Below are 247,684 nucleotides of genomic sequence, written 5' to 3'. Positions count from 1 at the left end.
AGCCCAGCATATACCTTACTCAGGCTATAGTTCTGCTTACTCATCCTCATGCCCCAAATGTGAGCTGACTCCAGCTTGGAAGACACAGGCAATACTGGGTTTTTTTTGTCATTTAGGCCCAGTTCATTTCTACCTAACTTTAAACATGGTTAAGTGTTCTATTTATAAATCCCCTTTTTGGCTGAAAGCAAAGCCAAAAATCCAGCCTGAGCACTGATCCTGCCTCTGGGATATCTCACGTCCTGCCCCAAGGGAGGGCTGCACGAAGGACCTGCCTGGCGCCTGCGAGGGGCTGCAGCAGGGAGACCCGTGGCCCTGCAATGGCTTCAGCAAGCCCCGACAGTGCTGCTGCCCCTCACGCACACGTTTCCCTCTCATTGGCAGTCTGCCAGGGTTGTGCTATAGATATGTTGAGGTTTTCCCATTCTTTCAGCTGCTTATGGAATATGAATCTTAATTTAAACCGAGCGATCACTAGGTTTTATTCTCCCACTCCCATGACATTCAGTAGGAAGATGTTTACAACCTTCTCTAGCTTCACTGCAGTGAAGTATTGAATTTATAGCAATGCTTTGAAACAGCTTAATGAGGAGGGGGAGGGTTTTATTTAAAAGGATTAATGTTGAGTAACAACTGTTCTTGTATGCACAAATGTTAGCAGAAGGAGTTTTTTATGGTTCTGCTACCTATGCAAATTTCCATACAGCAGTCAAATATTGACTGGCATCACATAAACTGAGGCTGGAAGTTAGAAAGTTGTTTGTAATCACCAGAGGAGTGAGGTTTTGAAAAAGCCTCGTGGCATCTAAGGAAAATTCCACTTTTAGATTCCTGTTTGTATGGCTTAGAGGGAGTAATATGGTATGAGTCTAAAACAGCAGGACATTAGGACTCATGACCCATGCACTTATACTTCCTACACTCCCATAAGACTCTGGGATCTTAACTGCATTAATATCTGCAAAGTTTGGGGAAGAAATAGGAGAAGTTAGAAAAAAATTATAAACTTTTCCAAATCTGAGAGTTTAAACATAAATGAATCACAAAAAATCATTAGGTTTTGATCCTTTGTCAATTGCTATCATAAAACTCTATTAATGCTATTTCAGTCGCTTGTTTCAGCTGTAGATTCAGTCTGACATGGCTCCTTTGTTCCTGGATGAACAGAAACTGCTGTTGACGTAGATACTTTGGAAGAATGTGAGTACTATAAAGAGATTTTTAGTCTAAGTTCATCTTCTCCCTCTATTGTGCTCTGCATTCATCCCTAGCCTAGAAAAGTTCATCCAATTACCTATTCATATACTGATCCATGAATAGTACCACTGTACTTCTATATATGTTCTCCAAATGTCTGGGCTGAATAGTTTATTTCCTCTGACTTGTAATCATTCATCTCAGCATTTGGCAACGTTTTTGAGTGGTTTTAACTTTCCTCATTGTTTTGGGTTTGTGTGGCGGGATTTTGTAGTGGGGGAGGGGCCGCAGGGGTGGCTCCTGTGAGAAGCTGCTGGAACCTTCCCCGGCTCCAAGTCAGACCTGCCTTGGCCAAGGCCAAGCCCATCAGCAACAGTGGTAGCACCTCTGGGAGAACAGAGTTAAGAAGGGGAACCTGCAGCAGGGGAGGAGATTGGGATGTGAGAGAAACCCCTGTGCAGATACCGAGGTCAGTGAAGGAGGAAGGGGAGGAGGAGCAGGAGGAGAAGGGGATGCCCCCGCAGCCCGTGGTGAGGCGGCAGGCTGTCCCCCCCAGCCCAGGGAGGGGAGCAGGGCAGCAGATGCCCACCTGCAGCCCGGGGAGAGAGGAGCCCACGCCGGAGCAGGGGGATGCCCCCAAGATGGCCGCCGCTCCATGGGAAAGCCCGCGCTGGAGCAGGCTGTGCCTGAAGGACTGCACACTGTGGAAGGGACCCACGCTGGAGCAGTTCGTGAACTGCAGCCCACGGGAAGGGCTCACGTTGGAGAAGTTCGTGGAGAACTGTCTCCCGTGGGAGGGACCCCACGCCGGAGCAGGGGACGAGTGAGGAGTCCTGCCCCTGAGGAGGAAGGAGCGGCAGAGACAAGGTGTGAGGAACTGACCACAACCCCCATTCCCCATCTGCCTGCGTCACTGCAGGGGGGTAGGTAGAGAATTCAGGAATGGAGTTGAGCCTGGGAAGGAGGAGGGGTGGGGGGAAGGTGTTTTAAGATTTGGGTTTACTTCCCATTATCCTTTTTTTGATTTGACTGGTAGTAAATTAAATTGATATTGTTTTCTCCCCAAGTTGAGTCTGTTTTTTGCCCATGACCATAAGCGGTGAGTGATCCCTCCCAGTCCTTGTCTCAACCCACAAGCTTTTCTTTCATGGTGCTTTGTTGCTGGCTGGGCTTAAATCATGACACTCATGCAATGTGTCATCAGGTTTAAAAAATACTGGTTTCTTTGGACAATCAGGGTACTGAAGTATTTGGTTGGCTCATAGGGTGGAAAGTGGCTTCTGACCTTCACAACTAACTTGCAGTCGACTGCTTTAGTACATGTTAAAAATTCAGATTAACTCAAAATGATAAATTAAAAGAAAAACATACAGAAGAATGATGTGAAGTTGAGGAATAAAATGGGGTCAAAGCTAGATCTTACTTTGAGGAAATAAGATTATACTCTAGGAAGATGGAAGAGCAAAGGGAAGTTTGGTTTGGAGGGGGTGCATGTAGTACAAGGTGGGTGGAAAAAGGGTTGTGATAGAAGTCAGGAGCTGTGCTGAAGATCCCATTTGAGTCAATCACTCCCTGGGGACCATTTTCATGGGGAACTGTGAATGGTCTTCCAAAAAACTTTCAATGGTATGTGCATGAAGCTAAACTAGAAGGTAAATTTTCAGAAACATGCACTGCATATTAAACATGAGCAGTTTTGCTCCAGATTGCAGCTGTTATATAGGCTGAAAAGTTGAGGTATTCAGGTACAATCCACCTATCAGCTGATGATCTATATTTTTTGTCCTCTTAAATAGGAATTTTACATATTTTAGGTGACATGAAGGCCATTTTTTGGCTGTCTACATATGGCAAAATTAAAACTTTTCTGTGTAAAGAATAGTTAGGGTTGTTCAGCCTGGAGAAGAGAAGGCTCCAGGGACACCTTATTGTATAAGAAAGATGGGGAAAGACTTTTTAGCAGGGCCTGATGCAGTAGGACAAAGGGTAATGGTTTTAAACTAAAAGAGGGGAGATTTAGACTAGTGTTGTGGTCTAACCACAGCCAGCAACCAAGCACCACGCAGCCACTTGCTCACCCACCAGTGGGATGGGGGAGAGAATCAGGAAAAAAAAGTTAAACTCATGGGTTGAGATAAAGACAGTTTAGTAGGACAGAAAGGAAGAAAATAATAATGATAATTGCTCACCACTCACTGACTGATGCCCAGTTAGTCCCCAAGCTGGCCAACTCCCCCTACTTTATATACTGGGCATGACGTCACATGGTGTGGAATGTTCCTTTGGCCAGTTTGGGTTGGCTGCCCTGGCTGTGTCCCCTCCCAACTTCTTGTGCCCCTCCAGCCTTCTTGCTGGCTGGGCATGAGAAGCTGAAAAATCTTTGACTCCGTATAAGCACTACTTAGCAACAACTGAAAACATCAGTGTGTTATCAACAATCTTCTCATACTGAATCCAAGACATAACACTATACCAGCTACTAGAAGGAAAATTAACTCTATCCCAGCCAAAACCAGGACAACTAGATATAAGGAAGAAATTTTTTACAATGAGGGTGTGTGAGAGACTGAAAGAGTTAATGTCTCAAACATGGCGTGGTGGTGGGGCAAGTTCTGCTTAAAGAGAGACCCTGCACAGCCAGGAGCCAAGGTGAAAAGCCCATCAGCTCAGACATCAGCAACAGGAGCGGGAGGGCGTGCTGGAAGGTCCAGCTCCCTGTTCTGATCAGCTGTTCTGGTACAAAGATCAAACAATGGCCACGTCTGCAGGGAAGGAAAAGTTACTCCACAAACGACCCCCAAGCCCAAAGGCTCACAAACTGCTCATTAGCCTGCTAAGTTCGAGTGCCCGCCCGAAGGAGGGGCAAGGATAATAAAAGGACACAAACTGAAGCCCCAGGCGTGCAAGCCCACCGGGACTGGACCCCTCGGCTGACTGAACCAACGCTGGACCCAGGACCGGTGAAGTCTTTCTCTCTTCCTTTTTATCTCTCTGTCTTCTTCTCTCTTTCCTTTTCCTTTTCCACAATCCCTACACCTCATCCCTTTAAGACATAAACCGTTGACCAAGGAGTCAGAAAGCAAGGGGGTCTGCTCTGAACCTCCTGACTCAGCAGATGGGATCTCCTTATTCCCTGAATTGATGTATATGGTTACCCCAGGTTACACGGTTTACAGAAGTAGTCTTATGCCAGTTCCTATTGTGAGAAACCCTGCCACCTACTACCATGCCTCCCCAGTTCAGTTTGCTTCTGTCATGAATAAAATCTTTAACTGATCATTTGGTGTCATTTCACCTTAATTTAGCCCGAGGGAATTTTGAATTAAACACTACTCCCTAGTCTGTCCAGTCTGGGTTGTGACAGGGTGGTGTAACAGGTTGCCCTGAGAGGCTGTAGATGCCCCATCCCTGGCAACATTCAAGGGTAGGTTGGAGAGGGATCTGAGTAACCTGATCTAGTTGAAGATGTCACTGCTCACTGCGGGGGGGGGGGGGGGGGGGGTTGGACTAGATGACCTTTAAAGGTCCCTTCCAACCTGAACTATTCTATGATTCTAACACTGATTCATCTACTATGACAGAAAAGGCAAAAGCCTTTCACACCACCAGACCAAGAAAGCATTTTTACAACAATAGGCAAATAAGGTAATACATTTGGGAGGCATTTAACATAAATCATGATTCTTGGTCTCATCACCAAATTTAAACACTGTGGTATTAACTATGTCAGCTGAATGATTATGTTTGCTGTGATTTGCAAACTAAAATCAGTAATGGAAAAATAAAATTCTCTAGGCTTTCACATGGCTTGAAGTATTTCCACTGTATCTGAGATTTTTTTTCTAGACCAAGCATGGCTTTATTATTCCATTCTCCCAAACCAACACACAATAATTTTGGCTTTCACTCTTTCACTAGTGTCCAGGTTGTACCTGTTTAGTTGCAAATGATTCACTAATGGTACAATCCCAGTAGCCAGCAAGCTGCTAACCATCAAAGTATAGCTCAAAACCAGCTAAGCAGAATGTGAGTTATTGATGATGACTCATTAAGCTGCCCTTTAGTTTTCTACTTGAAAATAGTTAACATTTTGTTTCTTTATTAATACAATTTAAAGTTTGCCATCTGCCATTGTAAAGCCATAAATGTCAGACACGCAGAGTCAAATTCCTGCAAGGTGACCTATTGTCTATCCCAACATCAACTATGTCTCTGCTATTCCTGACATATTTATTTAATCTGTTCTTCATGTCCCTCAGCAAGAGGGACTAAACAACCTTCCCAGGGCAGAAATCCCATCAGGGAAGGTTTTTGTCACAAGCTGTGGCTGGTGAAAGACCTATGCTTTGTGCAGAGCCTTTGGTCAAGTGCTTGTTCTTCCCCTGCTTATGCTTCATGTTTTCAATTAAGTGAATTATATATGATCTTGAGAATCCTTTACCAATACTTACTCATCTTATAGCATCTGTTCGTAACTCATATTTTGCATTTCCTCAGGATGCAGTTTATTCTTTTGCAATACTGTGAATACTTTATGATGATGTACATATTTCCCTTCAATTTATATGTACATTACTTGTTTGCTGGCATTGGCCTGCACGTTATTATTGTGTCAGAATTGTTATGGCAGGAGTGTAGTCATATGTTTGAGTTACAGCCTCGACATGATGATACTGCTCGATTCAGGGTTAAACACGGTACATTGTCCTTTAAGGAGGACCATTACTCAATAGCTTCACTATGCAAGCCTGATTACTTTGTATAAACTATACATGCTTTGCTAACAACTATGCCCTTGAAGAGGGAACTAAAGACTGATAAAAGGACGTCGTTGAAGGCCAGATGATTGCCAAAGAAGCATGAACTAAGGGAAAGCTAAAGGTGGAAGGGGGAGATCATGACCACCGACTCAATTCAAGGCTGGAAGAACTTGCCCCCCCCCCCGCCCCGGAGCATGCATGCTAATTTACATCGCAAATGAGGCTAATTAAAATATAACTGGCCAATACTAGATGAGGTGGTGACTATTAACCAATGAATGTAAATTTAGACAGGTTTTTACTAAGCATGTAACAGAATAAATACATTGGTTTTCTTTGGTGTGTTGTGCCAGCTTTGTGGAGTTACCACCTGGCACCCATCTCTGCGCAGATAATGAAATAAATATCTCGGCTTTATGTGGAAGATTGGCTTATTGCACACCAGGTACCGAACCCCACTTGTGGGACAACAGGATGAGAACAAGATCATAGCTACAGCTGAGGTGAGACCCCTCAGAGCAGGAAGCTGAGACTGGAACATTAAGCCAAGGGGCCATTGGACAGCAGTGCAGACAGCTCCAAACTTGCAGCATGACCTCCCATTTGTGAGTTCCAGTGGGATCCTGGCTCATACATCAAAAAGTGTCACTATCATTGCTCAAGATTTCTGTTTATTATTTCAGATATCTTCTTGCAAATGTTTGTTTTAACTCCTGACATGGTGTTTCAAGTACTGAGGTGACTATTAGTTACGGATCTGACATATGGCTTGAGAATATGATGGGAGTTACTTAAATCAAGATGGCTCTTGTCATAGTTAATTACTAAGAACTTGAGAGATTTGATGTAGCACTACTTGGAATAGATTTTGCCAGGCCTATAACTATGTTACAGTGGAAGGAGAGAGCTTGAGTATATTAAAAACAGTTTCAGATTTTGAAGATATAGGACACACTGTGCTGTTCATGAGACATAAGCATGACCAGCCAAGATGCAGAGGGCCAGTAGGCCAGATTTTGTTTCTTCTTTTCTTGGTGAATAATAACTCGGAGCTAGCTTCTAACTGAATTTCGACTGACATTAAACAAGTAAACACTCATGCAAGTCCATCTAGGTCCCACTATCACTTAAAAATCAGCCATTGTCATGTAGGTAAGGAATTCAGACAGGTGGAGACATGAGCCCAGTAGATTTTCCTTCAAACCTCCAGTGCAATCCTATTTTTAAAACTGTTGTATGTTCTGAATGGATAATAAGAATAGTAATCTATATGACTACTTGTACAGCTGAGTAATTCTGAATGACATTTACAGTAATTCCTGCTTCTTCCTACAGCCTTGTTTCTCATACATGGTTTCTTTCATCTCTTCTCCCCCCCACAGCAATATTGTTTGTGATTTATCACATGCTGTTTTAATACCAAATTAACAAACCCCAGAGGTGATGACTGGACACTGAAAAAAATAGAATGTAAATCACGGACATAGGACACTGAATTAGTGCAGAAGTTTCTGTGCAATTAATGATTGTACTTGAGAATGATACAGTGTATTTAAAGTACTTAAGGATCTGCAGTAAGTCTCACACCATCCAAATGAGATAATTGTTGTTAAAGTCATGTCTTTGATGGGGAAAAGTAAGAAAGCCAGAACTTGTGACATTTTCCAGGTCAACATCAATATCAGTGACTGAAAAACAGAGGTTTGCCTACAGATAAAACTATTGTTCCAGGAACAAACAACTATGTGGACTTACAAATGACGGCTGACTTTCTATTTGTGTGTATACTGTCAGATTCTTATAAATTTACTTCAAATACCATTTTACTCCACAAATCATTCAACTGGATTCTATGAGATGTCCCTGCACAGGGAAATAGTTGGTGTAAAACAATGATAAAGACAGCAACTATCTGCTATAAACTGAGTATTGTCTATATGTTTACTAGTTTTTAAGGGGGGGGGGGGGTGTCTGTTTACCTATTTACAAAGATTTCTGAATGCATTGCTATATCATAGATTGTATAGCGGGGCATACTAGATCAAATCAATGATCTTACAGTCACCTATACCAAATGCTTCAGGAAAAAAAACATCTAAACATTGTTAGTGAACAACCTCTGCTTGGTTTCTTCCTAACCCAAAGTGTTCATGATCTATACCCAGACACATGCAACACCCAGCTCCCTGTGTTGCGTTTTAACTATTCCATAACACTCCCCCAGGACTTATATTTTTTTCCACTGCCACCCCACTGTAGACCATCCTTTCTAAAGGGTAACTTTCTTTTCAGCTATGGCTGTTGAGCTGACCCATGCATTTTCTAAGTGAGTACAATGTTTCCATGCCATATAATACAAGACTTCCAGTAGTCTAAAGTTTCCAAACTAAGACATTGCATTTTCATATTGGCTTCTAGCCTCTGGGCTCAAGCATTTCTCTGTGTTGTTACATGCTGCTTAGCTGCACACCAAGAGATTTTCTTGCTATTGCTGATCACTGGAAGATGTTCCTTCCCCTTCCCCAGCCCTTAAGATAGCAATTTCCAGGCTGCTTATGCAGGTGAAAGCACTGTGATGTACTAATGCTTTTTTTCATGATTTCCACTCCCAGAGGAATGGAAAGCTTCATCACACGTTAAATTTCTCGGACTCTACTGTTTCAAAAACCTTACAAATTTGCAAGAACAGATAAAATTGCAAAATTGTATTTAATAGTAAAAACCTTCCTTGCTCTCATCCTCATTTCAACAAAGGTGGAATTAACTCTGTGATGTTAAGATGAAGTTTTAAGATTGGCTAAAGCAGCAACTTCTTCCTGCCCTCCCTTGCTTTTCTCACTCTGTAAGGACAGGAGCCAAAAGCCATAATTTTCATGCGCTCACGCAAGCTAGAAAGTCTTGTTGTGCCCATTTGTCTGTTATAAACTTTGCTTCGTTTCTTGCTGTTGCAAGGGAACACCTATGATACTCCTTTTTCCAATAAGGAAAATTTTGTCCTTGAAATTGTGTAATATTGCCCATTTTATACTTTTATTCACATTTTTCTGCTTTCATCTGTCATGTCCTTTTGAAAATGCTCTAGTAAAACCTTTTGCATCATCATATGAATAATTTTCAAAGCATATTTTTTGCCAGATTCAAAGCTATTTTCTCCCTGTGGGCTGTAAAAAGATCTAAAGATGATATCACAGGTGGTGAAACTGGAACAAAGCTACTTAATTTGACTAATATCCCTTTCCCTAATACATAGTGTTTAGGACCCCATTCCATTCATATCCTATTCCATTCATGAATAAATCATGGGTATCTTGGCAGTTTTTGTGGTTTCAGCTCACAGTATTTATTTCTGAGGGTGACATCCAGAATTTAAATAATGCAGCATACCCTGTGTATTGCCAGCTCTGAGTGATTTCGTGTAAGGAAGTGCAGCTTACTTCTATATGGAGCTGGAAAGAGCAATTGAACTGGTTTTGTTGGAAAGGAGCAAGGCTGTGATCAGGCAGTTAATTAAGCAATCAATGTGTTTTGTTTGTGATACTGCAGGGGCTGTCAATTCACATTATTTGTTAGATTAGTTTCACTAGAGTGGAGCTGAGAGCAAAGGGGTTGGTTTCTGTCTCTTTCTTGGAAACCAGCAGCGATAGCTGGTGCAGAGCAATCTTCAAGTTCCTGGTCCAGCAGGCAAGGGAAGAGAATCGCAGTATTTTAGCATAGACGTGATGTGTGCTGCTAATCGATCTGACCTCTCTCTGATAACTTGGCAAAGACATGATTCTGTCTCTATCATATCTATCCCCAAAAGAAAATCACCCTGCGAAATATGGTTATTTTTTAGCTTAGAGCAGTTCCGAGCTCTGTTTCACCATGCTGCCTGGCAAATGGTTCATTTGGTACACTGAGAGTTGGTGCAGGCAAAGGAATGGGGGTGGGAAAAGGGGGTCAGAGGCTGCTTAAACCAGAAAGAAAGACTTGCCATGCTGTGCCCATGTGTGGGGATAGTATAAGATCAAACCTGTGGCCTTTCAGAGGAGCTACAGGTTGAGTTTTCTTAGAGCAGGAGCAATTGGTAAAGTATGAATGCAGAGAAATTTTAGTAGCTTGAACATAAGGGACTGAAGAATGAAAGATGAAGAGACAAATCAAAGAAAGTTAACTTATCAAGTGAAAGATAAGATTATGCCAATATTTCATGTTTAAAATCTGCAGTGCATGAATAGACTCCTACAAACAGAATAAGTTCCAGGTGTAGACACCCTGTAATGCACAGTGATGAAATATAATTTATATTAATCTTTTGCAGCTCTACACTGACTCAAACAAGTGTGTCAAAGTGCTTGAAAAATATCAGCTAAAAAATTCTCCGAGTTTATTAACCTGATAGAACTAACCGCTTTTTTTCTAGGAGGAAAACTGAATATTTCAGATATGCTTAGTTCATGCAGGAAGTGTGTGGCAATCCAGGATATAGTCCAGACCTTCTGAATCCCAGCCCTGCTATCTAGCTATGAATTCAGCTTTCCTTAGACTTGACTTGTTTTGAGTCACATCTTGTACTCTGAAATAGTCTCCTCCCCTGCCAAACTTTTAATTCAAAAAGGATTAAGACTACGATTTGGGGGTTGATTTAGGAACTTTTGGTGAAAAAATGCATGGAGACAAGTCTCAAATTTACCAGCAGACAGGCTGGCTTGACACAGATAAGGAAGAGAGCACACAGAAACTTCACGAATAGATGTTTTTGAAAGTTTTAAATTGACATGTTGCAGGGTTGCATGTAAAGTGTACTAAGAAGAAGCATGCTGTCCTTAACACCATCTACTCTTTTTCTGGATGCTGACAAAGTCAAATCAGCCATTTGATTGCCAATTTTCTCCTTTTCGAGAAATGTGCAAGCTTACTAAAGCTTTTGTAGACTGCCTTGGGCTATTGTGAAATCATTCTGGAGGAGATAGATTGTGCAATGTGATTTTCTTGAGAGCTGAAAATTCTTAGTCTCTGTTCCCTCCTTACCTATGATTAGAGTATCAGCATGATGGAGTCTCTCAAATACTATGTTCTTCAGAGCTTTGGAAAACAAGTAAGACTATAACATTGCAATGTATCCTGCAGTCCAGACTGCAGCCACCCCAGAATCCCCTCTATATTAGGTTCCTTGATCTTTTACTTCTCTTCTTACTCATTTTTTCAAATGTTAATTGATCTAGATTATTTTCCACTAAAGCTTGATTTTGTGTTTACAAACCCCACAGATGTTTTGAGTTTTATGACACACTTCTTAGAATTAAAAGGTCTAGGCAGATGCATCCCAAATCCTGGCTGACGCATAGTCCTATCCTGCTCTTTTAGCACCATTTTAAGTTAAAATTAATCTTTCCTGAGCACAGGTCACTACAGCTGTATAAAGCTTTCCATTTGGAAACCTGCATTTTTCCAAATAGTTTCTTATTTCTACAGGAAATACCTTACCAAATGCCTTCTGGGACTGCAAGTTCTTCCTCAGAGTAGCAATGACAGTTCATAGTCAATGATGTGACTAATACACCAGTCTTTCATTCTCTCATTCATTCTCATAGAAACATAGAAATGTGGTTGGAAAAGATCTCTGGATCCTCTGTCAAGTCCTCTCAGAGGGAAACTGTTGCCACCTTGGATGATGACGGCTTTAGCTTTGCCTAGCCAAGCCTTGGAACCTCCAAGGATGGCACGTTGTTTCATAGCCAAAGTTTATGATAGCAGCCCTTTGCTCAATGGGCTTCCATCTCATGTTATGCTTAATCTCATTTCTAACATTTTGATCCTCAAGTACCATGTAACTATATTTTCTTTATACAACAAATCCCTCTACAAAGATGATTTTTCTTGACTTTGTGTCATCAGCAGGTTTCATTAGTAAATTCCTACATTTCTGGACCAAGGCCTTATGAATTTAATTCATGATTACTGTTAAATAAGACTAGTCTCAAGACTGATTCCTGAGGAATTCCTCTGATATCTCCCTCCACCCTAAATAGGATTGCCTGTTATTACAGTTTTTTTCCTACACTGCTTATACTAATCCCCTTCTTCTCTGCCTAACTCACATTTTTAAACAGTCACATGCCAAATGTTTTGCACTAATTCAAGTACATATAGCACTCTCTTTGCCTAAGAGATCAGCTGTTATCAGACAAGGATATTGGATTTTCCAGCACAGTTAGCTGTAGCAAACTCATATTTGATTTCCTCCCATTTTCTATTTATTCCATTCCTTAGGTTAATTTTTCCTTTAAAAAGGCACTTTACATCCCATTCAAGTCACACTACTCTTGTAGCTGTCTGTGTGATGTCCTTTCCTTCCATATATATATAGTTACAATGCCGGCTATGGTCTAGACATGTGATACAAATTTGGTGCTTTGGACTATAGACTTCTTGCTAGTTTTGTGTGCCAGTTAGTGATATGAATTTGTAGTTGGTAGTGTTAATGGCAAGTGATACTCTGACTATGGGCTGACTCCCATGGTGCTGATGAATGAATTCAATTGATTTAATGCAGTTATTCAAATCTGTTTCTCAGAAACATGTATGGCTACATGCCGGTAACTATTTAAATGACTAGAAATACATTTGTGTTTCTTTTGTGGCCAGAAAGGGGCCATTTTTTAAGTCTCTAGCTCCAAATTCTTGTTTCTAGAAACCAGTGGAGATGTGCCTGAAATGTGTACTATTGTAAATGAGGGCAGAGCTGGTTTACCAGTTCCCATGCAGCTATGAAAATGGGAGCATTTTGCTGGAATACTTGAAGTGTGGCAATGCTTCTGACCCTCTGAGCTGCACACCAGGTATTTCATGGCATCAAGAGCCACGAGTAATATTCCACATATGCTATATAACTAAAAAGAACAGGATCTAAAAAATTATGTGAATGGATGAGATGATAACAGCTTCCATGGCTTCCCCTACTTCCATCCAGTTTGAGGTTTTTCAGGGTCCTGTGACAACATTATAGCTAGTCTCACTGGCTGTGGCTGGCTCATTTCTATCCAAAAGCCACTCAGTTTACCTACCAGGCCTCCTGGCAGTCCCATGGGGCTGTGCTGGCATGCAAACACACTCAAAGAAGTGAAGCTTGAGAACAGTCATAATTTTTGAAAGTTCAGGTTATCATTTTAAAAGTTAATTGAAATAATATTTGAATGTCAACTTGTCCTCCTTTTCTGCTTGCTTCAACTGGAAAATATACAGAGCTTTACCTGTCCCCAAAGGAGCAAAGTCAAAGGCGCATATGACTGAAAGTATACCTGGAAGTATGTACCTAGCATGATTCTCCATGACAGTGCAGCCTTGCAAGGTAGAATGGGAGAAATTGCAAGGCAACACAACATCAGCTAGTGTCTGAGCTCATCAAGGTACCCTTCATGCATCTCACAGAACCTCCTTTGCCTTTCTGGTCTCAGTGCCTTTTCTCTGCTGGTCATAGCTGACCTTGCCAGTTGTGCTGGACTGGTAGCACAGTGCAGAGGACTTGGCAAGCTGTCTCTGAAAGGGACACGTTCCAGCCTGAGGAAAGCAGGAGTTCATCATTGAAGACTTGGTTAATAATGACCTGCTCATAAAGAACAAAAATGGAAGTAGAATAGCTTGGAAACTCATGAGCATTTTGAAATGGCAGGAGCCATGTTACCCGGCATCTGAAATACATTTAAATTACTATAAATGTTGTGGATCAATGATCACTAAACTGCGTACTGGAAGGAAACTGGTGATATAAAAAGTAATGACAAAAGTCAGAACTGAACATTAGTAATTTTCTTCATAAAAAGCAAGTTTCCATGACTCACTCATATACTATCAATTACATGTGTTTAGAGGCTGAATTTTAAGATTAAAATAGTCAACTAAATTTAACTGTGCCATTATCTTTATGTTCTTGCAGAAATGTTTTGCCCTGGCAATTGCTGAGAACAGCAAAGTGATTGTGAGAATAGGTTATGATAACATCCACCCATAAACTGCATTTACTACTTATATAAATGTGTGGATAACGTTGAGGGTTTTTTCCATTCTTCTAAAGATTTGCTTGCCAAGGTGACACTGTTTAATTCACATCTCCAAAGAGCTTTATTTTTACAGATGCATTTTTAGTCTTTTCATAAAGATGTTATTTATGTGCAATGTGAACTGAACTTCCTAATGTCCTGGACTGTGATGTTTAGAGATTACTACAGCCATACCAGCTCACATTAGGCATGATGATTTTCACTTCCTCAGTCTTGGTTTGTGTTCACCTGTTAATAACTTCTTTGAGAATAAGAACATAAATGCCATACTATATCAATCCAGGGATAAGCCCAGGTGATTAGTTTGTCTCTGGCAGGAATTTGTGGTGGATGCAGGGGGAAAAGTGATGGGAAGAGAACTATGGTTAAAATTATTCTTTTCTGCGTGTGTTCTCCCAGTTTGCAGCTTACAGTAGTCTGGAAATATCTTGAGTCAAAGTTGCATCCACCAACTGCTTACTACTTAATATTCACTGTTAGGTTTGTCCTCCCTGAATTGGACTGAACACGATTATATCTTTTTGACTGACACAGTATCTTCAAAGTCTGACTACTACAGTTTCATTATGCATTGTCTGAAAAAGCAATAATTTTTATTTTAACACTGTGACCTAATAATTTAGTTGTGTGTCCCTTAAGTTTTATATTATGAGAAGCTGTGAATAATGCTTCCCTTGTTGCCCCAGTCATGAGTTGACTCTAGGATACCTCTGCAGTCATCACTCTTCTCAGGATAGTGCTAGGATATTGTCCTGGTTTTGGCTGGGATAGAGTTAATATTCTTCATAGCAGCCCATAGTGTGCTGTTTTGGATTTGTGACCAAAACAGTGTTGATGATAACACACTGATGTTGTAGCTATTGCTGAGAGGTGCTCACACAGAGCCAAGGCCTTTTCTGCTTCTCACCCCACCCCACCAGCGAGGAGACTGGGGGGGCACAAGGAGTTGGGAGGGGACACAGCTGGGACAGCTGACCCCACTGACCAAAGGGATACCCCAGACCATATGGCGTCATGCTCAGTATATAAACCTGGGGGAAGAAGGAGGAAGTGGGGGGGACGTTGGGAGTGATGGCGTTTTTCTTCCCAAGTCCCCGTTAGGCGTGCTGGAGCCCTGCTGTCCTGGAGATGGCTGAACCTGCCTGCCATGGGAAGTGGGGAATGAATTCCTTGGTTTGCTTTGCTTGTGTGTGCAGCTTTTGCTTTACCTAGTAAACTGCCTGTATCTGAAACCAGGAGTTTTCTCACTTTTACCCTTCTGTTTCTCTCACCCTTCTCACTTTGGGAGAGTGAGTGAGTGGCTGTGTGGGGCTGAGCTGCCTGTCAGAGTTAACCCACAACAGCCATTTAATCTGTCCCGATATGGTAGATGCTCTGTCCCTCTGATCATGTTCTTCTTCTCTCTTTGTATCATCTCTAGCTTTGCTACATCCCTTTTCCAATAGGAATCAGAGCTGCACGCAGCGATAAAGAAGTGGGTACACCATTGATTTCTATGACAACTTAGTGATGATTTCTGTTTGTTAAGGAATACATATTAAAGGATCTTAATTAAAGGTCCTTACTTCATATTCTCTTTGACTTTTGACCACCACTGAACACCAAGACAGCATTTTCATGAAATTAGCTAAAGGCACCTTTGTGAGTGGCTATGGCTCATGTATATGTGGCTATAGCCCTATATACATACAGCTAGGGGTTTTATTCCCCATCTGCAGTCTTTTGTCAGGAGCAGCTTCCAGAATAAAACTGACTTAAAGCAAAATGAACCTTAGAAAATAATACATCAGAAATTTCTGAACCCCATCCATAATGTATTCAATTTCTTCTTTTCAGAACGCCCTACCTTGAAAGCATTACAGCATAGAAGTCCTATGGATTTACATGAAATATTTGAGAAAAAAAGAATTATTGAACATGAATCTGAATCCTTCTATCAGCAGAATATTCTTTTCTGTAACATTTGGTCTCTCTTTTCATTATATGGGATAGCAGGAGTATTTTGAGTTGATTGAAAAGTAATTTATAATCAGTGGAAAACATAAAAAGCTGAATTTAAAATCAATTTCTTTTCACATCCATCTCCCGATGAGCCTCGCTTTTTTTCTTACATTTTTGCCCTGTCTTAGGAAATACTGCAATTGCAGTCAAGTAAAATCAATGCAGCCCTTAATTAGAATAATTTGATTCCAAAGGCGGGGGGGGGGGGGGGGGGGGGGAAGTAACCCAATAACTAAAACCAGTTACTTCAGCTACAGACTTTTGGTATGGCTGGATTTGGAGAGCTTGTAACAGAATGCCTCTTCCTTCGATAGAAATGGTTTTATCTAAATAAATAAATAAAAATAAAGAATTTCTAATTCTCAAATTTTAGTCATAAGTCCTTTTCACTAACTGTCATGATCAGAAATGGTTGAGAGGTGGTGATAAGAATTTCAGTTAAAAGCAAGTCATCCTTATGAGTTTATCATGGATTACCAGAACAGCTTATAAAATGGGAAAACATGAACAGGTGAATAATCTCATGGAATTTATGTTAATTAAATTGGGTGAATAAAAATAATCTAAGGACTTTTCTAGAGAGACACAGATTAACTGGTTGTTAGGTGTTCTAAACCTAACAGAAATCCTGCTATTTTTCTCTTTACAAATATGTAGTTATTAATAATGGGTAATAAGATATGGCTATGTCTTATCTTCAGGAACATCTGACAGCCTAAAGCAAGGCTTCCCAAACTCAGTTTAACTGAATGACGTGATCAGTCTGAAAAATATTATGGTACATATGTGTCTGTGGTTGCTTCACCTCTCTGCCAAGTCCTGATGTGTCTTGAGCAACAGCTACCTTTGGAGCCACTAAACTGCGAGAGACAGCACTGATGTGGGTGAGGAGATACTTCTTTAATCACTGCTGTTTTGACTAGCCAGTGTCCATCTTGCCAAATCCTCCCAAAGTCTGGTTTAATAATGAAAATAATGTTTTTTCTATTCTTTTTCTGTCTTCACCTTTTCTTTCATGTTACAGATTCTTTCCTTGCTCTTTGTTTTTTTCTCTGTTTAATACTGATTTGACAGTCATTCCAACACAGGCTTCCTATAGCTACTCTGACTTTGCCTTTTTCATAATTGCAGTGCACATATACAATTATAATACTCCATAATTTCAGAACTTGTGAAAACAAACCTGCAATGATGGAAAGGTCATTTTTCTGCAGGAGCACTGTGGGGGAGGAATACAGAGTTTAATTTCACCTTTTTATATAGTTGGCATAACAGTTAATAGAATTTCATTTGAGGACACTTCAGTCATTTGTTGCTGTCATTTAAGTGTTGTGTATTTTGCCATTGCACTTACAACAATTCAACTTTTAACAAGATGAGATTTTAATACCGTACACTCAAATGACTTTAAATTCTCTGACACAAAACATTCTATTTCTTCTTTTGTGCTTTCGCAATTAATATTTCTTTTAAAAGCCAAATTTTAAGGAGGTAATGGGTTATTTTCCTCTAGATTATTCCCCAGTCCAGGGATAAGAAGCATGGCACTCAGATCAGCGTTTCTCAGGGGAACCGTGTCTTCCTTGCAGTCCCTGAAGGACCTAACTTCAACCACACTATGGCCATGGAAGTGTTTTGTCCTCGAGTTCATCTCAGGCATAAATGATTTGCTGATGTCAGTGAAGCAGGGTTGTGATTTTCCCCGCACTAGATGATTTTATAATGTCTCTACCAGTGTGATGAAAACCCTCAAAGCAACCTTAAACTGGCAGTTTTAATTTGTCTTTTAGTCACTTGACTCTCTGAGGTAGTTCTTTCGTTTCTGTGGGGTTTAGCAGTGGTTGAGCTATTTGTGAAACAAATAGGAATGCTATAGTGATGTCTTAAAACGTGGTTATCTGGGATTCCTCTGGTGCTCTTAGTCTTTTTCACATCTAATTCTTCAAGTCTTTAAATCTTGAAAAATATCACCGAAAAACACTGTTTCTTCCCACCTGCCCCTGCAGGCCTGGTATCCAGGCAGAGGGTCGGGGCCCTGCAGTCTGGCAGCTCCCTCTGGAGGGGATTTGGGGGCCACAGGGGCCTCTGGGCAGGCAGAATCCATCCCACCCCCAGCCAGGAAAGCTGGGGGGACAGCAGGGGCAGCCCCAGCCCTGGACACCCTCCCTGGGGACGGGGACAGCCAGGAGCTGCTCCCCCCAGCCCAGGGACAGGGACACCCACAGCCCCGGGCAGCAGCAGCAAAACCCTGACACAGGGCCACTCGCAGAGACTTGACAGCCTGGTTTTTCTGGATTTAGTAAGGATTACTCTTGAACAATGCCAGATAATAAATTTCCCTTTTAATATAAAGTATTTGTAGCGTTGTTCATTAAGAACCACTCACAACGTTCAAGGCCCATTCTCAGTTGCCCATTAATCTTGTATTATGCACATAGCAAGAGTTCCCATGTGTGGGTTTGCCTGATGAAGTTTTCCATCAAAATGCAACGTGTTTGTGAATGTATTCTCAGCAGACGTTTATCTATGAATATTAGCACATGGTTACTCCAAAAAAATCTATGAAATTCCTCATCTGCTGAGCACTTCGGTGAACAAAGTCAAGGCATAAATTGTCAAAGTAAATAAATCCATTCAGATAAATCCAAATCTGCCTGCTCTGACAGTTTTAAAGCAAAGCCTGTATTTGTGCAGTGTCTTGTGGTCTGCAGTTGTGTTTGTTGTGTGCCATTTGTAAGGTAGGTAATTAAGCTGCTTCATGGATAGTCTCAAAATTTGCCCAATGTATTTAAAACAAAGCTTGGTTTTATGATCATTTCATATCTCAGCATTAATAAGATTACTGTGAGATCATCAAGGGAAGAAAACCCATAATTAATTTTTTGAAATTATTTCATTAGCTGCCCAAAGAAAACAAGCGGAATATATGGACTGTTAATCTCACACTCAGTAGCTCATATATAAACTCATGCATCCCAGCAATAAAAGTCCCAGTAAAACACATCAGTTTGTAGGGACACCAGGGATAACTGATGATGAAGATCTATGCAACACCAACTGAGTTGCTGCCAGGTTGCTACAGAGCTATTTAAGTTAATTTAATGGCACAATATCCCTGGCTCAGTGTATTCAGTGAATTAGTATTGAATTAGTTCAAGTTACAAGGAAGTGCCTCAGAAGCCAAGCAGCATAAGATAATTACCATTATGTGCTGACAGGATAATCTCATTTTTTTCATAGACCTTGACTAAGCAAATCACTCATGTGCCTGCTTCCCTGGCAAAACATCTATATTTGATTAAGAATCCCATACACATGAAGCGTGTGCCTGAGATATAGAGTATGACCAGTCATCACCTGTTTTTCAAGAGATTTAAATAGACTTTGGATCAAGTCCCAGACTGCAGTGGTCTAGTTCCTTACAACACTCTCTTAACTGATAAGAACCTGAAAAGGTCCTGAAATTTTGTAAGAGCTACATAACTCAACAGAGTGAAGAAAGGACATACAACACTCCGTAAGGTTAAGTATTAGTGTGCTACTTTCTGCTCCTGCAATATATTATTATATATTGTTAAAAATATTATCTTCCATTGGTTCAATTTTCCATTTCTTTGTGCTCATGGTTTGGTACTAAAAGTAACACTCAAGAAGAGGCTGAAGTGTTCTTTGAGCACAAATGTTCAGTGTACATGCCACTCAGACTGCGATTTTTTCAAGCAGACTAGAGAAGTCATCTCATAGTTATAATACATGCTTTTGGGTGTGCTAGTGCACAGTTTACATATGCAAATAGCCACTTGCATAGTTTACATGACTCAAGGTTGAAGGCCTTTGAAAATGTTGCTTTCATAGAGCCTAAAATGAAGGAAGAATCAGAGAGAGTTGCAGAATGACATCAAGAGCTTTTCACTAATAGTAATTGTGGTATTGTTATTTCTACCACAGTCAAATAACAAATGCAAAAGTTATTTCTTTTGTTATTCTTTGTATTAGATATACTGCTAATACAATACTGAGTGTATGTGTGAAACAAATCATTTCACACATAGCAGTCATTTAAGTGCCCATTTATTTAATCTTAGTAAGAAGTACAACCCACATCTTCAAGCTGTTGAATTAAGTTGATTTCATTTGTCTGTTCATCTTGCTGCTTTTATGTTTGAGGTTTTTGACATCCAGAGACGGATGTCTTTAGGCAAGATGCACTGTTTAGTGTTCTATAGTGAAATAGCACAGACCTACATATATGTCAGCAATGGCAGAAGGAGCACTATACAAAGAATATCAGAAGTTAATTTCCTCCAAATTTTGTTTAATGAGTTATTTGAAAATGTTTGATATATTGTTGGTCAAGGCTTATATGTATGTGAAATGCTTCTTTACTCAGTTCTGGTCTTTTTTGTGTACCCTATGAGGCTGTCTGTCAGCTCTTATTAACATCTACACTAAAGGTTTTGTATGTCTTAGTTTTGAAGTTTTATAATTTACAGGGAAAACTGACCTTTGACATTTGTTTCTGCAGAATGGACTATAACCAAATAAGAGGGGCAGTATAGTTTAATGCAATGTAGTTATACTCAGTATTAAATGCCTTTTGGCTAATATGCTAACAAGCACTCCATGCAGTCTTAGAACAGTGACAGAGATAAGAAACTTGTATCCATAGCAGCTATTCACAGTAACCAGTCTCTGTTTCTGCTTACTGTCTTTTGTAAGGAAACCACATAAAATGTTCTTCTCAGCAGGGAGGAAGGAAACTAGTATCCCACTTGCTGCTTTTGTTAATAGGAAAGTGGAGTGATTAATCATTAAAGAACAAAATGTAATGTATTTTGTGGGAACAATGATGCTATCAGTAAGAGCAACACAAAGGGCACCTACACAAGTAACAAACCCATGTTAAGCAATGTTGGGGATTATGACATTTGGGATAAAAATCAAAACTGAATTCCTAACAGTTTTCAAATCTGTTAAAGTTTTTCAGTTTTCTAACTTGTCTGTAAGTGTCTTGAGGTACAAAGAACATCTTCTACCACCTCTGAAACCAAAGTCTCAAACACTTTCAGCAGTATTTATTCCCTCTTTAAAAGAGTGGGTTTACCCTACAAAGTCACAACATTCCAATGATCTTATTCAACTTGCCACTTTGCTGCTCAGTCCTAGAAGCATATTTCAATACCATACTGTTAATGTGTCTTTTGGCTTTGTCTTTTCATTATTTCTTTCAATCAGACAGAGTGTTCTATGACTGTTTCTACAATGGCAGACCAAACACACAAAAACCACAGGCACTTAGAGAAGAAGCAGAAGATATGCCAGGACAGTAATTTTCAGTGCAAGAACCTAGGTTGTTAATTTAGTTCTTTAGGTTGGAATCATGAAGATAAGCCAATGCTCCCTTGTTCTTTAACCTAAACTGCAGACTGAGATGTGAATCACCTTCTGAAAAGCTGCTTTCAAATAGCCATCTAGACAGAGGGAGAGGACTCTTCTCATTCTGTGCAAGAGAATTTTTTCATTTGCTTTTGCAAGGCACAAAGTCTAATAGAGAAAGTAAGATGGAGACTGATGTTTTAGAAGTTATCAGGGCTCTAGTCCTGACTCCCACTGCTGCTCATGTTTTTCATGCTAAAGACCATTGACTAAAATACATAGGCGATTGGGTGTTCCCATACCCCAAGCCCCTTCTCCCAGAAAGACTACTCATCAACAAGCATCACTTCGGTGTCTGTTTTGTGACTCTTCCTTGCCATTTCAGTCTAATGGCTTAGCTTCACTAGCTGGGATGAAGGGCTGCCACATTTTATAATCTGCTGTTAGTCGTTAAGCAAGAGAAAGATAGCACTTACGTATGTGACTGAATTGTCTAAATAATAGTTTAACTAAAATCGAGTCAGTGCTGTACAAAATAGGTTCCCAGCATTACTGTTACAGCTTCTTCTATAGTTGACCAGGGACAGGAATGACAGAACGACTGTGACTCTAGGACCCTGTCCTTTCTGTTGTCCTCATGAAAACAGGAACCCCTTGACCCATCTTTTTCTTCATGGGCATTATAGGTCTTCAAAAAATTCTGTGCTTATCAATATGCATTGGACTCATTTCCATCCTCCAATTTTACTAGTTTCTTTTACACTCAGGACCACCATGTCCTTGAGCAATAATATCTGCAGCTGGATAGAACAAGTCACAGGGTTTACAGCAGTTACTAGCTTAACACGTTTTCTTCCTTTCCTAGAAACCGTTGGCTTTGGAGTCTCCAAAGCGTGGAAAGACATCAGACATACCTATTCACTATACTGATCTGAGAATGCTTAAGAGACTGGTTTAAATTCTAGCAGCCTGGGAAATGGTTGTGTTATCTATCTGAAAAGATAGAATAGTTTCAGTAAGTTTACAATGGAACAGACATATCTTTTGGTTGTAATATTCTGTGGGAAAGCACTTCAAAGAGCTAATTCCTGGAAGAATATCATGAAGTCACAGGCGATAAATCCATCCAATGTTTATAAAATATGTAAAGTTTTGAAAGTACTGAATAAAATATACTCACAGAAAATCAGACAGAAAGAAAACCTTCTGTTCTCGGCCTCACAGTTTGGCAGTCCAAATGAAATGCGGGGTGAGGGACACTCCCACTGTACCAAGGGCAGGAGGCAAACATTTCACTAGTGTAGGAGTGGGCTGCCCAGAGTCATGTCTAGGGTATAGAGCAAGGAGAAGATGAGGGAGTGAATAATTGTCCAAAATAGTCCAATACTGGATGTATGAGACCAAAATACACTGTGGCCATAACTGTAAGGTACTAGCCATTGGAATGCTTTTCATTACAGATTCTCATAGGAATCTTCTTTCTGAAGATCTTTTCTTCTGTTGCTGACTCTGAGGCTGTCTAGGCAGCAGTCAGCTTTCAAAATCACTGTTTCAGCATGTTGTTTTGGTAGTTTTTTGTTGGTTTTTTTAACTGTAAAAATCTTTATGCTTCTTAATAACATGACAATAACAATTGAGTTTGGTCACTACCAGGCAAGTCATGTCTCCTGGTGAGAAGCTACAGCTTCTCAGCAACTTTGTTGATCAAGCCATTTAGCAAGGAGTCTGGCGGTGTGACCCTGGAGAGACATAAATATGTTATCAGATGCTAGTGGATGACTGGGACCACAGAGAAAAGACTCATCCTTCCAGATACATAGGTTCCACTGAGGACAGGAAGACACTTTAGAGAAGACAGTAGCTGAGAAGATGTGTACTAAATCACAAAAAATTCTGACGGAGTGTTAAACTTGCAACATATCGTCAATGACTGCATTGCAGTGGACTCCGACCTGCACCACTCCAAACTGTGGCACTTCTTTTTCACAGAACACCCAACAGCCAGCTCATGTGCTCTTCCTGAATCAGGATACCCCACACTTAGCAAGGAGGTTGTAGCACATACCCCATAGTGATGGGATAAAATCTGTTATCCATCAAGGCCATGCAAATTTCTGTGCATTGGGGTAAAGTATCAATATCTCAAATACAATTTCCATAAACAGCTACAGAAATACCAGCCTTTAAGCTTCTGATGCTGAGTACTGTTCTACTTTTATTTATATAAATGTATATATAACTGTATATTCACAATATACACACATACGCTCCCTTTAACAATGGAAAAACACCACCTACATGCAACAGATGGTTTCTTAATTCGTTTATGTTTAGTAAAATATCTATTTAAATAAATAGTAAAGCCTATTGAGTCATAATTTCTTCAAGATAAAAAAACCAGGTTGCAGCATAATCTCTATTAATTAATGGAAATATTAATAAAATAACACAGAATCTTTAATAGCAGAAAAATAATTGAACCTAGTAATCAGTTGCAATTAAGTGAAGAGCCACATAAAAGATTTCATCTTGGAAATAACTTTTACATAGAAAACAGATAAAAGTAAAAAAATCAAAAGAAAGAGAAACTCAGTACACAGCTCACAATTCAAGAATGTTTTCTGCAGTGATCAGTGATAAATGTTTCTTCAGAGTTATCTATCTCTGCAGGAGGGAAAAACATCTAATGAACTATATGCTGTTGTACAGAAAATTAAGGAGTGAGTGAATTCACTGAGTAGAGAACATGCCACATATAAAAATGAATCAGCATACAGATACATCAACACCATGATATTGGCATTAGCATATATACAAGAAAAGAAAGATAATTTCTTTAGTGATATCCACACTGAACTTCAAAAAAAAAAAAAAATCCCAGAAAGAAGATTAGGAAATTTGTTCTAGTTTGAGAGAGTTCTGCCTTGTCATTTTTTGGTCTTAATTTGACTGGTTTGGTAAACAGATCATAGTATCATGCAACCTTCAACCTTCTGTAAGAAACCTCACGACATCAACTGACTTGCAATCTCTGTCCTCAAGGATCAGCCGAATCTAAACCATTACTTCAGCATTGCAGTGACATGAAGACTGAAGGACCTCTCCTGATAAACGTTGCTAAAAAATTTCTGAAGCATATTGCCTCATCTGTACTAAAAATCTTCCATTAATGGCAATTCATAGAGTCACTGGACAACACACTTTTAGCAGCCTTTTTCTTTTTATTCTGAAATGTTCAATAACTTTCAGGCTATTAGTCCCCTGATAAACTATTTTCTGCTATAATGAAGATAGCAGTTTACACTCAGAAATGACTGCCATTAAATCACATTTAGGGAGTCCAGTGTACAGTTCATGTATACTTCATTGTCAATTTTTATATAAATACCATGTGGCAACTGCAATAGAGGAGATGGAAGCCCTTTCTTAGATTATGCCACATTTTCATCTCATAATATTTCCCAGGACATCATACTTCTGCTTGCTTTTTAAAATCTCAATAGAAGAGGGAAAAAGGGAACAAGTGATATAATCTTAAATTTCTCACTGCTTAATTACTTTCACTGACATTTACATGGCAATACTTCTCATACATTTCAGTTTCCTAAATACAGGACTGTTTGAGAAAATCACTTAAATAATCATTAGATCATTATTGCCATTCAAAGAGAAAGCATTTAAAATGTCATCGCACCGCTTATGCCATAAATAAAGCACTCAGAACTCAGTACAGTTTTATGAGGGCTGAGCAGTATTTTGCAGTTAGTGTGCTTTTCTGGCAATGAAATGTAAGAGGACAGCCCCATTATAGTCAGAGGTAACTTCACGTTTTATGTTCTGTGTCACTGTCCTAGCTTGACTATTTTCTAATTTAAACTAAACTAGTCAGTGCCTTTTTAATGACTGTTCTCTATTTGTTATACTTTACAGTTAGCTCTTGGATGTAACAGGCATATCATATATATCTCCCACAGCACTTGAAGAAATACTACGCTTCCTGTGCAGTCTTCCAGAGTACACAGCTCTGTAGCCACAAGCTGAGGACACATTTTGTCTTTTTGCTTGCTTCGCTGAGCTTTGAGGATTTCTCTTCAGAGTTACAGCTTGGCTAGTCAGTACCACCAACTCACCCACTGGCTTCTCCTCTGCACCGAAGATGCTTCATGCATTTTTTCTCTCATGCTCGTGTAGAGATTATGTTTGCATTTCACATTGATTATCAAGTCAGCAGGTTATGCTGTGAAAAAGTGCTCCATTGGGTAGCATTTACTGTCATTTCAAGTAATATTAAATACTAATTTCTGCATTGTGCTCTTCCTCTGTTTTTCTCTCATGTACTTGTTTAAAGAGATGATACAAGAAATAATACTCATTTGGCAAGGTGACAGCTTCCAACATTTCTCATGGCTGATGGTAGAAAGCAAAGCGAAATTTCCATTTGTGTATTTTCCCCAGAAAGATGCGCCTGCATTCCTGGTGAGAGCAGAGTTGATTTCCGTTGACTCTATCTCCAGCCACTGACTGCCTGTGCTGCTGGCTGTTCCCTCTGACACAGCGTCCAGGCTGGGGTTATCATGCTCCCTGCTTGGGTTCACTCTCCGTGGTCAGGATAAACTCAGCTGTGAGTATTTCCTCCCAATGTGTGCAAAAGCCCAGGCCCAACCTGCCAAATTTAGCTCGTATCTTGCAAGTGCCCTGGGTTTCAGAGTAAATCTGAACCTGAGTGTGTTTGCATGCTTAATGGTGTGAATGTTAAATGAGGCTGGGCTTTAGACCAGGTCTAGTCATACATTTAACCAATGTTGTAAGTATATGGGAGAGGAAGAGGAGCAGAGAGTCTGGGCTGAGTAAGTTTGAATGTGATGTCAACGAGATTAGTTCAGTCTGGAATGATAAAGAAATCTTTTCCAGAGATGGAGTTATCCTCATTTCTCTCATAAGTTTTAAATTTTGTTTCCCCTTCACCTACTGAGGTGATAATTACTTGGGATGGCTATCAGAAGTTGAGCACTGATTTTTTTATATAGTGCTCCTTTCTCAGGAATGTAGCTGCATCCATCCTAACAGCACACTCCAGTGTCATTAAGGACAACTGGCTCAGCGAGAAATGACCGTTCTGCCTAGTAGCAAATCTTCCATTTCCTTTGTTATCCAGACAGCTTGTTTCCACCGTGGCCAAGGACTGTGTGTTCAGCCATGAACGCACAGTGCAGGCCTGGAGGAAAGGGGAGATGCATAATTTATGCTGCAAGCCAGCACAGTGTCTCCACACTTTTAAAACAAGCACTTCCTATTTCATGTCTTTGGCCAATTTCACAGCTGGAGAGGGCTTCTGTCCCATTGCACATAAGCCTCCGTTGCATATTTCAAAGTCTTAGTCCTACAGCAGAATTTCCTTACTTAAAGGGAAATGAAAATTTCCTTCATGCTATCAGCAATCACAAGCTAAATGTCTTTTCTTTGTCAGGCAGCTGCAGACAATAAGTGCTAGCCCAGAAAAGGAAGGATATACCTCTTGTTCCAGGTACAAATTCTTATAATCAGAGAGATTCTGCCCTCATCTTCAACAGCAATTAATCTTTGGGAGGACATAAGCATTTGATTTTCTTCATTGCTCTGTTATACCAGGTGTCACTTCAGCGCCCAGCTGTGGTACTTGTAACCCTTCTTTGCTGCCCAGTGAAGCTAGTACAGGTGTGACCCTGATCACCCAGTGGAAGACATTCAGATATTAAAATGCAGACACATTGCATTTCAATCTGTCTTTGCAAGGCTATGGTGCCTGAAAGATGCTGTCAGTACTTTGGGCAGAAAATAAATCAGGATTAAATGGTAGCCAGCATAACTGAAAGACTGGTCCTTTTTCCTCAGCAGAAGCCAAATAACATCACCCAAACTGATGCCATGGAAATTTCTTGCTGGATGGGAACAGTAAGAAGACAGAGAAAAAATAGGATAATTATTTTATGAATTGTCTTTTAAATAATATTAAGTGGTGCTGTATTACTGGCAGTGGGTCAGTGCATGACAGATTTGTTTTGCTCTGTACTCAGTGAGAATTGAGATAGGAATAGTTAATGGCATTTTGAAATAATTTTATTTTCAATTCAAGTCATTCTACATTTTCATTCCCTTTACACAGCTTAATTTATTTAATGGAGAGTTGTTGCTGTAGTACAGCATGTTGCTCTGGACATTTCACTTAATGTTCTAGACAAATGAGAAACTTTAGAGGAGAGAAATAAATTAACAAAAACTTTAAAACCTCTCAGCCTCTTAGAAAAAGTTGGAAAATTCTCTCTATTCATTCTAGAATAGAGAAGTGTCAAAGAAACATGATAATAGTCTTCATATACGTGCAAGGATTGTTACAGGGTAGGATAATCCATGTGTTTCCATTTTCACCAATGTAAAACAAGATGGAATCAACTTCATTTGCAGTCAGAGGAGTCTGGGTTAGGAAAGCATGTGTGCTGTAGGAACTGATAAATCCTACAGCAGATCACCAAGGGACATGACAGAATCTCCAACATGTAAATATACATTAAGATTTATGTCTTGGATTACACACTATGTGTGCATGTCTTAGACACATATGTGCTAAAGACATGCTGGTCTTACAGATGCAGAATGGGGTAATGAAACGGCAGGCCTTTCCCAGTCCTTTCTATAATTTATTTGAACTTGTAACAGGAAATCTCAAAACAGAATCCAGCCCACTCAGCAGTTAGAAAGGCACATAAATCATAATAAATCTTCTAGAAAAGTTTTCTAGCTTTCACTCCCTAACAGTATCAATGTCTAGACAGATGCTGAGTGACCAAGAAATCATCATGCTGGTTTTTTAAGCAACATAAAGGCGTGAAAAGGTTGTCTGTGCTGCACCTCCCATAACATTAATCTAATTATTCTAATTAAGGGTGACAGAAAGGTCAAGAAGGGCAGGCTGCTTTTCCTAAACTGAAAGGACTGACTCACCATTGAATTTGATGGGAGTTTTTCCACTAGCTTCAGCAGAATCAAGGTTTTCCTCTCATATCTGGGTTGAATACCACCCGGAATGGGACATGTTTAGCTGCAGACTGTCTGTAATAATTCCATCACTTTCAGCTGGTGGAACACAATGTTGCTTTAAACTAAATGAATAATCTGGATCTCTGGAGTCTGTAAAAGCTCATCTGACCAGACATGACAGCTGTAAAGTACTTTCACTGCTTGAGACAGGGAATACCAGGCCCATACGCTGTACCATCAAGTTCCTCTTTTGAATGTACCCAAGCTGCCAACTTCTGTAGGCAGTGGTTGCATTTGGAATAACTTCAGAAAGTCAGCAGGAGCTAAAAAGCCCTGGAGATCCACCTTAGCTCCCTTACTGGTCCCTAACACAACCATTAAAATTACACAGCAGCTCCGTGCAGGGTTACATACTTCTCTCATCCCCTTTCATTTCCTAGTACTGGCAGCTCTCCACTGTGCGACTGCCCCTGCCAAATGACTCCGCTGGGGTCTCATCCACCCCATATACAGCAGAGATGCATCCACTAAAATAGTAATGCGATGTACCACACCGACCACCACCACACGCCTATCTTCTTTATATATGTGAACTAATGATTTATGCATGAGACAAAGGTAGTTTCCTTCATTGGATATAAATTTGTTTCATTGAGGCTCAATGTAAAATATGCTGCCTGGCACTAAGTATGCCACTGGCCTTTAATTCTTTTACCTGGCAGTCTTTTCGGGATTTCACCCAGCATTTTCTTTTCTTACCAATTCCAGACATCCCAGAGCTTGGAAACAAGTGTGATTTCCAAAATGTGCAGCTTAATCAAACTGCTTTTGAGACTAGAGAAATACCATGGTATTCACCTCACTGACTTTCTGACTTTCTTAAATCTTCCTAAGGATCTGGCATCAGAAGACATGTATTCCCTTCAGTTGCATTCGGCCAGTCAGTAATTGCTGTCAGATCCACTAAGAACCTACGAACTTTTCTTCTATAGTCCTCCCCAGCATGGTATAAAAGGCAATATTTAAAAAGATTATTTCTTACTCTAAGAATCCCCAAGATGGTCTGAGGTGCTCAGAAGGCAGACCAACATTGTATTTTGCTTCCAACATTCTCAGGACTATTTGACTGACTCATTTTCACATTTAAGATTCCTATGGTCTATACCTATCCTAACCATAATCTGTTCTATGCTGTTTGAGCTCTTGACTTCTACCTAAACTGGTATGCCTGCATGCAGTGATGTAAACCTTAATCACTCTAACTTTCCTTTTCCATTACTTACTGTTGTGTATTAAGATGTCTATAGCCAGTGCGTTATTCTCTTGAACAGCCCTCCTTAAAGTCTACCTCCATTATGATTACTACAGACAATTTAACAAGAGTTATATAGATGGAGTCGCCATACATTACTTATAAATTGCTGTTCTAATAATTCAAGGTACAAACATTGTTTATGAGGTATGAGATGCTATTTTTATAATTAAATATAATAAATCTCCAAAGGTCAGCTTGGCAAAATAGTGTCTCAATGGAAATTACTAAAAACAAATACATGAAATCAAGCAAAGCACGTTAAGATAAAACTGTAAAGAGCAATTTGATGGATAAAAATAAACCTCCAGGGCTCTAATAGATATGCCAATGGTAGAACAAAGTAGGACGAGCAGAAACTGAGCCAAGTTAATAGGCAAGTATTGCCACTGATGCTGTTTAGCAACAATAGATGTAAGAAACATTGATAAAGGCATTTTGAAAATAGCCGGACACAATAGAATACTATAGAAAGGATTTTTTATTTTAAAATTTCATTTTTCATTTAAAAGTGGTTACTGCACTTTTGAATTATAGAAGAATGAAAGAAAGGTCCTAAAGAAATATCTTGCAGAACACATATGAGTTATGAGGTCACCTGGTTCTTAATCAAAAACTGAGAAGCCCAGAAAAGATGCAAACCCACAAAACAAAATTTAAGCTTGCCTTCACACCCCTTTGCTGTAACAAGAAAAAAATAATTGAATCATGAAGAGGGTACATTATTGAATTTGCACACCCCACTGTTTCATATTTCTCTGCTTGACCTTACTGCATTTCCTTCTGAGATGTCGGAAACTGAGCTACTACTGCTTGATGCTGCTCCATCTCCACAGAGCTGCTGAGCCAGCACTTGATTTCTGCTTACCTTTTAACTGCGAAGTGAAATGAGTTAGTTTAAACCATCTGACTTGTCTCAGCACCTTTGGGACAGTCCAAAAGTCAGTAAGCAATCAGTTACAGAAGCTGAAATTTGCTTTTATGCTTGCAGCTGATGATGTAATGTGAATAGCTTCTCTGATGCAAGGACTGTCCACATGCTCAGAATTTATGACTTCCCATACTTGTTTGAGAAGAGGCGTATGCTTAGACTATTTTTCATATGTGAGCTGCTTTGTTTTTAACCCAGAGTATGGCCCATCTATGAGAGTTGAGCAGTATTGTTTCTTCTGGGAACAGCCCACACAAACTACCACCATGGCTACCGAGCAGTAACATAATGAGAGGAAGCTTATCAGAAGAGTTTAGCATGGGCAAATTTATACATAGTTAACTGGTCTGTTTTGTCATGTCGAACCACAACCAGTTTTGCACCAAGACTATGTTGTCCTTACTGTCCGTGCACAGTATATGCTGGTTCATATTCAGGCTCCTGTCTGGCACAGGTCAGATAGCTTGAGGCAGGGAAATGCAGCTGGAATTGGAGGCCAGAGCTTTTAGGGATTTCTCCGTTATATGTAGGATGGGTAAGACCAGTGACCAATGTACAAGAGCAGCTATACCCTCTTGAGCAGAAAGATGCACCAAAGCCACTGACAGAGAATTAGAGAGCAGTTCTTAAATAGTGGAGAACAAGCAATCATTCAACCATGTACTGCAGCACATACTTGCTTTCAACTGAATGCTTAAATCCATGCTTAGCCAACAAAGCTTATATTTACTAAGGGTTTGGTGAATCCTTACCTGAATTAAAGCCAAAGAGAGCCAACTTGCTTCTGAGGTTTCAGAAAGAGTTGGAGAAAAACATGTTCTCCCTTCCTTCTACCCAAACCAATTTTTGTGCACAATAATGCACTGCACTTTTTTAAAAGTGATTGAAGTGTTGCACAAAGCAATCCTAGCCAGATATTGATTGTGACAACCTACCACTAATGTGAAGACATTCAGGATTCAGCTATTTTTCAAATTGTAACAATGATCAATGATTGTTACCAACCACAAAAAGCCCCACACCTGAGATGGTATTTATGCCCAGCTTGGCACTTGCACGGTGTGTATCATTGTGTATATGTTCGTGTGTGTTGTGTGCAAACTGTACACAGAACTGACAGCCAAAGCAAATGGGGCTTAACTTCATTCCCTGACTCTGTGATGATTTAATCCTTAATAGCTTGTCTTGAGCTTCCTCAGTTTTAACTTCTCCTATAGTATCACAATCCTCCAAAGGCAACTGATGGGATGATGAACTTTGCTTGTGTATTTGGGCTCTCTCTGTTCTGCCACAGGAGCACACAGCATCGCGTGCCACTTACCCTCTCCTGGGAGTCTGTGAGCTGGAGGAAGAAGATGGACAGGAGTTCAGACACCAGCAGGAAGCAGGAGCACCATGCTGTGCTCTTCAGAACAAGTATCAAAAGACATTTAAAAGAATACTTCATTCCAGCTTGTACTGCTGGGTGGTGAAAAGCACTGAGCTGAAAAGGAGTGGGCTGACCTATGCGTTATTTTTTGCAGAGGGAAGAATTTCAGCACTCAGCAGCGTATCATGCAGCAGTTCTGCATGATAGGTGGGTGCAGCACAACCATGGCCAAGAGGGACAGTGATGACATGAGCAAAATAATTTCATCTACGACTTCAGTCTATCAGCAAGTACTGTTCCCAGAGAGACAAGCAAACAGCACGCTCGCTGGCAGCAAATTGTGTACATGCAAGCAGAAGTTACTCATGCCACTTAACCCCACTTCCCCAAAGGAAAAAACATTTCTGAGTTTCAATGGACCTGAATTCAGGGCCACACAAGCAGCCTAGATGACCAGGATTTGAATGTGAGAAGTGAGATTAGCTGAGTTTAGCCACCACTCTGTGGTGGCACTGTTTAGCACCACACTTTCCTGTGCTCCAGAGTTGTTCCCCCATGACCAGTCACAAGTCAGGTCCTGCCTCTCACCATCCTCTGTCCCTCGAGCAGAAGTTTCAGAGAAATAAATCAAATCACAATCTCACTGACGGAAATCTCGCATGATGCTGATGGAAAACTCTGGATTTGACTTCAAATTGTACCTATGGATTTCAGAGGTCTTTCCAACACTACTAACCATCATTGTGCCCAAATTGGTCTGAATTTGAGGTGACTCCTACTTGCTGGGAGCTTTGTGAAATAGAGGGTACATTAACCTCAGTGCAGCAACCATATGTTAGTCCTAACCTTTAGTTTCTCTCCATGTTGATGTTCACTTAGTGAGACTATTATCAGTTCCATTTTCCAGCTTGTCCAAGGCTGTTAAGTAGCATTCTGGCAATTTAGGGCCATATCCTTATTCTTCTTTGTGATATCCTGGCATTTTTGTTTCCATGAAGGTGTTGAAAAAATGAAATAAATGTAATTTGTTATTAAGAGGTTGCCCATACTTATTAGAGCTTCACAAATGCAACCTGGCCTCTGGAACTCTGATTTTACCTGAGACAGAAGGCAAGTGAGCTTTTGGTAGTCAGCAGGGAGATGTGAGAGGACAGTTTGTCCTGTCTTAAAAGAGGTGTTGAAAATATCTCCTCCTTTCCTCACCCCATTTAATAGGATTGGTATTTGTCTGCTGTAAAGGTCTTTTTTGCAGTGCTCTGTTCCACCTGACAGTGGAGTTTCTCCAAATGGCATGGTTCCACCTACGACCAAGTGAGAGAAACCAAGGAAATTGTGTTATGTGACTGTAATATTACCAAAAAAGAGGTTATCTGCTGACAGATGAGGTTAGATGACAGCAGTTGTCTTCTCTGTAGCTGTATGTTTCAAAGGGAGAGATCTATAGAACTAATAATACAACACTTTAAATTTTATTGTGTATAGATGAATTTACTTCGCTGTTTTGCAAAATTTAGGAAAACTGTGAGCTGATTTTAGCCTTGCAGGTGGCCAAGGTGAAAGAATAGCAGTATAGCCTTCTCCTGTGTGCACAAAGATGAGCTGCAGCCTCAGCACACTGCCATACCTTGGGGGCCAGGGGCCTTGGGCTGCTCTCCTGATTGCTCACCCTAAAATGAGCCCTTCACCTCCCAAACCCAGCAGACACACCAGACACTTTGCAAGGATCATGAGCTAAAAAGGACTATTTTAGACAATCTGAGCATAACTGCTACTGCCTTTCACCCTCCAGACCCACCTAGAAATCTGCACGTAGCTGTAAATAATGCCTTTGCTGCTGGAAAGAGCCAGGGCTGGAGGAGTCACCCTGGCTTAGGCACAGGGTATGGTAGCCTGGCAGCAGTCCAGAACCCTCATCTGGGACTCACACCTTACATGGACTGAGAGCAAGGCAGTCCTCAAGCTTACACCTGGCAGTGTTTGCATGAACACATTTATTTTTAGAAACAGCCATAAAGACACTAGCTTGTTATTCAAAATAAAATAAATAAATAAGAAATAGCTAGAGCACTTCATTTTCAAAAAAACATTTGAAATAGCATTTTCCAAACAGCTAAAATTCTCCTAAGTCCTGAACCCGTCCTGTTCTATCCTAGATGGCAGACAAATGGTACTTAGTTTGCTCTATTTAGTTATCTGGAGGAGCAGTGCATTTCAAAGTGCATGTATTATAAAGTGAACAGTAATTTTTTACTTATCAAAATATCACTAACATATATTTTAGAATATTACCATTTATTTGAGAATATTACCACTTATGCATGCATTTTTCCCCTTATTTATAGCGGTATCTTTAGACACAGCCCATATAATAGGCATTAATCTCTGGGACTGGGTTCACACTGGCATACAACCTCTCTCCTCTGGTCATGATGCTCAGAGGAAAGTCCTGTACACCTCAGTCTTTGACATGTACAAGGTCAAAAGGCTGGCGTAGGGATAATGTGGGTAAAAGAGAGAAGATCTCAGGATTCAGCTGTCCTAACTGATACCATGAATCAAATACTATTTTTTCATATTTTAGCACTGCTTGGGTTTGCAGGAGGGTGAGGAATGCGTGGTGTCCCCCCACCAAGCTTTGGGCCAAAGTAACTGCAGCCACTGGCGTTGAGCTGATGCCTGTGGACACCATGATCACTGCAATTCCTTCTCTTAGCAAACCTACAGCTATAAACTCCTTGTTTGAAATGCCAGACAGCTTTCACCATGAGACAAGTGCAGCCAAGACATGACACAGCAGTATTTTAGGTGCAAAAGTAAGTTTAATTAAAAGCTTTGAAAGTGACACTGGAAGAGAAACCAGAGGAAGTGAGCTGCATCGGTCCGGTAGAAAATAGTTAGGTGACTCTTGATATCTTGACAGGTCTGCACACCTCTAGTGATCTTCTAAGCACTGGTGACACTCTCAAAATGGCACAAAACTCACTGAAATGATTTTGAAACCTCTACCTGCTTTTACCTGCCCACTTCTTGTGCTTACCCATGCTCAAAGTAAATGCTTTCTATGCCCCTATCCAATTTATCACAAATCTTTTCAGTCCCAAGGTCATTAAATGGAAGATAGTTGTCCGAAATATTGAATTGTAAACCTGTTCTGCTGGCTCTGTTGTCAGCTGCTGCTCCAGAGTGGCACTCAGCCCTCTTGCTAAAACAAGAATAGATGGCAATAATCCAAGAAAACTCACTGCAGGAGGCACCGCAGGAGCTGGCACCCATCCGCTCCCAGAGCACAGCTCCTCTGCCAGCAGGCACCATGGTGGCCCCAGTGCCCTCCACCCCTTCGAAACACCTCCATTCTCAAGCATTTGAAAAATATATAATAAACATTCATCTGCAGGTACTGTCAACCAGCTTCCTTCTGCCTCAAGATCAGCTTGCATAGTATTGAAAATATTTTGAAGTAATTTCACCATAACAACACGTTTAATTAGTTCAGCCATTTTGGTGTATCAGTTTCAGCACAATTAATTGCTCTCCATTATTCCATTTATTCATGACGGTGACACGATTTTTGCAGATAAAAGGTTCTCAATCACAGCTTATTAGGTAGGCAAGTGCAATCAAAGAGCAGCTGTCATCAGAAAAAATGAGGCACAAAGACTGCCTGGCTGGGAATGCAAATGAAGCAAGCCACACGTATGAAATACGGGCACTGTCATATCAGACCATGAAATAGCCCCTCTCCAGCTGCGTGTGCTGCTTCTCCCGCAGCGCTTAACCCGCAGAGCCTGGGAGGAGGAAGACACCCGTCCGAGGGGAGTTTTCCTGCACGTGGCTCTTTCCCCATGTGTTCTCTTATGATTGAACCATTGCCGGCCCCAGAAGCTAAGGACAGGTTTGCTGTGAGAGCAGATAAGGGATAAAAGCATTTTTTTAGCAATCTTGAAGTTAAAAGGAGGTCACAAGAGTGCCAGGATAAGCCGGACCTGATGCATTGAATAGATGATGTCCATTTCTTTGCCAAACTCTCCCTCCTGACACCGCCAGGTATGTGCAGGGAAGCACTGCTCTTCAGCTTCCTCTGAACTGCCTCCCCGTGTCCCTTCTTGTCTCCTTTCCAGGCACTCGCTGGGCACAGACTCTGTCTCTTACACCTTTGCAATAGCTGAGCCTGAGAAACTGCCCTCCACCCAAAAGGACAGGCTTTACACCACGGCTTGCACGCTTTTCCCATAACTCCAGCTTTCTTCACACTGCATACTTACAATTCATCTTTCCAGGAACCTTAATTACTGGGACATACAAGCACAAACTCTTTTTATGCAGAATTGTTAATTGGGCTTTCTTTACTCCTGATAACACAAGAAATGAATTGGATCCAAGCATACACCCATGTGCCAGTTTTGATTTTAATTTCTTTAGTGCCTGTCAGGACTCAAGTTTTCCTGTGAAGTTTCATGTTCCCCCCGCTCGGAACTTGTTTCTTATGTTTTTCACTGGAATATTTATCTTCCTCAACTCATGTCCCCTTTCTTTGACTGCTCCTCTCATCAGTAAGTGTCCATCTCCTCATAAAAACTATGCATTTGCTCTTTGATTATGTTTTTTGCTCTCCCTCATAGATAGAAAGCTGAAGCGATTACCTCACTTTGCCCACTCTCTTTGCCCAAATAAACCTGGTCAATGAAAATGAAATGAAAATGCCCAGGACTGTCCCTTGTCCCTGAAAATCCTGCAGGGATACAGAAGAAAGTGTGGCAAGGGAATTGGGGTCTAGTTAATACAGAAGGTATTTTCCCCCCCCTCCTCAGAAAGGGCACTACCCTGGAAAGCCTCGCATCCTTTCCAGCAGCTCAGACATGCAGGCAGAGCTAGCACGGTCCATCATCCGAGGATGCCCAGCTGGGTAATGTAATACCAGAGGGTGTTTCTATGCAGATTGAGTGGAAAAAGGTCAGGAAGATCTGCAGCACTGATAAGCCATTGGATTGTGGCACTTCGTTACATTTTTACAGCTATCCCAATGCTTTTGATCTTTTATTAGCATTTTAATAAATGGAAATGATGCAAACACAGCCAAATTCACAGGTGTTAGGCAGGACGTTTTTATCTGCACTCTTTATAGAACTAGCCCTTAATCCTGATGATATCTACGTGATATCCATAATGTATGTATCATCTCCTGAGGCTGTAAGACTGAGCTGACAACAGCCAGACTTTTGCATGAGGTACCTATTGCTTACTATTGCCATTCGAGCTTGAAGTATCACAGCAGGAGCCTTCCTGTGAAGGAGCAGCAGCCCATGCCAGCCTTTATGCAGTGCTGCTGGGCATTATTTAGGAGAAAATGAGTATATTGTGAACTGCAAATAAAAGTCATGTTCAAGCTTTGTTCAATGGCCCAGGTGCAAAGGGCTACCAGCATCGCTAGCCCAAAGCTAAAGTTTCAGGCATGAGGCACAACTAAATCACAGCAGATCTGAGGTGGGACGTAGCTCTCGCTCCAGAACCACGTGCTTGTGAGCTTGTGTGGGTGCCTAAAAGTGAGATACCTGTAACCTCAGGGCAAAGCAAAAAGGGTACTTAGGGCCCTAAAAGGTCAGCAAAGACTATTTGATATCAAACCCAGGGAAGATGAAGGTGGGACTCAGATTCCAAATCTTTTTCCTCCTAACATTTAGTAGAACTGGCTCTGTCTCTGGTTCTCAATTCATTGCAAAGTAAATCAGTGTCACAGCTAAAACTCGGAGAAATGAAACATCGTGTGTGCTTTGCACAGAAAAAAAGCTCCTGCTTTCTGCCCGAACCTGCCTGCTTTCCATGCCAACCCATTACATGACGATTGCACCCCGTCATTCATCCTTCTATCCTCAGCACTTATTTCAAGATAAACAAGTGTCATTTTGGTGAACAGCACATACCTTATCTTCATCACTTTTCTAACCACTGCCAGCTGAATGTATCAGACTGTTACAATGCTATAATTTATGGTACGATTATTCTTCTCTTAAGCTTTTTTTCAGCACTTTCAGCATAGATCTTTGTAGCCAATGCTTTTAGACAGAGCTCTAATAAAATGCTGGAGATCTCAAGGTTTTGCAAATGCTGTCTCTGCCAGTGTTTTGGGTTTTTTTTTAGGAACTGACTCGCTTTCAAAGTAAAAATTTATTTTATCATCTAATTTCAGGCAGATGTGTGCATCCTCCACCCGCTTCTTACTGGAATAAAGGGTGTTGCATTAGAGTGTGTCTTGTAGTAATGGCTAGTGTCTCTGTGGCTGGCATGTATTATTAGTTACATTATATCAGTGCTAAGAAGATTGTGAGATACTGTGTTTGGGGATAAGAAAGTGGCAGAAAACTGAAATTCAATCTCAAAAAATGATTGGGCAATGGCACTCTAATGTTTATAAAATTCTGGGTTTGCTGGTGATTCATAGTGAGACATGGATGTGGTATCTTTACAGTTGGGCATTGAAAAATACTGATTGCCTGTTATGAAATTCAACAGAAGGCCAAAAGCATCAGCTTTTGATAAGGGTGAAAAAAACCCTGAAACTGTCCACTTGCAAATCAGAACGGCAAGTTCAGAGAGGGATTGCTTTATTTCTCCCTTTCCATATTGTCAAAAAGTATTTACCTCACAAATGTGGCATCATCCAAATTCTCAGGAACACTTCTACCTCTTTTTGGATAACTTAATTTATCCATGTATTTATTTTTATAGAGGTCAAAGTAATGGGCATTGAAATAACCAGGATACAAAATAGTGAGGGGATAGATTCCTGTCACTGTAGCTGTATGGAATAAGAGGACAGACCATATCTTAGAGGGTTGTTGGCCCCATTTAGACAGACTGATTGTGAGGATGCTTGGAAGATGCTGCAGGAAGACAACTGCCAGGTTTGGGGCAGCCTGCCAGGCGGGACGGAGGTACACAAGGTGCTGGTGCAAGGAGGTGGCTGAGGGAGGGACAGGCAGGAGGAAGCCAAAAAAGGAGGCAAAACTATGAGTGTGCACAAAGAAAACTGCTGTCCAGTTGAGACAATAATAGATAGCAGCCCATAATGATATGCTGAGGAATTAGGCAGAAGAGCTGAATCCTGCTAAGCCCAGCACCCAGCTCCTCTCAGAGTTTGTGTCTTTCAAGGCCACCAACAGTAACAGGTCCCGATCTGTCAATGCCTCACACCTTGTCTCGTCCCTGGCAGAACTAGAGGAAGAGAGACTGGTAGAATTTTATACTTGTTTTCTACTTATTTGTAAGTATTTTATACATATTTTCCACAGGTGCAGTACTTACACCTTTGGTGTACATCATTGCAGCAGCATAGCAGTATTGTTCTAACACCTGTACTTAATTACTTTCACAGGCTCACAACTGGATGGTCATCATGGAAACCAGATTCAATCAGCAGGGATGACTGTGCTGTTCCATATAAAGTCTTTTAAGGCAGCTGTTTCCATGGTGTTTAAGCATTAAATACAGTAAGTGAGATTCCAGCAGCTCCTTGCAAGGCTGCTGGGCAGTCACTGCAGTTAGGGGTTGAAACCAATAGTTTCATTCAGATGATGCTCAAAACTTCATAAGGCAAATGGAAAACAAATGCTAGTAAATCCATGATGTTTTTATGCATGATCCAGCACTACAGTCTGTTTAGTGTATGTATATGACAAGACACATTTCACTAAACTCCAAAACTCTCTGTGGGCAACTTTTTACATTTGGATATATCTGTCTATCCTTTAAGCAACCCGCATAAAGTATTTCCCCTTTCTTTCCTTCCTTCTGTTGATGATTTTATTCTATGTTCGAAGCATTTTTTAACAAATTAAGTGATGTTATTGCTACTATTGCAAATTGATATGTGCTATAATGCAAACAGCCTGTGGAACAATCACTGTGCTTTTGACTACATTTCAAAGGCATCACTGTGATTGTTAAGTAGGTCATTATGGATGTTCAAGTTTTTAAAATGTATCAATTTAAATTATGTATGTTAATGCATCTATCAACATTACAAATGTAGTTTGGAGCAAACTACTTATAATATATGAATGATAAGCCATAAATAATAACTATGGCTGTAAATTAAATTACTTGATTATGCTGCAAAGATGCACTCTAATTTGGAACAGAAAATTACTTTGAAGTGATTTCAGCAGCTGATAATGCTTTTAGAGTAGCAAAGCTTTATGAGCCATAGTCTTCTTTAAGTCGAGCATCAAACTTTCTGACAGATTTTGCCCACTAACCTGGTTTGTTGAGTATTGCTATGCCCTGAATGCAATGGATGTGACAGACTTACAAAATAATGAGCGAAGATATTTGTTAACCAAAATATGGAAGTGCTTTAAATCAAAGACTTGAATGCATTTCTGATAGAAAGGGAACAACCTTGGGTTGGGTATCAGCAAGAGCTAAGCTCTTATAATGGTCTTAATTTTGAGAGATGATGGAGACCCATTGTCTCCAAAGGAGTTACAGATACTTTGGAATTTTTGAATATGCACAAAGAAATAATGGTATTTTAAAAAACAACAACAAAACCTATAGCAGAATTTAATATGAGGCTCTGAAACGCAAGCTGAGCAGAAATGCAATGCTTAAGCACTATTGCCATCATGTCTTACATTGCTGATATGGTAGATTAGATTCTGGATGAATTTCAACAAGTAGAATAACCAACAATAACTTACCCAACATGGACTTCTGTACCCAAAAGCTGCTTTGATAGTTTGCATGTACCTAAATGGAAAGGTATGAGGCTGTGGGAAAGCACTGAAGAGCTTGTGTTCAAGGAGCAGTGAGCCTTTTCAGTATATCCCAAATGAAGTACTGCATCTGCCTTAAAATCAGAGGGTAAAACCCCGGGTTTGTTAAGGCACATGGCAACTGCTCAAGACTTACCTGGAGCTCAGGGCAGTGGTAGCACTGCTGTATACCCATAAGGAGACTCCTTCTCAAACCTTCTTGGCCTCAAGGACTCCCTAGATACTTGCTGGGGCACAGAAATCCCTTGAGGATTGTTACACAATGTGATAGCGTTTTTTGTGATTTGTGAGCTTCTCCTTTAGAGTTACCATTAAAACACACTAGGCAGGGGCAAAACAGCAATGATTCATCTGGGCTGGATGAGCAATCAGACTTCTGTTACAAAGTGACAACAAAGAGACACTAATAAACAAAATATAAAAACAATTCCACTTTAAGTCTAAGAACTGTGGGTCCCTCTAGTTGTTCAGTGCATGTATTTTTTTTCTGATCCAGTACCTCTAAATGTCCCTGCTATTACAACTGGGGTTTGGGTCCACCTCTTCCTTCTGAATTCTGCCACTAGATCTGAACTTGTACATTTGTTGCTCTGAAGCAAATTACTAGGCACTTTGGGTGTGGGTTGGTTCCCCCCCTGCTTTACTCTAGTAAATGCAAATGCTGGAAGATCGTGTGATCATGCATCACAAGTTGTTGAAGCATTCAATAGTGTTTCAAGTAAATGGGACTTGTTTGTTTGATCTCTCAGCCTGATATTATAAGTCATTCAAGAGCAAGATTTGTTTTTTTAATTATATTTTGATTTCTCTTCTGCAGGATCTGGTTGGGCAACATTCATTCTACAAAGGAACAAATCAGAAATTTGGAAAACTTCATCAGTTAACCATTTGTGGGTTCTAGTTTGGGCAGTTAAGAGCATATGGACAAGATGCAGAAATGTCTGGTGTGAGAGGAGTGAATGTGCAGCATGAACATATCCTCTCCATGTAGCACTGGCTTGACGTCCTGCTCCTTCCTCCTCACCAGCGCGTGGGTGACCTCCCCAGCCTCACACCCTTTCTCCTTCAGTGGCAGCTCTCCAGGGTTCTTCTATCCCATGACGAGGCTGAGGAGGAGAAAGTCCCTACAGTCCTGATCCCCTTCTAAAGCAACATGGGCACCTTTCCTCTCGCTACCTCCTGCCATGCCATATGGAAGCTCTGGTCTTCACCTTTACCATGGGATGAAAGAGATTAAAGAGGCAGAACAGACGCCTTAGGATATAACCTGTAGGCGTATCCCTGTTATACCATTAGGGTCTTCATCTGCTTTCTCAGCAGCCATTGCAATTACATCACAGACACTGGTGGTCCCAGCAGCCAACCTGGTATCCTGAGATTCCCCTCAAAAAAGTAGCGGTATTTCGGGTATTGCTTTCAGAGAGCTTTGCCAGATGTCTGAACAGAGGTGGTCAGTCTCAACACTCCCAAGGTGCAGTCCACGGGTCACTGGTTGAAGTGTTTTCCAGTGCATTTCTAATGCAAACATCCCAAATCTGTGCTCATTTTTTATTCTGCTTCTGGGACATAGTGACACCACTTCCCTCCCAAGTTATGCCCTGCAAAAATCCATGTTTTTTAATGCAGTCTGTCAGACTAGTGATACGGGTGAGGAAAATAAAGATTTCAAATCCACGTACACATAAAGGAAGAAATTTATGAAATATATGTACCTACTAATTTTGCCTCGCTGTTTCATTTCCTTTGAATCATGTCACTTCTACTAGAAACTTTTCATGACTATTCTTGGAGATCAGACATTGTGAGATCCCCTGGGAGAGTGTGTTCTAAACCTCACTCAGCTGCTGAATGATGCAAGTTATAGAAATATTGCAAACGACTCTAATACCAACAGCCAGACCTGCATAAGCCTGACATTGCAGGTTTTCCTTATGTCAGCTGTCAGCCTTTTAGAAGCCCTATGGCCCATTTACTATACACCCCTACAGTGCCTGCCCATGGGGATGGTATCGGCTTCAGGGCAAGCTGGCTGAAAGGCAGAGCAGTGAACAGTTGTGTAGCCCTTTCTGGGGCAGTGCCAATTGCTCTACTCTGCAATATTACATATCTTATCTCTAAGAACTGTGTTGCAGAGAAACTACTAAAACAAGGTTTCAGAAACTTCGGTTTCAGCAGCTTTCTGCGATGAAATTTTTATTGTGGAACGGGTGTCTTGCCTCTGTTGTTTGAGATCCAGAGATAAATTATATTGTTATAATGAAACCTCTAGTCTGTCAGACTAATGATGGGTTGGGGAGAGTAGATTTCAGATCCGCATTGACATAGATGAAGACATTTATGGGATTTACAGTGACTAATATTGTCTCAGTCTCTCTTCATTTCATTTGAATGTCAATCATACTGTGCCACAAAAAGCTCCACAAAATGTCATGGAGGAACATTTTTCTCCCTCTTTGAAATACATCACCCTGATCTTGTCCTGCCCTAGTTGCAATGCTCCTTCCTTTCTACTCTGCTTTGGAAATCTTCAATCTCTAAATGAAGCTACATTTCTCATTTCACTGGGGGTATCAAACTGGTTGACCTACCACATCACTAACCTTATTCTATGCCAAAATATGGATTCCTATTTTTAAAAGTGATCACTTTAAGAGTAATGATGCGTTCCATTACTGGTCTTTACTGGAGTAAATAGGCTACATCTACATTGCACAAGGGCTGAAGCTCCCAGGCTCTGCTGGAGGCTAATTTCAACACACATATACTTTCCTTATCTAAACAAGTGTCCTTGGAGCAGGGTCTGATGGAATTTACTGGTGTTCCCAGGTGTGACTATTACAGAAAACACCTTTGTAGTTGAAAGTGAGACAGCATTTGCACCTAAATCATGCTCTAAATGCAACTCACCTCAACATAGAGATGAATGATGAATATTTGGAAGAGTTTCCCTATGAGGACACATTAATAGACAGAGATAGTATGGGAAATAATAATTTCCCTATTTATTTCCCAGCTAACGTTTCCCTTTTCAGATAATACAAGATCTACGGCCTAGAATCATAGAACGGTGTGGGTTGGAAGGGACCTTAAAGATCACCTAGTTCCAACCCCCCTGCCATGGGCAGGGACACCTTCCACTAGACCAGGTTGCTCAAAGCCCCATCCAACCTGGCCTTGAACACTGCCAGGGATGGGGCAGCCACAACCTCTCTGGGCAACCTCTTCCAGTGCCTCACCACCCTCACAGTGAAGAACTTCTTCCTTATAGCTAACCTAAATCTACCCTCTTTCAGTTTAAAGCCATTACCCCTTGTCCTATCACTACGTGCCCTTGGAAAAAGTCCCTCTCCAGCTTTCTTGTAGGCCCCTTTAGGTACTGGAAGGCTGCTATAAGATCTCCCCAGAGCCTTCTCTTCTCCAGGATGAACAACCCCAACTGTCTCAGCATGTCTTCACAGGAGAGGTGCTCCAGCCCTCTGATCATCTTGCTCCAACAGGTCCACATCCTTCTTATGCTGGGGGCCCCAGAGCTGAACACAGTACTCCAGGTGGGGTCTCATGAGAGCGGAGCAGAGGGCGAGGATCACCTCCCTAGACCTCCATAGTTAATGAACTGGTCAGCCAGTAGGCTTAAAACAGAAGTATTTATTTACACAGTCTAATTATTCGGTGGAATATATTGCCACAAAATTTTTGGAGGCCAAAATAGAAATAGCTTTTAAAAGCTATTGGATGAATTAATGGGGAAAAATGCCTCTCTTTTTCTCTTAAACACTGTGATCTGCTACCATCTGAGTCAGAAAATTCCTATGCCACAGATTGCCAGAACCTTGGAAGACATACCATACTTGGAAGAAAAGGATCATTGCATGTTTCCTGTGTTATTCTCTATTTCTTTCTTCAGCATTTGCTGTTGGTCCACGTGGATGGGATAAGATCGACCTGTTGTCTGAATAAAGCTATCCTCATGTACAGATAGATTTTTTCAGAAAGACATTAAACTTCAGCGATTAGTAAAGACACTAAAGAAGTGAATTTTTTTATTTTAAAGAAATGGATGCAAGGATATGAAATGTAGTATGTTGTGAAATCCTTATCTATGTAAAATATGAAAAGAATGCAAATTGAAGCTTAAAGAAATGTAAACTACTCTTAATGTCTTTGAAGATTGTGGATAGGTAGTTTTCAGTTGTATCTCTACAGCATGCACCCCATGCAGCCACCACATAATAAACAATGTATTTGCTTAATGGTTGACCTTGCTGAACTGCCAAAATGCTAAATACTGAACAAGCAGACTGAAAGCCTAAGGAAACTTAGGGAATCTACAGTAATGCACTGTCTTTCTGTAACCTAGGTCCTGTGTTCCAACCCCAGCAACCCCAGTGAAGGAATTTCATTATACTCAATCTGAATTTCATAATTTTGGATGAATTAATCTTTAAATGAGGCCCTTTGCCTTATAATGTGAAAAATAGTTGGATATTTAAAGTAACCTCCATAATCATTAATTTTCTAAATGAAGGTTAGAAGGGCAGTTTCAGATCCATTTTTTTCTTTATCCTACTTTTCTGGTATTAATCAGTCTTTTCTTTGGCTCAACTGCACAGGCATTAAAAGTATCATGTTACCATTGCAAATAAATGCAGCAATCAAACAAAATATTTTCCACATACATCATATAAGCTCTGTGAGATAAAGAATGTTTTCTTGGTTACTTATTTCAACAGCGCAGTCGAACTTCACTCCCAACTGGTTGTCAAAGATTATTCTAGATGAGGAAAGTTTATTAAATTTTTCTTTTCTTTGCCCTTAAGATACGGCATTTGAAATCTGCAGTACCAAGTGCAGTCACAGTAATTCAAATCTTTATGTAACTCATTGTAAGGGTTCACTGTTTGACTCTGCTATTTAAATATCACAGCAAATATCTGATTATGGACTATCCATTCTCTAAGCTTCTGGAAGAGTTTCTCCATGTCTCTAAACACCATGGGTATTTTACCCAGCTCTCTGTTCATTTGTCTCCAAGAAGAACCAAGTGGATTAAAAATGTGGCTTTTAAAATATGTGTCTAACTAGCTGCCGTGTTATGTCTTTTTTTCTATAACAGAGAGAAAAAACATTGCAGTTAGAGGCAAGTTATGAAATCCCTGATGTGCAACAACTGTGGTCTAGACGAGTAGAATGGTTTTGCCCAGTCACAAGACAAGCATAAAAGAGGAATAGCAGTGAAATTATGAGCTGGTGAAGCAGAGCTTTTGGCTAAGAGGGAAGACCTCTTAAAGAAAACTGTAGCCACCTCAAGGCTTGACTAAAAAGACTAATATTATATTCTAACTGCTTTTAACTTATTGTATTAAACCTATTCAGCAGCAGCACATTGTCTGACCTGTGCATGGGATTAGCTTCCAATGAAGCTGTTGTATTTCAGACTCCTAAAAGCAAAAATTATTTGACATCTGGTAGAAAAGGGCAACTAATATATTACAAAATGTAATGAATCCAACAGAAGTAAGGGTTCAACTGAAGGTGAAAAATAATCATGTTATAAATGTCAATGGGTAGTATAGGCTATTACAATATTGCTTTATTTCAGCTTTTAATAGGGGATCATCATTTTTTTGAATTGGGTTGCACCAGTGTAAAACTGGAAAACAGAGTGCTTAGGCTACTTTAATTTGTAATAGGATATAAATTATTTGGAGCTGAAATTCCATCAGTTTAATGGCACAGTGTCCAAAAGTTTAAGCTACGTCCATGAAAAATATAGATTTTTCTAACTATGTACAAGTGTTAGTGCTTTTATTTAAGTCTGTATTTGACACTATGCCAACAACCTCTATGAAGAAAAAAGCACAGATTTCCTCGCACTCAAAATCAAGCCCATCAATGCTACCAAACAATCAGACTCTAGCCTGCCTCTGTAAGTCTGGTCTGATGCCCTCATGCCAGTGACAGGTCAGTTTAACTTAGGACCACATTGCACTAAGCCACTGAGATTGATGAACCATATTTTGTGAAGAAAATGCGTTTCTGATTACAAATGGAAAGCGCGTTTTAACAGCTTAAAGAATGGCAAATGCTGTGAACTACACTGCAGTTGCTGAAGCATCAGACACTGACAATGTAGTTTTCTTCCCCTTTGTAAAGAGTACATTGTTGGTAACTGGAAGGCCTGGGTGACACTGTAAGGATGTCTTCAGTCTCTCTCCACAGCAGCAGGCAAATATCTTATTTATTCAACTTCAGTACAGTCTGAATAATGTCGAGCTTTCAGCGCTGGGCAGCCCATATCTCTTCTCCACCATTCACACTAATGATTATCACATCAGAGGTGAGTGGGAAAATTCTGTCGTCATGCTAAGAGGCTCTGAGTAAAAAACCAGTCTGAAACATAATCCGTATTTAAATAGCTGCAGTGGGGTATTTCATGTAGCATTAAAAAAAGAAAAGGATAAATAATTCCACATGCTACTCAGTTTTCACACAGTGGCACCTAAATCACCACTTCCTATGTTGTAACATCAAGACATAGGCCCTCCTATAGCTGTTTGAATAATGAAGAAGAGGTCTACATCAGGAATTAGGGTAAGATTTCCTATTGATACACTTTCTGAAACCTTCAGGGACTGCTAGTAAAAGAAAAAAAATTAGCTGATTTTTTTAAGGGGAGCCGTAAATGGAATTGCCATCTTCCTTCTCACAGCTGAGGAGGTTCAGAAACACGTGGACAAACGAGCATTTGCCTATAAACAGAATCCTGGTTAAGCCTGACTGGAAATTAAGCTAGCAATGAAAATATAGCTCATTAGCCATTTTCCTGTCCCAGTATAACTTTTCATAACTTTTCCTGGTTTGCATGCCACCAAGCATGCCGCTGATGGCCAAGTTCTGGTTACTTCCTAAGTGAATTTTACATAGCCCTATTCCAACAGTCTGTGTAATTCAATGACACTTTAGTATTTGCTTTAGTCCAGCCAATTTCTACACCTAGAACACAACTAGATAAACTTTTCAACTCCTCAGGAAAAACTCTGCCTTTAAAAAGAATAATTATTTTCATGATTTAAATCGTGTTCTGCTAAAAATATTCCAGCTAGGAGAATATTCCCTCATTGCTATGGGAACTACAATGCTCCTGTATCCTTCAACACGTCTTAACTAAATGACAGCTACGGTTAATTAATTAAGGCAAAATTGCATTGGGTAGGACGGTCACCTTCAGAACAATTAAAAAGAAATGTTCTGGTACAAAACAAGAGTCATGCCATTCCTGTTCTCCCAAGCTCTACGGCAAATATAGGCTGACAGGTTAATAAAAGCATTTCTAAACAGTTGTAAGAAATCAGCCATCTGATTCAAGAATTCTGTTCCTCAGTTAATTTATTATTCAGCTACTGAAAACTTCATTTTCCCATCTGTGAGATGACAAAATCCAATGAAAACAATATTAATATTTATGTTCTAAATAGAAAAGGATTTCAAAGCACGTTCATAAAGTGGAAAATAAAAGCAGAAGTTTATCCAAAACTTTCTGGCATTCTGCATATTTAAAATTTTTCAGCCTTGCTGCCAGGATTTGTTGGCTTAAAAGCAAGAGGTTATATTTTATAAAAGTTATTAATATGGGTGCATAGTGATTTAACTTTTACCATTCAAATGATTTAAGACTCCATTATATGGGTCAGTTAATTTTAACTATATTTCGTACTGTTAAGAATACATATTCCAAAATTGCCTACAGGTGGGAAAAAATATATTTGTTGGGGCTATTTTAAATGTTTCATGATGGCAGCGTTCACATCCTATCTAAAGATCATTCAATAGAATGTGTGTGCATATGCACACATATCAGAGCTACGAGTAAAAATGATATGGATATGAAAATACTTTGGAATTAACAGTGAATTTTTTTCTTTCATATACAGGGTCTCATTTTTAATTAATCATGTTATTACTTTCTTATGAAACATGTAAAATCCAGTATCTTATATTAACAATATAAACTTGACGATCATTAGAAGTAGCTAATGGAAAATTAAATATTTTATTTGAAACAATATTGTAAGTCCTTATGCATGGAAAGCTTCTCTTGTATTGCAGCCTACCAATACTTCCCACTTTTCTGATCAAATATATGCTCAAAAATGATTACACCAATACGTCCAACTGCTAAGGTTACATGGAGTGGTCTGCACTTACCCAATGAGAGAACACGCAAAAGAGCAGCAACTTCTACCCATCTTTTCCTCAGATTTTCATAACAGCAACTGTCAGCACAGGATACATTTATATTATTACATTAGTTTGCAGTTCAAGAGAGAAAACTTATCTTTTAGGCAAGAAACACAGGCCCAGTGCAGGAACTGACACACTGAGCTCTCCAGGCAGTACAAGCATAACTAGTCTAAAATATTTGGATCTTTGAATTCAAGCATACCTATCAACAGCAGCTCAAAAGCAGCAACAGGTACTTCTGTGTGCAGGTTAACACTATTTTCCCCTTTTTGCATATTGGAAAAAAACCCCACCACCACCACACACAGCACAAGGCAGAAACAAACCAACCCTTTGCTTACAGTTTCCATGTACAGAAGTGGGTGCAGTAACAAAATTCAGGATGGTAAGTCCTGAAAGTGATGAAACGATAATAAGAAAGAGATTTCTTTCAGAAGACTGCTATAACTTTAAAGCTTAATTTTGATCTTAAATTGGGTGGAGGGAGTGGTAGAGTGTGTGTCTCTCTGAGAAGGAAAGAGTGAGAGATTTGGGTTTGGTTTTTTACTATGGGTCTCAGTAGTGATGCTCTGCTACCTTACTGCAAAAAATACCTGCCATTTCTTCTTTATCTGGATTACTAAAGCTATGCTAATTTAACTTGTAGTGTATATTATTACCACATAAACCCAACAATGTAGATGAAGAGAGTCATATGCACATTAAAAAAAAAAAAATCTATGGCTGACCAGGGAACCAGGATAGTGAAAATGGTCCCTGAAACATGCCTCTCTCCGACAGTTCATCGGGCTCTCTGGATTGCAGCTGCTGCTTTTGAGGAAAAATGAACGTGCAATGGACTACAACAGAGTCACTCCTGATGTGGTGTATATTGTTTATATAAGGCACTCATTTTTTACTGCTGTGACTTGGCACCATCATGTGGCCACTTTGAGTTTGTTCATTTTACATAGCAATTTACATAGAAAAACGTTTGCAATGAATTAATTAAAATTTACAGATTACTTCAGTCCATTGTGGAAGGAGACGGCACATATCTTAAATATATGTTCACTAAATTCTGAACACATTGTCTTCCAATTGTCCTCTTTTCCACGAATCTGTGCTCATTTAATCATGGTTTTCCTCATGATATTTAAATCAGAAGTTGTTAGGCTACAAAAGTTAAAGACATTCTCAGTGCTTGGTCTTGGTACAAACTTTACCAATAGTGTACAAAAATTAGTATCGTATTATAGACTGCTATCCGCTTCCTCACTACAAGAGCTTCGGAAATTATTTGCAGGATTAAACAGCTCATTATTTTCTGGTTTACATCGGAAATCCAAAAGGATTTAGAATTTTGGTTAACCTCACAAGCATACTGTTTACATAGTTTGATCCAAACAGGTAGTGTACAATCAGGACAACTGTAGTTATTCAGGTATTCCTTTTGCAAAGTTTCAGGGTCAAAATCAGAAGTAAGATATCATGTGATGTAAATTTGTATTCTGATATGTTTGCATCATTTTTTTAGGTAGATATACGAAAATTTTACCAAGTGTTAGTGTGTAAAAGGCCCAGAGGTAGAAATCTCCATAAATCCGGGTTGCTTATACAGAGGGACAACTTTATGCTCACCAGACAAAGGACTGCTTTCATTTACTTTAGAGCGGAATAATGAGAAACAGCAGTGTAATTTATAGGAATATATTTTCAGTATTTTTTAAAAAATATATACATCTAGAGTACTTTCAATAATGAAATACCCTTCATCTTTTTAAGTACAATAATGCTAAATTTCGTTCTGTCATTTTTATGATAAAATATATCATTTCAGCTGAAATATTGAATTGATATTCTTTAAAATATATACAAATTATATAGAAATACAAAACCACATTACAAATCTTTTAATTGCAGTAAAAAATAATCTAAATATTTTGCAATAATTTGTACACCCAGATAGGTGTACTGTTTCTAAAAAGACTGCAATAAAATTAAATGTAGTTTTTCAGATTCCTCAGGCTGACGTAATGCCCACTTCTTCTTTACATATTGAATGTCTATCTGTCCAGATTCTTTGGCCAGTGCAATGCCTAACAATCCATTTGTTTTTTCTGGTTCTCCCAGTAGAGCCATAGTTACAACACTGAAATAAAAAGAATAGGGGAGTGTTTTTTAATTGAGGCAAAATTAATAGAAATAGGTGTTTTCAAACATGTTTTTAGCAGGTTACTTAGAGTTAACTAAATGATTCCTTTTTGCTGCTCACCAGTGTAATATTCCTCACTATGTCAAGTCCCAGCACGTTGTTTAGCTTTTCACCAGTTGCAATCATTTAATATAAATATAACAGGCAATTCTTCCCCTGTTCACGGATTCCATCATCAATTTCTAATCATGACTTAAAAATATTTCAAGCTTGTAAAAATGAACTATGTTTTATGGCATTTTTCCAGTACAGTGTAACAACTTTAAAATTTATATTATTTTCTCCCAAAACTAGCAGTACTTTGCTATAGTTTACAAGGCTACAAGGAAAACTTTTAGTTAGAGGGATATTCCAAGACTAACTTAAGCCTAGGGAAGACAGAGTCTCCCAAGTAGGGCTCCCATCGGAGAGGAAAGAGAATTCTCAAGATTATAATTCAGAAAGGCTAAATTAAACTGCTTTTCTGCATCAATCCACAGGATACCCAGGTCTCTACACTGACTAGAGAACAGTATGGTGAGACTACTCTGATGTTAGTCTTGGTGAATACGTGCCAGCCAAAACTATCCTTGTTTACTTTGTGACAATGAACACAATGTATTTCTTTGTATTGGTAACCATACTATATATAGGGATTTTAAAATGTTGTCCAACATCTTGCCTATTTTAAGGGTTGATCCTGATCCAGCAAAACTATCTTTGAACTTAAACAGTCCAGTGATTTTAGTGGGAACAAAATTTTTCTCTTCCTATGAACAGCAACTGCTCCATGTACAGACATCTGTTCCAACTGATAACACTACACCTGATTTTGATTTATACTAACATTATTTCTCCTTTATCAGACTATATAAAATAATAAGTAAATAAGGATAAACTAAAATATAGCTCGCTATAGTCTCTTTCAACACCTCCAACAGCTTAACAAATACAGTCAGAAAAGCAAATTCTAATGAACATCTTATGTCAAGCAAAAAACCCATCCAAACTCTAATCAAAATGTAGATGATAATAATATTAACATTTTGCTAAAAAGAGATTAATGTAATGTACTTACTTCTCTGATGGAATAGTCTGCTTTGCCACAGGAAACAGATCATTTTCCAGAAGGTCCCAAATGTAAATATTAGATGATGCATCCAGGACAAAAAACACAGAGGGTCTTGTTAAAGCCCACTGCAGGGCAATAATTGGCTGGCCATTTGTGCTGTCATTCCACTGCATGAGGGGATACTCTGATGTCATTTGGTGTAATCTAATACTTCCATCTGAACAGCCAGCCTGTATCATAGTCAAAAAGAAAATAATTCCTGGGAACAAAACAAACTAAGCAAGATAAAAACTGCAATTCAATTCTCGAGACTATAAAGCATATAAATAAAATCAGTTATCTAACTCAAGTGGCATATCTCTCTCATATGTCACTCTATGGACTATCTGGATTTCAACTTCTAATGTAATTTTGAGTTCAAAAGCAGTAATTCTGTACTGAGCATACTAGAGTAATCTATTCCACTAATCCTGGGTTGAAGTCCTAATTTCCTGTTTTAACAAAAGTTCTCAAACTATCAACTTCACTAATACTATGATCCAGCACAACTTGACAGTAGTCTGAATTGGGGCAAGGTCAGATGGCTACTTAATGACACTGTAACCTGTAAAACCAAGAATAACTTTCAGTAGGACAGGCTGTGCTTAACAATATAATGATATTAAACTGATTCATAATGAACAACTAAATCCAGAGACAGGCAGATATCACTGCTTCCAGGTATTTTCTTATAACATTTGTCTTGCATAGTATAACATTTACAAGTTTGCTCTAATCCAGGTACAAAAGAAACTATTCCATGAAAACAGAAAATAACTTATTCTTGCTTTGCTGGGCCACCTCTACATCAGGAAGACTTCCTAGAATTTTCAAATTATGATGACTTTTTACAGCGACTCTGCAAATTGTGCTTACATTTAAAAGGACTCTGCAGATATAAACTTGTAGAAGTCAGTATCACTCTAAACAAATGCATTTGGGAAAAAGGTAAGAACATCCACACTGGTAAAAGAAAGTTCTGACTGCGCAGAGGTGACACAAAATACGTACACTGTAGCCAAACAAATTCATTTTACACCTTGGGCAATCCCAATGAAGTCATGTAAATCATGGCAAATTTAGAAAGTAAGCATTTTTAACAGAGGATCAAGTACAAATATATGCAAAGATAAGCAGATGGAAAATCCTACCAAAGTTAGATTCAATTTGCGTTGAATAAACTTTCGCAAGGGAGACAAATAAAACCAGTGGGTGTGACAATATGAACTGCTGAGGGCAGATTTGAACACACCTGACCACAAGGTACACTGCCAGGCACACCCCAAGGGTACACCTGATGTGGAGTGGAAAGGAAAGCAGGGAATGCCCACAGCTGCTTCACAGACCTTAATTTCACAGCAATACAGATTATTTTGTCTCCAAAATGATTATGTCACTTAGAGATGTGTGATAAAAGTGAGAAACAGCTAAGGCTTCATTAACAGCAGAAGATCTGCTTGCAGTGCTGAATTTCAGTAGAAACAAAGAATAAGTTATAAGGCTGAAGCAAGATTGCCATTTCTGTCTGTGAACCAGATGGTCCACCTTTTACATAAGCAAAGTTCGAACACCAGGACACAAGATTTGTTGTCACCCTTCATGGCAGATTGGAACTAGTGAGGTAAATCAAATATCACGTCTAGTTAAATACGTCAAATAAGAAATCCTCCCTCAGCTAACAATTAAAAAATGAAACTTGTATTATGTTAAAATGTTTTCATACCAAAAATAGTGGCTTTCCAAAAGGGAAGAAATCAATTGCATTGATGCTTATTGATCTCAGCCCACTCTCCTGGGGTCTGAATAGCCTTGGAAAAACTTTTAAACCATGTCTTGTACCATGGCCTACCAGCCCCTATGAACAATATAAAGAAAATTAATTAAACAAAACAAAACAAAATTTGCACTCTCAGTATTACAAGACAAAGTTAAATAATTCACAGAACTGCTACCTTAAAAGATCCTTAATACCTAACAAATTTTAATAATAGTCTCAAATTAAAAATTTTACATACAGTCTACTGGTAAAATTCCAAGTAAATGAGGCAGCTTGCAAAACAAAAAATAACAATGAGATGAATGTCAGCATATTACTCACAATGTTTGTTCCAACAACGAAATGATTAGGATTAGAAGACAGAAATTTAATACTCAGTGTCTGGGGCATTCTCTGGCGCACATCCTTTGGAAAAAGGCTAGGAGAAACATAATGGTAAAAGATGACATAAATACAGGAAGTTGTCTCCTAAAGCTATGCAAGTACATACAGAAACTCTTGATCTAAAATGTCTATGACTAGCTCTAGGAAGAAGTGTATATTAAAGAAAACCCCAAACTACAAATGATAAAACATATATTTATATCTATATAGTATAATATATATATTAAATATATCTTATATAACAGCAAATTAATAAAATATAGGAAAAACTAGCTTTGTGAGATACACATACAAAATCTAAATGCCCCTGTTTTCTTACCTGTTATTCAATTCCATAGTAGAGCTATGTACTAACTTCACTTTCCCTCCAGGAATTAAACCTAAAATTATATAAAATAATTATTTAAACTGATTTAAGCACTTTGCATTAAATAAGTGCTATCATCAAATTAAAACCTAAGCTAATAAGTAAAAGGATATTTCATAATTAAATTGTTTATTGTAGGTATAGCTTTTGATGTGTAAGAATCTTACATCATTTAGGACTATTTACTTCAGAATTCAAATCTGAAGAGTTGTAATCTTTGACAGAAATCAAAGAAAGAGGACAGACGGAAACATGATTATATGTTTGTTTTAGTTTTACAGTATGCATATAACATCCTGTAATATCACTCTATAAAACCCAATTCTATCAATTGTGAAAATGCACACTTATGACACTTAGATTTTTGACAATGAATTATAGTAATGAGAGACTCTAATAATGTTGGTCTACGTTACTTATTATTAGAGAATAACATAAATAATTCAAATCCTTCAAACAAAAGAACTTTTTGAAGAGGAAAAAAATGAATGCTGGTGGCACTAAAACTGTGTCAACACACAACCGTAGCTTAAGAACATACCTCTCCAGAGACATAATACCCAGCTTTAGCAGCTTAATATAGCCAGACATTGTACACGAGCTTATAAATTAGAAAACTGATCAAAAATTCTAGTTTGGTAGCTTTACTTCATTGTTTATATATGTATTTTAAAATGTATCAGGATTTTAATCACAGCCTTTTCCAGTTAGGTTAAGTGTGTAAGTCTAAATTTATTCAAAGAACAAAAAATGTAATTTTCTTCATTCACATAACTCAAAAAGGGCTGAATGGACTTTGTTCTTTACTTTTTTCATGGAAACTTTTTTCTCACACTAAATTAAGTATCGTACCCAAAAAAGAAATTGCAGGAAAATTAGCAAAATGGAGATATGGGCAACAACAAAAGCATTGTAACAGTTCTGGTTAAAACTAAACAAAGAACAGGAGGTCCAAGAAGGACATAAAATCTCATGTTCTTTGGGAAAAAAAGCTGTTGAGAACACAGAAATCTGCTTTGACATTATAAGAAATGTGGTTGTCTGGTGGCAATTACCAATACAGAATTAGCAGATGAGTTTCAGATAGCAGTGAAAATAACTCTCATGATACCTAACCAATACCCCCAAATATCAGATATTTTTCCTATTCAGAATGAATCTTTTCCTCAGTGATTTTGCTTTCTTCTAAACATTTTTTTGTCATCACTGAGTCTTCCTCTCTCTTCTAACTTCATAATCTCAAAACTCAAGCACTTTATTCTACCTCTAATGTACAGTACTCACCTAAATCAGTTTGTGAACCAGCTAAATCCACTTTTTGTAATTCAACAACTACCTGAAAAGTCAATATTTAACATTAATAAGCAATAAATATTTACCAGACTAGTTGTAATAATGTATGACATAACTCTAAAGGAATGTTTAGATAAGTAGGTCTAACATTCCAATGATTACAGGTAGATTCCCTATCTGCTGTCAATGCCTACAATGCTAAAAAAATAGCTTCACATGCCTGCTGGATGTTCCCTGCTGGAAAGCAGAACATGGGAAGTTACATTCTACACTTCATCGCTAGTTGGCATCTTGTTGGTTTGGTTGGTCACAAAAAAACCCCACTCTAACCCCCCCCAATAAGAAATTGTAACACATTTCCTGTGCTTTTCACTGTTCATGAAATAGAAAGGGTAGATCATTTGGCCTGAATCTATTGCTACTATAGTTACTTAGAGCTTTAAGGGACTTAACTAGTGATACAGAAGGGAAATACTTTTATTCCCTTATTATTCACTGAGCCATTCAGTTCCTCAAGCAAGATCAATTCAGATGCAAACAACAGGTTCAGCAGCAGGGCCAAAGCTGCATCAGAAAAAGACTGAAAACATCCAATAGGAAGAACAGTTGTCAGAACAGTAATTAAGAGCAACAGACCTGGTGCTCACCTGCCTGTCATATTTTAGGCAGGGTAATCTTATCCACAGATTTTCACATTTTGCCTCATGAACATTTGTTCTATATAAATTATGAATGTCATTTCTCACATTTCTCAGTACAGTCTCTGACACCACTGTGATTCAAATAAAATCAAGTAGGTGGGTGAAAGAGGACTGACATCTATTATTCAATTAATAGAAATATGTGAACGTATTCCTATGAAGCAGAACTACTGGTTGCCTGTTTTCATGAATTCATGTACCTGTTAATAGTTTTGCATCATGGCATTAGGAAGTCAGGTCAAACATATCGAGGAGAATTCCAACAGAATGGCTAGTGTTGCTGTATTTTTCAAGGAGGAAATTCTCAACAGAAATCCTGGATTAGGGTTGCTATATTTGAAGAAGCATTTTATTATTCTAACGCATGATACTCTCTGTTTTCATACATATATTACTCACCCACATATTGAGGATTCCATTTTCATCCATTGAAGCTATCTGAAATGGAGGGCCTGACATTTCTATGGAAGGAATAGTTACAATTTATATTCATACGCTGACCTTCATCCTGAACAATATCAAAGGATTTGAAACATTTCCAGGTTAATACATTCTCTGAAACTTTTATGATCCTCTCAGCTGCACAAAAAAGGAAAGTGCCCTAATTCTACCAAAGAAGAAAAAAGCATGAAACTAGTATGTTCAGTTTGTTCTACCAGATAGGCAGCTGTTCTCTGTCTGCATCTTTTAAAATGTCTGGATTCTGCATGGACTTTGGAACAGAACACAAAGTACAATAGATGAGATCTTGTAAAACCTGCAATATGCAGCACATTTCTTTGGACTACTATGGATTTCAAAGTGAAAATCTGCAATGACAGTAATAATGTCTCCTTTAGGACACTGTCTGAGAATTTGGGGCATGAGGATTAAAGTTTCTTTGCAAAGGTTGGTCATAAAAAAATTAGGCAACAGGCAGAGGAAGAACCACCAAGTACAGTCACATATTTTAAATGCTTTCAGATATAAGCAAGTAGCTCCACTTCTTTGATAAAGGTTTTTTGGACATTGTAGGAACACTAAGACTTCTCTAAAGGCAGTTTTTGAGTGATAACTTGTTTTATCATGGAAGAACAAAATATTGCCTTGAAAATAGACATCATAACAAGCATGCACACACATCTGATGTGAAACTGCACTGAATGAACATTACATAAAAATGAGAGCAGAAAATAAACATGAATGTTGTATGCAACTGATACTGCAGACAACTTTAAAGGCAGAACAGAATAATAAACTGGATTTTGGCTATGACATATTTGTTTCACTAGATACCTAAAGAAAGACTCAGACATATTGATGCCTTGAAGAGCAGCTTACATACCCTCCTGATAAGAGAGGCTTGAGAACCCATAATTCTGATCAGTGTAGAGAGAGGTTGAGACAGGTTCCACTCCTAGTATAGGAGATGTGTGGTTTACTGAGTTTAGAATACCGTCTATAATTAAGGATAATGAAAAGTAAACACTATATTATTTTCAACACAAACAACAAAAAAACCCTAATCACTTTTCAGTTTATGGAAGAATGATGATTAAAAAGAAAGAATGGCAAATAATAACTTCATAAAGAATTACTTTGTAAAAGTTTCAAATACAATACTGCAAACTGTTTCCTAAATTAACAAAATACTACTAGATAAATCAATGTTTCACCATTTGTATTTTCTTCTCATTTTCCCAATGTCTGCTGCACCATTTATGCCACTATACCAGACATTTCATTAAAATCTGCCGTTTCAGGGTTATCACGAAAAGAATTATGTTAATTTCAAGCTCCATAAATAATAGAGGTAGAAATAAATCACTGCTTACTATAGAAAAGACAAAATTGAAGAAAAATTACTCCTACAGAATATTATTTAATAGAAAGTAACTATGCTGACTGAAACAAACAATTCACCACAGAAAACATGTATATAACCTTTAATAACATGTTAAAATAAATGTATATTTAGAGCAATTTCCATATGCATTCTTTGTCAGATACTCTTGATTTCTGGACTTGCTCTGTGCACTGAACTTAATCTCATTTAAGACTAAAGGCATAAAGCTTCCTAAGTATACAGCATTAAAAAATCCTTATATAAGCAACTACATGAAACTGTATACATACATTTGACTACCAGCACATTGTGCAACACAAGACCAAGCATCTTTGATCTACTAAACAAAATTACAGGTCTATCAACAACCAACTAATATTTACTGTAACATGGCTACTGCAATTAGCTGCATTTGTGAACAAGAAGACTTTGTGCATGTGTGGTGGTTTTTTTAGAAAAATAATAATAACTCAGTGTAAGTTAAATGGTAGCACCTGCCTGCACACAAAAAATAGGAAAAACACATACAGATGGACTTTGCAATAATAAAATTATTAAAAAATATTGCTATGTGTTATTTTTTACTCTAGGGTACAATAGAATGCCAAGAAAAATGGCACCAATTCATAATTAAGATTGAGACAAATCACAGGTCAAACTGCTGGTAGGTAAACCTCATTCCCAATCTCTCAACATACAACTATATACATTGAAAACTTCGGTAAGATTAATGACTTGCTCTCCTCTATTTAAATTTGCAACGACAAACATTGGTAATAGGCATAAAGATCCATTTATTTCCATCAGAATCACAAAACTGTAAGGATCCCATACACTAATTCAAATGCAGAGTGAAGTACTTTGGATTGTGTCTTCCAGTATGTCCGTTATATGCCCTAAATAAACTCCTGTAACTTTTGAATTTGTCATCCATGGATTATAAGAAAATTTACAAAAGCCTATGTTATTTTGATCATATACTAAGGGATCAGAAGTGTAGGAAAAAAGAGAAATGCAATGACAAGAAAATGTTGAAGGATGAAAGGCGGTCATCCACTACCACTGTTGAAAAGTAAACTTTCTTCTAGCTTCCCAATACGTATGCAAGACTAATTTAGGCTGTAGCTGTGCTTCTCTGCCATTAAGAACCTGGAAAGAGCAAGCTATAGCTCTCCACTGGCCCCAGTGCTAGAGATTTTGCTCATGTGACAAGCTGGATGACAGAAAAATGCATGTCCAGGTTTTGCTCCAACATGCAATTGATACATTTCTAGGGATATCAAACCAGAGAGCTTTTGGGCCCCAAAGTTTAGTCACAGCTTCAGAATCCCTTCAACAAAAGACTAAAAGTAATTTGACTGCTGACTATGGAAGTTAGAATTCAACTTACTCCATTATATAGATCACCTCTGACATTTAGCCTTAACACACTTGTTTCCAATGATGTGATCCCCATATATGCTGAACCAATAGTATCAAAAAAAGACAGTTGTATATGTAATGAAAATATGAAATTCCTAGATCTTACATTGCTACAATAATTGATAATTTGGCAATAAAAAACCACAATCCTGACTCAACTTTTAGTGTATCTAGATAGAATTCAGAAGTGATAAAGTTACATAAGTGGAATTTTAGAAATGTGTAAGGGTGAGATTCAGACCAAAGATTAAGACACTTAAAATGGTATCTACATATAGGACAGCTGTATAGTATCTGTAAGTGAACTAAATCTAATCAATACAATCAAAGCAGCTAACCATATACAGATATCTACATTAGGATGAGATGAATAGCTCTCTAGATGCCCCAGAGTAGCACTGCACTGATTCTAACAGAGCTTATGCATGTATACACTTGGGTATGTATCTTGCATGCAACCTTATAGAAACATCAAGACTTAGGTGACAATTTGTACAGATTCCGACCTTTAAATGACATTTGAAAAACTGTGTTTTACAGTCTTAAACGACTTTCATGGTTTTTTTTAAATACATCTTAATATGTGTGTTTAGATGTAGATAAAAAAAGAAATGTAGGTTATATTGAGACAATGATGAAAATTGACTAAGCTAATGATTTCAGATGGAGTAGTAGTTCAGTAGTCCATTTTAATGTTACAATGCCCCTTAGGTTCTACATCTGGTCCACCTCTATTCTCACAGCCTGATGCATATTGAGCTGGCTTACATTTCTTTACAGCTATTACTGATTGGCAGTTTTTACTAGACTAAATATAATCTCTGAACTGGCTAAACTAGGCTATTGACAAAATGTGTTCTTAGAAAAACTAGTAGTAGAATTGTTTCACTGCCCACAAATGACTAACTAGAATGCATAGATACTAACCAGTAGAAAATGTTGGAACTCTAAATGTCCAGTCAGTTTCACTGATCACCATATGAGGGTGCATTCTTGAGTCTTCTCGAAGATCCCACACCAGCAATGAACCATCTATTGTTCCAGCAAAAACTAATGTTGTTTTACTGGGACTAAAGCAGCAACATATCACCTGTTAAGCAGTAAAAATATGCATGTTGATATTATGATAAAGGCCAATGATGTAATAAGCCTGAGTATTTTTGTTCTTCCTAAGCATGTAAATCCAGAAAAGACAGATTACAAGTGTTTTCAGCAGAAGGACAATTTATTGAAAAGGGAAGTAGGATACAAGACTTTCAGTAGGCTTTCCCTTTTCAAGACAATTGTGTAATCTGCACCAACTGCCACAAAGCTGAAGGAGGTGATTAAACTGTATGATAGTGATGGGTAGGGAGAAGTCCTGACAACATCTGAACCAGGTGTTGCACATTGTTCACTCTTCAACCATGAAATGGAGTAAAAATTAAAAAAAAAAAACCCAAAACCAAAAAAACAACAAACCAAACCACCATGACCATCACTACATTCTAGTACTGGAGCACAAAATGGAGTGAGAAGAGTGTTTTGCTCACTAGGCTCAAATGTGTTTCTTGAACAATAACATATCTTGCAGCAAGACAAGAAAACAAAATACACGTAATAAAGCCTTCTATTCAATGGGCAAATATATAATGTTATGAAAACATACCTCTGAGTCACATATTAAAACTTTCTGAGGACTGGAGGGCTGCCAGATGTTCCAAACGCATATGATGCTCTTTCTGTTCAGTAAACCAACACCTGCCTTTTCAGGTAATCCATGAACAGAAAGTAGTGTCTGCCTCTGAACTTGAGAGACATATAGGCAGGATATTTTTCGGTCTAAACCATTAAAAAAAAATCAAGAAAAAAAAGCAATAAATAAAAAAGTAAACTCCCTGCAGATGAAAAAGCATATTTAGCTGCTATAGCAACAACCAAAGAAGCTAAGGCGTAATTATGAAGAACATTTCTATTAACAGTGGGTTGCTTTTGACACTATACAAGAAAAAAGGCGGGACTAGAGAAGGAATGTAAAAAATTAGAAGTACAAGCAAAAAGGAATAGAACCAGGAAGTTAATAGAATAATTATACTGGGCATAAGCAAGTCAATCTGATCTGACATCAGTATGTATACTGAAAATTAAGCTAAGTCTCAAACAGGAAACAGCACAGGCCAGGCTTTTTCTCATTCATCTCATGTGTTCATATTAGAATATGTATGGTTTTCTGTTATAATAGGTCTTCCAAACACAATTACAGATGCTTTATTTTTCATTTTTCTTTTCATCTGAACATCTACTGTTTATATGGGGAAGATATAACTGCAGTTCAAATATACCAGGCTATATTCTCCCTGTTCAATAACCTTGCTTTATTTGCAACTTGGGCCCTACTGTCAGCATAAAGAGCCTAAATGAAATTACACCCGGGATGCTCCTTCAACAACAGGGGCAAGAAATTACATCCAGATCACCCCTTTATCATGCTACTCGCTGGCTATATTTCTGGTTTAACAGCAGCTAGGGTCCTCTGATGTTCCCTATGTGAAACCAATCTGCACAGAGTTACAGCAAGATCAGCGTAATTAAAAGAAAATTGGGCTTTACATCATCCATATATCCTGACATGTGCTGTTTGTACTTCAGTCATGACAAAGAGCATGGTATTTTGCATAAGGAAGAAGAGTTCACACTGTATACTACAAGGTGTAGAATAAAGTTCCCTTACCATGAAGGAATGGCTGGTTAGTATTTAACTGGAAACAGCTATCACTAATAGACAGACTGGTTTGTCGAGATCTTAGTTTCCACCTGGGTTGTGCTGCAACTTGATCTTCCTCTAGCAAAACAGCAATCACCTTTCAAACACAATTACATTTATAGAAATAAAAGGGTTGTCTTATCTTTCAGCTTTGCTATTTGTAGCTTTCTAAAGTACGGGGATTAATTTAATAAATCTTTATCAACTCTCTTAATTTTATATCTTTGCAAATACAGCTTTACAGACATGAAAGTTGCAGAGCTGTGGTTCCATTCCTTTGCAGAGAGATGAATCTCACTGATAATGAGTATTATTTAAGTAATTTATTTAAATTAGTCAGAACAAGTACTGTAAGTGACCTATCACACTGTATACTTATGCATACAACTCGTAAGGGATAATAAGTCCAGAAGTATACCTGGCAAGCAGACCGGAGGAAATTTGCTAATTTTTGTGAATCAATTTTAGGTGTTAGAGCTCCATTCATTGACACATTCTGGCTGTTTATGGGACCTAAGAAAAAACCAAAACCAAACTTGAAGCTTCAAAAGGGAATCAATTAAGAAAAACATAAGAACGATGTAATTTTTAAGCAAGAGGACAGTGGCAGCAATCAACTTCTCTTCAGCAGAAATAACAGTAGTGAACAACAAGATCTTTTGGGGAATCATACCTGCTGCCAACAGAAACAGCAATCCAGAAGGAAGAAGCTATTTTCTGCCACTTAAACTCCACCCCCTCCACAAGGGGATTCAGAGTGCCTACAGCAGTTTGCTATCAATGTAGCCTGCCACATTACAAATTCTGACAATTAATGGGTACAAAAGAGAATGTTTACATGCATACATCCATAAATGAATACGAGTAAAATGTTCTTCACCTCCAGATACAAGGGCACTTTCTCCTGGATGCTGTGTCCATTTCTCCAATGTCTCAACTTCCTCAGTCTGAATGTCTCTCTCCAGATTGTCCTCGTTACACTGAACATATGCCTAAAGTAGAGAGCTAAAGTGATCAATATATGGGTGGCACAGCTAAGAATGACAGCACGTAACCGAATAGAACTTACATAGTCGTTTTAAATCTGATGCGCCCAACCTCTTCTGTTTGTAAATTCAGATCTAAACATACTGACACAATGTCACTATTTTGTGCATGCACATTTTACCACATTTCACACAAGAGTGCTAGACCTACTGCAAAAATACAGAAGGTCTTACATGATGCACAAACACTAAACCCAGCATACTTGGGACAGTGAGCCACAGACATACAGAAAGTCCTTTAGAAAACAGGAAAGGAACATGAGAGAGTCCCCTTCTAACACAGAAAGGAAATGGCCTGTCTGGCCAAAAGTTTTGATATCATTGCTTTATGGTAATTAAGGTTTAGAGAGGAAAATTATTATTTTATTACTTTACTGTCCTATTAGCTTTAGTAACTTTCTTTTGTAAAAAAAATTATTTTCCACAACAAGAATCAGCACTTTCAGGATTTAAGTATGACTACATATTTCTTACCCACCTGCTTAGTGTTCATTTTACCAAAATTCCTGATATACATGTCGTACTCATTTACAGGAGGCAAATCCAATAAAGAAAAACTAACTGAGAAGTCCAGATCAATTAGTGGGAGAAGTTCTGAACTCCGTTTTCTTTGGAATGAATCACAAGAGAGAAACACAAAAATGGTTAAGACCAAGTATTTGGTATTCCAAAAGAAAAACAACCTGATTTTGTACAGTTCCAGAGATCTAACAATCCATTGACCTATGTGAATTAAAGCTGTACCAAAATTAATTGGCAGACAAAAATATATGTCAATAGAAACACATATAATATTGTTATGAGTTCTCATTTAATGTTATGCTGAGACAATTATCACATTTGAAAATGCAATACTGAGTATAAATGGCAAACTTATGTGGTTTATTATTAAACCCAAACGTCAAAGCCTAGCATGACCATCTTGCCTAATTATTCAAAAGCTGTTCTGTGAGGTAACAGGTGAATGTCTTTTTCTTCCTATAGTTAGGATGGTGGCTAATTCTCCTAAACTCATTTTATTAACTTACATCACCTATATGTGTACAAGCTTTATAAAGATCACCTATAATGTCCTGGTTTTGTTAGACTTATGCAAATGTATTTTGAATCACCTCCATTGGTAACAGACTGCCTGAATTTGTACCTCTTTACATCACTAGGGAAACAAATAACAATAGCAGCAATCCTAAAATATATTTTAAATATATATATGAAATTAATTTATTGCTGATTCATAACCTGTGGACATGAATACTGATGTCTTGCCCCAAAAGTAGGCCTCCAAAACCAATCAGTTACTGGACTATTGGACTTGATCTAAATTGTATGAAAATGAGTACTTGAGATTGAGGTAGACTATGTATTTTTCCACTTGGATTTTTTGTTTTGAATAAGATTAGCACAATGTACAGTATTTGAGATACCCGAATCCCTTTGTCCTATAAAATGCCAAACCTTTCTATCTTCCTAAATGCCCTTGCTGGAATTTTAAAGAAAACCCTTAACTGCCTTATCCAGCTTCCCTCAATCCTTTTACCTTCTGCCTACCTCAATTCTTACTTTTTTCATCTTTGCTCACAAATAAAACTATATTTTTATTCTTAATTGGAAAACAAGTCTACCTTCATATACTGTACCTTACTCTGACAAGTAAAAAACATTTGTGTGATATTAAAACATTTGTGTGATATTACTTATTATCATCAACTACAAAGAGACTCCTACCACTCCACGTGTATGGATGTGTGGATAATGAAAAGACAGTCAATCTTTGCCACAATTCACATAACTATCTATCTATTAAATGTCACAAAACTGTTAAGGTATTTTAAGTGTTAACTGCTTGAATTACATACAGATGTCTGTTTACAGATTAATTTCATGCTCTTGCTATAGTACAGATTCCTTGACAATGAGAAAATTTTTGTAGTCTCCCTTTCTCTCTCTTGCACTTTCAGGGGTTTTTTTGTATACTTAATATAAATACAACCCAGATACAATTATGGGTCTGTAGCAGATCCATATCTAAACAGTCTTACAGATGCATATTCTAGTTGCAGTTTCTTCTCAGTAAGATAGTCTTTGAAAAGGGAAAAGACTAGAGCAACATTAGGTGGAATCTCTCCTCCAATATTTTAGGCTGGATTTTTCTTTATGCGTAAGGACAATTTTCACATCTCCTTTTTGCTACTTGATGACATCTATTGCATTTTCTTACCCACATTTTATTTTTACTTCTACTTCCACTTCCTAATACGTCACCTCTTCACAAACACTGGGCACAGATTGCTGAGATCTAATTCAAACGTATCAAAGTTGCTTCCTAGTTATGAATCTTAATGATACATGCAGACAAATCCTTAAAATAAACTAATAAGCCTCGTATTAATACACACGAATCCAAAGTGTCACAGCTCATTTATGGGATCCTTTCAGTCTATTTAATGGTAACAATGTATTATCACAGCATGAAATTCCACAAACCCTTTCTCTTTCCGTGAAAATCTAATTATCTTCACAGGCTATATACGTTGCTAGCATGTACACAAAGTTATGTAAATAGTCATAATCAGTCATAGTACACAATCAGTAGAGGCTGACAAACATTTCAGAAGGCAAATCTTCACAAAGATGCCTTCCTGAATTTCCTAATTTGTCTCCACTGTCTAGAGAGGAAGCCTAGACAATAAACTCACGTAAAATTTGGGCATGTAAATTTAGGTAAGGTGAGTTAGACAGCCTAGACAATAAAATCTCCCTTACGTGAAGATTATCCACTGATATGCAGCCACAAAGCAGTGGAATCTAGTGTTATCAATAAAATTTAATATTCTTGCTTTATGTGTCCAATTGCTGTAACAGAAAATTGGAGATATATACAGCGCTTCAAGATAAATTTGGAGCTCCTGGCAAGTTCTACAAGAAACAGGCATCAATTTGTTTCTTTAATACAGAGCCGTCTTATAAGTCTCAAATCTAGATCAATTTTAGATCAGTAATAACATGTTTTTACACCAACTGCTGTTATCCCTGAAAGCGAACATGCTATTTTGGCAACACTGTGTACCATAGATTCTTGATTATTTCAAGAAATTACAGTTCTGCAGAGCCCTAAGACCAGCTAAAAGGCTTGCTCTTTAGTACCGCAAGTCAATATCTAATTAAGTGGCTGAAGAATCGTACAACGAAATGACAATCCTGGCAACTCATTCTGTAATAAAATTATACCCATAAACTGATATGTAGATAAATTTGTTATAAATGACATGTAGCAAAGCCTGTAAATTATTTACTTAAGAACTAATTACTGTTAGCTAACAAAATAATATTTGACTCTAAAAGCCTGAAGTTTATAAACTTCACATATTTCAAATATAATGAAAAAAATTACACCTCTCAGTGAGTTGCCATTTTGTGTGGATTATTTAAAATACACTTACTTCTGCTTACTAGCCATACTTCGGCTACTCTGTCGTTGGTTTGCCATTTGAAAATCCATGAATATTCCACAAAAAGAGCTTCTGACAGAAGGGTATTGCCTTTCTGTGATATTATAAAACATTGTTAGTGTTATAATTCACACTGTACAGTGCATTAAAATGTAAAGCAGTAAGACTAAAAAGCAACAGATTTATTACGATGCAGCTACTAAAAGTTACTAGTTTGCACATTACACAGTGTGCTCTAGCACAGTTAGTACAATAAGCTTCTTAACTTCAGTAATAGGCCAGCATTTTTCCCTTATTATGGTCCTTTACCAATCAACTTAAAATGACTGACCATTGTAATTTTTATTTTAGAAGACTATAATGCAGAAAGTGCCTCTTTCTTTCTCCTGCCATTAGCAGGTCCCTTGTTCCCCTGTGTACAGCAAAACACTCTACGACCAATTCCAAAAATCATATCAAATTCATGGAGACTATACCATGTGCATGCTACACTTCTAAATAAGAATCCATCATTGCAGCCACTGAGGTGGAGAACCTCATCAACACAACCTTAACTGATGCCCTTAGTTGAATAAGCAAAACATGGAAAACTGTTGCTTTAAAAGCCATAGTTAATGGGGCAACTACAGTATCTGATGTCATGTCGATTTTACTCCCTTTTCTGGCTAGGTGGTAGCTAATTGACCTTAATATCCAACTTCCAGTCAGGACCAGTGGTGTTTCACTTCCACAGACGAAGACTGCCTTTTTAGATACTACTTGTAAAACGCTTTTAAACTTCTAAAAGTCATTACCAAAATGATCAACAACCATTTTAACTAAACAAGATCAAAACTTCATCAAAAAGAATGTTGTGCAATTTACAATAAAGTGCTACAATTCAGAACTGAAAAATCTAATTCTGTATTAGAATTCCATCCTGTTCATTAGATCTATAGTATTAATGGAATTCTTTTATTGATTCCATATTGTTTATCAGAAAAATAATAATAATTGCATAAATCTTCTGGAAGAAGAAATTCATATTACAGTATACTGGTTCTGACTTGCAATGACTACTTAACAGACTGATACTGTAAAGACTTACAGAAACTCCATGCTCCTCTTCTGTGACTATACTAACTTTATATGAACAAGAATAAAAAGCTGTTTAAGATTCTTTTGCACAATGATTCTATACTGCCATTCACATGAGTGGAGCGTGCTAAGAGGAACCACAGCTGTAGATAGTTAAATAAGTAGATCTGGCACTCACAGGTATCAGATCAACTGAATACAAGACAACAATTCCATAGTCACATTTCAGAAAAAGTGCATTTCAAAAGTGATATAGAACTATATTTTTAAGTAGTATCTGTATTTGTCTTGCTTTCCCATCCAGAGTAGTCGCTTCACCTCTGCTTAAAAGAAAAAGGTAAACTAATGTCACCGGAAGCCCCAAACTGTTCTAGCACTCCTCCAGTTTTCAAAATCCAGACTCTCATATCCTCCTCTTACCCAAAATAAGATATATTAAATGTCAGTCTGTAAATTTTTATACTTCACATTTTAAATGATTAGTAATGCCTCTGAATCATTCTTTAGCAATATGAAAGTTACAGTACTTACCAACAAACCTAGAGTGACTCATCCAGAGGACCAGATTTCTGCCTCTAGGCAGACTTCTAGAGAAAGTGGCCTGTTTACTCATAAGTTGTATGTGTTATTCATACATTTAATAAAAAAAGACTGGTATCTAGTCACATACCCATGATTGGTTCCTTTTTTTCATTTTCAATTTTCTTTGGCAGTGAAGTACAAATTCTATCATTTTCTGCACTAATTGCTCTTTGAATTTCTTCAATTTCTGACATTCTGGAAAATGGAATCTCTGTTAGGTTTTCTTCTGCATCTCTTTCTTCACCACTTTTGTCTTCATCATCATCAAAATCATCTTCATAATCCTTTAAAAGTAACAGGACTTTCAATAACTAATAAACATGGATTATAGATTTATTTTTCAAGATCTTTTTAAGAAATTACAAAATGCTGTCAAAATAAAAACAAAATTCTCATACAGATGGCTATAAATCCTCTGACTGAAAGGCAATTTAAAATAACTGTTTGACAGAAAGAAAATGGCATGTCTTGATTGTGCAGTAATTCTAATCAAGAGAAGACAATCCCATGGTGTTGTTCTTCAGTGCCCCAAATAGATTATTTTTTTTTTTTTTTAAATATCCTAAAGTAGGAATTATATGTTTAGGTGAATTATGTATTGTTTAAAGAAATAAAATGTCAGTGTTCAGTGGCGTAAATGCTTCATAGATGTATAAAGTTGTTTATTTGATAATTTTAATTCAGGCTGCCATTCAATTTACTAGACTACCACACTATGTGTTTGCAAGTCCATTCATAAGGCTCATACTTTCATAATTCTTTTAACTAAGACGATTTGTCTCATGCTAAAATAATCACCTAACACAAATGATATTAACAAGTCTTAAACGTGCTCTTTTCTCTCCACTGAATGGTAAAGGGCTACTATAGTGAACAGCTCAACAGTGGACATCACTCCTAATATAAGTGGAGATGAATTCTAGCTTCGCTGAACAAAGATATAGCTGGTTCTACTAGCAATGAAAGCGCATTCAACACACTCTCCTATCTTAATAACTTTAAAGTAAACAAGAGAGCTTAAAGATTTCAATTAAACAAATTAGCGAAGGGACTGCTGTGTGTCGATATTTTTTTCTACGATATTTTTGCAATGAAAATCAATGAGGCTTTTTTTTCCCTCCTGAAATTGATTATTTCCTCTCATTATTTAAAGAAATTCAGCATTTTTTTCACAGAAAACCATTTAAATAATTGAAATCCAAGAAGACAGAAAGAGGATCTTGTGAAGACTTCAACTCAAAAGCAGAAGTTGGTTCCCAACCCCTGATGAAAACTAAGTAAATATACAGCAGAGAGTTTCTACATAACATTTTAGTTACTTGTTACCTACTGTTAGCCAAGTTAAGGTCACTGTCACGAAAAAAAAGTAAGTAAAAACCATGTACTGTAATTTTTATTTCTGTGAATTAAGTAAATCACTATTTTGATACATGAGAATTACTTCAAAAGGACAATTGTATGCTTCTACTTACTTCAAAATCATCTTCATAATTTGCTGAAAAGTTATCAAAACCCATATCTGAATTATAGGTGCGTGTATCTTTCATTTCCTAAATGAGGAAAATAAATGAAATTGTTAAATAATCTTACAAAAAAATTAAATCTTTATCTGCCAAATCTTAGCATAAAGATAAAATGAATAGTTGTTCTTCTCAGATATTTCTCCATTTTCAAGCAAACATACAACAAATTCAGTTTAGAAATATAAATAGAAGTATATTGACAAGTGATAATTACTGACTTAAAATAATAATACAGGAAGACAAAACAGAATTCAACCCCATCTTGGAAAGACCAACTGTTTTCCTACCAGTATTTTTACTGGGAAAGATGCAAAAACTGCTGTGTTGCCTATAATTTCAGTAGTATACAGTAGCTGTTATGATGGAGTAACAACAAGACAAGACTGTTCTACTTTTTCAAGGATTAGACAAAATTATCCCTATACCTAAGTTACACTGGGGGACTCTATCCGTTAATTAAATAGTGCAGATGTTGGAATCGGGAAAACAGAGACATGGATACAACAGGAAAATAAGATATTTTTATATAAAAATGATTCTGTTAACATTGAATCCTCTACTGTATTTACATGGAATAAGATTTATGGCATCCCTGAAATAAATTCAAAGAAATTGCCTTTCTCTGGTTTACTGAACTTGATTAAAATAATGACATTTAATTACCCCAACATATACCCCAAACAAACATAAAGCTTAAAACGACACACACTGATCTATCCAATCTTTAGTCAGCCTTTTCCCTCAATAGCCTCTTCAAAGTCAGGCTAAATTATCCACATGTAAGGGATTTCAACAGATTTCAAAAAAGAAATAAATGTGAGGTTTTATGAAAATTTTCCAGCGTAACAGCATACCTATTACCTGCTTCTACAGTTACAACTAAAGGATACCAGCTGTTTGTCAATCACCAAGTTAGGCATGCTTTTGATCCCTTCACAACTCTTCAAGAGCTAGAGTTACCTAGTCTTCACAGAATGTAGTACTTTCAAAAGTATTAAGGACATTATATAGCAGTAAACAGCTTCTATAGATATCTTACTTTTCAGTCATCAGACTTCTAAAACTAGGACTACAGTACTTCAGTCTTTCTGGTTGCTGCTTTTTGTCATTTCTCAGATCAATCTTTGGATCAAGAATAAATTATATTAGTCAGGTTGTCCATCCAGGCAAAACTGGCCAAAGCTGGGCAAAATTTCCCCACTTTGTTCTGCCTGCAAGGTTGCAGGTACCCAGCAGTAACTAATTCATATAGAATCTTTTTTTAATTTCTTATTCTGTTTAGTCAAAGACACATGTAGCAATATAGCCATAAAGATGGTCATAGTCTTTATTACCTTACTATAATCATCTCTGAACATGCCTACAGAGCTGTCATTTTTATTAATAACACATAGATGTTTATAACATTGCATCTGTTACACACGTAGTTTTTACACACTAAAAACTTCTACCTGTCCAGTAGTTGTGAAAATCTTACTGTCCTCATAAGAACCTCCTACATTCTCATAGGAAATCAGAATCATCCTATCACAGCTAGGTTCCTACTTTAACGAATATATGGAGAATATATTGTCAATACAAAGCAGGATTAGGAAGTCATGGTGGAATACCTGGATGACTGTGGTATTTGGAGTACCAAATATATATGAAGAAAATCAACAGTATAAAGTGCAAACCCATAGAATTTGATTTAATTATCCCTGTTGAATCAGTTCTTCAGTAGGGAACTCACCCTCCTAGGTTGCCTCCTATTGCCAATGAAGACAGAGAAGATAGTGAAAAAGGAGACCAAATACAAAAGGACTGTACTGCCTATTTCTCTTCACAAACTACAAAGGAAATTTAGGGAAATTTAGGTCCTCGCCACAAACAATTCACACCTAAAGGTAAGCTGAATCTGAGCCTTAAAGATTAGCATCAATGCCAGCTGCTACTTGGAACCTCAGCTGTTGGAAACAACAGAGGAAGAAAACAGTTTGAACATATTAGTTGATCCAGGATGACTGTTGGCCATAGCGGTAAGAGCTGTGCAGACTAAATTTAAGAATATGTCAGAAAGCTACTTCTTTCTGGAACAAATAAGTATTTATGTCATGTACAGTATTACAGAAGGCACTGATGAACATTCACATTCAGTACTGTGTTCAACTCTGGTCACCCATATTAGAGAAAAATTAATGCAAATTGAAACAGACAAAGAGACAGCTGCTAGAATGATGAGAGGAATGAAGAATTTGGTTTGCACACATCAGCAAAATTAAGTCAGAGAAGACACAAACATGCTTTCTATAAGCTCATTAGGGGAAGAAAACCCTAAAAAAGTATTGGAGCTAAATGCTAGCATTAAAGGAACAATAATGGAAACGTACTGGAAATTAGAAGGAAAGAATAACAGAGGTCTTAGAACTTCCTTGAAAGAGAAGTATTTCTGGCATGAAAACAGCCAGGTTTTATAGAAGTTAGTATGGTTTTGAAAGATACATGGCTGGAAGGTATATGAAAGATACATGGCTGCCCATAACATGAGAATATGGAAAAGAATGTCTTCATTAGGTACTACTACATTTTCCTAGATCAGGACCATAATCCTACAACATTCCTAAACAGAATTTGGATTTTGGGGGATGGTTACAAATGGTTGAAAAATACGACAAAATATTTTAAAGCTTTTAATGGTAAAGTTAGGCTGTATCTGCAAAGACTGGCCCAAATAAACTCAAGTCTACACAGCTTGCACTTCACACTTGCTGAAAACTTGGTTCTTTCTACACCTGTCCATTTAAACATATAAAAATACTTCTTTCTTATGGCAACTGTTTTAAGAGACATATATGAATTATATTGCTAGCTGCATTTCAGTTGGCTTACACTACATATTATTTGCCTATGTCAGCTGTTTATGGAAAGAAATAATATACTTTTATTCATTTTATTCATTCAGGTACATGTAGGTGATTTGTATTACACATCTAAACTCTTCCCACATCCACTTACTGAGAATTATTTTTTCAAGCATAGAAGATACTGAAATACAGTTGAATAGAAAGCTACCTTCAATGCTTAGCAAATTTATACATAACAAATCAATTTTCTAATGCTGTATCCAGAAAGAGAGGTTAGGAGATACCTGAGGACCAATACACATAAATCTTATCTTATAATGGCATTATATTGAAATACATATTGTAATTGTTATTAATTCCAAGAAAAATACAACATTCTAAGTTTCAAAACCAAACAGTTTTACCTCTTGTTTTGTGTCTCCTTCCTCTTTTTCAATGAGTTTTCCTTTACCTTTTACAGTCCTATTGAAAAAGAGAACATCAATTTTATTGGTTAACTCAGAAGAAAGCACTAGTTTTGTCTTGGTTTTGGTTTTGGGGGGGGGGAGAGGAGAGGTGTTGTTTATTTTACAAAAAACAGGTCTTTTTTCCTGGAAAGTAAAAAATAGTTGAAATTTTCCAGTAAACTGAAATATTTCTACAAATGCTTTTATAGATCTCTATTTATGATACAAAATGATAATGAAACAGCCAAGTGATTAATCAGCTAAAAAATGCAAAAACATTGTCCAAATTTATTGCCTATAATGGCATCAAAACAGAAGAAAAAGTAAGGAGGAAAAAGCCTGTTAAACCCACATATCTATTAGTTGCATTAATATCTGCAGCAAACTGGAGATCAAGATCAGGTTGGTGTAATGTGCTATAAAGCTATAAATCATAGACTGACATTCAAACCTGGTCTTTCATTCAGAGGTTTTATTTATGAGGACAATACAACGAAGGGCAGAGAGCAGGAGAAAATCAACAACCAGCTCTGCTCCTTAACAATCTATTAAGATTATTTTACAAGTATCAGATTTCAAGAGGAGAATGTTCTGACTTCTTAAGTAAGAGGGTATTCATATACACTGCTGTTGGGACTGACGAACATAAGAAAAGGCAATAATAAAAAAAATTTGGCTGGATCCTCTCATAACAAATCAGAATCATTCAATGTGAAGTGCTCGAGGCTGACCCAGGGTTTTGGGACATCCCAATAAACCATATTGCCTTCCTTGCCATTCAGAAATGGCTAAGTCCTTTTTCCCAGTTATGCACAAGCAATGACTCCCCCACAATACCCCATCACCAACAGCTTCAAAATATAACCTGTATATTCTGCACTGCTTGACACAGTTGAGTGCTGCTGTTAGGAAGCAACCCAACATAGGTGTTCTGAAATATTTCATTTTTTTCCTTTTGTACAGGAATACATTTCCACAATGAGAAATTCACTACAACTGAAGTCATCTGTCCCATGCTTAAGAAACAGTAATAATACTTAGCCAATATTGGTAGTGATTTCACTATCTCTGTCAGCGTCCCTGGAAGCCAGCATGTCAGTCTTCTATTTAGCTAGGAAGCTAAACGAGGGTTTAAGAATGAGAACTGTGACTGACAACATACCCAGAGAGTTATACTTCAGAAAGTTGTATAGGAATTTCACATGGCTGAAGCATTAAAGAATGCAAAGAAAAATAGAATACATAGAGAACTTCTGGAAGATTTTATATTTGCTAGTAATAAAACTTAGAAATATCATCCCCAAATTTTTCTGATCCTATTGAGGATGACCTGGACCTCTCCCTTTCACATGCAACAGTAAACTTGCTATATGTATCTAATGTTTTAGATACCATCCAGAGTAGGCACTAAGATATATTCAAATTAAAATAAACAATGTAAGAGAGTCCTATGTAGTTCATCATGAACAATACATGTGTCCACGTGACTGCATAGTGAATTTCCAGGTGGTATAATACAGCATATCTGTCTCCCAAACTAAGTGCCCAGATTAATATATATCTAGTTTGCAAGGACTGCAAAATATCTCTTGCTATCCTGGGGTAGAAAAAAAAAAATAAATGGAATACAATCACATACATTTTTATATGAATCCTCTTAGAGGCAAAACACCGATTTTTTTTAATTTTTTTTTTAATTGCTATAGTATTGTACAAAGGGCCTATGAAAAAAATTATATTCACCCTAGGTATCTGAGATGAAGAATTCATGCTTATTGTTTTGGTGGTGACTGAATCTTAATAGATACCATACAGTATATACTTATTTTAAATCTCTGAATTTACCTTACACAATGATGGCTCATTTCTTCTTGAATCCTTTCCTCTTTTTTATTCTGCAAAAGAAGTTGCAATATTCATGTGTCAGAAATGCTCAGAGGAAATATGTATATGAACCTGTATTAGTAGTAGTGATACTAAACAGTAAGAAAGGTTTTTAATGAATTATTTAAACAACACATATTATTTTTTTATCACTCATTGCTTATGAGAAGTGCTGTGTATGAACTAACATCAGAATAATCTCCTTACAAATATGGTAAGCAAAGAAAATAAACACCCATAAAAGATATGCTATACACATAATATGACCTTCTCCTGAAAATATTAAATATTTGGGAGTGAAGTTTGGCTACAATGCAATGCATTTCAGAAAGGAAACAAGAAGGGATCTTGAGTCTTCTTTGCTTAACAAAACCTTATAATGCTTTACCAGAGTAAATTCCAGCTTTTTTGTAGGATACCTTCACATTAGTACATTAGTAACAATGGTTAAAAAATGTTCTGGGCCCAGTGTATACTGCTTAAATTGTGAGCCCAGAGCACTTTCCTAAATACCCCTAGGTGTAGCTGAAAAACTGATAGGGACTAAAGGCTGACCTCAGTAGGCTGTGGCCAACCTGTTTCAAAGAATGAGATTTTTAACAGCATAGACTGCAACAATTCACACCAGTTGGACCCAGGGCCAGAGAACAGTCTCAGGCACTTTTAATCCCCAGTATAGGGACTTGACTCTTTAATTCTGTATTAGGAAGGTTTGTCTAAGTCTGGAAATGTATTCAATAGGTTGTTGAAGATAAAGGGGCTTTTCTCTATCCATGAACATCAGAAAAAGAAACATAACTGAGACAGAAGCATCAGCATCAGTGCATATATTCTGTAACAGCTACTTGAGTACATTTCCAAGGAAGTCAAACCTTGAGCAAGCCCCTGACAGACTTTTGAATTCTGCTGCAGAACGTCAGTCACAGGAATCACTTGTGGGTTAGGATACTTAAATGCAGATGTAATATTTTAATCTACCACCTTAGCCTGAAATTTCAGAAAATGTTGACTTACAATCCTGGTGTGTTTATTATTCACCTTATCAATGATGATATATCAACAATTAAAGTTATAAGGTAATGTTTCAAAGTCTTAACAAAACTAACCCTTAGATCACACTTCTTTCTTTCACCTTCTCTACTTTTTACTCTCTCATTAGCTTCTGCTGGTTGCCCTTCTGTGTCTCCATAGGAAGATCCCTCTTTAGATCTCTTTGATTTATGTTTTTCTTCCTCTTGCTTTTCATAACTTTTATGACTTCTCTCTTTTGAAAGTCTCTCTTTTCCCGACCTAACAGAACGTTCTTTTTTTTCTCTGTGCCTTCTTTCTCCCTCTTTATCCAATTCTTGATCTTTCTGTAACTTGTGTACACGTTCAGCTTCTTCAACTTTGTAGGCTAAAAATTTGTCAATGCTCTTTTTGGTATCATTATCCTGGAAAGAGAAAAATAACATTAAAGAGTTAGAAAGTTCTCCAAGACTGTTTTATCTTCAAAAATCTATCCATTTTTGACCATTAGAATGATGGATTTGTAAGTACCTAATCTCTTTCTGCCACACGGATCTTCCAGCCATTTTTTTAAAATCTCCTACAATGGCAAGTTTCAAATTATCATATCACTTAAGATTCTGATATTTCTTCTCGGATATCACGTACTTTGCTACAGAAAATTCTTTGGATTATGTACTCCTCACACAAAAATTTAATCCTTTGTTTATGAGGTGGTCTACCATAAAATAGGATGTATAGTTACTAATATCCTTGTAATAAAGGCATAAATAGCAGATGGAAAATTTTGATGTAGCTGTACAAAAATAAAGCACTTTGCTATGCAAATTTTATTTTACTTTTACTTTAAAAAAAGAATCAAGTATGTCCTTAAAACAGAATGGCTCAGATATATTTTGTTGTTGTGTGTTTTGTACACTTGTGAGGACCTTACTATCTATGCATCTCTTGGATTTCTTGGGAACTGGAGTCTGATACAGTTTCTTCATTATTCTACAGTTTAATCTTATTCCATTATGAAACACTTCATTCCTTTTCCTTCCTTTACCTTCTTTTCTGTATGTCTTCTTTCTCGCTCTTTACTTCTTGTTTTCTCCTCCTCTAGAAAATATATGTATAAATTAATGAACAAATTTTATTATATTCAAACTCTGTACATAATTAACTCTAGCATGTAGAAAATAGTATTTTAGTGACATGGGTTTTCTAAAACATAAAAGCTTTCTAAAAATAACTTAATATTCTGTTGAAATTCTCCCTCCAAAGTTGGTTACTCTTTTTTCTTTCGTAATGAATCCCCCTGTTCTCAACTGTCTTGTGTAACAGTAGAAGTAATGACACATGCTACTAACTTCAGCAATCACCCTGCAACTTGGGGATTCAAATGGATCACTCAGTAGAGAATGTCTAGGCAGGAAGGTACTTTTTCTCTTCAAGTCAACTGATCAACAAAAACAGTGACATTCACCCTCTCTTCAAAGGGAGGGAAATGAGCATCAAAATTTTTAAAAGCAAAATAAAACTGGGTTACCACAAGATTCTGTAAAGATATACATTCTAGTAGGTACTCACGCATGCCTGCCTTTATTGTCTCTGTACAGATAGGGTATGGTTTCAGAGTATTTCTATCTAAATATCAAATATTTCAAAGTACAACAGCAACCCAAAGCAACTTACCCAAATGATGCCTGCTTTCTCTTCTTCTGTGATGTTCTTTATCCCCTCCTTCAAATGATTTCAGATTATTTTGTGTATCTATTTGCTTTATCTCATGTCTTTTATGCTTTTTGTCTCGTTCTCTACCACTCTCCCTGTCTTTATCTTTTGGTACACTGTATCTTTCCTTCTCCAAACTTGACTCCTGAAGTTTAGCTTTGTATCTCTCTCGGTCTCCTTCCCTCTGGTGCTCTTTCCCCCGTTCTCTCTCTCTCATTTTATCCCAGTCCCTTTCACCAGATTTAAACCTCTCTCTCTCTCTCGTTCTTTCCTTGCTCTTCCCTCTGTCTTTGTGTTCATGTTTATGAGTGTCTGTGTCATAAACAGACTTCTCTTTCTGCAGTTTCTTTTCTCTGTGCTTTTGGTCTTCATTTTGACTATCTGGTTGTGATGCCTGAAATAAATAAGAAATTTAAACAAATCCATTATTATAATTCAGCAAACTATTTTGATATAGTATATTCATGTGAAAGAAAAAAATTAGTGGATTGCTAACTGTGAATTTAATTTCCCCAACTGTATTAAAATGCTGACATATTTCTAGGCTTACTTTGTAAAATCACTAACACTATTTCTGTACTTATTGTAAAAAGAACTAATAAATTAAATAAATAATAAGCTGCATTTTCAATGTATTTGAAAAGAATTGCGTAAAAAAAAGAAAATTTACTGTGCAGCTGTGCATTCTGTTTAGAGCCAGGTTGAAAAATTAACTAAACATCTTAAAGCGGTTAGCTCATATAGACAGAAACTGTGCCATCTTGTAAAATATGTTACAGATATAAACGGCAATGATAGATAACTGGGCATCCTGCAGCTGACTTTAGAACAGAAGATTAGCTTTTACTTGAACAGAAAGCAGCATGTAAGAACTATGAAAGAAAGTTTTTGGCCTAGATCCCTTGAGGATGCAACTATTCTTACATTTTTCTAAAGTCATAAGAGATTATATCTTAACCTTCCTGAAGCAAGTAGCGTAACTCCCACTGATTTCACCACATCCACAATTACAGCTATTTACTCAATGCAGAACAAACAGAACTTGCTTTGATTATAGTCAATGAGTAAAGTAAATTAAACTTTATCCATCTGTTTCACAGAAATGAAAGTTCAACCACACCACTTCTGTTGGAACTAAAGCACTTCAACTCAAATTTGTCTGCTTTAGCCCACATGGAAGTAGTAGTAATGTTACTGAATGTCTAAAAAATACCAAGTACTTATACTGTAGCACTGGCACTGAAATAATGGAGAGCTTTGAAATGTTGTTGATAGAAAGCTAGGTAATAGATTAACAAGTAAGATGCTTTTGTTTATCAAAGGACTAATGCAGATCTGGACACACCATAGAAAAGAAGATACATATTAGAAAACAGTTTTTAAAAAAATATAGCACAAAACTAATATGAACATCAGTGGTGTAACTGACTGGAGCCTGAATGCCTATCTGACCAGCAGATAAAGTCATTAATCAGTTTAAAAGTGCATGACAAACAGGATAGAGGATGAAAACAAATACAATACATAATATCCATGTAGGAAAGTGAATAACTATATATAAAGCAGAGCTGTAACTTGGATTTGGGTGGTCAGCAAATCAGACCCCATTGTGTGCTGTGTGATTACCGTAACAATGGTATTTTTTCCATTTACCTAATTAAGAAATCTGTAGAGTAATCTTATATGACTTGTGTAGCTAGAAACAGTTGAGTGTGCCAGCCTCTGGACACACTTGGACTAGACACATTCCAGAACAGTCAGTTGTGGCAAGGAAGTTAGCAACCACACATGAAAGATCTGTACTTTTTATATTCAATGATGCAGATTTAGTGTCTGGTGTAGCAAAAAGCCTTAAAGAGCTATTATAGATACCAGATGGCAGAACGTCTAGTAGAACAGTCAACCCTCTATGTTTAGACTATGAATAAATTCCACTGCTGTAAGGTAACTTAACATCAAAACTAGTAGAAATAAAATAAAATCACCCTAAGATGTTTCCTAAGTTCTTCTGATTTCCAAGTATCTTCTTTGGTTCTTCTCTAGAACAGAAAAGACAGCAAAGGACTGAGTAATACATTTGCAGAGAGAAGTAAATCATTTAACATTTAATAGTTTTTCAAAGGAAAGGATCAAGGTATATATGGTAAGTCCACGGAATTTTGTAATGTAAACATTAATTTGATTTAACCCTAATATGTATACTTACAGCATACCTGATCTGACTGGACCTGGAAGAGGCTTGAAGGTCAGACTTCTGCTGGGTTATCCAGCTCTGTACACACATCGTAACCAATTTTGAGGTCAATACCTATGGTGGATAACAGTGCAGCCCTTCAAGAAAGACTTAAAATTGGTCTTCCAATTATAGACCAAATGGGTACACACAGTCAGGCCACTTTTGGAAATCAGTCAATTATCAATGTCGTTAGGTTCAACCTGCTGCTCTATTAGATTTAACTTCAAAGTCCTGGTGAGGGAATTATTTAGGTGAAGTTTTAACATCTCAGGTTGAAGTTTTTTTGGGCAACCTGGTTCTTGGGTTTGACCACTCTCAATTAAAAATGTTTTCCCTATAGAGAGTCATAATTTCCCTTGCTGATAGTTAGGGCCACTACCTTCTGTCCTCTCGCTGTACATCTCAGAGAAGAATTTGGCTCCACCTTTTACACAGATCCTCTTTAGATACTTGAAGAGAGCAGTTAGATCCCCTCTTAGTTTTCTCTAGCCTGAACAGCTCCTTAGCCTCCCTCCCACACACACCAGGGCTCCAGCTCCATAACCATCTCAGTGCCTCACTCTAGAACCTTTTTAGTACCAGGGGCCTTAAAACCAGACATAGTACTGCAGACAGGGCCTCACAAGTGCTGAGTAGAGGAGAATAGTCTTCCCTACGACTGCTAGCTATGGTCTTCATGACACACATAACCAGGATGCAGTTAACTGTGACCACCTGAAGAGCACCCTGATGACTTACATTCAAGTTTCTGCCCACCACGACCCCCAGATCCTTTTTCTGCAGAACGACTCACAGAACCCATTCACATGGCAAACAGTAAACACGGTATCTTCCCCTTAGACATATCATTTGAGTCACCCCAACCCCAGCTGTAAGAGCATTTCAGGGATTAAATAACATGGGCAAGCAGTGCAAGTAAAAATACCTTGACAAATGTAATCCTTTTTTTCTTTTTTTTTCATCAAAAGGGATCTGACATTACATTACATCAAAAGGGATAGCCACAGCACATTTTTGTTACACTTTTAAACACCAAAAGTTAAAACCAGTTAGATTACTATGCATTTCAAGCGAACCAAGGAAGCCTCTGGTTTAGTAATTACATACATCTCAAATTTCAATCAACTGTCACTTAGTATTTTAAAATGGTTCAGGCTACATGTGTAAGTTCACTGATATATGAAATATTTGTATGTAGCACTGAAGAAAAAAGATAATGAAAATAATCAGAGTATACATGGAGATTCTTTCACTACACTTCTCCCCATTTAAATAGGTTCTATTTCTTCTATCCTCATTTGCAGAGTTACTGCCCTTAACTGCTTGGCTGCTGCTAAATAGATTGAACTAAAAAAATCATACTGTTTGAGATGACTAAAGCAAATGAAGAATTCTAATCTATTGAATATTTTTAACTATGTCACTGAAGAATGATGACTATATTCAAAGTGACATGACCAGGCTACACTTATTCTCAAATTTAGATTTGGTAAAAGTTACTAAAAATTAACAAAGTAATCGCTGATTAAATACTTGAGTGATGACCTTAACTGTGGAAGACAATAAACTTATGGTGCCCATTTTTTTGCTAATTCATTATATGGAAGCAGAATTTTAGCAGTATATTTTAATTTTTTAATTATTCTACATGAAAAAATTCTTGTCTTTCCAAACTTAGATTTTACAGAAGATTGTAGTGGACTCATAAACTTAATCTAAAGTTGATCAGAAGTACCAAGAAGGCAGCCTTTGTAACAAAAAGAAAGTGCCCTTTAAGTTTTATTTTCTTCTGATCCTTAAAAAACAGGCAAAAAAGTACAAATATTTACTACTGCAGAAAGTCAGATGAGAAAGTACACCCAAAGATGATAATGTTCTTGAGTGAAGCTTTAACAAAGCCTAAGAAACACAACAGAACTTGTGTGAGGGTAAGCTGGAAGGAAGGATATGGATGGGAAGAGAACAGAATGCTCTATTATAGTCTCAGAGAGTAATCTATTTAAAATCCCTAATATATATGATTATGTTTTGGTTTTAGACAGTATTTAGGTACATATCAGCAAAGAAAGAAAGAATGCTAATGATGTTAATAGCCTAAAACCAGCATAACCAATAGACAATATCAGATAAGGTAGTTTATTTCACAGCTGAGGCAAAAAGCACGCAGCAAACATTTAGAGATGATTCTCTGGTGCCCCAAAAGGTGCACCTGCCAGTTTTCTGGGGTCTCCAGTTTTCATCTCACTACCACCACTATAATCCATTGCTTTTCTATATGATGATTTTCCACTTAATTCTCTACTTTTGCAGACTAACAAACAAACAAATAGAAAAAGAGAGATCTTTTATAAAGCTTAAAGAAAGTTAATACCTTTGAGACCACTGTCCCTCTGTAAGTAGAGGAATAATTGTACACACAAAAAGAAATGTTTAAAACAAACTTTAAAAGGATTTATTGAAATTTCTCACCTTACATACTCACTTAAATCCAGATTAAGATTAGTTATTTAAACCACACTGGGGCTTAATTTAATTCATCCACCTGAAAGCATGGGGACCTCATCAGCTAACGTAATATGCCACAGATTTACTGAACTCAAGATGTGGTACAAAAATTTTTAACATTTAAGAATCTGTCCTTTAAGCTAAACAATACGTATGTTGCCTTATGAAGTCAGCGGAACAAGAAACCTTGCTACTTTAGATAAACTCTTTAAGAAAGATCAAGAGGGATTTCTTCACTCACAACCCAGAAAGATTGGAGGTTTTCAGAACTTAATGTTAAGTTTTCAACTAAGTTTAGTACTCAGTTAACTATGACTCAAAAGAAAAACAGTAAAATGTCTGCAGTTTTTAAGCCAGAGAAAAGTATTTTTTACCCATAAATATTTGTCTGTCTTATTTCCAATATGAGTTGCCTATTTGAGAGCCCTCAAATAGGTCAACAGCACGAGTGATAGGCTTGATTTGATAGAATAGAAACAGCAAAAGGAGGCCTTCTCATTCAGTGTGGCTGTTAGTACGACTGCCTCTGGGTCTTCAGCAGTCTTATACCAACAGACCTGAAAAATTTTAGCTCAAAGTTTAACTTTTCATCACAATTCACTAACTCACCTTTCAGCAAAGATGTTATTGATGTACCACAGTTACTGAAATGATATCTGAATTAAAGTTTTTAGAGCGGTCCTAACATACTACTTCACATACCCTGCCCAGCCACTCTATCTCCTGCTCCATTTTCTATTCAGCATGACCACAAATTAATTAGCTGTTAAATCCAGATTCACACAACAGTAATAAAAGTGATTTGATACTTCTGCTTTTTCAAGTGAATATATAACACAGTAATTGATGTTAGCATGTCCATGTGGTTTTGTTTCCTTTATTTTGGAGCTCTCCAAACTATTCAAAATTTAACACCAGCATGCAAGAATTACGTGGGCTCCTAAAGAACTAAGCCCCAACAATTAGCAGTTACAGGAGCATCAATAATTAAATATACTTTGTCTACAGTCGGAAACATGAACAGCTTTGGATATTTTCATAAACGACCCCATCCTCTTCTGCAGAAAGGTCCGTGGCTGATACAGCCTCATCCTTCTGCTAGAGGAGCATGGACTTCCCTACTACCGCTACTCGGGTGAGAGTTTCACCGTCTCGCTCACAAAACAAGGAGACTCGAACTGTCCAAGGAGTGCCACGGGGGTTCTCAGGGCCAGCGGGACGAACGCCAGGGCCGTTTCTTGCCTTTGCCCCCCCCCGATGCCCTGGCTTATTCGGCACCCCGGGACACGAGAGGCGGCAGCGAGACGCGGCCAGGTGAAGGGACGGCTTTGCCAAGGCATAAAGGCCCCGGAGCAGGGGGAGGCCGAGCGGAAGAACAAGCCGTGCCGGGCGGCGGCCGTGCCACGCTGCCACCGGCGCCTCCTCAGGGCCCTCCCGGAGCGGGGGGGGAAGGAAGGGGCGAGGCGGGGCGGCCCCTCGCGCGGTATCCACAGGAGCCGGGCCTGGACGGCGCCGGCAGGCTCGCCCGGCTCCCCGGCCGGTCCGCAGCGGCCCCTCACCTTGTCGCCCTCCATGGCGAGGGGTGGGGGGCGGGCGGGGGGGGGGCGCCGCGTCCCGCCGCCACCGGCCGCCTCCGAGCGGGCAGGAAACGGCGGCAGCTGCGTCCGGGCCTGCCTAGCAACAGGCGGCCAGGGGGAAGCAGCCGATCGGCCGAGCGATGGATGAGGGCCGGGGCCCGCCTGCGAGAAGGGGGCGGCTGGTGCCGCCGCAGAGGATTGTGGGAAAGGGAGAGGGCGGCCGGCGGTGGGCTGAGGGGGCGTCCGCTGCGCGGCGGGATGGCGCCTGCCCGTCTCCAGCCCCGTCCGAGCGAGGAGCGGCAGTTTGGGACGCCTGCGGGGCTGCAGGCCGCTTTTCCTCCTGGAGCCGGTGCCCGGCTGGGTTTCCTCAGGTGGAGGGGCCCTGCGGAGGGCTGGGACCCGCGGAGCGCCATCCTGTGAGGCGGGGACGGGGCGCTCCCCCGGGCGGCCTTTAAAGCACCGTTGTTCTGTTCGCTGCTGACCTTTCATAGGTTAAGTATACCATTAAACCGGTCCTAATCGTAGCCCATTCACTTTTCGTAAAGTCACGCACGATTACCGTGGGAAAAAAAAAAAAGTTCAGGTGATATGCTTTGCTTAATCTGCCATTTACCCAGATGTTAGGTAGAGGCAGGTACGAAGAATACCTGTAGAAATAAAAATGTTAACAGTATTCCTACAGTCATAAATACCGGAGCTGTTCTCTGCAACAAAGAGCAAGTGGCAACTTACCAAACACACGTGAAACAAATTTGACGTAAACGATGATTGCCTGCAGGAAAGGTGTGTGCTATTCTCACAGCAGATATTTACAACCTATTAACGTGTGATTTAAAAGACCCGGTGAGAATTCCTCTAGGCACTTTTAACTTTGTTGTCTATCTTTTTCTTTTTAAGAGTAAAAAAAAAAAAAAAGTTAATATGTAGCTGTTACTGCTGATACTAATTATTGTTTGTAGAAAACTGATTACTGGGAAAAAAAAATGAAGAGGCTTTTTTGCTTTTGAGAAGCATTCTTGCCATAGTTCAACAGTTTTGTCACACTGACTTCAGAGATAAAATTTAACCCCTTATACTTGGCCTTAATAGTCAGTTGACAAATACATACAAAGCCTTGATACAGTTGCCTCCTCTTCGTGTTTCCAGAATAAATTCAAAATCTTGTAAAAGTTGCCTCATGTAACAGACAAGCAAAGGCAAATTAAGCAAGCAACTAGGAAGAAAAAAAAACCCAACAACCAACCAATGCTTGATATTTTATTAAAAAAAACCCAAAGCAACAAACTACCATTAAGTGTAAGTATGACCTTTAAGGGCTAAATTACATTCACTAAATATAAGCATCTGTGGATACTAAGCTATTCATAAACATTCTGATGAATTATTTAGCTGTCTTTGGCAGAGCAATAATAATCTATAAGCATTTTGTGTCTTCTTCCTTGAACAAATAAAAATGCACTTACAAGCCATCTTGGATTAACGTGGAGAGCTTTTTAGCCAAAGTGGTGATGACAGTGTTACAAAACACATGGAACTAGGCATCTGCTCAGTAAAGGATACTCTACAGAAATACTGTCCTACATACAGAGACTGAAGGACAAAAACTGTCTTCAAGTACTCTAATTGAATTTTAACAACAATATAACAAATACATATAACTAAAACTAGCAAATGTGACAGTGATACCAAAGACTGGACAGAATAAAAAGCTTTTTTTCAAGTTACGGTCCTACCATCTACTCTTTAGAATATACGTATGTATTTGTTACCAAAAAAAAAAAAAATCAGTTTTGGCTGCCAACAGCTTTTTCTTACTCAGAGTATACTAGTCAGGCAGCTTTATGGCATGAGAAAAATTACAGATGTGGGAAGGCAGCACTAGAGGGTTTGGAAAGAACTTTTCAAACCTTAAAGCCAGGGATCAAGCTGAAGTTTAACTGCTGCATGAGAACACAAGCTAGAATAACACCTTTGGAATAACTGAACTAAAATTTGTGCATCTTTAAGTGTTTCTACCATGTATTAAAATTAACTAGTTTCTCACCAATGCAGTGGAAAAAATGAACATATCGGTAGTTTCACTGTTTTTATAAAAATGGGTGCTGGAGTCATGTGAATACAGGCAATAAAATGGCACATACCTGTTGTATTACTAGAGAGCATAAAATGACGCCCTAGCTTTTCCTGGAAAGAAAAGTGTTGTAAACAAGGTTTTTGGTAGGGAATTTTAATACAATTTTAGCTTCTACATGCTTTTCTCTTGTCTGGCTTGGTACACATATCTTCTTCTTCAACTGCACTGTTATCTGACAACCAGGAATATAAAACAACTCAGCTTTTTACATTCTGTAGTAATAAGCTATTTTGTCTTTGGATGTTCCTCTAATCCTGTGGAGCAATATTGCATTTTTCTTCATCTCTGTATGGAATGACACACCACAGCATTACACCAAAAAATTACTGGAAATATCAACCCTCATAGGGACAACATGGCAACCCTCCACCATGCTTAAAGATGATGATTCTTTTATTATTAAAAAAAAAAGAAAATAATGCTTTTTTTGTATGAAGGAAGAGACTTGTTAGGATCTAGGCTTTATAGCTATATTTTTTTCCCTTTTTTTAACCAATGTCTGCTGAGGCCTTATGTAGATGAGAAGTGCATGAATGACCTCTTGCAAAGTGTTCAAAATGTTAACATTGGTCAGTCCTCCAGGTTCATAAATAGAAACAGTGAAAATGTGGATCTCTGAAGTAAACTTTGTGCCTTTAGTTTTGAAATGTAACTTGTAAGAATGCCATTAGGGAAAAAAAAGGAGACAATGATTATTGTGAAAACTTATAAGAAACACATTTTAGTGGAAAGTATGTCTGTCTTCAGGAACAACAAATTTGAGGATCTTACAATGAGAGTACAATTTATGCATTCAGTGAAACTGAAGCCAGATCGGGTGATACCAGGGATCAGACATGTATGGTTTTGTTCCAAACAACAGAAGCTCTGTACACTGAACAGGTATGGTAGCTTCTTCTGACTCTTCTTTGTGGTATATATTAGATAATTTGAAGCAGGCAGAAAATATTTGTGTTATATTCTAGATAATCTGAAGCAGGTTGAGACAGCTGGATAAAATCAAACACAGAAGTAGCGAGTATTCCATCACGAGAATTTACCAAGATGAAACTTCATGTAAACTGTGTTTCCATTAATAATTCCGAAGTGCTTAGGAAAAAACTCCTGAGTGAACATTCTCAGATTTCTATTCAGTACAGATGTCTATTGAATAGTTAAACACCTGTAGAGAGAAGCATCATACTGAAATAGTGCTGCTGGGTAAAATAAGCTATAGTATCAAATAATGTTATTCAGGAGGATTAACTGTTACTGAACATGGTCAAGAAGCAACAATTAAAATTGCTTTCAAAACATGTTTTCTTGTGTGAAATCCAAAGAAGTCAGGGATACTTACATTTTCTTTTTCACTATATAAACTGAATTTTGCCAATTTTTCTCATCCTCAAAACCCCAGATGTATAAATAAGATCTTTCAGGAAGTTATTCTGAAGCATAGTGCCGGTACTTACTGGAAAAAAAGCATCGTGGCAAACTGATGTGATGCAAGGTAAAGATAAACATAGGATGACACTACTTTGACTCCAGTGGAAGCTATTGAGTTTGATAAAGCAAAAAAGGAATCCAGTAAAAAGGAGGAACAAACACATATGGCTAAGAACGCGTATAAAGGAATACTGCAAGCAAAAAATTAAAATTCTAAGAAGGCAACAGAACTACAAAGCAGGATATGAAAAGAATAAATATTATCTCAATGAGATAATCAGCTCTGTAGATGATACAATTCACTATTGGATACTTAAGGAAAAGCCAGAGTAATCTCCGTGCCATAAGCGAGTATCTGCAAGAGTTCCTGATGCATTGAAGACTGCTATCGTAAGTATTAAAACCAGGAAATACATGAATTGACAATTTGAAGATTCTCGAGCAAATTTATCAGCACCAAAAAGATTAGAATAAACAAATAACTTGTGTTTATCCAGAACATTTTATGAAAAAACTTTATAATAGACTAACTGACCCTAATTTATCCCCTAGCAGCAGAGTTTATATCTTGATTTTAATTTAACAGCTCTTTTGTCCCTATTATAATAATGGGTATGCTAATTTCATACTACCCAGTTTCTTCATCAAAATACTGTGTGGGGCCAAGTCAGTTATCTGCAGAAGTTCAGTAGAAGTCAGCAGTAACCTCTGTAACAGAACTTTCTATTGATGTTACAGGTAGATGCTGTCAAATTAGTGCTACAAGATCTTGCTTCTGTTTTCCTGTTTGATTGGCACAGTATCACCCACCTTTAGTTCTGATTAATCAAACTTCTGTATCAACTATTGAATTACCTGCCCAGGATCAATGCTGGGCTGTCAGGCCTACAGTTATGTGTTTGTCATCCTAAATGCTACTACAAGATCAATTTTTTTTCTGATGTGCTTCTCCAGTGTATTAATACTGACTGTACAGGGTACTCCTCTACAAATTCTGTATCCAGCTCATTTGCAGAACACACACCGAGACATAAAGGAGAGCAGAATAAGATGCAGCATATGGGAAAGTGTCGTTGGCAAACGTCAAGTTAATTCCATCACTTTTTTTTTTTCTCATTTTGAATTTTCATTTTGGTTTGTTGTATTCTGCTTCAGATACTGTGAAGCCAGATAGGGAAGTAAAATGGAGCAATGGAGTCCAAGACTGAGAAAAAAGGGCTTGAAAAAATGAGAAAATATTAATAGTAATAGAGGAGCCAACATACAATATGGCCATTTGTACTAGGTGTTGCTGAAACTCGGGAGTGAGGAGTTCACAAGAAAGTCTATGTAAGCAAACTAATTAGAAGAGGAATACAATAAATGCAAAGAATCACCCCCACTTAATGGTGTTTGATACTACTGGTATCCAAAGGGGTCACAGAGTCATACTTGATACCCCCAGTTTAAGGTGACAAGTTTTTATAGGGTCTTATGCTGCCCTTCAGCCCCCTCACTGTTACAGCCTGTAGGTGTTTTGAGTTCTCTAGAAGTAAAGACCCAAAGTAAGTAAACTGTCATTTCAAAGCTTGGATTACCATATAGTTGTAAATTGTTGATTTTGTTACTCCTTTTTGTATCATTTGGTAGTTCTGAATTTTCATCCGGACTAACTGGTGGAGAACATACAGTGTCAATGGTAAGGAGGGAGTAAAGAAGAGCAACATGAGTCTATGGCCAGAAATTGTTTTTGCTTAGAGTGGCACATTGTATCTGATTGCAGGCATGGAGGGAATTTGGAAAGACGATAGGACAGAACACCACATTCAGTTGTCAAGATATGGATTCTTTTTCCAATTCTGCCCTGCAGCACTGAGCAAGCAACTTTCTCTTTTGTACTGTTGCCTTTCTGACTTTGCATTTCTCTGGATATTGAGGTAAGGCTGCTTTCCCTTCTTAAGGAAATGAAGCTTATGCATCTTTCCTTTTGTCCATTTGTATGTGTTCTCATAATTTTTCAGCCTATTGGCTAAATTCATTCTCCCCTCTTCCCTGCCTGCAAATACTAGCCTTATAAAGTCCTACAAATTTAGTGAAAACTGGCAGCTGAAGAGAGAAGAACCCTCCTTCCCACCAAGTGAAAGGTTAGCTATTTAAAGCCAAAAGGAAAAAAAAAACTGGTAAATGCTGAGTTTAATCAGCGACTGCATACTAGCAAACTGATTAGCACGCAGCTAAGGACAAGCAACAGCCACCCCTTATGAAACTGGTGGTTACATTAAAATTATTTTAAAGATAAAGGAATGGGAAGAGGAATGATGAGGGAACCAGGTGCTACTGTGACAAAGGGATACAGGACACAAGCCTGTAGAAAATCAGCTTTTCTCGTTGCATGGATCAGGGCTTGTGTAATCCCAAGATCGTGGGTGCCACCCGAGGTACTCCTGTGTATTAACCAGCTGACAGCAGAGCCCGCTTTATCCGAGGTTGTGCGAGCAAAGCTTCGTGAAACACCTGTTGTGACCAAGGAGTGGAGCGATGGGCCTCTGGTTCCTCTGAGCCATTGATCAGTCGGCCCTTTAATAATGTCCCTCAACAAAGAAAAATACGAAGCTTGTTACTAGCGGGTGCAACAGGTAGAAGCCATTCAACCGCACGCACGACGGCAGAGAACGGGGAGATGGTGCGGTTTGCCCCCGAGGGAGCACACACACACGATCGCCTTCGCGGTCCCTAGTGCCTCGGAAAGCGGGTTCCGCTTCGTGCCACCCACCCAGCGCCCGTTTCCTTCTTACGGCCCCCTGTTGCCCCCCTCGTTCCTGCGAGGCCAAGCAGCGGTGGCCGATACGGGCCACCGTTGGGCTGGCTGCCCCCAGGCGAACCGGGGGGGGGGGGGGGGGGAGTGTCCGAGGCGACGGGTGTCCCGGCGGCAGCGAGGAGAGCTCGGGCGAGAGGCGGCGGCGACGATCTCCTCCCGGCCCGGCTCCCCTCGTGCTGGGCGAAGCCGCGCTTCCTGGGGCAGGCCTGGAAGGGAAGGGAAGGGTGAGAGGGGAGGGGGGCGGCGGGACGGCCGGCTGCCCGCCCGGGGCGGCGGGAGGGCGTTGGTGCGCGGCGCCGGGCGCCAGCAGCGGCGGCTGGGGGCCGAGGCGCCTCCTCGCGGTGGCAGAACCCACCCCCTCACCCCCCGCTCCCCTCCCCTCCGCCCACCGCCGGCGCGGCCGGCACCCTCCCCGCGGCGGCCGTTTGGGCCGGGCCGCCCCGAACCCGGAAGCGGGCGGCGGTTGGTGTCGGTGCGCGGTGAGCGGGGCCGGGCGCGGGATGCGAGGCGCTGCCCTGCCCCCCTGCCCGCTCGCAGCCAGCGCCCGAGGAGGAGGAGGAGCAGCAGCAGCAGCACCAGCGGGAGGAGCGGCAGCAGTAGTAGGAACCGCCGCTGCGATAGCATGAGCGGGGCCGCGGCTAAGCAGTCCCCCGGCGCGGGGTCCGCCACGGATCCCGCCGCCGCGGAGAAGGCGGCGGCGGCGGCTGGGGACTCGGTGCCGGAGCCGCCGCCGCCGCTGCTGAGCGTGGACGTGACGGGTTTGGTGTCGCAGTTTGCGAGGAGCTTCGTGCTGATCTTCCCCGTGTATGTGCTGGGCTACCTGGGGCTGAGCTTCAGCTGGGTCCTCATCGCCCTGTGCGGGCTCTTCTGGATCCGCAGGCACCGCGGCGGCAAGACCTCCCGCCTGGGCCGGGCGCTCGCCTTCCTGGAGGACGAGGAGGAGGCGGTGCGGCTCAGCGTCTCCTCCGCGGATCTGCCTGCGTGGGTGAGTGGCCAACACCCTTCGGCGCTTCCGAGGGAGCAACCCGCGCCCGGCGGGCAGCGCAGCCGCCGGGCGGGCCGGGGCCTGTCACCTCGCCGGGAGCTGCGTGACGCCCACCCCCGCGGCGGCCCTCTCCTCCCCGGGCCGGCGGGGGGAAGAGCCTCGCTGCAGGCCGGAGCTCCTGAGCCGGCCTGGAGCGAGGGAGCGGGTGAGGAGACGGCATCTCCCGCGCCCCTAAGCTGCCGGTCCCGGCTTGCCAGCCCCCTTCGAGACGCGGCGTCGCCGGACGCGGGCAGGCGGAGGGACCGTCCCTCCGCCGGACCGGCCTGTCCCCGCGGCCCGCCCGCCCCGGCGCGGCCACCTGGTCCGTTAGCACTCGCGGCGGCCGTGCGGTGACAGCCCCGCGGCGGTGAACCTGTCGTGGCCGGGGTGTCCCTCGCAGAAATAAAGTTTACCTCAGGGCTTGGGGTTTTTTTCCCCTCAGACGCCTGTGGCGCCCACGACTTGGATGTAGCGAGGTCTCTGTGGCGCACGGCAGGAACCTTCTCTTAAAAAGTTGATATCGGAGGCAGGCAAAATCGGGATCCTAACGGTTTTACAGTTTTCAGTAAAGCGTTACTTAATAGGGAGTGACATAAAAACGCGGCGGTGTATCCGGCTGCGCTCAGGGTCGTGACGCGAGCACTAAGGTGAAGAGGCTGTCGTGGCCTTACTTGTGCATTGCTGTGAGTGGTTTTAAAAGGCTTTCTTCGAAAGTGGAGTCTTCCTTTGTAAGTTTCAGGCTTTCTAATAAGTCTTTAAAACTATCATTATTAATTTTTTTAGCTGAAGCTCAGCTTCAAAGTTGAATACTTTTCCTTTGCAATTTTTTCCTTTGGAGGATTAACAGTTTTTTACATGTGGCTGGCAGCCAGCCACCCGACAGTGTCAGTGCTCACCCAGGCCTCCCTGTATGTCCTGGTCTGCCCTGGTGATATGCTGTGCAGAGCTTGCTGCTCTCTTAAGTCTTCATACCTGAAGTTTGGAGGGTTTCTGCTAAATGTTTCTGTGTGATTTCTTTGTTGACTACTCTGCTCAGTAATAGCCATCCACATCTCTGCTAGGTACTCTTTGCAGTGACTGTGCATCGAGCAGTATTGCAATGATAAGTATCCAAATAGCTGTTTTCATGTGATGAAATTGCTGTACCTGATATGACCAGTCCTAGCTCTACTGAGGAAGTTACAGGAGTTCCAGACATCTGCAGAGAATGTAGTGTGTAGGTGTTAGATGGGAGTCTTTTTTACTCCTGTTTCTAAACGTCTTTTACCCAGGTTCTAGTGGAAGATCATAGTAAAAGCAAGGACAGTGTTTAAGGGAGATGAAGTGGTTTTACTGCTTGAAGCTGAGGCATGAGTCTTAAATAATGTGGTTAGTAGCTCTTATGTTAGGTCTATGTTCTTTGGTTTTGGTTGTTTTTTTTTTGCCTGTAATCATGCAGCATATAATGGAAGTGTTCTTATTTGATGCATTTACAGTTAATTAATTGAAGCTAGATTTGTTGTGGAGGGTTGTATATAGTAACTGTCTGCTGGTAGTTAAGCAGTAGATAGTCAAGCTTAGTGCTGTGTGTAAATTTTACTTTAAGTCACAATTTGTTACCTTTGATGAAATGGCAATTAATTCCTGTGTGGAGTTGTCCAAATAACTAAAGATATAGAAAGGGGCCTCTTGACTGAAGTCAGAGGCGAAAAATCACAGAGAGGAATGAGTGCTGGCTGCAAATGCCTGCATATCCTATGGTATTACGAGAAAGCAACTGATCAATATGCAGGGTTTCCCCCAAAAGTGTGACCTTCAGATAACACCAGTTGGCAGCGTATTGTAAACCACTGTTGTTTTTTTTTTGTGGGGTTTGTTTGTTTGTTTTTCCCACTTTAATCATGTTCTTAAATTTTAAAGGTCTTGGTTCTTTTCTTTCTGCTGACACATATGCTATATTCTGGAAGTATCACGTTTCCAAATAAATGTAGCTTCCAGATGAAAGGCAGTCTGGAAAATAGAAGTCTTTGGAGAACTGAAGGCGCACTTAAATCAAAAGTGGTCTTCAATGTCCGCTGTCATAGTCATTAAGCTTTATATGAGTCTTTTTGCTGCCTCCATAATGTGTCTTGGAAAACTGCTGTTCTCCTTACTTCTGCTTTATGTGTGTTGTCTTGGAGATTCATGGATTTCAATCATATTTCAAATAAGAGCTACTGGATGGTATATGGAGCCTGGCATCTCTTTAATAGGTATCGAGTTTATCCTTCTCAATGTGAATTCCAAACTGGAGTATGTTCCCTTAGTTTCTGGTCAGGGAAATAAACTTTAAATTACTTGAGTAAGATAGTGCTAATTTATTTAATAGTAAATTTATTTATTAGGAATAGGAAATTAATTTATTTAATAGGAGATTTAATAGGAAATTGTTTACTCTTCTGGCACTGAAACTGAGATGTAATAAGCCATTTTTCAACTAAAATTTTGTAACATCCCAAACATTTATCTGATGTGGTATCTTTCTGGGCTCTCGATTGGAAATGAACTTTAGGTGAGCAGCAGTGTATGTAAGGTTCCTCCCCTCACCCCCACCTGCCTTGGCATTGATTGCTGCTTTAGTGATTCATGTTAAGTATTCAGTAATACTGCATTGAGTTAATAATTTTTAAGAAAGTGGTTATTGCAGGAGTAATGAATTAAGATTTTTCTGCTAGCAATATGCTCAGCTACTATTTGAAAGTGATACTGTTGTGCTATCATACTAGAGTTCATAATGTTAATTATTAGTTTCCTAAATTAGATTTACTTCTTTTATAAGCAGGTGGTTATACAGTAGGAATATTCTGCACTGTGCATGTAAGATGAATTAATTCAACATGAATACATGTTATTTAAAATGTCAACACTGAATTATTTAAAATAAATATGTATATGCTAAAAAATATTTCGTTTACTGTCTTAAAAGAATAAGATCTGTACTCATAGACTTGCTAACATGTAGTTGTAGCTCTGCTGTGTGTTTGGAAGATGTCACTGATTATATGGGGTGGGAGGGAGCAGAGGTGGGTGCTTTTCCAAGTCATTTAAAACTAGGCAGTAGAATTTACAATGAGAGGATTTAAGATCAAAATGGTCTTCATTTAAAGTCGGCATTTCCCCTTTCTTAGCAACATTTTTATACACTAGATGTATTTTATACTGGAATTAATGTCATTAAGATGCAAACATATATAAGGAAAGTGGCAATTTAAGTATTACTGCTTAGAAGGTAGGAAACCAGGACTCTCAGTTTTTAAAGGCCAGGTATCATGTTGCCTTTTATTTTTAAAACAGTAATGGAATTTCATGATGTGAGTGGTATAACAAATTTACTTTGTTCTTTCTCAGAACAACCAAGAAAGTTCATCTAATTTTGCCATTGTAGGGGCTTTTGGTTGCTTAATGTGATACGTATAACGTGCCAACATATCATGTTCAACATCTTTTTGGATAACTGAAACTTCGACTCGTGTTTTCTTCAACATACAGATAAAAAGCCATGCTGATTATTTTTTCCTCAGATTAATTGTAAATTTGGCCTGGTACCAGGAGCTGTATCTGTGTGCAGTCTGTCAGCAATCAGCAGGAGACCAAAATAGGAACAAATTTTAGCATTTTTAAATAATTGATCCTGAAAACAGATTTAGACAATTTTCTTTGTATCCCTAACCATGTATTATACAGAAACTGAAACACTGTACATCACTGTAGTGAAAGTAATGCCATGTTAAAACATTATTTACAAGTCTGCAGTAGCATTTTGGGTCCTACAGAGTCGACTGAGTTTCTACTCTAGTTTGGAGTGACTTACAGTTTTGTTTCTGTTGTTTTGTTTTCTAATCTACTTAAGGTAAAAGGAAAAATCTGCTTGAACCTAAATAGGTGTCTAGTCACTTTTTTAACTAAACTGTTTTACAAGTTCTGTTGTAAAGAAAAGTGGCAGATCCTTTCCCTTGAGAAGCTGTATGAAATTCTTGCAGACTGTGAGTATTCTGAATTGCCATTGAACTGCTATACCACTGCTACACCTATAGGGAGGAGATAATGTCAGCATGTACCCTTTTTACTAGATGCTGATGTATAGGTACAATAATCAGTAAAATAATTATCAACCCATGTTTTGTTGAGTGTTTTTGCAATGGTGGTGTTCAGTAAAGCATAACTTCAGTGGTAGTTGAATGTTGTGTAAATGTTGAAAAAACTGCTAATGTTTAAGGGATGAAAAACCATTCTGAGTAAAAGCAGACTTCAGAACACATGTCTGAAAAAGGAAATTGTGATTTATAACTATGAAATTATTTGTATTTAGCCTTGTGTTATAATAAAAGATGCATACATACTTTTTTTCCCCCTAAGCCCTTCCATGACCTGCTTGACAAATACTCCAATTATATGGTTAGAGCAACAAAGACTTTGGTTTTTACTGATATTGGGAAGGCAGTGTTTGTAGAAGAAAAATGTTTGGGTAGCTCTTAACTGCAGGATCATGTCCTGTACTGTGTGACGTCTGCGGAGAAGGTTGAGGTGGTTGCTCTTTTATGTGTATTTCATATGAAGTTTTCTTAATGATGTAGAATCAAACTTGCTAAGTGGATCTTTGATAGTTCAGGACAGGAATCTCCAAAGAATCTCTGCTGAAAGGTGTTAAGTATGTACTCAGTAAACCTGATAAACAAGCAGACTTCTGCAAGACTGTGTGTTTTTAATTGCCATAGAACAAAAAGATCTTCCTCTTAACTTCTAATTATACCTTTGGTTAATGCTGTTATTACTGTAGCTGTAGGTGGGGTTTTATACAACATACTAAAATATGAAAAGGAAGACTGTGAGGCGTTGTGACACATTCTTCTGATCCTTTCTCCAAATGTTAGTTGAGCACGTTAGATTGAATTTACTGAGGAGTGATTTTATAAGAAAAATTACTTCCGTGTACAGCTACTTAATGCTAAGCTGGATCTAATCAGTTTATATGGTTAATACTGCAGATGGCTATATACTCTAGGCTGCCAGCCTGCATCTGGAAAGTATGAAAGAGTGTGAGTAAGAATAGAGTAATAACTTGTGAGTACTTAAAAACTGAAGTCCACGTACTTCTTCTGCCTGATTATTTTCTTTCAAAACTGCCTTATGTTCTAGGTGCCTCATAGTGTATGTATACATACATATGTGTATTGTGTGATTTTTTTTTTTTTTTGTGGTTAGGGTTTTTTTGTTGTTGTTTGTTTTTTAAAGAAGTTTAATTTGATTCAGTATTACTTCTTGTAGTCAAGAAGGTAACCTGGGTGACTTTCTAAGAGTACCCCATAGTTAAGCGGTGTGAATGATGGTTTTAGGAATGGAGAACCAGAGGAAAAAAAAAAGGCATCTGTGTTGGACAGTTGATCATATCTTCCTGTCTCTCAAATAAAGTTTTCAAATTTATTGTGTTAAAACTATGCTGAGATGATGTCTGTCACATAACACATTCTTTCACGTAGTGATGTGGTAAGCATCACTATTGATTCATATGTAAAGATCCTTTTCCAGAATATTTATGGTAGAAAGCCACGTGATGAACTGACATTTATGAACATGATATGAAACTACTGAAGAAAAATATTATCCTGAAAGTATTAGTATGCTTCTTGAACTGTTTTTAGGTGCCACAGGCCTTCTAAGTATGTATGTATAATACATTCTTTTTTCGTATAGCAAATGGATATTACATAACAGTTACTACTGACTTTCGGGACTACTGCTAATGTGTTCTTTAAATGTGCTGGTTTTCTAAATAGCTAAGGAAGATGTGTACAAGTCTCTTTAGTTTTGGTTTTCTTCTAATTTGCATTTTAGTCTGCTAGTGTTGTTTCCATGCCTAAATAGTTCTGCATATAAGGGCTGGCCCAGCTTTAGCCAGATTTGAAAACATGGGAGTCATAAAGATCTTGTCAGTAAAGGCTGAGGTTTTATGGAAGAAAAAAAAAGTCTAGAGTAGCAGTCGACCTTTTCTGCCTCTTCTACAAGATTCTTTTCATTTTAAATTACTCCTGCTTTTTGAGATTGTTGGCACATCACATCACAGACTGTGGTTGGATATGCATTCTAAGATTTCCCCCCCCCCCCCCCAATACACATGAGAGCCTGCTGGGAAATAGGAAGATGAATCAGGGTTATTGTCAAAACATTTTCATTGTAGCTTTTAGTAATAAAAGCCTGTTCTAGAAATTTTAAGTATTCTAAACAGTTCTTTGGTGTCCTGTTCTTTTATTTTGTTTCTGGTAAGATAAAAATCTTTGACTTAAATAATTTGATTTATATTGCAGTTTATCTCCTATTCATAAAATCATCAAAGGTTCTCTAATTGGTGAAATTGCCTTTAGCATAACTTCTTTTGAGCTTTGCAACAGTTTTGTGCTGACCATATGCCTTGTACTGAATCTGAGGTGTGGCTTTGTGGAAGTTGTTTTTAAAACTTATTTCAAAATATGAAGTTTGAAAACAATGCTATTTTTTAAATATCCTCTGTAGTGTCTGAAACCAGTTTGTCAGAGCCTTACAGTAGTATATCAGCTTCTGAAAGCAGCAGTTAATGATTATAAATTAACCTATGCCATTGATTTGGTGTGCTTCAACATGTAGGTACAAGGGAATCAAAGTTTATGATCCTTCTGGAAGGATTACAGGAATAAGAGATTTTGTATGAGACACTGGCAGTTCTGATACAAGAGTTTTTTGATCTTTGAAGTCTCATCTTTCTCTTTGTTTTTCCTTATTGTTGGATAATATAAATTAAATCTGATACTACCCTTTCCTAGGGAAGTTTAGAATGGACACTCCACCAGCAGCTTTGGAGCTTTTCTGTGGCCTAGCAGGGGCCAGCTTCTGAGTTAAATGTACCAAGCTTGACAGGCCAGCAGAATTTCAAATGTCATATATGTGGAGCTGCTTTTGTGTGTTCAAGGGAAATACTCCACCACTTCAAAGAATTACATCCTTATCTTTGACTGGTGTTTGTGAACACTTAATGAAAATAAAGGATATACAGAGATGGAGTAGTCAACATAGAATCAAATGTGAATAAGAACAGTGGGGAAACAGTATTTTTGAAAAGAAGAGTGGAGAGTGTTTTTATTTTAAACAGCTGTTTGAATTAAGTAAATTATGAAACGGAACTATTTAGGGAGGTCTGGCATTTTATCATTTGTATAACTTTTGGATCATATGGCACTTTGATATTTCTGGGTAAGATTTGTTTCAGTTGAATGAGGAGAGAGTTCTGTAAAGTTTAGAAAGAAAATGTTGGATGGGGAATAAGAGGGAAGAATCAATCAAGAATTTGCTAAAAGTGACTGCATGTGAAACGGTAGAAGGCAGTTGCCAGCTTGATGTGTTTGACAGAGTTTGTAGTTGTCCAAGATGGCATGAACTGACCCAGGACCCTTCTTCAGTCCCATTTGCCATGCACAAAATGCTTTTCTCATTTTGCAGCAAAAGAAAGAGAGGATCTGGACAGCACTTGCATTTCTTAGACAGTCTTAATACCTTTTTTGAGGAAGCCTTGGCTGCTTAGGGGGTGAGACTAGTTCTGTTGGGGCAAGTAGGGAAAGATGATAGTGTAGTTAAAGATGTGTGTGTATTTTTTGAAAATAAAGAGCCAACTTAAATTTATTTTCTTTCTGGCACTTGCCACCTTCTCTGTGTTTTGGTTTCACAGATGTTGTTCCTTTTATTATGTTTTTAATGTAAATGTTGTGACTTTTCTTAGCTGGCAATCAAAGTATACCTCATAAAATGGATCATCGTCAGGCCTGGAAAGTGAGGTTATACAAACTTGCCACATCAGCTAATGGAGTAACTGATAGCAATAGTAAGTTTCTTCTCCATTGGCTAGAATTAGTCCAGATTAAACGTGTTTTATAAGGAAGTTTCATTACAAAAGTGAGGTTCAAGAATCCTGAATCCTTTCCTGACTTTGGAGGCATGTGTTCAAAAAGTATGCTGGCCTTGCTAAATGCATTCCATTTACCTCAGCTTCTCAAGATACTTTGTTCTGATCCCTTGTTCCTTAACATAGCTCTGTATTTCCTTTGAGTCTTTGTCCTTATGGCAGGGTTCAGGTGAGGAGCAGTTTCCCATGTCCTCTTGAATCCCATTGATGTGGTGCCTGGGAGGGGGAGGAAGAGAGGCGCTCCTCAGCCTTCTTGCAGAGGCATTTGATCCCCATCCCCAACCTACTTCTAGTTTTTATGCCCAATAGCTTCTACCAAGCTTTGTGTACCAGTCTTTGTTAGACTGGTGGAGTTCTTATTTTCTTTGCCATTTAAATGGTGCAGCCTTTTGTTTTGTTCTGTTTTGTTCTATGTGCTTCCTGTGATACTGTTAAAAGTTAGAGGAGCAGTGAGAATTTTAAAGCTTCTTCCTACTAACAGTTACTTATTCATGAGAATATGTGTAAACAGCATCCCTAAATTTTATTTGTAGGCTTTTCTCTGCATTCACATATGCTTGTTGCAGCATTTAATAGTTAAAGAGAACGATTCTGCAGTTTCAAAACAAAGTAAATATGTGCTCCTGACAAAAAGGGTTTTCTGCATACAGTTGCATTTTCCCACTGCCTTCTTGTGCCAGCATTAGAATTTACTTGGCCACCTAATTGTAAGTTTTTTGCCAGGTTTAGTGTTCAGCTGGATCAGTTCCTTGAGTTCGTTTACTGTGCAACCACACAAGTGCTAGAGCCTACAAAAAGAAGGTTATGGAAGCCCATGGTCAGGTTTAAAGTGAAACAGAACAATAGCCTGCATGAAGAGGACCTTAGAAAGAAGTGGCAAGTAACACTGCTGAGGTGTCTTTGTGGGGAATCAAAGTTTGAACTTGAGCAGTTTATAAGATCAAGTTGCACGTCCAAGTTCTCTTATAACATTTCAACAGACCTATTAACATACTTAATCATTCAAACATACACACTCAATACTTTGATCCAACTTAAATTTGGCCTTGTTTTTTGTGCATGGTTGGATCAGATGAGCTCCAGAGGTCCCTTCTTCCAACTGAATTATGCTATGATTTTTGTTTTTGTTTTAAGCTGTAATTTAAATTAGCTTTCAGTCTCCAGTTGTGGCTTACAAATGGTAAGAAACCTTTTCTGCATAAAATACCAGTATTTGCTTAACTATTAAGTGTACTAGCAGGAAAAAAAAAAAGATGGCTATATTGAGAGAGGTGTTTTGTGGGAGGTAGTGAGACTTTGTAAGTCATTCAGATGCCTGTCAACTAAATAGCTAGTATTAAAATTCCGTGCAGCAAATTGCTAAAACATACAATTTTTTTAAATGGAACTCCTGTTATATAAATAACCTTTAGAAGATGGGTGTTCCTGTATGATGAGTCATTGCACAAAGTTTTGTCTGCTACAGCCTGATAGGACTACAAAATTCTCCTTAGGAGTTGAAAATTTGAGACAGGGCTAATGGTTTTCAGCTGAAGCAGTCTAGAATTATGTTCCATGAAGTTGTTACTAGAAATAGGAAACTAGTTTTACTTGGCTGAAAATAACTGTCATATGACAGACAAGCATTACATTGTCATTTGGCTGTCCTTATCATATAGCAGCATGGGTCAAGTTTACATTAGTTCAATTGCAAGCACTTTCACCTGAGATATTTATATTTGTTATGTAAATGGCATACCTTTTTGCATCTGTTTTAATGAAGACTTTAATTGAGAGGGTCTAGTACAGACTCTGGCACTGTTGTTTTCATAACCTTTGTTTTCATTCCTTTGGTTAGATACTGGCTCAAGTGAATAATGCAAACCGACTGAAATAGTTTCCTTCGGGAAGATTTTGAAACATGTTAACACCGAATGCGAAATTAAATGTATTGACAATCCATTGCCTTGTATCCCATCACTGTCTACCTTAAAAGGAAGGTGGGAAAAAAGTGGGTGAATCTCTAGATATGCAGTATCTTCCTGTTTCATTTTTAAAAGTAATCACAAGATATGTTGAAGCATGAAGGTAGCTATAAAACCTTAATTGTTCCGATTTGAATTAATTGTGCAGTATTATGATCTGCACTTCTGCTCTTAAAGTTTGTGAGTGTTCATTTTTAAAATAGCTTACTGGAAAAAATGGATTGTTGAGAGGAAAACACTGTGGGGCGGGACTCAAATAGAACGTACCAGCTCAGGAAGCTCATAGTTTAGTTTGCTTTATATTTAAGCATTATTACTGCTTCTTTGTAATACATGGTTCTTCATGCCTTACTTCAGCTCTGCATAGCTTTATATAAAAAACTGTATCTGTGCTTTCTCAGATGCCCTTCTTCACATAGCATATTCTGTAGACTGTTAACTTGATCAGCTTTGAAAAACAATAGTGAATAAGTTTACAACTTTATATCCAAAAACTCAGCAAAAACTCTTGTGGCATTCTTCTGCAGGGAAGACTATTACAAGACATGCTCTGAGCTTTTGTGCGGGCTTATCGAGCAAACTTTCAGGACTTGTTGGTAGAAAATTTGATCTGTCTGCGTGTTTCAAGCAGACTGTTAATGTAATGAACTTATGATACTTCAAATGAGGAAATGTCTTTTCTTAATCTGTTAATATTTCCTAGTCAGTAAGCTTGCTGGTCCAGAATTTTGAAAATTTGTAATTTCTGTTGACGCAAGTCTCTTCCCTCCTCCCCCAGTCTATTGATTCATCTTGTTAATTGTTGAAACTAGAATGCTAAATTCTCTTGTATGTGTGGCTAGGAAGTTGTCTTAGTCTAGTAATCAATTTTATGATGTAGACTAAATTTATATTTTCAAATGCTCTGTTCCTCACCCAAAGACTTCCTCCTAAAATACTTGAACTAGAAAAAAGAACACTTTCCACCCACCCACCCTCTGCCAGTTAAATGTCAAATAGCAGCCAGGAAATGATAAGAGTGTGTTTCAGGGGGGAACAAAAAAACCCAGTGTTAAGTCATCTGACTTGTATGTGTTATAAGAATATTCAACAGTGATTAATATATTAGTTTGGGCTTTTGCAAGTGGTGGGTTTTTGTTGTTGTTGGTTGTTTTTTTTTTTTTTTTCTTTTTAGGGTGTATTAGGTACAAGTACTGTGTTGATGTGAGTGTGCCTAAACTGTCCATGTTCCTTTGATAAAACGTTTTCTTACTTCTGTCTTGTTCGTGTAAGTCTTTATAATGAGAATTTTCTACTAAGTTTGGCTATTTATAAAGCTTTTTAACAACTTGCATATAACATGTGCTTGTCTTGTTTTCAGGTCTTAGCCTAGATGTATGATAATAGAAAACGTATTTGCCAGAAATTGGTTTTTTTCAGTTCCTTTGTGTTTTGAAAGTTTTGGAATAATAGTCTGAAGTTTCTTTCCTGTATGTGTCCTATCTTTCATGAGTTCTCTAAAGTGAATAACAAAAATGTTACCAATCTGTTCACTTTGTTACTTTGATTTATCAAAAAAAAACCAGAATGAAGTTAGGGTTTTTTGGTGTTTTTTTGTTTTTTTGGGTTTTTTTCCTTTTTGGTTCATTAGAGTAATCCCTTACACACAGAGCTGTAGTGACAACTTGAAAATAGATTTGATTTGTAAATCCTTTTTTTTTACAAATCAATTTCTCATATAAGAATACAAACTGTAATTTTACTATGTGAAAGATGAGGAACTACAAAAGTGTTCTTTTAAAACAGTAATTCAGGGTTAAGTGATTTGCTTTCAGCACACACATGTTGTTATTGGTATATGCACTTCCTTTATACTGAATTTTTTGGTTTTCAGGCACTACTAGGAAGAAAGTCTGTTGTACTAGTAACACCATAACAATACTTCTGACAAAGCTGTCAATGGAAGTAAAAGTGTATATACCTTAAATTAGGTATTTTTCCTCTTTTTTTAAAATTATTGGGTTGGTTTTTTTTGCTAGTGCTTAAACCTCCGTTGGATTTGGGGAGAGGGTCTGCACCATGTTGTTCTGGATATTACAGAGGAGTGGGAGGGAATTGTAGTGGGCAGTTCTTGTTTGGGAATAAGTGTACACGGGACCATTAAGGCCTAATGGACAATTTTTGAAGATGTTCAAACATTTACCTGGGAAATGGGTAATAGGAAAACTCGATGAGATACCACGGGACAGTCTGTGTTGTTTCTGGCTGAAGACATCCAAATTTACACCTTCGCTTCAAGTGAGTTTGGTATTTGGGATGTAGAACATTTGGCAGATATTTTGTAAAACTTCTTTTAGAGTAAAAAGTGGAGGCATTTGTGCTTGAAGTGGAACTCTGCTAAAGGGATGGAAGTGATTGTAGCTTTTACTTGTAGTTGCTTTAAAGCATTTATCCTTGACTGTAATAACATTGATTCACATCTGTGTCCTCAGGGTGCAAGCTGAAAAACTGTAGAATATCATTTAAGCTTCAATTTATTGGAAAGCAACAGAAATGTATCCAGTTGCCAGAGTGAGGAGATTAGTTCATCAGTGTTCCTAAAATTAATGGGTTTTAAGCTTTGACAAATCACTTTGGAATTTCCTCTCCTGCAAAGTTATGATTCTTGATTCCCATGTAACACATAAGCTTCTAGTTTAGATGTAACCTGTAAGAATTTACAAGGTCATTTGCTTTCTTGCTTGAGACTTGCAGTGCTTGGGGAAATGGTTTTTCTTTTTGTCAACCTCAGTCATCTTGCGGGTTTTCATTTGTTCTAGTTTCTTGTTCCAACAATCAAAGTGATGAACGCCAGCTCTGCTTTCTGCTGCGGTGATTGTTTGCATTGCCAGGCACATGGAAATAACATTGCTGTCTGTCATACTCTAGCGAAGAATGCAATGTATAAGTAAAGCTGTTACATTGCAATCTCCCACTGAGTAAGTGAAATGGAAAAAATTTCTGATTTGGAGCAGCTCAGATTAGTCAGTGACGTGGGATTTGAGATGTCACTGTTTTAACAGAAAGTAACTATATGAGCTCCTGTATATAAGAGAGAACATTGAGAATGAGGCATTGAAATACATATCCTAAAGACTGTTTAAATTTTATCCAACATAGTTTAAAAATTACTTTTAATTGCAGACATTTCCATAGACAATTAGATCTTCAACTGTTTAGTTAAAACAAAAGTCTTCAATTTATTTAGTTTAAAACAAAAAAAGAAGTGTCATAGGTGAATGTTAAGCTTGCTTACTATTTGATGTCCTAATAATGTTTCAAATACATTGAGCAGTCAGGCCTGTATCAGATGCAGCAAATCATATAAGGCAACAAGAGTGGTGGATTTGATTTCATCATCCCTTTGATACTGAAAAGAAATAAAATCCTTGCTTTTTTCCTCAGAGGCTAGTTGTACATGGAAAGGCCGTTATCAAATTCTTGAAAATACTTTTTTCAGCTGGAATGATATAGTTGCAAATTAACTGCTATTTATGCAGATCTCTGAAAATAACTGTGGCATTTTACTCAGGGGTTTGGTTTCGTTTTAACTGTCATCACTGCATTCTTCTGAAGTCAAGTGATAACTTTTCAAGAAAGCTATTACATGTGATTAAGAGCTGCGTACAGATCTTAGACTGCTGAAAATATCTGTTAGTTGTACTGGGCTGGGATTCAGGCCTAAACCAACACAATCAACTGTAAAAGCCATTAAAAAAAAAATCTATTGCCAATTAGCACACACAATGAAGTTCTCTGTAGCAAACTGAAATGTAGATTCAGCCTACTGAACTTGGGCACCTCATTGCAGAGATCTAAGTCTCTTTCTGCCAGCTGTCTTTAGTCAGTGAGAAAGGATGAGCTGAATTTTTTGCAGGAGATCCCTTTTCTCTGTATAATAAGAACCTAGAGTAATGAGGTCACAACTTCACTGCTACTTTTTACGTGCCTAAATTTAGCAAGGAATAATGTGGGCCACAGCTGTTAGATTTTAATTAATACATGTAGTAAATATTCTGTTGTAGAGCTCCTAAAAAATTATTAGCGCTGTGCAGCAGCATCTGTTGCAAAATCTGCTGACAGTTTAGGAGCTAACAGTGACTTGGCTGCATATATTACTCCCTGCATGTGCACAGCCATTAACCTCTCCTTCAAGAGAAGTGCAGGCTAAGGAAGGTTCTGCTTAGGAGCAGTCAAATAAAGTGGCATAGTTATTCTGGCATTGCCATGGGCAAGATTTCTTGAAGCTAGATTTTAGGGAACTGATCGACTAGGTGGTTGATTATTCGCAGTTCAGGCAGTTGTCTTTAATTGACAGAAATTTCTTTCAACTTGTAGAATTAATATTCAGTTTATTTCTAGGCACAAGGTGTTTGGTTTCCACTTAGAGCTAGAATTTGCTGAACCTAAATTTAGACATATAAGTCCAAATTAATTTGAGATTTTCTTTAATACAGGCATCTCCAGAGGACTCTATCTGACCATGGGAGAAATGTTTCAGGATGTCAGATGAATCTCTCTCCAGAGGCCCTTATACCTGTCTACTAATAATATAGCAGGTGTAGAGTGACTAGATTATTCTTGGACATGTAACAGATAGAATTTTGAAAATCAGAGAAGAATAATTCAGCAATTGCCTACTGATGACCAATATTTGAATCTTTAAAAAGGAAATCTTTGAAATTACTGTGAAGCCATATATAGGTAAAAGGGGTTGCTGAGATGTAAAAAGAGTTTTCCTGTTGTGAACTGCAACCAGGATCTAGTGGGTATGATCTGATTATCTCTGTTCTGGCTATACACTGTGCAAATATCCAAAGTGGGACGGTAGGTGTGGATTAAAATGAAGATATGGTGAGCTTAAGTATCAGTTGTAAGCAACTCGGTCTTTAAAGACTCTGTTGTGTGCTTAATGTTATGAGTCAATTGTAGGCTGTATGTTTATAAAGTGACTTACTACTGCTGTCATTAATTAAAGTAGTATTGATTTATGATGGCTATTTTTACTGCTAAATTGGGAAGTGGAAGAACATAGCCTGTTTGTAATGGTTGAGACGAGGTGGCAGCTCTGTGCTGCGTTTATAAAAGGAAAAACGTATCCAACTCTTTTTTTCTTTGCTCTTGCTACCTCTCCATCCTGTCAAACACCCAACAGTTCCAGCAGTCTAATGCTGGAACGTTCCTCCTCTGCATCCAAGAGAATACCGAATCTTAATCACTCAGCTACTTGCTACCCATCATGTGTTTGAAGGGCAGTAGCTGCCTTTATACAAGGGCTAGTTTCACTTGTGGGTAAACATCTCCATGCAGACACTTGCTGAGCATAAGCAATGGCTGTGTGTATAGAAACAAGTTTTTGTTGTTCAGGTCAGCAACTGTGCACACTTGATTGGGCATGCTACCTGGAAGTAAATTGATGGTATTATTGAAAATCTTTGGTATATACTCAAGATAGTAGTTCTTCCACAGTTCACAGTGTTCTACAGAAGGGCTGGTTTTGTAACTGCTTGTGTAAAAACTAGAGTATATTCTTTCAGAAACTATAGGAATTACTCTCTAAACGTATGCAAATAAAATAAGTTAATTTGCATTAAAAGCAGAGAAATTTAAAATAGAGTATCATTTAAGACGTATATGGCCAAACGTTAAACTTCCCAAACAACTGGGGAAAGTACATTCTTTAGTTTCCAGTATTGTTTTAAAAAATAGCTTAGCTTAGAAAGAGGATTTATATTTTTTAAGGGTTTATGATCACTTTCTTTCCCTGTTTTTTTGAGATGGAAAACCTCTTTAATAGAGGCTGGAGAATGTTTTGATGTAGAGCATTGTAAGACAACTATTTTGAAAGACAGTATCAGTGATGGTTTGCAGTCATAACATGAGAGAAAGTGCCTGTGTCTGCAGGAAGCTGGAATCTCAGGGGATGTTTCCTGGAACCAGGGCCTGAGGAGTTTTGGTAGGGTGAAGGGGAGCATTGCAAGCTGATGACTGGGCTTTTTATTTAGTCATTTGTATTTTTGTATTTACTTTGTATTTTGTGATCTCTTAAAAGATGTCATCTTCTTGAAACTGTCAATAATTAAAAAAAAAAAAGGTCAAATGTTGGTTCTAAACTCCAGATTTCCTACTTTCAACAGTATTTTTTTTCCCTTGGCTTTGCTGATTTGTAAAGACTGGCATGGAAGGATGAGTGACTGAAGTCAAAGGATCAACAGGACTGTCAAATATCTAGGCATGTTTTAACTGAAATATTCCAACAAGTAGTAGTGCATTGGAGAAAAGGTACTGCATGCCCGTTGGTACCCATTTACTCATTTGCTTCAATTCTACTTGAAGGGCTTTATCTTCCTTTTTGTAAGCGTGGACTTCATTATGTTGCAAACTCAGAGGTGCCTGCCAGGCAGTATTCATCTGTTTGCGGATGATCATAAATCTTGTAGTGCTGTGGGTGGTGTATTTTGGTATTGAATTCACTTTGTGATGAAGATTATTGTACAGCTCTAGAGAGACACTGCAAGCGTACTTTGTCCTCCTACTTGTTCTGTGTGTAGTCCTGAGCAGCAACTTCTGTAAGCGTGAAATTCTGTTTATTTCAATTTTTTTACTATTTTTAATGAAAATTGAGTTCATCAGTGTCAATGTTAAGTCTCAATGCTGGGCTGTCAATCTGTTTTTAATGTTGTATTTGTCTTAGGCACTGTATCCACATTCCAGGGCAAAATTGTGTATGTTGTGTCCACTTGCTGAAGGATTCTTCCTCTGAGCCTGCTGAATTCATAGGAGTTTTGCAGCTGAGTTTACTTGGACCAGCATTTTACCTACTTTTCTAATTCCAGAATAAAAAAATAAAACTTTGCATTTATATATGAAAACCTTCTTCTGACCTTCATACAATATTTTTCTGTTGGTGACTGTGTGGCTGACAGAAAGCATTTGTCTTGCGGGAGATTTGCAACTTGCTGGATGTTACACTGTACAGATGCCATATGTGTCAATCTAGTAGCATAAGCATGCATGTTTTCCTCAGAGGATGTGGTTTCAGCAGCGTCCTTTCCTTCTGCAGGTTTGATTTAAGTACACTTACTCTGCTTTTTCTAAAATGGCTTTTTGGGTAAGAGGTGCTAAGCTCAGTCATGGGACAGATATTCCAGCTGAAAGATTGGCTATTGAAACAGATCCACGATTTGTATGAATACAGGAATTACAAGCTGTGGGCACAGATTGAAAACATGCTTGTAAAACCTTTTCAGTATATGATGAAAATACCTTTTCTACTTCAAAACCAAGTGATATTGCTGGGTGCGGATTTGGTGGGGATTTTTATTTTGAACATTATCTTCTGTCAGTCGAAGATTTTTTTTCCTCTAAAGTATCTTTTATTGATAACACATAGAATCAAAATAGTAAGACTGATATTTAAGGATGAGGATAATACTTAATTTAGTTGGGAGGCAGTCTGGGTTTTGGTTCCACCTTGTAACTCAAACATACGATGTAGCATACCTAAGTTTAGAAACTTGTTTTAGCAGGGAGTGCTTCAGTGTCTTTCCTTAGCAACCCAGCCTACCAAAAACACACTGGAGTTGCCCTTCCTGGTCTGTATTGAGGAGTGGTAGCAAACTCTGGTTTTAAGGTGGAGTTTATAAACAGCAGTGTGATAATGATGCCTGTAATTGCAGGGGATTGGAATTCAGTGGTCAGAGTGTTTTCCAGTTATGTATTTCATTGGTCTCGTATTTTCAGCGTGATCCTGCGTGAGGACAAGGGCTGCCCTAAAAATCTAGAGCATCAGTTTTGCCTTAAGTAAACTTATCTGATGCAAGGGAATTCATAAAATGGATTTTTTTTTTTTTTCCCCAAGGGTCTGAGCATTTTTGAGGTAGAAGGGGTGAAGGAGGATGACAACAGATGCTGAGGGTTACAGCCAGGCTTCGCAGAAGCTGAGAGGATATTCAGGGAAGGATGACTCTGTAGTACTACTTTGTTTCCTCTTTTTCCTTAGACATCACTTCTGGTTACTGTGTTAGCCGGACCTTTGATCTTGCCTAGTGCAGAAGTTCCTATGCTATGTGTTGCCAATGAAATGTGTGATATATTTTGTCTATCTTTTTCTAACAGATAACACCATACTGTATTCTGTGCTGAAACACAATCCATTGAGGGGGACAAAATTGTTTTAGAGAGGATAGAGAACAAATGTCATAAATCTTAGAAATTTTAGTGTGCACCTGATTATTAGAAATATTGAGATTTGTAGAAGAACCTGGTATAAGAATCTGGTTAAATGCTTGAATTGAAGAACCAGAAAGAGTTACACATGTAAGCTGTTTGTAATCTGATACCTGATGCTATCCGGTTAACTAGGGCTTTCCTCCCCACCATTTGTTGTCACTATGTTAACTGAGACCCAGATTAAACATTAGGACTCTTTTTGGTTTCACATTATTAGAATGTTCTGCTTTCTGTTACTTTCTCAGCAGAGTTTTATAGTTTCAGAGAGAGTTTATCACTGAATTTTTACAGGTTCAACAAAACTGCCAGACAGTCTGTCTGTACCCTTTATACTTTCTGGATTTTATATAGTAGGTTTCCAGTGTTTCAGCTAGAAATGATACAGGGGGATTTTAAAACGCTTGTTATACCTTGAATGATTTCTGATTATGTTTAAAAAAATGTTTTAATACTAAGAATAAACTCTGGCTGGGTAGTACTGGATGCAGTGCAGTATGTAGAAGTTTTTGCTGGTGTTGGGAGTCAGATTCAGTCAAAACATGAGTGTGCATATATTTTCTTTTAGTGTAAGAACTAAATAAGAAGCACATAAGAGCTAAATAACAAGTCTACAGACTTGTTTGACTTCTTAGGATGCAGGTTAACCGAGCTTGAATTTGCATGCTCTGATACTGTATTTTAGCTTGAATACCACAAAAAAATCAAGTTCTCCATTTTGCTGTTTTGTATTTTCAAATACAAATTTGCAGTTTCCTCACCCGCAAACCAATAAAAAGTAAGTGAATGATATTTGTCTTGTCAGAGTTCACACAGATTTGTTTCAAATGCATTGTGAGTTATAGGTTACATTTAAAAAAAAAGAAAGAAAAGAAAAAGGTTAACCTATCAAGTTTGGGGTTCAGTACATGGAGATGTTTCATGCTAAAAGGTGCACATTGAGTCATAGGAGATCATATTGCTCTTCAGTAATTAGCTGCTGGTAAGCCAGTTAAACACTGGAAAGGACATGTAATCTGCCTGAGAAAGAGGACGGGCAGTCTTGCAGAAGGTGGTCAGTACTTCTTGAACACTTATCTCTCCTGAAAGTTGATGTCCATTTTAGTCCTCACAGAACTCCTGCATGGTTCCATTAGAGAGATTAGCTATGTAATCTAGCAAGTGTTAACAGGAATAAGATCTCCCTGGTGAAGGAACCTTTGTTTTAGTGAATCAGAGCTCCTGAATAGAGGGGTTAGTAAAGCGGGTAGTGGGTGAGTGGAGTAAAAGGAGAAGAAACCTTCAACGTTTTAGTCTAGATAGCAACAACAAGGATGACTGACAATTTGGTGCAGAGCCCAGCACTTCTTTTCATAGCTGTAGACAATTCAAAGGATAGTTAAGTTGTGCTGTGATACTGGTTGTATAAGCTATTTTGAAAGCTAATATTTAGCAGTCCAGAGAGGAAGATTTTTTCTTCTGTTGACCATCAAGAGAGCAAGACACTCTGGCATGCAGTTGAATGGGAACATGTCTGGATTCTCAAGGGAACTGAAAAGGAATTTGTTTTACAGGCTTAAAAGTACAAAAGATGTCATGTTTTTGAAATGTGACAAATTGAAAATAAGTTGCTAATGCCTTTATAAAGTTTTTAAAACCTGAAAGCTCAAATTTCAAGGTATTAAGACTTTATTTGGGAAAGGAGGAGAAGGAATGAAATTACTTTGAGAATAAAAGGGTGAAGTCAATAACATGTTAAAAAGTAGTGCTATGCAAGATTTTTCAAGTGGTAAAATTCACTAAGCCCTTACAGCTATGGTTCATGCTATACCTTTCAGCAGTTGAAACATTTAAAATATGGGTCTCTGCTTTCAGTAATGATTGCAATGCTTGTGGGAATTTGGAAGTGTGCTGATGTGGGCTGCCATGAAATGTTTTATTTTGTAAACATTTGTTGCACTAGATGTCTATAACATGGTGTGACAGCAAGACTTTAATCAGTATAAATCTAGTTCTTGATATTTTGCTTGTGTAGGGTGTTATGCTATTCAGTTTTTGACTTTTTAACTCTGTTTGTCCTGGCCTTTCATTGGACATCAGCATTTAAAATACAATTGTTACTGCTGTGAATGCCCACTGAAGGTGAGATTAGAAAAGGGCATCCTGCTGTCACAGTTGATAGTGAATTCTGGTCTTCTGAATAAGGAAATAGTGTAGGTAAAAGCGCTGTTGTAAATGCGGGTAGTAAGGGATCAAAATGTTAAACCTAAGTTCTTATGTTGCCTTGCTTTAAGAAGTGCTCAACATCACTTCTGTTACAGCTGACAATTTAGAAGAATGGTAAACTGTTAGATGAAGAATGCCTTGAAATATTTTTGTTAGGAATGTTCCACTTCCTGTAAACTTGAAGATTGTTATCTTTCAGTGAATCTTTAATCTTGATGGGTTCTGAATGATGGATATGGACTTCAGTGGTGTAATTGAAGGATTGGCGTTTGGTAGGTCTGCCAGGGAGCAGACACCAGTCAGGTGTCGGGAAAATGTATATACAGGTGACTTATTAGTTCTTGGTGGACCTGCATGCTGAACATAATGATGGTTTTAGTCCTTGCATTGCTAGTATATCCAGTGATTTCATGAGTGCTTTTAAATTCAAATCTCTTTATATGAAATATGCAGGATTTTTTATTATTATATTAAGGAGATTTAAAAAATCACAATAAAAAGCCTAGCCATCAAACTGTGAGAAGCATAACTTCATTTCCTCAGTCTATATATTTATCATGATGATTTTTTTTTTTCTTGTAGAGAAAGATTAAGGCAAGATTAATCCATTTATTTAACAAATATAAGTCCTAAAGGCTCTATTTCTTGTTTGCAATAACTTGTTTTGAGTCTTAGGAACACTTCCTGTCAAATTTGACATATTGTGCCACATTGCTGAAGTTAGTTGTTGGAAATCTCCCACCCCAGGAAGCAGAGATCTTGTTTTAGACATGGTCCAGAAACCTTCATTAAATTCTAGAGAAAAATACTAGCTAAGTGTGAAAAATACGTCTCTTTCTGTGTCAGGATATCAGTCTTAGGTTGGAGATTCTGCATGTGGATCCTTCAGAAAGTGGAAACCATTAAAAGGTTCCTGTAACTTAATACCCCCAAATACCTTCTAATTTTTTTTAATTTTTTTTTTTTTTACTGTCCTGTCCCAGTCCAAACCTATCACTGAAAACTTACAGTCCTTTTCCAGGTGGAAAGTAGAAAAGAAGTGTGAACGCAATGATTCAGGAAAAATAAGATCTTAAACTGCAGTGAGAATAAAGCAGTTTGGTTACAGAGTTGACTTCATCTCTATATTGAAGCCTGAGTTATGATATATACTATTAATATATTGGTACTTGAGGATAATTCTGAAATTAAGCTGCACTAGAAGATGAATCTGCAGTGGAGGACTGAAGGCTTAAAGTTTTCTGTTTAGAAAGAGGTAACAGATGAACAAAAGAAGGCTATGTGGTTTCCTCTAGCAGACATAGTATGCTGTGTTTAGGGTAAATTCTGCATCCAGATATGACAGAAACCCATGCCAACGTATTGCCAGATGTTTGGAAGGAAGTTGTGTAACCACTAATGGTAAAGCAAGGGATTTTTGTTTTATGTGGTGTTCTTCAGGTGATTAAGCCAGGATGCTTCTGGAAGTTAATTATGCTTGGGTTTTAATTTCTAGAATGAACAGCTTTCCTCGAGTTGGGGTTGCAAAGGCTGAGTGTCAGGCTAGAATCAGGATTTCCCAGTTCCCTTACTTACTAGCAGACTACTGTTCTGTCATTCTTCCAGAGCAGCTGCTTATAATGCCTATCCCGGAGGATTTTATTATGGCAAGCTACTGCTAAGTAGGAGGTTTCTGGGTAACTTTGTGTTGCGGCATGCTTGCTCCATCTGCAAAAATAGCAGCACTTAGGCAAATTTTATCTAGTTTTTGTACTGGTGAGTCAAATTGCTGAAGAGTAATGCAGTTCTTGACAAGCGTCAGTGCCATTATAAGTGAGGCATATTTGATAGACGTTGAAGTGAAAGATGTGCATGGAGAGAATGAAACTGTTGTGCTTTGTAATCTCTGGGCATCCTTCAGTTCTGAATTGCATGACTTGCTTCTGGGCTGCCGTTTTGATTGTATCAGAGCTCTGTAGCCTCTTTTAGGCAGGGCTTTTCTTTTGCAAATACAGCATTATTTTGCATTGCCAGAGACATTGTTTGCCATAGAAGTTAGTGGGAATGTTCAAGTGAGAATATTCTGGTGGTATTGCAGGGCAGGGGAGGGATGGATTCTGAATCCACAGGTGCCAGAACTTTAAGATGATCAGATTTTTGCTAGGCTGCTAGCAAAAATTGGAAGATTGTTAATTTTCTAAATGCCGTTCCGTGAATTCTGTGCAGAGAAGGAAAACAGAAGGGCAACTTTCTCAATTACAGTCTTAGATATGTATTTTATGTATAATATAATTTAAAAAAAATCTAAGCAAAGTAGCATCTCTGTATTATTAAAATGACAAACATAGGTACATTTATGGTCATTGGTAACATTTAAAAAAGCATTAAATATTTTGAATTGAATTTTATGTTCTAATTCTAGCACAGCAGGAAGGGTGGATGTGAGATCCCTCTGTGTAGTTTGGGCTTCAGTTAAGTTCGACTGTGTGTATGGGAAGCGGTGGCTCTCCTTACAGTGCTGCTACCATTTGCAGCATTTTATGAAGTCCTGTTTTATGCTAGTTTAGCCTGACTTTAGAAAAAACAACCTATGTGCTGCTAGTCATTTTCCTTGTCTCCCAGATATGGTATCTACAAATGTGTATGTTAGGAAATACGTCCTTCAGGGCATGCAAGGATGCTGAAGTATCCTGTGTATGTGAGCTACTGTTTATTCCAGGTTTGAACTGGTCAGTATATTAGGCCTTTCTTTAGACCTTTAAGAAGAAGGGGAGAGGAGGAGAGGTAACAGAAGGCTGCAATGAAAAAAACCTTTCTATATCGTATAAAGAATCTCATTTTTATTACTTGGGGTATATAAATTTTATTATAGTAGCTTTCCTGTGTTAGTATTAAAACCCGGAGGTGTCGAAAAGCCATTTGTTTCAGACTTTTCACAAGTGCTAACTTGTTGTGTGTTGAATTGCCATGTTGTTGAAAGAATTATTTTTCACCTTGATGCTCACGCCGACTCTGAAGCAGAGAGCTTGTGAGGCAGTGGAGAATATGGTAGAGATCACACAGAAAAACTTGTGGTGAATAGCTGTCTATAATTTGTCATGGCAGCCCTTAGGACTTGCTGAACTGATAGTGGCAATTCATGTGGGTTGACAATGTCTGTGCTGGTAGAATGTTTTATGAACATTTGGTGGCATACAAAGTATGTGTTTCTAATACCACTCTCATCTTATAGGTCCAAATCTGACTCAAAGGGCACGTAATCCCCCCCTCCTTTTTTTTTAAAAAAAAGGTTTATTTTGTTTTCCAATGTGTTGTCCAAGCACTTAAATGGCTTACATTCCAGTTTATAAATACATACAATCCTTAACCTAGCTTGGCATTACAACTGTTTCTTCCATTTAGATACGTTTCCACTTTTTCCAATATTTCCATTTTACTTTCAGGTTTTATAGTGATCAGAGAGCAGTGACAATGACTCTAGGGCCCTTCCCCACCTCCTTTATCTCTGTATTCTCCTTACTCTGTGTGTGTGTGGTATTTTTGTTACTTTTGTTTTGTTTTTTCCCCCTCCCCTTAATTTTCTGATCTTTGATTATTTTTTAAATATTTTTGTTTTTGTTTATGGGCAATTACTATCAAAACCTGTACTGTTCATTTTATATAGCTTTTAATTTGAGGTAAGTTGTACTGATGTATGTCTGTCCTTCTAACTGCTGTTTTGTGAAGTACCCTGTGGGCTTTGACAGTGTGTTCAACACAACTGATTTTCTATATCCAGCCTGCTTCCGAATCTTCCAGATGTTTCTGTTGAAAGACATTACATATACATCACAACCCTAGTGATTCTCAGTGAAACTGTTTCAAGAGTCCTTGCTTAATCCCCAAACTAAAAACATGCAGCATTTGTAATACTGAATATGAATTTTGCTGTGCAAAGGCTAATCATTTTAATATAATTAAGGCTGCAAATACAAAATCGATGCTAAAGCATGCTAAACAGAAACAGAATCAGATTACAAAAAAATAATGGAAATGGCAGTTGTTTGTTAGTTTAGTAGCAAGGGCCCGTGATTAATTGCAGCATTTTTGAGGAACCCTCATTATTAACAATATAACCACCTCTTTCAGGAATACTGAATCCTGCAGTTCTGCAACAGTAAATATTTAGTGTGTTTTTCCTTGTAATTCAGAAGATATGGGAGCTACAGTATTTCTGGGGTTGAGAGAAGTTAGGAAAATTGCTGGGATAACCCTGGAGGTGGATTATTGGAGTAGCAGGAGACAGCCTGGCTGCTCTGCTTTCCCTTCCAGCCACCCCTTCTTTACCTCCTATTAGAAAGAGCGGTTGTCCACCCAGTCTGTGTTTGAGGACAAGCCTCTTCAGGTTGTGTTGAGTAGCAGAAGACTCTGCATTGATTCCCCTGTGGAAAGGAACAAATACTTCACCTACTGCTGCTCCTTGTTTCTCCAGTGAGAGAGAGGGGATTGCGATGGCTGGCTGGAATACATGGGATTAAGCCATTAGCCCTGCTCAGCATTGTTTTACCTAAAATGTCCTTAGGCCAGCCTGCTTTACCGACTGGAAAACACTGGAGTGAATAGCTGTTAAATTGAGCTTGAGTATCACTGTATGACACTCTTTATTCTATTCATGCTGGGATTCTTCTTAATTCTTTTACTAAATTTCTTTGGCCTTTTTGAGTTGCAAGTGCAGTGAGTTTAGCCAAATTAATCTGGCAGTTCTAATTGAAAGGATAATTTAGTGTGTTTCTTTTTTGCCACACCACCTAGTTTTAGGCTTAGTAGTTGAAGAAGTGCTTATGCTGTGCATTCAGAAGGCAATTTAGAGCACCTAAGTTGGGCTTCTGTTCTGCATTTCCTTCTGTGGGATGCTCTCCCTCTCCACTGATGATGCGTAAAGAGACTATGAAGACTAATTTTGATACCCTTTTATATTTTTACATTTAAGGTAGACAAATGTGCTTTTGATAGAGGGGAGGATTTTTTTGTATAGAATTTCAGATTTCCAAAGTAAGCAGAAGGGATTGGTATCTACTGTAAGAGAGATTTGTGAAGTAATTGGAAAACTGCTCAAGGACACTTAGTTACATTGTAACTATATCAAGAATTGGTTATACTGTGGGACCTTATAATTAATCAAAACATTACTGGTATAGTTTCTTTTAAGATTTTCATCTGGAGCAGCAAGTAATTAAACAGTGGAAATGGAAGGAACTAGGCATAAACTATGTAATGTTGACTCAGATAAGTATCTGTTAAACATAGCTATTATAACACATTATTTTTAACGTAGTCTAAAATTGAATTCATACGTTTAATCCTGGGGGGGGGAATAGAAGGGAAAAGCCAACATACAGTGGTGTGGGGGTTTTGTTTGGTTTTTTGTTTGTTGGGGTTTTTTTAATCTAAGCTGCTTTTATTGCTACCTTTTCTTACTTTGCTGTAATACACAATTCATGAGAAAGTGATTGGTTTGTAGCAAAAAAAGTTTTCACTTTATGGAATACTCTGGTCAGTAGCAGTAGCTTTGTACTTTCAATGTAGGTGCCATTTTTGTTGTTTCAGTTTATGTAAATAATACTTAGACCTATGTATTAATCAGAATCATTAAATAGAAGTTAAATATAACAAGGATTGGCTGATAAATAGCTCTAAGGGTGGAGAAGGCTACAAAGATAATTTTAAAAAGAGAGGTGTTTTACAGTGAGGGGATCAGTGAATAACAACTACTGTGCAATTTATATTTTTAAATTAGATTATTAATACCTGTAACTTGTGGTGAGAGCAATTCAGCATTACTTCCAGAAGGGTGTTTTAACTTCATTCTTTCTCATTTTCTTGTCAATCTTTGCTTTTAGTGACATTTATGTAGATATGTGAAACCTCCTTTATGTGGATGAAGAATTATAGTTAAGGCAGCAATATTATTATTTGCACTTTCAAACTCATTTGATATCATTTGCTGATTAATATTTGACTTTTCAAAATTTCCTACCAATTCTTAGTCTGTGGGGATTGAGTTTAATGGTAATTATTCTTTGTCTAGCCTTGTTTCCTTTGAAAGATGCAGATGATCATCTGGGCAGAAAACTGAGTTAATTTAGCCAATATGAAGAGTGTATATAGAGAGTTTGAATAATAAAATAATTGTGGGTAAGAAATGTTTCTGCTGTTATTATGGAAATAGGAGCTTGTTAGTGGTTTTCTTCTGTCCCTGTTTTGTTTTATTATCTTCCAGGACAGAACAAGGAACTACATTCCTTGGGCTCTTTCTGGTATTCTATTGATCATTACAAAACAATAATGTGTTATGAATTGAGTTTTTGACAGCACAGGATATGAATGTATTAGAAATAGGAAGTAGATATGAGAGTTGTTTAGAGCTGAGCACAAGCACTTGTGTGAGAAAGCTGTCATGTATTTTTAATGTGCAAAAATGCATCTTTTGAGCACTTCCAAGTATTTTTGCAAATCTGTTAATATTAGAATGTTCCCAGAGCATGTAATAATATAATGTTTTTGATGCTGAACATGGTCATTAGGGTATTTCTTGCAACAGTTCTCTCTAGTTATACTTCCTTTTGAATAATAACTACACCAAGTGGTTGAAATGGGACAGTAATTATCAAACCTGCATGAGCAATTTAATAACAGAAACCAAGTGGAGAATACTTTTAGTCTTTTGAGTGTCTTTACTGAAATCTTGACTTCTGTCTCTTTCTGTCATGCTTGTCTAATAGATTTTTATACAGGAATTAACAGATTTTGCGCGTCAGTTTGTCTGATTCTTGCTTCTGGCCATAAAATGTTTGTGCAGTTGCCTCCATGCTCGTGTCAGTCCTGACTGATCCAGAGTACCGACTTCCATCCCTCAGGCTTTCCACAGTTGTCTTTGTGTAAGTTTGTGTTTGATACCAAAAACTCTTAACGCAAAATACAACATTGCCATTAATATTGCAGTCTCATATAGCAGACTAAAAATGTATGGAATTAGTAGATTGATAAATGTTTATGCCTTGTTTTCAGCCTACCTGGTTGTGGAGCAACTAAAGATTAAATACAGCTCAACTTTTGATTCAAGGTTGGCTGGATTAAAAATTTCAGGGTCTTGAAGATGGAAGATTGTATTCTCTACTCTGTTTTGAATGTCAGAATAGACACTGAACACAATTGAATTATGTTAAAAGTGGAGTGAGTAGGAAAGCAACGTTGGAAGAGGGATAAGAAGCAGGAATGGAAGATGTAATTCATTGTGTTGTTTGTTGCCTATTAATGTGTGCAACTGTAGAAGTAAACTAGGCTTATATAATTGAGGAGTTGACTTAGTACTAACTCAGATAATGGTAGGAGCATGATTGGTGTGGCACACTAAAGGACAAGTAATTATTAAATCTGTGGAAAAAGTAAGAACTGTGTCCTGTTAAGCAAGGTTGTAATAAAGACTGTACAGCAGATAAACTTTAAAATTAATAAATTGGCATATATGGCTCAATACTAGTGTATGTGGCCCCTTGTTTTCCAACCTATCTCAAGTGATTCTGTATAATTTGGGACTGAATGAGAAGGGTGCTTGATAGGTGCAAGAGAGAGATGCTACCTGTTTTATTCCAGTCAGATGAATTGAATGTCACCTGTGTGCATAGAGCAGGGAATGTGGCCTATGCCTTGGGGAGTTTATACCCTAAATCTGGGAAGTTGAGTCAGTGTGGAGGAAGATTAATTTCATCCAGGCTGAGGTTATATTTAGGATGGGAAGTATTTCTCAGTCTAGTGTGGCTCTCCCATTGATGTCAACTGGATACCTGTACAAAAGACTAAAAATGAAGTGTGAACATGGTAACTCTGTTATATCTTGCATTACATGCAGCAGACAGGTTTGCTTTTGGTATTTCCATGAATTTTCTTTTCCTTTCCTCATCTGTGTGTTCAACTTGTTTTTTCTTTTTAACTTATTTTGTTGCTGTTCATTACAATGGCTGTAGTTCATGTTCTCCCCTGTGTGGAACAGCTCTTGAGTTCCCACCCTGTGAACCTCATTGATCTCTCTCCTAAGAAAATCAGAATGGAATATTCATATTGATCTAACATCATGCTTAAGAGATAAGTAATTACTGAGAATCGGCATGTTTTCTGTCTGCAGATTCAGAAAGCAAATATTTTAGCAGAAAGGTCAACATGGTACTTATTAGCATTATGGTTAACATAGTGTTCATTCTTTTGGTTCCTTTAACTTTTTGAGGACTGGAAGCAACTTGAGAACCCTGTAAGACAAAAATTGAGTGTAAGCCCCGTTCAGCTATAAATTCATGTACATGCAGTAACTGCTTGTGTTGTAAATGCAAAAAAAAAAAGTATTTTTTCCTTTTAAGAAAGGAAAAAACCCCCACCCAGCCCTCTGAATACAGACTTTTGACATTCTACCCACCATAATTTTGTAGGAAATTAATTCTAAATAAATAAAATATAATAGGATTACAAAACTGCTCCATCCATTATTAATAATTCTATTCTTTGAACTCACTAAGTAAAATACATCCTATTCAATGTTTTTGTTACAGTCAAGCAGATCATCAGTCATTTTTGTGCCACTTGTAATGGTTTTGATAGATATGTGATATACTTGAAAAAAGTAATTTGAAAAAGATGCCAAGAGCCTCTCTCTTGACAGTGGAAGACAGCAGTATTTGTAATTCTTCAAGAATCCGTAAAAATGTACGGCTTACCTTAATTATCGGCCTGGGAATATTGAGAAAGAAACAGACCAGAGAAATAACTGACAATATTGATTATGCTGTAGGGGCCAATCCTCCAGCATAGCTAAAACATGGATGCTTAGATGAAATTGAGGACTACTCTGAAGGTAACCTGAGTACATTCAAGATTATGTTAGTGCTGACTGTTAATGCAAGAATTTAATAAAAACTAAACAAATCATTAATGGGGCTTGCTTTCAAATCCAACTTGTTGAAAATACAGTTTAAAAAGTATGTATTTAACTGACTGTTTGCATTTGGGGATATATGCATAATAAAAATAACCAGTAGGCACTGCTGTTAAAACCAGTGGTACAATCTGTTATGCTATGAAGAGATTAAGACTTGACAGTTCAGTTAGTAGAGACATAGCTTCATGAAAGTCAGTATATGTAGGTCACAGTTTTTTAGTGTGTTCAAAGGCTCTTTGTGTTTCAGAAGTGTGATCTGCATCTTGTTGTAGAAGCTGTTCATTTCTAAACAAATGTTTAACTCTCCTACTGAACTCCTTCAGGTTTTCATCTTTTCTTTTTTTTTTTTTTTTTCTTTCTTTTGGGGGGGGTGTGTGTGTAAGATGTAAAGCTACTAACCATGCTCTCCTGTGTCTGGAAAAGTGTGTCTGTTCTTCTAGCATTTAATTGGTGTTTTCCTGTTGTGATGGGTACTTTCCATCCCATGTATATACCTTCATACTTCCATGTCTTACTGTTTTCTGCAGTTAAGAAAAGAAATCACTAAAACTGTCTTTTGAAGGGCTTTTGGTGGAACTTAAATCCATATTCCTGAGCTTCAGCTTCACTGATTAAATATTTCTAGGCATGATTTATTGGTATTGCAAAAGATGTGGCATGAATGAAAGGAAGTAGAAGTGCAGTCAGGACTCTGGCAGTTATGTGTGTCATGTTAAAAAACCCTGAAACATAGGAGGTAAATTTGGTTGATGCTAGCTGCGTCAGCTGTGCTTATTATTATTTTTTTTTTTTTAGTTCATTTATGGTGTTAAAGCAATACTTTATTCCAGATGCCACTATTAAATATATGCTTGGACTTGTATCTATGTAGTTCAGAAATGAGTTCATATTTTATCTGCTTGAATTCTAATATTCTGGTCAAGAATGTTAACTGCTTAGTATGTTGTTCACTGTACATACACATTGCTCAGAGGGAGATCCCTAAGCTTACCTGTATTATAAATGACTGGACATGCTTAACTAAAAAGTGTTTTGTATTTGTATTAATTTGTTTGTTTGATGGTTTGGTTTTTTTTAGGTCCATTTTCCAGACACAGAGAGGGCAGAATGGCTCAACAAGGTAAGGGTAGTCATTAGCATTACTTCCAGATGGGAAGGGGGAGGAGGGAAATCTGAGATTAAAGAAACCAGTGAGGCAAGAATCTGAGAGCAGAGTAGTTTTAACTTTCTGTGCTCTTTATACACTTGAAGGGTCTGGTCATTGATCCCGTGAGTCATGAGAAAGATGAAATCTATTTTCTTGGTCTTGAAATTGAGTTTTGGAGAATGACTTTTAAGTGGCATTAAAATAATGACAGCTATAATTGTGTGGAAGTCATAGCAGCTGTAAACACAGTCTTTTATGTTCTACTTGTCTGGGATACTTTCCAGTACTGTAGGTTCCTGACCTACAATCTAAAAATAGATCAATTTTCCCATTTGGATTTGTATGTGTGATAATCTAAGATACAGATCTATGTAGCTTGGTTCCCCCCCCCCCCCAAATCTTTCATTCAAAGAGTATAGAAAAACATGAGTTAATTAGAAAATAAAAAAAACCAACAAAACAATCTAGACTTTTCAGATATGACAGTAAAATACTGTATTTTTGACATTTATAAACTTTATGCATGTATTTAAGAAATGCACTTGACCCATTTTTTCTTATTCCTCTCTTTACATGCAAAGAAACTTAACCCTCTTCACCCTTCTCCCCAACATTCAGCATCAGTGCTGAATGCATATACATTTGTGGGATAAAAGAAGAAAATTCTTAATATTGTTTTTCTCCTCCTCCAGTGCTTGAGATTTGTGCAAATGTATAAAACACACAAATTGAGAATTCCAGAAAACTTTCTTGTATGTAAAAAGGAACCAGTTCTTATGTCTGTGATGAACTGTATAGAAAACTTGTATGCTGTACAAAACTTCTTACATATGCCTTAAAGAATATTTTTAGTTGTGTGTAAAGTTGTGTTCCATGTAGATTTTTTTTTTTTCCTTAGACTGTAAAACAGATGTGGCCTTTTATTTGCCAATTTATTGAGAAACTCTTCCGAGAGACCATAGAACCAGCAGTAAGAGGAGCAAACAACCACCTCAGTACCTTCAGTTTTACAAAGATTGATATCGGTCATCAGGTCAGTGACTGGTGAAGTTTTTCTAAGAGGTTCTGTCTTACATACCGTTTTCATGTAGCCTCTTTAAATCTACACAAAAATATTTCTTGGTGACACTTGGTGGTAAGCCTGATTCTGGTTTCTGTTGTAACATTAAAATAAAAGTGTGTGGCTTTTTTAGCAGAGACTTAATTTTTATTTATCTTTTTTTTTCCCTGCTGTCTCTGCCTCAAAAATTTGCATGAGAATTGGGATAAGACTCAAAGTATAGTAACTCCTATGTGAAGAGCTCATAGCAACATGATTTTAATACTGTTCATGTAATGCTTTACATTAAGCGAGCAGGGACCATTATCTTTTTCTTGCCAGATGATCCAAGTGCAATTACCTTTCTTAAAACAGATGAACTTTTAATCATGTTATGTACAGAGTTCAGTGACAAGGCTGCTGGCTCAGCTTTGCAAAGGACTGCACATAACATAGTATCAAGGAGCAGATAGGTGTTTACCTTCTGTATGGTCCCATGAAAGAAGGGGTCATAATATATATCTCTGCAGAAGAGCCCGTTTGACTAGTCCAAGCTAAGAATAAGTTACCTCTGCTTGCAGTAAGTTCATCGCTACTTACTCTTACCTGCATCAACCAGAACTTTCCTTCTGTTGAGATGTGTCTTAACAGCTTTTGTGAAGTTGTCTTTTGTGTTCCTCTTGCTTGTCATAAATAGGATTTCAAGTAAGGATTTAAATATATTCCTCCCCCACCCCCCGCCTCCTCTGAATGTTAGCAAAACTGAAGTTAAGTTTCAGGTGTGATAGAGGAGAATTATTTTTCTCCCTTGGTGACTGTATTTCATGTATATTACAGTTCATCATACTTCACTGCACCTTTTGTTTGGTGGTTTTTTGTTTTGTTTGTTTGGTTGGTTTTTTTTAAGTTGTAAATCCTTTTACACAGGGTCTCTGTCCTGCCATCAATACACCTGTATTACAGACTGTAGAATAGCATTCTTTTTAAGCCATACTGATTTTAAGTAGGGTTTAAATTAGCTTCCACACCTCTGTATGCTTCTGCAGCTGGACTGAGTTACTTCAGACACAAGAAACAGCTATTCTTACTTTATATTGCAGCCTTAATTAAGTTGCATCCTGTGAGCTGCACAGCTCCGAACACAGTGGGAATCTGACAGCAGTGAGATTTCCATTTGACTTAAATTACTAAAAAGATGTTCATAGAAATTCAGCAATTTTTCCAGAAAGGAAAACCTCAAACTGTGACAGGAGGTAGTGCTGAGTAAGGTCATTGGTCATCCTCTCCCACCTAGTATTTGATGAACATTTGAGTCTTGGGAATGTTTGACTGATATGTTATTGTTTCTGTACGAGAGAAGGAGGGAGAGAGAGCGCGAGCACAGCAGTTTAGAGAGAGAGCACAGAGTGGTTGACACAACTTTTTGTGGTGATTATGGATTACTTTCCATCCATTCTGACTAAATTCTGCTTAAGGCAACCATGTTTTTGTGAATTAAATTTAGCTTGTTGGTTTAGTTGCACAGAAAAGAGTGCTGTCTGGGAGTGTTATATACTAGTACAGAGAAATGACATGTTTATTGAGGGGAGAGGGAAAGCTTGGTAGTAAATCTTTTGTAAATCTTGAAATCTAGTGGTCTAAACCCAGGGTAATTGCCAAAAGGACTGTGGTTGAGTGGATCGTAGCAAGGTAATTTTTAGCCTTGAAATAACATTTTGAGCTAAATTGATAGCTTTGCTTCGCACCTTTTAATAAGGCTTATAATAAATTCTTAACTTCAGGCATGAATGTGTATATATTCACCTTTATTTCGAAGTTAAGAGTTTAATATGGTATAGTTCAGTAAAAGGATCCAACTTTTACTTGTTTCATTGTTTCAGCCTCTGCGGATAAATGGTGTAAAAGTATACACTGAAAATGTGGACAAAAGGCAGATAATTTTGGATCTTCAAATCAGGTAAACTTTATTATCGTATTACGATGGTGCCCTTGCTTTATAATATGTACTTTGTTTGATTTGGCAGTTATGTTGGCCTGAAAGGAGAAGAATTGCCTCATTTCGCAAATGTAGTTAGTTCTAATTGTGTATGAACGGAGGAAGGAACTGCATCCTGTAAATAGTATTTATCTGAGGGAAATAGTATATCAACTCAGTGTGACTGCATCATTAAAATGTTGGTTAATAAAAAAAATACTTTCCAAAGCTAAAGCACTATCTTTGGATTTTTTTTCTAAGTACTAAAACTTTGCCATGAAGTTTAGTCTAGTCTAAAATTTAGGATGTAAGATGTTTGGGATTTTTTATTTTTCTCAGTTACTTAGAATTATTTTTTTTTTTATAAACACAGTAATAGAAAATGATAGCTACCTAAGTACTTGTGCTCATACCACTAACCGAAGTAAATCTATGTATTATATAATGCCAGAGCAACTGTGCTCCACTGCTTCAGGTTTCTTTGCCCTTTCATCATGACCCCTTTTATATAGGTCTATAAATAGATCTACCCAACATTTGCCAGAGTCTTTCTCAACACAATCTGCAGTTACAGAGATTTTTGAAAGTTCAGTCAGTGAACCCAGCAATGTTTTTAAATTTGACCATCATAGATATGTGTTACAGTGACTACTTTTGCCCATTCATACGTTGTGGAAAGGCCAGATCTGTCAGTCACTGGCAATCCAGCAAAGAGCAGCCTTCTGTGTTTCTTGCTGCTTCCCTGGCAGTAACCAGAACGGTAATCAGGCCTCTCAGCTTCTCTTTTTCAGAGTCACTTCCAAAGTTTGAACTTGGTTATTCTTAGTTTTGAATTATTTATCTAAATCTCAGCTATGTTGAAAACTGTGCTGTTTTGCCAAAGCTGGGCCCCAGAGTAATAAGAGAAGATGCTGCTGCATCCTTTCCTGGGTTTCAGGGGGTGGGGGCTATGTCTGTGAGCAGGGCCCAGTCTTTATTGAATTGAATCACTATTTTCTGTGGGAAGACGACAGTTATCCAAATCGGGGTTTGGTGCTGCTGGACAGAATACAAGGAGCTTGTTTCACTGGATGGATGCCTAATGGAGAAATTTCCTTCAGTTTCTCTTTGTTGCCGCTTTTGATAGCAGCTGTGAGAACACCCTCATCTCTTCAGACTTTAGCCCTCAGGAAAACAGACTTGTCTGACCACTATGGACACAGTGCAGAGAAATTGTTTTTGAGAAGCTATTTTTGAGACATTTGAGGGGTGAAGTCTCCCAAGACCATTTCTTCCCTTTAAAGTAGAATTATTCCCACAGGAGGAGAGGGTAAATCTAGTGTTTTGGGGTTTTTTTCCTCCTACTCATCTTCATGAAGTAGGTTGGGACAGATAAACATAAAAAGGACAATAGGTTTGTACAAAGATTTCAGGGATAATGTCCTATTACCTAGACCTGAAGGAAATCTTTACCCATATGTCTCATTGCTTTACATTGCAACCTACTTACAGAAGTGATAACAGCTGGCCTAGAATCCAGCCTAAAAGGCTGAAATAAATTCGTAGAAGTGGTTTAAATAATAATAGTGCTTAGTCAGCTAGATGCCCATTTACCCCAACAGCCTGTCCGTACTGCCAGTGGCATAGGCTTCCAGGAAGAAAATGGAAATGAGAGCTATGGACTGAGTATCACCGCTTCTAGCAATTAAGGCTTAGACAAAACCACCATCAAAGGAAGTCCTGTTTCATATTTAAGACTTGTCCTTGATACCTGCTCATTGGGAAAGGGCTCTTTTTCAAAGGCTTTTACTTATGCAAGTTTAAGACAGATGGCACCCTAGTATCAATTGTTACTTTTTGATTTTTTTTTTTTTTTTGTGTGTGTGTATGTTCTCTAAAGGTCTATCACTCATCACTGGGATTGTTTCAGTAGTTACAGGAAGGAAGGATAAGAGTCTCTGTAATGAATATTCTTAGCATGTTTAGATAGAGAGTTATGTACAGATACCAACCCTAACCTATTTCTTAGGGAATCAACTTCAGTTTTGCAAGATTATAAGGAACAGTCTTACTGCTGGAGAAAAGTCTGTCCTTTGGAGTATTTATCCCTGTAGATTTTAATCTCCAGTTAAATTAGTTTGTTCTAATTTTAATTTATTTTGAAGTTTAAAGTTAGGAGCTTTCTATAAACCCTTCATTCCCTAAATACAGTTGAGAAGGAAAACAATCTCTCTAAGCATTTGTAAGAATAGCTGTACCAAGCCAAGCCCTGTGGGGGTGTGTGGCAGGGGTGAGGGAAGGAAAGATTTGATTTTATTTATATTTTTAATTTTTTTAAAGTACATTCATTCTTCTAATAATATCCTTTTATCCTGCTCTTTCACCATTGTGGCTTCCTTTAGCCCTTCCTACTATGTGTTGTTCCTGACAGGGTATATGCATTTGCTTTGGACCTTCAGTGTAGTTGAAACTACCTTTAAATAGTTTCAGTGTGTCTCCAAAACACTTCTTTAGTATTTTTTGTATCTTCCTTGAGTTTTTTTGGTTTTTACTTTTAAGTTCAATTGCAAAAGGAGTGTGTTTTGGTTTAGTTTTTATTGTTTCTGCAAGGGTATCAAGTATATTATGATCATTGTTTCAGAGTGTTTTTCAGAACCTGCATGAAACAGGTTTTATGCAGTGCTCAGGATCCAATTAAGAACTTTACTCTTGTAAGCAGCTTGACTAGCAAATCCACAAAGCAGTCATTGGAAAATGTATTTAAAGATTCAATTTCAGGACCACGTTTGCAAAGGCAACACTTTACCTTTCTCTTGCTGTGAGCTTTATGTTAAAAAATTGTCGTAACTCACATTACAATTTAAAAGTCTAGTTTCTGGTGACAAAGATGTGTGAGAGGAAAAATTTTAACTACTTGAGCAAATTAAGATAAAGTTTAAATAAATTGTTAATAAATAGAAATCTTACGTTTGTTAAACTGCACGAATGTAGTAAACACTTGGGGAAAATTAAAGGTTATGGATCAACAGAAAACAAGATAAACTCGGTGAAATTAAATGTGAACTGTAGTAAAGAAAGTCAAAAAAGATCAAGAGGTTGATTTTTCATGTGGTATACTTGAATGGAGAAACTTGCTACCATTGTACTGGCAGAAGACAGGTGTAAAAATGGGGTCTAAAGACCTTCAAAAAATAATGAAGATAGTCCGAAGTACAGAATCACAGATCATTGTAATCTGGGAAATATGTTTGTCCTATTCTTTCTTTGTTTTTCTTCTGGGTATCTTCTATGGGCTACAGTGACCACATACAGTAAGTCTATGGTGCTTCTCATCTGATTCAGTACAGCTGCTGTTATATTCTTACAATACTGTCCTCATTAAACTCTAATCTATCTCAGTGATTTGTACATTACAGGGGTCATGAATATTTCTGGGATATTATGATCTGAATGTATAGAATTTGCTTACTAAATGAGCCTTCAAGTTGTATGTCATGTTACAGTGGAATTCTGGATGGCATCAACTGTTAATGGACCCAGCCAAATATTTTAGGGGATAAAACCGCGTTTAACTGTATTATAAGGTTCAAAGTTGTTGACTTATTACCCTCAAATGCAGTTTGTTACTATTTTTACTTCAATTTGTCATCATGTTATTATGGATTTTCAAATGAGCATATTGCTTCCCAGTCTTCATAACACAAATAGTTCTGATGCTACAGAGTGCCAAGATTGAGGTTTCAGTTGTAGGTTTTAATTGAACTTGCTTCTCTGTGTCATGTTGTTATGCAATTATATGTGTGTGTATTTATATATATATGTGTGTATATATATATATTTACACACACACTATCTCTATATATAGTTAGATGGGTAAAAATAGGAATTACTTAATTTTAAATTGTGTATTAAAAATTACATACCTATTTTTAAACTGTATGGTCACAGTACATTCTTTCCAGGGAGAGCAGTGGTCACCTTCCTTTCATGTAGACCCCTGTCATGTTGTTGTCTTCTACTTCCCCAAACTGGTCATTGTACCAAAATGATTCTGCATACCATTATCTTTCGAATAGGCCAAAATAAATTCCAATGTTGGATGTTTACAAGAATGTCTCAGTATTATTGTTTATTTCTCTTTAAGGGATTGATAAGATTTGCATTTGCTTGAAATCCCGTAGATGGCACCATCACACACAGAGCACAGGAGGCTGCAGATGGTTTGAGTAATGTATATCCTGAATGCAGCAACTCTCACCTTCGTTTTCTTTTGATAGGACCTTGTGGCCATCAGTTGTTGGGGAGAGGGGGCAGGGGTCCTGCTGTTCTGCTCTTACTGTGAGAGTAATTTATTTTATCTTGACTTGATCCTAAAATGGCCCCATGAGGAGAGTAACTCCTTTTTGTTCATAATTCCCAGATGTTTCTGTAATAAGATTCCATCAGACTCCTAAACACAGCTGAACAGTTCTTCTCTGTCCAGACTAGGTCTGAGGAACCTAATGTGAGGAAGCCTGGGCTCTACTGCAGAATCTGGAACAGGGTACCCTGTAAGGGAGACAAATTTTCCCCCTTCCCTGTAGTGTCTGGCTTTAAGATACCTCATCTCCTCCCCATTTAGTTCCTTCTTCCATTTTCTTTAACTGGGCATTCTGTTCAGAAAGCTCTTCAGATTTTTCATTTGTCCTTTCGGTATAACCCATATCTTCTTAGCCAGTCTCTCATTAGCTATAGCTTGGTATTCAATCTGTTGGGTTTTTTTTGTTGGTTTTTTTTTTTTGTTGTTGTTGTTTTTTCTCTCTTTCTGTAGAATCATTGACCAATTCCTTTGCTAAATCAGTCTCAAGCTTTCTTCTAAATTCCTTATTGGGTCTTGGAATTAGTTTGTTTTCAGACCCAATGTGGCTCACAGCAGCAGCAGTTCTTGGAAGAGGTCTGCTCAACTCTGCTGGTACATGCTTGACATGCGTGGAGCTTCAGGAAAAGCAGCTGCTAAAATCTGAGTCCAAGTTGTGGCAAATAATCTTTTAGCCTGGTAGCATGGGCAAAATAGGTGGGGCTTTTTTTTACCATCTTCTACAAATCTATCTCTGAGATACTGGGCAGCATCTGCAAAATTTCAAGCCCTTGACCTTGCATCCCCCAAAAATGGGATGCAAGAACTGTTCAGGGAAAAACTTGCATCGTTTTTAATATATTATTTTCTAGTTTGCTTCCTGCCTCCTCTCTCCCTTCAGAAAGGGATCAACTGTTTTTGCCTTAAACCTTGCTTAGTGGATCATCCAGCTCAGCATGCCCAGCTTATTGAATTTCTAAATGTGACTGTTCTTGCAAGTCTCTGAATATTTTAGGCAACTTTGATTTTTTAGAAGAATAACCATCTCTGTCTAGTGCTTCTTATGATTATATTAGGTGAGAGTGGATTTGTGTACATGTAGTATCAATGAGACTGATGTAGAGCTTTCCTGAAATAGAGTATGAATTCTGTGTCTGTTATTTCCCAAAAGTAAGACTACTTGTGTGTTTTTTCTCACGTATGCTTCTGGAGCTGATAACATTCCTATGTATTAATTTGAGTGATTTTGATGACAGTGGTGATGTTTTGAAGGGGATGTAATTTTTTTAACAATCTTGACTTTGTTATATGTTGTAATGTTTTAACATGCATTTTCTGTGTATAGACTGAGGTACAAAATACACTGTCATGACAGTGCAAAACAGAACTAACAGTGTATAGTAGTTTAGTTCATAAAAATGAAATGTATACTTTCTTTTTTGTTTTAGTTTTGTTGGAAACTGTGAAATTGATTTGGAGATCAAGAGATACTTCTGCAGAGCTGGTGTGAAAAGTATACAGGTGAAATTCAATTTTTTTCTTTTGATTTTGATATCAAGTCATTACTGAATCGTTATTTTCTGATTTAAAAGTTTCTAAGAAAGAACCAGTAATTGTGTAGTTTTGTTGCTTACTGGTTTTTTTTCTCAGTTGTATAATATTGATACTGCATAATAATTTCAGTAACATGACTTAGCTGAAAAGGTAAATTCCTTCCAGATGTAGAACTGTTTTAAATATATAACATTTTCTACTGGAAAAGATGGAAATAATTTCACATCAAGCCAATGTTCATGTGGTGTGTAGGTTTGTAAAGGGACCATGGAACTTAAAATTTTGTTCTATTTAATATTTTAGTGTTAGATGCAATTCTTAGTTTAGGTGCAATTATTATTAATAGCTTTCCCTTCTCATATTGTTTCTCAAATTTTTTAAACTTTCTGATAACAGATCCGTGTCTCTAATGAGGAAAAATAGTATGCTTTTTGTATATGTGTGTCTTGATGTACCAATAAGCATTTACCTACGTCTAGTATCTGTGGATGCCATTGTATTGGTTTGTGCCATATTTGTTTACATTGAGCTGTATAATAATCTACTTCATGTTTTTAGCAAAATTACCCCTAACATGACACAGCATTATTTAGATGAATGTAGTGAATTTGTAAGCCCAACTATTTAGTGCCTGTGTTAAATTTTTGGGGTTTGGGTGACATATAAAGCTATATATGAAATTCCTCCATAATCAAGAATTTAATGAATTAGAAGTGTGAGCATTGCCAGTGAATACATTTTATTTAAAACTTGAACTAAAGTAAATTCCATTGCCTTTTTTTCCTGCCCTTCCACAGATCCATGGCACTATGAGGGTTATCCTGGAACCACTAATTGGAGACATGCCCCTAATTGGAGCACTGTCTCTTTTTTTCCTTAGGAAACCTGTAAGTACTTTTATCTCTGTTTCTACTCTTTTTAAAAGAGTGCTGATAACAGTAGTCAGAAAATGATGGAGCAAGAATTAAGCAGCAAAAGGAAAGAATTTGGGAGATCACTACCATTTGGTTGAACTTTCCCAGAAAAATAGTGGACAGATTTTATGAATACTAGAGGAAACCAAGATGAATAATAATTACCTTGGAATTATGAAGTATGTTTTGTCAAAGCTGTCAAATTTTTCTTACCAGTCTTCTGAATGAGGGAAGGTCAATAGATACCATCTAGGTTGTTTGTAAAAAAGCTTTTGTTGCTGTTTCTCATGACAGTCTGCAGGTGAGCATGGTCTAAGTTAAAATTCCAGAAGATCTGTGCAAGGCTGTTTTGAAAACCATGCTGGTGTTACCACAAATTAAAATCACAATGGGTGTTTTGAGATTACCCACTACAATGATTGAAGTTTTTATCCTAGATAGCAGGTGGGCAGTTTCCATTACATTTACCAATAACCTAAGTATAAGAATGGATGAAGTACAGAGTGAGATGGAATTGGAATTCAAAACAATCATGACAGTAGCAGAAGTTGGAGGGAGAGAGGGTGTCACGTAATTCAATTGGAATATGTGCTAGGCCAAAGTGCACATTTGGGCAGGAATAATAGAGAAGCAAAGGTAAGCCAACAAGGTCTTGCTGGAATGAAAAGTCTAAGCTAGACTGGCACTGGCATGTGTAAACAAGAGGATTACCCACAAATGCTTTCAGTTTTAGTCACAGCACTTCAACAAAGATACTGACCAGTTGGAGAGTGTCTAAAGCAGGGAGATGAGGATAAACTTGATCCTCGAGGACAGACCAGAAGAATGGGAATTGTTTAGTTTAGAGATGACTGAGGAGAATGTGTTCTTAAAAAATGTGAAAGGCTCTTACAGAAAAGAAACATGCAATCTATTCTGCATATCAGTGGAAGATAGGATAATAATTAATCGCAGCAAGGAAGATTCAGGCTGGGCAAGGGGGATGAGGGAAGGCCTGAATGGTAGTGGTAGTGAAGAGCTGCAGTAGGCTGCCTGGAGACACTGTGAATATCTGTCACTGTTGTCCCTTAAGAACAGATTGGACCTGCATCCGTTAGGATAGACATAAGTATAGCTCTTCCAGAACGATTGACACAGACGTGCTCTTGAGGTTGTATCCAACCTAGTGAGTCTTGTAGAAGGTGAGTTCCTGGGCATTCTAACTGGCATTACCTAGAAGGGTTAACAATGACTTAATAAGAGTCAAAATACTTCTGAGTAATTAAAAAAGGTTTAAATTTTAAGTAATATAATTATGTACAAACTGAAATTACTTTCAAGGTATTATAGTATTTGTATAGGACTCTGCTGTGTTCTGCCATCTTTTTTGTATAAGTAACTGATTTCTTTATCCAAATGAAACTGTGATACACTTTAGAAACCTTTCCTAGGTGTTGTGGTTTAACCCCAGCTGGCAACTAAGCACCATGCAGCTGCTTGCTCACTCCCACCCCGCCCCCAGTGGATGGGGGAGAGAATCAAAAAAAAGTAGAAGTTGTGGGTTGAGATAAAGATAGTTTAGTAGAATAGAGAGGAAGAAAATAATAATAATAATAATGAAAATAATAATAATAGAATTGGAATATACAAAACAAGTGATGCACAATGCAATTGCTCACCACTTGCTGACTGATGCCCAGTTAGTTCCTGAGCAGCGATCTGCCCCCCTGCGGCCAACTACCCACAGTTTATATACTGGGCATAACGTCACGTGGTATGGAATACCCCTTTGGCCAGTTTGGGTCAGCTGCCCTGGCTGTGTCCCCTCCCAACTTCTTGTGCCCCTCCAGCCTTCTTGCTGGCTGGGCATGAGAAGCTGAAAAATCTTTGACTTAGTCTAAACACTACTCAGCAACAACTGAAAACATCAGTGTGTTATCAACATTCTTCTCATACTGAAGCCAAAACATAACACTATACCAGCTACTAGAAAGAAAATTAACTCTATCCTAGGCAAAACCAGGACAATAGGGTTCCCTGTTCTTTACTGTCCAAACAATGAAAGTGGCTGGGGATTTTTTGGCTCAGCTAATACTAATTTGTATCATGGTGTCTGGCATCAAAATGATGTGCATTCTTGCAGTATTCAATAACATTGTAGTCATTCCAGACGTATTTAAATTCTCCTGAATTAAGAGAATTAAAGAGAATGATTCTTAGCTCACTGAAGAGAAGAAAAGTTCTGCGTCTGAGTAATTAAAAGAAAAATGAGTTAGGGGAGGTTTCTGAGGCCACAAACTTTTCTGAATTCTGGCCTATCACAAAACACAGCTTCTCATGAAAAGTAACTATCAGGTGTTTTATATGGCTGTCTTGCCTTTTTATGCTGAACTTAAATATGATCTTCTTAAAATAAAATAAGTGTGAAGTTTGACACTAATACAGTTTTTGAAAGCTGGGAACCTGGGTGGTGTAGTCATACAATTTCAGTTCAACACTTCCTTCTACATTAAAAGGAGAGATATATGTCATTAAAGTTTGCGCTATGACAATGCAGTACAGATAGTGGATTGCTGCACCTTGGAGTGACTGATTCACTTCAAAAGCTGTAGTTTGAGTCTTGCAGGTAAGATTAGCTGACAAGCACCAGTATGTCTGTTGGAAACTTGGTGCAGCATTGGTAGAAGAACAGAGTATACATAGCAAATGTAATTTTCAGTGTCTGAAAACGAGTAACAAATACTCTACATTTTTTAATTGAATTTAAATCTTACAAAATATGACAGTAATTTTAGTCTAGGTTTTACTATTTCCAGGAAATTTCTTTTTTTATCTACAGATGGATCAAGAAATGTTCACAAATGTTGCAAAGTCTATACAACAGTCTTACTTTAGATAAATAAAAAGGATAGCGTAATACACATTGCACACTTGCTGGTGGAAGATTCTTTGAAGTTGCGTGTGTGTGTGTGAGGCAGTTTCAGTGATTTGAAGTTTGATACTGCTTTTAATAAGTGTCAGTAAGAAAGCTTAATAGAAAATGTGAACATCATGGAAATTCTTATGCTACACAAACTTCTTTAAAGAAATTGTTTCCATCTCTTACTTGGAAGTGTATTCCATTGGAAGCTTTTGTTTTTTGGATATGTTCTAATTAAAAAGTAAAACTTGTGATGTCAAGATTTAACAGTTTCAGACTATGCTAGGTCATAAATTACAAGTATGTGGATTTAGGCACTTTGAAACAGTCTCAGATTGATCATCTTGGTTTCCTCAGCAATCTGCAACTCTAAAAAGTTGATCTAGTTTTCAAGGTTTGGGGGGTGGGAGAGAATTCTTTACTTTAACAGCTTTAGAAGGTATGTTGTTATTTTCTTCAATGAAATCACGTTGTTGTAACACAATTCTTTTGAACAAACGCCCTGTGATAAATTTTTGCTAACTTGTTGAAAAGGTAGGCTTGTATTGGTGTTTATGTATGGCCTAGGAAAAGCTTATGGTGTCACTTGTATCATTTGTGTGGCTTGTTTCATCTGTCTAGAGAAACCATGTGTGCTTGGGTGGAAGGAATGTAGACTTAAATCTTAGTAAAACATGCAAGAATTTGGAAATGTTTTGTGGATAAGTTAGTGAGCTTTTTTGTAAAAGTGAAATAGTTCATGCAAAACTGATAAAACTTCATTGCCCTTATTTGGAAAGGGTTGGGGAAGTACATTGGGATGAACTGAATTTGGATTTCCACACATTTCTTTGAAGCGAGTCTAAACATTAGGAGATGTCTGCTTAAGTTTTGTCTCATTTTTACCCTCTGGCTGAGCAGTATGAGTGTAGGGCATCTGTTAATGTTCGTGTTTATACTAACAAACTAAGCAGGGCCGTGACAAGGATTGAACACTGCCTGATGGTAGTCTGCACTGTGTAATTGTTAACATACTCTCTGATATTATTTTGCTATTTAGTGCTCTCCCACACAATTTCCAGACTCAGCGCAGTGCCCAGCTCATTACAGGGACCATCCAATAAACAAGTTAAGTGCAAACACTCTATTTTAGAGGAGCAGGGAGAAGAGTTTAGCTGTGTGGACACAGGCTTTACATTTGTTTTTCCTACAGGACTGACTTTCTTCATGTTGTACATGTGTTTTGTGTTGTCTCTCAGTTCTGTTTTGTGTTCACTGAGAAAGAAACCAGTGTACAGTACTTCTGCAGAAGCCATTCTGACATACTTGGTGGCAGAGCCGTGACCCGATGCAGTACGTCTGTACTGCTCTCCTGAGGTACCTCCTGCAGCTACTGCTTCTTCGTTGCATTCTAGGGGAGAGGTAGGAAAGCTGGCAGGGGATAGGGAGGGAGAGATCAGCAGCAGACGTGCCTGTAAGCAGTTCCTGATGCTTCCTCTGGTTCCCCAGTATTGCGCTCTGGTAGCGTTTGCCTGAACCTTTCATTTCTAGTGCTCCCAGATACTTCTCCAGTCAGCTTTTAGCTCTGGTACCTGTGCCTAGTCCTTTCTGTCCCTGATCCACTCTAAGTGCCATGCATTTGCAAAGTGCTTAACTTGGACAACTTGCACCTGAGATAATAAACTGAAAAGATATCAAATGAAACGCCTCTCATTTGTGGTCAGTAGCTTTCTGAACTCTGGGAGAGACTTTGCCCACAGTAATTTTGTCTTTACTCCTACCCCCATGTGCTTTATTAGAGGTCTGGTTGACTTAGTGGGGCAAAAAAGGATGGGAAGTAGACTGGAGTATGAAAACTAAAAAGTCAACCCCTCCCCAAAAGTATTCAGTTACAAAAATATTTAAAATGTTTTTCACCTTGCCTTTCATTTAAGAATTAAGGTAGTGGTCAAGGTCCGAGCAAACTTAAGGGTAGATTGTTCAAAAAAAGTAGCTTTGAATCAAGTTATTCCATAATTTTGACAGTTATACATGGATGTTTAGTTTTTTCCAAGCAGACTTCTCTCTCCACTGCAGTGTGTCTTCCTGGTGTTTATTTTTCTAACTTCTGTAGAAAAATGTAAAATAATGCTTATTATAGCAATACCCAAATTCTGTCCTCTTATTAGAGAGCAAGTGGCTGCAGCCAAGGAAAGCTTTTCTTCAATATTTTTGTTAGAAGAGAAGAGGAATTAGTTGGCAGCTAGCATTAGATTTTGTTCTCATATTTTCCAGTCTAAAGTCACTGGCAACAGTTCTTCTTGCTCTGTATCATCTGTTTGCTGGCCTTAATGTCTATAAAAGGCAATGCTGCCTAAATTAATAGTTCCGAACATACTTGTTTAATGAGTTTACCAGTCTCTTATTTCTGAGTAATGCATGAAGTTTTTGATGCTGCAAGAGTTCTTACTTTATATGAAACTTTAAAAATACTGTATTTTGCTGTTATTATTGTGAAGAAGGTACTTAAAGTATCATCAGCTTATAAAATATGTCCAAATATGTCAGAGATTTTAAGAGAGAGAAACAATGTGCATTCTGATGTTTTTAAGTAGTCTTAAATCTCTGAGCTTCAGTGCTAGAGAGAAGTTAGCACTGTGGAAATAGTCAGGATTTGTAAGTTTTTTCACATTACTTCTCATTATGTTAACATTATCTATATTTGGCATATATTCTGCTTCTCTAAGTGTGGTTATCTTTTACTTTTAGAACAAAATATCACATGGCTAATTATTTTGATTTTTTGTTCAGTTATAGACGTGTATATGGCTTATAGCTGTACTGCAGATTGGTAATTTTCAAAAGCTTGTTTAGTGGCATACATAATACTGAAGACGTGTCCTAACCCAACCCTTTTTTCTTTAAAAAAAAAAAATTACAAATAACAATGGACACATGAAAATACCAATACTATTGTTCTCAAAAAATAATGACCGGAAAACAGGATGCCTTCCAGGAAAAGTGGGCAACTCTTCCAAAGCTCTCATTTTTACATTCACAGTTTTGCCCTCCAATTGCTGACTTGAGTACTGCTCTCCCTCTACTCACTTTACAGATTGGTTCTGTTGTGTAGTTTTGATTTATTTACTATTGGTTTAATTTTGTTTAATATTGGCTGCCTTTGGAAAATTCAGTGCTGGATGTAGCTTTCAAAATTATCAGTACTGAGGAAAATTAGACTCAGAAGGAGTGCTTGCACCAAGAATGACTTCTAGTGAAATGGCTGGAAAAAAACAGAAAGTGGTTATGTAGCATGCAGAAGAATGTTGCTTTGGTTTGCTTTTAGCTGATCAAAAATCAGAAGGTATGACTGTCAGTATCTTTGCTTCAAAACTTCTTAACCTCTTTTAAAGGGGTTTGTAGAACACCTGGATAAATTCTGAAGCGTAGGTACTGTTATAATAGTATTTGTTAAGAATTAGTCTTGTTGCTTACAAAGTGAGTGATTTGCACTGTTACTTTTGTATACTTATAATTTGCTATAACTTACATTTTTTTTAATTTTTAATTTTGATAGCTTATGGGATGTTCTAAACAATCACAGTTGGAGCTTCCACAGTACCGTATTCTCCTCTACCTGTGCCCTCCCTTTCAGTGTTACTGTCTCTCTTATACAAGTGTTGAAACTTCTGCTCCTGAAGGAAGCTGGTTAAGGGACATAAGCTGGCAAAATATTAAACACAAGAAGTGACTAGTTTCCTGTCCTTCAGGTGTATTTTAGCATCTTGAGCTGGCTCACTAAGGAGTCAGGAGAGTGTCAGTACTAGTGTGAGGGTGTGAACCAAAATGCAGGACTAATAGAGGTGGGTAGAAAGCAGTAGAAAGTAGAGGGAATTGGCTTGAACTGTAGCTCTGAGTAGTTAACACTATAGAGAATAGCAAGGTGCACTGGATTTTTTTTAAGACCAACTGTGATCCTTCTTCTGTTCACCTTAACTCAAAAACTTGCCCGCTGTGTCTCTTATCCCCACAACTGTACATCTTGTCACTGTAGCAATTGTCTCACTTAAATCTTTAGACAGTTAAAACTGAAAAGATGTACTGTTAAACACAGTTCCTGTGCACAAATATGCTGTGTTTCCTATTGCAATGGTGAAAACCAGTGATACGTGCTTTCTATGGTATTGTATAGTCAAGCCTTGTTTGAGAGGCTGAGTTTATTTTATGTTTAACGGGAAAATACACTGGTTAATGTTACCTATTAAATTACTACTAATGTTAGCACTTTAGCATTGTAGTGGTAATGGGCTGCATTCTACTAACAGACAAATTGTGCTGTGTTTCTGCATGACCATTCATAAGTAACAGAAGAGGGCATGTTAGTCCCCTTAGAATAAATTTCTGAGAAGAAACACAACTTATCCCATGGAATCATGTCATCCTGCTCTGTAGCAGAACTTAAATTTGTCCTGCAGAAATCTTATACTTCCATAACTTGATTAGTAGGAAGTTGTTCATCAGCATTTTAAAATACTTTGTGGCTTCTCTTCTGAGAATTAGTAGTGCTCATGGCAGCCAAATCAAGCCACAAGGTTGGCAGTGTTTAGAGGCTGCCTTTTGTGCTGCTGTGAACTTTAGTTATGGCCCTGTATATTCTACATTCCAGTACATTCTTTTCCCTTTGTAAAGGCATCTAGGGTATTGAGAACATCAAATATGTAAAAATGCTCATCAGTTTTTAGCCTATCTTTTCTTATAGGCTGCAGGGATATATATGTTTTTTTTAAAACTCTTTCAGTGTATGTGTTGCATGAGTTCTTAGTGCAGAGCCTTGATAAGACACAAATTTCTTGGTTTTCAGGGAGGACACATAATTTGTTTTCACTGCTCTGAGCAGAGGAAGAATTGAAACAGCTTTGAGTAACATGACGCACATACTACTTCATCGGAAAGTGTAACTGGGGTCTGAAATCCCGGTCTAGGCCAGTGAGCTGGCTGGTAAGAGTCTCTGCAAGGTGTATCACCTCTCTCCGTTGCAATGTGTTGTGGAAAGACACCACATCATTTCTGGCTCCTGGCAGAGTTTCACTTGGTGACAAATCCTGAACACAGTCTTTCCAGTGCCCTGTTAGTTCTGCCACAGAGAACCAGTTGGCATTCCCTGAATTTAGCTAAACTAAGAGAATTATGCATTGCTCAAAGTGGTGACAGAGAAGGAAATTATATTGTTAAGCCATTTTTGAGATTTATAGGCCAAAACTTTTTTTTTAAGTGGGGAATTTTTTTATATTCAGTGCTTCATAAAATGATTCATCAGCTGGCAGTCTTTTGCTTGCTTCCTTTTTCTCCATAGGGCTCTTCAGTTTGTTAGGGTGGTGACGTTGCTTTAACTTACTGTCAGAACCACAAGTTAGGAGGTCGTCTTTCTCTCCAGTGAGTCACGGGATGGTAATGCCCAAAATGTAGAATGAAAATCCTTGTTATTTGGCTGGACTATGGCTGGAAGGGCTCCCTCTTGTGTATAAAGCAATACTGTAGATTTGACTACTTTCTTCTCTCTCTATGGTGAGTTTGTCTGGTGTCAGTGCTATTTCCATACTACTCTAGGTATAAGCTTTTTTTGCCTGAACTTGGTGTTGCTTTTTGGAAAAATCTTTTCTTACGTTAGAAAAGGTGTATCTTATGCTGAAGTCTGATGATGTTTGGAAGCCAGAAGTGCAGACTTGAAACAACCTTATTGACAGGAATGTGGGGGTAATGGTGGAGGGAAAACACCAAAACCATTTGTCACTAATATCTGTAGACTAAGATTACGGAGTGTGTGTTACTGCAGTGATAGCAGTGTGCTTCATAGTGCTGGGCTTTGCTGGTAGAACTGGAAAGGAAGCACTGTGGTCGGCGAATGTAGCAAATCTTGTCTGCAAGGAGAACTTACCTTCAAAGCCCAAATAGTGAAAGCTTGATTTATGCCAGGAGTTTGAAGGCTCATATTCCTTCCAAAACATTTCATGGCTTAAGATTTATTTGCAAAGCTTTTCTAATAATCCTTTAAAGTGCTTAGCCTTAGTAATGTTTTTTAATTTCTTAGCTCCAACTTTGAATGGAAAAGGATTTGTCTTTAATGTTTCTGCAATTGACCTCTGTCTTTGTATTTATTCCTGTACAACAGAGTGGATGGATAGAAGTTTCTGATAATATATATACTAATTGCATTTCTTGTCTAAATGGCCACTCTTAGTAGCACTATTTTTTCAGTTTCTTTGTGTAATCATTTTTTACATGCTTCATGGTCTAAGGACTGATGACAATGAATTGGTAGCCTTGCTTTTGAGAAGAGGTGTGTAATAAAGTATTGATAGTGAGGTTGTACCGTAGGCACTGTATGTGTTTCATATGCTGTGTTGCAACCTTTTGAAATGATTTTTGGTCACATAAATTGAAAATCTTTCAGTTCGCAGTGGTATCTCATAGCTTGTTCTTTGTTTTGTTTTGGGTTGTGGCAGTTAATACAGAAACCACTATGATATATGTTTCAGTCTAGTGTAGGAAATGTTTCTCAATGCTGAATTTCAACATGCATTATGTTGCTCAATTCATTTAATTTGGTTAAGTCTAGTTAGGAGACAGCACAGGACTTTGCTGTGTTAACTGCTGTATGCAATATACTAAACAAAGCATGAAAAAATCAAAAGGAAATGCAAATATTTTCTCATTTTCTATTTATTCTGAAAACATCAGTATGTAAAACTGTTAAATATGAGATGCAGGTATGAACACTTTAGGATAGGGACCACTTGTTTTCAGGTATTTATGGTGTGTAATTGCCTTCTAACTCACCTACGAATAATGAAAAAGGGAATAAATCATGTAATAAACTGGGTTCTTTGTCTTAAAACAGTATAAAATTACTTCTTCCAGAGCCTTGGTAGCCTACATAGATTTTTAAAGTGTGACATAATGTAACGTCAAAACTTGTGATTAGAACATGAGAACCAGTCTGAAAACACAAGTCGTCATTAGTGTTATCAGCTACTACCAAGCTACTTGTATGTTATATTACTTCAACATTTGTGGGTTTGCAGGATTGAGGAAGTAGTACAAAACCGAAGTTATTCATGCGAAGTTGGGCTTTTCATCATGGTTCAATTATTTATTTCTTAACATTTTTTCAGAGTTAAGGTGAGCATGAGATTTGAGAACATATACTAATAATTTACACCATTAATTTCAGAGAAGAATACACTGAAATTACCTTCAGTTTCCTTAAATATAGATGTTCTCTGTGTTCTAACTCGTAGTTTGTTATTGTAGAACTATACAAGTAAAGCATACATACAAATGTAAAATAACCCATTTTACAACAAATTATTTCGAACAGTTTTTCTTTGCATTTGGAAATTAAAAAAACTGATGGCTTTAAATTAATATTCATGTAGAAAAGAAATCATAAAACCTTAAAAAAAAAAAGACAACAGCGACTGTTCAGTGTACTGTATGAGTTTTGGGCAAGATCTCATCCACTTCTGGAAGGTATTGCTGCCACTTAGCCTTGCTGGCATTCCATAGATAGATGTGCCTTAGCAAACTGAACCTCCCACCTACCTGAAGAGGATCTTTTCCAATCCAGTTGTTAACTATGCATTCCCTTGCTGAAATGTGAATTATAAAACTATATTCCTAATGTGTGTTCATCTCTCGTGCTCAACTTCTTGTAAGTGCTTGGCTGACAGCCTGATCTATAATTGATAGAGGCGTTGTATGCTAATGGAAGATAAATTTGAAAGAAGAAAGGCAGAATTTTTGTGTAGACACTGGCTCTTGAGCAAACTGGGAGAGTGGTTTTAACCTTCTTTTTGTCTGATAACCTAAGTCTCTCAAAAGCATTTTCTAAAAATCAGTGTTTTCAGAAGTATAGGAAACTTTCACATGTACTAGTTGAACTTGCAGTATGTTTATTAGAATGTGGATACATGGTCAAAAACAGTGTGGTAAGTGTTGATGTGAATTCTGCAGCCCATCAGTTCCTCCATATTATGTGTTCAAGTACGTTCTTTTTCTTGTAAAAGGTAGGTTGGCCTCTTCTCCCTAAAAATAATCCTGCTAGCACTCTAATGGAAAGTGGGTAAAACTAGTTTTAAATGAGATATCTTTGAAAAGACATTGAATACAAAATGGTACTGGAGCCAATGATATCTTCATGATTTCACCTGAAGAAAGATAAAAGTCAGCAGTCTCTGTACCGGGCTCTGTACAGTCTCTCTACAACTACTAATGATAGTATTTTTCACTTCAGATTGGGACAGTCTGCTTTCAGATGTGACAAATGTATATGAACAAGTAGATGGCTTAGGCTGAATTTAATTACTCTCACATGTGCATCTAGTGTGATTCACTGTAGAGAGGGGACATCTGAAACAGGACCTCTGACCTTCTGGAGACACTACTGGATGGGGTTCTCCCATGATGGGCAAAGCTGGAAATTTTCTGGCACAAGGAAGATGATCCCTACCCCACCTGCAGATTTGCAACTGTGGAACAGATTCAGGGTCAGTGTAGCAGAGGAGGGCCTGGGAGCATCCGAGGCAGCAGAACCTGAGCCATGCTGAAGCACCAGGAGGAAATGGCAAGCGATAGTCCTGAGCGACTCCCTGCTGCAGGGGACAGAGGCCCCCATCTGCCATCCTGACCTGTTGTCTCAGGAGGTTTGCTGCTTGCTGGGGCCTCAGATTCAGGATGTTGTTGACTGTTAAAGCTTGTCTGGCCCTCAGACTACTACTCGCTGCTGCTCTGCCATGTGAGCACCGACACTATTTCCAGGGGAGATCTGGAAAACATCAAGTGTGACTGCGTGGCTCTGGGGGCAGTTCAAGGGCACAGGGGCCCAAGCGGTGATCTCAGTCCTGCTGGTAAGGGAGAAGGGACAAGGAAGTGATTTGGAGTAGTCAGGATGGGTTTATGAACAGGAAATCATGGTTAACCAAGCCAGTAGCCCTCTATGTTAAGACGGGTGGCTCGGTGCATGAGGGGAGAGCAATGGATGCTGTTTATCTTGACTTCAGTAAAGCTTTTGATGCTATCTTCTGCAACATCCACATAGGCAAACTGATGAAGTACAGACCAGATAAGTGGACACTGGGCTTGATTGAAAAGTGGCTGAACTCTTGAGACTCAGTGGGTTGTGGTCAGTGACGTGAAGTCTAGCTAGAGGCTGGGGGCTGACTGGCTGGAAAGCAGCTTTGCAGAAAAAGATTTGGGGTGTCCTGGTGGACAGAACGGTGAACAGAAGTCAGCAATGTGCCCTTACGGCAAAGGAAGCCAACAGCACCCTGGGCTGCATTGGGAAGAGCATTGCCAGCTGGTTGAGGGAGATGATCTTTCCTGTCTGCACAGCACTGGTGAGGCACACCTGGAGTCCTGAGTCCAGTGCGGGGCTCCCCAGTACAACAGAGACATGGACACGCTGGAGCGAGCCCAGTGAAGGGCCACAAAGATGATTAAGGGACTGGAACATCTTTCATAGGAGGAGAGGCTGCAAGAGCTGGGCTTGTTTAGCCTGGAGAAGAGAAGGCTCAAGGGCATCTTATCAATATATATAAATATCTCACAGGGGATGTAAAGATGATGGTAACAGACTGTTCTCAGTGGTGCCCAGTGATTTGACAAAAGGCAATGGGCACAAATTGAAATACCAGAAATTCCTTTTAAACATAAGGAATTGTTACTATGTTTTATTTTTTAACTGTAACAGTGATGGAACACTGGAGCAGGTTGCTCGGAGAGGTTGTGGAGTCTCCATCCTTGGAGATATTCAGAACCCAACTGGACACAGCCCTGAGCAGCCTGCTCTAGGTGACTCTGCTCTGAGCAAGGGTGTTGGACAGGATGATCTCCAGAGATGTTTTCCAACCCCAACTATTCTGTTTTGTATCCTCATGGATCTCAAATGGAACTAGATGCCTGTGTATGGTCAGTTAAACCACTATGTTTACTCCCAGCATTCATCTCAATTCTGTTGACTTCAAAGCTTCCTAAAAAGTAATAAAAATTAAAAAAAAAAAAAAATCTTGAAATACCACTATGTTTTAGAAGAAAAAAATGTGGATTGATATTGTATAACCATTTGCTGAAAGTAACACGTACTCAGGATATAGGGGCCTGTAATGGTTCTATGGATGGTGAAAAAGAAAACTATGTGAAATAGTATAGAGCCTCCCTTCAAACTGGCAAGGACAGTTCTTTGCATGTGTCTTCTAACAGAAGGTTCTATATTCCTGTCTCAAAACCGAAATCTTGTATTTCTTGGGCAGAGAATAAAAGTGCTTTGGATTATTTTGTGTGGTGGAAACCTAAGCCTGTCTGTAAAGTTTTCAGTTTCCCAGTTGAGGGAAATCTCTACTTATGCAGAAGACAAGTGTGCTGTACATGGCATGAAGGGAAAAGTAAACTCAATTTGAAAAATTTTCTGAAGATGCTTATATCTACAGCGTTGTGTCACATTTTACCATTGCATTCATCATTTAGTTGGTGTTGCATACAACTTATTCAGTTAATTTATTGCACATTCATCCAGTGTTTGTATCATTTCATAAGTGGAAAACTAAATCCAAGTCTGTCAATATTTATTGCATATTTTAGAATGACTGTTGTTACAAGCAACAAGAATATGATGTTTCATTATTGTGAAATGTGCTTTAATTTCTGCCATGTTGTTCACTTAACGCTTTTTGAGTGTTGTAAAAGCCCTTGTACATTTCAGAAAAAAAATCCCATTCTGAGGTGATGATGACACATTCTATGTTTTGAAGTTACTTTATAGTGAGAGCAAAGATCAACTTCACAGATAGATTGCAGAGTAGTCATCTAACATTAGTTGTTGATATCATGTAAAAGAGCAAAGAGACCATAACTGTTTACCTTGTGTTTATAAAAGTTAGGGGTTTAGAGGTATTCCAACCTTTGGGTAAGGACACTTTTCATTAAAATTTCTGGAGTCTGAGAATCAATTATTTTATCACAGAACTTATTTTTGGAAAGCTATCTGTTTCCACTTGTTCATGCAGTTTGGTCATTAGAGCTACTATTAATGTTCAGAGAATATCTTCCTCATAATGTTATTTTGTTTACCTCCAGTGTGGTGTCCATCTGGAAACATGAACTTGGAAATTCAGTTTCATATTAAATAGTATCTGATGCATGTTTTATTTTGTCCTGCAAGATAATTTTAATACACAGAATCAAGTAAATAAACAACTAAGTGAGAGGATGTCTTTGGAACATACTAGTTATAAAGAAAAAATATCTTAATTGTGAAATGTAGTTACCAGCAGACAAATAAAACTTTATCCAGTGGTGCATTTCACCAATGATGTAAAGGCTAAAACAGAAGTGATACCAGCAACAAATGCAAGAAGTATTTTACCTTTGTTTCTTTTTGCTCTAAACTGCAAAAATAAATTATTGCTATTTAGTAAAGAGTTCAAAGTTCTGTTACTTCTTTTCCTCCTCCAACATACTATTTTCAATGTCTGTTTGGGATATTGTGCTGAAAAGTAAATCAAAAGGAAAAATTAATTTTCTGATGAAACTTGCAAAATACAGTTTTAGAAGTCTCTTAAAAATCAACCTAAGTTTTCACAGTAGTATCAATCCTGCAGTATCTTATTGGAAAGCTCCTGTTATTTCTAAAGCCACAGAATTAAGCTTGTGAGAAACATCTTACTCATAGTTCAGCAAAGTGTCTAAAGTGTTGCATTTCTCTGTACTGCTGCTACTTTATTGTGGATACTTTGAGAAACTGTTTTTTAAGGGTCACAGCAGAACAATAAGAATGTTGGTTTGTTGTGTTTTTTTTTTTCTCGGCTGTCATAATTTCATCATTATTGTGTCTGTTGAGATATTGAATATAATTCCTGGGCAAAAATCAGTATATGAAATGGATGGATAAAGGAAATACTCTGTAATTGGCAAGGGGAAAAGGGTGGACGCAAAGGCCTAATTAAATATAATAAAATACATACAACTGGCAGAAATTTGTTTACTGCATTTTAACCCACACAGTATAAAATTATGTAAAGTAAGAAAATGAATTAAACCATGAAGTTTAGCTGTCATTCTGAGAGCTCTTCTCTTCTGTCTGATGCTGTAATGACAGAATGAAAAATTGTTTTGACTTTCATTCATTCTTCTAGAGTCTGGGAAACATGTTTATCCTGAAGGGTTTAGAAAATTGTATTTAGAGGAAGCAACAGATAAACTGTAATGATCTGTATAAATTTGTAATTATTTTGTTCTAAGTGGGTTGGTTTCTAAATGTCAAAATATAGCAGATCTCCATGGAACTCCTTTTGGTTAATGGAGGTAGAGAGAAAGCTCCTTTCAATCATCCACTGGAGTTTAAGTTAGATGCCTATATTAGAGCAGTCTCTGTTTCTGTTTCTCTCCCGCCTATACAGAGACACAGGAGTGTAATATGGTAAAAGAAGGAGGCTAAGAAAAATCTTGCAGCAATTTTCTGAATGGTTATCAGCAGGGAAAGTGTTAAATTTAAGCATTCAATTGAAGGCTGTACATTTATTCACCCATCTGAATAGCACAGTTAGGAAGACACTAATCTTATTCCCTGGATGGGACCAAATGTTTGTTTTCTGTTGTAATATGTTCACAGAATAGTTGAGGTTGACGGGGACCTCTGGAAGTCATCTAGTCCAACCCTTTTGCTCAAGCAGGGTCACCTAGAGCAGGTTGGCCAGGACCATGTCCAGGTGGCTTTTGACTATCTCCAAAGGTAGAGACTTCACAACCTCTCTGGGCAACCTGTGCCAGTGCTTAGTCACCCTCACAGTAAAAAAGTGTTTTCTAATGGTCAGAGAGAACCTCCTGTGTTTCAGTTTGTGCCCATTGCATCTTGTCCTGTCACTGGGCACCACTGAGAACAGCCCATCTCCATCTTCTTTGCACCTTCCCTTCAGGTATTTATGGACATTAATAAGATCCCCCTGAGCCTTCTCTTCTCTGAGCTAAACAGTCCCAGCTCTCTCAGCCCTCCCTCACAGGAGAGATGCTCCAGTCCCTTCATCATCCTCATGGCCCTTTGTTGGACTGTCTCCAGTATGTCCATGTACTAAGGAGCCCAGAACTGGACACAGCAGTCAGGGTGCTGAGTAGAGGGAAGGATTACCTCCCTCAGCCTGCTAGCAATGGTTTTCCTAATGCAGCCCAGGATAGCGTTAGCCTTCTTGTGGCAATGGCATGTTACTGACTCATGTGGATTCTTGCAGTTCATACCATGATATATTTTGCCTTTTGTTTTGGAATATTCCGTTACTAATTCTTACTACCTTTTCCGTTGAAAGGATAATGATTTTTTTCTGCTTAATTGTTTGTTACAGTACACATGTATATCAGGGTATGTATTTATATGTATGTGTGGAAGGGTGGATAAGAGGATGGTGAGTTGTTTTTATAACTCTCTTTTAAAAACCATTGCTAAAAATTCTTTAGAATGGAAGAGTTTTTGGTTTTCTGCTTAAGAAAATCAAGGAAACTGGTTATTAACCCACTGATCAGAATCTATAGTGATCAGGTTTATTTCTTCACTGTTGTGAATACTAAGTTGCTTTTCTTCTCCCCCATCTTTTCTCTGTAAATCACAGCTTTTGGAAATTAACTGGACTGGACTGACCAATCTTCTGGATGTTCCAGGACTGAAGTGAGTATATGTAAAGCAGTTTTGATATTCCTTCACCCCAATAAACCCCAGAAAATCGGAAGACCCTCAGCTAAGTAATTTTAGGTTAAATGACTCTGAGCAGTTATCTCTTAATTTAGAATTCTATGAAATTGCTCAATATGCAGAAGGTAGCGGTTTCATTACAAGGGAAAGTACATCAGAAGTGTATCTAGTATGTCTTGGTAAAAACATTTTGAAAAGATAATATTTGGTCTGCTTTTTTTAGTGTTCTCAACCTTTCCAGTTTTCCAGAATCTTGTGAATTTCCTATGTGCCATCTCCTAGGACAGCAGAAAGATAAAGAACTTTATTTTTCACGCCAGTGGGTTCACAACATCTTGGCTCGTGGCTTTGTATGCTGATACATCTCTAGTTGCTTGTGTAAAGGTAGTTAGAAGTACCTTAAAACAGTCATCAAATTAAACTAACTTTCTAATCTCTTCAAGTACTTACTGTTAAAGCTCTCAGTTTATTACGTGAAGACCAAATGGAGTAGCAAAAATATTGACCATATATAGCTAGAAAAATTGCTTGGCTTATTCAGAGCGTTTCAAAACAGTACGTGATAAAACCCCAAAGAAAAAAGCAGAAGTAGAGATGAAAACCAAGCTGCTTTGAATCACTGCAATCCTGGTAAGGTTAAATCCATGAATATATTCACAATTGTCAAGTTGTAATAGTTACCCAGGGGCTTCTTAATATTGAAACAATGGTTAAGGGGATAATGGCAGATCTGATACACACTTGGATTTTGTGACTAGTCCTTTTATTGGATCCCATGCTCTCAAGAGTTGGCTGACTCCAGAATTATTTTTTTTATTGTTTAAAAACAAGAGTTTGAATTGAGGTATTAAATTAATCCTTTAGTGCTCAATTGCGTGACTGAAATGGTTTTTGCTTTACTTGGGCATGTGAGGCCATTGCATGGAATCCCAGTTGAACAGTTTGAAATTAGAACTTGCATTAAGTAGGTTAATGGCTGCAAGATTTGCTTGTGTTTCAAGCCTGCTTAAGACTGCCTCCGAGGAAAGAGTTTTTCTTGGTGGGTGAGAAAATGGCTTCAAAAATACAGCTCCTGAGTAATAATTTGCTCTTTTTATATAACGCTAATAAATTTACATTTAGTACTTAAGCTTACTAGGCTCCTGAGTTTCATATCATGCTGCATATTTGCCTGACTGCAAACACAAAACCTCAGATGTAAACAAAGGATTGCCAAGTGTCTCAAGTTTACGGTTTCCAGAGCAACCCAGCTTGGCCACATACACATAAAATGGTGCCATATACATGTGGTATAGTTTCTATAGTAACTGTAACTGAGGTGAGTCATGCTGTGCCTTGCCAAGAGATTTCTTCAGTGCTGTATTTGTTTTTCTTATCTGTATAGATAGTGTATTTTGGTATGACAGCTTGATGTATTGTAGTTGTTAAAAACAACGATGAACAAGAGATGCTGCTGCCACAGGTACCTTTTTCATCCTGTGACTATTGGCTGCACATTAAACTACTTATTCGTACTCTGTTTGCAAATGTCTTCTACTAAATGAATTTCTGCATTTGCTGCTGGAAGCTTCCTTGTCAGTTGTTAACAACTTCCATTGCACTTTGTATATGACTCCACAAGGAGAAAGGCACAAAAGTAATTCATATTCCATCATTAGGACAGCTTATGGAGAAGTGGAATTAAAACCTCTATGTGAGGAGGAGCCAGGCTGTGAGAATACTCAAGTGCTGTCAGGAGAGGATGTCGATGATGGGAAGGTGAATTATGTTATGGTTGCTTGAGATATAGTGAAAATACTCTATGCAGTCAGAGATGTGCTGTCTCTGCAGCATGAATAAAGACGATGCAGGAAAAATACATAGCTGCTTATTCTGTCACCAAAAATAAAGTAGAGCTAAATAGCAGTACAAAAGAGTAAATAACTGTCAATTATATTTTTGCAATGAAATTGAGCTTTTGAAGACACTTACTATAATAAACTATATGAAGCATTTCACACCCCTCATTTTTGTGAACTGAAAAAATAATTGTACTTAGAATCAATGACTTAGAGTTTTACAATCTTAAGAAGGTGTTTATCGATGATGTATCAACATAAGGGTTTAAATTGATTCATCTTTCTCTGTTGCTTGATCAGTGATTTGTCTCTGTTTTCCATAGATCAGACCTCTTAGTTTAAGTAATAAGATAGTTAAAAAGATTGTCATTTTTGCCTCGTATTCACGAAGAATGCTTTCCACATGGGAGCATCCCATTTGGCTAATATTTGGTTAGATAAGTTTTAAACAGCTTGAAAGTGTCACGTTGTTTAGAATTTGTTTAATTCATTACTTAGTTATGGTCTCTGGTATTCGTTTTCAGCTCCCTGTTTTTAGAGATGGAATATCTGCTTCCTCCTATGAGTCCAGTTTCTCTGTGTAAAATTCTGTGAAATTCCGTTAATGCTGGTTCATTTTTCGTATTCGTTTCTCAGATGTTTTAGTGAAATTCAAGCATTTATGTTGGGATAAAATTGTGAGGCTCACCTTTGGAATCACAGAGTTGGGCTTTGGTCCTAGCATAAAGGTTTGGGAATCTTCACAGTGACTGGGCTGTTTCTCTCTCTTATTCAAGGAGATCTGCTGTAGCTCCATGTGAACATTAGTCAATCCCTGAACCTTTTGCTAGTCTAGGATAGGGGTTTTTATGCCTATAGCTTATTTCATAGTGTACGTGATCTTCACTTAATACTAGAGAAAAGCACAATAACCTTTCTTTCAAGGCAGCTCTGGTACCATTGCCTCTCTTGCGCTGCTTTCTCTGACCTAGGTCAGTTAGTTTTCTTCATTAATCTTCTGTTCTTAAGGCATGCACTTTATTGAGCATAAAGGCAGAGCTTTCTCTTCTTGCCAGGTAGGGACACTAACAAAAGTGGGAACAAAAACTTACGTGATCTCTCTACTGGAGACTTGTATTTTGAAAAGCGTTTTTGTTGCTTGTGTAGTTACCATCACCTCAGCTTTTGGTTTGGGTTTTTTTTTTCCTTTTAATATTAAAACTGGTTGAGATATTTATCTTAAATTTTTAAGTCAACTCTAACAAAATAATGGGTTCTATTTTCTTGGTTCATTTTAGAGAAAGTTTAGCATACATAAGTTGAAAACTCGATGTTTTGCAAGACAGCTGAAAAAGTTTGAAAAGCAACGTGTTACAATGATGACTAAAGGAAGCTACTTATTTTTAAATAACATCATCTTCTTATAGTAGTTGTCTTTATAGGGTTCAGTGTTCATATAGAATGAAAATCTTTCTAAATATGATTGGATAGGCTCTGCAAGAAAGGAAGAGGAATGAAAACTTCTCTTTAGACAGATGTGAATTAACTCATGGAAGTGGAGAGGAAACTTTTCCTCTGAGCAATATCTTAACGTTGTTCACTGTTGCTTCTTTCAGAGAATAAACAGAGGTCTGCATAGACCTGTCCATTGATCTTGATGCAGCCTTGAGTTTCTTCTGTTCCCATAGTACTGGATGCCATTAAAAAGTCATCCATGTTCTATCATGTATCATAATTAATTTAGATTTACAGTGGAACTGGGCAGCCAAGGGGATGTAGGCTGTACATGTTGCAAATCCCTGGCACAAAAGATCAGTGTGAATTCGAAATGGGCCAGATTGTACTTAATGGGTTAATTCTGTTACCTATCTCTACCGTAATGTGTTTAGTGCTCACCACGCAATTTTCTGGCCAAATGAAAATGTAATATATATATACTAAATCTTACAGCAGCTTTTGTGTTTTCATAAATATGCTAGTTGCTGAGTCAGAGCTACTCCCAACTGCAGAGTCAGTCTTAGAAAAACTTACAAGGTGATGACACACAAGCGTTTCATCTGAAAAATGTTCTAAGTAATCAAACGTTATCTGCATCTTAATTTTGTAAAGACTGTAAAAGGAGAATCATAAATTGTATTTAGGAGGAGAAATCGTTCATCCCTGAAGCAGCTCCACCAGTTTTAGTGAGAGTGTACCTGCAGTTCAGAATATCTCAAGTATTTTTACAATTTTCTCTCTGAACCCTAAAATCTTCCTGGACACTTGTCTTCCATGGTGAATTGTACCACTCCAGTTCTGCCTTTTTGCCAGTGTAGGCAATGTGTGTAACCAGTGGTGTTGGTCTGACAACGTACTGATTTGTTGTCAGCTCAGACCCAAACTGGGTGAGCTTACAGCTTAGGAAATCTTCCTTTCTGTGTTTGTGGAGAAGTATGGGGTTGGGTTTTTTAAATGAATCATTGCCAATGTGATTGTACTACCACTCCCTTTTTGCCAGAACAAAACCTGTTTTGCCTTCCCTAGGCTATATTTTACTCGGCCACAAGCATGTTTTCTTTGTGTTTTTGTTTTAAATGATGGACCTCCCAGCTCAAGAGGACAACTTGTTTCATAACAATACAGGAATGGTTAGCCAAACTTTCAGGGACAGTTAAGTCATTATTGAAATACAGAAGTAGATTAACAGTTAACATCTGCTTAGTTATATGCAATGCAGGCAAGAAGACTTATGCAATAGCCTTTTACCCTGGGTGGCTCTAAAAGGCGGGGGTGAGGGGGGGACTTGGCAGTGGCAGGGAAATGAGAACTTTATATTAATCGCTGCGGTTTCTGCTGTTCGCTGTCAGCTGCTTCCACCTGGTGGCCATTTTGGCAAGAATCCTTTATTTTAAAAAAAGTGTTTAAAAACCAGATGTGTCTTTTACCCCCCGCAAAAGGCAAATGTTTTTTTCCATTTCGGTTGTTAAGCAGCAAAAGGAGTATGTTAGTGTGACATAACGTTCTTCAATTCTCATGAAGTAACTAAGGTTTATTTTCTCCAACAGCGGCTTATCAGATACAATAATATTGGATATAATATCCAACTACCTGGTCCTTCCAAACAGAATTACAGTCCCCCTTGTCAGTGAAGTGCAGATTGCTCAGTTGCGGTTTCCTATACCAAAGGTAAGCATGTTTCTGTTAATACTAATAATTTGGCATGTAGTTTTTTCTTTAGTAGTAACTGTTAAAGATAGGCACATCTGTGTGAATTTCTAAATACAGTTACTGCAGTAGTACAAGTTAGTGTAAATCCAGTCACTTAAAATAATTGATTTAATTTATAAATAATTTCTCTGGAGTTAATGTTTCATAATAATGCCACGAAGGACTTTTTTGTTTTGCTAGAATCTTCAACATATTACTTGCTAAAATATAGTTCAACTGTATAGACTAAAAATTAAGTAGCATATTTTTTATATTATCACTGTAAATTATTGTTAGTGCTCTTCACTTGAGAGTTTCTACTATTTCTTGCTACTCACTTTCTTGATACAACTGGCATGTTTCTGATTGTTGATGGCAGTTTTTCTTGTCAGGAATCTCTTGATTGCTAGGTGTGCTGTGTATGTGGATCATCATTGATACCTTCCATTTACAGTATGTCCAAACTAAGTTTCATGTTAAGGAAATTGCAGTGGAAATAATAAAACATATATTGCATAAATTGTGATGACATGGAAGCTTTCAGATTACTACATAAACTCATCTTTTCCTTTTTCAGGGTGTTCTGAGGATACACTTTATTGAAGCTCAGGACCTGGAAGGGAAAGATACTTATCTAAAAGGGATTGTCAAAGGAAAGTCAGATCCTTATGGAATCATCCGTGTGGGCAACCAGATCTTCCAAAGCAAGGTCATCAAAGAAAATCTCAATCCAAAATGGAATGAAGTTTATGAGGTATAATCAATAAGAATACCTTGTTGTCCATTCTGTAAAGTTGTCTTTTAAAGTTTCTTTTGTTAAAGAAGATACTCTGGGGACTTCCTCAAGGAGCTTCTTGATGTCTCCCTCTAAAAGCCCAAAGTTCTGTAACAAAACAGAAATTCTCCATTGATGTATATACTTTTTTTGTCTAGACTAAGCATCAGTAATTCTGAAAAGCAGTCTAGTCTCTTAAGCCAACATTAGCAAATTGCGTCTGAAAAGCTCTTATACTTGCTCTACTCCTTAAATTGCATCTTTTTTAAAGCATTTGCTTATTGATATGTTTTAATACACAGAGGCGCTGCAGTTCAATGATTTACTGTTACAATGCCATTTATCAAAGCTAGTTAGTTTTACCATTGACAGTGTCATCTTACTGTACCTCCAGGCCTTAGTATATGAACATCCAGGACAGGAGTTAGAGATTGAGCTCTTTGATGAAGATCCAGATAAAGATGACTTCCTGGGAAGGTAAATGTTATGGAGAATATGTTTGTAGGTATTGAAAAGAGATTAAATATTTTGATGTAGTCTTTTTTTTTTTTTAATTTTTGCATTTTATTGCAGTCATAGTTCTGCTATATTACTGTATTTATAAATTAATTATCTTTTCAAAATTATGGTAGGAAGTAGTTCCCTAATTACTTCATATATGTAAATATATGTATATAAAAATGTGCTTGTGTGTGTATATACACATCTATATGTTTACATATTTTTTTAAAAAATAAGGTAAGTATTGCATGCACCCAGAAAAAAAAAAGGGATTGTTTGGGTTTTTTTGGTTGTTTTGGGATTTTTGTTTTGTTTTGTTTTTAGGAATTGTACCCTACCTGCTTGAATGTTTGTAAGCCAGCACTAAGTCTTAATTATTTCTTCTGGCAAAGTTAATATAGCTTTATAACTGTCTATCTTCTTCATTTTCATAGGTTTTTAAATGGCTGTTTACAGATTATTTTTCTCTAAGAGCTGATCTTAACTATTTTATTAAAGAAAAAAATTGCTGTAATGCTTTCGCAAACATTACTCACTTTTAGATTCCATAGGCCTACCTTTAGTGTTTACCCATAAACATTTCAGGGTTTTAGTCAGCTTCTTTCTCCAGTAATTTGTCACCTTTATTTCTTGCAGAGTTTTGGAGCTTCCCATTGTTGCTTTCCATACAGAGTAGAACTCCCTTATCTTTCCAGCTCCTTCTCTCTTAACAGGAGCAACAGTACCTACTTCTCTTCTCATTAAAATAAAGAAGTAGGTAGTACAAAGGCTTCTTTTCTTTGCACTTCCCTAATCTAACACTGAAGCGGTGGGGGGGGGAAGTGGCATAATGTGTACGTCAGTACAAATAAAATAAAAAGCCACAACAAATGTTCATGCACTGGCATGCAGTTGTCTGCCCCGTTTAATTTTTAGCAGATTCTCTGGTACGTTTTTAGTTTGTGTGAACTAGCACTCTCCCAGACAATGCCAAAGCATGAATTCTGTCGTAGCGTATGTCCAGGGGCTATTTCCAGTGGGTAGTTTGGATGTGGTCACTGTTTTGAGAGTTTGGTCATATGTATGTGAGCCATACTGTGCCAGTTGCCCTTGTAGCTACAAAATGGGCTCTAGTATAGGCATATTTTCTGTTATCCTGCATTCATCCTCGTTCAGCCATTTCATTCCCTACTTCTTCCTCTCTTAGGGGCTAAAAGAATAGTATTCTGCTCTTTTGATCTCACTGGAAGCCTGGATACTCAGCAAGCACAGGGTGGGGTTTGAGTTTTATATTAGATTTTTTTGCCTTTTGGCTAAAATTCTGATTTTTTTTTTTCTTTTCTTTTTTCTAGTTTGATGATAGATTTAATTGAAGTTGAAAAGGAGCGTCTTCTAGATGAGGTAAGTGTTCAGTAATTTTGGGGTTAAAAAACCCCATATGTTGTATATGTAGTTGTTCTTGTATTTTTTTTTTTTTTTCCCTGGGAATAGTTCCTGTATGTGCATGAATAACCTTAATGCAACAGAAATAGATTCCCTGATGATCAGTACAGAGGTTTAAGGGATAGCTGAATTTGTAAAATCTGACGAATAATGCCATTCTTCTTCTGTCTTGGGGTTTTAAGATTATTAGGATGTAAATGCACAAAACAGTAACTTACATATTTGGTGAGAGTTTTTTCTTGCAGGAGAATAGTAAATTGCCTGGTTTATTATTAGACTGAGCAGACTAATTTTTGTCCTATAAGTAAGACAGATTTTGTAGTAATGTTATGCAGGGTTTGTATTTCCAGAACATCTTTACAGAACTTAAAGAATTCTCTTGATATTTTATAAATGCTTTTACTGTATAACATAGAGGTTTGTATGGCTGTTTTTGTTATTCTGTGTTGTAATATTTAGTGTGAAATATGACCTTTTAAACAATGGAACAGATCTTTTCAGGTTAGGCAGACTTCAGCTCTGCAAGAAAGATTTCTAGTAGAGCTTAGCATTTCCTAAATACCCTGAAGAGCCAATTGCAATCATGTATTTGTTTGGTGTCAGATTATTTCACATTACTTTGCTTAACTTTTAGTGGTTTACTTTGGATGAAGTGTCCAAAGGAAAATTGCATTTAAAACTGGAATGGCTCACATTGATGCCAACTGCTGAAAATCTAGATAAGGTATTAAAGGAACACACTACTTTTATCCTAATCTTAATTGTTGTGGGTGGGGTTTTTTTGTTGCGGGTTTTGGGGGGGGTGGTGTGAAGTATGTAAGTAATTTAATTCTGTAGCTGTTATGAATTTGGATAAACCTGTAACTTTATTCCAAGCTGTTTGTCTTTAGAAAGCTCAAACCGGTCATAGTTGTCAATGTACTCTTGTGGCATGGGATTTTAAAATGCTTTTGTTGTCCTACTCTTTTTTCTTAATGTTATGGTTTGAGAATATCAGCTAACATTTCATTAGCATGGGAGATAAAGCTGGATATGATACTATAATCTGTCCAGTCTAAAAAAAAAAAATATTTAGGAAATGGGGTGGAAATTTCTATAAAAATGGATTTGAAGTATCTATGTGAGTCTTGAAAACTTATTTCTTGTTCTTCATAGTGTGCATTTGTGAATGTTTACATTTTGGGAGAGGTTTTTAAAATATTTTTCAGGAATGGGACAGAAATAATGATGATATTTGATTTTCAGAAAGGCTTACAGTATGTTTTTCGTTTAGGTGCTAACAAGCATTAGAGCTGATAAGGACCAAGCCAATGATGGGCTTTCTTCTGCATTGCTTATTCTCTATTTGGACTCGGCAAGAAACCTGCCCGTAAGTTATATTCTAATGGATACCCTTTTCTCGTGGGTATCTCTTGTGTACTTCCAGCATGTCTTGCTTGGTAGTATGGCACACTGCTTTACTAACACACATTATGCCATGTTTTCTATACTTTGTCTCGTTTCAAAACGTGTAATGTAAGGTCCACATTTCTAGTATTCTAGTATTATAGATATATATTTAATAAAACATTACTCTTTAATCAGTGTGATTTTTCTTTAAAGAATGCTCCTTTCCTGGACTTGAAAGGCTGCATGTTTTTATTAGACAGTGTTTTCCATAAATAGTATGGGATTAGCATGAGGAATTTTAAGGAACTAACCAGGAAAAGGCCCACTTCCTTGAGTTCAGGTAAACTTGCTTGCTTTGGCTTAGGGTATCTGTGGTAGATTTGAAGGTACTGAAGTCCTCATTATGAAACTAATACTGTGTAGTTGATGTTACAGTGGCAGAATACTTGTGTGAGACTTCTGTCAGGTTGTCATTTGGAGTATTGTTTATTTGCTTGTGCAAAACATAAACCCCAAAAAACTAATGGTTCTGTCATTATATGGATTATACTATGGGACTGTGAAATAGCATGTTTATGACAATCACAGACTGTTTTGTAGTTTATTTCAGGATAGTAAAGTACTGTTCCTTGTTGTAAATGATAGAAATAATAACGTAAACCCTACCATAAATAGATATGTGAAGCATAACACTTGAGTTTTGCTGTTTTTCAGCATTGCTATTAGATGAGAAATTCTGGAAGTGGTGACTGAAGTACTAATCAGAGAACAAAGTTTTCAAGCCTCAGATTTTTTTTTTAATGCATTTTGCAAATTTGTCCACTCAAATTTAAGTTAAAATGCTGCATCAAACAGAGTGGTAACAAATAAAACCTTAGTAGCCTAAACAGTTCACATCACTGACTAGTGATTTCATGTCTGTTCCAGGGTGTATAGAGGAGTGTTTGGAAGTAGTATTTATAGGTTATTTTAAAAGCTAAAAAGTTGTAGCTCATTTGAAAGAGAGTCCTTCGTTATCTTTTTTACTTCACTATATTGAATTCAGGGGAACTCTGGATTTTACTCAAATTGTTACAAGTTTAACATATTTGTTAAAATACACTAAAGCCTTTTACTTAATAGTTTAAAGTTCTCCCATCCAGAATTTCCAATTTTTTTTCCATAAAACTGCTTTTCTATATTAGATTAGCTTCTCCAGCAAATACTCAGAGGCTTTGTTCTAAGTTTAGTTTTTTTCCTTCCTATTTTAAACATTCTGTAACATTGTCTCCCTCCTTCAGAAAGGTTAGGCTGCAAGTCTTAAGTTCTACCTACTTTTGAGGACAGTATTTTAATTTCAGTGTCTTATTCAGTACTTCCAGTCAGTAGATCTCTAAACTCCAGGGCTCAGAAAGGGGAAGTTCCTTGCACAAAGCTGACCAATTAGGAAATCTGGGAACAGGATCTCGTATTTCTTATTGCTGTGTCTGATGTTCTGTCTACAGTACAAGATTGCCTGGGCAGGTTGGGAATAAGGATGGTCACAGTGTGGGACCTGTTTAACCCTCTTTTTTTTGTTTCTTGCTCTACCAGCCCAGAAAAGCAGTTGCTACAAATAACTCAGTATTTAACTTTAATTCATTTTCTTTCCAGAAATGTGTTATAAAGAATGTGATAGAAAGTAACATTGAACAGTTGCAAATTCCATTTACAAGTTTATAACAATAAAATAATACAATACTGTGTTGAATTCAAGTTGTCCAAAACCAGATACAAAAAGGCTTCACAGTTAGGTGGGGGGAAAAATATCATGGGAAGACTTCTTCATGTAGGAGAGCTGAAAAGATTCCTATAGATTCTATAAAGACAATGCTTAGATAATGTTATGGAGCTGCTAGCCAAACTGCAGTAAATTATAGTGAATACAGATTTTTTATGTCCCTTTGATTCTAATATGGAACAACATTTACAAGACTAAACATGAAAGTCTGTTGGCTTCTCATGTTGTGCTCATATTCACTGGTAGGGGTTGTGTAGTGTAATAGCAAAATTAATTGCTCTTTTGGATTGCTTGTATTTATGGGGAACAAAAAGTTCAGAGAGAATGAAGTAATTTTAATACTTCTCAATAGTTTTGAAGACTTTTGTCCAAAACGTGTTACAGCTGAAATATTTTCTGGATGAATTAAGTACTTTTTATTACCTTCAGAATGGATTTCTTAAGTTAATGCTTATCACTGGTACATTTTAGATCTTGTCATCAGCCTTGGTTTTTTTGAGTTATAGTGGATAATCCCCATGCCAGGTGTTTCTTTTGCACAGATGCATCATAGTTGTGGGTTTCTGAGACACTGGGATGATTTATCTGAAACATGTTTCAAGTGAAACAGAAACAGTCTGGAAGGCGGGTCTCTAAATTTACTTAGTTGGATCTGCCGTATAAATCTGAACTACCAAGAGTAAGCTTGGAAAGTGGGTTAATATATTTGAATAATTAATAAAATATTAAAATAAAAAAAGTTTCACCTTGCTGCACTATAGAAAGTCATTTAACAGCTGAAACTATTTGTAATGACAAATATTTACTTACTTTTTGTTATCTGCTGTTTTCTCTGGAATCTTTTGACTGTTTTCCTTAACTTTTTTGTGTAGTAAAGCTGCTTATGCATTCATTCTGCCACAATCCCATCACTCTGCTTTCTCCTTCCATTTCCATCTTCCTAAGAGTATCTACGAGGGAAACTTTGGGTGTGGATACTTAAAAGAGAGGAGAGCATCGGGACTAGTCTTTTGTGAAAACACTACCTCACTCTATAGAGCACTATTTGTGAGTTCTCTGGTATTATTTGTATTGTACCTTTTATCTGCCAGAGTGTGGATTAGTGCTACTAAAGCCACTCACTCTAGTGGAATGAGAGCATGCAATTTGTTTTGCTGCATGGTTTCAACAAGTGTGCATTGTTTTTGTGCTATTTTTATTGCATTTTAAAGGCTATTTAAATTTCATTGATCAGCATATCATTGGGTAAGTAATTAACTTTTTATGATAAAGACCCAAAGTAAGTTTGTTGTAAAAGCTCTTACATTTAACTTAAATTGCTGATTCATTGAGAAATAAAATGCATACTATACTAGCACACTGTGTGCTGGTGAATTGTTGGCTTTTATTGCAAAGAAATTAAACTAAGAAATATTACAACCGGCATCCCTGTAGTTTCTTTAAAAGGTGATGTACTCAATGTTTATAAGAACTTGCAACCTCTCCACATTGGTTCAAGTATTGCTTTAAAAATGGTTGTGGTTCTTTGTGCTCCCCAAACTATAAATTCCCTTGTAAATTCTATTTCACTCCATGATGCTCCTTGTTTTGCAAATTCCCAAGCTCCTTTTCTTTTTTTCAAATTTGTCTGTAGTCAGGAAAATCTAGCCTAGGGAGAACCACCAATTAATATTTTTTGCTTGAATTTAATGTTACAATATTATTACAAATTAATGATCCTCTGAATATCTTACACTTAAAGCTGCAAACACAACCTTGGTATTTTCAAAAAAAAAAGAGAATCTGTTCAGCATAAGAACTCTTTTGCCAAGGAGAGGTGGGTATGCCATTGTAGATTGTGCAGATAAATTTGTTGCTGGCTGGCTACTTTTGGCTCATATCCTAAACCTTGATTTAAAAACACCTTCCCCTCTGCTCCTTCCAAACCCCAACAAAACCCTTTTCTGTGGTCCTTTCAGTTAGTTCCTCTGTAGAAGTTAATTTTAAAGTATCAAAAAAGTTATGTCCGTTACCGAATGAGTAAGAAATGCAGTTCATAAGCTGTAGTTCAGTTATCTTGGTTTTAAAACTGATAAGTAGTTTCAGTTTCTTTTAGTTATAAAAATACTGGATACATCCTAAAAATAATAATAATTAAAAAAAAAAATTAAAAAGCTTCATAAAGAGTGTAACCCTGATGTTTTCATTGATCTTAGGGTCTTTGCATTAGGACATGTTGTCTACATGTAACAGCATCTATTTAGACATTGGAGAAATCTTTCCAAATCCCCAAAGTGAGTTGTGAGTCAGAGTGGAACACAACCATTTTAAGATAGCTAGGTCTGGATTTCCTTCACCAGCACTGTTAACTGCCTTGTTCTGCAGTTGCATGGGTGCTAGTCTTGCAGCAAGCAAGAGGATGAGATTTGTGGGTGGAGGCCAGGAGAGAGGAGAGGACTGTGGTAGCCCAGAGATAACAACAGCTTCAGCAGTCATAAAACTGCATCTTGTTTTCAGGGCATCTTTAAACACAAGGTATTATGCAAACATTCGCACCTGCAGGTTCAGATATCTAATTGACATGTAACATGAGTTACTTGGCTGGGGGGGTGTGGGGGGCTAAAAAGGGGGCTCACTTTATATAGGGAGAGGAAAATCTAATGCCCAGAGTGCTCTCTGTTCCTTTCTAGACAGTTTTCTTGACTGCTGGAACCTAGCTTCATGACACATATTTCAGACATTTACCTATTTAAATCTGATTTACCTGAAGTTAAGGAGTGTGAATAGTGTTCTTAGTATGATTTCCACAAGTGAGTAACACTAGTTTTATGGTATGTTATTATTAGTTCATAACAATTTTTCTTTTAATTTGTTGTTTATATTACATATAAATTATTCATATTTTGAATCAGCTCTTACAGCTCAGTGACTGTCTTCTGGTAATCACTTGAGGAAGCACTCACAGATTTAGAAACTTCTAAAGCCTCATTTTAACCCCAAGCAAGGTTTAGTGAGTCAACAGAAGTAACGAGCTGTACTCCAAAGCATATTGAATTAGGATCTGGCTTAGTAGCAAAACAGCTTATTAGTTGTGGTATAATTTATGGGTTTGTTACTGGGATTTACTGCAAATATCACTGGCTGTTACAGAATGCTAGCCTGAAATCTGATTTATTCTACTGGCTCAGTTATCAGTATAGTTCTTGGATACCTGTCCCCTTTTCCTGTAACTGCAGAGACACTTAGAACCATAGCAAGACAATTTTGTCACCCAAGGCAAGACCTTTTCTTGGCTTTTTATATTGAATACTCCCTTTTCTTCTCCTAGTCTTCTCCCGCCCAGCCTTTCAGCCACCATCCTCATGGACCTGCAGCTCCTTCCCTTGAAGCCTGAAGTCTGGCTTAAACATACTTGCCCCAGCTGATGTCCCTCTTGGCCTATCCTTGCTATGATTCCAGAGGAATTGAGACATGTTCAATATCCAGGAATCATTGGTTGCCTGCCTTTGTAATTGATCACATAGGTTTGTTTTTGACTTTTAAAATTCTTTGAAATAATAATATAGGGGGAAAAAAATGTGTACTGAATATGCAGGTGCAAATGTGAAGGAAAGATGGCCAGTAAGTTGAGGGGCAGGTTAGGATTCAAAATTATCTTGATGAATTCCAGATACAATCTGAAAAAATAAGGTACATTCCATAGAGGACGTTCATGGCACCCATATAAATGTGGGATGGAAATAGTTGTCTGATGGATAGCACTACAGAAATAGATCTGTAGTTGTGCTGTATCATATTGTTATGAAAGACAAAAACCATACTGTATACAGAAAAGAAGAATGTAGCCTGTAAGATGTATGGACTAATCCTTCTGTTCTATTTAGCCATTACTAAGGTCCTGATTTTGGCCACAGCAATTTAAGATCTGGAGGACAGCAGTGATGATGATGGGAAAGCCAGTAAACGTGACTACCAGAGGAAAGAGAGTTTAGCCTTAGGAAGTAAAGATAGGGATGGAAATGCTAGAAGGTTGCTGCAAACAAAGTGTCTTTTTCATGTTTGTCAGAAAACAAGAAACAGTGCTTAAAGTCCAGAAAGGAACATACCTGTTGGGCATTAAAAAAATTTCTAATGAAAAGGATAGTTAAACATTAGAATTGATATGCCTAAGGATATTGTGCAGTATCCATCTTTGAAGGTCTTTAAGTGCAATAGTAAGTCCCTAAGGTATTAGATAAATAGCTGTGGAAGATTTCTTAATTTTATTTTAAGAAAAATAATCATTAAAAAAAATCCCACAAAACCAACCAAACCTTATTTCTGGTTTTCTCCAGTTTCATCGTATTGTATGTTCATTCTGAAATAGAAATTTTAAAGCTGAATGCCAGGAATCTTACAATTTATATTGGCCAGCATCAGGATATGACATTCCAAAAGAAAATGTAAAAAAGTATTTCTGCATAAAGGTTAAATCTCTCTTCAAATTTTAGTCACTTTTGGATTTGAATTTCAGGAAGGCATTTGTTTTGGCAGAGCATTAATAATGTTGGTTCCTGTTCATAAACCAGCATGTTTAAAAAGGCCGTGATGCATTTTTTTTGTTGCTACACACTACAGCTTTTAAAGCAGAATTCTCCCTTGAAACAAAAATTTGTGCTTAAAGAAAAAAACAGCCATAAGTACACTAATTTAAAGTCTGTTTTATTTCAAAATCATATTTCCTGAAATTATTTCTTAGGAGTTGAATGCAAATTTTCTGTAACACTGTTCTACTTCACGTGTCACTTGAAGAATAGTATATTATTCTAAAAAAAAATTTAAAGATTTGCTTAATTAGTGGAAAGTAGTCAGAAGTTTTGTCCTCCTAAATCAGTTCAAATTCCTACTAATGTATTTGAATGTCTTCATTCAACTGAGTAAAGTAGTAGACCTTCATTCTAGTTAGCATGCAGTGTTTGTATCGTTTATCTGCTGAAGAGGCTTAAACAACTTCCATTTTTATAATGATCTAAGTCTTATCAATACTTTTAGCATTGTAATTTCTCCCATAAAAGGACTCCTTCACATAATTACTTATCGTCAGAGAAGCTTCTATGTTGTGAAAATATACTTAAGCAAGTTTAAAAAAGTTCATTCAGAAGGCAGTCCATAGGACATCAGGCATTCAATAAAACCTATTTTTGAAGTTTCTTTATTATGGTAAAAAAAACTGGTGAGGGAAATATAAGTGGACTGAAAGTGAGTATACTAGTTTTAGAGCAGAATGCAAACATTAAGAGAGGACAAGAGGAAAAAAAAAAGGTTTTGTCAGACGCTGTGGTTCCTTCATTGTTTTGTTTGAAAGATTTTTGGGTTTTTTCTAGGTTGTTTTTTTTCCCCCGCTTTGTCCTATGTTGTCATGTCATAATTAATTAACCTAGTGAAATTGCTTCATTGCATGACTTATTAACCCTTCCTATGTTCATTCTCTCCTGACTTAAAAGCATAATCCATTAGAATTTAATCCTGATGGCTTGAAGAAGGCTGCTGTTCAGAAAGCCCTGAAGGTAAAACTAATGTAGTTGTCCATATAAGGTCACAAAATTAATTGGAAATGCACAAACGCACTTCACTTCCAACAGTGGGTGGATTTCTGTTGCCAGATATATATTTAGTGCAATTCCATTTTACTTAAATTTGGTTTCAAGAATCAATCAAGCCATTGGTAAAATACTATGGTCTGTGGTACTTGGAATTTTAGATCAGCTAAGTGGAGTATAGACTGCTTTAGAAGACTGGGAAAAAAAAAAATAGTCCTGAGAACTAATTTGAAATAGTAACTAAAGACCAAACCTGACATGAAAGCTAAGACATCTGTTACATACCGAGTGATACTTTATTGGTCAACTCTGAATGACTAACCAATAAAATCAATCTCTGACGTTTTGAAATAATCTTGTTTCTCCTAGATGTTTTTAGAAATCTTTACATCTTTTATATAAATGCTAAATAAATTTAGCCCAGCTTTTTGATATGGAAGACGTGGAGTTGAGAGGCAAACTTGGAAGGCATAAACCAAGTTCTCAGCTGGTTGAACTTGGACAAGAGGCAGTCTCTAATAGACTGTCAACAGCAAATCTGTCAGTAGCAGGTGTTAGAGGTGTGTTATATGTGTGTGCACATATTGCTACCTATTTAGCATGAATTAAAATTATATTTACATATCAGCATAAGCAACAGGGTCTTTCTGTCACCTTCTGTAGTTTCATCTTTTTATGAAGAAAAGAGAGTTTCAGGCACCTTTTCATGGACAAAGCAAAACCGAAACATGTCACCTACCATTTTTAAACACTACCAGTTGGAGTATAATCTGACTTTCTTTCTGTTCCTTAAACCTTTGTATTTTGTTGTCTTTGGTGAGAGCTAAATATTTTTTATTAGAAATCATGAAAACAAGAAATGCTGCATTCATCCAAGAAAGGAGTGCTTACTTAACAGCTATTTTCTAAAGGAAACTATGGTTATAAGCAGTGTGTCACATTAAAGTCAAGTAATATTAGTGGAAATATGATGTCCAAAATGTAAGTTCAGATCCAAAATTATCTAAAATATGCACATTCTTAATTTAAAACTATAAAATATTTGAATCACTTGGTTGTAATTGTGACCTTACATGCATTAAGTAGATTTTAACTAATTTTCTGTTTACATACCTGATCTGTACAATTTCCTACATGGTACAATTCAAAGTCTATTATTAACCATGTATACTATATTTTCTAGGCCTTTTAAACTGCATTAACAGCTGCTTGAGATGATTAACTTTCATGTCTAACTTCTTTCTGACTTAAATTTTTGTTAGGTTAATTTAAAGTTTGTGAAAGAAACATGTAGTTGGGAATGTTCCTTTGTGTATATAATTTGTTTCTAAACTGATGTTTATTTTTGCAGTTTGATGTAGTGCTATACAGCTGGTGAGCAAGGCTCAGATATGGCAGATGGTTGATCTCTAATAAAGAGTATTTGGTAAACTGTAGAAATATACATCAGGTACATTATAGTGCATCTTCTTTTTCCCCAGACTAAAAAGTGGGGAATATCAATGTTGTGGTATTACATCCAATTTAGTAATACTACTGCAATGTGAATAAAGTAAACTTCCTGAGTTTGTGCTTTCTCCATATCTCCCATCTGCATGCAATATTCATTTTGCAGTTTTAACTACGCTTCATGAGCTTTCGGGGTTGTAATGCTCATTAAAGGATAAGAATTTGCACCTTACCAATTTCATTCAAAGAAAATGGAAAGGAGTCTAAAACTCCGGCTTATTTGTAGCATTTTGCTTCAGCGTGTTTAGGGTAGTTGGATGCCTTCATGTTAGTGTGTTCACCAGTTACTAGGCAGTCTGCCATTCAACCCTGTTGAATAAAATACTGAGAATAAGAGATAAGCGTGTAATAGAATGCATATATGATTTGTACTTCTAAGATGCAAGTTTCAGAGGAGAGAGGTTTTGCATTGTTCTGAAGGCGAAGTTTTTGCTTTTTCTTTACCAGTCAGGAAAGAAAATAAACAGCAATCCCAACCCACTTGTTTTGCTGTCAGTTGGACACAAGGCACAGGAAAGTAAGGTAAGTTCCTACTTTTTATACTTGGCTCTGTCTACAAAAATTTGGTGGCTCTGTGGCTTGGCATTGGCTGTCAAGCCATTGGGTATATATACTGCACTAAAAGTAACCACCAGAACTGAAATTGCCAACAAGAAGCCAAGGATTGAACACGTGCTTACTCAGTTTAAACTGTCTGTGAGACCAAATTTTTTACTATTTGTGGGTGTCCTTCCACAGTAGGTTCTGATCTGCAACTGGGATTCCTACAGTAGTGATTATATAAAAAACAGTGTTGGCAAGCAGCAGGCTTTGAAATACTGATCAAGATTTGAAAATTTACAGAATTGCAGAGTTAGAGAAATGTCTGGGTCAAAAAGGACACGGAAGATCATCTGCTTGAACCTTTTGCTTAGAGTAGGGCCTTAGATTAGCCAACGTGTTATAGCTCTCAGGAGCTCGTAGTTTAGCCAGGCTACTTTGTTATCTCTGCTGCTTTTTCTGCTTTGAGGTATGGACCATTTTTGTGCTTTGAGGGCTGGCCTCTAGCACTCGTAAGCTCCTTTGCCCTCCAAGATAGACACTCATGGAATCCCTTCTAACAGTTTGGAATACCTTCTAACAGTTCCTAGAGCAAGTTGAAATCTGCTTTTATTCTGCCATTTGTTTTCCTCATGCCCCTTAAATTCTGTGATCTTAAGGTCTCTGTAGCCAAGGCTGCTGTTGACAGTTACATCTGCAAAACACTATTCCTCATTTGTAAGGGGTAGACTCAGAAGAACACTACTCCTAGTCAATACATTCAATGATTGAGAACAACCGTAAGACAACAGTATGTGTTTTCATAGCACAAACCTTTAAACTGGTTGTGCACCACTGTGCTGCTTTCCCAGAAAACATTAGAATAATTGAAGCTCTCAGTGAGAACCTGGTTCTGCAGATCTGAGACAGATTTGAATTGTCTGAAGAAGGTGTCATCCATCTCTTTTTCCTAATTGGATGGTCTGTAACAGATGTCTGTCATGAGATCAATCTTGATGGTGATCCCTGTGATTCTGACCCAAGGTATTCAACATACTTGTCACCCATAACTAACCTCTGTGTATTCAAATGGCTCTTTAAAATAAAATACCAACAGTGAAGTGATACCTAGATAGGTAGATATATGCAATATCAGTGTGGGGTGGTTGGTTTTTTTTTTGTTTGTTTGTTTTTTGGTTTTTTTTTGTTTTTTTTTTTAAGTAAAAGTGTCAATGAGCCAAAAGGAGAGGACATCTAATTTGGCTTCTTCATACCCTGTCAAAAATTGTCACAAAGCATAAACTGGATCTTGTATACAATCTTAATTTTGATATCTATTAGAGAATGCAGGTAGAAATTCAAGTCCTTTGTTCCTGGAGATAGCTTTTTTTTTTTATGAGTGCTTTTTTCTCTCTCTGCATACACCCTCCCCATTAATGAGTTGCTGAAAGTAGTGAGATTTGGCATGGAAATCTTCCACATGGCTACTTGGGAGATTAGAAGGAAAAATATTAGTTTCTAGGAGTTTCACTGAGTTATCCCCTATAGAGAAGTATGAGAAGAGAGAGAATGTGCCAGTCTGAAGACCTTGCATTTGTTCATAGACTGGTGTGAAAGTGTTTTACTTTACATACAGCAACTTCAATGCAAAACATATTCTACTACATGTCCTGTGTATAATTTTATATGTGATATTATATATGCCTTGAGTAGATCCCACTTGGCCTTTGTTTAAAAATGTGAAGTTTCAGACATAAATTTTGCAAAGCCAAAATGAAAAATGTAGTCAACTCTTGACACCAGCTTTATTAGACAAAAATTTTTTATAATTCATACGCTTTGTGTTGTCTAACTTTAGATTCGATACAAGACCAATGAACCAGTATGGGAGGAAAACTTTACTTTCTTTGTACACAATCCCAAAAGACAAGATCTTGAAGTTGAGGTATGTTGTCTCACTCTCTTTAGATACCTTTCTTTTCTAAGACATTGCAGTAGTAACATTCAGACATTACAGGCTGTTATGAAATGAGACTGAATATATTATAAACACCATTAAAACTATAGTTAAAGTGTTTTTTAAGACCAGCCTCTGAAATGTTTAATTGCATTTACTACTAAAAGGAAGAAAGACTATAACCAATCTCTCACCAGAAGAACATGATGGTTGTCTTAAAAAAAGTGAAAAAAGTAAATTTTTATACCTGTTTCGAACCTTAACAGTCTTAACTGCTAGCAGAAATTGCTGACTTGTTTCCTTTCTCATCCCAAGTCTTTGTTTTATCCAAATACCATATCCCTTTACACTGCTGACATGTCATTTCCATAGTTCAAAGAGACTGAAGCGTAAATGAGGACTGTCCTAGTTACTATTCCTTGAACAGTTGTGGGAAGTAATTTTCACACAGACCATTTGGAAACCATGTAGTTATTTTGATCAAGGGTCAGGTAGATGTAGATGAGCTGGTTAGTCTTCTGTCTTGCTTTTGCTGTAGAAGATTGGGATGAAGAAACTAGGCATTGAGTATATTTGGCGTTTCCCTCTTCAATGTAAAGTTATCTTATGATCAGGAAAATTTGGTTTAAGAACAAACTACATTTGATATTTGGATATTTTTTTTTAATAAAACTGTCATTTCCTTTTCTTTCTCTGAATTCTTACAAAGCAGATGCTACAAAATGACTTAGCTTCTGTGTTCCTTCAGGTGAGGGATGAACAGCACCAGTGTTCTTTGGGGAACTTCAAGCTGCCTCTAAGCCAGTTGCTAGAGAGTGAAGATTTAACTATGCATCAGCGGTTCCACCTGAGCAACTCCGGTCCAAACAGCACTATAAACATGAAGATTGCACTCAGGGTACTCTAAAACTTTTCCCATTGTAGATATCTGAAAGCATATTTAAGACTTGTGAGTTCTGATCTTTTAGCTTTATGGAGAATATAGTACATTTCCTTGGGTGTCACAATGCCAAGTGTCCTTAGTTGTGGTAGTGCTATTAAGTACTATCACACAAAGATAACCTCTAATTGAAATACATTTGATTTCAAAACTAGAAAATTCTCTGAACAAAACGGTTCTCAGCTGCATTAATTAAGACTGAGGTTCCTCATGGGTTTAGGTTCAGAAATCATGTTTGGAATCTGAATTCCTTTAAGTCTTTTGTGACTCAGTAGGCTACAGATCAGTGAAATCATCTTTGTCTTACAGAAATGGAACTGAGGTCATGATGGTTTAAAAAGAATAAAGTTTATAGGGAAAGGAAGTACCTTCATAGTATTAGAAAAATTCAGACCAACTTTCAAGCACATTGGAGTTTTGAAGACAAAACTTGGATGCCTGAAAGTTGGTTTTGTCTTTTTCCCCAGCTAAATTATTTGGTTTAATAAGGTAGTACATCTCTTTGCAAACACTGTCAAACTGCTGTTAATTTCTGTTATTTGTTCTTTTCTAAAGCACTTTCTTGCTTACTTGTCATTATAAATGAAGGTAACCTATAACAGAGGAAGTAAGGACAATGAGTGAGAAGAACTTGTGATGTAGGATTAAATTTCAAAAGATTAGAAGAAAAAATTATAGAATACCTTTCCAGGTGGTTAGAGCTGCAAAGTAAATAGCACTTGCACCAGAAGTGTGTAGAGTATGAGAAGGGAATAATGAGGACAATAGTTCTAAATGAATGGAGAATTTAACATTGTTTTATAGTTACTGCAGTTGCCACAAAGAAGATGGAGCTCTGTTTTGCTGTGCAAAAGGTTTCCTATGGTAGAGTGAATAAGTATAAGTGTGAATATTTTTGGTCCTGCTTTCATGTCTGAACTTAACAACTTGTAACCAACCAGTACTCTTGTAGAAAAAAACCCCAATTGTTCCTGATTTTTTTATACTGGAAAATAGTAATACTATATGTATTTTTACTGTATCTAGGTCCTTTCTCTTGAAAAGCAAGCAAGATCTCCAGATCATCAACATTCAGCCCAAGTAAAAAGGCCATCTCTTTCCAAAGATGCAAGAAAATCATCTTTTAAGCCTCAGGTTCCTGTCTCACCACCACCTGATTCAAACAAACCTGTTCCAGCTTCCCCAGTGACTGATAGTGATAAAAAGACTGATACAGCTGAAAAAAGTCAGCCTTCTAATGCCAGCCCTCAGTGGCCAACAGATCTCAGCCGAAGTTCTTCCAGTCTTCATGCCTCTAACTTCTCTTACTCTCCCAGCCACCTCTCGGTCAAAGAACCCACTCCTAGCATAGCCTCAGACATATCTCTGCCTATTGCCACGCAGGAGCTACGGCAAAGACTGCGACAGCTTGAAAAGTATGGTGTTAATTACTTGTTTTTGGAATACATCTAAGTTGATTTATAGAAAATGTCGTCAGTGCAGCCAAAGAAACAGTGCTTAGATTGCATCTCAGTAATATTTTTTTCCTGTTGCAGTTTGAGTCTGGCACCTGAAAATCAGTCATTATGATTTTCTGCTTTCTCCTGGTACCTCAGTTAGACAGATTCTGCAATTAAAAGTTACCTTACCATTGCAATGATCTGCAAGATAAAGTCCACCTTGTTCTCATAGCTACACTGTGTAGTGCTAAAAAGAGTGGGATGGCAATAGGGAAGGATACTTTTTGATACAACATTAATCACTTTCATGGCAATAGTTGCCTGTTCCACCACTGAATCCTATTAGCATTAATATTAAGCTAATTAAGTGGAATATAGTTGGTCTTTTTAAATTACTCAGAGGGATAGTTGACTAGAAAGAATGTTAAATGAATAGTCAGTTACTATTCAATTAATGAGGATTGCTGCAGCCATGCTTTCTTAAATTCTCTAATATTTTTTTTACTTGCCTCAACGGGCAGCTATACTTACCAGTAAAGATAGCTGAGCAGCCATTGTGCTCTGAATAGGAGAATGGAGACCATTAATTCCCTATTCATGTAGCTTCTCTGTGAATCTACGTAGAAAGATTCATCTTTTTCTCTATCAGAGTTCATAGGATCAATAAAGTAATATAGGTTGGAAGGAACCTCTGGATATCAGTCAGCCCTCTGCTCAAAGCACATCCCACTTCAAGTTAGATCAAGTTTCTTTGGCCTTGTCCAAACAGGTTTTGAATGTCCCCAAGGATGGAGATTCTTTAAACTTTCTCAGCAACTCTGGTGCTTAACCACTCCACTGTGAAAACGTTTTTTTCCGTACTTCCAATTGGAATTTACCTTGCTGCAACTTGACTGAAGCCTCTTGTTTCTTTTACTGTGCACAGCCACGAGGAGTCTGACTCAGTCTTCTCTATAATGTCTGTTTTAAGTAGTAAAAGACTGCAATTGAATCCAATCTTGGCTGTCTCTTCAATTTGTACAAACTCATGTCCTTCACCATCTGCTTATGTGCTCTAGTCCCCCATTTATCTTTATGGTCCTTTGCTGTCTTGTCTTCAGTTTGTCAGTCTCTCTTCTGGCCCCAAACTGGGTTAGACTTTGTTAATTATGATAAATGTTGAAATACTACTTCTTATTTAATACACAAATTTCATATTTCCTTATTTGATGATAGTGGTAAAGCTAAGCAGGTCCTTTATTGCATGCCCCATGTTTTTAGGTGCTCTGATGTTTTATTAATTTTATTTTACTAAGAAAATTCTGAACCAAAATGCTTCATTCTAGTTTTTAAAGTGAATGAGTTGTGAATTTTAATGGAGCAATCACTTTGTAGTAGCTATTCACAAAAGAGGTATGCTTCTCCCTTGAAGTTAAGATATCCTTCAGGTGGTTGAGAAATGCCAAGCACGCCATATACTGTCCTGTGTGAAATGGAAAATACAGTCAGTTCACAGAAACTAAAACAAGTATTTCATAGAGATGAGGGAACTTTGCGAATGTTTGCCAGTCTTTAAAACAGAAATTCTTAAACATGGTTGTTGTGGTTTAACCCCAGCCAGCAACTAAGTACCACGCAGCGGCTCACTCACTTCCTGCCCCCCCGCAGTGGGATGGGGGAGAAAATCGGGGAAAAAACCTAAAACTCATGGGTTGAGATAACAACGATTTAATAGAATACAAACACTACTGAAGATAGTGATAACACTAATAAAATTACAACAGTAATAATAAAAGGATTGGAATGTACAAATGATGCACAGTGCAATTGCTCACCACCTGCCAATCGATAGATGCCCAGTTAGTCCCAGAGCGGCGATCCCCCCGCCCCCACTCCCCCCAGTTTATATACTAGATGTGATGTCACATGTTATAGAATAACCCTTTGGCCAGTTTGGTTCAGCTGCCCTGGCTGTGTCCCCTCCTAACTTCTTGTGCCCCTCCAGCCTTCTTGCTGGCTGGGCATCAGAAGCTGAAAAATCCTTGACTTAAGACTAAACATTACTTAGCAACAACTGAAAACATCAGTGTTATCAACATTCTTCCCATACCTAGCTCAAAAACATAGCAGTGTATCAGCTACTAGGAAGACAATTAACTCTATCCTAGCTGAAACCAGGACAGTGGTGGTTGCTTTTTATGTAAGCATGACCTGTATTTATAAGTGTAAATTAATTCTAAACTTTTTTTCAGTGTGGCATGAGCTACAGAAAAGTGAAATGGCTGTGTTTATACTGTGATTTGAGCTTTTAAGAGAATAAGTGGTTTTAAGTATCACTATTTTAATCCCAAGAATATATTTCTACATTAGAGAATTTAGAAAAGAATGAGCTGGTATTCTAATTTGTTCCTGGCCGTAGGTTAGAGTGGCCTATCACTGAGGTTTTCATTGCAGTTGCACCATTATTCTTTCCAATTTCCTAGATACTGCTTTAATGTTTATTTTAGGGTAAGCAAGTTCTTTACTGATAATGGTTTTCAAAGTACTGAAGAGCAGCTGACCTCTAAAGTGACAAGAATATTTAGCTTATTTTGGACAGTAGAGCTGTTGGACAAGGAACTGAAGTACAAGAAACTGATGGAAGACATGCTCACATGCTAACGTGTGGTCTGTTCTTTCACATTGGTCTAGTGAAAAGTTAAATGCATAATACATGATTTCTGAGAAAACTGCTCAGCATGTATTTCAGTTAGGTCTTACTTTAAATATGCATTTTAAAAACTAAGCATAATGTTCTACTTTTTCCTGCAGTGGAACGACTCTGGGGCAGTCTCCATTAGGACAGATTCAGCTAACAATTCGTCATAGTTCACAAAGAAACAAACTGATTGTGGTAGTGCATTCCTGCAGGTGAGCATAAAATACCAAATTTCATTTCTGTGCGTATTTCTTTGTAAACTTTGTCATATCTTGACTTATCCTCTTAAATTCGTTGTCTGGATGATCTTTTTTATTTTTAAAATAACATACCGATTGTAATTATGTGTAAATACAAAAACATACAGAGTTATACTCAGAATCAGTAAAAACTTTGTTGAAGATTTTCCTGTGATTTTGTATTTGTCTCTTGTGCCTCTGTCAGATTTTAAATGAAAATGGCACGTAGATTTTTGTCAGCTGTGTCTGAAAGCTATCTCTGAGAGACTGAATTTTTCATGGAGTGACAAAACCGCATGACTGTTGGAAGCCATATCTAAACTTTGAATTGGAATTTAAGAAATACTGTATTCCCACCTCTGCTGTCTGCTCACCATTTATCTGATCTTGTACAAGTCACTGCTTGGCATTTTTGTTAGTTTTCTTCTCCACTGCTGTTATTGATGTGCTGTATCCTGTGCCTCATACTTTGTGCAGGATATCCCACAACTGATTCATGTACTAAATTAAGTGATAGCGGTGTAGACACTTATATTCAGCAATGTCTGATTTATTTTCTAAGTTTTTTTCCTTGTTTTTTCACTGGTCACAGGAATCTAATAGCGTTTTCAGAAGAAGGATCCGATCCATATGTGCGAATGTATTTATTGCCTGACAAGAGACGATCAGGAAGAAGAAAAACACATGTATCAAAGAAGACATTAAACCCAGTGTTTGATCAAATGTATGTTCTACACTATGTGTAGTGGTTTTATATCATGTAATTACAAAGCTGTCAAATCAAGGTTTCTCAGCTTACCTGAATGGATGAGCCACTGAGGCTCCTAGTTGTCACCACCAGACTTGATCATACCTTTCTCTTCTGCTATAATAGCTCTTTGCATCTTTCTATTCCCTGTTATCTCTATAGCCCTTCTTACTCTGGTATCAGCCACTTTTCTGCCTTCTCCTGTGTCAGTTACATCCCCTTTGTGCTGGTAGCTAAGAAGCAGCGTGCAGTCTTCTGGCAGGGTTCAGAACACGAGTGCCTTTTAGCTGGCCAATGCTGTTGGTATATCTTTTTGCCAGGAAGCATGCTGACTCTGACTGGCCGATTGCCTGGCTGACTGATGCTGCCTCTGTGTGGGACTGGCCAGCCAGTGTCTACGTGTGATCAAATTGTTCAGTCAGTCAACTTGGTGGCACTTCTCAGCAGCCAGGGAGCCAGGAAATTTCCTTGTAGGTTATATCCTGGCCCATAGGTTGGAAGTGTGCAAGCTTGTGCAATGTTATATGGTACCAAAACGCTTATCTTTGCACTCAGCTTTTTGATGGTAGTTTCCCTCACACGTGTACTCCTTACTCCCCCACCCATCACTTTTCAATAAAGACAACCTTTCTCTACAGACTGAAAGTTAATTTGGGGAAAACAACGCTTCATTCTGTCCAAGGGAAATCTGTAAATCATTAGTTAGAGGCCCTGGTACGTTTCCCTGGTCATGCAGCTCTCTCCTGTTTATTCCAGATAATAGATTAGTTTTACTGTGCCTTTCCAAGTAAAATGTATTGCAAAGCAACAAAGCTGTTTAAGAACTGTAGTGACAAATAGATGTAGATTGTGGTACAAACTTGCCCTCACCTTTTGTAAGTTTCAGATCTAGCAAACAAAATGTGTTCTTCCTTAAAAGTTGGTAGGTTTCCTTGGTGTGCCAGGAAAGAAAAGGAGCTCTGATTATCAAGGATGGAGGATCAGTAAGACTGACCAGTCTTTCCCTTTGGGGAATAGTGACACTGGGCTGTCAGTACAGTATGATTCCTCATTCTCTTCTCTGGAGAGTCATTGGTTGACCTTTTCCTTCTTTGGTTTGGTTTTGGTTTTTGTTTTGTTTTGTTTTACCAATGGCTTTTAGAGACCAAAGGTAACAGAAGTCTCAAACATTTGATGTTGATATTGATCATAGTATTGAAGAAGAATTTTAGGGAAAACATTAGGAATTTTTTCTTTGTTTATCTCAGACCTTATTTTTTGTTTGGGGAGGCGGATGGTTTGGTTATGACTTGAATTGTTTAGCTGTAGGAAATCAACTTGCACTTCAGGTACAAAATTCTCACTAAGCATCACTTTGCCCGTCAGATTTGATTTCAGTGTTTCCCTGCCGGAAGTACAGAGAAGAACACTAGACGTGGCAGTGAAGAACAGCGGTGGTTTCTTGTCCAAAGATAAAGGGCTGCTTGGCAAAGTAAGTTGATGAGAAGCAAATTCTGTTAATACAGCATGTTGTTATACAAGACTAAAGTCTTCTTGTGATATGAGCTTGTTAGTGTTGATTGAAGCACCTGATTGAGGTACAAAGCTTTTAAAAATTATAGATGGCTTAGATGTCAAGCTTCAGTAAGGGGTGGAACAAACTGCAGAACAGACATCAAATGATGTGTCAGTAATCTCTTCTAGAGAATGGTAAGTTCTGAGGCTCACAGTAACAAAAGAAACCTGCATGTCAGACTTATTAATCATAGAGTCAGAGAAAGAAAACAACCAGTAGAAAACAGATGATATCTCAGAAAATGTTCAGACAAAACTGGAAAGACAAGCAAGAGTACTTCGAGAAACACACAGAACAAATGTATGTTTAGTAATTAAAATTCCAGATTGTAAATTCTGTGAGAAAGAACTGCTACTGGAGACGTTCCCAATGCCAAAACCAGCTATTGTGTTTACAACTTCACTGTTCTATAGGCACTCATTAAATCACACTATTTCTTACATATGTGATTTGGAGCACGCAAAAAGGAATAGTAAATTACTACACCCTTGCAAATTGCCATATTTGAGCTCTGTAAAGAGGATGAGAGATACCAGAATCGTGGTCAGTTCATGGTGAATGGTGTTCTTAATTTTCCTGTTTACCAGGAGGGGTGTTAGTGTAAACACATCGGCTGATTGCCATTGCCAAGATATGCCATATTCAGAATTCAAGCCTGTGAGGTGCTCTGGGACCATATCACTAAATGGTATAGATTTTTTAGGTCAAAACCAGCAACTTGAAACTTTACTACAAGTTGAGCAGATAGCTATGATGACAAGGATGTAAGATATATTGTTTATTAATGGCATTACTTATACTGTAGTTTACGGGATTGTCAGATTTGATCTTTAAAAGACATAGAATGAAAGGCACACATAATGCATTGATTGCTAATTTAACTTTCCACAGTTATTAATACCTCTGGCGTCGGAAGAACTTGCTAAAGGCTGGACCCAGTGGTAAGCATAATATTTCCTTTATTAATAATAATACTGCATACTAATAACTAGTGTGTTAATAATAGTTTTAATAATGCATGCTAAATGTAAAAAAAAAAAACCAAAACCTTTGTTTTTTTCATCTTCAGGTATGATTTAACAGAAGATGGTACAAGGCCGCATGGTGCAAGTTAGGCCCATGGATACTGGGAATTCTCCACGCATAATTTTGCCAACCTTTATATATTTTTAAAGCGTTGTTCTCACAGATGTACCAATATTATTTTTATAGCTTTACTGATTTAGTTCTTAGACACATACCCAATAATTTTATAACACTTGGTCATTTTATGTAGACATAGCCTTTCTCATTGTTAAACTTTGTATTTTAATTTGCTAAACAATTTTAAGTGTTACTGTAATGTGCAATAGTACAGTAAGGTAACCTTTTGTGTTTAAATTGATCTTTATGATGGCTGTACCTATTAGAAAGTGAAAAGATTATGTTCTGCTGTTTTCCTGCCTTGTTTTATATCTCACGAAGGTATACTGTACCATGTAAATATATACTATTTTTTTATAATTCTTTCATGCTGGTTTGAATTCAGAAGAAAATTAGATAAAGGTTATAGATATTTTCCTCTAAATGCATGTTAATTTCTTCAGATGAATCTCTCTTGTCTTTGCAGCACAATGGTCTTACTCATTTTGTGATATTCTTCAAAAACAAACTGTAGAAAAACATTTTTACTTTGTTGTTTCTGGCCCAGTGTGGCTAGCTTAAAATGTACAAAACATTAACATTTTAATATTTATATAAAAATGTATTATTGGAAAATCAGCTATAGAATATTATAAATAAAAATGAGAGTTCTATAAATACTGTATAAATAGAGGATGAGGTCCATGAATCACAGTTTCTAAATCTGAGTTTTCATTTAATGGAGTAAACATAACAAACAGTACAGTTTTATTATACAGGTTCACTTGGATTTTGTTATTTATTCCTGTAATCTATAGTACTAGACATGTGACCTTTCGAAGGTATGAGGACATGGATTTTTCTGTATTATAAACAAAATCTCTAACCACTTAGAACTGTCCTTACTGCCATGTTCCACTGATTTATAAGGTATACAAATCAGCTTGCAATGTAAGTTCATATAGTAGGCATACGTACAAGACATATGTTATTTTTATTATACAATACTGTGCTAAATAGTATATTGTGCTATACCTTCTGTAATACTCAAATGGAACACCAATAGGTAAGAAAGTGTGAAATTGAGTTGAAACTGACTTGTCTTTACAGTTTCTTCATTGCTACTTAGTGTCTTTGGTGCATGAAAAAAATGCACTTCAGTGGTCCACACAGGTTTCTTGAGAAATAATGGCATTCTACTGAAGCATTACCATAGTCTGCTGCAAGACTACAGCAGTGATACAATTAGCACAAACTGATAAAAGTAGACAGTTGAGAGTTGAAGGGAGAGTGTCAGCCTGAATAGCTGAGCTCATAACTCTGATTTTATGAATTATGAGGAAATTTTTTTGTATTCAGAACTGAATTTTCTTTTTCTGGTAAGTTTTCTCAGACTGTTATAAAAATGTGCATTAAGAATCCAAGAGAACAGTTCAGCTCTTTCAGAGCCAATGCCCTCATTCTTGGATAAGTATGCAATTAGACAGACAAAGTATATTACTTAGCTAAGATTCTAGAATGATCTCTCAGACAAGAAAGAATTTTAAAGCAGAATATAAACTCCTGAAATTAGCTTTATTGTAAGATTACTGACAGAACCTTAATTCTGGATGTAGAATATGCCTACACTACTAGATGTACCAAAGTGCCTACCATAGATGTAGCTTTTTGTCTTTTTCAAGTTTAAGAATTGACTCATTTCAGTTTGTCTAAATTCAGTTTAACATGAACTTATGTCACGGATGTGTGTGACACACATGCATACACCTCTATACAGTGATGGCCTTCTTATTGCCGCATTTTATACAAGACAATTTTAGCAAACAAGCTTACACTGTAAATATTGCTGCTCTTACTTTCTGATGGACTGGGCAATAGAGAGAGGTTCTTTGTAAGAAAACATTTCCATTTGAAGGCTTCACTCTATATTGGAATGTATGAGTATCTCTCTATATATACACTCATATATTCATATAAAATGTAATATATTATGAAGTACATATTTTCTTTGCTAGGTCTCCATTAAAATGTTAAGAATGGAAAGACAGAGAATTATTGTTAATGCAATGAAAATGCAGAAAGTGAAATCTGATCTAAATGAAGGAGGTCTAAGAGCAGTAGTTCAGCATGATTGTCTTTTGACTTGGTTCAGCCTGAGGTGGAAAGACTTTAGCTGTACATCTTGGCCAGTGACTCCCCAGAGTTTGATCCATAGCCAACAAATGGGCTGTTAAACTGATTTGGTGCTTCAGGTCTTAAGTGAAGTCTGGGGACAGATGTTAGAAGACTCTGCACTTAAACAAAAAAAAGTGCACGTTCTGTCTTCCAAAGTCGCAAGGGGGAAAATAATGCTGTGTTTGGGTAAATGTGAGATGATAGCACAAAGTGAGTAACTGAATGAAGCGTATAGGACAGCTTTCCAAAATGGCTCACAACCTAAAATTAGGGATAGGTTCTTAAAAGAGCCCAGTTCCCATTTAGGAATCTAAAATGAAGAGATTGAATTGTCATTGTAATTCAGCAGCAGTAATTCCCACTGACTGTAATCAGTCCTGGATGTCAACATTTAGAAATGTTCTCCTGAGTGAATTTGGATCAGAATATGACTGCCTAGATGAGATTGATTCTTTTGATAGTGGAAACAAACCTCTGTATCATAGTTACCAAATTCTGATTGTTCCGTTTATATGGAAGGAGGAAGGACAAACATTATTTTTCCTCTGGGCAAAAATTGCACCTCATTATCAAGTCAATGTATTCAGTATCAACTGATAGCTTTTCATGTAGTTCTTGTTTATCCTGTGCCTTAAAATATGAACATATGAAGATGTTTAAGAAATGGCTAAAAATAAGCTTTGTTACCTGTATGTACCAACACATGTTCTCTACTATTGAAACTGTTTTTAGAATTATTCTGCTTCACTGACAAGAAAACCAGCTTTCTTAATTATAGCAGTGGTATAACCCGAACTCAAATCAGCATGCATATCGCTTGGATTTGGATTAAAAGAGTTCTAATTTTCTGTCTTGAATCCTTTATCAGAGCTGCAGCAAATGATGAGAGTTGAAATGAGAACAAAGGGTAATCAATTTGTACAGATTGCCTTTTTTGCTCATGTAATTCTACATTATGATGCATGTATTTATTCAATAAATGGTTCGTACGGAAGTCAGCGTGTTGCTTCCCTCTACACACACACACTCCCTTTTCCTCCCTTTTGCATATCCCTGTCCTAATTGGTAATATGATGAGGTGAATTTTTAAAATAGTCATGTATGCTGACTACTCTAACCTAGGTAGCTGTGCTGTAAGATGTGTAGGTAGATTCTTGGGTTTCACATGAGAGAAAGTGGAGCGAGAAGTACGGGATACTGAGCTGGGGAATTCCATGCTTGTTAGTCTGCAACAGATTCACATGTAAGAATTAGTAGGTCCTTTGTTCAAATTAAGTGTCTAAAAATTTTTCTCTTAAAATGATCAGTTGAACAAATTGTCACGATTCTAGTACTTAGTAATCAATTGTTATTACTTATGTTTTCAAAAGGACCTAGAACTGTGTATAATTGCCTTAGATTTAGAAACAGCAGATTTGTACATGTGGCATTCTTTCCTGTCCTTCCACCTGCTTGGTAAGGTAGATATTGATACAGAATGCAGCTACATACTGCATAAATAAGAAGAGAGGCATTGGATCCTCTATCTATTACAGAAAAACAGCCATAGAAATGATCCTATTTGCATTAAACATTAGCTTATAATTAATTATAATACCATAATTAATTATGATACCTCTTCCCTTAAACAACTACAACTTGTCTGAATTCCTAGTAGTCAGTTTTCATCAGCCATAAATAAAAGCTGCAGAAGTTCATCACCCAGTCACTACTGCATTTAGAAGGGACCCCACGGGATAATCTTTATCAATACTAACTACAAAATTATGTTAAGTTTTGGGTTTCTTTTTCCTAGGGGAGATATCTTCCTTTTTTAGCAGAATAAAGGGCTTCTGCTAATGAATGGGAAGGCAGCTAAAGCCAAGTAAAAGCATGCCCATCTTCCTAGCTCCCTCATGGCAAGGTGTTTCTGGACGGCATGCTTCCTGGCAGTGCCAGTACTGATCAGGTGTCTGCATTTTCCAGACTTGGATCAAAATCAAACCGTCCGTTCAGTCCCGCAGGACGGGCAGTAACTGGATCAGTGCCTGCAAAAGAATGCTGCCTATGTATCCACAAGACCTTGTTAAGAGAGCAGAAATAATTGTGCAAGGCACTCTTGCAGATGGATTTGTTATTACTTGGATGGGCTCAGCCAAGCCTAGATTTTTTTCTTCACGTTTGCCGTGCTGTTTAAACTGTTTTGGACCATCAGTTCAGTTCCTCGTCTCCATCTAAAAGCAGTGTTTGCCAATACAGTTACCAATGTGGTTATTTTAGGTATTTTCTCAGCTAAGAGCTGAATACAAAATTGGTTTCCTATGAGTCTTCTGTTTTAATCAGTTTAATTATTTATATTCTCCCCCAAAAACCTCTGAATGTTGGATGGTACCTTTGATATTTGGTAGAAAGAACCAAAACTTCAGACAGTCCCAGACCTATCTGTGGCTGTAGCTGGTTGCTGAAGGAGTCAGGCTGTTTAATCACAAATGGTGTTTTTATACATTTTAACAAAGTGTCTAACTTTATTATTGTATGTTCTCCTACTGATTTGTAAGGCTGTCAGGCTCTGAGCAATATTCTCAGCCACCTTCTGAAATACATTATTTGAAAAATGCAAAGCAGCTAAAGTAAAAAAATCCACTTGTGTTCCTTTCAGAGTTATGAAGTGAATGTATCTGCCGGATTAGATGGCAGCTCAGGGAGGAAAGTTCTCTAATCTGTATTCATGTGATAGAGGTGATGCAGGGAATATTGCTGGCCAGTCACCTCCAGTGGAATCCAGTTTGAGCAGACTACCGCCTGTCTGTTTCTTCAGGTGCTACCAAAGTGATGCCAACCTGTCTTCCCCTTTCTTTGTGTCCTCAGTAGCTGTGAACTTTATTGCAAAGGAATTAGGGGCTAATAGTGATCATTCTTCCCTTTAAGATCCGTATAGAAACAGGTTCAGGGATAGACCAAGCTAGGCAAGATTCCAACCTTTCACATCCAGGCCGTGGTAGGGATGGTTCTTGGCTTGGGGACAGCGGGGTCCATTCCTGCCAGGAAGTGCACCTCAGCCTCAGTGCAAGAATATGACGTACAGAAGAAAGCTGTGACATCCCAGCACCCCGGCTGTCCTCTGATTTCATTCATCAGGTGCGTGGTAAGAATCTGTTGTGTAACTGATGATCAATTTTATTTATTTATTAGCTAAGCAAAGTAGTTCCTTTCAGCAGAAGGTTGAACTGGCTGACCTGCTGAAGTCCTTTACAACCTGAATTATGACTCTCAAGTATATTTTTTTAAATGTTAAAGATCAGTAAATGTACTGGAACTCCTGAGCACTCTTGGGTCTGTGCAGTAGGTCTTCCTGGGCATTTTGCTGTCTGACCCCAAGCTCTCCAAGATGGGCAGGCAGCAAGTCCAGCTGGGCAAAAAAAGGAGGCATGTAGCAGGAAATTGAGCTTTAAGTCAGGATGCAAAAATTGTGTAGTAATTAAAAATACATTAATCTATGCATAGAACTTGAGTTGCAATGTAGATAATGCTAGCAAAGTGATAACTGCCTGTAGGTACTGAGTGAAGGTCGTTACTTGTACTGGATAACTGGGATAAGATTCCCAAGACAAAAAATGGTGCACACATTTAATGGTGGTTGTTTCCAGCGTGGAATTTCAAATAAGGTTTTTTATTCCAGTTGGATTAGCAAGCTAATGTGTTATTCTACAAACTCTCAGAGACTCTCAAATGGAGCTTACCAAGCATTTCACAAAGATTAATAATTTAATAAAGAATATCCTGCAAGACAGTTCTATGCAGACTTCAACATGGGAGAAATATTTCAACTGATAGGCTGAAATCCCTAATATTTTGCATGTTTTTTCGGTGCTTTCTGGAAGTTTAGTTGAAGTTACTGTGTTGCAATATTTTCAACCTAGAATTTATAGGAACCTTTACCTGTTTTTTCATGAATCGTGAAATGTTCTCTGAGCTAAAGTGAACATACATGATAACCACTGAAAGGGTGCTCTGTTGTAACTTTCAGCTCGAAGCCCAGCTGGATAAATTGGGCGAACTGTGACAACAGCATCCAAACGAAGAATTTGGATTGTCTCTAGGCTTGTCATTCATACAAGTGATGGAAATGGAATGAAAGGTAATGAAAATGGAAAGTTAATGGAAATGGCCATTTGTGACTTGTAGAATGGTATTTGTAGTAATGCTGGTTCTTTGTGGTTTATTTGGTAAATCATTAATCTGCATGTAAAATAAGTTGGAACTGAAGGTTTAAAATACTAAGATGAGCTTTCTGAAAAGAGCTGTAAAAGAGTTTTAGGCAACTTTTTCTAGGTCATTTTTTTATATGCTTTTTCAAGTTCAGATTATTGGAAATGCAAAAAATACTTAATTTAAAAAAATTTTATAAAGCATTTTAGTTTTGCCTATCTTTTCTTTCACAATGAGACTTCAAAGTTTTTGGATTTATACTCATTATTGCACAATTTTTGTTTTCTGAAGGCACCATTATGTTCCACTAGATGGTAGTGCAGACTCTATTCTGAAAAGCTTTTTTTGCTGCCTGTGCACTTTGGTTCTTGTACAATAACGAAGTGGTCTGGATTCTAGGCATCTTTGGGGATGGAGCCTGAAGTCATCCTAGCTTAAAAGCAGTGAAAACAGGCATGGTCACCACTGCACTCTGCTCTCCCCCTTTGCTCTGAGACACAGGTGATACTAAAAGAATTAAGTTGCATAAGGGGGGTTGTTAATATCTGGATTCAATCTGCCAAAATGTTTTTGTAAAAGCATTTAGTCGTGAGGCACTGGGAAATAAAACAACTGGTCCATGATTTCAGGAAACATGAAACTTCTCCTGGAGGATTAAGGTTCTAAGTTTACCATAAATTTAGTATGCCTCTGTCTGCAATTTGGCATAGGTGTTTCGTGCCTTAGATACCTGGCCTAGGCAATTAGATTTGATTATAGAACTCCCTCAAGTTGCTGACACAACTTTAATAAGATTAAGTGCAAAAACTTGACATTAATCAGAGGCAGGCAGAAATGAAATTACAGTTTAAGACATGGAAAAGGGCCTTGACCACGAGATTTGAAACATCATCATACTTTTAAGTATTTATTTCTACTGTTCGTTCAAGTATGAGGCTAGAAACTCAAGATACCTAACAACAACAAAATCCATCATGGAGCAGTACAATAAACATGGGGGGGGGGGGGGAAGGGCAAAGATCAAATTCTACTAAAACCAAAATCTCACAAAACAATTTTCCTTTGTTTAAGGACATGATCAGAAAATATTTGCCAAAACACATTGTCAAAAGGTCTTGTGATACTAAAATTGTTGGATGCACGAACAGGAATAATTGACAGGTATGTCTGAACTAGTGAAGGTGTGAGCACTTTCAAGTGCCTGACTCGAAATTATCTCCCCAGCCTGATACTGCACGGAGCAAGTACTGCGCTTGCTCGGTTCCCATCTGTTAGCTTTGCATGAGGGAAGCTGGACGTGCAGCCTGTAAGAAAAGCACGATGGGCTTTGGTTAGGTTCCTGGTCTGGATCAGGTACATGCAGAACACCCGTGTCTCAGCTGTGACAAAGCTACCGTTGCTGGCATATTCTTCAAGCAATGTGAAGTAGTTTGTCGTGTGTTTGTGTATGCGTGTACATACACGTATATATACATATATATATTAAAAAAAACTAATATGGATGAGCAAATCATGTCTATTCTGATATTTATACAGTATTTTCATGTTTCATACCAGACAGATGGCAGAGATGGTGTCACTTCTAGATGATGCATGTCTATCACAATGAAACCTCTAAGAGCACTTGTAAAATTAATAATAATAGTATTTTTGTACTTTAGAAACAATTCTTCTCTTCAGCCATAAAGACTACAATAGAATGAGAGCTGAAAGGAGACAGAAGACTTACAAGAGCTGTAAATCTCTAATAATTTAGAATGGTAAATTTAATAGGGTTGAAGTAATCTAGATGTGGCAGATGTAAAACACTCCAGTTACATCTGAAACACATTAGCTGACAAACTAGTATTTTAAATTCACTCATTGATACATGATATTCTGAAAGATGTCAGTGACTTTATACTGGAAAATGTTTGCAGTAGTTATCGCAAAAAGTGATACTCCTTTTGTTTACAGTGGGATGGATTTAGCTATGCAAATGTTGTTCTTGTAATTTCTTTTTGTGAGCATTTTATAGCATTTCAGAAGTCTTTCAATTTTCAGGGTACTAATAGTGAGCACAGTAAAATTACTGTGATTTATAACACAGCCTATAAGGAAAGAAGGGTAACAGTGAGATCATAATAATAAAGCAAATAATAATAAATATTTTGTAATAAAACATAATAATAAAGCAAAATAAATAAAGTTGCACTGTTTTCACGCCTTAAGTTCACCTTGGTGTGAAGAACCTGCGAGACACCCAGCAGTACCGGTGAACTCCCACGGGGCGGCAGTTCAGTACTTTTATAGCACCCACAGCTGCGCAAGGGAGTGGCTCTTCAGAAAAGCTTTTGCATTCCCTCTGCGCATTTTATTTCCTTATTTTTGTTCCAGTTAACAAGGATCATTTTTTTTCTCTTGTAGTGAAGGGTTTTTTTCCTACTTAATCTCTTAAACTCTAAAATGATTTCGTGTTAATATTAATAATTTAAGGGAAATAAGCAGTTTCACGGTCTAATCACACCACCATTGAAAACTGACAGTTGCGTCTGAATAAAGGATGGCGTGATTGGCAGTACTACCTTCAGGCAAGGGGAGATCTGGAGAAGTGGAATAGTGTGAAACTTCATCTCTCTCCCATGCTGTTCGGATTATTTATCAAAGTATGTGAAGATCAAAAAAAAAATCAAGGGAGATGAATGCATGTAAATTATTAACAGGCTGCCTCAGAGGATGAGCAGATTTCGTGGATACCATATTAACTATAGAAAATTTTATTACACATACAGATGAAAAGAAATAGGAGTAACAATTCTAACCTGTTAGCGGATACTGTGTACAATAATCTCATCAGAAACTATTGTCTAGAAAATAACATTGTAAATATGAAAAAAATGTGCTAAGAAAGCATCTGATATTCAGGGAACTACTTGTTTATTTTTTTACAAAGCATCTGACATTCAGGGAATTACTTGTTTATTTTTTTTACAAGTATTTGTAATGTTGAGTCATATAGGTTAAAACAGAATACTTGCTGTAGTCCAAACGACGATGTTCTTGTGAGAGACACTCATAATTGAGATCTCTTATACAGGCCACCAACAAGAATAAAGACTAAAGAAGCGGTAGCACAAAAGCAAATCTTTTATTTGCTGTTGCTCAGCAACCATGTGTGGAAGGCCCATTTTTCATTTTTGCCTTAACTTGACTTGACAGGAAAATGATAATAAATATAAGATTATTATCACAGGGTATAGATTATTTTGAACAGATGAACAGATATGTCAAAAAGAGGCATATAATTTGGTACTCTGGAAAGGGAGAACATTAGAGAAACTGAAAATAGAGTTGTAGCTTTGTTATTAGCTTGCATTCCGTGCACAATTCTTGAAAAAAACCTACAGAAGGCTATTCTACCTCTCTGGTTTCTCTATGTGGTCCTTTAGAATGAATCATTTGGTGTTACTCAGTCTGTTGTTATCTGTGTCAACTTCTAGTTTCAATACTATGAAAAAATCATTCTGTGGTTGCTATGCAACACAAATGATAAGCTAAAATATGTTTTAGTTCGTTTGCTAAATGAATATGTGCCCGACTAAATAAACAGTAACCAGGTGACTAATGTAGCATCTAATTAAAAGACTAATCAAGGTATTAATGACACATTCAGTCCACACAAGACATGATAAATAAACCCATCAGTTTGGATCTAAAATGGCAAAGATTTTTAACATACGCAGAAAGGATAGACATTAGCATAATGTATAAATGTCAGTTTTCATACTTTTTTATTTGCTTTTACTATTTTACAGGTATGATGCTTCATCATACAACTTATTTCAAGCAAACTGTTTCACAGGCTTCTTGCGCTTAGCTGAATACCTAACTTAAGAAATATGTCAAGTCAAGTCCATAGGATCTGAAACAACCCTAATTCTTGGTCCTTCTTTACTATAGAGCAGAAAAATGCTCCATTCTTTCGGTAGTCTGCTTCTGGAAGTCAATGCCTGCCAGCTGTCACATTGCAGGGATTGGGGTTGGAGGACAGATGCCATTTCAGGTGATTGTCCAGGGATCTGTCTCTCCCAGGACCTTTCTCTGTGGTTGCTGGTAGGTAGATGTTCGTAATTTGCTGGATTGCCTTTTTCACACTTAAAAGGAGACAGGCCTTTGTCTAGATGGAAATATGATGTGAGAAGGTATGTGTGTGTTTGGTTCTGGTGCAGACAAGGAGTGGCACTCAACTGCCGGTGCACAGTTAGTTTGCTACCAGTTATGGCTGCTAACTCCTTCTGCTGTATTGTCCCTGCCTTGGGTACGTGACCATCTCAATTACAGCTTGTAAGCAACGTAGCCCATTCTCCTACAGTGCCTACAGCACTTTGTGTGGCACATATTTGTTTTAAAATCCAGTTATTTCAGGAGTTTTATGTGGACTCAGTTGATGATTCAGGAATTGAAGCAGTTTTTCAGTAACAGCAGTCATCTGTTATGTACATTTTTTAAAGCAATACAGGATAGCATTATTTATATGGGATAAGCTTATAATAAACTATTTTTAATCCTATAGTCTTCAAACTGTATAAAAACCAGGTAAATAGTTTACTCAAAAACTTCAAAAAATAAACCAGGAAAAGTCTGTAAGTCAAGTATATATGGCAGAAAACAGTGGCAAGTCTTAATCCTGAACATAAACTGATACTGTAAGAGGTAGGATGGTTAAAGAAGATTCTATTTGAAAAATCAAAATATTAGCAGAAGACATAAATACTACTTTTAAAAGTAGTGAATTTTTACATATTAAATAAAATCTGAATTACATCATGCTTTTAAAAATTACAATCCAGAAAAGTCCAGTCAGATGTGAGAACTTTTATGGAAATTAGTGTTGCATTTCTGTTTGTTTGCACAGTAAAGCAGCATATGCTGTACTGCTATCACAGACTGAAAGTAAACGATTTCAGTCAAGCACCTACCTCTTCTGAACAGTCAACAACACTGAGAACTATTATGGTACTGAAAATGCAAAATTGAAAGATATAAATTAAGCCCTTAACAAGACATACTGACTGTTCGTTTGCAAAAGAGCCCAAACAAACGGAACGGGGAGTATTACAGAATTTGAAAGCTGATTATGCTTAATTCAAGGAACTGAGTCCACCTATTTCTGAACACTGCAAATTAAGCTTGAGAAGAAACAGGAAGCAGCATTTCCTGATACATTAAAAAAATCCTTAGTTATCAAGGTTTAAATATCATCTGGCCTACATAGTCTCCTATAAATTCTCATGAGTAGCCTGCTTAGCTCTTCATCACTTTGGATGAAGACTCTGTAATACACGTACTGTTGGCCATGACTAAGATTAAATGCGTAGCTGTCAACACTAGCAACAAAAACATTCTTGGAGAAAAAAAGTCACCAGTGTAGTCAAATATAGGATGTGGGCTTTGTGAGCTAGCAGAAATGTTTTTGTAAGAGTAGTACATCCACATTACCTGAGATCCATGGAAGAAAGCGTACCGTATCCTAGGCCTATACATGAATTTAACTAAACATGTCTTATCCCTGTGTGAAGGCATGGAGACTTAAAAGGTAGCTAGCTCCAGGAAGGTAACGGTAAGCTGGTATGTAGATTTACTCCCTGTCAGCCACCTCTGGGTAACTGATCCTCCGAGGAAAGATGCGTAAGTGAGCCAGTCTTTATTATAAAGTGAAAGCAGTAGAGCAGCATTTCAGTGTAGCCAAATTTAAAACGGAAAAGCACGGCCTGTGCTGAGCTCCTTACTGCTGCCTGGGCTGCGGCTGTCCAGGCGTGCCCCTTCCTGGGCCTGCCCTCCCCAGGGACATACTACCTACATGCTACCTCCTCTATCCCAGCTCCTCTGGGCCTTCTGCAGTCCCGGCAGCAGCGGCAGCAGTAGCGAGTTCTTCAGCCCCCTCCTTCGTAAAAGGGGGCCCGGGGCCTGGGGCCTGGGACCAGCGCTGACCTCGGCTGGAGGCAGCAGCGAGGAACCAGACATCACCCCGCCCTACCGGCGGCACCTGACTGAAAACACCTCTACCCTTCGGATCGCCGTACCGCCCCACCGCGGCAAGCGCCAAAACTAAAAAACAAACAAACAAAAAAAAAGGCGAAAAGTCGGATTTTGAACGCGGTCCCGTGCCGGGGCCGGGGGACGCAACCCCGCCTGCCAGGCCCCGCCTTCCAACGGCCGCGGCCACGCGCGGGAAGGGGCGTGGCCCCGCCCTCAGCGGTGGGGGGGGCGGAGCTCAGCTCTCGCGAGACGGGAGCTCCGCGGCGCCCGCCCGCGCGCGCGCTCAACGGCCGCCGCGGGAGAATTCGAAAGCGGCGGCGGGGCCGGGCCCGGGCTTCGCCTCCGCGGGGCGGGAGTGAGCTAGCGCGGGGACCCAGGGGCGTCCCGTCGCGTTTCTGAGGGGCACCCGGGGCTGGTGCCTCTTCCGGCAGTGGGGCGTTCGTATGGACGGGCTCCTTCCCTGGGCAGCGCTTCCGAGAGGCGCAGGCGCTTCTCCTGCGCGTCAGTCCGTGCGATCGCCGTCTCCGTTTCCTTCCCGTGCAGGCAGCTCCGCGTTACTGGAACCGTAACCCGTCGATCTGTGAGGATTTCTTTCTGAGGCAGCGCTAGGTAAGCGGCCCGTCTGTCTTGCCGCTTCCTCTTCTACCGGCGGCGTAGGGCGGCCTGTGGGGCCGTGCCGGGGACCGGGCGGTAGCCCGGCGGGCGACCGGCCCCTGGCTGATCCGGGTCGGTGCCCTGCGGTCGGCAACCGGCCCGTTCTGTCATACGACTTCACACACCGCAAAGGCTGCGTAAGGCGGTCTCCCGGCTGGTAGGGGTGGGAAAAACACGTCAGGAATTACCTGGGGTGGAAGGAATGCCTAGGTGCGGAAATGGCGCTCTTGGTGCCAAAAAGCGGCCTTGGCCGTTTGCCACAGTCCTCGCTTGACAAGAGAGAAAAGGAGAGAATAATTTGCTGCCTGCCCATCAGTACTTTTCTCACAAGTAAATGCTGTCGTCAGGAATGACAGCTAACTAAATAGGCATGTGCTGGATACACTGTTCTTTCTAAAAATCAAAGTATCCATTAAAAAGTTCTTCTGTTTTAAGACTTATTTAGTAAAAAAAGAACTAAAAGGAAAGCATGCAAATACTGCAGCCTAGTGCTGTTAAGAATCTAAATGCCAATTCAGATATCTGTCAAGTACTTTGGAGAGGGAAACATCTTCTATTTATAACTACGTAGATGAAGAATGTAAGTTCATACATTCTTCGCTGAGACCAAAAATGGTCTTATTTTGAGATACACTACTTTCTCTAACATTTTGTTTTGTTTATAAAGCAAGAAAAACCAAGACCACAATGAGACGCGAAGCATTTTTACAAGTTGTGTCTAAAGAGTCAGTTGAAGACTTCTTGCGTTATACTCAGAATCCTGTAAGTAAGCCATGATAACACGTGCATGACTAATAAAATCTTAAGTCTGTTATTAGTGCAGAAGTTTTGTGACATAGGGCCAGAAGCTATTTCTCTGGTACCTGAGTGCTAGAATAATTGCTGTAGAAAATAAGTTCAAATGGTACTTAAGGGAACACAGCTGAAAAAGTTGTAGAATCTGAAATTTTGCTATTTATGATGGAACTAACTTGTTAATATTTGGCTGTTGCATATACAGCTTACATTTTTTTTTAAATAAATTATTACTACCGTGGTAATACTTAAAAAAAAAAAAAGTACGTATTTGGGATTAATGAACTATTGTTTTTTTATCAACCTATGAAAGACTATATTGCTGTGTGATGAATATGACCTAATATACAAACATATCAGAGGCATGTTTCACTAGTATTTGTTCATTCATTTGGTAGTTTAGGCTGTCCACTTATTCTTTAGTCAGTGTGTAATAGTACTTGATAGTTCTTTTTATCACTGAATGTTTTAGAGATGGGATAGATTGCTCTCTCTAAATGCAGTGTGGAGAGAAGCAGGAGGACCAACAAAACAAATCCACTGAAATCTACTAGTTAAAAGTTCATTCTCACATTTTCTATATGATACTGCATAGTAATCAGAAATAATAACTTGCATTGTGGTGTTTTCCACTAAGCTTCAATCTGTCTGGTATTAAGATATACATGATTTCTTCTAAACATCTTTTGCTAGCCTTAATAAATGGTATTGTCAGGTTAGTTTCTTAAGCTTTCTAATCAGTATTTTCCTAATATTAACCGGATCAGGATAAAGTAAGTGGATCAGTTGACCTCTATGTCCACAGAGGCACAAACTAATTTACTAATGTAGCAAATGTATTAAACTTATGATTTCTACGATAGGCATCACGTCCTATGTAATAAGCTTAGAAATCTTTGTCTCCCAAACATAACTGAATCTCTTTTTCCAAGAAATTTGCTAGTTTTTTCATTTGCAGTCCTGTGTGTAATTATAGATGACAACTTTATTACCAGATTGCCTTTGCTTGTAGCCTCCTTCCCGTTTTTCCCCAAATCTAAACACATTAACAAGGTACTATTCTGTTTAAGATAATGTATGGTACTTGCAGTATTTCCTTTTCAATTAATTTGGTCACGTTGTTTCTGCCATCTTCATCCAGTAATCTATGTTAACATGTCTTGGTCTATCTGGATTAAAAATTGTTTTTTCATCCCTTTATTTTTCATAACCGATTTATAAGGGTTGTCTTGCAACATTTTTCAGCTGTTGCCAATATCTCTGGAAACTGTATGTCACCAGCTATAATGAATATATTGATTAAAACTGTTTTCATGCCTTCATAGCGTAAGGGAACATGAATATCCAGATTACTTTTTGATTGTCTAAAAGACCCGAGTTATTTTATTCATTTCCTTTTGAAACCTTCACTTTATCAGGTGCTGTTAAATTTTTCCACTAAATCCTGTTCCAATTCAAGAAAATACATTATTTCTTAGACAGGAAAATAGGAATCACAGATATGACTATCATTCAATGACATCCTTTTCCCTCATAGGTTTTGGAATAATTGTATCTCATATCATCCCAAAGAAAGATCAGAAAGCTCTAGTCTTATTATGAATTCTTTCTTTTTGTTCAAAACAGTACAATCTTAATATCCTGTCTTTTGGATTTGTTTGAAGTAGATGGCTGCAGAACTCCCCGTGTGGCCTTTGTTTTATTGTATTTGTTTCCAGCTGTAGAATAGGATAGAAATTCTGTTATAAATATGTAACAGGATCTTTCTTCGCATACCCTTCTGGGAACCTTCTAATACTTACTGCTGCTTCTTTCATTATTTTCTATTTTCCATTTTCCCTTCAACTTTTTTTTATCTTTTTGATTCCTGTTTTTTAGTGTATCTGCAAACTAAAAATATTTTTATTTCAAGATCACGGACGTTCTCCCTCTTTTCTCTGAAGTGTTTCTGATCTGGTAAACCTTCACTTCAGTATCACAAATTACATCCCCCAAATTATCTGTACTTCCTCTTGGCTGTGTCTGTTTTTTCTTCTCATCTTTTCTCTGCATATTCCCTTTCCTAGCAGGTTGCCTACCCTTCTTTGATGCTAACAGGCTCTTTGTGTCTCTGAGGTAAATTCTTCTAGCAAGGTTCTTCTGAGGAAATAGTTCAGATCAGTCTCATGGTGAAGTCTCTTATAAAGACTAACAGCGGCTTCCCATTCAGTAGAACTTAAGAGGGAAGTATGGGGTTAAAGTGCACAGGAGCTAGGTTTGATGTGGGGGGCATTTAACATAGTGAGGTATACAGAGCACTGTTATATACACGTTGTACTCCAAAATCTGTAGTGCTGTCCCTACAACTGTAACATTTCTAGTCCTTGTATAAGGATTTTCTTTCAACAGCCATCATCTATCTATATTTAAGATAGCAAAGATATGATCAGGGACTTTAATTTCTTTGCAGTTGTGGGCTTCTTAACTAAGGGTATGGAATTGTCTCCATTGGGAATGAAGTATTTGGAACACGAGAGACAAGTTGGTGTTACGGGTATGTGATTTATGTTTAGTAGTGTTGCTACCAAGGGCTAAAGACTTTAGTCTTAAAAGAAGAACTCTTGCTTCATGATAAAGAGTTAAGCAGCAGGACTTTTTCATACTTTTTTTAAAGAAATACAACTTCTAGAAGGTATTTTATCTCTACAACTGCAGAGGAATGGAAATGAATCCTTAATGTAAAAAAAAGTGTTAATTTTAGGAAATATGATGATGAAATATAAGCCACACCACTGATGTGGAATTGTGTGATATCTTCTGACCATTCACAGAAAAATACATTTGATCCTTTCAACTTGAATGAACTACTTCAAGAATTGCCAAGAAAGCAAAAAGAAGTACTATGGGAGAGACTGACGCAGCTAATGACAGAGAGTTTGATGGAGAACCCTGTGGAAACATGGCAGAGGGTTAAAGATAATGAAAATAATGATGACATGGAAGTTGAGAGAGTTCCAGAAATGGTAAAAATCTTGTCAAATAAGAATATGATGAGTATTTCATATTTTCTGGGAAATAAAATGGAGTATTTCCATAGCACCTGAAAGCATGCAAGGGTTATCAAGCAAGGTCAGTTCCAAACATCACATCCCTGCCCCATTCTTAACTGACTTCTTAACTGTCGTGCTTGGGTTAAGCTGAACTTATGAGTGGCCTATACTACAAAAGATTAGATCTGCTGATAATTATAATTATGAAAGATGGGACTTAGGTTTTTCATTAGAGTTGAGTGGGCTTTTTGTATATCTTATTTCAGTAAATAAATGTTGGGATCTCAGATGTTCCTTAAGTATCTGGCATATACTATAAGAAATTCACTACCTGTTTTATTATGTCATTTTATTGAATGAAGATCATGAAACCTAGATTTGAATGCCCCTCCCACAAATTTAGCTTATACAGAATTTCTCTGACTCAGACCGTCATATACTGCCTTCTGCACTGTATTCCACATAGTCTTGAGAATATCGGGGGAAAAGGTTATTTAGTTTCAGAAGAAAAAAAGAAACGCAGTGGGGAAATCATTAGGGCGACCTAGAGGCTTGTAGAAAATGCATCATATGTACAGATGACTATAGAATCACATACCTGGATCTAAAGTCAGCAGATCTACACATTTTTGAGTTGCACAAGACCCTGCTAGTTAGGGTCTTTTTAGCTCTGAAATGGATGTGTGTTTGATTGGTTTTGTTGCAGTTGAAGTTATTAATGGAGGAATGGGTACACATGTACAGTCACTGATTATCTGCTAGCTGGAGCTGAAAGCCCTTTTCAAATTTTTTGAAATGGATGTATATTTCAAAAAACTATGCTTTTTTGCCTCTTCTTATTTGATAGGTTTTGGGTGCCAGTATACTTTTTCTTCAAAATGGAAGCATAATAACAATTCAGCTTTGCTCTCTATTGCTAAGGTTTGTTTCTTGTTGTAATTATCTTCTGAGTATAAAATAAACTGCAGAATTGTTTCCTCAACGTTCCTTTCTTTCAGAAACAAACTGTAGCTGTGATCCAAGGAGTGACAGCTGTAGTTACTGCTTCCATACCTGCAGTGGATGAAACTGTAAACTACAAAGCTCTTCTAGAATGTGTTTTTATATTAAATGGTGCGTACTTACCTGTTATAGTATACAACATTATACCATTATACTGGTTTTTTAGCAGATGAGTATACTACGGTTTTTTGTTTGACCTGACTGGCCTATGGAACAGAATTTACAGGAGAAAAGTTGGTACGGATTTGAACTCTTACTTATGAGAGAAAATTAAGGGAGCATTTAAAAATCAGTTACACAATCTAGAAGTTGGTACTTAAATAGTTTTCTTTCTCCCAATCACTGTTCACCCAATGATAGGTAACTTCCCTTATTCTGTGGCTTATATTACTTTTAAGGCAAAACTTAAGATTCCATTGTTACTAATCCAAAAACTTGGCCAAAACCTTAGAGTTAACAAAGCTGCCTAAATACCCACAGTGAGAATAAGGCATCAAGCTGTGTAAATGTGGCAAGAGCTGGTTGACATTGTGAGGTTTAGTTAGTGTACTAACAGACTAGTGTTTTACAGGAATAACTTGATTTATTGCTTTAAATAATTGTTTTATTACTGTTGTAGGTGTTCTTCCTGCATTACCTGAATCTGAAAAAGTCCTAAAGGGCGCTATCCAACGTGTATGTGAAATGTGGTGGGAGAAAGGACTGGAAGGGAAGGAGCAGCTAGGGAAGACTCTATTTATCATTCTGCTAAAAAAAAGCCTGAATAAAGCTGCTACGGTATGCTGAAGCTATATTGACTTTTAGATTATTACTGAATATTCCAAGGAAGATTATCCCTCTAAACTATTTTTTATTTCAAGTTAACTTGTTTTCCATGTCTTAGTGCTTCTCAATTAATAAAACCTAAGATATATGTTGGTTACAAAGTGTCTTTTAGGTGTTGATTGCATAAGCAGCATATGAGAATGTTGCCTTCTCTAGAACAAACTTTAAAGATTTTTGGCATGAGTTTCACATGAGAACTGGGGTTGTTTACTTTTTTTTTTATTATTATTTCTTCACTTATTTCTAAAGTTCAATGACCGAGATTTCAATAGCAATAACTCTTTTAGTTAATTTTTTTTAGAGTTTTAGGGGTTTAAGTACTATGTTCAGCTACTTATAGAGACTTCTTACGTGGGAAGCTTCATTTTCTGTTACTCTGTATCTCTCTGAAAATAATTTCTCTTTTTCTTTATTAACGGGCTGAAATTCTTTTTTTAAATGTGAGGTACTTAGAGTATTGCGGCATACGACTTTTGCCCTAACCCAATAAACATCTCCTTACTTATTTCTGGTTTTTTTTCCCCTGTTAATTGCTTTCATTTTATAAAGTTTCAAAAGTGCAATGATACAGTTTTCATCTATTTTACATGAAACAGCAGCTTTCTTTCTGTACTTGAGCATGTCTTCAGTTGTTGGAAGTCAGTATTTCTGCAGTTACACATATTTTTGTAAATTTTCCCAGTGATGTGGTGAAAGTCAATTAATTAGTGTTCGTAATTTTACAATCTGAAAATCTTCTGTCTGTAACAATGCATTTCAAACTCATGTAAAATCCTTTAAATGCTTCTTCACATTAAAGCTATACTTACTTCACTATAATGTTGCCTTTTTTTTCCTGTCAGGGTGCAGATGTAGTTCGTATATGGAATCAACATCAGATATTACTTTGTTTTGATTATGACTCAGAGGAGAGTGATGAAGTCAAGGACTTGTTGCTTCAGTGTTTTATAAGTGTAAAACACATTAAAAAAGAAGAGGTAGGCAAACTTTTATCTTACTGTGATTTTACGTGACTGGGCTTTGGTTACTTTTAACGATTTTGCATTAAGCCTTTTTTTACAGTACAGTAAGTAGCAATACAAGACAAATCAGCTCTGACTCCAAGCTATAAATGCCTGATATTCTGTTTCATTTGGAAAACCCTTTATTCTATTCCAGACTAAAGTGTAAAAGTATATGTCTAAATCATCACTCAAGTCCTTGTATCCTGAGGTAATAAGAACCAACTGCTTTGCTTCCAGTGCATGTCCCTCAATACTTAAAACCATTCCCTGGTATAATTGTCTTCTTCTATAGCAGTTTTTCTTTTATTGGAGACAGATAACTGCAGCAAAATAATTTCCCTTCTTAGTGATTCCATTTATAAGATTGCATTGCCATAGTCTGTTTTAAAAGTAGCAAAAGAACCCAACGTTACAGCAAAATGAGAATTATTTGACTACCTACATTTCTCTCAGTGAAGAATTGCTGTGTTGTAGTTTTTAGTTTATGCCTGTGCATCAAGATAGTAGTATCCAAGCTTTTTTTTCTGTTTATGTGACAAGACAACCTGACATTGGTTCTGAAGTTCTAACTCCTCCTTGCTTGTTTAAAATATATATATATTCCCTTTCATGGGATATATGAACTTCTGTCATAAAATGAGCTCTGAGATTGCTGCGTGATTGTGGCAGTATAGGGATATGGCACTTTAAAAATGGTGGTAGCAAATGAGTTAGGTTAAATGTTTGATAGACCAGGTTTCTGGATACCTGACACTAAGGTGATTTTCTTTGTTACTTACACATTGTATTTTAAGATGTTTTCGTTTTGACTAAAACTGGGATGTACTAAGGCAATGTGAGAGTTGGGAAAGGAAGGAGAGAAAGCAAGGGTAGAAAGAGGGAAGACAGGTAAGACTTTATTGACTGATTTTGCATTTAGTTTTATGTCCTTGGTGTATTTCATTTTAGGTCATTTTTTGTCCTCTTGAAAAAGTGTGTACCTGTATGTGTTCTTTGTCACAGTACTTAAAATGCCTTAGCTATATTTGATTCTGTATTAATTACTTTCTTCTGTTTTACTTGAATCCACTGCATCTCATTAATATTTTATAATCATATAGACACAGTAAATAATTGGGAATTATATAAATAAAATGAAGCTTCTATCTAGGTTTCAGAAGCAATGTCTTGTAGTTATGTTTTTCTTCCATATCTTGTGAGATTTTTATTATAACACATGTTAATTATTACAGAGATTTTCTAAAGAAAGTTGTACCTTGAATCTTTGGGTGAAACACAGCCTTCAGAATAAAAGTTTTGTTTTGATTTTTTTTTATTATTTTGGGAAAAAAGCAGTGATAATCAGACTTAGTACTGAATCTTTTTCCTGGCATATCAAAACACATCCCCTTTGCTCCACAAGAATATGCAGATTTGGTCACACTTCACACATTTACTTTTCTGCCCAAGCTTTTGCTCTTCCCAGTGATTTCTGGTCTCTTGACATTTTGTCATATTTTCTTCTTCATATTCCTATCTCTTTCTAGGTAGATATAGAGAGCGCCTTACTGCACTCTTTGCTCTGGCATATGATTGTTAGTGGTTTGAATCCTTAATCCTGAATCTTTAGCTTTATGGCTAGAAGGATGGACTGAAAGTAGCAGCTCCCAGCTGGGAGTTGAATTTGCATTCTGTTAGACCATCCATTTCTTTCTGATAAAGGTGAAGGATCTAAACCACTGTTCACAAATATAGACTCTTACTGATTATGTCTAATCTTCTCATCAGTTCTTGCCACTGAATTACTAGTATTGCCTGCCAGGCATCAATTCAGAATGCTGAAAACTTTGATTGGGCTTGGGGAGCTTTCTTAATTTCAGTGAATATCTTTTTAATATTATTCAGGTCTGTTTGTTAGCCTAAACCTCTTTACAAAAAGCTACAAGGGCTGTCAGCACAGCTGACAGGTCCATAGTCATTGTTGCCAGATCCAGTTCTGGACCTGACCTGCTTATTAGATTATGATAGTGGGTAGAACTTGATAGGGTATCTCCCTTTTTAGGGCTTTCAGGCCTTGAAAAAGCTTCAGGCTCTTCATTTCCAAGCCTGATAAGTTCTGAAATATATTCAAGGATGCCATTCTCATACTTTTTACTGATTTTAATCTATACCTATTTAGGAATGCTCTGGGTTTGGTTTTGGTTTTTGAGGTGTTGGGTTTTTTTCCCCCCAAAAAAAGTTTAACATGGGAGGGAGGGGAAATAATAGTTGCTCCTCCTAATTCTTCTTCTGGTTATTCCTAAGTAAGTAATGTTGCTGAGCACTAATGTTAGAATTACAGAGTTTGAGGTTGGAAGGGATGTCTTGAGATCATCTAGTCCAACACTCTTGCTCAAAGCAGTCAGCTAGAGCAGGTTGCTCAGGGCCGTGGCCAGTTGGGTTTTGAATATCTCTAAGGATGGAGACTCCACAACCTCTCTGGGCAAACTGCTCCAGTGTTCAATCACCCTTTCAGTAAAAATAATTTTTAAAAAATTAAAATAAAATAAAATATTCCTTATGTTTAAGGGGAATTTCTTGTATTTCAGTTTGTGCCCATTGCCTTTTTCAAATCACTGGGCACCACTGAGAAGTCTGTTACCATCATCTTTACATCCCCTGTGAGATATTTCTATACATTGATAAGATGCCATTGAGCCTTCTCCAGGCTAGACAAGCCCAGCTCTTGCAGCCTCTCCTCCTATGAAAGATGTTCCAGTCCCTTAATCATCTTTGTGGCCCTTCACTGGACTTGCTCCAGCATGTCCATGTCTCTGTTGTACTGGGGACCCCCTCACTGGAGTTAGGACTCCAGATTTGCCTCACCATTGCTGAACAGAGGAGAAGGATCACCTCCCTCGACCTGCTGGTTAATGCTTTTCTTAGTGCAGCCCAGAATGCAGTTGACCTTCTTTGCTATAAGGGCACACTGCTGATTTCTGTTCAACTTGTCAACCCCAAGACCTTTTCTACAAAGCTGGTCTCCAGCTGGTTGGCCCCCAGCCTGTCCTGGAGCATGGAGTTATTCTTTTCCAGGTGCAGGACTTTGTATTTCCCTTTGTTGAACTTCATGATTCCTGTTGGCACATTTCTCCAGCTCATCAAGGTGCCTCTGACCAGCACCCAGTCTCGTGTATCAACCACTCCTCCCGATGTGGCTGCAAAATTGCATGTACTCTTGTCTCATCAACTTGGTCATTAATGAAGATGCTAAACAGTGTTGGCTCCAGTATTTATCTCTGGGGTATACCACTACTGACCTGTTGCCAGCTGGGCTTCATGTTCTGACCTAAAGCTCAAACGTTCTGAATACATGTGTCAACTTCTGAAAATGCTGCTGTAAGTCATAGATTTTTTCTGTCTTCTTTTTCCATTTGGAAAATGCCTTGCTAACCTTACTGCTATATTTGAGTATTGGTACAGTCGAGGAAGCTTTTTGTATCATCCAACAAGGCTTTTTCAGTCAGTGCATCATTCTGCTATCACTTAGTTCACCCTTGCAGTTTCTTCAGTGATCTGTTAATGGGAGTCTATTTTGGTAGCAAGTGAACTCTCTTATGCCTCTGTTTACCTGGCAAGTTGTGGTTGTTTGATCTTGGCTAACCACCAGGTGCCCACCAAGCTATTCTATCACTCCCCCTCCTCAACTGGACAGGGGAGAGAAAATATGACAGAAGGCTTGTGGGTTGAGATAAGGACAGGGAGATCATAGAACATCTCAAGTTGAAAGGGACCCATAAGGATCATCGAGTCCAACTCCCTGCTCCTCAGAGAACTACCTAAAACTAAATCAGATGACTAAGAGCATCATCCAGATGCTCCTTGAACTCTGACAGGCTCGGTGCCATGACCACTTCCCTGGGGAGCCTCTTCCAGTGACTGAATACCCTCTCAGTGAAGAACCTTTTCCTAATGTCCAGTCTGAACTTCCCTTGATGCAGCTTCATACCATTTCCATGTGTCCTATTGCTGGTCACCAGAGAGAGGAGATCAGCACCTCCCCCTCTGCTGCCCCCCATGAGAAAGCAGGCAAAACAGACCTGACTTGGGGAAAGTTAATTTATTGCCAATTAGCAATGGAGTAGGATAATGAGAAACAAGAACAAATCTAAAAACACCTTCTCCCCCATCCTTCCCTTCTTCCTGGGATCAGCTTTACTCTGGAGTTCTCTACCTTCTCTGCCTCCGAGCGGCGCAGAGGGATGGGGAATGGGGGTTGCAGTCGGTTCATTACATGTTGTCTCTGCCATTCCTTCTTCCTCATACTCTTCCCGTGCTCCAGCATGGGGTCCCACCCATGGGAAACAGTTTTCCATGAACTTCTCCAATGTGAGTCCTTCCCACGGGCTGCAGTTCATGAACTGCTCCAGCGTGGGTCCCCCGCAGGGTCACAAGTCTTGCCAAGAGCCTGCTCCAGTGTGGCCTCTCCATGGAGTCATAGCCACCTTTGGGCACATCCACCTGCTCTGGCTTGGAGTCCTCCCCGGGCTGCAGGTGGAGATCTGCTCCCCCGTGGACCTCCCTGGGCTGCAGGGGGACAGCCTGCCTCACCATGGTCTTCCCCACGGGCTGCAGGGGAATCTCTGCTCCAGTGCCTGGAGCACCTCCTCCCCTCCTTCTGCACTGACCTGGGGGTCTGCAGGGCAGTTTCTCACATATTCTCACTCGTCTCTCCCAGCTGCTGTTGCGCAGCAGTTTTTCCCCCTTCTTAAATGTGTTATCGCAGAGGTGCTACCACCGTTACTGATGGGCTCGGTCGTGGCTGGCGGCAGGTCTGTCTTGGAGCTGGCTGGCCTTGGCTCTATCAGACATAGAGGAAGCTTCTGGCAACATCTCACAGATGCCACCCCTTTTAGGCCCCCAGCTACCAAAACCTTGCCACATAAACCCAATACACAAATCACTTTACATCCTTGAAGAAACTAGTTCAAAATAAAAGGGGAACCACAACCCATTCTGGAAAGACCCCAAGATAGGGTCCAGTTAAATTATGTGTCTGAAACCAATTTAGTCATCTACACAGGAACCTAATCAGGACAGGTCCTGGGAAGGATTTAATTGCTTAAGTAAAAGTGAATGACCTGTGCTACATTAAATTACCTAAGTTGCCTCAGACATCCACATGGGGCTGGCACATAAAACACTGGAACTGTCATAGATCTCTGCCTTCTGGAAAACCATGTGAGTGTTTAAAATTGCCCTGTTTAGGTAGTGGCACATTGCCCCAACTCAACAGAGTCAACAGAACAATTCAGCTTCATAAAACATTTACTAAACAGCTGGTCACTTGAATTACTCTCCAGGCAATTAACATTCTAGGGACTTAAAAATCCAAATTTAGATGTCTCGATTTGCAAGCTGAAATCCAACTTCAATGTGTGAACTACCAGTACAGATCCAGAATGGTAACTGTCTGGGATTTTTCTAGCTCTACAGACAGGAGATTAAGTGTCTTGAAATTTAAAGTATTCAAACCATTTTCCAGTTGCTATAAAACTATTGTACTTCTGTTGCAAGTCCTTCTGTTGGGGATTTTGCATCCTGAAGGAGTTTAGTTTTAGTGACAACACACCTCATGCGTGTTCTCTCATTTCTCTGCCTGGCTCATTTCACCAATGGTAGGTTTCTTGTAGCAACGTGTCAAACATGCCCAACATGCCCACAGTATCTCTGCTGGACCTTTTTCTTACATTCTGTGTCTATTTCTAAAATGCTAATAGTCATACCAAATATCAACACGATTTATGAATTGCCTTGGGATGAAACTGAACTTCTGTATATCAGGGCTAATATTCCCTTTAGTGCCTGCAGGCTTGTTCTACAGTTCCTAAGGGAAGGATACCTAATTCTTTTTACTGTACGCATCCCAGAGTGTAGCTCCATAGCAGCTTAAGCTAATATAACTCCATGTTGCAATGATCATGTGTTGCCATGGGCTAGCATTCCTATTTTCCTCTCCACAATATGAATGCTCAAAGGTGGAGCATTCATACTGAAGGAGGTAGCTGATCAGGTTTTTTTTCCAAGTAAGATTATTTTTCAGCCAGATTAACTGCCTGGACTGGTTCATCATATGCAGGGATGAAGGGAAGGGGAAGGTCAGAAATGCAGTATCCTGGTTCTAGATCAGATTAAACTGATGCAGAATTGCACATTTACACCTCATTGCAAGATCAGGTAATTCAGTTTTTCTGTCTTCCCAGATAGTGCTATTCAACACAGAGTAATATTTCTCAGACACTTATTTGCAGGCTGTATTACTGGAGCGATTCTCTGAATTTATATCTGTGTGATTTATGAAAACATTCTTGTTCAGGTGGGGTTTCCAATCAAACAGCTGGAGAGCCCTGCAGAGCATATATTATTGTGTTTTAGAGGTAGGCCTTTCCTACTTTCTTCTTCCTTGTTAACCTTTAGTGTGTGTATACAACTGACAAAGTCACATGTACTGCGTCCACAAGTACAGCAGTACCAGATGCCCAACACTGTTAATGCATTAACCCCAAAGATGATAAGTTCACAATCTTATTCACCTATCACAAGTTTATCTCTCAGGATACTGAGATTGTTGACAATAGTAATCATTTCAGATCCATTGACCACAAGCAGCAGATTAAATTAGAGGCACTTATTATCATTTTCAGGATCAGGGTCAATCTGTTGAAATCTAAGGCAAAAAAGAATTGGTTGAAAGCTACTTTGTGACTTTTCTTCATCTGTCTTGCTGCTGGGATTGTAGAAGATGAGATGAGTTTGAGTTTGTCTCCATCTTTGTGTAGTTGAGGCAGGAGCTGTAGGTCAAGACTCCCCTGACCTTTTGGTTTGCCAGGGATGTTGATAGAAGAGTGTACCATTGGGACTCCAATATGTGTATTATATCACCAAGGCTGGAGATAAGTGACTTTTTTTCATTCAATTTTTTTTATTTCTTGGTAGAAGAAGCTCTCATTGACATCAGGAAGAATTCCATCAGACCTGTAGACAAGGATCTTGACATTGTATTTAGCCTTTAGATTTTGATTTTTATGATCTTCTGAATTACTTCTTGACCTGAAGGCATTTAAGCTATCAGTTCCAATAAAGGGCAGTTTCTACCTATATGCTTCCTTCCCTCTACCCCTACTCTATGATATTCCAGCTCAAAGTGTGTCTGGCATTCTCAGCCTTATTTTCCCTATTTGGTCCAGCTCTTGATGGAAGTGCCTTTGAACCTCTGCTAATTGTTCAGTGCACCTTTTGAACTTCTGCCAATGTGCTCTTTACTATTGCACTTCCTTGTTAATTTTCCTGATTTATTTTTGGCTAGAAAAAACACAGGTACAAAGGACCCTTAGAGATGGCTGACTCACCCTTATGTATGATCAAATTTTTCAAAGTCTCAGAAGCTGCATGCCTTCACTTGATCTGTAAGATGAGCTGGAGTGAGGTTGGCTGTACAGATACTGTGTAAGGCTCTAATTCCATGGGCAGATCTTGCTGATTCCAGAAGAGCAAGGGCTTATTTCCTCCATCCACAACCTTCCACTGCCTTTTCATGCAAAAAGTCTGTTGCTCATCAGATTTGTCATCACCATTTCTGACTTGCTAAAATGGAGGAAAACTAATTCAGGAAAAAAACTGAATAGGTTTTCTGTTTTCATGAATTAAAGCAGCTCCAGGAGGTTTGCAATCTTACCTTTCATAAGGCAACAGGAAAGGAATTGTAACTGTCCTTGCTAATCAGAACATTTATTTTCCTCAGTGGCCCAGCTGTTGTCTGTGGCTTTGTTCAAAAATGTTTTTGTATCCAATGCTGGTAGAGTTGTCATGCTATTTTATTTGTACCTTCGCCGTCATTACAGTGTCATCCTGGAATGATACTGCACTTGACAGAGCTCTGATGATGTGGCTTTGATGAGGGTCCTGAGTTGCACAGTCCCTTATCATTATGGAATACTACTTGAAGTCACACCAAAACGGAATGGACATTGAAAAAAATGCAGGCAGATATGTAATCCACATGTTCATTTATTTTGCGTTTTCTCTACGGTATAAATAACAGTAATGCTTGAATTCTGTTTAAAGAATAAGAATCTTAATTTTTTTTTTCTGTAACAATCTCATCTATGCTTTTTAAAATTAAAGGTGTCATTTCTTTTATCTTCAAGGTCTGTATTTACTGATTTTTGAGGTGGCTCTTAAATTGGGTATTCCTGTGGGGTTTGACTTCCCTTTTTTTTTTCTTCTTCTACCCTGCCAACAGGGAAGAAGATTCTTGAGCTTTTTGTTCAGCTGGAATGTAAACTTCATTAAGATGATACATGGAACTGTTAAAAACCAATTACAATTCTTTCCAAGGTATGCATCACAGTTACAGTTCTTAATGATTGTTAAGGGCTTGGCTAAAATCTTGTCTCACACTCTAAAATACCTAGTATATTGATAAAATATATCAGAATCCAGAGACCTTCAAATCTACTGAATATAACTACTATATTGTTTCAGCAACTTGATTTAATAGCTGCTCTGCACATGCCTATGTGTACAATTATAGGTGTAGCAAAATGCTTATTTAGCATTAGCTAAAGCAAATGACTTCCATATAAACTATGCTGCATTACTTGCAGTGTTTCTATGAGAATTGCAGGTCTGTTTCTGCTTCTGTAAGGTGTTTTTATTTTTTCTTATAAGCGACCTCTAATTTAATTTGGCAAGATTCCATATAGAGATGTTCTAGTAAGAAGTGACTTGCAAGATCATAGCCTGAGAACTGGACTGATGAATGAAAAATGTGGATTTTTTTTCCTTTGATTATTCAGTGAAATATTACAGAAGTAATTCTTCATATTAAAATCAGAGGCTTTCTAGTGCTTTCAGTTAGAATAATGTATACCTGTACATCTTTATAAAGAATTTAAGGCATTCATTGTGAGATAATGATAAAATATCTGTGCTAATGTTTTCACTTTCCCACCATAAGAGATATTTCCTGTGTTTTTTAATAGTGCTTGGGTTCATTAATTAACAGGTAACTTCGTTTTTCCATAATTATCAGTGTAGACTTTCAAGATAATTTCTTCTTCTAAAAATAACGTTGATGCACAGAATTAAGAATATTATTGCTTCTTATCAAACGCTTCATGTTGTTACCTTTATGAATTGTACATAGATATGGTTAGGATGCTTGCTTGAGAGTGTTTCCCATATGTTAATACAGATCCTTGATGGAATACATTTCAGAAGTTTACTTCAGGGCCTGGAAGAAGGTGTCAGGAGAATTCATAGAGGTAATACTAGGCTTGAAATTTCATTTGGATAGTTTTGAATTTCAAAGTGGAGAAGATACATGACTTTTCAACTTCAGAAAGGTTCCTAAGCAAGCCATAAGGCATTATTTCCCTAAGGAAAGGGCCTCTTCAGCGTTGTCAAGGAATAACAGCATGTCATGCTTTGAATGTTTGCCCACTGTGATCAACTTGGCTGCATTTAAACAGCTTTAATTCCTCTGCTGAAATACTGGTTCACACAACTGTGCATATACACAATGTTCTTCATAAACATGCTAGTCTTCTGAGTTACTGAAGCTTTTATTCAGTATGTGCAAGTCTATATATTTGGTAGTTTAAATATTTATCTAGTTTTTGTGGATTGCCATGGAGATTATTAAAAGCATAATTATAGCATCACAACAATGCTACAGCCAAATTTCAGATACCAAATAATTCTTATTTATCATGTGGAGGTGCATTTGAATTCCAAACTTGGTTCTGAGAATCAGATTAATTGTATATTCTTAAATTCTGAAGATCAATTTAAGCGGACAGGGGCCCCTAGTGTGGAAAAATTTGGCCCAAGCAGAAGCCAAGTAAGACATAATACCAAAGACTATTTTCTGTTGTTTGTTTTAGAGAAAAATATACGTTGCTGCATAACCTACAGTATTTATTATTGTTTTCTTGTGTTAACAGTAGCATGTATGTGTTTTTACTGTAGATACTTGAACATAACTGCATTCAGGATTTCATGCATCATGGAATTCATCTTCCCAGAAGTTCTTCTGTTCATTCTAAAGTTAGAGAGGTAAGTTCCTGTAGAGCATGACATGAATTAGTAGCATCAAAATCAGATCAGTTACTATAAAGTGGAAAATTTCCATTTCATACTAAACTACTACACTAGGTCTGGCTGGAATGGAATTACTTTTCTTCATAGCAGCCTGTATGGTGCCGTGCTTTGAATTTGTTGACTAAAACAGTGTTGATAACACACCAGTGTTTTGGCTGTTGCTGAGCGGTGCTTGCATGGTGTGTCAAGGCTTTCTCTTCCCCACTGTGTTTCCCTAGGAAGTAGGCTGGGGATAAGCAAGAAGTTGGGAGGGTCACAGCTGAGACAGCTGACCCAAACTGACCAAAGGGATATTACATGCCATATAACATCATGCTCAGCAATAAAAACTGAGGGAAGGTGGATTTTGGGGAGGTAGCCATTGCTTGGAGACTGGCTGGGCAGTGGTCTACTTGTGGGAGGTGGTGAGCGATTGCATTTGCATCACTTGTTTGGGGTTTTTTTTGTCCTCTTTCCTTCATTTATTAAACTGTCTTTACCTCAACCTGTGAGTGTTCTTGCTTCTCCCATTCTCCCCGCTACCCCACCGTGTGAGGAGTGAGTGAGTGAGTAGCCACTCACTAGTAGTGAGTGTTACACTACTACTAGTAGTAGTGTGTGGTGTTTGGCTGGTGACTAGGGCCAGCCCACCACAAACACTTGCTTAAAAAATAGCCTATTAGAACAAATATTAGAACAAATTTTAGGAGGAACCTACTTACAGTTTTGAACCAGATTTGGTTTTGATGCTCAAAAGTAGAAATATATGGGGATTTTCCAGTGTGCCAGAAACAGTTTTTGTCGTCTGTTTTCTAAGCTTTTCCTTACCTAGATAATTGATCTTTCCATAGCCAATCACAGGGACGAAGTCATAAGCTCCTTGAGGCAAATTTAGTAGATGAGTCTGGAGCTAAACTTGTTTGGTTTTTTTGTTATATACGGGATTTTTTTGTATATGTTTACAGGGACAAGCCTTGATTCAGTTACAAATTCTAGTTGTCTATCTGTGGCTTTTATTCACAAGCAAAACATATGAAAAAATAAGAAGTGCACAAAGCTTTTTAAGACAAGGCATTTGTATTTGATCTATGCCCCTTCACTTCCCATGCTTTCCCCCAAATATATAGATGCTGGAATGTATAGTATGTGCAATATATAGCTTGATACACCAGTATACAATCCTATATTGGTTTTTTGTTTGTTTTGGTTTCTTTTGGGGGGTTTTGGTTTAGTTTGGTTTGGTTTTAATCAAATGTAAATAGATTCTCATATCTATAGTGGATTCACTTGTCCTGTGATTCCTGATTGATGGAGTAGCCTTTTGACAGGGCATTTCATGTTTTTCAGATTCGGAACCTTATGATCTTGAAAGAGGACAGTGATGTACATAAATCTGTCTTTGAGTTGCGAGGGAAGTGGATCTCAGAATAAATTTGAACGATGCGTTCTTTTTCAGTACACAAGAATTTGATTTAAAATGGTCCTTTAGAACCCAGAAGTTCCTGTAGCAATTAGGAGAGTAACCAACCACAGTCATTCACTTGAGCAAAGTTTGGGCTATTTTACTGAAAGAGTGGGGAGGGAGGGGGAAGCAACACGTACAACTCTCCTTCTGAATTCAAAGTTCTGATTACAAAACCTATGTCCATTTTGCATATATCTGATCCTCACTGTTCTAATGAAATCTATTACAAAACAGTACTGATTTGCCATTAATCCTGGGTTAGATCCATCATTCTCATGTAGAAATAAGAGCTACGTAGTCTCTTATAAATTTTATCATGTCTTTACTTCAGTCTCTTTCAAAACTAGAGAAAGGGGATTCTTCCACTGTAGCATTGTTTCTGTAGATGCTATTCACAGGCTTCTCTGTCTAGCTGTAGCTATGAATACCTGAAGTATTGACCACTAGAGGGTCAACTTTTCAAACTGACCAGTGTTTCGGGTGGAGGAATTACTTCATATCGAGTTACATGATGTCCTTTCTCATATTCTGCTCTGGTCTTCTACTCTTTTTGTCTGCATTATTCAGATGCAAAAATAAAAGGGGCTTTAGCTAACTAAGCATAGTTCTGAGTCACAAGGAATGCTGATACTTACTTTTCATCAATGCATACAAAATGTCTTACGTTTGTAGATTTTTTTATTTGGATAACTACAGTTACCATTAATATTCCTTTGTTCTTAACAGAGAAATGGCTTATTTATCTGTAGTTGATGATTACATGGTTTCAAAGTATTTCTGCCAGTTACTTCAAAAATAATTTTTTACTGTTACAAAAAAGGAGTGGTTGCTGTGAAACTGACTCTCTAGTCATGATTTTATTTCTCAGTTGTAGATCTTTATATAGACTTATTGAATCTATAAAGTTATAAAACATGATATTTATTAGATCTGTTTCTTTTTTTATGATTTTTGAGACTTCTTAATAAAATATGTTGTCAATTAATATGTCTAGTTTTGTCATTTTCCATAGTATGGAAAACTCTTTGCTCATACAAATGATGAAATGAGACAACTCTTGCACACTTCTTGAATGTAGAAAGTACTATTAAAAATGTTTTGGGGGATTGGTTTGTTTGTTTTTCTCAGATGCTGAGTTATTTTCATAAACAAAGTAAAGTTCGTCAAGGAGTTGAAGAAATGCTTTATAGATTGTATCAGCCTATCCTTTGGAGAGCACTGAAGGTAATTATCCTTTTCAGAAAATAGGACTGTCTTTCTCCAACTACTAAATTTTGGGTCCCTTCCCCATGGTCTGTTTTTAATAATTGCTTTTAAAATAAAATGGCTATGAAAGAAAAAAAATCAGTGTGTTTAGCATCTCAGCTGTAGCAGAGTTACTTTGCAAGTTGTAATTAGACATAGTTTCCACAACAATATTCTAATTTGTTATATAATAATATATAATATAATTTACTTCTATAATTCAGTTTTGCTTACAGGTACACAGAGTGCTTTCCAGGATTACAGTAGACAGTGGGACTAACACTAAGTTTGGGATTCTCATCTTCTTCTCAATTCGGGAATTTTGTGTAATTTTGTATTCTGTTTTCCAAGATCTTTAGGGAGTGATCACTGCTTTAGTGATCAAAGCCACAAATGTTCAGAGGATTGTTTATTTTCACCTTCTGATTAATTACCAGCCTTAGAATACAGCTCAATTAATTTATTAGAGTATTATTTCAGAAAACCTTTTATTCTAGTTTGATTGTATGTACAGATATTCAGGCTATGGAACTGCTTTTAATCACGCATTCAGAATGAAATTTCTGACTTCTAGTACTTTCAAGGTAAGTATGTATTCCTGTGAATTGCATGCACAGACTAAAGGGTACCTACTGCAGCTTACCTACTCAGATACACTCTATGGTTAAGGTGAGCCAAGTTTCCTTCTTTGTGAACAGCTTTTATTTTGTCTGAGTTTATGAAATTCCTTCAGTGAGAGCATATACATACCACTTGTTAGAGCCAAATTAAGTGCTGTTAAACATTTACTGAAGTTTCATTTACTGATCAGTCATATAGCATCTTCTCTAGCCATGACAGAAGTATTGAAAAACAACTTAAAAAGTTGTTTAAAATGGATTTATGAGTTACAGGAAGGAGTTCGGAGCTGTTTGGTTTCAGTAGAACCCTATGGTAGAAGTGGGAAGATGGAGAGACTTGTCGCTAGACCAGTATCTTGTTTGGTCTTACATTAAGGGTTGGATCCCATCTCTTTAGAATTAATATAAACAAAGATCCTTCTGGATAAAACATACATGTTCTCAGTGCAAGAGAATAATACTAGCTACAAAGCATGGCTTGCTTTAATTTCTACATTTCTGTCTCTAAAAAGAATATTTTTTATAGCATAGCAAAATTCCCGACTAGTATCTCAGAAACAATTTCATAGTGGTTAGCAAAACATGGTATTCCATTCTTAAGGGAGTTGCCATCTGTAAATGGAGGCTAGTATTTCACTTTCCAAAGCCCAGGACTCAACTCTTAAGTTTAGAGTACTTCAGAGGAACATTCTGTCAAACCTTATTAAATCTGCATAGATATCTTTGGAGAAATGTAACAGAAAGGTTTGGCTTGAGGAAAAAAGGTTAATTATTGATTTGCAACAAAACAGTGGGAGAAATTCCTGATTCCAGAAGCGGTTCAGATTTTTAACAGCTGCTATTCATAATTTTCACATCACTAATGGTTCCATTGCTAGAATAATTTTAGGAATTTTGTGCGGTGTTTTTTTGTTTGTTTGGGGGTTTTTTGGTTGGTTTTTGGTTTTGGGTTTATTTTGTTTCATTTTTATCTTGACAACTTCCATATATGTAGTTAAGCACTTGAAGCTTAGACGTTAACAGATGTATCAAATAGGTCATGAAGAATTTGTTTTAATGCAGCAAAATGGTCCAACTGTTGTGAACACAGATTTCAGAATGATAAAGTGAGGATTGTAAAAAAATTAAATGCAGCAATTATATGAATCAGGTAATGCTTCAGTGCAAAGAAAGGTTCTGAATTCCAAATGATTCAGTACCATATTTGTAATTGGTGAAAGGAAATATGTGACTGAAGGTCAAAATTTGGCAATTTATTTTTGGATAGGCCACTGTCTTGCTGTGTGACTTCTGTGTAGTTATTTTTTCTTTTTCATATAGTACTGCTGAAGTATTTGGCATTTTTAAGATAACTGTTGCTGTGACTCAGAATCACCAGTAGTTTAAGATACAGAACTAAGAAGGGAAGCTTATAATTGTCCTTACTGGCATGGATTATGCTCCAAAGCTTGAAATGTCAGTTTAATTTTACATAACCAGTTTGATGCTCCTATTTTAGCCAGGGTACAAATCACTAATTTAATCTAGTGAAGAACAAATCTTGTTCTAGAACACTGATTACAAAACAGAAAGGGAACTCATAGAAGGACCTCATTACCCCTTCTTCTTGCAGAAAGGAAAAATACTTCAGTTGTAAGAATACAAAGGATTCCAGAACTATTCATGTTAGAATTACTTGATTTTATCTCTGAAATCTTAAAACTGAGAATGCATATTTGTAATGCATAGTTCTCTGTTTCTTCTTAAATTGCTTGTTTTGCAAATACTTAGATCCCACAAGCTTCCTTTGTGGCTTTTACCTACACATATTTTATAAGCCTTTATGCAACTTTAAGTTTTTATAATATAATCCTGTATGTAACTTCTTCATCTTTTTTCATGTCTTTATTATGAAAAGTAAGTCTCATGCAAACATAGCAGAGATAGTTGTGCAGTGATTGGTTATTAGTATAAGAAGCTATATAAATATAAAAATATGGATATTTATTGTGAGATAAGTAGTGATTAAGCTATTTCTTATCAAGCTCAAAAAGTCAAGAACCACTCCTCCAGGAATTCAAGCTGTTGAAGGAAGTGATTCCTTTAAAGTGGTGTGTTTGGTTGGGTTTTTTTTAACACCCCACACTTTTAAAATAACTTTTACTGGGGAAAAACAGTGTTTAAATTATTGGAAGTGAATTTCAGGACCGGTAAGACCAGTTGAAACATAAAAGAAAGTGCTGAAAGCGAACTGAACAAAAACATTAAAATATTCTTTAAAAAGGTTCTGAAAGTTCCTCAGAATAGCACAAGCATAAAAGTAAAGAAACATTAGTCATTTAAATAACTGCAGGTTCCTCTTGCATGGAAAAGTCAGTGTGGAATAAAATAGAATATGAATTTAAAGTCCTAGGTTCTACCTCTGTGAAGACATTTACTCTATTATGAGCTTGAATATGCAAATACATTTGGGATAAATTCCAGTTAATTAAAGCCAGGAATTTAAACTGTGGGTACTCAGTTCAGAATTAAAGTGAGCTTAATGGAATTCAGTGTGCACTTAGAAAGTTTATGAAATTCAACTTTCTGGAATGGCCATGGTAGACAAGGTCTAGGTTATTGCACAAAACTACTTGAATTAATTCTCACATGAAATATTAGTGCAGAAGAACTATTTCACCCTGAATTCACATATTAGCTTGTTATGCATTAATTCTTCAATATAGACAAGCTCAAAGTTAAAGGATTTTCTACAGCTTTATAGGATTGTATTAAGAAATATCATCTTTTCACTTTTAGTCTGTTTGTATTATCCGTGTTAAATAAAATAAAGTAAAACAGAAGCCCCTAATTAGAGAGTGTATATATGGGCTTTATTTGCCTTCAAGGTATTAAATTTAGAATTGCTATTAATTTTGTTGGCTCAAAGAAGTTGGAATTTTTTGGTTCTACACAGAGATGTGACCCACCCTATGAGGATGGGTCTAGAAGGGAAATACGAAATAAATTGTAAATGAAGTAATTGTTGCTCATTTCTTTTGTGTTTTTTCTCTTTTTATTTGCCTTAGCTTATTTAGTTCTAAATATTGCATGGTTATCCACATTTTTCTTTTCGCTGCCTTTGATCTGAATGTCTCTTATGACAAGGAAAGGAGAAAATTGGATGATTAGAATAGTCAGGAGGTACCCTGAACTGTCTCTTATCTTGCTGTTAAAATTAAGCCAACTTTGCTTGTTTTATTACACTGTGTATATATAGTCTCATATATATATATATACACATTTGTTTGTTTTAACTTGGAATGAAAATATAAGCAAAATTCTTCCTTCCCCCTTCCTTCCAAGAGAAGTCAGCACAGGCTCTTATCATTGCACTGCTGTCTTTGATAAATAAAATGTAGTCTGATGGTTAGATTTCAGTTTTCTACCTCAGATGCCTTGAGTTTCACCTTCATTTCATTGCCTGCTCTCTTTTTCTATCCTTTAAAAGTCCACAGGGCCAATTATTTTTCACTGACTGAGTGTCTAAATATACACTTTTTTCATTTTTCTTTACATTTGGGGCACTACAACCAGCAAAATGTGTAGTGTAACACACTGAAAACTATTATAAATGGTAAAATGTCTGAGGGTTATGAGGCTTGCCTTAGATTTTTGATGAGCTGCCTGGAGCTCAGAACATGGTCCTAATACTTATGTGCATGGATGCAGAACTGAATATGTTTCTGTTGGATAAGATACTCTCCAGGCTTGCTGGTACTTAGTTTCTAAATACTGTTTTCTTGAAGAAATAGGCTTGAGCTTTTCAATTAAATCACCTGTCTTTTGACAGGTAATTTAATTAATTCAGTCTGCTTGAATTCAAGATTCTTCTGTTATGAAGAGAAGCTTTAAGGTGACCAAGTGAAATCCCAACTGCTTTTAATTTATTCAGCATTACAGAAAGCAGAAGTGCTCTGACTGTGACTTCTTCAGGGTCACTGAAGTTGATATGCTTTGAAAGCTGATTGTACTAATAACTCAGGTTATACTGAATGGACAGAAATGTAAGGTTAAAAAAATCATATGTTACTATAAGTTCTTTCATACATCTAAAAATTCATCTCTTCCATCTACTTAATTAAAAACACTAACTTGCTAAAAGTATTTGGAGAGCAGTATTTGACAAGATATGCCTTTTGATATTAACAGTCTGTACTTATTGAAAAAATATTTTTTCCTTTATTGTAACAGGCCAGTAACTCGGAAGTTCGATCAAATGCAGCATTTTTGTTTGTTGATGCTTTTCCTGTTCGTGATCCCAGTTTTAACACTGAAGAGATGGACAATGAAATTCAGAAACAGTTTGATGAACTTTTTGTAAGTTATAATGAAACTAAAATGTTAAAAATGAAACTTTAATCAAAGCTAACTCAAAAATCAGGTGTTGATGCAATTGAAACTTATGGAATTTCTGGATACTGTTCATAGGTAAATACAGGCCTGTGATGCAGAAAATACAAAAAAAACTAATATTTTAAATTTCTGTAGTATGTTGATAACAGATGACATGCACCATTTTCAACTCTGAAAATGAAATATTTGGGATTGTTATTTATTAATCTATGAATGAAGGATGCTTTTGAAAGGCTAGATGCATGAGTAATGGATCTTGATCCTTACTTAACCTAGGATTGGTAAAGAAAGCTTTAATATGTAAGCATTCAATGGAAGTTTATTACTATATTATTAAATACTTCTGAAATGAAGTATAATGGGGATAGCAACCTAAAAAGCTCTTTACCAATCTAGATGGGTGAGAATGGACATAGTATTTTCATTAAGAAAATGCTTGGGAAATCCTGAGTATGGTCTTTAAAAATGTAAACATCGGATAATTGAATAAATTTCAAAGATTTTATATTGTTGCATAGAAACAGTGGCCAGTGTAAACTCATATGTAAATAGAAGTCTAAATATACTTAAGTCACAGATGCAAGACTTAATATGAGCTATTTTTAAAAAAAACTATTTCACAAGTCCAATTAAAAAAAAATTGGCCAATATTTGTCTTAATATTGCTTCTGATTTAAATTTCCTAGTTTGCTTCATAATAAAATGTTTTGAGGGAATATTAATGTTACAGTTCTTTCATAGTATGACAACTTGCATAATGATTGAAAGATAATGGAATGCTATTTGTGTATGATAGGTTAATGTCAAAGAGCAGTAAAGTCACAATAATACATATACTCACATTATTCTTCTGTTTGGTTTAGAGTCTCTTAGAAGACCCTCATCCAGTTGTCCGCTCTACAGGGATACTCGGAGTTACTCAGATAACTTCCAAATACTGGGAGATGATTCCTCCAACACTTCTTGCTGATCTTTTAAAAAAACTAATTGGAGAGCTGACATGTGATATAACATCTGCTGATGTTCGATGCTCTGTTTTTAAAGTAAATCTTTTTTTCTAAATTTTAAATCATGATTGCCATTTTTACATTTTACTTGATGCACAGGTTTCTAGTATAGGCCACTTTAAGTGAAGGAAATTACTTATTCTGCAAATGACTTAGGCAGTAAAGTTCCTAACACATGCAAGTTTTGTACATGTTTTATAAAAGCCGCACATTAGTGACTGTTTGGCTTTGTGACTCTCAACCACTTTGCATTTCCAGTCTTATATACGTTGTTTGGACCTGATAATTTAGTTATTTTAGCTGTTAGAAATTATGCTTAGACTTGAAAAGGTATGCAGGCAGGTTCCAGTATGTTTCTGTGTCACTGGTTTTACACCATCCCAAGACATGCACAATTATGTTATGATTTTGTACCCCATCTTGTGTTTCTGAGGTTTGGATGAATATAATTACATACTGTTTCTCTGGGAATGCCAGCTTCCTGTGCATTGTTCAATATGTTAGGATTAGTTCATCTGCATCTTTCTGGCATCTGGTAGATAACTAATAGCTTGGACAGAAAAATGAACTCCCTAAGATGTATTTTCACTTAAAAATTTCGTGTATCTGTCAACTCAGCCTTAAGTTGGAGTTATCTTCATGTTAATACTCACTTGCTCCACTACAGCTCCATGTGGGTCTATACTGGATAAGCTAAAAGTGCTGATTTAAAAATAACTGATTTTTAAAAATACTTATTTTTAATCTGAAATCAGCAGTTTAGGGAGCTAGTATTGCTACCACAAAGAAGTACTTGATGCTGTGCCCTCAGATAGAAGGCAAGACTGTGGCCTCAGTGTAGATCTGAAGCTGCTTCAGCTGAAATGAGTTCACTGAACACAGTTCACTGGACATTTAAAATAACCGTAGCAATTTCCACTAAAGAATATTACAAGAAAAATATGCATGCACAGTCTCTGTCCCTACTTAATTTCACCTTAGAAGTGTCATGGTCCTGTTCAACAATGTTTAGCTACATCTCTTTTCACATCTACTCTTTAATTATTTTTTTTTTAGCATAAACTTTTTCTTTCAGTGTCTACCAATAATTTTGGACAACAAACTAAGTCATCCATTACTGGAACAGCTCCTGCCTGCAGTCAAACACAGTCTTCATGACAATTCAGAGAAAGTGCGAGTGGCTTTTGTTGATATGCTGCTGAAAATTAAGGCTACCAAGGCTGCTAAGGTAGGATAAGTGACATGATAAGTAGCAAGAAGGAGATAAAATCAAGGCATTTATTTTAAAAAAAAAAGGAAGTACATTTTGAAACTACTGCACTGTTCCTAAAAGGAAAAAAATACATGCTTAATGTGGTAATACTCTTAATTTCAGGTTTTCCCTTCTTCATATACTTAAGCATATAAGTGAGTTTATTCTAAGACTTGTGGATTCTGTTGCTGTCAGTCACTTCTGTCCATTTTAAAGGTAGTAGTATAGAAGTACTTCTTTCCAGTGATTTTGTGAATTCTGTTGAAATCACGGTGTCCATGAAAAATCTTTAAAAATAGATAAAGAAAGAAATTGTGACTAGTCCTGGTGAGCTTTCAGCCTTTCCATAGCTGTTCTTCATGGAAAAATTAGCCATAGGAGATAGTACTGTGCCTGGAGATTTTATAGGCATGCTGGAAAGTTTGCTTTTTAGTTGAGCCAGGTACAGTCTTCTCCTTTTCCCCCACATTTTTGACTAGTTTGGGATGATTAGTAGGTCCGGTGGCCGCTCTGTGCTTGCCAGCTTTTTCTCAGTGGCTGCTGGTATCACAAGCACTCAGCAGATATTTTTCTCAGCATGTTTCTGTCTTCCCTGCCCTCTCGTGGCCATGCTAGGGCAGAGCAGTAGGTAGAGCCACACTTCCTTCCAGCTGGCTAGCTCAAATCAGGACTCTCTTGCCTTCTAAATGCTTAATGCCTTTACCAAATTGCTTTTTTACTTTTATTTACCTATTTTTACAATTTCTATTTGTCTTTTGTGGGCATGTCCTCGGGATTTTGGTATTTTTTAATAGTGATTTTGAATGAACTTTGTGTTCTGCTGTGTACCCTTATTTAGGGTGATACTGTCCAGCCTTAGGCGTTATAGCATCCTTGAGCTCTTTCTCCACTCTCTGCTCTTAATGGTTTACTAATTTCAACTTTATATTTTATTTTAATCATGTTTTTGTCTCTTGCTAAGCCTAATTATTAGGACATGCTTATCTTGTGCTAGGCATGTACACTATGTGGAGTCAGAGGTATGTATCTCTGTTGGTCAGGAGAGAATTAAATAAATACTTGGTTTGTCAGATTGTTAAGGCTTCAGTGCTCAAGGAACACATCTATCCCTAACACAAGGATTACCAACTTCCCAAATGTGTGCATTCCAGCTTTGATGACAGGACCTCAAAGACATATATTGATATTACACCGCCTAAGTACCTTCCAAATTCCCCAAAATATGCTCAGAAGACAAGATAAATGGGAGGCATAATGATACCTTCACTCCACTCTGTGCTTTGATTTTATGTAGTAAAAGATTTAGATCTTCTAAAGGAAGGATCAGGTTACATAAAAGAAAAAACATAATCTTAGTAAATGTTAGATGTTTTTGTCAGTAACTTCCTATTTATTTAAAAACTGTAATATGTATCTCTTGTAAATCCTCGGATTACTTTAATGCTTACTCCAAGGACCCTCTTTTTATGATAATTCTAGTAGGGATGCCCATAGTTTGAAATCACGGGGTAATTAGCTGCTGCAAATATTTCTACTCAAGAATAAAATAACATTTTTCAATGCCAAGAAACCTTATTTTGGGGGGTTTGGGGTTTTTTTTTAATCTGAAAGTGCATAGCATAATTAATTCAAGATCTTCTCACAGAAATTACAAATGTGAGTAGAATTACTGCTGGCATAACAAGCTGTTTGTTCTTTCTGAATAAAATAGCCTTCAATTACTGTGTTCAAATAAGCTAGAGCTCTGCTAATGATGGGATGCACTTATGGTTTGGGATGGTTTTGAAAGGATCTTGTTCTATACAGGTTTTTAGGATGTATACCATACTTGTAGGTAGCTTGGTCTTTGTCCTGTGATGAGAATATGAAACATAGCACAAAATGACAAATAATTATGTTTTGTGGTGATAATCCTTGTAGAGTAAATAATTCTTCCCTGTATCTATGGAATTGCATTAGCATTGCAGGTATATTGAGCTGGAATTGCTTGAACTAGAATTTTAGCAATCTGTCAGAGATACTGGGAGATTTAGAGGTGCGTCAGAACAGTAAAGTAGCATTGTTGCAGCAATATGTGACCTCAAGTAAATGCTGGTATTTTGGTAAAAATTAAAAATGCTCATGCTTTGCTAGTAAATGCTATTTACATTTCTTGAGACTTTTGATGTGGACAACAGTTAATAAAGATGATTGGTTTTTCCTCTTTTTTTTTAACTCCTTTATTACCTTTTTGTTGCTTTAAAAAGTTCTGGAAAATCTGTCCCATGGAGCATCTTCTGAGTCGTCTTGAAGTTGATTCACGGCCTGTGTCACGACGCATAGTGAATCTCCTGTTCAACTCTTTCTTTCCCATTGACCAACCTGAGGATGTGTGGTGTGAGCGCTGTGTTACTCTAATCCAGATGAATTCAGCAGCAGCTAGAAAGTTCTATCAATATGCTTATGAATATACTGCCCCCACCAATATAGGTAAGGTACAAAACCTTATGAATCTTTGTAAATACTGATATCACACCACATAATTGCTATTTAAATTTTTTCTCTAACAGTGGTAGTTTGTTGCTAGATCTTTTGTTTTTAGTATAACATTAGCTTGTAGTTTTTGAAATTCTTGACACCAGCAATGAACCCTGCTGACACCAGTCATAAGCTTTTTCAGCAATGAAGAGACCAAAGCTTTTCATTTCTGCTCTTCGGTGCTGTACTATACTTTCTAGTCGGTGTTGTTATCTGGTCTCCTCACATGTACCTTAAAACTATCTGAGTTGATATTTATTTATCATGCAGAAATAGTGAAATAAAATACCCTGGTGCCTCAAGTGATTTGAGATCTTTATGTGGAAGATTCTATAGAAGGTGAAAAATATTTATGTCTGATAATCTGATTATCTGGGATTTGTGGATCAGTAGTATTTTCAAGTTGCTCAAAGAAACTCTAAAAAGCCCTCCTTCCTATTAAAAGCTTCAGAAACTTTCAGTGAAAAGGGTATGTGTTGCACAGAGCATAGCTGCTTTTTATAAATGCGCTACTGAACCAAGTTAAATCAGGAAAATTCTGTTTCAGGGGTGTTCTGATACTGTAAAAACGAAGTAGTTCGTTAGTATGGAGTGACTTGGGTAAAATGCCCAGGGTGTTGCCCTGTGACTGATTACCTTGGTAAGGTAGTTTTGAAATAACATGTGCTAGTGTATTCCATGCTTTCTGACTATGCATTTCATACATACTGACTGTAGTCATACTTTCACCAGAGTGGACATAATCCTTTCACTTTTATCTAGAGATGAGCTCCTCATTAAGGAGTGCAATGGTTAGGCTACTACATCTTTTATAAATAATTGGAATTGACATTGTAGGGGATGTATTATTGAACATAGGTCATTAAATTAATAGCTATGCCAGATGAATGCAGGCATTGTGGGATCTTCCTCTGATCCTGATTTGATAAGGTGGTGGTTGAGGTTTGGTTTTTTTAGTAGACTTTTTTAACAATAAAATTATAGAGCATGATGATAATGTTGCAGTTTCTTCTTCATACTTGAGAATATAAAACATTTTCACATTTTTTCCATTTCCTTTTACCAGGAAATTTTTTCTTTTTTTCCTGGTTATTTCCTAGTTATTTCTGGTTCTGTTGCCTGCTTTTTCAGACTGGCTTTCCAGCATTACACTTAGAAGTATTTACTAGCAACATTCTTAAAAAAATAGTAAATGTCTAATTTATACTTATTATATTTAAATGTAGCTAAATTGATGCTTACTATTCGGCGCTGCTTGAATGCCTGCATCCAGAAAGCAATGAAAGAGAGTCTTCATGATAGTGACGGTGATCATGATGATGATGATGAAAGTGAAAAGGAGAATACAAGTGTAAGAAAGTCCACTTTATGATAAGCTCTGCTAACTTTTTTTCTGTGGTGCTTAATTGGAGACATAGGCAGTTAATGATACGACAGAAATCTAAAGGAAAGCATTTGGGCATCTGTGGAATTAGAAGGGGAGAACTGCCATTATGGTGTTTTCATGCCCTGCAATAGCAGAAATTTGGTGAAGTAGCTAGAATAAGATAGAAGAAATATGAAGCATATTTTAAATGAATACTTCCGTAATTCTAGTACTAATTATAAATTGGTTTGTTTTTGCAATTAAATTATTCAAAAAATTAATGTCACAAGATGACTCAAGTTATATATGTAGAGTAAGACTGAATCAGAGAGTTCATGTTCTACAACAAACACTATGCCTTTGTGAAAAGAATAGAAGGATTTTTCCGGTTTTTTTGAAACCTTATTTTAACCTAAATTTATATTTGAGAATATAATAGGTAATATCATCTAAGTGTTTGTATTTCAGGTGTTGAATAATGTCTTGTCAATAAATGATGTAGCCAGCATGGCAAGTTTATTGGAGATTACTGTAATTCTCTGGAGAAGTATCCACAAAGCACTAGATCACAATGAAGATGCCAAAGATTATGCTATCAGAAAATTTGCTTCTGTACTTCCTGAATATTTTAAAGTATTTAAGGTAAAGAAAGCCTAGATTTTCCTGTAAGTGCCTAGTTTTTCTTCAGATGCTTTCATGTGTTATGTCTTTTATCTATTTTCATGGCCTTAAGTACTCCTTTTCATTGTTGCTATAAACCATAAACAATAGCAAGTTTCTTGGAATGCCACAAATGGGTAGAAGCTATTCTCCAATTGCAATATCTGACTGATGAACTGTTATCTAAATAGTCAACATAGAAATACTTATACAATAAATTGCTCTCCTTCTAATGTTTTTGTGGGATTCCGTTCTTTTGAATGTTTTTGGAACTTCTGGAAATCAGCAACTGAAAATGTACCATTGCAGCATAAATACTCAGTGTATGTGACAGTCCACATGTTTTTCTACCTGCTCCCGCCAAACTCTACCACTACCACCACTTCTTATTGTCATCCAGCTGCTGGAACAGTCAGCTGAAGCTCCTTTTTCACTTTCTTGTGATTGATTTCTGCTAGGTTGGTTCTACTCTAACAATCTTTTGATGCACTTATTTATTGTTTGGGTTTGATACAAGCAATTAATTAAAATCAGTCATTTTCATGTTTTCAGTCTCCTTGACCTGTTTAATTGTTCTAGTGTTATTCTTCAGGTTGTTATCTTTTGATAGTGGCTAATAGTATCTGCTGCACCCTGTAGTGCATTTGGAAGGATAATCTACTGGACGTCTTTTTGTTTATGGTTTTTATGCTGAAGTATACTGAGTTATGCTGGCTGTTATACTTAAGAACATTCAAGTTGCTTTAGATAATCAGGGAGTGGAAAGCAATTCATTGTTACATAATATTCTGCAGCACAGATAGACCAAATGGTCTTTCTACCCTGATAGCATTTGGAAGTTGTCAAAGACATTCCAAATCTTTTTTAGTAGAGGATGTAACATCCCTCCTGAAAGGTTCTGGTGAGCAAGCAAGGTATCCAGCTTTGATAGGTCTTTTTAGATCCAAGCTGCTGCTTACTGATATTTCTACAGTGAGTAAGCAGCTTGGATCTAAAAAGACCTGTCATCAGAGGCTTAGTTTCTAAAAGACTACAGATTGAAGCAGCATGTTTCTTTCCTGAAAAGCTACAAATATATTTTGAAATATTCTTTTTAAAATCATCTTGAAAAGGTTTTAGATCTTCAAATGTCTTAGGTAATAATTTCATTTGATTGCATTCATGAAACTTGGACATACAGATGTACTATTTTTGAAGAGTCTTTCACATAGATTGGTTTCTGTATAACCCGAGTGAGACTATGTCACGGTCTAGACTTTGTATTATGATGTGTTGTAACGACTTACAGTGCATTTCACATCACCATTGTTATATAAGCATCCTTTCCTTCAGAGTCCTTTTTATAAATTTCTAATGTGAATGAGTATTCACTTAAGGCACTAGTTACTTGAGAGGAGTTAGATGGTGTCATGATTATGCAATTAAATATTAGCCATTACCAGAAAAAAAAAAAGTAAGCTAGAGCTGTTATTTCTTTTGCAATGGTTATTAATCTAATGGAGCCATAATTATTCAAGATAGTTGTTCTGACAGTTTGTCAGAAAGCTGAATGATAAGATAATTGATAATTGACCTCTGAGAATAGAAATCAGGAGTTTCAGATTGCAAGCCACATGTTGTTATGAGCTTCTTTCATTCCATTTCTAGTGAAAAAAGGGAAATCCTTAATTGAGGTAATTTAATCATACTTTTTCAGTACTCTCTTTAGTTTTGTGTGCATGTGTGTGCCTGTACCTGTACATCATATAGTGTACTTTTTTTATCCTAGGATGAGCGTTGCATGACTCCATTGGTTATTCTGGCATCCTTTATGCCCCCTGCTGCTATTCCTACATTCAGGTACTATTTTTAAATCCAACATATGAATGACAAGAAATCTCTTGTTGACTGTATATGTTAATTTTTCACAACTTGATGTATTAAATGCCCATTTGGATAAATTAATCCACTAAACAAATTCGATAAGTTAGTAAAATTTGTGAGGTGCAAATATGTCTTTGAGCCATTGGTGAATCTTTTTTGATATTATACTGGTTGCTTTTCTTTGAATTATTTCTGCACTTATGAATGTAAAGCTCATGCATCACTTTTTGTTTGTTTGTCTGTTTTCTTTTAAGCTGTGGTGTGATCTCCAGACTCAGAAATATTGACAATGGAGCTGACCAAAGCAAATATTCTCCCCTGATAGACTGCATGTGTCGCTGGGGTCAAGTAGGACATGTTTTGGAATTAGCCTGTGATTGGTTGTCTGACACGCTAACTGCAAGAAAGGTGTGCATATGCATATATGTCAAAGAATTAAGAAATTGCGAGGTTACATAAAGGCATCATGCTTTTTCTTTTTTTTTACTAGAAGCAGCCTCTTTAATGCCATATTATTCTGCTTTGGAGTTAGTTGTGAAGTAAGATACTAACAGTATTGTACTGGTTTTGTGCTTTCTTATTTAGAGTATTAAAACATCTGAACGACGAGTACGTATCCATGTAACACATGAATCGAAGCCAGAATTAGCAATTGATTACATTGAATATTTATTGACTCATCCTGTTAATCGTAGTTGCCTACTGTCTGTTCCTAAAAAGAAACTGAAGAAGCTTTTGAAAATTCTCAGTGCTGCAAAGGTAGTATTCTCCTTACCATAAACAGTGTTTCTAAAAGAGTGCTTAACATCATACATTGCCTGAGTCTAATTAAAGGCCTGCAAGAATAAATAAATAAGATTCATGATCCCCTCTTCCCCTCTATAAAAAGGTCTTCCTTTTGATTTGTACTTCAAACAAATATTCTAAACTAGAAATGTATTAGTTCAGAATTGTTTATAGATGGCAGATTTTAACCAGCTTGTAATTTTTAGGTATCTCAAGATTTTTGTGATCTAGTCCTGAGCATTTTTAAGGCACCTGACTTTTGGAATGTACATATAAGGGATAGTCTGAAAATCAGTTATGGCATTGCAAAATGAAAGTAATTGAAAGTGTGCCTGTTGTTTTTTGGGGGGTTGGGATTTTTTGTGTGTGTTTGGGTTTTCTTAAACTTTTGTTTAAAGCTGTTAAGAAAAGAAACATTTCAAAGGATTTTCTGGAAAATATAAATGTAAACCTTGATATTTTAGGAGGTTCTTGGCTCAATTCTGAAAGCAACTGATGCAGGTTCTGGTAGCTGCAATCAAGCAACTGGCCTAAGAGCCTTCAGCCTCTATTGCCGGTTGAGTATTCATCTTCAGAACAAGGTATGGTTATATCTTTTCGGTATAAGCTGGAGTTACAGTTGACAGTATAAGGAAATTCCAGAAGAATTGGAAGACAATTGGTAAACTTCTATATTATTTTTTTTCCAGTTTTCTGAAGAAGGAAAAGATTACCTCTCACTTCTGAAGGAGACAGGTGCTTGGATAGAAAGTCAAGTTGTACCTTTTATACTAGCAAGTGATCAAGAGGATGGCATTTCAAAACACAATATTGTTTCTGAATTAATTGTCCAGGTTAGAGGTCTCTTATAACATAAATCAAACTGCTGCTAATCTTAAAAGCCATACATGTAGCAATCGTATACTGACAAACAGTGCACTGGTGTTTTTGGAGCCCAACAAGTGAATGAGCTAATGAAACACAGTCCCGATTGTTCTGAGGTTACAGTTTTGTGCTTTTGCTCTTCCTTTGATTGCTTAAAATCACACACTTTTTTTTTTAATTGCTTTGAGTTTAGTTATCACCTTTATATCATATAAATACAAAAATATATAAATATAATTGTACATACCCTAGCAATTAAATCAAGTAGCTGGAGTCAACAATACCTTGTTCTTATCTAGACTTTTTTCACTTACCAGTGCATAATATATATTCTCATCATATCTGTTGAAGTGAGGATGGAACATGTTTCATGTTTCACACTTGTGAAAATACCCACTCAAGAAATTTCTAGCACAGCAGGCAATGAAACCTGGGTGTCCCAAACTTTAGGTTTCTAACAAGTAATTCTTGTTCTTGGTCCCTCATCCCCTATATTAAATAAAGGTAATGTTTATGCTGTTTTATGAAAAGTGCATTAACATAGAGTTAAGATTGTCACTGAATCTCAGTTCTGAAAAGGAGAAGAAAATTAGTTGCTGAAAACAAGGGTGTAGTTGCATGGTATGCTAGCACTTAATAGCCTGTTCTTCTGTAGCATAGAAGGTCCTGGAAATGACAGAATCACTGCAGCTGCATATATTATGTTGAATAGCACAATAGAGGATGACTTAGAGGACCAGGAAGGTGGTGTGATTATGAGAGAGGATTTAGATCTAATCATGTTTGCTTGCTTGCTTGCTTGCTTCCTTCCTTTCTTTCTTTCCTTCCTGCTTTCCCAAAAGAAAAAAAATTATGTTCTGAGGAATTCAGTATGCTTCATTCTAGTGCTAGGTCCCACAGAACGTATCTTTGGAAGTCAGCAGAGAGGTATGGTGTGAGTTACCTGGAAATCTAATAAAGAGGAGATCAGTCTTGTATTAGATCCCACTGCTGCAGCCAAATGGCTTTTTGAAATATATAAAGAGATAGTAAACTCAAACAAGTGTTGTAGTTGTTCCTGGTACAGGTTTCTTGTGTGTTTTCTATGCTACTGTCTCTTGTCTCTGAATGAAAAATTTAGTATCCATATCGTAACTCTTTTGTGGCTATTTTTCAAAAGTTTGGAGGCACAGAACTGAACCTTATAGAAAGACAAGACACAAAATAGGGAATCTTTACTAGCATTACCAGAATGTTTATGATCAATTTCCTAGGTTTGAATACAAAATGAAAACGAAACTTTACTGATAAGCAATAAGATAGGCAGTTGTCACTGTAAACCCATCTGACCTATTACTTGACTAGCCAATAATGAAACACAATGATTTTTACTAGTAGATCTTAAAGTCCATTTGCATCATTATTTCCAGAGAAGAAACTGAGGTGTAAAGACTGATGTGACTTGTCTGGAAGTCAAGAAGAGAATCCAGGCCTCTTGCATCTCCTGTAATAAGCCACATGCTTGTTAAGCAGCTCCTATCTGCTTCTCACCATGTATACTGTTTTTGATTGGAATGAGGTATTGATTGTGCTTTTTAATTGTTTGGAGTCTATATTTGGTAACAATGCTGGCATAAAAAGCAGACCTAGTTTGTCTCAATATATCTGTATAATATACAATAATTACAGCTGCTTCTTTAATATTGTTGTATGTGAGAGGGGACTGGGGTGTCTCTTCTTTTTCCACTTACATTTCTCTATCACTTTCACCATGACATATCGCATTCTTTCCCGTTTCACCCTTCCTTCTCTGCTTGCTCTGTTACTCAATTTTCACTTACTGTTATGGACAGGGATTCACTGGGGGGCCGTGCTCTTTAGGCCACTGATTTGTTGAGTGGGGCTGATAGGCTCTCTGACACAAACCCTAGTGTCATCACTGACAGTGTCTGTTACCCCCTTATCTTTATTTGCCCTTCACAGAAAGCATTTGATTACATAATGTGTGCTGGTTTTAGCTAGTTTTGAATTGTTTTCTGTTACATTCCCCTGACATATCACTTAACCCAAGGTGGATTTTAGCACTGAGCTAAGGGTCCTTTCAGATTTTGGTCAAGGGAAAGATTTGGACTAACTTTAGTCACAGCCAGTGTCCTTGAACAACCCAGCTCATGTATACATAGACTGGTTAAAAATTCTCAACACTACTCTGTCTATACATTAGTATTATAATCTGTTTAGTATGTAACATGTGTGTGTCTCTGTAGGGAAAAGCTCTTTTTCTATGCTGCTTTTAATTTTGCTATTCAAGATAGGTAGAGATGTCATATTCTGCCTCCGTAAATGTCAAGTATCAATGCCTCTGCTCTAAGCCTGAGTAAAAAAGATAGAGGATTTACTGCCTTTTGAGCAACTGTGTTGACTGGAGGCAAGGGCAATGGAAGCATTTGGAGAACTGTATGGAACTCCTGCTTTTCAAAGGTTGCAAACTGAGTAACTCCAAGTAGATGCACCAGCTTTCAGAGCAACTTGGCTAAGATTGCATGGTTTTATTATTTTTAGGTTTTACAGAACAGTTACTTTATATAAATTTTGTTTCTCATATACTTTTGCATTTCTTTTCTAGGCCTACGTGACGGTATGTAAGGATGTCATAATGGTTAGCCTTGGAAATCTCACATTTCAAGCACACCTTTTAGATATTGCTCTTTCAGTTATACAAACAGGTACGATATTTTGTACTAACAACAACATCTCCATGTATACTTAGCTGACTTTTCTTATATTAGCAGAACTGTTGCTTTTAGCATTTTGGAGTCTGTTTCTCAAAAAAAAATGTTTACAGCTTATACTAGCTAGTACAAATAATATGGTCAAAAGTCATGGCAGCTCTTCAGAAAACTGGAAACAAGAAGAGAACCAACCCCGAACTGTGTCAGCGTTGATAACTAATGTTTCTTCCTTGCTTTTAGATTCCAGTTATTACTATATAATTCAGGGTTATATATATATATATATATATATAGTGTTTTTAATATATCTGTAAAGTGATATATGTGTATTGATATATATATATGTATCAGTATGGCTTAGGAGACAACATTGTAGCACTATTTAAATTTGGCTCACATTTGGAAAGTTTACAGTACAGACAGAACTAGAGCTCAATTCCTGAAGAAATCTGCAATTTTAATCCCTATACTTCAAGGATTGAAAGGAACACTGGACTTAAAATATTGATTGAACTGTATGAAAATTTCAGCTAAGGATGCTCAGAAACTAAATATTTTGTCTACACTTGTAAACTATAGCTACTTATGGTATATAACTGAGTTTCATTCTAAGCTTGTACCTGAAGAAAATCTCATTACAATTTTTATATCATGGTATTTATCTCTTTCTCTAGAGAGAGGCGGCTTTTGTGCTCCACTGGTACTGTACGCTCTAAAAGAAATTATTGAAGCTTCTTTAACTCAGAATACTGAGACAGATGAAGTGGCAAATCTTTTCCATGCTGTACAGACAGTCTTCCAGAAAGTTTTAGAATGTGTGGCATGTAGACTGAAGAAAGAGCAGGAAGAAGGGATTCAGGTATCATGTTACACTTGAAATTACTACCTAATGTGTAGATGAATCCGTACTTTTTACGCAAACGTGTTCTACTTAGATGCTTTGAGGTTGTTATTTGAGTCGACATCTGATTAAATTTTCAGTTAAATTTTCTAAGTTACCTCGTTACCTTTTTTTTTTTTTAACACATCGTTGGTCTCGTCATGACAGAAAAACTAGTAAATTGGAGAACAATACATTCTATTACCAGTGATCCTGAACTACGCTAGTACTCATAGGTTATTAACCTTATCCACAATTAAATGAACTTTCTCAATCCAGAGCAAAGAATTCTATTAGATATATATATATAAAATGACCTTGAGAGGCAGTAGGAATTGTCGTTATTTTATTTATTTATTTCTGCCTGAATTATATCAGCTGCAAAATATGTATGATGTGCTGAAGTTCTTCAAAACCTCCTGTCTTCACAGAAAAGTTAGCTTCTTGTATAGCAGAGACTAGATAGTAGTGAGATGGGTGGATCACTCTGGAAAATTTGATGGTCTGCTTTTCAGGACTTCTGAAAAACATTCAATTCTTTTTTGTTACGACTGTCATTTTGTTTGTTTCTTTCAAATTTATGAGTAGACTTCCAAAACATGTTGCTGATTCCCCCTCTGATCCCAGGTGACTAGAATACCTCAATAGCTTTCAAGGTGTGATCTGCACTTCTTCACAGAGAAGCTTGCTGAAATATTTCAATTATACTCAAGCAATCTGAAAAAACTGATCTGTTTTTCTTTGTTTTTAGTTGATTCACTCTATTCAAATGCCTCTTGAAGAATTCATACATGCAGTCCAGTGCTGGCGTTCATCTTGTCCAGCAGTTCACCAAGGTGTACTCTCTACTCTCCTTGGCGCAATAGTAGCAGAGATAATTTGTGTGCTACAGAAGGTAAAGTTAATGCTGACTTCTTTTTTTTTATTTATTTTTTTTATACACTTAATGCTTTTTAAATGTTATGTTGGAACAACAGAGCTATGTTCAGAAAATGTGATCTTTGTACTGCAGGTGAAGATTTTTCTGTCTGTTGGCATGGAAAAAACAGGCAATTTTATTTGCCCTAATTTCATATTATGGTGCATCTCTCAGATTTATGCATACAGCCATGTAAGAAATGAGTTGTCCTGATACTTAGTTCGCTATCTGCCTCTGACAGAAGAATTTAGAAATTAGGCAGCATTGGAGATGAACAACATGGGTTTTGAGATATTCTCTCTATGTGTTTTTGTACTGGCTCTGGCTGGGAAGGAGTTAACTTTCTTCACAGCAGTCCCTATGGTGCTGTGGTTTGCATTTGTGGCTAAAACAGGGTTGAGGACACACCAGTTAGTTTTGGCTGTTGCTGAACAGTGCTTGCAGAGTGTCAAGGCTTTCTCTCTTCCCTTCACCCCCTGCCCTAAAAAAAAGTAAGCAGGCTGCAGGTGGGCAAGAGGTTGAGAGGGGACAACACAGCTGAGGCAGTTGACGCAAACAGACCAAAGGCATGTTCCATACCATATGATGCTGTGCTCAGCAATAAAAGCTCAGGGAAAGGAGGAGGAAAATGTTGTTCTAAACCTACCTCACTTCATCTCACACAATATTAGGGAACTTAAGAAGTGAACCTCTGATCACTGAAAGATTCCAGTTCCCTATTCTTGGAACTGTCCCTTAAGGTTCTGTAATCCTGTTCCAAAGCAGATTGATGTCTTGCTTGGCACTGATCACTTATGCATTCTCTGCTTCAATACAGATCCATTTCTCATACTGCATCTTTTTTTTGTTGGTTCCTCTGGTTTTTGTCTAGAGGATTTCCAAATATCAGTTCTGAGTTTCTTTGGAAAGTAAAGAACGAAGCTCTAATAATGAAGAGAATATATAGACAGGTTATTTTATGTGCTAAAAGTCCAAGGAACCATTACTGTCCTTGAAGGAGAAGGGTAACATTCCCAATGCATGTTCCAAATGCATGTAGCGTTAGAAGCTAGTATGGCTAGTAAGATTGGAAGCTTTGAGAACTAATGAGGATGAGCAGAGGTTCTTTAACAGAGGCTGTACTCTTACTGTGGTTGCTAAATATGTCAGAAACAGAGCAATAAACAGTTGTCAGAAACAGAGCAATAAACAGTTGCCAGAAAGTACTGAGTACAGCAGAGCTGCTTCTAAGATTCTGTGTTACAGAAGGAACTGAAACAATACCAGAGATTCACCTACAAATATTAATGTATCAGCTGAGAGGCTGTGGGATGAGAGCATTCTCTTTACAGATGCTGCAGAGTAAAAGTTTATGGACTTGAATGATACTGCAGATTCATACTCACAGATTATGAATGTTCATTGCAGTAAGTCATCTGAGCTAGGGTTTTCCCTGCCCCCAGGTTATTGTACTAGTAAATCAAAATTCAGTTCTAACTAAATACTTGCCATGCTATTCAGAACTTGATACCAGAAAGAGCTGATACAGGAAATCAGCTAATAACCTAAGTTATTTTTAGAAATTATGTATGCACACTTAAACTTGGAGACACAAAGGTTACTCATTTGTGTTTAATAGGCTGTCCCTTTATAAATAATGACCAACAATGTAGTTAAACTTCTATTCAGAACAAATGTGGAGAATATTTGCCTTGGTACAAATACTGTTTATTTGTTTTAGTTTTAGCCTTTCTAATTTAAATTTGGTTTGTTTATTTGGACAATTGGATTAAGGCTGTTCAAAGAACACATGTGAATGTTTCTTGTAATTATTTAACGATAGGTCTTAGTGTCATTATTGAAATACAGGTTTGCTTTCATGTTTTCTGTATACATATATTTTGTGATTTACAACAGTTGTTGACTTTTTTCTGTTTTAGGCTTCCAGTGAAAAAGACTTAACTATACCAAAGACTATTTCAGACCTTCCTCCTCTTTCAAGCAGTTTAATGGCCACAATTATGAAGTCAGTTAATGTTGTCAGGTAAATGTTTCTACATTAATTTGTCTGAGGTTGTTGCTAAGGTAGAATAGCTTATACATTGTCAATAAATTTTGAATTTCTAAATTTTGAGGAACTAGATGCTTACTAAATTTACCTGCACTACTTCATAATTCCTTTCTCTTGATATATTGCTTGTAGGTATTGATTGGCGGGGGTTGGTTCCATTTTTTTAACTGCTTCTAAGAGTGCTTCTTATTTACAAGGCTGTTCATCTAAATGAGTTCTTTAATCATACATCTTGGCTTATTTCTTTCAGAAGATACTTAAAAACATTGGTCCCCTCAATATAGAGGTATTTGGATGAGGTAAAATGTTTACCAGAAATAGCTTTAATCCTTTAATTTAAACGTCTGCACTGAGGTAACATGTACTATAGTTGCATTAAAATTATAAAATTCAAAGTAATTTTAAAGTATCTGAGTCCTAAAAAGCCCCCAAAAGTAGGGTTAGGTCCTTTTTTTTTAAGACTTAAACAGCTTTTTTTTTTTATTTGCTATATTTAGTGGGTACCCTGAATATCTTCTAAAATTGTGACCAGTGAATTTCATTATCTTCCTTTGCTTAGTTTGTTCATATTCAATTTTTATTTACATGACTATCCACACCACAGTTATTTTGAATGATCGAGGGGCTAATGTGTATTCCTTAGAAGTCCTGTCATTCTCCATGACTTATCACAACTAACTCTTAACTTCCTCATCTGACAAGCATTGAATATCCCTGTCTGTGCTGTCATGAGATTTTTTTTCTTCTCAATCCTTATCTAGTTCTAGTTGAACTTGCAAAACAAAGGACTCCAGAGACTCCAGCAATAGGTTTCCTAATCCAAATCTTGTTCTCTTTACACACCTGTATTGAAAAGAGACACAGACACACCTCTTTTCAAAAGAGATACAGAAATTCTATTAATGCCTCTGAAACTTTTTCTTGTAGTGGCCAAGGAGAATCTTTTCCATTCTTGACGGAGAAAACTGCTAGTTTGAACCAGATTGTTTCTATGAGTACTTTAACAAATGTATATCTATCTTCTACTATTTATCTTTTTGGTGCAAAGAAGATCTAAGTCAGGAGATAATTTACATCTGGTTCTACTATTGCCCCAGGACTGAGACTACTTTTAAGGCTGTTTTCTGTTATTAATCTGTATTGGTAGGCCATAATCAGAGTCCAGTAGTAAATCATTCAATATCTCAGAAATTATCATCTTTCCACGTCAATGCGAAAGCCTTTGACATTACAGAATCTGATGTGAGCTTCTGTTCTGTGAACAAACGATCATCTTGCACCAGGTTCTGCAGCGTCTGTTATGTTTTCAGTTATTAATTAGTCAATCTCTGGCACTAAATTTCAGTCCCCATACCAGTGGCAATACTGAGTGGCCTGGCAATATCTGACCAATTGTGTGAGTATCCTTTTTTTTAATAGGGAACTATCTGTATAGGAACCAATTACTTATCTCTTTTACTTACATGTTTGTAAATAGCTTATTGTTCTGTTCTATTTTATCTTTGCCTGCAGGCTCATGTGACCCTTGTTGAGAGGGAAGTGGGGAAAGGCAGCTGCATTGAGCCTGCAGAGAGTCTTACTACAAGTTAATAAAATTACAGTGTTCCTTCATGGAACTAAACAGTGTGCCTAAACACTCTTGACCTAAACTGTGATAACAATAAAGTCAAAACTCTGATCAGAATACTATCAGTTAGCAATTTAAGAGTAATATGAAATGGAATCAATACTTGGTCAGATTAGTCCACAATGATATAATAAAACTAATGCAATGCATGAGCAACTTCATAATACTTATTTCAGAACCTAAAGAGCTTTCATCTTTCTCAGCTCCTTGAGGCAATATTTGAGCTTCTACAAAGCTTATTTACTGAATCACTAGTGGAGGTTGGTTCTTTTCTTAACTGCATATTTCATTTTGATATCTTAGCACAATAAAAGCCTGAAGAACAATTGAAGTTGGAACTGGGTATTTATGGTGTTCAGTTTTGGTAACAAATAATAATTATTACCAAAGGTATTTTGAAATATTTTAGGAAAAGGTATTGTAACATCTACTGCTCTCAGTTTCCCCTTTAATTCTTCACAGAGTATTTAGTTTTATGTTCTGAGGAGTATGAGGGTTAGAGATCTTGTCCATCTCCTGCTTTATCCCTCTTGTTCTTTTATTTTTCTGTGTTTTTGAGAATTGCTTCTGAGTTAAATTTATTTTTACCATAAACACTGTAATGACCATTTAGTGGTTTCATTCTGTAGTTATGCCTTATTCCATATTGCAGATTAGTTTGGTGGCTAGACCTCCTCCGTGACTCCCTTGTTTCATTTTTCTTAACTTGATATCATGTCCCAAAACACCTCCAAAGTTTGCTGGTAATACTATCATCTGTTGCTAAAAGTGAATCTCTTAAGATACATATTGAGTTAGTATTTATCTCAGACTTTATGATGAACAGTTGTTTTGGTTCTGTTAGTCCGTCCATATTTTCAATATTTAAATGTAGTTTGGAAGTGTTTTGGGGCTATATTTAGTTACAAACGTTCTTCACTGTTTTGTAATTGGAAGCCCATCTATTTTAATTTTTATGAGATATCCATTTTAGACCAAAGTGTTAATTAAACTCCAGTTTCTAATCAGGCTACTAGTAGTAATAGTTCTAAGGGCATGAGTAGTTACTAACAAACCATTGGAGTCATATAATATATTTTTTTAAAACTTCAGTAGAAATTGAAGTTGGAAATTTCAATACAAATTACGCAAGCTAAATTCCAGTAGAACCAGGAGTTTTTTCATGGATTGACTTTCCTAAATAGTCCACAAGCTCTTCATTTCTCTTAACAGCTGCTTATTCTGTGTACAAACATTTTATTTTCTTCTCAAGAAATTTACCATTCTGCTAACTCAGATATTCTCAGTTCCAGAAGCAGCATGTAGTCTTCAATTACCCAGTAACCACTGCTTTGTCCTGCATGGTATCTTTGAAGCTACGGTGGCAGGGTAGCATAATCACAAACTTGTTCTCTTCAGTTCTGTTTTGAAAGAAACATGATTTAGAACGTATTTTTGCTTTCCTTTTTTCCTTAGGTCATTTTTAAATGAATTAATGGAATGCATTCTCTCTGAAGAAATTGAAGGGGTTTTTAGTCTAACAGCTACTGTTTGCATTGTGATTGTAATTAAAGGTCAGTCAATACATTTTTGTCCATTTTTTTCTTTCTTTTTTTGTGATACATTTTGAAGCTGAGTTCTTATACAATTCAAAAGGCACTTTTCCTCAGCCTGTTAAGTTACCATTTTTCTACAAGATTTAAGGTTATACCACTTGTAAATTGTGTTGTTAAGCTTTGGACTTTCAATCTTTGTGTCATGAGTTTAAAAATACTACTGTCTGCTAACTCGCAGAGTTCATCTCTATATTCTGATTTGCTGAAATACACAGTAATTAATCCATGACAGTGCAACTCTAATCTAATATCTAATCTTTCATTAAACAATCTACCTTTTATGTTAAAAAATATTCTATGAAGATATGCAGGGGAGGGGTTGATAAATCATTTTTGTCCAACTTTTCAACAAAATTTTATTTCAAACAGGTAAGCACAAAACTTCACTTCTAAAGGATATTGCACCTGCCATTCAAAGGAAACTGTTAACATGCAAGGATGCTGCTACAGAAGAATCTAGCAGCACTGAAAGGTAAATGTGGTGTGGGAAATGAACAGTAACCTCTCCTATACTGTCTCTGCAATAATTGGCTGTGGTTTGTACTTACATCATACAGTTAGAGCGTTCTGAATGATTGCAAGGTTTAAAATAATGGGTAAAAAAATTGTGAGGTATTGAGCCCAGCACAGTATTAAACTTCCTGCCCATACATTTGCTGTGAGTGCAGTCTTTACATATTTAGTTTGTTTTTTTGCGTTTAATTTGAATGTGTTATGACTTGATCCTATATATTGCAGGATTCAGTTCTGAACTTCAGTTCTGTTACCAGCAGGTATAGAACAAAGCAAGTAGTCTATTTACTATTTCTTTTTACTAGAAGATTTTTCTCCCACATTTTGGTTATTAGGCATATGAATCCATACCTATGTAGATGGTAAACATTCAACTGAACATAACAATGACTTTAAGACCTTTTCACAGGTGATTTTATTTTGCCATTTGTTGGGATTTCAGTGTCATATCTGGTTGACTTCTAGAGCTTTTGGGATAAGTTTCTAGAAAGTGATTGGCTACATTGTATTTGAAATCATTTATTTCAGACCTGCCTAAGATAGACAATCTTGATGAATGCTTTAGCCCTAAGTGTCTCAAACTTGATTAAGTCTAAAAATTTATTAACATTTGATTTCTGCCTAGTTATTGAACTGCGCATGGAATTTGAAAACATGCAAAGTAGACATTAAAAAGCAAGCACAAACATAGAATATGAAGAAAACAGACTATGGTTATGGACATGCATCCAAAAATACTGAGAAAGTTAGTAATGCACCACAGTGGCCTGAACATGCAGAGGCTTTTTCAATCTTTAATTCTTCAAATTGATGATCCCTACTATTCAGTCAAACAATGGATGTAAAGTAGACAAACTTAAATTAAAAAAACAAAACAAAATAAACCCACTTCATTTTACTCAACAGTTTCTTGTGTGGCCCTTCAGACCTAAGCACACTTCCACAGCATGCTCTTCTAGTGGATCACTAGCCTGAGACATGTTGTTGTTCCCTGGCCTTGTAGTGACTAGACATAGACCTTTGGCGGCTGTGCTATGACTGAATTGGTGTCACTGATTTAAAGCCAACACTAAATTATGAGACGCTACTGTATGAAAAATAAGATAGTTTATCAGTGAGGCCACATGGGCTATATTGCTTTCTGATTATACTTCAGATCCTTAGAGTTTGCACTTGAGTTGTATCAAGAAGCTCAACAGCTACACTAAGTGTTCTGGCAGTGGTAGAACTTTTAGCAGACTGCACAGTAAATATCCATTTGGAATTGGTTCAGAAGTGCAAAAGGTAAATTGGATTTTTCCAGGAAAAAAACCCGCACCTGATATTCAGGACAATACAGTAGAGTAGTTGTGTTGCTGCTAACAAAATATGGATAGATTCATTTAAATCTGCTATTATATCAGATCCAAAAAGTTATTATATAACTGTCTTTAAAGAAAGAGATACATAATCTTAAGAACTAGACCAGAAAGTTTTATGATATATATGAGCCACATCAGTTATGTACTATCAAAAATGTAATTTATTTTTTTTAAAAAAAGAAGAGGGGGGGAAAATCAAAACCAGTGCACTCTTCACTTCCATTTCCTCTCTGGCATAAGTAAATAGAAAACAGAAGTTTTGCTGTCAAGGCTTTGAGTGGTTTCCACAGAGGACATTGTTCTCATGTAACATAAAATTGATAAAGAACCAAAAAAATCTTGTTTTTTAAAAAATGTCACTACATAATTGAACTTCTAAAACTCAGAGTGACTCTGGTTTCTGAGTAAATTGTTTTAATTAGTTGCTCAGCTGTGAACAAATTTCTTTTGGTTGGGACCTAGCTTAAAACAAAATCAAACAAAAATAAACAAAACCCAGTTTTTTTCCATTAAATCATTTAACATTGGGTTGCCAAGTGTTCCACTAGAACATTTAAAAAAATAATAATGATCTGGAAAAGAAAGGTGAGCAGCAGAGTATCATGATTCCGTTGGCACTTCTTTTAATCAAGACAGTAGGAAAGGCTGAGAAATTAAAGCAAATCTTAACATGATTAAATAAATAGGCACATTAAAATGAATAATTGCTGCCACTTGAGTGCACTACTGACTATAAATTTCAATAAGAACACAGGTAATTTCTTTATGAATCTATATGATGATCTCTGCCCAGTGAACAGGGAAAAATCAACCTAGAAGTGGGAGCAGATGAAGAGCGTGAGATGATACATAGTGTTTTATTTTTGTGATATATGAATGGCTACCTTTGTATAATACAAAACTAAGAGATAGTTGCAGATAAAATTAAAAGATTAGGAATATGAACATGATGATGGGAAGTATTTTTAACAAGAATCAGAATTACAATACAATAACAAAATTCAGAAGCTATCACACAGCTTTGCAGAATTTGGGACAATTCGTATTTGTACGGGTATGTTGGGGTTTTTTTCTCTCTCCCCTGAAGGGTGAAAGAATTCATGCTGAAAAAAAGGCTAGGAAGAAGTTCTTCAACAACTAGGTTTTGCCTGACTAATTTACAGCTTGTTTGCACTTTCTCTCAGACAGACAGAATGTTGGACCAGGCTGGGCCTCTAGTGTCTTCCAACATGCCATTTGTCGTGCTCTGGTACTAGTGTGCTAATGTATAACTAAACTGTGATTATATACAGTCTGAAATGTGCCCTGTTTTTTGTAAACCATTGTAAACCATCATCCTACTCTGCTTACCAAACCCCAAAATTTTAGTTATGGTATGCTGCAAGCTAGATCTCTGATCATTACTTTAAGCACAATCTTACAACACACAGTGCTGCACGGATGCATGCTAAAATATATGACTGTGTTTTTTAACTCATACTTAATAGTATTATTACTTTTTGCTTCTGAATGCATTACCTCATAATAACTCCTTGAGGAGTTATTTTATTTAATGCCAGGTATACCAGGAAATAGTGACATTCTTTAATTTCCCTAGAGACTTGGCATTCTGTGCCAGCATCTTAAATTTAGACTTAGAAGTAATCTATTACATATTAGCAAAGAAAGAAAAAAGTAAAAATGCTGTCTGGTGCAGTAATTAAAGTGCTGCCCTTAAACAAGGAATTGTTGCACTAATTTAGAAGCAAAACTTTTCACTGTAATTTAGTCTTCCCTCTTCAGCTGAGTTAGCAGTTTAAGATGGCCCTATGGGTCTATTATTTTAAAAATGCTGTTCAGTGCACTTAAAAATTCTGGACAACATATTGTACATTGAGAGAATTTCCTCAAGAGTAATGGAACACATTAGTTTAGTTTATAAAATGCAATTATTTACGCCTAGCAAAACAATGTGAATAAAGCTGTCAATGCAGTGATTTGGAGGCTAGAGAAGAATGTTCCATGCTCTATAAAAACAAATGTGCTATAGAATAATACCTTTTACTTAATATTTTGTATTTACTTGAATTAGCATTTTGATATATGGGTATAAGAATTAAATGTAACTAATGACTGTGCTGAAAGATATTATTTAGTATTATCATTTAGCTACCTGCCCAAACTATTTATTCTACTCTCATTGTATCTGTAAGTAATGATTCTTGAATTGTTTTGTAAAATAACTTTGTGTATGATTTGTCTGCCACCTATCTAGAAGTTCACTAGAAAGGTAGCTGGTAAAACTGATTTAAATTTGTCTGTTTGGGAAGGCATGCAGTTATTGTGAGTGACAGCTTGTTGTCCAATATGTGGCAGGTAACATGGTCCCACATTACAGATCTATTGTTTTATTAGCCTTAAATTGTAACAAAATAAAATTTATACAAAGTAGCATTGTGTCTAAACCCACAGTACTTAACTAATTACATTAATTTCATAGTACATTATAATACTAGCTTATTTTGACAGTTGAGTTCCATCATGGCTTAAATGATATAACACTATAAAGAGGAGCATGTGACACACCCATGGTGGTGTGAATTCAGGAAGCCCTAACATCCAATACACTGCTATGAAAATGCAGAATTGCCTCTTGTATTTCAGGTCTTAGTGTCTCATGATGAATGCCCCAACTCATCATGATTAATGACTGACTAACCTTGCTTATCTGGGGCATCAGTCTGGGACTATAATAATAAAAATATGGGGGAAAACATGCTTGAGAAATACAGGTGACAGACTCTTTTACAAAAGTAACGTGAAGGATAAAGTTTATAGTGGTTAACAGTGAAATAAAGTATTGACAGAAGACCAAAGTGCCCACTTCTGTCTTTTGAGAATATTTTAGAGCAGTGTTAGAAGTTGTGCAAGAATGCAACTACGAAGGCTAGGTGAGTGACTCTGTCAGGGAATGCAAAAAAATAAAAAGGACCTGCCAAATGGAAATTTCAGAGCTGACCTTTGAGATTATTTAGGGAGTGAGACAAAAGAGAGTCAGAAAGGTATTAAGATGGGTGTATATGTAGCTGAAGGAGGCACCTGCTAATAAGGATAAGATAGAAAGCTGAGGCTTGGAAAAAAATTGCTGCAGGTGAGGAGAAAAATTATGAAGACTGAAGAATGAGGGAGAAAGGAAGAAATTAAAAGAATGAAAAGTGGCCTTGCTATGAATTATCGGTACAGGATTTGACTATTTATGTTTGAAAAAAAGAGTAAGAATGCTGTGAAGAAAACAAGTGGGTTCTTTAAATAGATGATGAAATATTAGCAAATGTGCTTGAATTGACATAGTAATTTAAACTGGCTTGCTGTAGATTACACTATAGCTAGAGATGATAAACAGAAAAATGGAAAAGTTGAAAGAAAAAAACCCAGCTATTTCAAAAGTAATTTATAAAGGCATATTTAATACTTGAACTAATATGGAATAACTGGTCAAAGAAATCATGCGGTAGCTGTACTCTGAGAATCAAATAGTCGAGGATTGATTTAGCATTTAGCATATCTAATCCTATTATGCATTGGTTTATGCCATTTCAGAATCCTGTATGAATCATGTCGGAAAATTTTGGATGAATTTTTGAATCCTTGACCACGCAGAAGCTTTTGTCATGAAAATTAAAGGAAGGAAGATGTAATGTTTTTAAAAAAATATTCTCTCGTAAAGTTTTAATAGTTAAAGTTTGTTTTCAGTTATTCTGTACTTTTAAAGCAGGGAAAATGTGTAAAAGTGTGTATAGAAATCATGTAATAGTAAAGATTTTTTAAACATCTGTAAAAAGGTTATTCTGTATTAAAATGTCATATTTAGGGGGGGATGTAAAATCAGTATCTTTGTTTTTATAAAACAATAATTGTGTCTTATGTACTTTTAGAATGAGGTCCCTGGGAATACTATAGAGCATAGTCCTAGGAGTTATGGAAATTAATTTAATTTCAAGGCACGTGAAGGACAAAATGGTGATTGAGAATAGCCATCATGAGTTCACCAGGGGCAAACTCTGCCTAACCAACCTGATTTCCCTCCTGTTTGTGGAAGAAGAGAGAGCAGAGAATGCCATCTTTCCTGTCCTTCGCAAAGACTTTTACACAGGCTTATATAAGTACCCTTACAGCCAAATTGGAGAGAGCTGGACTGGCTGGGGGGACTTAGAAGGTGGGTGGGAAACTGGCTGGACCATCAGACTTGAAGGATAATGATGCTACACAGTCAGACTGAAAGCTGGTTACGAGTGGCATTCCTCAGGGCAGATAACTGTTGCCAACACTATTTAACATTTTTATTAAAAGTTTGAGCGATGGGATGAAATGCAACCTCAGTCTGTTGGCAGGTGACACCAACTTGGGAGCAATGGTTGATACACCAAGAGGTAGGGTTGTCCCATTCAATGGGATCCTGACAAGCTGGACTTCAGGACCAACAAATCTCATGATGTTCAACAAAGACACGTGCTCTTCTACCAGAAATGGACTAATCCTGTACACCAGCATAGGCAAGTGCAGAAGGGCAATCTTGCTGCTGTCTTCACCTACCTGGACGAGGATTAAGACTTTCCTCAGAGGTATGCTTGAAGAGAATATGAGGCAACAGAAATAACTTGCAGCAAGAGAAATTCTTGTTATAGGTAAGAAAAAAAATTTTCATTATGAGAGTGAATTGAATCTGGAAATGGAACAGGGACAGGTTGCTCCGAAAGGCTGTGGAACATCTGTCCTTGGAGATGTGCAGAACTTGACTGACAAGGCCCTGACCATTGTGTCATAATTTTGAAGTTAGCCCTGCTTGAGTTGGGGGTTGGACCAGATGATCTCCTGAGCTTCCTCCCAACTTGAATATTCGTGTGATTCAGTGACAAGTGCACTGGAGGGGAAATGCCCTAGCTATTAAACATATACTTGATTAATATGTAAGTTAAACTGTTTTATATTTAGCTGGTTTTTTAAATTAATACTAATGATGCAGGTAATGCAGACATGTAAGCCACTTATTTAATTTTCTTAATGCAACCAGATGCTTTCCTAAGACTAGTAATAGAATGCCGATTGCAGAATGTTATTTTGCCTTAACTGAGATATCTGTAAATTAGATGTCTAAGCTCATGGCATGGTTTAACCCCAGCCAGCAACTACGCACCCCACAGCCGCTCACTCACACCCCTGCCCCTGGTGGGATGGGGAAAGAATTGTGAGGGTAAAAGCAAGAAAGAAACTCATTGGTTGAAATAAAAGCAGTTTAATAATTAAAAAGAAATAGTAATATAAGGAAAAGAGAAAAAAAATAACAGAGAGAGGAAAATAAAACCCAAGAAAGACAAGCGATGCATATGAAAACAATTGCTCAGCACCCACGGACTGATGCCCAGCCAGTCCCTGAGCAGCGGCCCCCACCAGTCTCCTCTCCAGTTTTATTGCTGAGCATGACACCATATGGTCTGGGGTATCCCTTTGGTCAGTGGGGTCAGCTGTCCCAGCTGTGTCCCCTCCCAACTCCTTGTGCCCCCCAGCCTGCTCGCTGGTGGGGTGGGTGAGAAGCAGAGAAGGCCTTGGCTCTGGGTAAGCACTGCTCAGCAATAATGAAAACATCCCTGTGTCATCAACACTTTTGGTCACAGATCCAAACCATAGCACCCTACCAGCTGCTATGAAGAAATGTAACTCTCTCCCAGTCAAACCCAGTACAGCTCATAATGCTACATTTTTGTCTGTTTTAGGAGAACTAACAGGAATCCCCAGAAAATGATTCAGCCACAGACTAACAGTCCATACAGCAACCAGCTTAGACCCGGGTATCTAACACTTAGTTATCTACAATTAAATGAAGTGATTCTCACTATGTGTCTGTGCAAATGGCTTATTGCGGTCTCCAATGTTACTGAGTGGCACTGAAACAGAAATAAACCAGAAATTTAGCCAAATTAAGACAGGCTCTTAAGATTTGTGCACAGTCCTGTATCCCCATCTATCTAAACAGGCACCTACTGTGCTGTTTGTCTTTCTGTGGCAAGAGTTTGGAAGATTTTTTTCTAGTATCTGCTCTGTCAAGTGCAATGAACTACCTTCATCCTGCTTTACATCAAATTCATACTTGACTTTAGTGCAAAAAACTTCCCTACTGGATAAAAGCTTATTTAGCTGGAATGTTGATATTTAATAGCAGTCAAATTCTTAATAAACAACTGTTAGGCTTTGCAACAGGAAAGTCAGTACGTGTATGGATTCCTGAATTCGTGAAGATTTACCTTATCCACAACAGCAGCCTGACCAAAAAGACTAATGCTGCCGCAGCAGGTATCTGTAGATCTGCCAACTGTTTATCTATCAACATCTTTATAAAAACTGTGTTCTTTGGCCTTCATTCTTCTACATCTGTTAACAGGCAGGTGTTCCAATAATGACCTTTTAAATCTTCTGATTATACAAATTACTTAATGAATATGTAAACCACGGTTTCTTTTTTCTGCTTCTCAGTCTTTCAGTATTTGCTCATATTATTAGATTGGAAGAGAATCCAAATTTACAGCCTTGTTTTTCCTCAGTGTATAAAACTCCTTTTTCAGTTTTCACTTTTCATGGAATACTTGTTACAGATGTAATATCCCTGAGCCTGGAAGAAATAAAGGTAATACCAACATCAGAAACAGGCAGATTTCTTCTGAAGAACTCTGAGGTGATATTGCTAGGAAGGGTAAGAAAATTTAAAGATAAACCTTTGTCCTCCTGGTGGCTGCTACTCCAGTGGTTCTCAAGAGTGTTGAGATCGTTTTGGGTTACTTGTGCAGCTGGTGTATAGATTTCAGCTCAATTTCTAGTCCAGCTCTACTATAACTGCCCTGGCAGATGAAAAAAACATTAGCTTTCTGCAACACAAATAATGATGTTCTTGGGATTCCTTTAGCCAAGGTCTGTCAGTGTTTTCTCCTTGGGTCTTTGTGGCAAAAATCTCATGAGAGTTCTAGGTTTTACTTGCTGCTCTGATTGCAGACTAAGTCTTGCAAAAATGTTAAATCCTTACATTTTCCTTCTGTTTTGAATATATAAATAAATAGTATGTTCCTTAAGCTGAGTTATCTTTTAGAAATCTGTAAACCAGATTTGTTTCATCTTACTAATTGAAAGTGCTGTTGAGGGAGAAGGGTTGGTCTTTGGTTTTTGTTATGGAATAATCTTGGTATTCAGCCAGCTGCACTATCCTAACTGTATGTCTGAGAACTTCCCATCATTTTAAGACAGACCCTTTGAGATCTGTTCAGCTTTTTCAAAAAGTTGAGCTTGACTTTGATTAATAAATTTGCTTGCAATATGAACAAGATAACAACATTCTAACATACTCCTTTAAGCAACTTGCATTGGCAGTCACTGTTAATGTACAACTGCCTGTAGCTGTAAGTGGCACGCCTATAGCTCTCCCCTTCCCACATATATATTCACTATAAATATTACTGAAGAAAGCAATAGCTTTAAACTATGTGCAGTAATCTTCTATGTTTTAACTTTATTTCTAGGAACTTGGTCCCTTTTTTGATGACAATGTTCCTTTGCTCTGTTGTCTGACTGGGAAACAAAGTCCAGCAGTCTTCCATCTATTACAGCTTCAAATTATGAGCTAAAGAAAAACCAGGAGAAGCTCTCAAGCTTCTTCCTTAGCAAATAAATGTCTTCAGGTATGGATCCAAGCACACAGACTTTCAGACTTGCCAAAGAAAGAAAAAATCTGCCTTGCACCTGCTGTTTACTCCCATGATAGCTGCAACTCACTTTGCATTTAAACTCACATGTGCTGCTGCTGTCAAGTGCTTTGAGGTCTTCTGACTTACAGAAGGAAATCAGAAAGACTAATGACTAATTTTGATAAAAATCTTTCACCTCATTTGATAAATGCTTAGCGAAGAATACTTACGATAACTGCAACGTGAAATCACGAGACACTCCCGCTACCTTGTAGTATTATTTGCTGATCTGCTCCAGTGTCTTGTGAACCAAGAGCATTGTCCAGTGTGCTGCCATGTCTGTGCTAGGAGTACCTATAGTGGTAGCTGCCCGTTTCAGACAGAAGAGCATGGCTTAGTACTTACATCTTGACAATTAGCTGGTCAAGGGCAGCTTTCAGAAACAGCTGCAAAACTTTCCGCAGGCAGCCAGCAGTTCTTCAGTTTCATTAAGCCATTGCAAATAGGCACAGATCTTGCCTAATCTACTTCAGATAAGACTTCTTCGTCCTCGGCTCTGTGTAGCTGTATTGCTGCTTGTCTGAGCATGACCCTAGGCACAGCCCTCGGCTTCAAAAACCTATGTAATTTTAGCTTTAATTTACTCCGCAATCATTGGGATTTTTTCAGTGGGTTAGGTTGTTTGGCATAGATGTATCCTTAGTCTTCTCTAATAACAGTGGGTCATTTGTCCAGTTCAACATCGTGGTTCTAGAAAAGCTGCAGAAATTACATGCATTAGTACTGAGGAAACTTTAGCAGTGGAAATTCACTTTCTGTTATATCTGTTAGCATTTTTTTGAAAAGAGTATCGCAGTAGGGAGTTCTGTTACTATTATTTTCTTACTGCTTATGACTCTAGGAAGTAGAAGCTGTTACCAACCTTTTTCTCCTGTGTCATTTTTTTTTTAACCTGAGGACCACCTTGTTTTCAGCAAAATACCTTGGTTCTGAAACACATGACTTCATACTTATTTATTTCATGGTGTGCTTCAGACTTCACTTTACTAAATTCTTCCTGTGTAAAATGCTAGTCCTTTGTTTGATATTGCTGTCAACTTTGTCCCAGTTTCAAATATGTTCAAATTTCATTAGTTTATGCTTATTTTCTGTACTGTCAGTAATGAAAATATTAAATAAGGTGCCGTTCCAAAACATCATTAGTAATTCCTTTTCAGCCTAATCTATTTCCCTCTTCCGTTCAATTAGTTCCTTACCTATCTTACAATTCCTATAATAAGCCTTGTCTTGGGCTAATAATTTTTTTATATGCTGCAGTAACAGATACTTTGCTGTAAAGCCTTACATTTTAAGTAGGTGCATTTTAGCAGTTCTTGCTGGAAAGGTATGTGAATCCTGTAGAGCTATATGCCTACATCAAAGAACATATAGGATAGAGCCAGCCCAGCCTCCTTTTGGGTTCTTTGCAATGCCTAATGACACATGCTTCCTGCCTTTTGGGGTAATTATTAAACACTTACCTAAACTGTGCTAGCTCAACTTTCATGTGAATAAAGAATATTAATTTGGCACGTTTTTTTCTTTTGTTTCTTAATGTAACATTCCTTACTTACCAATTTCCTAAAATGGTACCTGAGTACCAGCTTAATAGCAAGAAATGTAGGCTTTGTGCACTGACCTTTCTGAAATCTTGCCATGATTATTAAAAAAGGCAAGTATTAGCAACTTTATTTTCTCAGAATAGCATCTAAAGGAAAAATACAGCATCTGTAAGAGGCTACGAACCCAATTAGACCAATCTAAGAGGGTACTTTTAAAAAAAAACAAAGCAAAACAAAAGGTGAACCTAGTTCCTGCTCTAGGCTATTTAATGATGGCGTGACTGGAGTTCTCCCACTGCTCCATTGAAGGAAAAGCTCCTTTTACTGAGGGAGCTTATTTTACTGATCATAATGGCAAAAGCTGTGTCCTTTCTTACAGTGTTCTCTAAGATTGGACACTACTAATACACAGTATAAAGAAAAAGATTTTATTCTCAGTATTTTCTCAGTCCCGCACAGGGTTCTAAGGCTTGTCCTTTATTGAAAAGTGGTCCTTTATTAAAAGTGACCATCCTTCATGACAAAAATAGAGTTACCTTTCTCTCATCCTCTGTCCCCAGATTCCCTCTCATGGACCGCTGCTTTTGATCCGCAGGATGGCTGTTTTCATGTGGTTGTCCACCCACTAAGTGTAAAACACTTGTTTTGCAGTGAAAGCTGTTTCTGTCAAGTGCCTTAGCCAGTCAACAGGCTTAGCAGATGAATTTGCCCGTGTACAGGAGCTGCTAGGGGAATGCGCAGTTTGATGACCACAACAGTCTATCTTCTTCAGATGTTTCAATCCATACTGGATTCCTGCAACAATAATCAAACTCAAGGACAGTAGCAAAAATGTCTGAGACTTAAACTGCATGGTGTACTATACAACTATGACCCAAGAAT

At 37.5% G+C, this 247,684-nt stretch overlaps 3 protein-coding genes across 6 annotated transcripts; 2 read left to right on the top strand and 1 right to left on the bottom strand.

Moving 5' to 3' along the window:
• Nucleotides 1-50,691: 50,691 nt before the first annotated feature.
• On the bottom strand, nt 50,692-84,755 carry DYNC2I1 (dynein 2 intermediate chain 1). Its single transcript, XM_075045532.1, has 24 exons — nt 84,682-84,755; nt 80,367-80,420; nt 78,343-78,775; nt 77,714-77,766; nt 76,764-77,090; nt 75,619-75,668; nt 73,732-73,789; nt 70,434-70,511; nt 69,050-69,245; nt 67,294-67,396; nt 64,332-64,461; nt 63,688-63,799; nt 63,226-63,320; nt 62,775-62,904; nt 61,713-61,885; nt 60,992-61,154; nt 58,142-58,255; nt 57,217-57,278; nt 56,108-56,159; nt 54,776-54,836; nt 54,394-54,490; nt 54,019-54,150; nt 52,263-52,486; nt 50,692-51,142 (listed from the first exon to the last, which is right to left on the bottom strand). The coding sequence occupies exons 1-24, from the start codon at nt 84,694-84,696 to the stop codon at nt 50,971-50,973; spliced, it is 3,084 nt and encodes a 1,027-aa protein (XP_074901633.1). The 5' UTR covers nt 84,697-84,755; the 3' UTR covers nt 50,692-50,970.
• Nucleotides 84,756-91,428: 6,673 nt separating this feature from the next.
• Nucleotides 91,429-181,198, top strand: ESYT2 (extended synaptotagmin 2). 4 transcript variants are annotated; one of them, XM_075045500.1, is made up of 23 exons: nt 91,429-92,040; nt 122,463-122,504; nt 123,430-123,564; nt 125,451-125,527; nt 131,309-131,381; nt 132,212-132,301; nt 148,838-148,893; nt 153,779-153,899; nt 154,498-154,674; nt 155,090-155,172; nt 156,528-156,576; nt 157,253-157,342; nt 157,892-157,987; nt 165,229-165,291; nt 167,281-167,355; nt 169,211-169,297; nt 170,058-170,207; nt 171,276-171,664; nt 174,479-174,577; nt 175,197-175,328; nt 176,718-176,823; nt 177,799-177,848; nt 177,977-181,198. In XM_075045500.1, exons 1-23 carry the CDS (start codon nt 91,678-91,680, stop codon nt 178,020-178,022), a joined length of 2,649 nt encoding a protein of 882 aa, XP_074901601.1. In that variant the 5' UTR covers nt 91,429-91,677; the 3' UTR covers nt 178,023-181,198. The 4 variants fall into 4 exon arrangements, with proteins under 4 accessions (XP_074901601.1, XP_074901593.1, XP_074901610.1 ...); XM_075045492.1 differs by lacking the exon at nt 165,229-165,291 and adding an exon at nt 160,712-160,813; XM_075045518.1 differs by lacking the exons at nt 91,429-92,040; nt 165,229-165,291 and adding exons at nt 119,226-119,336; nt 160,712-160,813.
• A 9,212-nt stretch (nt 181,199-190,410) lies between these two features.
• On the top strand, nt 190,411-245,844 carry NCAPG2 (non-SMC condensin II complex subunit G2). Its single transcript, XM_075045477.1, has 28 exons — nt 190,411-191,019; nt 191,732-191,826; nt 194,670-194,861; nt 195,887-196,001; nt 196,510-196,667; nt 197,558-197,692; nt 205,980-206,074; nt 206,934-207,003; nt 207,710-207,796; nt 210,414-210,509; nt 215,363-215,488; nt 216,388-216,567; nt 217,607-217,759; nt 220,030-220,252; nt 221,527-221,651; nt 222,135-222,308; nt 224,095-224,165; nt 224,444-224,597; nt 224,775-224,948; nt 225,440-225,556; nt 225,665-225,808; nt 228,445-228,544; nt 229,225-229,409; nt 230,182-230,325; nt 232,269-232,372; nt 235,482-235,579; nt 235,991-236,093; nt 241,075-245,844. Exons 2-28 carry the CDS (start codon nt 191,752-191,754, stop codon nt 241,124-241,126), a joined length of 3,450 nt encoding a protein of 1,149 aa, XP_074901578.1. The 5' UTR covers nt 190,411-191,019; nt 191,732-191,751; the 3' UTR covers nt 241,127-245,844.
• Nucleotides 245,845-247,684: the final 1,840 nt, after the last annotated feature.

This window comes from Buteo buteo, chromosome 2, assembly GCF_964188355.1.
Source record: "Buteo buteo chromosome 2, bButBut1.hap1.1, whole genome shotgun sequence".
NCBI lineage: Eukaryota > Metazoa > Chordata > Aves > Accipitriformes > Accipitridae > Buteo > Buteo buteo.
This window is presented reverse-complemented; position numbering and strand designations above follow the sequence as displayed.

What these genes read in the sequence shown, in the direction of transcription:
- ESYT2 (XM_075045492.1), top strand. Translation starts at nt 91,678, where the DNA reads ATGAGCGGGGCCGCGGCTAAGCAGTCCCCCGGCGCGGGGTCCGCCACG. An exon ending in ACAAGGCACAGGAAAGTAAG is followed by an intron (nt 167,356 to 169,210) that starts GTAAGTTCCTAC and finishes GTCTAACTTTAG; the next exon opens with ATTCGATACAAGACCAATGA. An exon ending in GTGGTAGTGCATTCCTGCAG is followed by an intron (nt 174,578 to 175,196) that starts GTGAGCATAAAA and finishes CACTGGTCACAG; the next exon opens with GAATCTAATAGCGTTTTCAG.
- NCAPG2 (XM_075045477.1), top strand. Translation starts at nt 191,752, where the DNA reads ATGAGACGCGAAGCATTTTTACAAGTTGTGTCTAAAGAGTCAGTTGAA. An exon ending in AAATTCTCAGTGCTGCAAAG is followed by an intron (nt 224,949 to 225,439) that starts GTAGTATTCTCC and finishes TTGATATTTTAG; the next exon opens with GAGGTTCTTGGCTCAATTCT. An exon ending in TTTCTGAATTAATTGTCCAG is followed by an intron (nt 225,809 to 228,444) that starts GTTAGAGGTCTC and finishes TTTCTTTTCTAG; the next exon opens with GCCTACGTGACGGTATGTAA.
- DYNC2I1 (XM_075045532.1), bottom strand. An exon ending in AGAAAGCAGGCATCATTTGG is followed by an intron (nt 77,767 to 78,342) that starts GTAAGTTGCTTT and finishes TATATTTTCTAG; the next exon opens with AGGAGGAGAAAACAAGAAGT. An exon ending in GTAAAATGAACACTAAGCAG is followed by an intron (nt 63,800 to 64,331) that starts GTGGGTAAGAAA and finishes TCTCTACTTTAG; the next exon opens with GCATATGTTCAGTGTAACGA.